Source organism: Sceloporus occidentalis, unplaced genomic scaffold, assembly GCF_023333645.1.
Source record: "Sceloporus occidentalis isolate IW3139 unplaced genomic scaffold, rSceOcc1.0.p SCAF_275, whole genome shotgun sequence".
NCBI lineage: Eukaryota > Metazoa > Chordata > Lepidosauria > Squamata > Phrynosomatidae > Sceloporus > Sceloporus occidentalis.
In genome coordinates, this window is record NW_028317255.1 from 193,291 (window position 1) to 481,648 (window position 288,358).

Consider the following 288,358-nt stretch of genomic DNA (forward strand, 5'->3'; position numbering starts at 1 on the left):
ACGGGGGAAACTGGCTTCGATCTTAAATGCCAAGCACCATCGGGCTTACCAGCGCTCCAGGGCGTTGTTCCATGAACATGGGGATCTTTATCTGGAAGTTTTCCAGGAGGTCATGTCTCGTTTCAGTCCTACAACAGATTTGATGGCATCAGTGGCAAACAAGAAGAGATAAATATTTTGGGTGTTCCTTCTCAATGCTGATCCTATGATTTACTTTACTCACATAAAACAAAAATACATTTGTGAAGTTCGGTATTCTTTATTACATGAGCAGATTGCTATGTCCACGTTGGGAGTCATGTCATTCGACACTTGTGAATCCGTAACATTGTAACATTTTATAATGTTATAATGTAACAATGTACACTACTGTGTTCTTGTACATTATAGAGAGGGGAGAAAGATCTGAAAGTGGGGAAAGAAAAGAGTAAGGAATAGGAGATGACAACACTGACAGGAGGTGCAGCTGTTTAGAGATGAAGCAGGGCCGACGTGACGGTAATATCTGTGTGTTTAGCAAGCCATGGCTCCCAAATGGCTTCAAATTTGGACATCTTTCAATTTGGCCGTAAGTTTTTTCCCAACAATGAGGTTTCAGATAGCGGACTGTATTTCGGAAGAGGTAGGTGGGTTCCCCTTCCATCTCCTCGCAATCGTTAGCTTAATCGTCGCACAGATGCGATGGATGAGTTTGTGATTATGAACTGACAATCTCGACTCTGGAACGTCTATTACTAACAAAGCTACCTCCGGCATACCACTGATCGTTAGACCTAAGGCTTGGGAGATCTTGTGGAAGGAATCTTGCCATATTGATTGGATAGATGTACAAGACCTCCATGCGTGCAGGTAGGTAGGCAAACCACATCCCCTGAAGCAGTTCTTATTGACTGATTGAAATATATTGGATAAACGTAGCGGAGAGAGGTACCAATGTGCTATGACCTTGTAGAGCCTTTCTTTCGCAAGCTGTAATTTTATGTGTGGTGGACGCCGCTTTTTCCCATGCTTTGGCTGGATATTCCCTGTTCAAATCTGAGTGCCAACGGTGTCTATATGAAGGAGGATCGTTGTATTTAATCACTAGAAAGTGATCGTAATACATAGATGTTGCATGTTTTAAGTGTTTACGCGTTAGGAAGCGCTTCTCAAACAATGTAGCGTCGGCCACAGTGAGAGCAGAAAGTGCCTGATCTGGAGATACCGAAATAGTTCCGTGGGTGGAATATGCAGCGTCTCACCTTAAGCTACCTTTTTTTAACTTTTAAATGCGTCTCTAACGCTTGGATCCAGAGATAGATGATGTTATGCAGACTCATGTGCCTCCATAGGATTTAACATTTGAGTTGAAACGCCTTACCATGCCTCTTGACTAAACTTTCAATTGTTTTTTTTCATATTGAAAGTAGTATATTTGGTAGCAGTTACATTCTTAACTTCCATTCTTAAATATTCTGGATGACAGCGTGGTGGTGCACTTTGCATTTTGTTTACAGGAGCCCAGGAAGAATTTAAGAGATCGATCAGCAGGCTGGTAGCATACTGCAGAAGGTTGTACACCTCCTAGGGGTCTTAAAGCCCATTCTACGCAGTCCATAGCATCTTCATGGTCTTAGCTAGCAGATGTATGTATATAAGAATTGCAGCTCAGGCAGATGTAACTGCTACCAAATATACTACTTTCCATATGAAAAAAAACAATTGAAAGTTTAGTCAAGAGGCATGGTAAGGCGTTTCAAACACATACTAACATGCCCAGACAGACACACAAAAACATACTCAGGCAGACATAAACAGCCTGTGTTTGATGCCCCTGCCACCTCCCTTAGGAGAGGGTCCAGTTGCCCCCCTGGCCTTACCTAATTCCCAGGTGAGAATTTGTTACATTTCAAGTTATATAGCTATTATTAGAAGGTAGTATGTTAAAGGTAAATATTTTTCTTCTAAGCTCCTTTGTCAGCTATCAATAGGTCTGAAAGATACATAAAAAGTCACTAACTACATGTGTCACTAACCACATCCCCTAAAACAAGAGTGCCCATCTTTAGCCATTTCAAAATACTGTGTGTACGTTTATGTCAGCTTTTTAGGGTGTTTAATATTATTTGCTATTGCAATTTACGTTCACCACTAGAAGGCAGTATCATTAAACAAACAGCTCCGGTCTGCAGGGTAACTGCTTCAGTTTCTGTTCTACATAGTGTCAGCTTTTTTTATTTGCTTCATTCTTGGTCTCTCTTGTAAAATCGGAGAAATTTATAGCCCAAAAGAGAGAACATAAGAGCAAATATGTGTAGTCCAAAGGAGTTGGAAGAACATATTCAGTATAATTATGATTAATGCAATATACGTTTAACCCTTTGAGTGCCAGGGGTCTGGAGAGTTGTTTTTTTTGCTTATGGTAGGTCAGGTCATTTTCAACAAAAGTTATAATATATAAAAGTTTTCAGCAGAAGTTTTTATTAGTGGCTGATTTTTCACTGCAAAACCTTAGATACATAAAGAATGTTCTTGTTTCATTTTATATGTGAAAGCTGCCAAAATACACAAGGTTTGGTCCTTGGTGGGGATTTTAACGTTCCTCTACACCCTGCTCTCGACACCTCTACGGGACTCTCCCGTATCCCTCGACATATACTGGGGAGAATCACTTCTTTACTATCGTCACGCCGCTTAGTCGACTGCTAGCGGGCCTTATACCCCACGACTAAATATTAGACATTTTTCTCGACACCGCACTGCTCCTGCTCCCGCATCGACTACTTTTTCCTCCCCTACCGCCATACGGTGCTCGTCCGTCGCGCCCACATCGGCATCACCACTTGGGTGACGTTCCCGGCCTTACGGTATTGGAGGCCCGCAAGAGTGTGCTTCGGGGCCACTTTATCCGTATTTGCTCGCAGCGCAAGTACGTCCCCGCCGGAGAAGAACGCCTCTCTCTGCATGCGCATCGCGGAAAGTGTCCACAAGTGTCTTTACGGGGGAAACTGGCTTCGATCTTAAATGCCAAGCACCATCGGGCTTACCAGCGCTCCAGGGCGTTGTTCCATGAACATGGGGATAAGCCAGGGAAATATTTGGCCTACGGGCCTCTCGTCACCTGACCTACATCCCTAAAATCCGCTCCGACGCCGGCAGGGTGTGTCTTCTTCAATCTGACATCTGCAACTGTTTTGTTAAATTCTTCACGAAATTGTATAATATCGTTCCTCCGGGCGGCCCCCACTCCACTTGGGACTGTGTATTGAAATTTGCAGAGTATTTACAACGAACGATACGTGTGCGCATCTCTGCTGAGGACAAGGTCGTTTCCCCTTAAATATTATTCAAGGTTTAGCGACCATCTGGGCCCTCATTATGTGGAGGCCTTTAATTCTCTTCTGAGGGGTGGTCGCATCCATACCCACACCCTATCCGCGTCTGTCACCCTTATCCCCAAGGCCGGTAAGGCCCCCGAAAATTGTGGCAGCTACCGGCTGATATCCCTTCTTAATTCGGACCTCAAACTTTTTGCCAAAATTCTAGCCAATCGTATCAAACCTTATATGTCGACGCTTGTACACCCTGACCAGATGGGATTCATCCCGGGACGTGAGGCGAGGGATAGCACCATTCGCGCTCTCAACCCTCCTTCATTTTGCCAAACGCTCAGAACTACCCACTATCTTCCTCTCCACGGATGCCGAGAAGGCCTTTGATAGAGTTGACTGGTCCTTTATGTTAGCTACCCTCCTTTGGCCCCGGCTTGCTGAAGTCAGGTCGTTCTACGCGTCTCCTACGGCTCGCCTTTGTATCAACGGCTCTCTCGGACCCTTTACTATATCTAATGGTGCCCCCTGTCGCCCCTGTTGTTTGTGCTCTCCTTGGAGCCCTTGCTCCGTGCTATTCAGTTAAACCCGGACATCTGGGGTCTGACGGCAGGGGGGGTCACACCACAAGGTCTTGGGTTATGCCAACGATCTTCTGTTAACCATCACCCGGCCTCGTCTGTCCTTGCCGGTCGTCCTGAAGGAGATTTCTGACTAAGGGAAGCTTTCTACTTTTAAAATAAACATGTCTAAGTCTGAGATTCTCAATGTCAACTTACCCCCAGCGGACAGGGACTCACTGGCTGCTTCCTTCTCTTTTACATGGTGCCCTTCCAAACTGAGATACCTGGGCGTTTGGCTGACAGATGACTTCTCCCGCCTATTTAGCTTTAACCCCCCCCCTCTTGGCATCGATTAAATGTGACCTGCTTAAGTGGTCGAGACTTACGGTCTCCTGGTTGGGTAGGGTTAATACCATCAAGATGAATGTCATGCCTCGCCTTCTATACCTGTTCTAAACGTTGCCGATCTTCGTCCCACCCTCTTTCTTTTCTTCTGTCCGTTCCGCCTTCCTCCGCTTCCTGTGGGGTCCTCGATCACGGCTCCTCAGATTTGATACGCTTATCCTCCCAAATCTAAGGGTGGCCTCGCCCTGCCCGCGAACATATTACCGTGCTTGTCATCTGTTGCGTATTGTGGAGTGGACTGGCTCTTTGCCCCACAAGTAATGGGTGGGAGTCAAGAACATGTTGCTGGGCCCCCCGATCTTCTCCCTCCCTTGGCTAGCTGTGGCTACAGCACGTCGCCTTGCCTCCCCTCACCCCTTTTTGCGTGCAACGTTGCGGGTTTGGCACTCCCTGCTCCATACCACACGGCTTTACACGGTCCCTTCCCCACTCACCCCGCTCAGGCATAATCGCGACTTTCCAACTGGGACGATGTTTTTCCCACTGCTGCTCCGGAGGGAGCCTCGAGATTCCGCTCCTTTGTAACCCCTACAGGGCTCAAGCCCCTGGAGCGCCTGGTCGGACCGGGGACGCCCTCTCTGATGGATAGGCTTCACTACCTGCAACTGCGAAACCTTTATCGCTCATTAGCGCAGAAACATAACGTGGTGCATGACCTCTCCCCTTTCGAATCCCTATGTGTGATGGATGCCCCTCTGTCTCACGGTATCTCCAAGCTGTACAGCCTTCTTCTGTCCGCTCTGATCCCTACGTTCCCTGCGTTCAAGGGGGAGTGGGAGACAGCGCTGCAGGTCGTCCTTACATGACGTTCTCCTTCTCCTGGTACAAAAAGACGGTTGTTAGGCACCTGGTCACGGCTGCTAAGGCCCTCATACCTCTGCACTGGGGTGACCCCTCCCCCCCTCCTTTAGAGAATGGTTCCTCTGGGTGGACAGCAAACGCACATTGGAGGAACTGGCACTGTCGGCTTCCAATGCGGTTGGTTCCAAACCTGGTACCACTGGCTAGTCTATGCCTCTGGCCCCCATGCCCGTTCACTTCTGTCTCAGGCGTCTGCGGATTAGCTTGTGGTCACGGTGGTGGGCCACTGTCCTAGCACCCTGTTGCGACTTGGTCCCCACCCCCTGTCCTTTCCCACCCTTCAGCCCTACAACCCCCCCTTTTTTTGTGTGTGTTTGTGTGTAAATTTTAATGGAAGGGTTTTCCATCACCTTTAAGCACCATCACTTATGTAATGAATAACTTTTCATTTTTTTTACTTTTTATGTCACAACAAATACACAATCAAACATCCCAATGTTGTATCTCTTAATTTATAGCTGAATGAAAAAAATTATACGCATGAATTTCCAAAGTTTCCTGAGTAACACCACTGTGTGTCTGTGTATTGCATAATTACAGGGGTTACAACATACCCTCAAATCATTGGTGTGCAAAGTAGTCTCATGGTTGAAGCAAAAATGCCTTGGGATTAGTGGGATAATTACCCCATAATATCAAAATAACTTCCACAAACTGTATATTGCTTAAAACCAAACACATTGAAGATTTTAAAGACAATCCCACTTACAGTGGGGCAAAAAAGTATTTAGTCAGCCTCCAAGTTCTCCCACTTACAAAGATGAGAGAGGCCTGTAATTTTCACCATAGGTACACTTCAAATATGAGAGACAGAATGAGACAACAAAGTCCATAAATCACATTGTCTGATTTTTAAAGAATTTATTTGCAAATTATGGTGGAAAATAAGTATTTGGTCAATAACAAAAGTTCATATTAATACTTTGTTATATACCCTTTGTTGGCAATGACAAAGAGGTCAAACGTTTTCTGTAAGTCTTCACAAGGTTTTCACACACTGTTGCTGGTATTTTGGACCATTCCTCCATGCAGATCTCCTCTTGGGATGTTTTGGGGCTGTCGTTGGGCAACACGGACTTTCAACTCCCTCCAAAGGTTTACTATGGGGTTGAGATCTGGAGACTGAATAGGCCACTCCAGGACCTTGAAATGCTTCTTACGAAGCCACTCCTTCGTTGCCCGTGCGGTGTGTTTGGGATCATTGTCATGCTGAAAAACCCAGCCACTTTCATCTTCAATGGCTGGGTTTTTCAGCATGACAATGATCCCAAACACACCGCACGGGCAACGAAGGAGTGGCTTCGTAAGAAGCATTTCAAGGTTTTCACTCAAAATCTCACGATACTTGGCCCCATTCATTCTTTCCTTTACCCAGATCAGTCGTCCTGGTCCCTTTGCAGAAAAACAGCCCCAAAGCTGTTTCCAGACGTTCCCAGCACCAGGGAGCATACTTTAAGGTGTACAATTTTTATGCCTATGGCTTAACGGGTTTGGGGGTTGTGAACGGGGGCAGGAGGGTTATACTGGCTAGATGTTATGCTAGGGCAGTGGGAAGTAAGGTTTTTTAATAATTTTTTTATCTTTTTTTATATATTTTTTTTTAATTTTTTTCCACCTGCACCGATCACACTTTGATCTCTATGAGCTCCTCTTCTGCTTCCCCACTCTGTGAAATTTTCCACTGGCTCCCTATTACCTTTAGAATTAAATTTAAAATCCTGGTACTAACATTTAAGGCCCTCCATAACACTGCTCCTCCATACATTTCTACCCTCATAAGCAAATACTCTCCTACTCGACCCTTACGTTCTACCCATGGGCTAAGGCTCTCGTCACTTATCACCTCTTCCTTTTCCCATCTACAAGATTTCACTCGGGCTGCCCCATATCCTGGAATCTACTTAATCTACTTCCACCAAACCATCAGCATTCACCCTCCCTCCCAACATTCAAGAAAAATCTCAAAACTCACTTCTTCAGAGAAGCATACAATCTTAGCTGCGAGAACTTCGTTGTCACTGATACAACCTCCACACTACCTCTCACCCTTTCTCTGTGCTTTATGTTTGTCACCCCATTCCATCAAGATTGTAAGCTTGCGAGCAGGGCTCTCTCCACCTTATGTATCGGTTTGTCTTAGTCTGTCAATTCTCGTCTTGTCATACCCTTTGACATTAAGCGCTGTGTAAATGGTTGGTGCTATATTCATAATAATATTAACCCCTTAATGACAATACTGTTTCTTACTCGTAGTATATTGTGGGACAATGGCACATTTTTCATTGTTGCTGTTTAACTGTGATTTTCTTCTTTCTCATTTCGTGCTCCCACACAAATTATATATTGTTTTTTTCAGGACAAACAGGGCTTTCTTTAGATACCATTACAATTAGCAAAACGCTACTGGTACTTATTTTATAGTAATATAAAATAAGTACCAGTAGCGTTTTGCTATTTCAAAACGATTTTTCCCCCAAAGCTGGTCAGAATGTGCAATTTCGGGTATCTTTGAAGTCGGCCAATGAAATTTACCCCATCAAACCATATATTTTTAAAAACTAGACACTCCAAGGTATTTCAAATGCTGGTATTTTAACCATTTCCATGCTCTAGTTCTACCATCAGCCTTTGTCAAACTTTATGGTAGTAAAAAGATTTGTATTTTTTTCACACACGTTGTATTCCAGGTATAAATTTACAGCTCCTGGTATATGTAACTGCCAATATGTGTTCAGTAACATCTTCTGAGCGCAGTGATACCTCACATGCATACCCATGCATGTGGGGGTATCACTGCGCTCAGAAGAGGTAAAAGGCCACCTTTGTGATGTATGTATTTTATTGCCATTTAGACATCTGGTCCTATTGTCCCCATGTCCCATATCTGGGACATCTTTGAACCCGGCCAATTCAATTTAACCCATCAAATCATACATTTTTTAAAACTAGACTCCCTATGGGCATTTATATTGCTAATATTTTAACGCTTTCCATGCAGGAATTTTTGTGAAGATAAAGAATTGTAGGACTTGCTCATAAAAAACGTATTTATTTATTTTTTGGTGACAGTGGGGATTTTTAAATGTTACTATATTTATAAAAAAAAAAAAAAAATTGAACATTTTTGAACATTAATTTGTTTTTTTTTTACTAATCACACTGATTAGCGAGCTGGGCTCCATTCAACCTGCAGGAGGAGATGGAGAGTTCTCAAGAGGGTCTTTCTATTATTTTCTGTTGTTTTCTATTGTTGATGAATTTTTTACTAGTAAATAGTAAATATGAATTCACATGTAAACTATTTTTTCATATTTAATAAAAACTATGATTGAGAAATTAATTTTGTTTTTATTTCCTTTTATTTGCCAACCTGCCCCCAGATATGCCTTATACCCCCTTATATGCCACTCTGCCCCCCAGAAATGCCTTATACCCGCTATTTGCCACTCTGCCTCCCTGATATTACCAGTGCATCCCTAGACTTGTCCCTCGTGTCCTTTGGTGTGTAGTGGTGGCAGCCAGTGAAGGTCTGCGCAATGCACACAGACAACCTTGGCTGCTGCTGTCGGCTCTTCCGCCGGGGCTTCTATGAATGAGCACCAGAAGGCCATGAGACGCCGGTGCTCAGTCATAGAAGCCCCAGAGGAAGTACCGGCAGCAGCAAAGGTTGTCTGCGCGCATCGCACAGGCCTCCATCGGCTGCCGGAGAGGAAGATCTGGATCTTGTAGTCTTGTAGTCAGACCTCTATTTGAGATTAGTAGATGACCTCGAATATAAGACGATGTTTATTTTTCAGAGCATTTACTTTGAAAAAAACCTTATCTTATAATCGAGCAAATACGGTAATTAAAATAAGTCAGGCCTAATAATAATAATCAATAGTCAACTCAGTAGCATCACATCTATGCCATTAATATGACCCCCTACCCAAAACTGGAAGGCAGGCATTCAAAGTGGAGGTGAGGCTGAGGACTGAAATACAATTTAAAAATAATTTGGTAAACAATTGTATCAATTATTCATTGTCAAACTCTTCAAATTTGTATTTATGGTGTTTAAGAAATTTTTACTTTGTTCCAAATAAGTTTATTATTAATGAATTATATTATTATTAATAGTGATAATACACTGGGAAGAAGCCCACTAAGGTCATGAAGTGTGATTTGTTGACAACATAATGTACATATCTTTTTTGTAAGGTTGCCTATGTTTTTTTTTGTAAGGTCTGCCTTGGCAACCATTTGGGGGGTGTCTAATGATTATAAGCTCTTTTGCGTAGGGACTTTACACTTTTGTTTCTGTAAGTTCAATATATTATATACTACTTGTTATGTGTAAAACAATAAATAATAATAATGAGATACTCTTCACATACACACGGAAAATGCTCCCATTGATTTCATTTGGAGTGTGTTCCTTCCACTGACTGGCTGTTTAAAAAGCCAATCAGTAGCTCAAAATGATTATTTATGAGATTATTTATTTTTGCAGGCTAAATAAATGTAACTGAAAGTAGCATATTGTCCCGAATATAGCCCGCACTCAAGTTTGATGTTAATAAAAAAAAAAAAAAAACTAGAAAGCTTAAACACGCTCCTTATCAGCTGTCTTCAGCTTTTCCCGTGTGTTCAGTCTTGACTCCAAGCACACTTCTGCAAAAAGGCGGAGCTTCTGAGCACACCCACTCCTACAATTGGAGGAACATTAGAGACACTATCTCCTACCTCTGATCTTTTGCGGAAGTATGCTAGGAAGCCCCAGAAACATGTCTCTATCTTTGTTAATCTGTCTGCAATACTGGGGCTTCTTGGGGTACTTCTCCAAAAGAGCCATAGGGACAGCCTCTCCCCATTCCTCCAATAAGGGGAGCAGGTGCGCCCAGAAGCTTTGCCCTTTTGCGGAAGTGCGCCAGGAGTCAAGACTGAACACACTGAGACAACCAGAAGACAGACAGTGGAAGTCAGATTACAAAATAATTAAGATGGAACAAGAGATATTGCGGATAAGGTAGGAGATAATGAGAATATCAAAACTCTGAAGCCTCCGTGCCATGGGCTCCTGGAGGGGACTGAGTGCCAGCCTCCCCCCTACAGACTATGGGCCCTGGTAAGGGCTCAATATGACCAGTATTTGTACCTGCCCGCATTTACCATCCTCTCCCCCCATAGACTCCTACTGGGCTGTGTGCAAATACTGAGTCGTGTGCAAAGGAGGGCAAGATGAAGAACCGTGTGTGTCTATTGGATGTAATTCAACCCCTTGTACTCTTTAAATACCCCTGTGTTTCCAAATAAACTGAGTCCTGTTTTCACCTCAACATGAGGTGCCTGATGCTTGGGGTGGGTTGCTATGATCCTTTATTGTCCTTTTCAGGACGATAGCCATGCTGTGTAGCTAAGCTTCAGATAGCCACAGTGCCAATGCAGCTCCGGTGCAGCGACACCCCCCCCCCTTCAACGCTGGTTCTGCCTGGTGCTGAAGGGATTAATTGTTTGAGGAAGCAACGTTAGGTGGGAGTACCCAGTCAGGGTACAGGTCGGTCCCGTCACACTCCCTATTAAAAGATTTAAATAAGGGAACGTACATTGTTCAACTATTTGCCTAGACTGTCCCTTTAAGCAACCACAAGGCCCCTTCTCGTGGTCACATGATTCAAGATAAGCAGAAGGTAAGCAGAAGAAGAAAATTGGTTTGAATAATTTGACCCTGTCCCACATTTTGGATTTCAATATGAATGGTCATCACATATATTGAAATCCAAAATGTGGGCCAGGGTCAAATTATTCAAACCAATTTTGGATTATATTCACATTTTTAGATTGTAAACATACACACTACTCTATACATTCGGACCCGTGTTTATGATATGATTGTTTATTTTAAATGAAATCTAATATCTAGATTATTATTATGCATTTCATGTCAATCCTTTTATGATAGGGGATTATCATATTATGTAGAGGGATATATGTTTAGCATTTTCAGAAAAAAACATCCCATATGACCAAGGGTATGAACACCAGCTGTAAATACAGATGTTTTTAACTTTGTGGTAAATACCTAACTCAGTATTTCCATATGGCATTGAATTTAACATTTGGCTTATTTTTATAATAGTATTAGCCATCACTGTTTATATTCTCAGAAAATTAAAATATTAATTCTCTTAGAAAATAGAACAGGTGTTGTTGTATTAAACTTAATAAAACATTGTATTTTCTCCAGTACTGGTTCCATAGTATACATCTTAAATTAGCATCATTTCTTTGCATAGATGGATGCTCTACTTTGTGTTCATAATCTATCCAACTAGTGGATTGCGTATATCTGCTAGCCATAGTGGATTTTAGTAAAACATCACAGATGTTTTCCTAAGCCCCATTTGCTATCCTTTTATATCATCATTAACATGCCCTTTTGAGTTTCTCCATCATACTATACTGTTGATCCTGTTTCATCATGACCCTTCCCGCCACTTTGTGCCCATCTCTCACCCCTGTATTCGTATGCCCTCTTCACTCCCATTAATGCTTTTTTTCTTGCTGCCTCCCCAACACTACCACATGCCCTAAACTATACCCTTCTAGTTTGGTTGTGAATCATAACATGAAATAAAGCCCATATAAAGTGGTCTCTCCAGTGTAATATCCACTCACTTCCAAGTCACACAAATGAACAACAAAATCCCAAACCAAACATTTCTTGTCTTTTTTATTAACTATATCTTGATTTGATTTATAGCTTACAGTAGTATTGTTGAACGATACAGTTAAGTCTCTGGTTTAATTCTTGGCATTACTGCATAGCAGCCATCATTATACAATGTGTTCCTTTCAACTTGACTTATGTAACATTTAAAAAAAACGGTTTACAATAAACATGACTTTTATACAAGTGAATGATTTTCTGTAAAAAGAGTAACAGGATATGCTTCATAACACAATCAAACTTTATCCTTCATCAGCTAGTGTACCTAATACATACAACAGATCATTATACGATATGATCAATAGTTAAGCTTGCTTTCTCAGTGTACATGTTCTTACAAAACAGACAAGAGAATGCTTAATGTGTTTAAATAGGTAAGTGGAATTACATAGTACTTCCCAAACCACTTTGTATTGTTTCGGACATAATTAACTACAAATAACTATGTTCATTTTATGATTTTTTTAAAGCTATTAAAGTGACTGACATAGGTTCATTTTATTTCGAATCAATGTTACCAACAAACAAGTGAAATTTGAATCCATACAAGCTAAAACAACAGTATTATTAAGACTGAATATACAACACTTAGGGGACAGGGTCAATAAAGTATGTTGTTTCAAACAGGAAGCTATCACAACTGATTGGCATTAATCTATAGACACAAATATAATTTATTATTTCAAAGAACAATTCATAGAGCTGTTAGCCAAAAGAAATAGACTCTTAAGTCAAACTCAAATATTTTATTGAGCCAACACAGGAAAAAATGTAGAGTTAGCCTTTGGGACATCAGAGGCCTCTTTGTTGGCCCCAAAAAAGTTTCAACGTTCACTAAGCATTACAATATTTGACGGATATTTGTCTTAACAACTGAATGTGTTGTTCTTGTGCAACTACACTAATGTTTTTTTTGGTACAACGTAGCAAACTGCAGATGCTTGTCGACATTTGTTTTTAAAGAGTGGCCATTTTGACAGTTTTGAAAACATTTAGAAATTACTTTATCAGTTTTTCATTTAAAGCTTTAGGGAAACACTAAAACAAAAATCTGTAGCAATTCTGTGGCTCTACCATGCTGTTAGGACACGTGACTGCTATGATATCAATAATATTATACTAAACTAGATGTCAGATTTCAAGTGATCTAGTTATCATGGCTTATATTCCAAGCAGGAGGAAATTAAAAAAAAAAAGGTACATAAAAACTGAATACGTCCTACAGAGTGTAGACTGTTTTGGCACAATAACAATCTTTAATGAAATGGGAAATGTGTATTTTTTTCTAGATACATTTTTATACTTTAAAGTGCTTTTGGGTAAAATGTCTTTAACTGGCTATTCTACCCTAATAATAAATTATGGCTTTGTGCTAAGCTTGGGCTACTGCTTAAAGGCAGTCACTACCCTAGGCCTGACTCACGGCCATCAGCCTAGGGAGCTGCCATCCTTGCTGCAGAGCACTGAGATATATTACATTATATCTCAGCATTCTGCATCTTAAGGACATACAGGACTGGGTACAGCATGCTACAGAGGCTATGTCATCTTCTTCGTGTGAAAGGGTTGGAGGAGGAGATTATACTTGTATGTGGCCCATTGTAGCTGCACACCGGTGCCAGACCACTCCCTGGACCTGCCGCCCTAGGCACCGGCATAAAATGTATCTGTTGCTCTAAAATGGGAACAATGCGCTTTGCGGACAACCTATACTTATTTATATAGCTGCCCTGGGTTTAACTCCCTGCTCATTTCTCCTTCTAAGGTATTATAGTTCTTTCAGAAAGAGTGGATTTATACTAATGGGCAAGACTAATCATAGAACTCTTGTCAACATGACTACTCACAGTGTGATTAGTATTTGAGAAGTTACTGATTATGTAAAATCTCAATGTATCGTTAGTTTTTCAAAAGCTTACCTTGTCCACTGACTACTTCACAGTGAGATTTAACACACTAAACACACTCTTTGTCCATTGCTCCTTATCATTCACTGTGACATCATAATGCCACAGAACCTGGAGAGTTATAGTGGAATAACTACAAATAACTATGTTCATTTTATGATTTTTTTAAAGCTATTAAAGTGACTGACATAGGTTCATTTTATTTCGAATCAATGTTACCAACAAACAAGTGAAATTTGAATCCATACAAGCTAAAACAACAGTATTATTAAGACTGAATATACAACACTTAGGGGACAGGGTCAATAAAGTATGTTGTTTCAAACAGGAAGCTATCACAACTGATTGGCATTAATCTATAGACACAAATATAATTTATTATTTCAAAGAACAATTCATAGAGCTGTTAGCCAAAAGAAATAGACTCTTAAGTCAAACTCAAATATTTTATTGAGCCAACACAGGAAAAAATGTAGAGTTAGCCTTTGGGACATCAGAGGCCTCTTTGTTGGCCCCAAAAAAGTTTCAACGTTCACTAAGCATTACAATATTTGACGGATATTTGTCTTAACAACTGAATGTGTTGTTCTTGTGCAACTACACTAATGTTTTTTTTGGTACAACGTAGCAAACTGCAGATGCTTGTCGACATTTGTTTTTAAAGAGTGGCCATTTTGACAGTTTTGAAAACATTTAGAAATTACTTTATCAGTTTTTCATTTAAAGCTTTAGGGAAACACTAAAACAAAAATCTGTAGCAATTCTGTGGCTCTACCATGCTGTTAGGACACGTGACTGCTATGATATCAATAATATTATACTAAACTAGATGTCAGATTTCAAGTGATCTAGTTATCATGGCTTATATTCCAAGCAGGAGGAAATTAAAAAAAAAAAGGTACATAAAAACTGAATACGTCCTACAGAGTGTAGACTGTTTTGGCACAATAACAATCTTTAATGAAATGGGAAATGTGTATTTTTTTCTAGATACATTTTTATACTTTAAAGTGCTTTTGGGTAAAATGTCTTTAACTGGCTATTCTACCCTAATAATAAATTATGGCTTTGTGCTAAGCTTGGGCTACTGCTTAAAGGCAGTCACTACCCTAGGCCTGACTCACGGCCATCAGCCTAGGGAGCTGCCATCCTTGCTGCAGAGCACTGAGATATATTACATTATATCTCAGCATTCTGCATCTTAAGGACATACAGGACTGGGTACAGCATGCTACAGAGGCTATGTCATCTTCTTCGTGTGAAAGGGTTGGAGGAGGAGATTATACTTGTATGTGGCCCATTGTAGCTGCACACCGGTGCCAGACCACTCCCTGGACCTGCCGCCCTAGGCACCGGCATAAAATGTATCTGTTGCTCTAAAATGGGAACAATGCGCTTTGCGGACAACCTATACTTATTTATATAGCTGCCCTGGGTTTAACTCCCTGCTCATTTCTCCTTCTAAGGTATTATAGTTCTTTCAGAAAGAGTGGATTTATACTAATGGGCAAGACTAATCATAGAACTCTTGTCAACATGACTACTCACAGTGTGATTAGTATTTGAGAAGTTACTGATTATGTAAAATCTCAATGTATCGTTAGTTTTTCAAAAGCTTACCTTGTCCACTGACTACTTCACAGTGAGATTTAACACACTAAACACACTCTTTGTCCATTGCTCCTTATCATTCACTGTGACATCATAATGCCACAGAACCTGGAGAGTTATAGTGGAATATCTCAATTAAGTTGATGGTTTGTACAGTTTGTATAAAATGGATTCCATATAAAAATATACAGAACATTGTTTTTAAATAGGATTTAAAAATAGATATTCTTACATTCTTAAACATGTATAGTATTACCATACTTACCAAATGCATTGGAGACACTATGACAAAATATATAATGCCACATTTTACAGTATGAATAGCCCTAAAGATTAAAGCAAAGAAGGATACTAATTTCCTATTTGAAGTCGTATAATTTTAATCATTTAAAAAAAAACTAAAAAAATTAAACTTTAGTTTAACCTTGCCCTCTTAGGTTATGGGGTAAAAACGGAACATGACATCCATTCTTTTGTACACCAAATAATATCTTTCTGAAAACAAAACATGTTGAAATCAAATTAAAAAATGAGCACTATGTTATGCTTCGTCTGATTGACACAGCAACGGCACTAAGTAAAAATTCAATTTTGTGAAAGGTGACTTTTCCTTATAGATAATGAGTCTCACAGCTTAAAATTTCATTGTAAAGCATTTAAGCGGAGTACATTGGAACATATGTTTTGATAATCTAAAATCATAAATCAAAAGAACATATGCACCCCAAAACCTCACAATATCATGCCATCAGTAAGAACTTCCAAGGCATTCACTTTAAAGGGGAGTACCTAAATATCATCAGCCTTCCAATAACAAGTCCAAAGACCTTTGCAGATACAAACTATCCTTTAACAATAGTTTTTATAGTTTACTTTAACCAGCCTTTCAGTAAGGGTAGACACCAACATGACCATGAAGGATGTTTCTCAAACTGGCCTCTGTGATGGGCTTCTGACTGAATACTTCCAATGCTTCAAGGACTTCTATTGGTGTCATAGGCGCACTTTGTCTATTCCTGCCTTTCAAACTTTAGAAAAATGAATCACCATAACATAAATTATGTGCTGGCTTCCGAGGCTTATCATGACTTATGTACTAAGTCGACTGACTGCCTTATGATATTATTGTTAACAAGCATGATATATCATTTGGTGTAGGGGTGTCATGAAGCAGGAAATGGCTTAGAAATTATAGTGAATGCATGCCCTTTATTACTTGAATGGAGTCTTATGGCATAGCACCATAGTACTGCAATAGCACCACTCAAAGTATCATAAAACCGAAAACACTGTCATCAAAAATAACCCTGAATCTTTAAAGCAAAAACCAGTCCATGTTAACAATTTGTCAGTTTTGAAGAGTTTAAAATATTTTAATCTACCTGTTCTGAACGCTTGTTTACAGAAATATTGGATCTGAACCTCTTTCCTGTTTTCTGATATATGCACCAGTTACAAAACATGTTACGATGGATTAAAAAGTTGTAAAATGACTTGCTACTGGAATGGAGGAGGTCAGTTTCATGCTAAAATCCTTCTTGAGGCAGGACATTGTTCATGCCAAATATCATATGGCGAAATGCCAGTTTTTTAGCCCTATGGATTCACATCAACCTTATTTTTGATGACAGAGCTACTTTGTATTTTATGCTAATGTTTCATTAGAAATACACTTTACATTTTTTTATAACACTTATCTAAAGATCATAGTTAGTGAAACCACAACTAAAATATGGGTATCCTTCATTCATTATTTTATATTTATGGCTGGGATAGGTTAATTAATGTTTTTTTTTTTCCCTTCTCTTTTTCGCATTTGTCATCAACCTAACATAGACAGAAGCACATTACAAAAACACAGTTCCACAAATGAAATCCTGATTTCTAAATTAAAAAGAACATTATCTACAGCAAACACAAAGTAAAGTAACCAGAAACCACATCTGTATTGATACTTGAAGATAAAAACAACATACCATTATATCTGTCCTTCACAATATGTACATTTAATCAAAAGACCAAATGTTTTTTTGGTAATTTGTATATCTACAGTGTAAAAAAAAAAGAATATATATTACATGAATAGATACAGATTAAAGGCCCCTGGCTTCATTCAGCGATCCATTTAAAACATAATCGATGCCGACAGTGGTTGAATATGCATGGTTTGCAATTTAACATTGCGTTTGAGGACTCCAATTTTAAAAAAATGCACTGTCTATTAGCGAGACTTATGGATACATAAATGGTCATATTGTTACATTCCACGCTATAAAAACTTTATCCAAAATCCTCAAGACACATCTAAAGACATTTTACACATATTAAATGAAATAAACACTCCACACATGTGCAGGCAGGCATAAACAAATATATACGGGTGACAATGTAATACTTTAAAATTAAGTCACTATGATACTGCTTTTCTAGCATTTTAAGCCACTGAAGTGTACCACTCATATTCACAGTTAATGGATTCAATATTTCAAACATACTGCAAATGTAATTGTTCATTTTTAAGCAGTAATGGTCAACACATATTAGCTACAGCACAAATATTTTGATTTAACATAGGGGCAAACAGACCATCAGCCAACATAGTACTATCACTGCTGGATTACAACATTGGCTCTAATCAGCTTCTGCTGTGGCAAATATATAATTTCCTTTGATCTTATTAGACTTGCAGTGGTTTAGACGTGGAAACAGCATACACTCTGATTTTAAGATATGCTCACTAGATGTGTACATTTGAGCACTTAATAAACATTTTTTATCTCTCCTCTGGAAGTTTAATTGCTTAATGTGAGTATGATTTTAACAAGTCTAGATTTTAGATGGTTCATTGAACTGAACCTCTTATGCCCCAACATAGTGTCTGAATCTGTTAAAAATTTGTGAAATTTAGACCAACCAAGAGAGCAATACCACTTTTACTAGTAAACCACTAGAAAATGATAATAATAATAATGCAAGATTAAACCCCACACACATGGACAATAATTAAATGGCTTCTTTTCAATTTTCGTATCCAAAGTTCTTGGCAGGCCCTTTGTGTTTTTTTAAAGGGATATATTTTTATCTTATAGTTTTATCTTTTATCAGAACCTGTTAACTAAACATACAAACAAGTACCTTACCATAAACATATACAGCTGGAACAAATAGTTCTGTTTAGTTTTGTTTGTATCTTAGGACACTACCAGCTACAATGATTAGTAGATTCAATGCCATGACAGAACATATTCTAGACCCCTTGGAATGCATGTGAAGTACAGAATTTTAAATAGCCTCCATTCGGTTTCTTTGTAACTTTGTGACTTACGCGTAGACCACAGCAAATTAAATGTGACAAGTTAAATTTAAGGCCTTTATCTGGAAATGAGAGCACTGTTAGAAATAACCTATGTACCATATTTACAAATGCTATATATATATTTGTTGTTAAAATTCTGTTCACAGTCCCTTAATTTTTTACAAGTAGCAGTTCCAATAAGCTTCAGCATTTTGGCATGAGGATCAGTACATACAAAAAATATACAGATTAGACTATACATAGCATTACATGTTCTAAAGCCTTTACCATAGAAACAAGAAAGTGGCCATTTGTTAGGAATGTTTAACACTCTCAGACCACACTCTGTGCGACCATCACATTCATTACACTGGATATGGCGTCCAACTCATTAAATGGCTAACATTGCATTGTAAGTGATGTTACAGCATTCAAAAATAAAAATTTTACTGGTCAGCTGTTTTAGACTTTAATAAAATATAGAACTCTTTTTAGAGTCCAGTAGATGCTGGTGTGCGTCTTTGTGATTCTTTTGGAGATGGATGGCATAATACTCCCGAGCAGATGTGTTTTGTCCGGTTTAGCACTCTGAGCATATTCACGATTGCCCCTGCAGTCTGTGAACATTGAATCCATGCAATGACTTCCTCCAGGAAACCATAAACAATTCAAAGTGCCTCCCTCAATCAGTTAGAGGAACCATACCTGACTGGTACCCAGGGGTTTACCTGTTTCTGAGCCAAGACAGAATTGCTGGAGATGCTAAGAAAACAGGATACCAGAATGAGGGTGGTTATTATGCTCCATCTAATTTTTTTCTAAGCCCATCGGAGCTTTATCTGTAATTGCTCTTCACTGTTAGCAGCAAAGAAAGCAACAAAACAGGGAAGACTCTGAAGCCGTCACTAAGGGGCTCCACCTTCACTAAACTTCTGGTCTTCCTTGCCCTCTGTTACTTGTCCCATATGATCATTGCTCTTGCTGCATTGTTTGTGTAGCAGTGCTCTCCACTTGGACTTGTTCTTCCTGAGATGGTTTAACATATTTACAGAAAGAGGTGTGTCCCCCGTAAACCTGGCCCACTTCACAAAGAGGGGCTCAGCTATGTAGGTTATGAAGCCTGTGAATACACCAAAAGCAGATGCATTACTCAAAAGTGAAAAAAAAACTATGTAAAGGTCCTTAAAAATGATATACAAGCAGAACAAAAGGGTTCCATGGTTTTTGGAGTTTTTATGAAATCAATCATCGAACTCAAACATTAAAAAACTGAATGGGAATCATATGTATGCTATATATACACGGATGTCCTACTAGCATACATGCAATTGGCTGCTGCTGTTTCTGTGATTTCAATAGGAGTGTTACTAAGCATGTACAAGATTTTATACGCTGTTATTTGGTTGCAGTAGAGACAACCATAACTAAGCAACACGTGTTCTAGTTCACATGCAGTGAAATTCACAACAAAATGGACTCCAACATTTATTTAAAAATAAAACATGGGGACTGAGACTGCTCTTTTAACACAGACCCCACAATCCACTCGATCCAGATCTTCTCACAATCTTTTCCTGTTCTGTAGGTTACTTCAGCTGAAACACTCTGCAAAGCCAAGTGGCTCCACATTTTTAGAATTAGATCGTACTTTACAGTACAAGGAGTGGTGCTACATTTAGAAAAGGAAGTATTATTAATTAACATACACATTGTGTATGCTAATTGCACATTAACGTGACATTTGTGGCTATAGATCTGTGTGATACATTCACATCAAGCAAATTAAGATCCTTAAAAATTAGGAACTGTCCCTCCTAAAGAGGGACACTTGGGGGATATGCAGAGAGTATATCCCCCAAGTATATAAAGTGAAAAGTATAAAGTGAAATCATAAGTCAATGTACTCACCAACTTGTATACTAGGTATTGAATCCTTTTGCTGATTACAAAGTGGGCTAATATCCAGTCCAAACTTTCGCTCAAGATCTCCTAAGAAGAAAAGAACAACTCAAGGTTAGCCGTTTTCTCTTGTTATTATATTGCAAAGTTCAAAGCACTGAGTTAATGTCCTGTTCTTAAAGTACCATATTTGCTCGATTATAAGACGACCCTGATTATAAGACGACCCCCCAAAATCTGAATATTAATTTATGAAAAAAAGAAAAATGTTAATTCATGTAAACTGTGAACAATTTTTTTTTAATAAAAGCTATGATTGAGAAAAATATTTTGTTTTTATTTCCTTTTTTTTTTTAACCTGCACACTTTTTATGCACATCTGCCCCCAGGCAATGCCTTATACCCCCTATATGCCACTGTGCCCCATGATATGCCTTTTAACCCCCTATGTGCCACTCTGCCTCCAGAATTGCCTTATATATAGGGATATGCCACTCTGGCATTTAGGGGGTTAAAAGGCATATTATGGGGAAGAGTGGCATATAGGGAGGCAAGAGGCAGAGTGGCATTAAGGGGGTTAAAAGGCATTTCACAGCGCACTCTGCCTCCAGAAATACCTTATGCCCCCCATGTAACACTCCGTCCCCCTCCCTCCTCCAAATTTACCGGTGCTTCTGAGTTCCCGGTGCGTAGTCCGGGCAGCGTGTAGAGCTCTACGCGATTCGCTTAGACAACTTCCGCTGCAGCCGGGAGGAGGTGCGGTTAGCAGCGGGGGTTGTCTGCGTCCATCGCGCAAACCTTCCCCGGCTGTCAGAGTTCCCCGGCCGCCCTGGGGGATCTGGATCTTAGTCTCATAATCAGACCTATTTGAGGTCTGATTATAAGACGACCCCGATTATAAGACGAGGTGTATTTTTCAGAGCATTTGCTCAGGACACATCAAATTTGATTGGTGTAAAGTATAAGAATGACATGCAGATTTCATTGTCCTAACAGAGAAAAATTGTCAACAAGCAAGAAATCTGTTACTGTTTTGGGTAGGAATTACATTAGTCCACCTAGTGTTCCCTATATATGAAAAACACATTTTTGATACTTGTTTGATGGTTATTCTTAGCCACCATAGCCCCTATAAATTATAATTACATGTAATTGACATTAGTAGGCATGCCATAAAGTGCTAAAGCTATTTTCATATATTACTGTTGTTTTAAATCCTGAAGGTTTGCAAAAATAAATATTAGAATTATAGATCACATAGATTACACAAACAAAGCGCCAAAGCTTTGTATACATCTGAAAGAGGAATTATTAGTAAACTCAGCTGACAATGGACACAGATATGGATTGCCTGAGGCTCTGTGGATCAGGAACAGTCAATCTTAGGGTTGGTAATTAATTACTTATCTTCCTAAACTCAAGTCTCATTGTAAATATAAATTGAAGCCAAAAATAAATAAATTAAAAAAAATAACTTGCTAACTAATTTCAAGACTCAGGCTTGATCTAACCACACATTTTAGCTTTTTTATAAATAAACATCAAGGAGGTATTGCTTTGGCTGAATGCTGCCTACAATGTTGAGGAGCGCCTATTTTAACATTTGGGCCCTAACCTTGCCTGTAGAACTCCTCGCAGACTCTCTCACTCCACTGCTTGCTCAGCTCCCAGACACGGCAAGGGTTGCAGATGTCGGCACACTTCAGGGCGATCTGCAATAAGACACTGATGAATTTCATTTTGCCTAATTAAATGATACATCAGGTCTACAAAAACATATATTGGTAAAATATATAGACAGGATTGCATTATTCAATGTAAAGAGTAAATCCCTCTGCAAAGTGGTTAACCTGTGATTTTAAAATCACAACAATATAGTTCAGAAACACTGTTATACCACAAGCAAATATGGTTTCCTTTGGAACATACAGGACCTTGGTCAGACCCCTTTATGACTACTCACCGTTGTGGCTAACATCATCGATTATGTCTTTGTAATAGTAATTGTAATTAGTTATCCAAAGGACAATATCAGCTTTTCTAAGGTGATGGGGTACTCTGCACCAGAAAAGTTTCCCTGTTTTTCTGAGTGCATTTTTTGCCATAGAGCTCCACTGCCAAAGAACTTTCAGGGGTAACCAACTGCCCCCCCAGTTGGAACTAGCAGTAAAGGCATCGTTGAGGGTGAACCAAAAAGGTTTCTGCAGAACGATGAAAGTGGATGTTAAGTGAATGTTAAGTGAATCTTAACCAACTTAGCCAAAGAACTAAGTCAGACTTTTGGGTAAATGCTACTTTTAACTGCATCTGAATTGTGGGCAGCCCAATTAGCATAACCGCATGACTACGTCACACATTGATATGCAAGTCGAGCGTAACATTTTAATAGTGTTAGATGTATTTATTTCAGGTCCTCCCCGCTTCTATCAACATCTATCGATTTTATTATAAATCATTAAAGTTTTTTGTTTTTGAACTGATGCCTTAACTGATGGTTTTGCATGTGTATATTGAAATGCCAGTTCTTGTAAATAACTGAAATAATAAATGTATGTTAATATTACCTGCAACATAAAGTGCCTGTGCTCCGAGTCCTCTAAGCAGAGATCTTTATTGTTGAGGTGATCTTTAAAACGACTGAGAAACTCATTCTGACGATTGATGTCTGTTGACAAGATTAAGGAGCCCAACTGCTGCTCAATGTCCTGTCTGTAATGGCCAAGTCATGTGGTTAGAGCGGATTGCCAAAACAATAGGTGATAACCAGATTATGGTCATGACACGCCTCAACAACTTTTAGCTGTTGGCACTGGTATGTCAACTCAACTCCTTCTACACTGAACATTGGAACATACATAATATCTTAGTCAGGATATAGGACTTTACCAGTTTTGGACAGCTGACAACCACAAATTAATGCAGCATAGTTTTCCAGTTGATAAAAGCAAAAAGTTCTACAACATTCAAAAAGTTCAATTAAAATGAATAACCACTACTGTACAGTACTAATTTTTGGCAGTTCTATAATATACTGCACTACAATTAAGAGGGGTTAATAACAGACAAATACAATTTTTCTAATTAATATATTTTTTTCATATATACATAATTTCCCAAATGGCCTTTTGTACATTAACTGTAAAGATGCTGTTTAACTCTCACAAAACATAATTTCCTCTCTCTAGCACATGAAGAAATAGCCCTTAGCAAATCTGTCATTTTATTGTTTCCACTAAAAGTTTAATCACATAAAAACACACAAACTTTTAATAATGGCAACAACCTTTAGTGCCTGCTGTTGTTGACACATGACAATTAAGTGTTGCCAGCAAATAATGTCTGGAGGCAAAGTCTTACTTGATTAAGGATTTTTTCTGGAGAGCATATGGACATTCAACTGTACTAGGAATGGTGTCTGTCAGGCTCCATTCAGGCCACGAAGCTGCTTCTCTTTAGTTCTCCCCGTCTTGCTAGAGTTCCCCCGTCTTGCTAGAGTTCCCCCCCGTTGCTGTAATCAATTCCTGGATTTCTATATGCTCTGTTTTGTGCTTCTGATTCCTTGATTACAGCTCCGCTCTTTGCTTCAGCTCTGTTTCCTTTATCAGGTGTGCCCCACCAAATTGTTATGTTTGTTTCAGTCTGCAGTCTAAAGGTATGTCCTTCTTGGTTTTGTGTTTAGATGCAATGTATAGTTTCAGTTTATTAATAATTCAGTAGGCATGGTTTAGTGCTAGGACCCACCAAATATTGGAGTACTTTGGCGTAGTGGTGAGCTAAGCATACTATGGACATAAAATGTGATGGAATCTCCTATTGTTATCACATAGTCATAGGCTAGTTCCTGTATTCATGTTTGTCTGTCTCTTATGTGCCTTTGCCCTCTCTTCCCTGAATCATCTGAGGATTTCTGTTCCTTGCTTAAAGGAGAAGCGTCTGAGGATCTCGGCTCCTCACTCCATCCCTTGTGTTCCTTTTTCCCTGTCCTCTGTTGTGTCCTGTACACGTCATGTCTGGCTATGTTTCTTTCTTGGTCTCCCTGTCCCTTGCTCGCACTGTCCCCCTTGCTTGCTATGTCTCTTCTGTTCCTCTGCTTAGCTTCCCTACTTACAGCCTGCAGCGTCCTGTACATTTGTCTGGAGAGATATGTCTCATGCCTGTTCCAGATGTGGCTGCACAACCCTAGGTGCTCAACACCCGGGTGAGTACAGTCGCCCTGCACCAGGCCCTGTCCCATTGCACAATAACCCCTGAATGCCATCTTTGGGCACTCTGGGTCATTACAGTCGTCTGTATGGACCCAGTACCTGACATATGACTGCAGGCAAACGGCCAGGAGTTTGCAGAACGGAGACTGCAGCGCTTTCGGCTCGTTAGGCGTTTCTGACTGGACTTTGTTTTTCCGTTATTATAGTTCTGGGGTTCTGTTAGCTCTTCCTGCCTGTTATGAAGCATGAATGTTTCTGGACCTGGCTCTGCAAGAGCAGTGTTCCTGTTCTCCAGCCCCCGTTATTGAGTGGACTTGCGCCTTGAACAGTGAATCCGTACGTGGTGACTCCAGCCAGCAAAGCGGTAGTGCTGGTCGCTCTTTTTGATTCCCGCAAACCAACCCAGCATGTTCCATGGTGGAGAGTCCTTCTGCATCCTGTCTCGTTCTATTCTAGGCTTCTCAGCCCGGCTGAGGCTAACTACAGCTTAGGGGATCGGGAACTGCTGGCCATTTTATCCTCGTTACAGGAGTGGCGCCGGATCACAGGAACCCGGAGTACCTCCGAGTTGCCTGTGTCCCAGACAATCACCGTGGGTGTTGTTCTTCACCCGGTTCCGGTTGCATATTACCTACCACCCTGAATGCCCCAATCTCGTCTGATCTCGGAAGCAAGAGGCTGTCCAGAGGCCAGCCTTTAAGGAACCAGGAACCACAGGGATTCAAACCTGCAACCTTGTGGAATCTAGGTGAATCACCTATCCACTACTCCACCGGGTGGATCTTGGATCACGGTCTCCTTCTGCCTCTTCCTTGGACCATGCTGTTCCCTAATACTCTCGGAACACCTGCCCCTCATTTGTTCAATTAAGGCTCAATATAAACCAGGCATCATCCTAGCCTCATTGCTAGAGCATTGTGTTCGTGGCCCTGTATACTGACCTACTGTGTTTCTGCATCTGATCTGTTTTCCCTGTATGACTCTTGGCTACTTCAACAATCCCAATTTGTGTACCAGACCCCGGCGTGTCCCAAGACGTACCTACCAGTCCAGCTGCTTCCTAGCCGTCTGCCCTGCCAGTGGGCTTCCTAGCCGTCTGTCTTGCCAGTGGGCTTCCAGTTTCGTGCCTGTTTTTATCCTGCTCTCTCTGAACACCTAAAGATGGCGCCCAAGAGAAAATCTAAAGCTAGAGTAGAGCACAGCCCTGAACTGGATACATCAGCCTGCCTACAGCCATGTTCTGAACCTGCCCCTGCATTGAGACTCCTACCTGATCCGGCACCGAGTGCCCTGACAGTGTCTATAATGCTATATTTAGTTACAAAAGTGTTAAATTCAGCTGAGTAGATAGAAGCGCACCATTATCGTGTTGATACTATCCACTTTGTGGTTGTTTGCACAGCATCTGTATGCCCCCTAATCGATCGTGCATTACAGATGTAATACCGTATTTGCTCGATTATAAGACGACCCTGATTATAAGACGACCCCCCAAAATCTGAATATTAACTTAGGAAAAAAAGAAAAAGCCTGAATATAAGACGACCCTAAAGGAAAAAAGTTTTACCAGTAAATGTTAATTCATGTAAACTATTTTTTTTAATAAAAGCTATGATTGAGAAAAATATTTTTTTTGTTTTTATTTCTTGTATTTTCCAACCTGTCCCCCAGTTACGCACATCTGCCCCCAGGCTTGCCACTCCAATATGGCACTGTGGCCCATGATATGCCTTTTAACCCTCTATATGCCACTGTGCCCCATGGTATGCCTTTTGACCCCCTATGTGCCACTCTGCCTCCAGAAATGCCTTATACCCCTATATGCCACTCTGCCTCCAGAAATGCCTTATACCCCTATATCCCATTCTGGCATTTAGGGGGTTAAAATGCATATTATGGGGCAGAGTGGCATATAGGGAGGTATAAGGCATTTCAGGAGGCAGAGTGGCATTAAGGGAGTTAAAAGGCATTGTATAGAGCACTCTGCCTCCAGAAATGCCTTATACCCCTATATGCCACTCTGGCATTTAGGGGGTTAAAATGCATATTATGGGGCAGAGTGGCATATAGGTGTATAAGGCATTTCAGGAGGCAGAGTGCTCTATTAAATGCCCCCTTAACGCCACTCCAGAAATGCCCTATGCCCCCATTTAACACACACACACACACACACACACACACACACACACACCCTATACCCCCATTTAACTAACACACACACACACACACACTCTCCCCTCCCCTCCCCTCTCAGCCCTCTCTTACCGGTGCTTCCAGCCGGGGCAGCGGGTTGACGTCGCCTTCTGCTGCAGCCGGAAGGAGGTGGAGTTGGCAGCGGGGGTTTGTATCCGTCCGTCGCGTATACTTTCCCCGGCTGTCAGAGATCAGAGTTCCCCGCACCGGTGCGGGGAACTCTGATCTCTGACAGTCGGGGAAGGTTTGCGCGACGGACGCAGACAACCCCCGCTGCTAGCCACACCTCCTTCCGGCTGCAGCGGACGTCAACCCGCTGCCCCGGCAATACAGCAGGAAGCACCGGTAAGTGTGTGTATGATGGGGGGGGGGGGGGGTGAGACAGGAGGATCCAGGTCCCCTGCAGCGGTGCGGGGGATCTGGATCTTAGTCTCCTAATCAGACTCTATTTGAGGTCTGATTAGAAGACGACCCCGATTAGAAGACGAGGGGTATTTTTCAGAGCATTTGCTCTGAAAAAAACCTCGTCTTATAATCGAGCAAATACGGTATTTGCATGACTAAAAAAACTAAAAGTAAAATAGGAACACCACCCCCCAACAAACGTACGTCATTTCCTTTGGCAGATGTGCCAATAATCTTGATTCTCTCAGCATGCCAATGGTGGACCTCCAGTGATGGTTTTCTAGCACAGATGTGTTCTATTGGGAAGAAAATACCATTAAATATGTTTCCCTTTTTTTTTACTGAGATTAACAGTCTATGGAAGCAGAGTTACTGTGCCTTATTTAATATGGGTTTATTTAGTAATGGAGTATTTTGTAATAGAGTTGGACTGCATTATCAGTTATGAAGGGCTATGTCCAGCAAGCTTCTCCAGCCCAGAAGGGATAACCTCATTACTTTCAATTAATCTCCGATTTCAGTATGCAATATAGAGGATGAACCCAGCTTCCCTTACAGGAGAAGCTCACTATGGGGTGCCTTTCACTTTGAATAAATAAATATGGTTGACTTAATTAGCCATTTTACGTCAAGCAAAAGGAAAAAAAAAAGTGTGAAGTATTTGACATGTAATCCTGGTCATATCCACTATGCTCAGTTTTAACCTTACCTGGTACAAGCTGGCAAGATGATGTTTGGTTTTAATTAGAAATGGCTGGTTGACCCCTGGATGGTCCACATCATGTGCTGCTGCAGCCAACAGTCCAAGCATTATGTCCAGAGGTGTAAGAAAGCCAGCAAGCTGTTGAAGCAAAAAAGTACATAATAATAAAAACACATGGAAATGTTGTTTAACATAAACCATCATCACTTTTATTTTTAATCATGTAATGTTGTAGCATAAACACAGTACTTATTGTCATAATTGTACAGGCAATGTAATAGAAAAAAATGAATCTTGAAAGGAAAAGTAGGTGTAAAATCTGAGTGGAAAAAAGTGATGTCAAATACCTAAATGTGGTTTCTAGCTGGCAAATGTACTCATACACCTGAATTACCAAAACTACCAGGACTAGCAGAAGAGTGTGTGCAGTATTATTATTCCCCGTAATCCAAAAGGTGAGTATTTTGATTAAGGCTATGTGATTGCTTTGATAAAGACAACAGGATATTGACCACCTGCTCTACTGACATGACTAACAAAATATATTTATGCTCACTGAATTGACAAAACCAGGAATTCTGCCAACCTTTGAAGATAAATTTTATTACTATGACAGCATTAGTGGCATAAAAGCCTTTGGTGGCCTGAAACTCATATTGTGAGTTATGAACACGAGACAAGCACCAGATGTGAGCTCATGAATGTAAATGAATCACTTTGTCTGACAATCAGCTCTGAATATGTAAATTCAGTTTTCAGTGAAATTTGAAACTTATCAACAGTAACAGGATTTTCCTCCCCTGCACATGTTTTTTTTAAATAATGATAATAATAAAAAAATAAAAAAAACAATCAGGGCCCCCTACTTACAAAAGAGTGCTAAACATTGTCCTCCCTTCCCCCACCCCATGCACAATTTTCACTATCCACTATCATGGCACCTAAAGGCAGCTTAGACAGACCTCATTTCCACCTATCATGGGGCTGGGTGGAGGTCTAAGCAGGCCGTTTTACATTTTTTTTTACACTACCAATCACAGTGGGAAGGGGTGACAGGTAATTTCAGCGAATATGCAAGCTGGTTTGCAAGTATTTTGCATGCAACCTCAATTGGTTCACCCGTAACTCAACTGACGAACATGCCTGGGCACTTCCCAGTGTAGGCTACACTGAGCTCCCCACTCAGGGAAGTGGTTCTGTGAAAGGGTTGGGCTAGAAATGTAATGAGGTTGGGCTAGCTGTGTGCAGTGTAGGATTAGCCACTCATAGGGAGGTGGCTAGCCCCAGGCAACCATAAGTGGGAAGGCAGTAGGAGAAAACATGTCCAAACACTGTTCCAGAGACAGAGAAAACTAAGGCATTGGAGATCCTTTCTCGGTCCAACCTGAAGTGTTTGCAGGTATGCAGACCACTTTAATAAAACCAAGGGAGACTGAAGTAACTTAATTTCCTCCATGAATTAATAGAAAATAAACAGAACAGCTTGATTGTTTGATACCTTTGGATCTTTCAAGTAGCAGTGCATTGCTTGGGTGACATCCGCAGCATGGACAGCATTGTGATATGGGTTTTGGGTATGGTAGTCTTCTTGAACCATGACTGGTAGGAGAATAAAAACCACAGTTGCTAATCACAGTAAGTCCCATTTATAATACTGTTACATCACAATCACAATCCCCATCGGACACCCACTCTGGGTGGGGGATCAATCATCTCTTCCCAGTGGGAAAAATAAACAAGCAAACAGACAAAATCCATTAAATAATTACAAAGAAAATCAAGATCTTTGCATCATATGTTTACATGAACAAGACATGTCATTTTGAAAACAACATGATTTATTATTCATGAACTCTGGGAGAAATATACTTGTTTATGCCTAATAGCAGAAATATAAAAATTAGAAAATCATGTTGCTAATTAGAGCTAAATGAGCTAGAATCCACAACCATAAGGTCCACACTACTGAATGACGTGCTTGCTTTAATGAACGTATTTGCTTTCATATTGTTTCCCTTAGAGAACTTTCTTAAAGGTTAATATACTATAATATAGTTTTTTTATATCATGATGTATATACATATTTTCATAATATTGATCATAATGAATTATATTTCCTTTGTCATGTCCCCAGCAGTGATGGGGTCATTGAGACCCGTGTGGGTACCCTGCTGTGCATCTTAATGTTACTAATAATGCTTAGGTCGGCCAAGCTTCTGGACACCTTTCCCTTGCTGCTACCAATTATGGAGTGAGAGAGAAGTGCTGAGCCAGCCACTGATCAGCCACTATATGTGTTAATGAGACCTAGGAGTAGCACCATCATATAAGCATACATGGTCAAAGGGACCCCAGAGAAAATGAAGGGGAGAGAACAGAACTGAATTTCTGAAATTATATCTCTGTATTTTTGTTAAGTTATTTTGTGGTCATAAATATTTGAGTCATTGCATAGTTATTTTTTTTATTACTTAAAGATGAGGTCTCAATAACACTTTTGGCATTGGGTCCCTAAAAACGTAGCGCTACCCTTGATGGGATTATTTTGTCTCCTGCTGATACCCAGCTCTGAACATCTCTCTTCCGTTGCTTAGGGATCATCCTGTGAGGGAGCATTAAGGAGAACAGTAAAAAGGCAAATCTTGTTTCTCTTTCTCTGTTTTATCCATAGCAGCATTTATACGGTCATGAGCTTAGGTAAAATGAGGCACTGCTTATTAATATTGTATTGGCCTGAAAGTGGCCAGTCTCCCACTTGGTTTACCGGATTATTGGGGAGCTGCAACAATTACCTGTTTGGCTATTAAGTTATCCACAGGGTTGTCTGTTTTCCTTTTTATGTTTCAGCTATAAGCGTTATAATTAAACCTGTATAATTTTTGAAGCAAGTTGTGGGGACTATATCTTAATGGAGTTCAGGATACTTTGCGGGGCTGCTAAAAGGCTAAATATAAGCACTGAAAACGTTTTATTATTAATTTTGAAAGATACTTTTTATCATCTTCTTTTCATTTTTAATAACAAAGAAGACATGTTACTGAATACATAGACATATACCAAAAGCTATGAACAACCTACTAGTCAATCAAATGGTGTAGTGTTTTCCTAATTTCCAAAAGCAGGCATTTGCCCTGGTGGCTAATGTGCTTGAAATATTCCTCACTGCAGGGCCGGCCCAAGACAAAATGCCGCCTGTGGCGAAGTTTAAAATGCCCCCCCCCATTATCTACCCTTCCTCTCCCTCCCTGTTATCTACACCCCCCCCTTGTACTTACCTTTCAGCAGTCCTGCGGCGAGTCTCCCTGCTCGGTCTCGGTGCCGGCTTGTAATGCTGAGCGCCGGAAATGACGTCATCTTCCGGCACTCAGCATTACAAGCCTGCACAGAGACCGAGCTAGAGGGCTCGCAGAGGAGAGATAGAGGGGCGCCGAGCGGGTACTGACAACTTGGTAAGTGAAAACCACTTGGCGTCCCTCTCTTTCTCTTCCGCTTTAAAAAAAAAAAAAAAGGGCTTCAAAAGTGCTGCCTGGAGCAGTTGCCCCACTCGGCTCCATTGTTGGGCCGGCCCTGCCTCACTGCATAAATATACATAAGCATTCCATTTTCCTACCTAGAAATCTGTGCAGCTTTACCATGTCAAGCTGAAAGTGGTGAATAAGTCCATGGGCATTGAAAAGATGACACAGCAAAGTTACTAAGCTGTTACCTGAAAAGCAAAATGTAATCAATCAGTTAAAATACAATGTAAAGTCCTTATGAATGGTAGGATTCAGCTCTAAATTAGCACTTGTCATCATTTCTTGCCTTTTATTATACCAACCAACAGGTCTACTATTAAAAGCAGAAGCTTATTCCTGTTGGACCCCCTATAGAGACACTGTCTAGCTTGGTGGCGCTTGGTATTTCCAGTATAAAGCATGGCTGCTGACTCCTCATTCATAGGAGGTCATTGGATAAGGTGACTCTTGTGTATCATAAAAGCTTTATATTAATTTCTGATTTAAAGTTAATAATGCCACAGACTTTCTTTTCTTCACAACAACAATCAATATGCCCTAAGATAGAATTGTGGTGTTCCTATTGCAAAAAGGAGGTTACTCCTTGGCTCATATATACACTAAAAGTATAGCTTTACACACATCTTAGTATATCTAATATGTTTTTTCACAGAATATTTTTTTCAGTTGTCATTGTGTTATTTTTTAAATTATTTGTGCCCATTTGGAATTGCTCTCATGTTTAGATTTAGGCACTATATATAGATTACAATTATCTATTGCAGCAGTGAATTTGCGTATGACACCTTGTGGTGATGTCAGAAATAAAAGAAAATGGAAACTTTCTTTTTCTCCTAATTGCGGTGTCCGTCTTCAATTGATTAACATCAACATCAACTGTTGCTGCAGCTACATATTATATATATTTCTAATGTATACCTTCAGTAGCTCTATGTCAATGTAGAGCACACTTGTATCACACTAGTTAGTTTCCATCGGCAGCTTAATTAGTACTGTTCACTTAAATATAGCCAGAATTCTTTATTAACTGCTTCAGCTAATATGGATTTTTGTAATTTCATCTATTAGTGGGTGTCATAATGCTTTATTCCTAAAAATCAAGATTCATATGAGTACCATCTACAGTGCCTAAATATATGACGTACCCCCTCCCACACACACAATGTCTATGAAAAATGCAACCAACTGACTTGCCTAGTAGAAGACAAATTTTGATGTTTTTCTTCAGAATATACTCTCCAAGGATGTGTGTGCTAAACTGAACTGTCAAAGAACAGGAATTTCATGAGAAGTACGATTGCCATATCGGCCATGTTTTCCAGGACAAATTAAATTTTTTTATTTTGCTATCCACTGTGTTCAAAGTGCTTCCCTGCATTGTATAAACTTGATTTATAAAGACATGGAGTCTCACATTATGCATTACTCTTTTCTTTAATTTAACAGCAGCAAAGAACATAAAGAGTTAATAGAAAAAGAACCAATAATAAGCCTACAACATTCCCCTCCCCTCCATATAAAGTAGGCTGTAATCCAAAGCTCCCCCTCTTTTCTTTGCTGCTCCCTCAGATAAGTATACAGTTTGCTTGATCTCTTGATATTTTATGTTATTATCCTATTGTACCTTCCATCTTCCCTTTTTATCTCCTTTGGGGTGGTGGTGTCTCCTCCTCTCCATCTCTGTCCTTCTTTGGTTGTGTTACTGGTTGTTTAGAGCATCTAATATTGTCACTATGTAAGTTTTTCCTAATACGTTATGGTTCTAGTGCTTAAAACTCTATGTGGCCTTTTAAGTTTTTTCATTTTTTGGTGCGGTTTTTGCAACATGTACACTGTCATTAGGTACCCTGCGTCCTGTAAGTTTGGTTAGACACCTGTGAGGTCTGTTACCTGCCTTTTGAGTTTGCTTCCTATATACCTGCTTCCATCAGACTGATGATGCAGACTGGCAGGGAAACCATGAAGTCTGGATCCTCTACCAGTACCCATGTTTCTCACACTAAAATGTCCCTTGAACAAATTTTGATGATGCCTCTCATGGGGATTGTATGAATTCACAAGAATTCCAGAGAATGCTGGATGCCACTATGGCCAAGTCTGTGTCTCAGGCCCTTCAGTCAGCCATGGGCCTTATGTCCATGACTATTTCACATCTCATCTGCATTAAAGGCTGTGCAGGGTTCCTCAATAACTGAGCTAAACCCACCCCACGAGGCAAAGCACTGCCAGTCGGTAAAGCTTCACATAAATCAAAACATACTAAGCCTCCCACCTCCAGAACAACCATAACAGACAGGTCTTGTCCTGTCACAGATGATGTGGTCGCACCACATAAAAGAGCCCCTCACAGGGCAAAATCTGTGAGAAATTGGAAGAGGGCTAAGACCCTCGAGATGATGGCCGACTCTGATTCGGCGCAGGAGGAGGTATCCGATGAGTCTGAGGAGGAATATCCCGACTCCGGGTCTGATCCCGAATCTAGTGAACAGGGGCTGACAGCTCCTACAGTTATGCATTTACAGCCGCAAGGGGATGGGACCATATTGGTTGACCCTAGTGGGGAGCTTTTGTTTGATCCTGAAGAGTTACAACACCTGAGATCCTCTGCATGGTGCCCCTCTGAGCATGTAGCTCAGTATGTCGCCCAACGTGTGAGTAAACCCCTAGACAAGGCGACTAGAAATAAAATTAAAGCGTAATGTCCACAGCCCACCGTACCCGGTGACGCATGTGTGACTCCAGAGGTTGATCCTAAACTGGACCAATTTTTAGGCAAGTCGGGGTGGAAGGCCAAGAAGGGCCTTGATTTCTCCCTACACAGTTGTCAGGATAAGGTCTGGGACATTCTGGGACCTGCGACCAAGATCTTTGATATGGTGGAAACTGCCTTAGAGGATGAATCCCCTATCGATCTCATGGCTCTGAGGGGTTGGGTGCAGAGGACAATATGCCTTATCAGCAATGCCAACTCAGCCATTACCACTGAACGGCGATAAGCCATTCTTCTAAAATTACATCCGAAATTGGTCAATATGGCTATCTCTGACCCTGGTCCACAGATAAAAGGCCTACTCTTCCCGGCCCTCAACAAAGCACAGACCAACATCCGAAAGGCCTTCAAACCTAAGGTTTTTCAGTGAGGCCGGCAGACCCAGGGACCGTCTGTCCAGCCGGTCGTCCAGGAACCCTTACATGGGATCCCGAGGCCCCGGAATATCAAGAACATATTTCCAAGAGGTCAGGTCTCCGCCTTTGGCCTTCTTTCCCCAGAGAGGGCGTTCCTGGCAATCCAAAGGCGCCAAAGGTTCCTACCGATCTAGAAGACCCTATGGTAAGTCTGAATCTATTTATCCCTTCTTCCCTAGTAAATGTGGGAGGCAGACTCAGCCGGTTTTATACAGCATGGGAAGCACTATGTCAGGATTGGGCTGGGAGCGTAAGAGCAGAGGATAGTCCAAAGTGGTGTCAGTAAACAAGCAATAGGTCAAGGGCAGGCGGCAAGCAGAATAAACCGTAGTCCAGGCAAGGGTCAGGTAACAGGCAAACGGGGTAGTCCAATAGGGTAACGAAGAATCCAATAGAGTGTCTGTAGCAGAGGAGAACAGGAAGCTGAAGTCCACGGACATACAGGAACCAAAGTTCTGGAACACTGCAGTAAAGTGTTCACAATTGGAGGGGTTTTTATAGTGCTGCAGGTATCTACTCCTCCCCTGTGCTGAACAAGCTCCTTACTGGATTGGCTACCAGACAGGGGTAAATCCATAGCACCTGGTTCATTAGTGTTGTATGTGGCCTTCATTGGTGGATGCTTAATGGGGATTACTGGTGTTACCACCCTGCTACAGGTGTACTGCATTGTGTTGATGCTTGGGCAACACCTGGAAGTCCTCCTGGGGTTTGCTGAAACTTTAGGCCGCGGTTTCGGCCTACCGCGCTACCGCGATCGCGGGAAGACGCCGCTACTACAGACCGCGGCTTTGGCCTACTCCGTGGAGCTTTTGGATGGCATGCTGTAACGGAGGACAGCAGGGAAGAGCAGGTAAGGGTGAGAGGGGCATAACACACTAACATCAGATATGTGGGTGCTTCAAACAGTCTCTGGATATTGAATAGATTTTTCTCTGTTCTCCATATCAGCTAGTTTTACCCCAGTGCATCCGATTCTCGGAAGCAGACGGGAGCCTGGTCTCCCGGGAGGTCCAATCCCTATTCGAAAAAGGGGCAATTATTCCCACTCCATTTCACCAGGCCCGGACTGGGACAAAAAATAGGCCTGGGCATTTAAGACTGAGCAGCCCATTTTTTTTATTTATTTTTTTGTTAAACAAAATTCTGACATGTTTAATATACAATTTCTTGTTGTCTATTAGTTATATTTCAGCATGCTTTTGTCACTGTAATCAATTAGCATTACATAAATATATAATAAATGAATCATAACATCATGCAATTTATAAAGTGCTATATCTTTAATGAAAGATTGAAAACATTAACTAATCTTTGACCATTTAGTTGGTACTTAGAAAGAGGTAGAAACTTTGTAAAAAAACAAACTTTCACTTAGAAACTAAGCCTCGGGTACTCTAAGCACCAAAACAACTTTAAGTTAATGAGGCCATTTTGGTGTATCGATCATCTCCCAGCAGTCTCACTGCTCAATTCTCTGCCATTTCGGAGATAAATCACTTTTGTTTATTTATGCAGACCAAGTCTACAGTTTGGCTGGCCCAACTGAGCACAACTGAGCGCCGCAATCGTGGATGTGATCGCAGCGCGATCGCATATGTGGCAGGCCCAATTGGCCTGATCTGAAGTTTCCTCCCTACAGTGCTGTGAGTTACAGCATAGCAGGGAGAAACCTCAGACCAGCCCAACTGAACCTGCCACATATGCGAATGCGCTGCACGACTGCGGCGCTGCACGACTGCGGCGCTCATTTGGGACCAGAACGAGCTTTGGCCCAGCATTGCAGGGAGGAAACTCAGAACAGCCCAACTGAGCCTGTCACATCGCGCTCAGCCAATCCTCTAGGCCGAGTAATGTAATATCAGGTAAGTATGCAGCACCATGACCAGCCTCCCAGGACTGCAATATATGCAGTAGCGACTCTAGAAACAATATATTGGGGGGGCACATAAGATACCACAGTCAAAACTGGGGGGGCATTAATAATTTCCACCATTAAATCATATTACTGAAAAAACATATATATATATATATATATATATATATATATATACATACATAATACATGGTCATTCAGCATGGGAAGCTTGAAGCCACAATTTAGTGCGACTAATCCTTGAAATAAATATTATATAGTAAATAACACAATACCTTATCTTTTCCACTGAATTATTTCAGGGCCTTGAATGTTTTGTCCCCTGAAGTCACTACAAATTCAGGAGGGCATTTTATCTCTGGATAAGTAAAAATGAAATAGTTCCTACTGTAAATTAAGTGCCAGGAAACATAACCAAACACACACACCAGGACAGGCTTTTCCAAACCGACACCCAGACACACACACCAGGACAGGCTCTGCCACACCGACACCCAAACACACACACCAGGACAGGCTCTGTCACACCAACAATTATACACACACACACACCAGGACAGGCTCTGTCACACCAACACCCATACACACACACACACACGACAGGCTCTGTCACACAAACACCCAGACACACACACCAGGACAGGCTCTGCCACACTGACACCCAGACACCCACACACACCAGAACAGGTTCTTCAACACCGACATCCAAACACACACATACCAGGACAGGCTCTGCCACACCGACATCCAAACACACACATACCAGGACAGGCTCTGTCACACCCACACTTATATACACACACACACGACAGGCTCTGTCACACCAACACCCAGACACACACACGATAGGCTCTGTCACACCAACACCCAGACACACACAGGCTCTGCTACACTGACAACCCACACACACACCAGGACAGGCTCTGCAACACCGACACCCAAACGCACACAGGACAGGCTCTGACACCCACATCCGGAGCGTTTCCACAGAAGGTTTCACTTTGGTATTGATTTATGTGATGGTCGATGCCCCCAAAACAGCTTGCCTGTGGCATCTTTGCCGCCAAAACAGCTTGCCTGTGGCATCTTTGCCCACAAAACAGCCTGCCTGTGGCATCTTTGCCCCCAAAACGGCCTGCCTGTGGCATCTTTGCCCCCCTCCCTTACACATCCATGCTATCACACACACATATTCATTCACTCGTTCACAAATATTTATTTACTAATTCACAGATAATCATTCACTCATTCAGATATTCATTCATACATTGATACCCATTAATTCCCTCATTCAGATTAAAACCCTAAATGATTTAGCCACCTGTGTTGATTTAAAGTTCTTACTACCTGTTTGAGCTTCTAATGGACTGTAAGTTATTTCTTCTCTACACTATAGTCCTTGTTCCACATTTTTTTTAACAATATTAAAATTCAGTAAATTCATAAGATGCTTTTTTGGCTCAATTTATTTTTGGAACACTAGATCATTCCATCATGTTATGTTCAGCATTTTGTTCAAAGGAGATAATTTTTTAGCTTTTACCATCACCAAGTTCATAAACAATGACTTCCACATCTCGTGACAACTTGATGTGGTGCAAATTGGTCTTACTACAAAATTCAAATGTTTAGGTTTGAAGAACCGTTGCAAATATTTTGTTGCTTTCACGATCAGACCATGTATTTTAAAGCACCTTTCATTCTTAAGCACAAATATTAGTGCTTGCATGATGCAGTATTTTTAAACATGGTTGAAGCAATTTCCTTTTTGTTTGAAATAAAAATGAATGTGAGTAAACATCTCTTCATGTCAGCTCACAAACATTCATTCACTCACTCACTCCTTCACAGATACTCATTAATTCACTCACTCTCACATACTCCTTCATACAGCCTCCCTCACCTCTTTACCTGAACTGAAGATGTACGCGCCGGTCGCAGACTTCCGCAAATAACCTGTTCTACCGCACAGGGGAAGCAGACGCGCAGCAGGGTCATGTGACGTACGCAACGTGACTCAGTTGGATTCCTGCGCCCCCCTGGCGGTAGAAGAGACGCTGCTCGTGCACGTCTCCCAGGTAAGTAGCGGGCCCGCTACTAGAGCGGCGGGCCCGGTAGTAGTTGCTGCAGGCTTAAGGGGCAGGTGCCCCTTTTGCCCTGCATTAAGGACAGCCGTAGAGGCCGCATAGGTCCAGTCAGTCCGGTCCTGACTGGGCCTATTTTAAGGTAGGAGCCTGGAGCTGCAGCTCCATCAGCCCCTACATCGATGTGGCCCTGGGCCGCCTGGCCCACCGGGCAAATGCCCGGTGTGCCCGATGGCCAGTCCGGGCCTGCATTTCACCCATCGGGTTTCCTCAGCAACTTGTTCCTCTGCCCCAAGAAGGGGGGCAGGGTGAAACCGGTAATAAATTTAAGACCTCTAAATGCTTTTGTTCGTTATCAACACTTCACAATGGAGGGCATTCACTGTTTGAGAGATCTTCTGATATTGGGCGATTAGATGGTCAAGTTAGACCTCCAAGATGCATATTTGGCAGTCCCTATAGCAGCGGGTCATCAAAAGTTTCTACAGTTCAGATGGGACAGAGTGACATGGTGCTTCACGTGTCTCCCATTCGGCCTGTCATCCACTCCTTGGTGTTTCACCAAGGTGCTCAAACCAGTGATGAGTTATCTCTGGAAAAGGAGAGTCAGGATTATCGTCTATTTGGACGACACGCTGATTCTTTCTTGGGACATTCCCACACTCCGGGTTCACTTAGAATGGACCATGCCTGAGGCTTCCTCCTCAACTGGGAGAAGTCATGCCTGATCCCAGCTCAGACTATGAAATTTTTGTGATTCCGGATCAATTCCATTCATGGCTCCCTTCACCTCCCAACATCAAAGGTAAAATCTATCAAGAAGGAGATAAAGAAGGTGTTAGCGCGTCCCTTGATCACTCTTCGCCACCAAGCGCGGGTGATCGGTCTCCTCTCTGCATCAATCCAGGTGATCTTTCCAGGTCCACTTCACTACAGGGTGCTACAAAGGCTCAAAAATCGATCGCTGAGCCAAGGTCTCGCTTACGATCACGTAGTCTCAGTCGATGCAGAAGCATCCGAGGAACTGACATGGTGGTTAAAGCACATAGTCTTGGAACGGTTGCGCTATTTTTGGTTCGGTTATAGACTCAGTCGCCAGCCTAGTAGGTTGAGGCGCGAGTTGCAGAGATACCTCCACAGGAAGAAGGTGGTCACTTTGGGCGAAGAACTTGCATATCATTTGCCTAGAACTCCTAGCAGGTTCGTTTGCCCTGCAGAGTTTCTCGGATGGACAATATATCAGCGTTTCGGTATTTAAATCATCCAGCTGGGGCACGAGGTCCCAACCCCTGTCCCAGTTGGCATTTCTGCGATCCTGGAACTTTGGGGTCCGCTGGATATGGATCTTTTTGCATCTTGGCTGAACACTCATCTTCAGGGGCTTTTCAGCTGGAGACCAGATCCAGAGGCGCTAGCGACGGATGCGTTTTTACACCCATGGCCACCTCATCGGAACTATGAGTTTCCCCCTTTTTGCATGGTCCCTCGCATCCTGCTACATCTCAGATGCCTCAGAACCTCACTAGTCCTCATAACACCTTATTGGAGCACCACGAGGTTTCTGACACTTTTAGAGATGTCGATAGATATTCCTCGACTCCTTCCTACATTCCTGACTCTCCTGGTGAACCCGGAGGGGGATTCACATCCCCTTCTCCCTCAAGGCCAAATACAATTGATGGCTTGGCTGGTATCAGGGAACCCTGGTGCCACAGAGGCGTTTCGAGCACAACTTCACAACTCTTGGCAGGGGCTTAGGCTCCAGGGACTAGACGAGCCTACGGACTTGCCTGGGGTGCATGGAGTCGGTGCTTGGGGAAACACCTGGATCCCGTTCTTGCACCTGTGAGCTCTATTCTTCTTTTTCTCAACAGGCCATAATGGGTTTTGAAAGAATACCAGCAGGTAAACATTCCACTGTATGTCATCTCCTGAAAGGTGTTCGTAGGGCCCATCCTCCTAAACCTAAATTCTCGAAGGTATGGGATGTTAATTTAATCTTACATGTGTTTAATGTTTTGCCTCTTAACTCAGAGTTGTCATTGTATCAACTATCTGCAAAACTTGTTACCCTGTTCTGTCTTATCTCCTGTAAAAGGGTTTTGGATTTCCGATCGCTGGATATTACCAGACAATCTTTTACCCCTGAGGGGGTTCAGTTTGATATTGTCAGACATGCTAAAACTGCCTCAAGATCAGTCTTTTATCCAAGTTTTCCAATATCAACCAAGTTATTCCCAGTTGAATGCATAAAAGAATATGAGAGTAGAACAACCCGAACTTTTTCGTTGCCACTCGGCAACCTCACTTACTTGTCTCTACCACATCTCTGGCCAGGGTAGCAAGGATTGATGTTTCTATTTTCGGCACACACTCTGTAAGGGGTGCTATGGCTTCTAAGGCGGCTAAGGTAGGTTGTCGATTAGAGGATATCTTTAAAGCCGCAGATTGGTCAAGGGAATCCACATTCCATACTTTTTATTTTAAACCTGTATTTCATTTCTCAGAGAAGGTTATAACACAGCTTTGAACATGCATAATGTGAGACTCCGTCTCTTTAGAAATTACCAGATTTTGCTAATTCATGACGTAAAGTCATGATTTATAAAGACACGGTGTAAGAAATGAAGGGTGCCTTTAACATAGGACATTACATTGATTGCATAATGATTTGGGGACGATTTGAGTTTCTATAAGGTGAGATATCTGGTTTTACAATGTAAGGTAATTTGCATAGTAATGCATTACAAAGGGTTTGGAACAAAGGCTCCAACAGAGGTGGGATACCCCACAGGGGGTCAGACAACTGAAGCCGATGTATATTAACATAACTGTGTGCATGTTTGCATAGACTACCTGTCTCCTCCATAATTGGGTCATACAGGAAATGTCTGAAAAGAGGGGTTGGGTGAACCACTTTCTGGGAGGTACAAGGAATTCTGGGATGACTAGTTAGGGGCTGCAGGAGAAAGAGCAGTCTGAGAAAAGGAGAGTCTGAGAGAAAGAAGAGTCGGAGAAAGAAGAGGGAGAAAAGAGAGTCTGAGAAAGGAGAGCGCAGCAAACAGAAGTGTCCTGGGTCAGGAGACTCAGAACGAAGCTGCGCAAGATGGCGTTCGGGAAAAGCCTGTGAGCTGAGAGAGGTTTCCCAAGAATGTGCTTAAGTATCCCTTTTGTTTTGTATTATTATCAAATGTTTTCTGTATGTTATATGTTTTATAACCTGTAACAGTAGCCTAGTTCAATATCAATATACATTTTTCTATAGGCTTGTATTTGTGCTTTATTCGTCACACATTCCCTAAAAGAATAACCTTGTAAGAGGGTCATAATTTCTTACATATTGGCGAGCCAGGCAGGAGGGATTTAGTGTGATTTATGAGTATATTTATAAGTGTATATATTGTGTGTTGAATTGGGATAGTGTTCGGGTTTTGCATATACAAATTTCAGTGAATTCTGCTTTGTTAATGATGGAGGGTTTATTGAAAAAGGTTGCTAGGGCCACAAACCCCGATGGTATTATTCAGTATATAGTAGGAACCTCAGATCCATGGTTCCAAGCTCAGGAGTATGTGGCCAAGGCAATTTATGAAAAGAAATTATCCAAATCAAAGGGGAAAACTGTTCTGGATTTTGCTGCCCGTTGGATAGCGGAGCAGTACAAATCAATGAAAGAGCAAAAAGAACTTTTGGAAGCAAAAGTTGTAAATTTGAACATTGAACTTGAAAAGTGTAAGATTTTTGCACAGAATGCTGCAGCTTTATGTGTAAGCAACCAGCAGACTTTGCAGGAAAATGAGGAATTGCGTAGTGCAAATGAGCGGCTTACTCAGAGGCTGAAGGATGCAGAGGGGGAGATTAGGACCCTGGCAGCTTGCAGTAAGAGGGAGGCTGATCGTGTGCATTGCACAGCTATAAGTGACAAGTTAAATGTACAGCTACAGAAAAGAAATGATGTTGTGGCTGCAGTCAAAGTGTTAAAAAATGATGATGTGAATGAAATAGATGGGCAAGGTTTAGATGAGAAGCACAATAATGCTAATCATAAAGTCATCCGAAATCACAGCAAAATGATTGCAAAGCCTGTGTCTGTATTAAGCCCCTCGCTTCAGAGACAGTTATATCAAATCAGGCTCCAAAACAATCAAGGACCCATAGGTAAAAGGGAAGCCTTTAAATGTTTTGCTTGTGGTAAAGTAGGACATTTTGCCAGAAATTGCCACTCTCGCTCTGCCAAAGAACACCATGTTCAGGAAATACCCATGGTTGATAGCTGGAGGCAGGGAGATAAGAATTGTTTTAATTATACTAGGTGGGGATCTCAGGGAAGAGGTAATGGTGTTAGAAAAGACTACATGAAGCCCTGGGTTCCCTACCATGTTATTAAGGCACAGAAAGAAAGAGTAGAAAAAGAGAAAAATGAGCTACAGTGTAAAGTAACGGTGTATATGAAGGAACTGGACATTGTAAAGACAGAAGTGTCCAGAATAAAAGAAATGCTAGGAAACAAAAAGATAGCTAAATCAGAAGAAAACTAGTGTGCTCTTCTAGATTTGTTGTTGTAACATTCTATTTGTTGTTGATGCTAATCTATTTGTTTAAAGTTTTGTTTTTCAGAAAAAGAGACGATACTAAATGAAAAAGAAAGGAGACAAACCTGTGAGGAGATCGGGACATTAACACGTGTGATTTCTTGCAGGAAATTCAAAATATTAATAGAGGACCTTAATATCTATTTTTATTTTTCTTAAGGATAAGCCTCTAAATTCGTTCAGTACAGTCAGGTGGGCAAAATTTCAAATTATTTTTGTTTTATTAGTTTAGGACGCCTGCACTGCCAGCTACAGATATCTTAATTTTTGTTTGCTGCTGGATTGAATACATTTGCCAATATGGGGTTTATGTTTTGATCACAGTGGAGAGATGTGATTATGTAACATTATTGTTGGTCTTCAGCAGTATATATTTTTGCTGCTCTAGATTTTTGTTTTGTTTTAATTTTTGGTTACAAACAAAATATAATCTCAATCTGATTTTTATTCATATTTCTGAATGGCAACAGACTTTTTATATTTTATTTTATATAGATTGCATCCTGCCAAGACATTGTGAATGTAATGGTAGCATTCAATCTCCTTTTTGTTCTCTCTCCATCTTCATAGAGATTGTTTAAAATTAACATTCTCAAAGTGGATGCTGAAGATACCACAAGGTTACTGTTATGGGAAGTCTTAGTATTTTAGTATCTGTTATGTACTGTATGTATGTTTTGTGTATTTTATGTGTTTACAATGTTTTAGATCTGTAAAGCCAGATATTAATGCTGAGACAAGAAGGATAAGAGAACCACTAGTAATTTGGGCAAGATAACAATACACACTTTCTGTGTAGAGTATCTTTTAATTTCCAGAAGCCATGGGCGAAGTATCAAACACCTTCAAGGGCTGAAGCACAAACCCACTCCAGCTATACAGGTTTCAGTAAACGTGCGCAGACACCTTCACGAGTATTACCACTACACACAATCAATAAACCGAGTTTCTTTCTGGTGTGGTCTCTTCAATACACTGTGTAAGTGAACAGCAAAGGGAATGCTGTTGGTATGAAAATACACCAGATGTCACGGTGGGCAGAGGTCAGAGGCCTAGAACAAGGCATGCAATTCGAGGGTTAAAGGAAGCTATGGTGGGAGCAGTGTTGGTGGCACAGGTACCTGAGAGTGATGGGAGTGAACACAAATGGTTGCAGTGATGCCAAGTCTGTGAGGGTAATGGAAGGTTAAAGATATGGCTGAAGGAATTCAAACTATTAGTGAAAAATGATAACTGTGAGTGCCTCTATGATTTGGCTAAATTATGCCTTACAGTACCCTAAATTTTAAATATCTGTGGTTGTCAGGTCACTCGTGTCTCAGTGAAAACATACAATCTTTCATGGCACATGGGCTAAGTGTACTTATTTATTTGAGAGGGCTCATTTTCTATGGGAGTCATTCGCCCTCTAGGTGGGGATTGTAAGAAATGAAGGGTGCCTTTAACATAGGACATTACATTGATTGCATAATGATTTGGGGACGATTTGAGTTTCTATAAGGTGAGATATCTGGTTTTACAATGTAAGGTAATTTGCATAGTAATGCATTACAAAGGGTTTGGAACAAAGGCTCCAACAGAGGTGGGATACCCCACAGGGGGTCAGACAACTGAAGCCGATGTATATTAACATAACTGTGTGCATGTTTGCATAGACTACCTGTCTCCTCCATAATTGGGTCATACAGGAAATGTCTGAAAAGAGGGGTTGGGTGAACCACTTTCTGGGAGGTACAAGGAATTCTGGGATGACTAGTTAGGGGCTGCAGGAGAAAGAGCAGTCTGAGAAAAGGAGAGTCTGAGAGAAAGAAGAGTCGGAGAAAGAAGAGGGAGAAAAGAGAGTCTGAGAAAGGAGAGCGCAGCAAACAGAAGTGTCCTGGGTCAGGAGACTCAGAACGAAGCTGCGCAAGATGGCGTTCGGGAGAAGCCTGTGAGCTGAGAGAGGTTTCCCAAGAATGTGCTTAAGTATCCCTTTTGTTTTGTATTATTATCAAATGTTTTCTGTATGTTATATGTTTTATAACCTGTAACAGTAGCCTAGTTCAATATCAATATACATTTTTCTATACGCTTGTATTTGTGCTTTATTCGTCACACATTCCCTAAAAGAATAACCTTGTAAGAGGGTCATAATTTCTTACAACGGAGTCGAACATTATTCCCACTCAACATACTTTTTCTGACATATATACCTGTTTCATGTACCCTACCCTGTGTAGGCGATAACCTTTATAAGTATAGTTGGAGTATGCTTGCGTTTTGATGATGCTTATCTACACATGCGGATTACATGTCTGTATAACCATGTATTTGTTTCTTCTCTACTGCAGTTTGAGGATGCTGGTTGAGAGTTGGTTCCTTAACCGTTTCTGCTCCTCCAGTTGCTTTGGTGGCTATGCCGGTTGTTGGAATGTTTTGGAGCTGTTTTCTGTTTGGAGGACTTTTACAGACAAAGAAAAGAGGAGGAGTTTTGGATTACAGCCTACTTTATATGGAGGCGAGGGGAATGTTGTAGGCTTATTATTGGTTCTTTTTCTGATTTCTATTAACTCTTTATGTTCTTTGCTGCTGTTAAATCAAAGAAAAGAGTAATGCATAATGTTCGACTCCGTGTCTTTATAAATCATGACTTTACGTCATGAATTAGCAAAATCTGGTAATTAAGTAATCGACTTCCTTCTGTGAGTTGTTACATCCTACAAAATGTAGGACACTGGTTGCAGCAAGTGACATGAAAATTAGCATCCTAAAAAAATAGTCGATATGGCAGCCATACTTTGAAAGATGCTAAGAGGAAAAATGCTCATTTTAAATGCTCAAAATGTATTTTGAATGTTGCTGTCTGCATAAGACACATATTAAAACATATGCAACAAATTATTTCACCCTTAATATTTTAAACCGCATTGCAAATTATTTACTCAAAAACTTTTACAATCAATGTTTTAGTTCAGTGAGATTAGTAAAATGCCTTTAAAATTAAAAACATATCTATTTACTATGGCAACTAAAATATACTAAATTACTTCAATGTACACTCAGTGGGATTGCTGCTGCAACTTTTGCAGCCAAGTTCTGCCGGACTCTGCCGGAAACGTTCTATCTGGGCATACAGGAGAGTTCGTGGGAGAGTAGATGACATCCACAGACAGGAAGTGATGAGGGTAATTAAATGGGAATAAGCCTCCACAATTCCTTGTGATCTACACGATTAATGTCTCTCTTGTATACATGTTCCATTTCATCTTATTCCATACTGAAATAAAGAGCCTGATTTATTGCAGGGCATAATGACATTTAATTGTTTTAGACTTACCCCCTACTGTCTAATATACTATGAGCTTTGTCTAAGTGGCTATGGTAGAAGCATCTTGCATGACAAACATATGCAAGCAATGTACTGTCTTAATTACCTGAACATAATGTAAGTAAATAAGTGGCCAGTAAATGATGTTGGTTTCTGAAGATTGCAGGGTGGATAATACAATATATTTCAGTTGGATGAATGGCTGTTTTAAACCATCACCATCTGCTCATTGATTAAATTTGTGTTATGTAAAGTGCTACTGAGCCAAGAGTCTAATCGACTTTAGTGCTGTGACCCGTTTGGTTAAGCTCTTCCAAGCCTTCCTTGTTAGGCAATACCTTATTTCAATCTGTCCTCATGAAAAGGAATTTCACTCCTCTGAAGCCCTGTGAAAGTAGGATTGCCATACTGGCTATTTATTTAAAAAGAGTTTGTAGGCAGTAGTTTAGAACTGATGACATGCACCATGGAACTCAGGTCACAGAGAAGGTACACCATTATTAGAAATGGCTTTATATTTTTATACTGTATACTGACAACCTTTCTGCTTTTCTAGTTCTCAGTCATATCATCTTGATTACTGTGTTAAAGAGGGCTTTTCAAGTGGCCCCAAGGGATTTCTCCCATACTTGAGGATGTCAACAACATTCAAAACTCCAAAGAAGAAGAACATTGTATGTTTAGGCTCTTTGACATTTTAAGGATTACCCCAGTGCTATTTATTATTATAAAAGCAAAATCAGTATGGCTACTAAAATACATATGAGGCAATACATTAGAAAATATTTTAGCATTGTGTAACGTTGCATGTAAGTCCATAATATATTCCACTTACCATTAGTCAGGCGATCAAAAAGGAAAATGTCAAAATTCCACATTCCCACTTTAGATAGCATATGCTGTCAATAAAAGTAATATGATTCAGTTAGAACACAGTGATCTCTTTCATTATAATTGTGACCTCATCTATTTCCTATTTAACAGACATTGAAATGTTTACTGGAGACTGCAGTTAGTTAATACTAAGTTATAATACAGCAGCTCTTGGAATTACTGGGTTCAGTGCCAGTGTGTTAATAGAAATAACTGGTCTCTGAAACAAAACTGGTGCATGCAGACATACTGGCATATCCTAAGACATATTTTAGACTGACAGCACCATTTTTAATCCTAAGGGAGAAAAGATAAATCCCCAGGTGGAAGGTTTTTAGGAGGATGCCACATTTTACTTGTTGATTAGCTGTATCAGCCGGAACCCCACTATTTTTAATTTCTCCATTTAATTTCATCTTCTAATTAGTAAACATCATTACCCCATCAGTTACAGTGCTTTCACATTTAACATGCAGAAGGGGTATAGCAAAGGTACATGCTCCTCTGACACATATATAATTGTTCCCTATACTGGCTGCACAGTGCAGATCGCTCCACCACAATATGATGTTCTATCTCAGCTCTGCTCAGGAAAGCAAATCACAATGTTTGTGACACAGGACCCAATCTCCACGAGGGCAGCAACATGTAAGTTATTTTCCCACAGATATTCTAAGTAATTCCATATGTAATTGGCATTGTGGTTCCAAAGTTGTCACCATAACCATCTGAGAAAAATGAATCCCCCACATTTCAAGATCACTGATTGGTCCTTACCCGTGCCTGGCCAAGATAGTCTTCATCCAATAAGTGCAGAGAGGCTTGTGGTACAATGCCACGCAGGAGCCTAGACGCATGAAAATATCTTTGAAAACTCAAAAGTCGCTTTAGTTTTTTCTTTGTGCCGATTTCTCCCGAGTGTGTTGAATCTGCAATGACAAAAGAAGTCCACATTAACTGAAAAACCATATACCCTGATGTATACTTAAGCTATGGACTTCTTTAAAACATTACAAGATTTCCTTACAGAGGATTATGAAACTACAAGGTAGAATTATTTCACTTTAGAGATAAACTTTTGTTCAAGTACTGGCCCTGGAAAAAAGGGAGCTAGATTATGACTATTGATACCTTCAAGTGGTGTCATTGTAGATCTTCATGGAGAAAATACTAAATTCCTCACAGATAGAAGAAACCTATCAAGTCGAGACTGTACCACGGTCAAAGAGGAATAACTTGCTAAAATCAGCTGTTGCTCATGCCCTGATACCAAGAACTCATGCTTGGTTCACTAATCAAGTAAAGTAAGAGAAAATTAAAGGGACAGCACAGTACCCAACCAATAGAGAATTTATATTAAAGTACTTTGCAAATGTTAATATGCATTCTATACCTGATACATAGTTCCAGAGGTGCAGCAGACCTCCTCCTACTTTCTTCAATGCTTACACTAGTTTTGGCTGTTTGGAGCAGCCAATCACTGACATCTTGTGCAAGCCAGTGCTGGAGCTCCTTGGTGGTGGCAAGCAGGACAGGTGTTTGGCCAACCACATCTCCTGCAAGGTAAGGAGCTGTGAGGAAGAATAGTGCAAATGCATGGGAGGGGATTCTGATAAATAACTCCAGGCAGTTGCAAGGAGAAACACAGGTTACATTAAAGGAATGTCCCTCTAATGCAACTAACCCCAAAATTGTTTATTTTAATGCATATTAGAGTCCTTTATGCTTTGACTCCACTGCATTTGAACACAGGCAAACTGGTGCAGGAATTATTTGGACTTGAAACATTAGACCTCTGTTTTATTTAACACCTCTTAAGACCCTACATTGATAATGAAATCCACACTCAGCAATCTAAACATTTTGAACCCTAAAGAGGTTTATAGAAGAAGCAATTATACATCCCTCTGAGAAGATTGACTAAGGAGAAGCTCTCTTACAACTTAGGATAAGTGGATAACATTGAAGCACCTAGCCCAGATATAAGGCTATGTGTTGGTTCTACCTGACTTTTGTGACATCCACAGAAAGGCAAAATAAAAAATACCAGTTTATTTATTTGATTGGGGGTCTGTTTATGAAGCAGTGATTTGGCCCTGCCATCTGATGATTGGTCCCGACATTGGGGAGGTCTTCCACCTCCATAATCTTCTTTGCCTAACTTAGTGCATACCAGAAACTGAGGCCATATCCAAGCACGCAGGTACAGTGAACCCAAAAGACGTGTGCATTTGGGTTGGGTTAAAGAGAGTATGTTCTCAGAGGGGAAGACAGTATGTCTGCAGCTCCTGGGCATACCACTTCTTGGGAAGTATGTGTCAATGCCTGCTTTTAGCTAATAAACGCATGAGAGTGCCCACTTCCCTAAGTCTGCACTGGGTCTTATAATTTCTGAAGGCAGCCCTCTGATGTACAAAATATATTGGAAACTTTGCAAAATGTAGTAGTTGTGATTACAGTAACACAGACTCTCTAAATTGTCCTGGTTTCCTGGTTAATATTTTCCAGATTTAAATCTTCGTTTTAAGATGTGTGACTATTGGATGAAGTTTTAAGTTGCTTTAACTCCTTTGGCTTGATTTCCTTACAGTAGGAACTCCAGTTCTCCAGGGTGGCAATCACATCTGGTTCTTGGAATCACACACTGCTTGTTGATAATAATATACAATGTTAACGGCTTGACTATTATTTAAAAAAAGAGACCGTCCAGCTCTTTAATCAAACAAATGTACGCAAAAATGAAGCCGTGTGTGTAATTTTTTGTTGTGAAGAATTGTCATGTGACCAAAAAAATCATGTGACTGGAAAATAGGTGTGGCTATTTGCCAAGGCATATGAGAGTTTAGTAGGCCATCTCTACAGACTAACGTAGAAAGCTCAAGAAGTTTCTGTAACTTGTGCAGGGTACCCACCTGCCAACGCGCTTTATATCTAAAGAGAGAAAGCAACCCTCTGGATATATTTTCTTCAAATAACTACTACATGCTAACTGATTCATAAAAACATGCTACATTTTGCAGACAAATTTGTGGTAAAACAATTGATAAGGCAAGATTAGTTCCTACACGGCTGGGGGTGGAATACGAAGAAAAAGATCATCTATAGCTTAATATAGTATGAAGGAAACGACATGTAGGAGCCAGTAGAGTAGAAATGATAATTGTCACAGACTACCGAATGAAAACTGATTAGGGATCGATCTGACACCGAAAAAAGGCAGAAGATTACAACATCGCAAATGGAAGTACAAAAGCATGTGCAGATGTAAATGTATTTGAGCGATACATCACCAAATAAGTACACAGAGGCGAACAAACAATACGCATACCTACATAACGAAAATTGACCCTATGCATATATGAGGTGTAACACCTTAGAGGAGAGAGGATCAACAAGGTATGCTGAGTACCAGGGCGAACATAAAAACAGAACCAAAGAAGAAAACGAAAAACGAGGTTCAGCGGAAAGAGTGTGAGAGATGTGTGAAAATGAACGTAGTGGGACGGGAATCGTAGAGATAGCAATCATGTAGCTTGAGCACTGCAAGGTATGCCCGAGTTACCGGTCGGAACCCTTTCCAGCCCAGTCACATATGATCGCCAATAGAACCATTTAAGTTCGATTGTATGATCGGTTCCACGGGAGGATCCCATGAGAACTTCCATTTGATATAGAAACTCAACCTGACTAACCCAGGCTGAAAAGGAGGGTGGGCTGACCGACTTCCAGTGTCTAGGGATAATGGTATTGGCAGCGTTAACGAGTTGGAAAGTCATTGACTTTTTATAGCTAGAGAACGGGAGGTCGTTGTGGTGTAACAAAATGGATTCGGGAGAGGCTGAGAAACCCGGGTTTGCAATCTCACGGATTGCGTCCGACACCGAGTCCCAAAACGGCCGGACCAAGGGGTAAGACCACCAAATATGGAGGAGAGTACCCGGATAGGAACCGCAGCGCCAACACATAGGTGAAACGGAAGGAAGGAATCTATGGAGGTCCGCAGGGACCTTATACCAACGAGTTATTATCTTAAATGTAGTTTCTTGCATCCGACTAGAAACCGTGCCCTTGTGTGCTATGAGAAGAATCTTGGACCACTCAGCGGGTGAAAACGTACAATTTAAATCCCGTTCCCAAAGGCTAATGTAATATGGCTTGGACAGGGGCTCTGGGGACACCTGTAAAGCATACAATTTAGATAACATGTGGGGTAGTGCTGATTTATCCGTACAGAATCTCTCAAACTGTGTCAAGGGTCTGGCCACCAGATTCACGTCGACCGAGGTAAGTATAAAATGTTTCAATTGGTGATACATAAATTTTAAGAGGAAAGAAACTGGATGACCTGGTTGCACCAATTCAGCCAATGGACGGAGCACAGCATCGTCCATCACCTGATACAATCGAAGCAAGGGTTGACCCGGGGGCAAAAAAGCCGCCAGGCCGCCCATAGACAGGCCAGGGGGAAAGTCTGGATTGCCGCTCAGGGGCGTCAAAGGGCCTGGAGCCCTGGATAACACGCCCTCCCCCAAAACCCTCCGAAAGACCCTGAGAGTAGGAATCATAAAAGGGTGGGCAGTATGAAGAACCATGCGCACTGGGTCACGGATCCAAGCCAAAGCCCCGATGGGACATAGAGCGAAAGAATCCTCTAAGGAAATCCATTGTTTAGAAGGGCATAGAGACCATTCAACGATTCTGCGTAGATGTGAAGCTCTCCAATATAATTCTAGATTGGGCAGACCTAGACCACCTTGTAATTTCAACTGAGTCAGATAGGAAAATCTTTTTCGATAAGTTAATTTTATAATTTGAGAATTCATGGAAAATATTCAATTCCGACAAAACCGCAGACAAAGATTGGATCGGATCGGTAAGGGTTAAAAGAATATCATCAAAACCGGCATATGGGGACCCATACTGACCCCTGAGATCTCCGGGTTAGCCCGAATCGCATTGCAAAAAGGTTCAAGAACTAATAGGAACAAGAGAGGGGAAAGTGGACATCCCTGCCTGGTACCATTGGCGAGAGAGAACCTATCTGACAGGATCCCATTGAGAGCTATCTGGGCACAGGGTGAGGTATATAGAGCCCTGATGCAAGCCAGAAAATTCGGTCCAAGACCTATTCTCGCTAAGACCTTGAAAAGAAAGGGCCACGACACACGGTCGAACGCCTTCTCCGTGTCCATAGAGGCGACGACCATTGGAAGCTTATGAAGTTGTGCGTATGAAATTATGTTAACAACCTTTATAGTATTATCCCGTGCCTCACGGCCCGGCACGAACCCCACCTGGTCAGAGTGTATCAGGGAAGGCAAAAAGGGCTGGAGGCGGATGGCTAAAATTTTGGAGAATAATTTAAGGTCAACATTTATTAGGGAGATGGGCCTATAGCTGCTACATAAATCCAAATTCCGGTCAGGTTTGGGAATAACCGCTATATGTGCTGCCAACGAGTGGGGGTCAAATGGAATACCCCCATCGAAAGTGCAGCTGATTCGTGTTATCTCTTATACGCGAAATATAACTCTGGGCTCACTTGGCTCTCAAGGCCCTTGCAAGAAGCCTGCCCGGCTTGTCCCCAAACTCGTAAAACTGACGTCTAGTCAGAAGATAATTACGTTTAAGGGCTGGGAGGAGGGTTAATTTATGGCGCGTCTCTAGACGTGCTATTTGTTGCGTGAGGGACAGGATGGCGGCTAGATTCAATTTCTTCATAGTGGCCCCCAATTTAATGAGATGACCGCGTATTACTGCCTTGTGTGCTTCCCAGACTATCGGGGCAGACACCTCAGATTCAATGTTTTCCTTGAAATAGTTCCCAAGGTGGGAGGAAAGCTCAGAGAGGTGATGAGGGTTACTCAATAGACTCTCGTTGAGCCTCCAATGCGACACGGATTTGGGCACATTAGCGGACTTAAGCGACAGAAAGACCGGGGCGTGATCACTGATAGTAGACACACAGATCCTAGCCGAACACAAGGTGGGGAGGTGAAAATGGGAGACAAAAAAAGTGTCTATTCGCGAGTACCTGTTGTGACAAGGGGAGAAGTAGGTGTAATCTCTCATCTCCGGGTGGAGAGATCTCCACGCATCAATAAGTTGATTCAATTTGAGTTGTTTAATTACTTTACGGATCATGGAGAAGGCGGAATTGCAAAGATTTATGTAATATGATAGCTACCCCTTTGGCTTTGGAGGATGGGGAGCTGGACAGAAAGGAAAGCGTGTAATTCTGATTTAAAAGTTTAAATTCCCGGTTCGCCCTAAAGTGGGTCTCCTGTATAAACGCAATATGAGATTTGGAAGAGCGTATAAAGCCCAACAATTTAGTACGCTGTTGGGGTTTATTGAGGCCCCTAATGTTTAAAGAAACCACGTTCAGAAGGTCATGAGACATTGTGCAATACCCAACAACAGAGCAAATAGAAATTCAGTTCCGCTGGACCATATAACGGTAAAGAAAAAGGAAAACCTAACAAAACAATCTGAACCAAAAAAGAACGAGTGACATGTATGTAGTGTGATATGTGAAGGGGAACTTTGCCCCTAGAAATGGGTGAACAAGCAACCCATAAGAGGTAGAGCAGTGGGACTGCGAGCAGGCCCATAACCTCTGTCCAAAAGTGGACAGGAAAGCTCTGTGTGGGGGGGTGACAGAGCTTGGTGTGAGGCCCAGAAGGCCAGGTAGTAGGAAAGGTATGGTGTGGTGCAACACCGCCAGCAGAACAGGTATGTAGGCAACTGAATATCCACACAAAGGACATATAATCAACGTGTAGTATGTAGAGCATAGTAATCAAGGGGAAATGTGGCAGGTGAGTGTGATATATAACGTAAAAAAAAACAAACACCCACAGAAATCAAGCAATCGTACACTCTAAACCGATGGAGCAGGCACATAGGCCTGACCCCTAGGGAGTAAAAGGCCCCGATGACACAGGGATGACAGCCCGTGTATAGAAGTGTGTGGCGCAAACAAACATAAAATATAATGAGTGGGAGCGAATAGGGGAAGGAAGCCCCCGTGGATATGATAAGCAGCGCCATAACATATTAACCACAGTTAAACATAAGGAGGAAAGTGGCAGTAAGGAATATGACACGACCTCTTACCCTCCGATGAACAGTGGTGGTGGAGGGATGGTGGAGGAAAATAAAAGGATTATAAGAGAAAGAAAAAACAAAAAAAAAAAACGTGGAAAAGTCCGCACGTTCGAGACACGTGGGAATAAAACGGTGTAAGTCCCGGAAGATGCAGGGGTGATCGATGAGAGGCGGACTCAACCCGTGTCTTCTGCAGGCATCACCGCACGGCCGCTCCTCTTCCTCCGGATCTTCGGCAGCGACCAAGATCTCGCCGGGTCAGAAAGCGGTTTCGGAATTGGCGTCGAGGGCTCCTAGTCCTGCACCGATGTCTCCGGTAAGTCCAGTTGCGTCAAAAAGGAATCTAGCTCACTATGTTGGCGGAGAGTAAAGACGTCCTTGTCCCTTCGAGCTATGAGTACGAATGGGAACCCCCACCGATACGGAATATTAGCCGCTCGCAGTAGGGCAGTGACAGGCCTAAGCACTCTTCGTTTTTGGAGCGTGACCGGGGAGATATCCTGGAAAATGCTAATTTTCTCACCGTTGTGTTCCAGATCACCGGAGGAATGGCAAGCTTTCAGAATAGCTTCCTTAACTGAATACTCGTGTAGGCAGCAAATTACATCACGCGGTGGGGCCGATGGGGGTCCTTTCGGGCGCAAAGCCCGGTGAGCCCGGTCGAATTGTATAGGTGTGTCAGGAGATTGTTTCAGGACACAATTAAATATCGATTGAAGCATGGTGCGAATATCACCCGCGGCCACCGATTCAGGTATTCCCCGAACCCGGAGATTATTTCTCCTCCCTCGATTATCTAAGTCCTCCATCTGACGGTGAAGGGCATTGAAAGATTCCGAGTGGTCTTGTAGTGTCGTGGAAAGGGTATCGATGGCGTCGCTTGTTTTAATTTGATCTTCTTCCAGTGTAGTCACTCGATCCCCGATATGCTTGAGATCTTGTTTGATAGAACCGAGGTCGGCTCGCAAGCCGTGAAGGGCCTGATCTAGGGCCGTATCTATCACAGAAATTAAATCAGCCTTCGTCGGCAAGCGTTGAAGGGTCTCTTGCCCGTGGGTTGTGCGTCTGGAAGGTTGAGATCCCGGTCCAAGGAAGCGTCGTCTGAGCATTCACTAACTCTGCTAGAGGGAGAAGGCGCCATCTTAGATCCAGACTCCCGCACGTCCACATCTCGAGAACCTCGGAAAAAATGTCTCATCGAGGGGGCTAGATGCTTCTCCTGTGAGCTTGAAGGCTTCGGGGTCTCCCCCGAACGATTAGACTTCCCCATCTCTTAAGTTATCCGTGAAAAGCGTAAATTGTTCTGGTACGGTGTGCAGAGCTGCGGACTCAAGCAGCCATCTTGGTCGAGCACTAGCCCCGCCCCCTGAATATATATATTTAAGCAACATATCAAAGGTATTTGATTTAAACACATTTATTAACTTTTTTTTATAAACACATCTGGTATTTTAAATCTACTGTGGAAAAAAATTCTGGACTTCCAGGAAAGAGGGATATACCAGGACAGCACAAATAAGATTGGGATCCCAATAATGAGGCAGGTTTCTAAGGAAAACATATCATTTAACCTAGAACTAGTACGTGTCATTTTAATAATTCCTCTTAAAGCTTAATCACATAAAAGAACTTTGAGAACGTTTTTATTTTTTCTGGTAACAACCTATCAGTGCCTGCTTTTCAGGCACATGACAAGTTTCCCCTGTAAAAATGAATTTTACATTTAAAAAAAAATATTTCTAGGGAATGTTTGGACAGTTCTGTTTCTATATTTGCATTTAGTTACATTCAACCAAGTATGCGAAAAAGCTCCTTTAACACGAACTTCTATAGGTGGTAAGTCACAGGTGGTAATCATTTTCTGTGCAAAATGGTTTTCAAGCAGGAAAATATGTGCATGCTATACACTACCAACACACCAGTGCTATGATCTTGTCCTTGGAGGGAACTGGATATTACTAGTCGGGGCAAGTTTAATGCAGACCGCACTATGTGGTATTTTATAAAATTATATACATTGACATACACATAGCGTGTCTGCTTGTGCTAAAGTGGCTCCTTGTCATTTCTATTAATTAATTGTGTTGAAGGTATAAAACAAGTGTCTAAATTCAAACCAACTGTTGCTGGCTGATGGTACAGTTTTCAGGAGTCAGGAAATAGGAAGATTTATCTAAAGTCAGGATTAAGAGAAACAAAATGTACACATGGAGCTCTCTATAAACCATCTTCAACTTTTTTCCTTAAACAGATTATCTGTATACAGAATCTCTGACACTAGTGAATGAATCAAAATGTACAGTAGGTGATGGAAACCATCTGTTGTGGGGAAGGATTCCCTCAGAACGCTGGCCAATAATGCCTTTTCACAATGTCTTCAAAACATAATATATAATATACTATTGTATTAAAACAAAGTTAACAAAGTATACCTCCCTGTTTTCCACTGGACACCCTCACTTTTTGAGTACTGCACAGTGAGCTGGAAAATTCAGAGATCCTCTGATCTCCCCTGACTGGCCCAGGGAGCTACAAAGTCAATGGAGATGTCCTGGTTTTGACACTTGAAACGTTGGGGTATGTTAACATAGCTTTGGCACATCAAATATACAGTATATGCATATTTTTAATGTGTGTTATTTGTGGAATTTGGGGTGTACTTAACTCAATGGCAAAGACATTGCCATTAACCATTCTGGTCATTGACATTTAAATGAGAAGGTCTTTTTTTCTGAAACATAATTTTCCCTTCAAAGGCTGACATTAAGAATTTGTGGGACACTTTATAGAATGGGCTTAATTTAGTAGCATTCCAAAAATTGGAGGCTGCTGGTTACCCAATGACTAGTCAAACTTCAGAATTCCAAACAGCAACAATAAGAATAAAGCGTGCTTTTATGCAGTTTACTACTTTAACTTTCCCATTCTGCTCAACTCCATATCGGGCTAAAAAAAGCAGCAACCATCCTATTCATCCACCTACTACTATTTAAATGGTTGTGGCAGATGCAAAACTTCTATTATGTAATATGCATGACAGGGCTAAAATGCATTCCTTCTTAATGATTCAATTGTGTACACTTCAAAATAATCATAATCTCTTCTCTGGTTGTATGTGTTTCCCTTTTTGGTATTTATAATACAAAATATATTTTAATGTTTCTAAGGGTCAGTTAAAGAATCATATCAGTTAGTCAACAATAAACTGCATATAAAGGGAGTATATTAAAAAAGTGGGAGTTGGGGGGGCGTGGTTTGACGGAGCTTGAAGATGGTCGCACGTTTGTAGAGCTCCGTCGTCTCCGTGATCACTAAGCGGCTTCTTTAGCTGTCAGACGCTCGTTCCATGTAACGGAAGCACTTACCTTCTCGGTGATTCGTTTCTGTGTCCGAAATATGACTTCCAGAGCCGCGAGGAAGCAGGACCGGCAAGAAAAACAAGGCGGCTTCTTCACTCCACGACGCAAGATGGCGGAGAAGACGCGGGAACTGCCTAGCTCTGAAGAAGCGTCACCGGCTTCTGATACCCATACTGAGGATCCTGAAGTAAGTCTCCAAATCTCGGAAAAATTTATTAAATCTATGCTGCAAGATTTACGTAATTCCTTACAACTTGACCTGAAAGAACTGGCTAAGGAAATCAAAACTGACATACAAAATTTGGGTGAGAGGACTTCTCACCTGGAAAATAAAACGGAGGACTTTAGCAGTGCACATAACGATCTAGTGGACCGCTTTAATGCCTTGGAAGACGACCATGATGCTCTTAAACTTAAACTAGCTGGTCTGGAGGACAGAAGCAGGCGCAACAACGTTAGAGTACAAGGTATTTCTGAGTCTGTGACACTTCAACAGCTTCCAGACTTCTTAACAGGCTATTTTAGGGCCCTGGTCCTGAATTATCCGATCTAGATGTCACCTTAGACCGGGCTCATCGCTTGCCCAAACCCAAACATCTCTCTCCATCTACCTCCAGGGATGTCATTACGCGGGTCCACTTTTTTCGAACCAAGGAAAAGATTATGTTATGTCCCTGAGGCTTTCAAGGGCTTATCCATTTTTTCTGACCTATCTGCTTTAACCCTCAACCAGAGACGGTCGTTTCAACCAGTTACCTCAATCCTGAGACAACATAATATCAACTATAGATGCTATAGATGGGGCTTCCCCACTAAACTGCTCATCCATCGAAACGGCGTCTTGCAGGTGATACACACTCCTGAAGACGGTCAGCGGCTGCTGGCGGATTGGAACCTCACGCCTCTACCTACCACCTCAACTCGGGCATCCGCTGTCCGTCTACCTAAAGAATGGTCTAAAAGATAAGCTACCCATGCTTCCCTAGCCGCCTTTCGGAGATGTCATCGTTCTATCTCACATTGCAAGACATTTATTGAACTGGCACTTTGGATACACTTTCTTTTTATTTATTTTTTTATTTTATTTATTTATTTATTTTCTTTCTCTCGACGCTCCTTGGGGTCCGATACTCTCCGGCACCTTTACGGCAGAACTGACGCGTCTCTACCTCTATGGATCAAATACCACGACCATAAATCGCACCCCTGCGCACACTTCAACGTACCCCACATAGGGCAGACATCGCTGCCTTAACTCAGGTGCATCTTCAGATTTTGGCACATCTACAGCAAGTCCGAAGCCCGCTCTTCTGAGTTGAATATTACTGCCACGTATCACACATCTACAGGCATCTTCCCATCCTCTCTGGAGAATTTATGAAGAAGATATTGATATGTTACCCTCTGCTCCCCTCTCTTGGACGGTGGGGGTTGGCCTGTTGCATTTGAGGGCCCAGAACTTCTCCCTGCTGGGATCTACGTGGCAGACTTTCCTCCTAGACCTGTGGCACTTTGGACCGTACAGCTACGGGACGGGCGAGGAGGCAGACTCCAGTGACTCCACGTATTCCTATGGGGTAGGACCCTCGTTCACTTTCTCCTTCCATTTATTTTATGTCCCTTTCGTTTTTAGCGGCTCCTATATTTCTACTTACTCACTATCTTGTCTCTTAACGTCAAGGGATTGAATTCCCCCTATAAACGTAAATTAGTGTTACAAGAGGCACTGACATCTGGTGCCACTATAATGTGCTTTCAAGAAACCCACTTCATGGTGACAAGGGCCCCCAAATTGTTTCCCCCTGCCTTTCCCACTCATTACTCGGCTATGTAGGATAACAAGACTAAGGGAGTCTCTATACTTTTTAGTAAGGACTGTTCCTTTGATTTAATGCACAAATATTCAGACCCCAGTGGTCGACTTTTAATACTTACTGGATCCCCTGATGGAACTCTTATCACAATAGCTAATAGCATATGCCCCAAATTCCGCCCAACTGCCATTCCTTAGACGAAGCCTAGAGAAATGTGAGAAATTACGTAAAGGCCGGTTGGTTCTCTGTGGAGACTTTAACTCTGTCATTAACAAGACTCTGGACTCTACCTCCACATCATCTTCCTCGCTTCCTACACAACGCATGTCCATGCGCCCCTCTAAGTTACAACTCCTATTAACTGAATATGATCTCCACGACGTGTGGAGGTGTCAACACCCTAACGAACGTGACTATACTTTCCACTCGGCTCCACATAACACCTACACTCGCATAGATTTTTTTCTCACAGACAAAGCCACTTTATTACAACATGTTCTTTCCTCTCACATAGGCGACATCACGTGGTCTGACCACGCCCCAATCCGGCTCCGTTTGCCCATCTCCACGCCACTACCTGGCGATAGACGCTGGAGACTAAATGAATCCCTACTCCTGAAACCTGATATACTCCAAACGCTTCAAACTGAAATTCAACACTTTTTATTTGACAAACACGACTCCAGACATCCCAATTCCTACAATATGGCTAGCACACAAAGCCTTTGTGAGGGGCCTCTTTATACAACAGGGCGCTCGACTTAAGAAACTATATACTGCTAAATTTACGGACCTTAAAAACCAACTATATTCCTTAAATACCCTAAATAAACTGCAACCATCACGAGCATTAGCGCACCAATTAACGGTTGTCCAGACGCAATATAACCAGCTTTTACTTACCGAATCAGCCACCGCTCTGCGGAACACTTTTTTACTCAAAAGGCAATAAAGCCGACAGGTTGCTAGCCCGTAAACTCAAAAAAAGACAGGCTGCTTCTAGAATTCCCTTCCTTTCCTCTCTGGATGGCATACCCCTTACAAACCCTAAACACATAGCCAACTCCTTCGCCCGCTACTACGCTGGCCTTTACAACTTAAAAGATGATACAGATGTCTCTCAACCCTCCCAGTCCTCTATAGAAGACTTTCTGGCCTCTGTTTCACTACCGCAGCTTCCTCCGGGCTCGCAGTCAGCTCTTTTAGACCCCATCACTGCTTTTGAGATTAAGTTAGCTATTTGCAGCCTTAAACCTCATAAATCCCCGACGGTCTCCCTAACTCCTACTACTCCGCTTTTGACGAGGTCCTTCTCCCTCAGTTGACTGACCTTTTTAACTTTTTTTTTTTTGGACTGGTAAAACTCCCCAGGAAATGCTAGAAGCCCTCATAATAACGATACCTAAGCCAGACAAGCCTACAGACAAATGTTCTAATTTTCGCCCTATCTCCCTACTGAACACTGACGTAAAACTCTATGCTAAGGTATTGGCTAACCGTCTCAACACCTACCCACTCTTATCCTTAAGGATCAGGTGGGTTTTATCCCCGGATAACAGGCCACTTATAATACCAGACTTCTTATTGACATTATAGCCACTTCCGAATCTTCACGAACCAACTTGTTACTTCTCTCCCTTGACGCCGAGAAGGCGTTTGATCGCCTACACTGGACCTATATGATAGTTACTCTTAAAGCATTCTGCATCCCTGATATCTTTATCACTGCTATCCGTGCCTTGTATGATTCCCCATCGGCGAAGGTTTTCTACTCTGGATTTTACTCCGACAGCTTTTCTATCACTAATGGTACCCGTCAAGGCTGCCCCCTATCCCCTCTCATTTTTGTATTGGCGCTCGAGCCCCTAGCGATTATGATTCGGAACCACAATCTTATTCACAGCTTTGCTTTTAAAGATCACACCTATAAAATTAGTTTATTCGCAGACGACATTCTTTTAGTTCTTTCTCAGCCTTTGCAGTCAATCCCCCCTCTCCTGCAACTCCTACAAGAATACGGCAAACTCTCCTACTATAAGAATAATGCTAGCAAGACACAAGCACTCCCTCTCAATATATCCTCCACTGCCCTTCTATCCCTGCGACAGCTCTATCAATTTGACTGGAGGACTGGGTATTAAACTTACTAAACACTTTTCCTCACTGTTCCATACTTATTATGCTGCATTATGGCATGGACTAAACTCGAGATTTCCTGTTTGGGAAAATGGCTGCCCTCCCAAGATTAATGTATCACTTCCATGCACTACCAATCCCTGTTCCCGCTGCTACATTACGACACTATCAAGCTACACTCACTTCTTTTATCTGGATGGGCAAAAGGCCACGGCTAGCCATGACTACCTTAAGATTCCCGAAGCGTAAAGGGGGGTTGGGTCTTCCGGACCTTCACTCATACTACAAAGCGGCGTCTGGACAGCCTCGCTGGATGGAACTGGAGTCTGCCTTCTTAGCACTTTATCATCTTTCTGAACTCCTATGGTTTCCTCCTTCCATGATCTCTAAATTGACATCAGCTCTCCCTAGCACTAGATGGTCCTTACGACTCTGGAGGGATATTATGTCCAGACTGTTGCCTTTTCCATCTGCCCTCCCTAGTGCCCCTTTATCGATATTAGCTAATTTTTCTAGAAACCTCCCACTTCAGTCTTGGATTCGCAGGGGTATCCGTACAATCAACCACCTAATGGCGAAAACTAGATTATGTACCTTTCCAGAAACTCGCTATGGTCTCCCTCTCTCTGAAAAATATACTTATTTCAGAATCTCTAGCATTTTGCATAAAGTGTTTTCCAGTCCAGACCTGGGGGGAGATCGTAGACTACTCGCCTTTCTGCGGTCTTCGAGGTCTCCCAAGCACGCTATTTCAATATGTTATGAGTCTCTGGTTCTCTGTTATAAAAACAGGGCTTTTATAATGTGTAGTTCAACCAGTGAGGTGATTTTCAAGAAATGGCCCTGATTTACGAATAACAGGACCAATTCAGCCTTTCTTGCAGAAGCTCACTGGGGTTAGCTCATCATATATAATGAAATTGGTGAGTTGAGACCATAACTCTGCAGCTAACATCTTCTCAAGTAAATTAATTGATAGATTACAAAGTAGCGTTGAGGTAGGTTCATAAATCTGGTAGACAATCTGGTAGAAGAAGACTACAAATAAATATAGACAAGTACATTTGCATTTTGTTTACTTAAGAGGGAAGGACCTAATAAATAACTATGACCTATATTTTAGACTATTTTCTATTAAAAGTTGAATTTCTTATAGAACAGAAGTCATATCAGTAATGTACCTAATGTTACCTCGCTGGCGGATCCGCGGTGTCCTCGTGCAGGGGAACCGAGACGCAGCTCGCGCCGGCAGCTCCCGGCTCGTCTCGCTCACGGGAAACGCGGCGAGGTCCGTCCTGCTGCGGGACGCGCGCCCCCGTGTGGATCGAGTGATCTAGACGGGACGCGCGGCGAGACATCATGAGAGCCGTTCGCGCATGCGCGAACGGCTATCTCATGAATATTCATTAGGGGAATTAAAGGGACCTTTTATCTTTTTTCCTCCTCCCCCTTAATTAGGTGGGTAGGAGGATCTAGGGATGGAGGGATATTTAAACCCTCAGTTTAGAGCTATACCTTGCCTGTGATAGAGCCTTTATTGCCTACACTAGCGTTCCTGTACCTGATTTGACTTATTGTTGCCTGAACTCTGCTTGTACCTGACCACCCGTTGTTTGCCGCCTGCCTTTACCTGAACTCAGCTTGTACCTGACTATCCGTTGTTTGCTGCCTGCCCTGACCTCTGCTCGTGACCCCGACTATCCGTGTTTGCTGCCAGTCCTGATCTCTGCTCGTGACCCCGACTATCCGATTGTCTGCTCCTATACCATCTGCTCCTGCATTACTCGTCATCACCGCTTGGGGCGCCTTTCCTTGTACTGCAGCGAGGATCCACAGCCTGAACCACCGTTAGTGACACCTAATGGGACAGACTGTGCCAGATTGGGTTCCAACACATTTTACAATGTCTGGTGTATTACTATAGGAAGTTTAGTATTGTCTAGGGCTGAAACAACTAATCGATAAAATCGATAATAATCGATTCTGAAAATCGTTGGCAACGAATTTCATCATCGATTAATCGAATCGATTTTTATCGATTATAAAAGGAGGTTTTTTTCAGAGCAAATGCTCTTAAAAACTCCTCTCCTTATAATAATCCGATCTCAAACAGAGATCGGATTATAACACCGGAATCCAGATCCCGCTGCAGGAGACCTGGATTCCCCTCACTGTCGGCCGGTCTCTCACTTCCGTCTCTCTCCCCCCTCCCATACACCCCTCTGACTCCTCCCCCTCCTCCTCATAGAAGCCACAGTGTAAGTGTAAGCCAGTAACGGAGGCTGTCTGTGCGATGCAGACCCTCACAGGCTGACAGAGAATCATCCTCTCTGTCAGCTGGTGGGGGTCTGCATCGCACAGACAGCCTCCTTTACTGTCAGTAACGGAGCCGGGTAGAGAGGCAGAGCGGTGTATGGGAGGGGGGAGGAGTCAGAAGGGTGTATGGGAACCACCCTCCCATACACCACTGTGGCTCCTCCCCCTCCCATACGCCACTCTGCCTCTCTACCCGGCTCCCTGGTGTCTAGTGAAGATCCGTTGCTGACAGGAGGCAGAGTGGAGTATGGGAGGGGGGAGGAGGCAGAGTGGAGTATGGGAGGGGGAGGAGGCAGAGTGGAGTATGGGAGGGGAGGAGGCAGAGTGGAGTATGGGAGGGGGAGGAGGCAGAGTGGTGTATGAGAGGGGGAGGAGCCAGAGTGGTGTATGGGAGGAGGAGGAGGCAGAGTGGAGTATGGGGGGGAGGAGCCAGAGTGGTGTATGGGAGGGGGAGGAGCCAAAGTTGTGTATGGGTGAGTTATAGTGGTGTATGGGGGGTATTATGAATTTCAGGGCATATAGGGGGTATAAGGCATATCGATATTAGGCATATCAGGGGGTCATAAAACATCTTGGGGTAAAAGGTATATCAGGGGGCTCAGTTGCATATCACTGGCATATAAGGAGTATAAGGCATATCAGGGGCACAGTGGCATATCAGGGGGCACAGTGGAATCTGGCATATAAGAGGTATAAGGCATATATGGGGGCAGAGTGGCAAGCTGGGGGTCTGATGTGCATAACCGGGGGCAGTTTGGTAAATAAAAAAAATTTAAACAAGGCTGTTTTTCTCATAGTTTTTATTAAATATGAAAAATAGTTAACATATGAATTAATATTTACTAATAACTTTGTATTAAAACCTAGTTTGAGAAACACCGTGTTTGGGTTCTTGTAGCTTTTATTATTATGTCAGTAAAATAAGAAGGTGAATAGAGAGAGGCCATTGCAATAAAGAGATGAAAGTGTAAATTGTACGTTTTTTATTACATTATTTTAAATTTAAAAAAATTGAATTTTTTATCCGATTAATCGATTAATCGAAAAAATAATCGGCCAACTAATCGATTATTAAAATAATCGTTAGTTGCAGCCCTAGTATTGTCATGATAGGTTAGATTTTCTTTCCCACAAATGTCTGAAACATCCTGCAGGTTGCATATTTTGATAAGGCCCACTGCCAAATAGGTCAAGGATAAACCTCAGGATTTTGATAGCTGCTATGCTGCCAAAAACAATGGCTGCTTACAGATCATTCGTTGGTAATGGTTTCCTGTCTCATTAATTTTGTCTATATGTTAGAAGGCAATTATCCTATTTGCTTGATTATAAAATGACCCTGATTATAAGACGACCCCCCCAAATCTGAATATTAATCTAGGAAAAAAAGAAAAAGCCTAAACCTCCAGAAATACTCTGGCATATAGGGGTTAAAAGGCATTTCTGGAGGCAGAGTGGCATATAGGTGGTTAAAGGGCATTTCTGGAGACAGAGTGGCATAAATGGGGTTAAAAGGCATATCATGGGGCACTCTGCCTCCAGAAAAGCCTTATGACCCCATATAACACTCATCCCCCCCATTAGTTCAAGCAGGGGTCCTATGACTGAGCACCGGAAGGTCATGTGATGCCGGTGCTCCGTCATAGAAGCCCCGGCGGAAGTGCCAGCAGCAGCGGGGGTTGTCTCCTCTCTGGCAGCCGGGAAAGGTCTGTGCGATGTGTGCGGGGGATCTGGATCTTAGTCTTGTGGTCAGACCTCTATTTGAGGTCTGATTAGAAGACAACCTCGATTAAAAGACGAGGGGTGTTTTTTAGAGCATTTGCTCTGAAGAAAATCTCATCTTATAATCGAGCAAATAAGGTACTTCTTCCAAATGATGGGATGTTCAATTGTAAGCTTGCGAGCAGAGCCCTCTTTATTGATTTTTCTTTGTAAGAATTGCCATGTGACAATAATAATACACTTTTTGTTTTGTTGTTCGATGACAAAGTGTAAACAAGCCTATGCTAACCAGTACATATATGACAAAGCCATCAAGACAAAGACCACAGTGATTTGAAATAATGCAGCACAAATCCAAAAGGGCTTGAATTTAAGTTTTCATTGAACAAGTGAGATGCCATTCAGACAAGATCCGAATACAAAGTTTTCCTGCAAAGCTAAGGGTCTGATTTATGTATGGCACCATGGGAAATCAAGGTTATTGCAATATCCAAGGGAGAGAGTGGTACAAACAGAAAGCACAAGCAGCATATACAGCTGAGCTTCCCTAAACCCCCACATACCAGAGGCTTCATAGAATTATTTCAAGTTTACTTTAGTTTTTAATGAGTAAATATAGTTAAGAATGCAGTAATGGTTCACAAATGATAAACTCTTTGTCTTGTACTACATGAAAAATATGAAATAGCCAAAGATTTCAAGTGCATTGGGAGGTTAAAAAATATACAGACAACTTCGATGGCAATGTAGTTGATTTTGTCAAAAGCAATTAATGTGCTTTATAAACTGTGACAGATTTTCACTAGCATTAACAATTTATTCAGACGGTAGATGTAATATTATCACAGGGGTTCCAGGTTGCAAAAGTAAATTGAATCCTGTCTTGTTTGTACAATTGCTAGCATATGTTTAAATCTGAATGGATTTACTTAGGTTTGGTGTCCCCTCCTCCACATTGTATCATATAATAAATGTAACGTCTGTATATGCTAATTAAGAGAAAACAGTTCCAACATATGGTTTTCTAGACTGGTCTTGTAAAAAACACACCCCATAAACATTGCCAAACCAATTTAACTACCAAATTATAATACTACATAAAAATGTTACTTTTGTAAATGTTTCTCTGTATGTTGAATAATACATGACAAAAACATCTGGTGTAGCTATAGATTGGGTACTAGATATCTTCTCACTAGGTTGTCTCATGAAAACTCAGCACAAATCATCTGATTTCAACAGGGACCTGTTTGCCAGCTTGATGGAACCGCCCTAAATGAGAACCTTACTTCTTTTAAAATGGAGATGATTAGAAAAGTCAGAAGACCACGTTTCCATTTTTTCCCCCTAAACAGACGGATCCATGGAGGAAAGAGAAATGTAGAAATGCTTCCATTTCTCTGTGGATTAATCCTGTGGATTTCCTTGCGTGCCCCACAAGGAAAGGCTCTCCCCCATTCCTCCACTCAGGGAAAGGGTGTCCTCTTTACAGGGTAACAGGGTGTATCGGACCAAGAAAGAAGACAGGAGAAAGAATAAAGAAGAACTAGAAGAGGCAATACGAGGATGATGATAGGGACACAGAAGTGGATGGAGGTGAAACTGGGGAGACATTGAGAGAGATCCAGAGAGAGTGTGAAAGAGCAAGAGAACATTTGCTGCCCCCCCCTTTTTTTTTACTTATACTTACAATACAGACAGCATGGCTTTATACTGATATAAGTCAGATAATGAGCTTCCAACTCTTAAAAGTTCCCAGAGGTATCACATGTCAGGTTTACTAGTTTTAGCAAGACAGCTTAAACCACTTTCAAAAAAGCTATACGTGTAGAAAAAAAATATGTTACCCAAAGTTAGACTGGAATGCTCTATATCACTGACTGACAATATATATATATATATATATATATATATATATTTCAATGCATTAATTTTAAATTAGCTGCAAAATGTTGCTTTGACTCTCCAACACCGACCAGGTTAAACATGCCTAGAAAATGTTGTCACCTGTACCTAGAAGAATGGTTTTACTGCGGCAGTGCTCAGTGATCCGGTGGTTCACATACCAAAGATTCTGAGAAAGGAAATAAGTGCTTAAATGAACTTCACACAACAGGTTGAAAAAAAAAACTATGAAATGAAAACAGAGCTTTGCCTAAAATGACCCCAGTAAAATAACCGAAGATATGTTGGATGTGAAAACTTGCCAAGAATACTAGAAGCAGTCCTATTTTTTACATTTTAAAGAGAAATGAACTTACCTGGGAACTTAGGGTATAACGCATAATAAGCTCACTGAGGTTGTTACTTTATAATGAGATGTTTGAGACTCTCTCTCTTGAAGACTTATGGCTTAAAGAATACCTGCATGGAGCCTAGCAAATAAGTGCTCTAATGCATTTCAATGGAAGTTCTTTCTAGCCAGTGATTGGGTGCTTCAAGACAACCATAGAAAGCTGAAGGACGTGTGGTTGTTGAGTACTTTAATACGCATTTTTTAATAAATGAAGCACTTCTCCTCCAGCTGCAGCTGCCCTCCATCGTCTGATGATTTGAAGCAGCCAATCAGTGAACAGAACCCCTCTTCCAGCGTTTGTCAAGCCGGGTCTGGAACTTAACTCCTTCAATCCCAGGGGTTTTTGGTACCTCAAAGCCCGGAGCAATTTTGCCATTTTTGCGCTGTCGATTCAGAGATTATTCTCTTTTCCTGTGAATAGTGTACCCATGTAAACTCTATATTGTTTTTTCAAGGAGAGATAGAGCTTTCTTTTGATACCATAGTTGGATGATTAGCTGAAAATTTAGAATGAGAAATTTAGTAAAAACTAGAGAAAATTAGATTAGAACTGATTTTATTTACATTTTCCCTCTGAATCCTCACAAAATTAGGTACAGTGATGGAAAATCCCCTCCAAATTTATCAATTCAGGTGTCCTGATTTCAGAAATACCTAATTTACATAGATTTTCCATACTTTCCCAGCACCAGGGAGCATACTATAAGGTGTACATTTTTTGTATAATTTTTATGCCTATGGTTTAACGGGTTTGGGGGTTGTGAACGGGGGCAGGAGGGTTATACTGGCTAGGTGTTATGCTAGGGCAATGGGATGTAAGGTTTTTTTAATTACTTTTTAAATGGTTAGAGGTCCTGTTAGGGACCTCCTGAACATGCCAGTGATGTCAGAATGACATCACAGCTCACATTATTATTTTTTTTATTATTATTTATATTATTATTATTTTAATGATTTTTTTACTATTTTTTAAATGAATAAACTTTTTTTTTCTGCTTTTCTGTTTCAGGACGGGAGGGGGAGCGAGAGACATGGTTTCTCACTCCCCTCCCCACGATCCCCCTGCACCGATCACACTGTGATCTCGATGCAGGTCCTCACAGACGTGCAAAGAGATCACAGCGTCTGTGACTCATTGGAGGACAAGATATCCCCTGCAGGGGATATCCTGTCCTCCGATGACCTTCCGGGTTTTGTCAGCAGTGACTTCTGCTGTCAGTGGGGAGTCCAGGCTGTCAGACAGCCTGGTCTCCCGTGCAGCGGCAGGGATGTGTCCCTGACGCTGCAAGAAGGGCTGGACGTACCGGGACGTCCATAGGGGTTTCTTAATAGGCGTTTTTTGGACGTCCCGGTACGTCTATAGGGGATTGAAGGGGTTAAGCGTATCATGTGCTTGGCCAAATACATCTCCTGCAAGCGAAACACCTGGAGGGCAAGAGAAGGGGCAAATGCATATAGGGGATTCTGCAGATACCCCCGCTCTTATGCATTTGCACACCACAAAAATTTAAAGGGATCACTCAGCTATCATATGCATTAATGTGCACACGAAGGCTGGAGTATCTCTTTAAGTGTTCAATGCATTCATGAAGAGGTATCTTTTTACTATATCCTTCATTAAATGTCCTATTTCAAATGAACAGAAATACCCTTTTGTATATTGGGGGTGTAGTATGTTACATTTTTGCAAATATTCTGAGATGAAAACTTTAATATTGGGTATATTCTCGGGTTACCTTGACCATTTGCAAATATACAAGAGTGTTTGACCATGGCACAATAAAACAAATACACAGAAAGAGACACACAAAGCAAGTAGAAGTATGTGACCCACACAATGATATTTATAAAAAAAGCATACAGGAAAATTTGATATGATCAAAAATTGCCTTGCTACCTTAAAATCATTTTTTGTGGAATCTATCCACATTAACAAGCCTTTATTTGTTGTCCTTACGGCTGAGCCCTAGCATACGACATCATATCCCAGCGCTCTGTTTCTTAAAAGACGATACTGTCTTACTGGTGACCTGAATATGCTCCGGTTAAATTTTAAGTGCCACACAATCTGTTCATTTAGCTTGCATTTCATCCCTGTTTCACATTTGCTTCTCAGCTTTTGCAAAAATGATTAGGTAGGTTTTTTAAGAACACTCAATGATAAAATGCTGGATTTGAGACTTTAAGTATGGCTGTCCCTTTAACTCACAGAATACAAAAGGCTAAGGCTGCAGAAAACTAAACACACTTCAGCTGAGGCAGAATAAACGAAATACTGATGAAGAACATTCAGTCCACTTTCACATCACTCACAGCTTGTAAGCATGGCAATAGCTTTGATAGCGTATGTCTGACACATGTAGTCCCATCTAACCTGTCAATTATGGACATTCTGGTTTGGGACGTCTGGTTTTGTAAAAGGCGGATTTGCATTTGCTAAGCTTCTTTAACGCAAAGTCGAGTTATTCCAAACACATGTTACAGAGAGTGGTGTGTGCTAGTGTGTAGCCAGCATAATGCTTGCATGTGGGCTCACACATGCTTTGCTTGTGTATGCCATCGCAATGATCTGCCAAGCTTACTGATGAAACGTATGCGTGCAATTTAGCTTCTGTATGCCAAAGGGATACACAGAAGGTGAAATGTCCTGTTAAGCTAGCATGAGTAGGATAACTGCAATAAATGTTTATTACGTACTCTTTAAATGGTTGTGATGTATTCAAGGCAAATCTAAGTAAGCTGAAGCCTAGGCTACTTTTGTGGTAAATCAGTGTTTTCTTATTTACAAGAGGTTTGTCCCGGTTGGGAGAGGGGGAAAAAAATAAAAGGGGAGATTATAGAGCACCAATCGGTATCATTACGTAAGGCTGTGATATAGTAACAGGATCATAAAATACAGAATAAATAATTTAAACCGTTAAGTAGACGGTGCCACTGCTGGTTAGAATTTTTTGTGCCCCTTTCACCACCATGGATGAAGACCCCCAATGCAAAGCATGAAGGGTATAGAAAAGAGGCACAGAGAAAAACCAGTTCATTCCATACTTTTCTTGGATTTGCTGGCAGTTCCATTGTAAAGCCCCATAAGGGTTAAAAGTGCTGTTATACACAGTAGCATTATTCTTCTGACACAGAAATCGGGAAAATATACAAAATAAAAATAATATAATACATATTTTCAAAATTTAAAAAAAAAAATACAACTGTTGTAATTTTTCTAAAATGATACTAATCGTATTAATCTTTTATCTGCATATATTTGTGTGAATTCGACAGATATGTTTCAGGCAAATATCTCTAAAGAAAAACAAAGAATATAAAGAGGTCCATATTCACGGTTGATTGTTTCCTAATCATATGTCTCTTTCTTCTCCTTTTGAGAGTTCCCGGTATCTGATGTATCCGGAATGCTATCTCCCCTACACCCTTCCCTTTCCATTGGGCATTAGGTCAATGGAGAACAATTGTTAAGATACTTAAATGCTAATCAAAAAGGCAAAAAACTACCACAAACCTGATACAATGTTAACCTTATTTGACTTGCAAAAAGTTTCCTATTTTTCTGTCTCTATACAAAGGGAAACTTGTAACAACACTGCAGCTAAAAGTTTACATTTTTAACTAATTTTCTTATTTGTGCTAAAGGTATCCAAACATGTCATGTAAATTCTGGGTCTAAAGTTATAGTTGAAATACAAATACTAAGCAGACAAATACATTTTACTACAAAGATGACTGTAGTTTTCAACAATGTATATTTACCTGTCCTTAATACAGGGCTTGCCAAATTTGTTGTGAATCTAGGCGCCAGCTAAAAAAGTTGGTTAGGAGTGATCTGATCATCATCAGCCCACTTACTAAACTCACAGCATTTGACCTGGAAGCACCCTGTACTTTCAGTTCAGTGCAGTTTTTTTTGTTTATTATTTTTTAATAATGTTTAAATGTTAACCCCTGCAATGCCGCGAATGTGTTATACACAATTGTGGAATTGAAGGGGTTAACGCTGCACTGTCGCTCTCATGGAGCGATCAGGCAGCAGGGGGGTGTTGGGGATGGTCTCCACACTCATGTGGAGACCGAAGAACCCTCTCCCCCTGTCCCTGAAGCTGGGAAGCAATTGCTGGTCTATAAACCAGCCATTGCAGGAATCAAAGGGCTTGTGGGGGCTCGTTTTTGCTGTTGCTGGTCTGGACCACCAGCAGCAGAGCCCCTTACAAAACGGGAATTAACCCCTAAATGCCGCGATTGCGGCATTGAAGGGGTTAACGCTGCCCAGTCGCTCTCATGGAGCGATCAGGCAGCAGGGGGATGTTGTGTCAGGTCCCCACACTTGTGTGGGGACCCAATCAACACTCAACCCCCTTTCCTGAAGCTGCCTGTGGCAGCTGAAAACGGTATTGCAGGTTTTCCTGCAATCGCGGTTTCAATATAGAACGGAAAAGAAACACCTTCACGAGTGGGTAGGTCTTAAAAAATGAATATAAAATAAATTAAATTACAGTACCCTACAAATCTTGCTGCTCCCGCAGATCAACACTCCTCATAAGTGTTATAACAAATGGTGTATAGGCAAAGGTCGGGGCGCATAGATATGTGGGAAAAAATAAAACAAATATAGTGTAATAAGTTCATACGAAAAAAATAAAAATAGAGATGTTTGTTGCACTCACAAGTGTATTAGAAAATGAAAGCTCGTCAAAAATCCATACTCTCTTTCGTCTTTGGAGCTTCTGTGTAGAAGATAAGAAACGAAATAGTGCAATAAAAATAGATATTGTTTAATGAATATAGATTAAAAACTTACAAACAAGTAGGCATAACGACTGGGTTATGCGTAAGAGCAGTGTCCGTGGGAGTGATCTCAGGCTCGGGGGCGGGCTCTGAGTGGCTGTGCTGTCTGCCCAGACTCCTGGATGTAAAAGGCTGACAAACTCCTAGGCGCCTGGGATTTGTCGAGCCCTGCCTTAATATGTACACTAACCTAACCTTCGGTTCTAGCACAGGGAGCACTTATATGGCTAGTGGAGCAAAAATGATAGAATGTCATCCAAATGGTTGGGGTTGTAATTTAACTTTTTATTTTTAATTGCCCTCACAATTGCACTGTTTTTTTTCTATCATTTAGAAGCATTCAATGACACTTGAAAAAGCTGCTATTTTGGTGGCACATTGTCACTAACGGTGGTTCAGGCTGTGGATCCACGCTGCAGTACAAGGAAAGGCGCCCCCAAGCGGTGATGACGAGCAGTACAGGAATAACCAGATGGTACTAGGAGCTGGCAATCGGATAGTCGGGGTTACAAGCAGAGGTCAGGACAGGCAGCAAACAAAGGATAGCCGGGGTCACGAGCAGAGGTCGGGGCAGGCAGCAGACAACGGATAGTCGGGGTCACGAGCAGAGGTCAGGGCAGGCAGCAAACAACGGATGGTCAGGTTCAAGCAAAGTTCAGGCAACGAAAAGGCAAATAAGATTCTGGAACGCTAGTGAAGGCAATAAAGGCACTATCCTAGGCAAGGGGTACATGCAGACTGAAGGTTTAAATAGTCCTCTAGCTCAGGATCCTCCTACCCCCTAAATTAGGGGGAGGAGGAAAAGAGATAAGTACCCCTTTAAGACGCGGCATAAATATTCATGAGATAGCCGTTCGCGCATGCGCTGAGACGCGCGTCCCGTCTAACCTAGATCACCACACGGGGGCGCGCGTCTAACGGCTGGACGGACCACAACGCGTCTTCCCGCGAACAGAACGAGCAGGGGGCTGAATGCGCGGGCTGCGTCTCGGCTCCCCTGCTCGCGGCAACGCTGGAACCACCGGTAAGGTAACACACATGCATAAAATATGCCCTACTAGGAAGTCTCCTTAACTCCCTCCCTATCCCTACAATGTTGGAGAAATGTCAGAAATTACAGTTCCCAATACACACTTGGTGGTGATACCCAAAATTTGACACCTTATGGCCCCACTTGTTTTCATGTCAAAGATATGTAGAACCCTCTGCCTCATCACCCAAAAGAATTTGGACAACTTTCCTATCCACTTGTGCAAGTTATTCAGGTATATATTATTGGCTACCAACTACTCATTGCCGGAAACTGAAGGCACTCACTCCTCTACTGGCTTTGCTCAGTCATGTTCACCTAATGGGATATTTTTCCTACAGTGCTTCTAACACCAGGCATGGGTTCTAACAGCAAGATTTCATGTCTACAGCATGATTTTACTATAGTTTTCTTTAGTTGAATCTGCAGTCTTAATATACTGGCTATAGATTCTAATGTATCACTCAGTGGTCTACAATATGGAGGTCTTCCCTACTTTAGTGATCACATTGACGTTCGTTGCCAATATTGTTAAGACTTTGTCTTCACTGTATAACCTGTACCCACACAGAGATAGATTTCCTTAAAGACTTGGCACGTAGCGTTAAAGGGATTCATTTATGAAGTAAGGTTGGAAAAATAAGTATTTTGTGCAATAGACTGTAGAAAAGCCTTTTCTTCAGTTACATGGAAATCTCTGTGTGGCACCCAGGGAAAAAAGGTAACTATGGAGATGGTGACAATGTGTTCATTATTTTCTCCTGCTGTGATTAAATGAGATGACGTCAAGAAAAGTCGAAACTTTCTGTTTCGAAAAGACAGCCTGAAATTATTACTATCTAGCGTTTTCCTTTACAAAATACACCTTACTAATCAAGTTTACATTTCAAACATTAGTGTTTGACTTTAACAGACATAAACTAAGGGAACTCGGACTTCTCAGACTAAAAGGCAGAAATCACGGGAAAGATGGAAGGAATGGAGTGGGGATCCAAATCAGTTCTGGCAGTTTAAGGCCAATTGCATGTGTTTACCCATCTGCTGGATACAAGTGGCTACATGCTACACTTTTGCATTATGCAGCCACACATATCCAGCAGACAGTCGCATGAGTAGCTGTAAACCTACATGGGAGGTACCATCGCCCGCAGAGCAGCTCCCCCAACTGGCCCATGCTTCCCACTCCCTGAAAAAGTTGTAGTGTCCAAAACTGGGTCTGTTGGGAAGTATGAAACAGCCTAAAACCTATCCCATTTGTGCCTAACCATTTGAATGCCAGGGTTCCAGACACATTTTTACCCTGGGTAATAAGGTACAAATGCAAAAATAAAAAACTGATGAAACGTATTGTTTTCTCGAATTATTACCTTGCATATGCCATACCAAATAAAAATAACAATGACTATTTTTCTTTACAGTCCCAAAGTAAATTCACTAAATACATACATGTAGATTGCACACAAATCTCAATATATTGCATATAGGAACATATCTAGGAACACAAATATACTTTGCCCAATCCTTCACCTCCGGTTCACCTGTAATTGAGGCTGTCAAAATCATTCTGCCCGAGGGTCATGGGAGTTGTAGTCCTCGTTAGCTCATCCGCCCATTTATTTAGTCTAATTACTTTTTATGCACAGAACACTTTGGAGAGAGGTAGGGGGAACTTCTGCTGATTATCTCAGTCCCACTACTGGCAGAAAAAAATCCTAAAACCTATCATTCTCTATCTGGGTTCATTTAGCTAACCACATATCTCATAACGGCTTTTCACTTATTCACTACACTCTAGTATTTTTAAACATTTAAGCTAAGCCCCAAACCCTGTAGACATTCAATGCACAGTTTTATTATGACAGCATGTACTGTTATTAGTCAGTAACAAAATGATCATTTTTGATCTCTTTGATCTGTTCCAACGGAAAAAAAAAGTACCATAAACCATACCACTCAACTTGAAACGGCCTGCTTAACTGCAGCTCCCTGCTCCTTATAAGTAAATCAAATTTATTGGACCCAAATCTAAAATAAACATGAGCAATTGGCAGATATATACCGTACAATATAACAAAAGAAGAAACACAACAGAGGATGGCACTAGTGAAAGAGAAGAAGACCATGCATTCTTATTAAGGCCTGTATCCTGTATTTCCCAGACCAGCTCAATATATCTTGGCCATTAGAACCTCAAAGACTTAAGTCTTACTTACTGTTCAGAAGACGGTAATCAATGAAAGGGTACGAGCCACGGCGTTCAGAGAGAACCCCTGTTGGACACCTCACTCGAGTATCTCCTGAAAGGCATGAAAATAAACAGTGTCTGAAACAATTACTCTCATACATCAACATAACCACTGGATATACGAGAATTTGTGTACTTTCTTGGGAATTGTGCTTCATTTATGGATCCTATATATTTATATAAACTATATTTTTAGTACTCAAAAACAACTTGAGGCTCTCAAAGTGCGTACGGACACTGCCAGCACCCTTACGGTTTATCACTACCTACTCTCTTATAAAGTAGGCAGCAGGAAGTCATCGCTGGTATGCTGTGGTGGATAGACCCGACGATTGCAGGTAAAGCTAGAAAGGCAATTTATTGTCTGGCCCAACACCACAAAAAAGCATGTTTTCCTCCTATTACTTTGATCAATTAAAATCTTTTGTGTCCCCATTTTCTCTCCAAAAGTATTTTTAATATTGCATGTTAAAATTAACATTCTCTTTAAGAAAGCAAAACTTTAACATGACCTCAATAACATAACCTCCCTTTTTTCCTCCCAGTGATACACGCTCCTGATAATTTTTATCCTGAAAATCATTTAACATTTAGTAGCCCAACTCTGAACATTATATTCTTGTGATGTCACCATTACACCAGGGAGCTCCTATTATTAAATGGCAATAACGGTAAAAGTGGGATAGGTTTTTCAGGTAGATTGATGTAACTGACAAAACTATAGGGAAAGTCCCATTTCTCCCAGTCAGTACAGGCACTGTACAAGATGGTGAACATGATTTAAAAGCAGTGGAATAAACTGCTTCATCCAACACAGTGAATTTAATGTAGAGCTTTGGTGTTCATTTTCAATAACTGTCTCAAGCAGCTGTACACGAGCCAGAAAGGCAGGTTAGGCTTTCTAATCTTGTAGTATGCAGCATGCAGTGAGTTCTGATTTTTTAACAGGTATTGTTCCTCCCTTAATCTGCAAAACCCACTTAACCCCATAAGGACCGGGCTCATTTTTCGTTTTGTACCCTGTGGGACCGAGGCTGTTTTGACACTTTTGTGGTGCTTGTGTTCAGCTGTAATATTCTCCTCACCCATTTAGTGTACCCACATAAGTTATATATTTTTTTTTTCAGGACAAGATGGGCTTTCTTCAGATACCATTATTTTGATCGTATCATCCTATTTACTATAAAAAAAAATAAAAAAAACATGGTGAAAAATTGAAAAAAAACACATTTTATGACTTTTATTTGAAAAATCTTTTACTCACCTAAAAAAGCAAGTAAAAAAACTAGCTAAATAGATTCTACTACTTGTCCTGAGTTTAGAAATACCCAATGTTTTTATGTTTTTTTGCTGTTTTTTGTAAGTTATAGGGCAATAAGTACAAGCAGCGTTTTATGATTTCCAAATCTTTTTTAACAAATCTGGTCAGTCTGCCTCCATCTCCTCTTTGGAATATCTTTGAAGCCGGTTAACTCAATTTAACCCATTCAAACCATATATTTTTGAAAACTAGACACCCCAGGGTATTCCAAATGCTGTTATTTTAACCCTTTCCATGCACCAATTATAGAACTACACTTTGTCAAACTTTGTAATAGTAATTTTTTTTTTTTCTTCACACAAATTGTACTTTAGTTATAGATATACAGGTCCTGGTATATGTCACTGTCAAACAACCCCCCAATATGTGTTCAGGAACATCTCCTGAGTACAGCGATACCCCACATGCATGGGTTTGTCAGTTTCTTTGGCTGGTAAAAGGCTACTTTTGGGGCATGCGTAATCCAGGTGGTCATTTGGTCATTCTGCCTCCATCTCCTCTTTGGAATATCTTTGAAGCGGGTTAACTCAATTTAACCCATTCAAACCATATATTTTTGAAAACTAGACACCTCAGGGTATTCCAAATGCTGTTATTTTAACCCTTTCCATGCACCAATTATAGAACTATACTTTGTCAAACTTTGTAATAGTAATTTTTTTTATTTTTTTCACACAAATTGTACTTTAGTTATAGATATACAGGTTCTGGTATATGTCACTGTCAAACAACACCCCAATGTGTGTTCAGGAACATCTCCTGAGTGCAGTGATACCCGACATGCATGGGTTTGTCGGGTTGTTTGAGATTTAAAATGCCACATTTGGGAAGTGCACTTTTTTTCTCCATTTTGGTCAGTCTGTACCTATGCCATTTTTTTTATATATTAGACACCCCTTGGGTATTTGAAGTGCTTTTATTTTAACTCTTTGTTGAGATTTTTGAGAAATTTTAGCACTTGCTCAAAATAATAAACTTTATTTATTTATTTATTTTTTTAATACTTATATTTTTTTTACACATTTTGCTGGTACTGGATGGTTCATCAAGTGACATCACTGCATAATTATTTTTAAATGTTAGCACATTTTTTTTTTATTTTTTTTTCCCATTTTTTATTTTTTTTTTGAATATTTTACTAATCACATAGTGATTAGAAAGCTGGGTTCCATTGACTTGCTTGGTTGAATGCAGTACCTGTATTCAACCTGCAAGTGGAGCCAGAGTTCTCTAGAGGGTCAGCAGACCGTCTAGCGAACTCTTTCTTCTTTATTGTTTTTTTTCCCGGGCCGCCGCCATCTTGCTGATGACGAAGATCACCGGCAGCTGCGGCTGTGACCGCTCTCCGGAGCGGTCACAGCCCATCCAAAGGTAAGTGTTTGGTGTCGCTGGATGCCTCCTGATCGAGGCATTCCAGCGACACCATTTAAGTTTTTTAAAACGCCCCGGGGAGGGGCCAGACATGGCCCCCGATGCCGATCTCGGCGTTACTGAATGCCTCGACATCGAGGCATTACAGTAACGCAGTTTAAGCGAAGAAAGTGATCACTTAGAAAGTGAACTTTCTAAGCTTATTTAATTTTTTGACGGTTCAGGACCGTCAAAGGTCATTTAGTGACCTTCTTGTCATGACGGTCCTGAACCGGCAAAGGTCGCGAAGGGGTTAAAAGAAATATGGAATGTCGATAGGTAGAAATCAATGAAAATTTTCATAGCCTCTGAACCATTTTACATGCAAACAGAAAGATAGCTTATAAGGTACGGTACAATTGCCTTCTATGGTGTTCTGCAGATTACTAAGCACTTCATTGAGGGATCTCTGACTAACGTAACCTACACTCAGAAGAAAGTGCTTCCTGTTTAAATAAAAAATTCTGTGCAAGTCAACAATATTTGGATTTTGTAGAAATTAGAAGCATTTCTTAGCTGTCAGTTCCAGTCACAACCTTTGGCCAGGCATAGATGTTGCTGGTTTCATGATTCAGGCTACCCTGCCAAAGTGGATATAATAGGTTAAACCTTAGTGAGAGCCACTTTTAAAACATGTTATATATGTATTCTTTTCCTTATAATTTGTTATATTATTTTTTTTTTCAATGTGTCTGTAAATATGTGTTCATAAATTTGTAAAGTAGTAAAAAATAGGGAGAGCTCATAATCAAAGCATGAACTGGCCTGAAAAAAATACATGTATTTATTTGACTTGACATATGAGTTTTCTTTAACTTTTAAACCTGTTTATTTATGGAGGTTTTGCCACGTAAACTATCTGCAATAACGATGTCCAATTGCTGTAACCAGGCGGAGAAATGAGGAACTGTAAAAATGTATTTTATAGGAATAAAATTACAATAACGTACACATAAACATGCTAAGCATGGCCAATATTTTCCAAACTCCCAGTAACTGCTAGAAAACAGAGGCATAAGAGGACAGAATTTATTGTTTTTCACAAGAAGAAAGGAAATAATGGAGAGACATTCACTAAACACTGTGACTCAAGAATGATGAGCAACAGGAAACCAAAAACTGAATGCACAGCAACAGACAGGATATAGTGATGACTATTAATTGGTTTCCCTTCAAAAGTCCTTATAGTTCTTATAGTGCCTGCAAAACTAATCTCATATGAATACCGGTGATACAAGTATGATAAAGCTGTATCACATTTTCAGAGATCTTTTATGGGCACCATAAGTTAATGGTAGATGACTGTGAAAATACTGGATGGGATTGTGTGGGCACAAGCACAATGCTCATCAGGAGTTGAAGGAGGATGAGTCACAGCCTGCTTAAGCAGTTCCTCTTCATCAAGCATTGGGTTCTGGAGCATGTTCAGAGGAATACAAATGTGTGCCTGTGTGTCTGTGGGTGGGCTTGACCATCTTGTGGCTGGGCTCAGCATTTGCATCTGCATTTGTCTTGTCTCCTCCCGGATTATGGCTAGTTTACTCCAAATCTATATAGCAGGCCCATACTAATACTAATAGCCACATAATATTGATGGGGATACCTACCAACACATCTCAGTAAAAACAACCTACATTGGCCTTTCGTTCTGCATGAATAGCCAGCTTTCCAAGCTCCATGTACAACGCTGGATAAACCAAACTGACATATATACCTCTTGTAGGAATGGTCAGCCATAATTCCCAATGTGCCTATGCACTAGTAATTTAAAATGGCACATTTATGTAAAGCCCAGTCTGTCTAAACCAAGAACCCAACTCACCAGTATTCTGACTATTCATTGAAAAACATATAAATCATATAAATCTATACAACAGTATTACTTTACCACACTACTGCTATAAGTGATTTAGAGCTACCATTTATCATAGAAGGTTGCTTTTGACAACTTCTCTTTTTTTTCTGTTTTTCGCAAAGTTTTATAAATAGAGGCCTTTATGGCAAATGCAAAAAGAAATGAACTTTGACAGTGGTGACACAGACATTTCATTGTTTTGTACAATCTCTCAAGGAGTGACAAGATGAGGAAGGACACTATGTATTTCCACAACCCATTAGGAGAAAGAGGAGACAAAACATATCTCTGCAAAGTATAACAAACCAATCCAAATTGGTGGCTAGACAAGAACTTTTAACAGAGCCATGGGACCTCCCAAGAGAAATATTTCCTGGATGGAGCTATTTTTCAATGCAAGAGACAATACCTGCTCTCGGAAATCAAAGGCTTTCGGTGACTGCTTGCAATAAAATGTCAACATTTAACAAGCATTGAAAAATGTGAAACTTTTCTCTAACTGAAAACGCATGACATAAACTGGAATCTGACATAATGTTGGACAAAGAATAGCGTAATTATTACTACAGTACTATTATCATTGTCGTACACAATATTATAACTATTACACGGTAATACCGCTGGAATTCAAGGGGCCCTCTACTTGCTGTGCTCTGGGACTAGCAAATACTCAATCTACAGGCCTTTTTTTGAAAACATGATGGGAGTTGTAGTGACCAGAAACATCAATGATCTTGAATGCCTGCCACTACTTTGACCCGAGAAAAGCCATGTATATTTTTACACAAATAAACATTGTAAGTAAAGGGCATTACAAGTGTCTTGCCCATAAGGATAATTTTCTAGGGTTGCCGTACTGATTAATACTTAAGTATGAGCTTTGTAATCCTCATACACAAGTGCAAATGCAGAGTAATATCTATAGGTAGAGTTCACCCTGCAAGTCACAAAGTTTGCTGGGTTTATGCCTTTTTGCATATGCATCACGATCTGCCTTAACATGTGTATGACTAGACTTGTTCGAGAATCAGTTGAAAAAAAATAAATGATATAATATATATATCACAGGAATCATGTATCAGAAGTCATTTACATTTTCGATCCTAAAAGTTCTTGTTAGCTTTCGGTAAACCCATCAGACAAATTTGAATAAATGTGACCTAGACTTCTGCTATGTGCACTTCATTAGCATGAAATAATGCCCTGTTAAACATATAACTATGAAACTAAATATAGTAAATCCCATAAAATCTTTTGAATAAGCACACTAACGTTCTGTTTATATTATATGATTTTAGTTATTTCTAACAACTAATCCAAGTGTAAACCTTTTATGCTGTGGCATTTTACCTTAAATGTGGGTGGCTAATCTTTTACAGTACTAGCCAATACAATGTTCCTCTTTTTTTCCGTTTAAGTAAAGTTAAAGTTGTAAGCCACAAATATATTTCACAACATTTCAAAATCTATGTTTTAAGTCAGCCATTACTCATTCTAGATATAGAAGCAAGAGTAGCTACATAGTCTATGTTAGAACTCTGTATACCTTATAATAAAAAAAAAAGGGATCCCAATGGAATTTATGAACACGTCCAGAATTTGACGATTACGTTCCAAATATATCCTGTGGCAAATCATTCAAAAACAATGGACCAGGTTTTATGGATAACCCAACCAGAACAAAAATAGTTAAATAAAATCCCGACCTGTTCATATACCGTTAATAGTTGGTTGGGAAACACAGTTTTTTTTTGTTTTGCTGCATTTTAAACAGTTTATCATACTTCTCGCTTCTAGGGTCTATGTTTTATTGGCATCCTTGGTCTGGCTCAGTTTCTACACTGTGTTGCATGCCTAACACCTCATTGACAGCATTTCTTCTTTAGTAAGATTACTCCAGGACTTTAGTCTCATGTACGTCTTTCTATACATAGTTTTCATACGGAAACTTAGAAAACCAGTTAGTCTCAGCTTCCACATCTATGTAGATGACACTTAAACCTTTGTACACTTTCACTCACAATTCAGCCAGAGGGTAGGCTTATAGCTATCTCTTCCAAGATATCTCATTGTATACTAAAACTTAGACTGAGCTACTTACTTGCTCTGAGTATGTATGTTGCCAGTCCTTCCTTGTCCCTACTGAACTCCCTACCACTAGGCACTTGCCAACCTTCAATTATCTGCAGTTTCAAGACAAAATATTTTATAGCATGTGTCGTCGCACATATTATTATTTTTTATTTTTTTTTTGTTTTTTTTTATTATATAAATTTTTTCATAAATTTTTGTTCATTCATTACAGACAGTATTTCTTTCAGCTAAAAATAAAGAATAAAGTTCTTCATCCTATACACACAGGAAATTTCCACACAAATGAGTAACATAGTGAGGATAGTACATGTATGGAAGCAAACTGTCAACATTCAAAACCTGGACGGCAACAACAACTGCCCTAGATTTAATCAGAGCGAAAGGCTTTCGAGGGATATGCTCTGCAGAGTAAGTATGACTAGAGATATAAATTGCCAAGGTAAGAAAGAGATAGAAGAAAAATAAGAAGAGAGGAAGAAAGGCATCATTAAACCATAGGCAGTGATATATTTCGCCAGGGTAACCAGATCTTCTCATATTTTATTAAATTATTATGTGTTCTGTAAAAATGTTTCTCCATCCGATGTTGGTATTCGATTTGATTTATGATGTGTGACCATGCTGGTACAACTTCTGATTTCCAACATCGGGCCATACAAATTTTTATTGCTGCTAAAATATTAATAATTAAATCCAAATTCAATTTGATTTTATAAGGTACATCAATATGAAAGAGGAAAGCTTGAGGAGTTAATTCCCATTGCATACCAAACATCTTTTGGAATAGGTCCATAATTTTACTCTTTAAATCAATTAAACTACTACACTCCCACCAAATGTGAGCCATAGAACCCAGTTCGTGATTACACCTCCAACATACATTTGGAATTGATCCCAACATTTTATGTAAGATTGTGGGAGTGTAATACCATCTATGGAGGATCTTAAAGTATTGTTCCTGGAGATTTATACAATGGATGGCTTTCCTTGTTTTAATCCAGGCAGAATGCCATTCTTCTGGTGAGTAAGAAATGTCTAATTCAGCCTCCCATTTCAAAATAGTGTTGGATTTTTCTGTTAATGATTGCTTTTCTAGTAATGTACCTATTTTGGATATTAGATTTTTTTTAAAATGAGCTTCCACAAATGCATCTAAAGTAGTTGCTGATTTCAAGGGTTTAGCTTTAATAAAACTTATAAATCTTAAAAAGGAGAATTGTTCCCTAGCTGGAAGAGAGAACTTCTCTTGTATTTCTGAAAAGGATTTGATAGCCCCTGAAGAATAAATATCTACTATTTTTATTATCCCATAAGCCTTCCAAGATTTAAAATCTATATCTTTGATACATAGATGTAACGCTTCTATGGGCATATCCAATGACCAAAATTCTGCAAAACCAAATTTTTCTTTAAATTTAAACATATTTTTTAAAATGTTCAAAATTAAAGGATTAATAATATTTAAGTGCTTTAGAACTTTTGGATTATGCCAAAAAAGGTGGGATGGATCAAAACCATTACATTTCCATATTTCGTAATTATACCAAGGTAGATCCTGGTCGCGTTTGATATCCCAGGCTAAGAAATGACTGAGCATACAGATTTTATGTAGATTTTGAATATTGGGGAAATTCACCCCAGCCCGAGCATAGCTATTACTCAGTATAGAGCGTGATACTCTTGCCTTCTTGTTTAGCCAAACAAATGATGAAAATATGCTATCAAATTGATTTAAGATCTTAGGAGGTACAAATAATGGGATAGTTCTAAATAAGTAAATTAGTTTAGGTGTTATATATGATTTAAGTATGTTTAACCTTCCCAACCAGGAAATTTCTAGTCGTTGCCACTCTTCCAGTTGGGTCTTCAAACTCTCTAATAAAGTCATATAGTTATAGGTTATTATGTCTTCTAAATTATTATAAATTTTAATACCTAAGTAATCAATAAATTCTCCTCTCTCTAGGAAGGAGAACTTATCCTTTAAAGTCAGTAATTTGGGGATATCCAAGTTAAAAACAATTGTTTGTGTTTTATCTATGTTTAGTTTATAGTTTGAATATTGACCATATTCTTTAATACGTTCCAAAGTTTCCAAAATTGAGGTCTCTGGCTCAGTTAAAGTAAGCAAGATATCATCTGCATATAGTGCTATTTTGTGTTCAATTGGACCCGTTGATACCCCTTTAATTTTAGACGAGCGACGGATGATAGCCGCAAGAGGTTCTATGGAGAGAATATATAATAATGGGGCTAACGGGCAACCTTGTCTTGTCCCGTTATTGATGTTAAAGAAATCGGAGTCTAAATTCATACCTATAATTTTGGCTTGAGGATTTTTATAAAGAGCCAGAATGTTATATAGGAAAACATCATTCATACCGAACATCTTAAGGGTTTCTTCTAAGAATGACCAATTAACCCGGTCAAACGCCTTTTCGGCGTCTAGGGCAATAAAAACCGCTGGGGAGTTAGACTCATTTAGTTCATATATAAGATTTAAGATCCTTCGAGTATTATCCTCACCGCTCCTTTCTAAAAGAAACCCAGTTTGGTCAGAATGAATTAGAGGCCTTATTACTTTTTTTAATCTCTCCGCTAAGATTTTTGAAAAGATTTTGATGTCTAAATTTATCAAGGAAATAGGACGATAATTCGTCACTTTACTTAAATCCTTCCCTGGCTTCGGGATAGGGATTATCGAAGCCTGAAGCATTTCTGATGGAAAACTTTTTAATAAAGGAATCTGTATAAACAATTTCAGCAACAGAGGAGAAATAATCGAATTTAGCAATTGATAAAAAGGGGCCGAGAACCCATCTGGGCCAGGAGCTTTAGCTTTTTTTAAGTTACAAATAGTATTGTTTATCTCGGAAAGCTGAATTGGGGCATTTAAGGTGTCTTGTTGTGTTTTAGTCAATTTGGGGAGATTCAGACTATTAAAATAAGTTCTAATCTCTTTTTTATCTTTACTTAGGTCAGGGAGATTGTATAATGAGTTATAATACAACCGAAAAGCTTCCCCTATTTGTTTTGGGGTTAAGTAAGATTTATCATTATAAATAATTTTATTAATTCTATTTTTACTGGTTCGACTTTTGATCTTATTTGTTAGCAATTTGCTAGCTCTATTATTACTATAATACCAGTCTTGTTTTAATTTTGTTAAGATTCTATCAGACTTCTCAATTAACTTACTTTTTATTTCAAGTTGAATTACATTTATCTCACCAGCTATAGATATTGATGGATTTAACTTATTGATTGATTCGAGTTGTGCTAGCTTGATACAGAGATCTGATAGAATCAGACCTTTAGATTTCTTAATAGCTGCCCCTTGTTGTATAATAAACCCCCTCATAGTACATTTAAATGCGCACCACAAGTTTGTATCCGAGGTTTCTCCATTGTCATTGTTTGTTATAAAATCTTTGGCCAAATCCACAAGTTTTTTTTGAAATAACGGAGATATTAACAATGATTCATTAAGTCTCCATTTGGACCTAGATTTAAAGTCAGCCTTATTTTTTATTTCTATTGTTACCGGGGCGTGGTCCGACCATGTCCTCACGCCTATAGAGGCAGAGCTACAAATTTATATTGTGTTACTATCGGCCAAGAATGTATCTATTCTTGAATAAGATTGATGTACAGCAGAATAAAATGTAAAATCTTTTATGGAGGGATTATTTGTCCTCCATATATCAAATAAGTTATTTCTTGCTATACATAAAGAGAATGATTTGGCCAAAGTTTTCATTTTTGCATCAGGAGAATGCCCATGTTTCATACTTTTATCCATCCTAACATCTTGTATGCAGTTCATATCTCCCCCTATAACCACATAACCCTTTGCTATTTCATACGTTCTATCAATTACTTTTTCGATATATTTCACCATCGAAGTATTGGGAGCGTAAATGTTCACAAGGGTATAAATGACATCATTCACTTTGCATAAAAGGATCCCATATCTGCCTTCTGAATCACACTCATAATGAATTTTTTCAAATTTAATTTTTTCATTTATGATAATTGCAACCCCCCTTTTCTTTTTGTGTTCCAGACTAGATTCAAAGATATTTGGATATTTTTTATATTTCCATTGAAGAGGGGATCCTTTTATCCAGTGAGTTTCTTGTGCAAAGCAGATATCAATATTGTCATGAATCAATAACTCATATAAAAAGCTTCTCTTATAAGGGGAGTTTAAACCTTGGCAATTTATAGACATCAATTTAAGTGTCATCTATACTGCTTGATTCCCTCGCTATCAGCCTGTTATGCCGTCTAAACTTACAAACATATACACAAAAACAACCATTCATACATTTAATACACGTGAGAAATTCGTGTATTTTTTGCCCCATCATTATAAAGGGCTAACTCGTGCGTAGGTGCCGACCTGGATCAAAAAAAAAAAAAAAAAAAAAAAAAAATAATATAGAGTGCATGTATATTACTTAAAAGTGATTTGTGTGAAAGAGTCATGTAGATTAATATGTAAATTTAATAGTTGAAAATTGTACAGGCATATAAATGAGGAACACCTCATTTCCGTATTAAAATGTGTAGCAGATAGATATAAAATTATCTGATGTTTGTATTGTGGATAAAAAATAATTGATATTTAGAATTCTTATGTAATAAGGTGTGGAAAAATATGAGGAACCCCTCATTTAATATTCTCAAATGTGTATAATTAAGTGTAAAAATATCTAATGTACATGTGTAATATAATAATAATATAATAGAAATTATAATTGTATAAAAAAGAAAAATCTAGTGAAAGGAAAATAGTGAGTGAAGTGTGGTGCCACTATTGGGCTTGTCATGTGAGTTAAATGAATAAAGGTGTCAAGAAAAAAAAAAAAAAAAAAAAAAGTGTAATAGTGGAGAACAATGTGCTGCCTCTAATGGGCTCGTTGTGTGGGTGAGTAAGTATGGGTGTCATGTAATAAAAAAAAAAAAAAAAAAAAAGTGTGGATGCGGGTACTTTTATAAATATTGCTTAATGACTGCCGAAGTCCATATAGAACTAAAGTCTTTAAACTTTTCATCCTATCTTATTAATACCGAGGAACATATAAATTTCTTCGCTTCTAAAGGATCAAAAAATGGAAAAAATCTTGCTTCATGAAAGATAAGAAACTTTAGGGGGGAACCCCATTTATATTTGACATTTGCATCGCGAAGTAGTTTAATACAGTCATTAAATTGCCTCCTGAAAACTCTTGCTGTATAGGAGGTATCCGAAAGGAGGATTATGTCCTTGTATTTTTCTTGACGTGGCATTTTTCTAAATTCTGATGCAAAAAAATTTTTTATATAGAAGTTGTTAAAACAAACTATAACGTCTCTTGGATCTTCTGAGTACTTTGGATCTTTAGGTTTATTCAACCGATACAATTTCTCAAATGGGACATTCCCTACTTTATCCTCTTTAACATAAAGCAATAGGAGTTCCATTAAATAGGATGCTAAGAGTGAGCTTTTGATTTCTTCAGGAATTCCTCTTATTCTCAAATTTTTACTCCTTGATAAATCTTCCAATTGAGTTAATTTAGTTTCCATTGCTTGAATATTTGATCTAAGATCCTTATTTTCCTGTTTAAGGGACTCTATTTCAGATTGTAGCCCCTGCATTATCATAGATTGAGCTGTAAGCTTGTTTGAAATATCATCCATTCCTTGTTTCAAGGCAACAGTATTGAGTTTCATCTCAGCACTTAATTTGAGATATAAATCATTTGTGTTTAAAATTCTGGTATGTTGTATTAGCTCAGATTGTACAGACTCTTCTTGAGCATCCATAGTAATATTATTCTGGGTGTCTTGGAGAGGTTCAAACAGCAGTTTAGAGGGATGATTCCCAGTTTTTGGAGAGTAATAATTAGTCAGGGTCTTTGACTTGTCGACACTTAGCCGTTTTTCTTTGTCTTTCTCTCTTTCCCTCTCCCTATCCTTCTTGGGCGCCATCTTTTAAGTTGTTTCGGTTAATATATTTTCAGAGCTATTGTTCTTACTTTTTTTTTTTTTTAGCGCTTGTATGTGTTGAGTATTTATTCTCTTCCCCACTTAGATGTAATATCATTAAGCTTATCAATATAAATAGTATGAGTTTATGAGGTATCTCTTCAGTACTTGATAAGGTATATAGAGAGGAGAAAGAGAGAAAAAAAAAATAAAAAATAAAAAAAAATATATATATATATATTCCGTGTTAGTGTCGACCTTAATAAGTATCAACGTCCATTTTTCTGATTTTCTGAGTTTCCATGTTTCTTATCGCTCGGATGAGCATAAAATCAGTTATAAGCAAAAACAAATATCAAGAGTTCAATAGGATAACATGTAGTAGACAGCTGGTCAATGGTCAATAGGATCTTTAACCATATAAAACTCAAGGCTAACTCAAGGTAGCGTGGAGCGGCTCAAAATTAAGAGTATAGAGCTAGAACCTGTAGCTCAATATAATAAAGTAAAGCACGATGTGAGGTACATCAGAAACCGTTCATTGTAACGTTCAATGCAGCATGAGCCTCAAAGCATAGCTGGTGATACGAGCCGGTATAATGCAAATAATAGGAGGCAGTGTGTAATGATACTGCACCGTATTGTAGCAGAGCCGTTATGGTCAGGCGTCTCTAGGTGGCGTCTCCAGGTGGCTTGAGCAAAACGCCGCCAGATTTCTTCAGGCGGCTTCAAGCGGCTTTGCCGCTGTTCGCTTTTGCCGCTCGTTCTTGCGGCCGCTCGTTCCTGCGACCGCCCGGTCTTACTTGCCGGACGTGATTGCCCGTCCTTGATTACTCCTCCTGCCGCCTGCCGTCTGCCACCTGCCGCCTCCTTCCAACGCACCAGCAGTCCCGCGAACTCATTCAGCCGCATCCATCACAGGAGATCCAGATCGGCACCAGCCGCCGACGTGTTGCGCAGCTCGTCAGACGTGCAGCGTGCTACGTCACAACATCCATCCCCATCCAGGCTGCTGTCGTCGCACATATTATTGATACATTAATTAATTAATTGTACTAAAACGTTGGAACAGATTTGAAACCAATGAAAGAAGCCTCTTGAGTTCTGTATCAATAATATGTCGTCGCACATATTATTGATACAGAACTCAAGAGGCTTCTTTCATTGGTTTCAAATCTGTTCCAACGTTTTAGTACAATTAAGTATATGTATAAAACTACATGTATTACAAATGATCCGGCATTCATCGAGATTCACATACATCTTGCACAATGGTAGAAAACTCTCTCTTTAGCTTTCTATTCTGTTTACATGGACATACAAGCAACACACCCTTACACATTTGCCCCTCCATCCCATAATTTTCAATGTCCACATTTTTGCCTGGGGCGTCTGGAGGCAGGAAGTGCACCTTTATTGATTTTACAGCTCCCTGGGCTGGTCACGAAGGAACCAGGATGGTTGGGAGGTATGTTATCATCGAGGGGGAATCAAGTTCTGAGGAGTATTAGTAAATTACACAGTGTAAGAAAAAATATCTATAGCATATCAGCTTACACAGTTTCATTCACATTGACTTGTTCAAGGAAGTGAGTGGGAGAAATATAATCCTATCAGTTTGTTCTCATTTTGATGTTTGTGTACTATAGAACATATATAATAAGTTATCAGTAATAAAAGTGTAGATGTTCTGTTTGCACAGTAGACGTTACAAAAGGTTCTTACAGTGCTGGACCTTTTGGGCACCTAAAGAAATTCAAGATGATAAACCTCTTAAACATGATTTTCATTTGGTTTCTCACTTTAGGGGGCTTTAAAGAAAGGTATGCCATTTTCTTATCCTTTCTTCTCCATGCAGTGGCGTTGCTACAGGGGGGCAACTGCCCCCCCCTAGGTTATTCCTTGCCCCCCCTGTTGCCCCCCCCGCCGAATTTGTAACCACCCATGCCGTCACTAGCACTATCTTACCTTGATGGAGGTCTGTGGACCTCCATCACCACCTACCCCGGCGATCTGCCCCTCACACTGAAGGGCATCACCGGGGCCACGCGATCTGCCCGGTGACGTCTCGCGCAATGACGCGATGACGTCACTGCGCAACTTTATTAACAACTGACAATTGTCAGTTAAAGAGGTATGGGGGCATGCTGCTTAGATGCCTGTATCTCAGGCATCTAAGCAGCTACATACCCCCAACATATACCTTTGGAAAGGTAATCGCCTCACCTTTCCAACGGTATATAGAATAAAACATATTAAGTTAAAAAAAATAAAAATGTAAAAAAAATGATTTGGGATTCTCTAAAGGCAGATGCCTAGAGACCCCCAAATTAAATTATTTAAACATAAAAAAGTATTCTAGCTAAATGATCACTGTGGTAGCCAATGTTACCACAGTGATCATATAGCTATAAAAAGTTACATTCCCTTTTTAAAAATGGCCGATACTAATTTTAAATCCTATGATCCCTTTGATCATGGGGTTAAATTTAGCCAATGGTAGAGGGAGGCAATTTTTGAAATCCTGATGAACTGCAAATATTATTAAAATCAGCCATTTAGCCTGTGCGTAACCATATCATCCCTGGAGCGCCTTGCATTTTTACTGCAAAACTTATTTTTGCTGTAAAAGTGATTTTTTCTTCTCCCTTTACCATCATTTCTTTGGGATTGTAAGGGGAAAGAATGGTGTGTGCTACTGTGAGTAAATGTATGGAAAGAATGGCGTGTGCTTCTGTGAGTGAATGGAGGCTTCAGGCTTCCCATGTTGAATGATCAAGTATTGTATTGTCCAATAACAAAAGTATCATTCCATAGCACATTACTTTTGGCAATATATATATATATATATATATGTGTGTGTGTGTGTGTTTTCAGTGGTATGATTTAATGGTGGAAATTATTAATGCCCCCCAGTTTGACTGTGGTATCTTGTGTGCCCCCCCTATATATTGATTCTAGAGCCGCCACTGTCTTTGCTGGCAAAGAGGCACATATATCCCAGCCTAGTTTGCTGCTATACAGGCACAGCATGTTGTAATTCTAACTAAAGAATGTATGCCAAGTAAGTTTAATTGTTAGGTGTTGAGATAACATTCAGGGAATGTTGCTTAATACGATATATCAAAGAGAGGGGCAAATGAACATGTGGAAAAAAATAAACAAAATACAATAGTGTAATAAGTTCAAAATAATATAAGTGGTGAATAATGAATTGCACTCACAAAGGTAACTTGTAAAAGAGGCTCATCAAATAAAAGCTGTTCTTCTTAAAGTCTGGAATGCAAATGAGAAAACCACAAATGGTGCAGTATTGTAATAGGAAAAAGAGCTCATAAACTCACAAATAAGTTGGCATAACAGAAATGTTTTATTTTTTTTCAAAATCCAATGTTTATTAAGATTTTCAACATTTTCCACGGGGAGGGGAAAGGGAGTAGGGATACAGAAAGAAAAAAGGGATGGGGTCGAGGGAGGGACAATCGAGGACACGCATGACATCATACAGGCAAATGAGCCATTAAAGAGCGTCAAAATAACAACAACAACAACAAAATGATTACATTCAAGAGTACAGAGTAGGGCCAAGCAGGGCTCGGCTCCCAGCACACAAAGCCCCAGTGGAAGCGAGAAATATACATCCACACAGGGACCAGGCTGGGAACGCCAGACCACAGAGCCTACAAAACGCGTCGGGACAGATAGGACAACCAGTAATACCAGGTCGAGGTATATCCCTCCCGCTGCCGCGCAGAGGTGGCAGAGAGATCCTCCAGTTCCCTGATCCCCTCAACCCGGGCCTCCCACTCCCGGACGGTCGGAAGGCCGGTGCTCTTCCAGTGTAAGGGGATGAGGCTCTTGGCCGCATCAAGGAGATGGCGGACAACAGACTTTTTATATCCGGAAACAGAGAGTGAGGTGTGATGCAGCAACATAGGTAGAGGCTGAAAAGGCGGAGGGGAATCACAGAGCTCCGAGAGTATCCGATGGATCTCCCTCCAGAACTCCCGTATCCCGGGGCAGTCCCACCAGATATGCAACATGGTGCCCACGTCCATGCCACACCGCCAGCAGCTGTCAGAGGTATGCGGAAACATAGAATGTAGCCTCTGGGGCGTACGGTACCAATGCGACAAGAGCTTGTAATTCGTCTCTTGTGTTTTAGTAGCTTTAGAACTCTTGTGTGTAAAAATAAAAATTTTCTCCCAGTCCGCGTCAGAGAGTCGTGTGTCGCATATGGTCTCCCATGTCTCACAGAAAGAAGGTCTCGTGGGCAGGGGAGTGGCGAGCAGGAAGGAATAAAGCGATGAGATAGCCCCCGCAGGAGGCCGCTCCCCAACACACCAGCCCTCAAAAGTCGTCAGGTCCCTATGCAAGCCACGGTAAGCAGGAAATGAGGAGATGTAATGCATAACCTGGTGATATGTGAAGCGCTCCGTCCAGGTAGGTGGAACTCCCGGCCGCAACGCTTCCAACGGCACAACCCCGCCATCACTCAGCAGAGCCCGGATCCGAATCGGCGGGGGAAGTCCCAAGAACTCCAACCTCGCCCAATCACGGCCCGGGGCGAAATCAGGATTGCCCCACAGAGGCAGCAGGGGCGAAGGCGATGTGGTCAACCGAGCTCCCAGCCCCGCGGCCCTCCACACCGCCAAAGTAGGCGAGAGGAACGGATGACGCTCCACCCCCAAACCGGCTCTAGGACCCCACACTGCGTGCAGCACACTGCTACGCAACCCTCCTAGCTCCAAAGCAACCCAAGGCTTCGCAGTCGGACCTACCATGTTCCATTCAATGACCCGCAAGAGGTGCGCGGCTTGATAGTATTTGTAAAAGTCAGGCAGTGCAAGACCACCCGAGGATTTGGGTCGAGTAAGCTGCGAAAACCTCTGCCTGGGGCTCCTGTTGCCCCAAATAAAGCGAGTCACAGCAGAGCGGAGGGCATCAAAGAAGTCGTGAGGTACTCGGATCGGGAGCGTCTGGAATAGGTACAACACCCGTGGAAGGAGGTTCATTTTAACAGCGTTAACTCGGCTCACCCAAGAGATATACAAGGGCGACCACCGTTTAAGGTCCGCCGATAGCGTCGACAGGAGAGGGATAAAGTTCTCCCGAAATAACCCGTCTACAGTAGGCGTCAACCAGATTCCCAGATACTTCATCCTCTGAGCGCACCACCGAAAGGGGAAACTAGTAGTTAGCGTCTGGACCAGCCGCGGGGGTACAGATATGTTTAAAATCTCAGATTTGGAGTAATTAATCCTGAGATTGGAGAGCTCGCCATAGGAGCGAAATTCAGCAAGTATGCTGGGCAGCGTGACCACGGGATTCTCAACCACAAAAAGAAGGTCATCTGCATAGGCAGCGACCTTGTGCTGCACTCCATCAACCCGGAACCCCAGGATATCAGGGTTAGAGCGTATAGCTTCCAGAAAGGGCTCGAGAGACAGCGCAAACAACAGTGGGGATAAGGGGCAGCCCTGTCTTGTGCCATTCCCAATAGGTACCGGCGGTGAGAGAGCACCGTTAACACGAACACGGGCCGTAGGCTCAGTGTACAGAGCCCCAATCCACGCCAACATGAAGGGGCCCAAACCCTGATATTGCAATGTAGTGTGGAGGAATGTCCAATCCACCCTATCGAAAGCTTTCTCGGCGTCGGTGGAAAGGAACAGAACCTGACGGGAGCTCGCAGTCGCCCTGTGTATGATGTTCAAAAGCCGGACAGTGTTGTCCCGAGCCTCCCTTCCAGGGACAAACCCCGCCTGGTCCGGGTGGACCAAGTGTGGAAGAAACCGGGCCAACCGTAGCGCCAGCGCCTTGGCAAAAAGTTTCAGGTCGGCGTTCAGCAGAGATATGGGCCGATAACTCTGAGGTAAGCAGGGATCCTTGCCTTCTTTGGGTATGACTGTGATTGTCGCCGCCAGGGTCTGAGGGACGAGGCAATGACTCTCACAGCCGTGAGCAGACGAGGGAGCAACAGGTCCGAGAAGGTTTTATAATAACCCAGAGGCAGGCCGTCCGGGCCCGGACACTTCCCCTTTTGCGTAGCCCGCAGAGGCAGGGACAGCTCCTCGACAGAAAGAGGCTCCTCAAGCGCATCCGCCTGTTCCCGAGTAAGTCTACGTTTAACATGGCGCGTCAGGTATTGGTGGAGACGCTCGCTCGCAGAATGCGGGGCCGCCCGGGACCCCCCCGGACATAAACCATAGAGGGAAGAGTAGTAGGCGTGGAACGCCTCCACTATCTGAGAAGGGAAGGGCGACACGACCCCCGCAGCCGTGCGGATTTTATGGATGTGAGTGGCCCTTTTCAGGGGGTTAATCATTTTGGCCAACAGTTTGCCACACTTGTTGCCGTGTTCCTGAAAGAATTTCTGGCTGTACAGGGAGGCCCTCCGATACCGCAAATTCAATAAGTCGCTAAGTTTACCCCGTAGGGCCACAAGTTCATGATAAGCGTCGTCTGTCAGGGATTGTTTATGGATAGTCTCCAGGTGCATAATGCGCCTGGTAAGCCCGTCAATCTCCCGAGATCGGGCCTTCTTCCGCTGCGAGCCCTGCTGAATAAAGAATCCCCGTATCACGCTCTTATGAGCCTCCCAGAGGAGCGGGGGGGCCGTCTCCTGCCTATCATTTTCATCAAAGTACCTCTCCAACTCCAGCTTCGTCTGGAACACTAGAGCATCGTCAAGTAGGAAAGAGTCATTAAGTCGCCACGTCCACTCCCTAGGCCTGTACAAAGGTGAGTCCAAGGTCATGGAAACAGGGGAGTGGTCCGACCATGTCATCGGGAGAATGGAGCTAGTCCGTAAAAGGTCAAGATGGGACTGAGCAAGAAAAATATAGTCTAGACGGGAGTAACAGTTATGTGGTGAGGAGTAGAACATGTAGTCGCGATCCGTAGGGTGTAAGGAGCGCCAACAATCGATAAGGCGGAGGTTCGCCAAGGAGCTGCGTATAGAACGCAACTGGCTCAGGGGAGAACAGCTGGATCCCGATGAGGTATCCACCTCGGGGCAGAGGGGGACATTTAAATCGCCACCCAGTATCAATACACCCTCCTGAAAATCAGAGAGGGAGGCGAGGATGGAGCGCAAGGCAGCATGTTGACCCCTATTCGGTAGATAAACACTGGCAAAGGTGAACATGACCTCCGCCAGCTGGCCTTTAACAAAGGTGTATCTACCCGACGCGTCCAGTAAAGTAGCTTTGAGGACGAAGGGGACCGACCGGGCAATCAAGATGGCCGTGCCCTTAGACTTGGCCTCCACATTGTTGCTAAAGGAACCCCAGAGAGAGGGGGAGTGACACCAGAGCCCCGTGGGGAAGTGAGAGTAGCAACCGAAGAAGAATGCGTCGCAACAATAACTAAGTTGCCACCTATATCTAGAGAAGAGCAGCACGGAACGGTCCCGCCCTGTGATGTAAACAATATAGAAAAAACACCAAAAACAAATAACAATCAGTCAGTGTAATGCAAAGTAAGGCAATATAGCCAAACGTGAAATAACAGGCAACTAACAGATGCCACAACAGGACAATCAGGCAATGGACAGTCAAGACCCCGCACCCGACGCCAAAGGAACATTGAAGATCCGAGAGCAGCCAACGTCAATAGGAACACATATATGCACATATGTAGATATAAAAAAACAAACAAACAAAAAAAAACATTAAATAAATAACGACGACGCGGGAGGAAGGCACATGTGTGTAGAAACATATATAGAGGTAACGTTAGGCCGGGAGGCACAGCAAGAAAGCGCCCAGATAAAGAGGCCAGTCGCAACATTACATAGTGCCAGCCCAAGACTCAGGGAGAACTGCGAGGGAAGCCCTTGCCAGTGTCGCACAATACACCGCCACAGAACGCTGTAGCCTCGGACAGCGGGCAACACAAAACAATAAAAGAACTGAGATAAAAAGAAATAAACAAAAAAAAAATTAAAAAATAACGGCTCACGTGGGCCATGCGGACAACACGGCAGGGAGAGTAAGTCCCAGGCAGTCCCGGAGAAAGCCTCGGAAAGAGAGTGAGTATGTCCATAGACGGTGCGGGTGCAGTATAGCACCTAAGGCTGGGCTGGAACGTCATCCACTGCGGCGCGACGGGGGGGTCCAGCTTGTCGGCGGCCGTGCGCCCCGGAGGCAGGTCGGCGTGATCCTGGTCCTGGGTCCCTGTTGAGCCAGTCCTCAACGGCGATCTCCGGCAGCTCCAGAGCCTGCAGGAATGGCCGCACATCCGCAGGGGTCCGCACCGTCTCCGTAGTAGAGCCCCTGCGCACCGTCAGCGCAAAGGGTTATCCCCATCTATAGGGGATCCCACGTTCCCGCCGAACCGCCGTGACAGGCCGCAGAGCCCTGCGAGCCTGGAGCGTGTAGCGGGACAGGTCCTGGAAGAGGGAAATCTGGTGCCCGTCAAATGTCCAGAATCGCTGGGTCCTGGCTTTCTGCATAATCTCCTCCTTTTGGACGAAGTTGTGCAGGCAGCAGATAATGTCCCGCGGAGGATCCCCAGGGCCGCCACCATATCGCAGGGCCCGGTGAGCCCGATCAAACTTAATAGGCGGCCTGTTGGGGTCGTCAAGCCGGCCCAGGATCATGGAGAACAGCCTGTCCAAGAGGCGTCGGAGGTCCTCGGGGCGTTCACCTTCGGGCATACCCCTCACGCGGATGTTGGAACGACGGCTCCGGTTCTCAAGGTCTTCCAAATGATAAAACAGGTGAGTAAGTTGAGAGGTACAGGAACGCTGAAAAGATGTAAGCTGGCGGTCAACGTCTCGCGTCCGGGTCTCAGCGGTCGAGAGGCGGGCATCCAGGCGCGTAATATCAGCGCGCAGGGCCGTAACTTCCGCACGAACGGTCTGTTTCACCTCGGACACGAGAAGGCTGAAGTCATCTTTGGTAGGCAAAGTGGAGAAGATACGTCGCCAGTCCCGTGAAGAAGGCTCCGGGGAGCCACTCAACGGTTGCTGTGAAGAGGACGCATCCGAGGCCTGGGAGCACGCGGGAGACGGCGCCATGTTGGAGTCCTCCGGCTGAGAGTGTAGCAGGGCCGGAGTCTGGAAATATTCCCTCAGCGAAGCCACAGGAGCCTTGCTGGCGGTCCCCGGAGTACCCGGGTCCGTTGGCACTTTTTTATTCCTGCCCATGTCAGGTGCAGAAGGTGTTTTTGAGCAAGTTTAGGAGCGGGTGGAACGGAGCTCACAAGTTAAGCAGCCATTCTCGTCGGCAGGCTAACCACGCCCTGGCATAACAGAAATGTTATGCAAAAGCGTGGTGTCAGAATAAACATCCAACGGATAAAGAATGTCCAAAAAGCATAAAACTCGGTCTTAACGCGTTTCGCCAAGCTTCGTTGGCTTCTTCAGGAGAAAAAGTAAATTAAAATCCAAATAGGTGTAGTAGAACTGTAGTCTGTAAATCCACATCTTCAAATTCCGGCTTTTTGAGGGTTCTCGGTGACGTCCTCACGGCTGCATCTGGTGTGGTCGCGTCATCGCTCAGCGCGTATTGACGTGATTACGTCCGCATCATTCCCGTCATCTCTTCATAACTCTACATCGATCTCTGTCTCCCCCGAAAATGTGTCCAATAAAGTTCATTCAAATGGGCGGAGAATGTAGAGCGAGCCGTATATTCATCTTTCATTAAAGGGTTTAATATTGAACCCGAATATTTTGGAGAAACACCCCCGGACAAGGACAGATATAATTAATAAACATATAAAACAAGCTGAATTGATGTGTGTGTATTTCATGCATTAGGTATAAAGGTAAGTAATAGATATATTTATATGTGTGCAACAAAAAGGATAAAGAAAAAGGATGTCACTAGAGAGAAGGATACCACTAAAAAAGAATACCACTGAAAAGGAGGCAAGAAGAAGACCTAACAATAAATGATGAATTGGAAATTAATAAATCCCCAAAAATGTGTAAAAATATAAAAAATATATGTATATAAATACACTTATATTTAAATTAGTGTTAAAAACTATTTGTAGATATAAATAATATATGAACAAATATATATAGAAAATATATGAGTATATGTAGATGTATAATAAATATTGAAAATATATAAGTATATAAAATAAATATATTGTTAAGTGTATCTAAAAATATTTACTAAATATATTATAATATATTGGACATTCTTTATCCGTTGGATGTTTATTCTGACACCGCGCTTTTGCATAACATTTCTATAATGCCAACTTATTTGTGAGTTTATGAGCTGTTTTTCCTATTAAATATAAGTTTTACAATACTGCACCATTTGTGGTTTTCTCATTTGCATTCCAGACTTTAAGAACAGCTTTTATTTGATGAGCCTCTTTTACAAGTTACCTTTGTGAGTGCGATTCATTATTCACCACTTATATTATTTTGAACTTATTACACTATTGTATTTTGTTTATTTTTTTTCCACACGTTCATGCGCCCCTCTCTTTGATATATCGTTGTTATACACCTGTGAGGAGTGTTGTTTTTGGAAGCTGCGGAACCTGTGGGGGTATATATATATATTATTATTATTCTTTATTTATTTTCACGTGAAGGTGTTTTTTCTGCTTTATTAATGTTGCTTAATACCCAAGGCCCTGAGGTCAACACTTAGAAGTCCAAAAATGAAGTCCATATGAATTGTGAGGCCATCTACAAACTGAAAAAAAGCACACATATATATATATATATATATATATATATCATCTGTATTATAGGGTAAATCCACTTGTTCATACAAAAACACACAGATAATGCATATGTGTATACAGAATACATATATTATACTATATAATACCCTGTAGTATACATTAGCCACCGATGAATGGAGTAATTTCGCTTTGTGCGAACACACACTGAAATCTGGATGCTAAAGCCAGATTTCATATGACACCTAATACTTTCAGCAATGTGCACCCAAAACAGCTGAACAGGACATGGCTTAAGGCTATCAGTTGGTATTTTCATGACGCTAATTGTTTGGTATTTTTATGCCGTAAATTATTTGGTAGTCTTCAAAGATATCAAAATTAGTCACTCCTGCAATTACGTCAACCTATAAAATTCATCTGTGACAAGACTTCTGCAAGGTCTATGAGGCAGTCATACAGTCCATGATAATAGATTAATCTACTGTCACTCACTTGTGGGCCATTGCACAGGAAGGGTAATTTATTTATTAACATAGAAATAAACCCAAGTAGACAGTTGCTTCAAACAAACAACGTGAACCGAAAAAAACCAAATAACACGTGTCACTCAGGTAAGGTGTAATAAAAAATTAAATAATAATAATACTTCCCTAATTGGACCGCAGCTCCCAAACAACACTCTCCTCAAAGTGTAAAATGCAAACAAACCAAAAAATGTATGGGGCGCAGGAACATATATAGGAAAAAACAAAATGGAAAACAACACAATATAGTGTAGATTGTACTTCCAATATTAGTGATTAAGTGATATATTGCACTCACAGGAAAAAGAGGCAAATCCAACCCTTCAATATGGACTGTAAAAAGGCTTTAATATTCTTCAATGAAAATCTAAAAAACAAATTTAAAATAGTGCAGTATCTTAGGTAAAAAGCATATACCAAATAGAAATGCACTCACAATTTCTTCATGCATAAAATGCATATACAGGCATAGGTTAAAGTCCAACTGAATCTTTTTCTACGCGTTTCGCCCTTAGGCTTCTTCAGGAAATCAACTGGTCAGGTCTCTGCGTGTATCAGCAAAGTCTGTAGTCTGTAAGTATTTCTGTTCGTTATGTCTGTTCTTTTATAGTGATTTATATGTGTATTTCCGGGTATGTCACCGCGTATTTGACCTTTGTTCTCTGTTGTCATCACGTTTTGTTCGTCTTTTTCTCTGCTGTTGAAGTTGATCATTCTTTCGTTTGTTAATAAAGTTTGTCGGCGAACTCGTTGGGAGGAACAGAAGCCGCGTCGTCTCCTACATGTAGGCGTCTCTGTTTGTCACTCAGAAGACAAAGAAGAGACATTAATCCGTTCGAAACAACCCCCAGCGGACGATCGCGGCTAATACCCTTCAAGAGTGCACCGGCAACAGAAGACGCGTGGATCAAGTGCAACTAAATGGAATACGGTGTGTATACCTTAAAAATAGAGTGAACGGGACACGCGGAGACCCACACCAGAAGATTAGAAAAAAAGAAGACGGAGAATGAAAAACCGATCTGTGGACTCAGGGATAAATGATGTGGTATTCAGTATATATTATAAAAATAAAATCATATAGAATCATGTAAAATGTATAAAGAATCGAAAATTGTAATGGACAAGGTTATACTTGGCTCCCAAAGTACATCAAATGTGCATCAGAAACTAGTTTGGATGACATTATCATTATTTTTATTTCGAAAATAGAACCATTTTCACAGTCCAACACACATAGGAGGCTTTATTGTCTTCAAGTTGTTTAGATACATACACCAATTATGACAATTTACATACATCCACATGAGATATATATATATATAACTATCCATATATAGATAGGATACGTTCACATCCATCACACATATTCAGATACCAATTAATTATGACACAGACAAGATATCTTCACACTTATCACACACATTTACACATTAATTAATTTATTTCACATTCACATTCAGCATCACCCATACACACCACAATATAACACGAAACACACAGTAAGTCACTGACAAATCATTATTTTATTATTCAGCACACAATTTTATTTTTACCCGTTATTATATATAAAACATTTTAATTTTAATTCAATTCAATTCATTAAATTCAATAAATAATTTCACCATTCAACACATATAATTAATATTTCATTTATTCATTCCTTTCCAATTAATATAAGGATAACCAACTTAAATACACATATATCGATTACTTGACCATTTTTCCTTTTATTTCCGTGATTCATTTGAATTATAGCTCATTTTGATGACATCGAGTTATATAAGTTTCTGATGCACATTTGATGTACTTTGGGAGCCAAGTATAACCTTGTCCATTACAATTTTCGATTCTTTATACATTTTACATGATTCTATATGATTTTATTTTTATAATATATACTGAATACCACATCATTTATCCCTGAGTCCACAGATCGGTTTTTCATTCTCCGTCTTCTTTTTTTCTAATCTTCTGGTGTGGGTCTTCGCGTGTCCCGTTCACTCTATTTTTAAGGTATACACACCGTATTCCATTCAGTTGCACTTGATCCACGCGTCTTCTGTTGCCGGTGCACTCTTGAAGGGTATTAGCCGCGATCGTCCGCTGGGGGTTGTTTCGAACGGATTAATGTCTCTTCTTTGTCTTCTGAGTGACAAACAGAGACGCCTACATGTAGGAGACGACGCGGCTTCTGTTCCTCCCAACGAGTTCGCCGACAAACTTTATTAACAAACGAAAGAATGATCAACTTCAACAGCAGAGAAAAAAACAGAAAAAGACGAACAAAACGTGATGACAACAGAGAACAAAGGTCAAATACGCGGTGACATACCCGGAAATACACATATAAATCACTATAAAAGAACAGACATAACGAACAGAAATACTTACAGACTACAGACTTTGCTGATACACGCAGAGACCTGACCAGTTGATTTCCTGAAGAAGCCTAAGGGCGAAACGCGTAGAAAAAGAGTCAGTTGGACTTTAACCTATGCCTGTATATGCATTTTATGCATGAAGAAATTGTGAGTGCATTTCTATTTGGTATATGCTTTTTACCTAAGATACTGCACTATTTTAAATTTGTTTTTTAGATTTTCATTGAAGAATATTAAAGCCTTTTTACAGTCCATATTGAAGGGTTGGATTTGCCTCTTTTTCCTGTGAGTGCAATATATCACTTAATCACTAATATTGGAAGTACAATCTACACTATATTGTGTTGTTTTCCATTTTGTTTTTTCCTATATATGTTCCTGCGCCCCATACATTTTTTGGTTTGTCAAACAAACAACAGCTGTGCATTTTCAGAGCTTATGTGATTGCTATAGACATCTGTTAATGTCTGATACCTATTGATCTCACTTGATATTAGCAGAAATAATGTGCCGCTGCACTTTTACCAGGGAGGGAATGTATTTATCTAGCCCAATACCACAATATAAAGTTTATATTTAATGCAGGGCTTGACAAAGTTGTTGTGAATCTAGGCGCCAGGTAAAAAAGTTAGGAGCCAGGATATTTTTAAACTAACAGTTGGTTAGGAGTGATCGGATCATCATCAGCCCACTTACTAAACTCACAGCGTTTGACCTGGAAGCACCCTGGACTTTCAGGTCAGTGCTGTTTTTTTTTTATTATTAATATTTTTTTTTTAACCCTTTCGATGCTGATGTTCCATTTTGACTGATATTTAGTCCCCACAAGCTTGTGGGGAAAAATGTTAACCCCTGCAATGCCACGAATGTGTCATACACAAGTGTGGCATTGAAGGGGTTAACGCTGCACTGTCGCTCTCATGGAGCGATCAGGCAGCAGGGGGGTGTTGGGGCTGGTCTCCACACTCATGTGGAGACCAAAGAACCTTCTCCCCTGTCCCTGAAGCTGCCTCTGGGAGCTGGGACTCAATTGCTGGTCTATAGACCAGTCATTGCAGGGAGGGGAGTCTTTGATGACTGCTGTAGGCTTCCATGCCTACAGGAATCATCAAAGGGCTTGTGGGTGTTCGTTTTTGCTGTTGCTGGTCTGCCTGGGCTTCCAGGCAGACCACCAGCAGCAGAGCCCCGTACAAAACGGGAATTAACCCCTAAATGCCGCGATCGCGGCATTGAAGGGGTTAACGCTGCACTGTCGCTCTCATGGAGCGATCAGGCAGCAGGGGGGTGTTGGGTCAGGTCCCCACACTTGTGTGGGGAACCAATCAACACACAACCCCCTTCCCTGAAGCTGCCTGTGGCAGCTGACAACACGATTGCTGGTTTTGCAGCAACCGCGGTTTCAGCCTACAGGATCACTCCGTGGGAGGGGTCTCAGGCTCGGGGGCGGGCTCTGAGTGGCTGTGCTGTCTGCCCAGACTCCTGGGCAGACAGCAGCAGCAGCGCCCCCGTGTGGTTACTCAGCCTCTTACATCCACATTTTTTTATGGATGTAAGAGGCTGACAAAACCTAGGCCCCAGGACAAAATTCTCTGTCGCCATGGCGACCTGGCGCCTGGGATTTGTCGAGCCCTGATTTAATGTGTCCAAACATGGCTTCTTTTTAAGGTATGTTGCTAGAACTCAGCTTAGCATCAGTCTTCATGGGGGATATTAGATGTTCACACATTAACAAATGAAATCATACCATTTCAAGCAATGTTGGGAGACAAAGTTCTCATTCTAATCTGATAGCTTTATGGAGAGTAATTGATAACATCGCATTTAATCTAAATAAGGAGCTCTTTGGACAGATGTAATTGAGATCTGACCTACAGCAATTTAAAACACAAACCTGCATTATTCTAGTAGGAAAATCATAATTCACAAGTTATATCAGTTACATCAGTGGCACAATAAATGTCACATTTTAATATATATTATTAAGATATGATTATATAGGGTTAAATTAGGAGCGCTGTTCCCTGCAGAAGCTACCAAGCTATACATGCTATTTTGTTTTCAGAATTACATCTGAAATATATGCAACTAATTTATAAGAAAGAATTAAAAATAAAAACTCAAAAACATAAATGGATGGGGTCCTGTTTACAAGAATTTCTAATGTGCACACAATATAGTATTTTTGTTTTATTCACATTTACCTTTCAGACCTAAAAGAGTGTTAAAAGCATACATTCCCATGATTATTTTCAGGAAAAAACTACAATCAACTTTCTAGAGTTGTTCACATGTTGTGAGAATGCGTGCTTGCGTGCATCAGTGTTTACAAACTGCTTTCCTGGATTTTATCTAGTTGAAGTCATATTTTCGTGTCATAAGATGCTTCCCTGGGACAGTGAACTGAAAACAAACATTAGAGCCATACGTACAAAGGAAATGACCTATGTAAAGCCATACACAACATAGTGAAATAAGTAAAGCGGTATAGTAAAGTACAGTATATAATTGCTTTTGAGATGGACAACAGGATATCCTGCAATATGCTTACATATTTACTTGTTTTTTGTTTTCACTGTGTTACTTACTTACACATTCAATGGTCAAAGCTAAAGTATTCTTCCTAAACAGGAACATGCAACAGAGAGGAGTGTTAAGTCAACACTTTAAAGTTAAGAGTTCTGTTATATGATTAAAATGGATAGCAATGTCCATAAAAGAAATAGTCTGAATGAAATTGTGAAGGTCATTTTTGCTTTACCTTATGCTATGAGAACATAAAGGTTCTGTGAATCTGTGAATGCAAATATAGTGCAGATAATTTAAATATGATTTGTCTTTCTATCCATAAATCCATTGCTAGAATCTTTACTAGGAGCTCCAAATGTTTCATGGAAATGTATCCCAGTGTTCTAAAGCCCTGAAAGTCACAAAGTGTATAGAAAATATAGGACATGAGTGTATAAATTACAATGATCAAATATAATAAACAATTCCTAAAGCCTTACTCGGTTACATAAATAGCAACAGGTTATAAAATCAAGAAAAAACTCTTGGTAAAGCACCACCACCTAGTCACACCTCTAGCTGCACCACCTAAATGTGTACCTCATTGGCCAGGTAAGTATGGCTCTCTAATACCGTATTTGCTCGATTATAAGACGACCCTGATTATAAGACGACCCCCCAAAATCTAAATATTAGTTTAGGAAAAAAACAAAAAGCCTGAATATAAGACGACCCTATAGGAAAAAAAGTTTTACCAGTAAATATTAATTCATGTAAACAATATTTTCATATTTAATAAAAGCTATGATTGAGAAAAATATATATTTTTTTATTTCCTTTTATTTGCCAACCTGCCCACCCAGTTATGCACATCTGCCCCCAGGGTTGCCACTCTGCCCCCAGAAATGCCTTATACCCCCTATTTGCCACTCTGCCCCATGATGTGTCTTTTAACCCTCTATATGCCACTCTGCCTCCAGAAATGTCTTATACCTTCCTATATGCCACTCTGCCCCATGATATGCCTTTTAATCCCCTATATGCCAGAGTGGCATATAGGGGTTAAAAGGCATATCATGGGGCAGAGTGGCATATAGGGGGTTAAAAGGCATTTCTGGAGGTATATATATAACTGCTAACAGCAATCACACTCCTATCAAGCCAAGGCAGCCAGTACATGCTGGAACCTAGGGATGATAGGAGTGTGAGTACAGCCTCCCTATGCCATGCTACCACCACCACCCCCCTTACACATCCATGCTATCACACACACACTCATTCGCAAACATTTAAATACTCATTCATTCCATTTATCACACATACTTGCTCAAAAACCCTCCCCCACCCCCTTACCTGAACTGCAGATCTCCCACTCGAAGACTTCTGCAGGGGCCCGGCTGTGCGAGCAACTTCTCTGGCCCCGCCCCCAGAGGAAGGAGGGGGGAGGCAGAGTTATGTGACACTCTTCTAGCTTCCTGTTCTCCTGCTGCTTGCGACCAAAGCACCGGTAAGCAGCCTGGCCCCAGCGGACATTTTGAGGTCGGATTAGAAGACGACCTTGATTATAAGACGAGGGGTATTTTTCAGAGCATTTGCTCTGAAAAAAACCTCGTCTTATAATCGAGCAAATACGGTATGTGATTGTTGACAACTTTTGTCTTATCATACTATGTATATGCCATGGTCACTCCTGGAAGATATCAGGTTGACTACTAAAACTGTCTGGCTCCTAAATTACACACAAATGTGTCTAGGTATCTATCTACTGCATCACTATATCTTTCCCTGTTTAGCAAAACAATGTTCTAGCTCCATCTGGCCAAACCATTGTGTCCAAAAATGAACAATATTTATGATATAGTTGAATGTCCAATCTTAACCCCTTCAGGACCGGGATTTTGATACTAACGTGTCGCTAAAGGACCGGAGCCGTTTTTGTGTTTTTGCCATGTCTTTCTTCAACTGTAATTTCTCTCTTATCAATTGGTGCACCCACACAAATCATATATTGTTTTTTTCAGCACAAGTAGGGCTTTCATTTGAAACCATATTAAGCTGGGTAGTACATTGTTTTGTTTGAAATAAACTGGAAAAAGTGGGGAAAAAATGAAAAAAACGCATTTTTACAGTTTTGTATACATACAAATTGTACACACATTGAACCAATGGGAAAAAATTATCCCAAATATAGTCATTAAGTTGTCCTGATTTGGAAACCACCCAACATGGCCAGGATTTTTATCTGTTTTTACCAGTATAGGGCAAATATTGCAAGGCATGCATCACATTTTTGAAATGTAATTTTTTTCAAATTTGGCATGGTAGTCTAATAACTGCAATAGTTGTCACAGATACTGATTATCCCCCCAAAATTATATGTTTATGAAAAGTAGATAAGTCAAGGTGTACAACTAGGGTCATTTTGACACTTTTCAAACAGGGATTTTTGTTTTTTTTGCATATATTGCAATGTTGCTTTAGATTTTATATTATATTTTGTATAGAATATGTGCAACTGCACCAAATTGTGTTCACCAACACCCCCCAGTTCCAACAAGGCCTCACATGCATGGTTTCCTGGGCCCATATCCCATTTGGGACATTTTGGAAGCCCCCCGCTGTAAATTACCCCATAAAAGTATATATTTATGAACAGTAGACAAGTCAAGGTGTTCAACTAGGGTAGTCTTCACTGATGTCTGCCAAACTTCACAGGGAAATTATTTTACTGCTTTTTTAACGCATACATTTCAATGTTGCACTGAATTTCTTGCACACCATAAGTGCAACAGTGGAAAACACCACATTTTGTTCACCAAGATCTGGAAAAACTGGAACATGTGCATTTACATTTTTTTAAATATTTTTTTTCATCAGATTACTTACTTGTAAGTGACAGGTTTAAGCCGCTGACACCAATCAGGGAGACCGATCAATAATCAGCGACTTAAAATGCCACCGACTTAAAATGTCACCGACAAGTGATCAGGTAATAATTATGATTATTTCATTTATTAATAATTTGTGTTTTTTCATAATTACCCTAGATGACCCCTCTCTCTTTGTAGAGCAGGGTCATCCGTGGGCTGCCATAATGATCCGATCACTCCTATTGGCCAGGAGCGATCTGATCAGCCCAGCCCAGCATTTGACCTGGAAGCACCCTGGACTTTCAGGTCAGTGGTGTTATTTATTTATTTTTTTCCATTATTATTATTATTTTATTAATTTGTTAAAATATATATATATTTTTTTTGTTTTTATTATTATCATTTTTTACTTTTTTTTTTTTAACTCTTTCAATGCTGATGCTCCACTGAAGCACAGCATTGACTGATATTTAGTCCCCACAAGCTTGTGGGGACTAATATTAACCCCTGCAATGCTGCGATGGGGGTCATACACAATCGCAGCATTGAAGGGGTTAATTGAGGAAGAGGGGGGTAGGGGTTAACTGAGGAAGGGTGGGGGGGGGTCTGGTCTCCACACTCATGTGGAGACCAAAGAACCCTGTCTCCCTGTCCCTGAAGCTGCCTCTGGCAGCTGGGACACAATCTCCAATAGACTGGAGATTGTAGGGGAGGAGTCTCTCTGATCAGTCCTACAGGACTGATCAGAGGAGTTCTGGGGGGTTGTTTTTGCTGTTGCACCAGCAGCAGAGCCCCCTACAAAACGGGAATTAACCCCTTCAATGCCGCAATGATCGCGGCATTGAAGGGGTTAACGCTGCACTGACGCTCTCATGGAGTGATCAGGCAGCAGGGGGGGTGTTGGATCAGGTCCCCACACTTGTGTGGGGACCCATTCAACACCCCCCCCCTTCCCTGAAGCTCCCACTCCGTGGGAGTGATCGTAGGCTTGGGGGCGGGCTTAGACAGGCTGTGCTGTCTGCCCAGGAGTCCTGGGCAGACAGCAGCAGCGCCCCCACGATCACCGCGATTGTGGTGATGTGGGGGCGTTTTTTGGAGGAGACGTACCTGGTACGTCCCGGTCTACCGGTGACTGTTAACCAGGAAGTACCAGGTACGTCCCGGTACTGAAGGGGTTAAGTTCTGTGAGGCTGCCTTTTTTCTTATTAGATTAAAGGTTGGAAGCCATGGGAAGCAATGTAACCTTTGTGCATATGTAATTATATCCTATTAAAATAATGCTAGTTGGTTAAATTATATCCTTCCCTCTGTCACAGGAAGGGCATACTATATTTTTTACAGCAAGACAGGAGGCTTCATATTTTGCATAACTTCCTTTACTGAATAACCTCCAGCAGCAAAGCAGTTAACAATAAAAATGAAAAATAAACAATAAGAATAGAGCCCAAGACCCTATATACAGTGGGGCAAAAAGTATTTAGTCAGCCACCAATTGTGCAAGTTCTCCCACTTAAAAAGATGAGAGAGGCCTGTAATTTTCACCATAGGTACACTTCAACAATGAGAGACAGAATGGGGGGAAAGAATACAGGAAATCACATTGTAGGATTTCTAATGAATTCATTGGTAAATTAATCGGTAAAATAAGTATTTGGTCACCTACAAACAAGCAAGATATCCTGCTCTCACAGACCTGTAACATCCTCTTTAAGAGTCTCCTCTGTCCTCCACTCGTTACCTGTATTAATGGCACCTGTTTGAACTTGTTATCAGTATAAATGACACCTGTCCACAACCTCAAACAGTCACACTCCAAACCCCACTATGACCAAGACCAAAGAGCTGTCGAAGGACACCAGAAATTGTAGACCTGCACCAGGCTGGGAAGACTGAATCTGCAATAGGCAAGCAGCTTGGTGTGAAGAAATCAACTGTGGGAGCAATTATTTGAAAATGGAAGACATACAGGACCACTGATAATCTCCCTCGATCTGGGGCTCCATGCAAGATCTCACCCGGTGGTGTCAAAATGATCACAAGAACGGTGAGCAAAAATCCCAGAACCACACGGGGGGACCTAGTGAATGACCTGCAGAGAGCTGGGACCAAAGTAACAAAGGCTACCATCAGTAACACACTACGCCGCCAGGAACTCAAATCATGCAGTGCCAGACATGTCTCCCTGCTTAAGCCAGTACACGTCCGAGCCCGTCTGAAGTTTGCTAGAGAGCATTTGGATGATCCAGAAGAGGATTGGGTCATATGTCATATGAAACCAAGGTAGAACTTTTTGGTACAAACTCAACTCATCATGTTTGGAGAAGAAAGAATGCTGAGTTGCATCCAAAGAACACCATACGTATGGTGAAGCATGGGGGTGGAAACATCATGCTTTGGGGCTGTTATTCTGCAAAGGGACCAGGACGACTGATCCGTGTAAAGGAAAGAATGAATGGGGCCATGTATCGTGAGATTTTGAGTGAAAACCTCCTTCCATCAGCAAGGGCATTGAAGATGAAACGTGGCTGGGTGTTTCAGCATGACAATGATCCCAAACACACCGCCCGGGCAACGAAGGAGTGGCTTCGTAAGAAGCATTTCAAGGTCCTGGAGTGGCCTAGCCAGTCTCCAGATCTCAATCCCATAGAAAACCTTTGGAGGGAGTTGAAAGTCCGTGTTGCTCAGCGACAGCCCCAAAACATCACTGCTCTAGAGGAGATCTGCATGGAAGAATGGTCCAAAATACCAGCTCCACAAATAAGGGTTAAAAATTCAAAATTTAATTAGACCAGTTAAAACATGATAGACAAAAAAAGAGAAAAAAAGAGAGATGTGCTCAAGTGATTGAGAAAAAATACGCCAACGCGTTTCAAACCTTACGGTTCTTAATCATGGCTTAAAAGTATGTTGCTGCTACTGCACCTTATATATAAATGACTCTGTCTAGAGATTGATCTATGCTCACGCCCCCCTCGTTAACCCATAATTAGTCAACATAGGGAGTGGGTGCAATTAATACAAACCAAACCAAGGGAGCGGGTGCAATTGATACAAATCAAAAGCAAATCAAGGGAGCGGGTGCAATTGATATAAATCATGGTACACATGGAAATTCTACACCAAATGATAATTCCAGTACGTATAACAAATGAACAAAAATCAACTTAATAATAATAATATAATATATAAAGTTTAATAAATATATGCTAGGTAATTTCTATAATTCATGCCCACAGGAAATCTCGTGTCAAGGCATAAAATCCAAAAAGCTTCCCTTAGGCGAAGAGCACGGGACCAATCACCTCCCCTTTTAGGGGGGTGAACGCGTTCTATGCCTATTACTTCTAAATTTGTTGTATTACCATTATGTATTTCACTGAAATGTTTGGATAAACCAGACATGGATCGTAGCGAAGAAAGAGCTGTACCTAAATCATGTATGTGTTCATATATACGTCTTTTAAACTTTCGGGTAGTGCACCCGACATATTGTACATTACATGAAGTACATGTTGCTAAATATATGACATGCGTTGTATCACAATTGATGAAAGTTTTTATAGAGTAGCTTTTGCGATTACTTAGTGACCTAAACAAATTAGTTTTCTTGATGTAACTACACAAGTTGCACCTGGGTTTAGAGCATTTGTAACATCCTTTAAGATGTAACCAACTACGTACATTATCACTGGTTGAAAAATCACTAGGAGACAATTGATTACGTAGTGTACAGCCTCTTTTCGCTACTACTTTAACACCATTTCTGAGAATCTCACTGAGGATGTCATTTTCATAAAGCACCGGTAAATGCCTGATTAAAATATCCTTTATGTGTGTGAACTCAGTGCTATATGCAGTGGAAAATGTAATATGCTTTGGATCATAATTAGCGTATTTTTTGGGCTTATGGGATGAAACATCTGAATCTATGGTGAATAATAAATCACTACGTTTTTTTGAGCTTACAATATTTTGGGCTCTATTTAAGATGGTATTAGAGTAACCTCTTCTTCTGAGTCTATTGGTAATATCATTACGTGTGATGTCATAACTCAATTCATTGGAAGAGGCTCTTTTCGCACGAATATATTCACCTACAGGGAGATTACGAATTACATGTCGAGGATGGCAACTGGAAGCATGTAATGTGCTGTTCCCAGACGTGGGTTTACGGAACAAAGACGTAACCACCTTGGCTCCAACCACGTCACCGGTTAAACACACATCTAGAAAATTAATGGTATTACCACCCCATTCTAATGTAAATTTGAGATTTAATTCATTAGAATTAATATGATGTAGAAAATGATCTGCCTCAAAAAGGGGAGGTGATTGGTCCCGTGCTCTTCGCCTAAGGGAAGCTTTTTGGATTTTATGCCTTGACACGAGATTTCCTGTGGGCATGAATTATAGAAATGACCTAGCATATATTTATTAAACTTTATATATTATATTATTATTATTAAGTTGATTTTTGTTCATTTGTTATACGTACTGGAATTATCATTTGGTGTAGAATTTCCATGTGTACCATGATTTATATCAATTGCACCCGCTCCCTTGATTTGCTTTTGATTTGTATCAATTGCACCCGCTCCCTTGGTTTGGTTTGTATTAATTGCACCCACTCCCTATGTTGACTAATTATGGGTTAACGAGGGGGCGTGAGCATAGATCAATCTCTAGACAGAGTCATTTATATATAAGGTGCAGTAGCAGCAACATACTTTTAAGCCATGATTAAGAACCGTAAGGTTTGAAACGCGTTGGCGTATTTTTTCTCAATCACTTGAGCACATCTCTCTTTTTTTGTCTATCATGTTTTAACTGGTCTAATTAAATTTTGAATTTTTAACCCTTATTTGTGGAGCTGGATCTTCTATCTAAACTGTCATTTGGATTAACCGAGGATATGGCTCGGCCTTCTATCCCGTGCTCCCTGCAATTTGAAGCGTCTCTGCAAAACATCTAAATGGTGAGCTGGAGTTATCTTTGTTTTTTGTTACATTTTCCAAAATACCAGCAACAGTGTGTGAAAACCTGGTGAAGACTTCCAGAAAACGTTTGACCTCTGTCATTGCCAACAAAGGGTATATAACAAAGTATTGATATGAACTTTTGTTATTGACCAAATACTTATTTTCCACCATAATTTTCAAATAAATTCTTTAAAAATCAGACAATGTGATTTCCTGTATTCTTTCCCCCATTCTGTCTCTTATAGTTGAAGTGTACCTATGGTGAAAATTACAGGCCTCTCTCATCTTTGTAAGTGGGAGAACTTGCACAATTGGTGGCTGACTAAATACTTTTTTGCCCCACTGTATTATCAAGAGTCCAGCCACTCCTCCTCTTTCTTTGCTGCTTAGCCTCCAGGTGAGAACTTTCCAATTACTTTGCCTTTGGCTTGTTTATTCGGATGGTTTATTCTATTGATTGTCATTATTATTATTGATTAATTTATCGATTATTGTTTCATTTACTTAACTATTTGTATTATTGGCTATTTTTATCGATTATTATTTAAATTACTTTGCTATTACTATTAATTATTTTTTATCGATTGTTCCATTTGTTTATTTTCTTGTACCGTTATTCTAACTTGTTCTGCTGTTTCTTTTACTCCCCTTGCGGTTTATTGCTACCTTTGGGATTTCCCTCTTGGGTCTGTCTTTCAACCTTATATCTTTATTTTACCCTCCTGCCCGTGTGGTTGGAGCTGTCTGTAATCTCAGCCCACCACGTTGGCGACCTCTCTTGTCAGCTGCGCCGCGGTTCTTCTCTGTTACCATGAGACACGGCTTTGTTCCTTCAGTGTAAGGGCCGCTTTAAGTCAGGCCCCATTCAGGCTGCGGAGCTGCTCATCTCTGATTCTCTTGCCTTGCTTCAGTTTCCTTGCCTTAGTTCCCATGTTTTGCTGTAATCCGTTCCTGCATTTCCGTATGATCTGTCCTGAACCTCCGATTCCTGGATTCCAGTCCTACTCTTGGCTAACCCCCCCACCTATTCATTTGGGTCTCAGAACCTCCATTTATTGCCGGTTCATATACCTGGCTTCTCCCTGAGGGTGACCCCTCTACGATTCACCTACCCCTTCTATTTGGGGTGACTCCCCTGTTGTGGGTGACCCCCGACACTGTTTTACACATACTCTCCTTTCGTGTTTTTCAGTATGCACTTTGGAAGTACTATGGGTGACGACTCTTAATGCACCCATTCCTGTGGCATTTCAGGTATGGCTACGCTCCGTGCTGGCGGCACATCTACCGGCCGCCCTGGCTCCCCCTTCACAACCAATAACCTCGCCCGTCGCACAGAAGGCCCTGACACTGGAGCCTCCATTTCTTCCACTGAGCAGGACTACTCCTGTAAAAGGGTCTGGGCAGAGACTCCCTCTGTTTCCAACAAGGGCAAGGCCCCGTTGAAGCGGTCCAGGAATACCTCTCTTCCCGCTGTTGTAGAATCTGCCACATCACCAGCCTCCGACCTGGCCGCGGTGTATGATATACTGGATGAATACCAGGCTGGCTCTTTTAGACAAGGTTCCCCTCCTCACACAGCGTATGGGCCGAATTGCCGTTTGATGACCCCAAACCCTCCTGCTCCAAGCAGGATCAGCCTTTCGAAGTCAGATGTGAGTCCTGCTCTTCGACCCCACGTTCTGGCGAATGGACTCCTTCCGATGACATTGCGGAGTTCCTGAAATTCTGCATCCGCCGCCCCCTGGACAAGGCGGTCCGGCAGCGGCTCCACTCCGAGTGCCCCCGTCCCACTATTCCGGCTAAAGTCACCAATACGCTTGAATTTGACCAGTATGGTGCGTCTCCCACTCAATCAATCCAGTTTCTGGGATTTATGGTGGATTCCGTGGTGGCAGTACTCAAGCTCCCTATGGCCAAGGTCCTGTCCATCAAGCAGGAGATTCGACGTCTGCTAAATTGTCGCTTCGTCTCGCTGAGGAACCGCGCACAAGTCATCGGCCTCCTGTCTTCGTCTATTCATGTGATCTTTCCTGGTCCTCTTCACTAAAGGGCCCTTTAGCGCCTGAAGACTTATCACCTTCACACCTTGGGCTTCTACGATCACCTCATAGCTCTCTCCAACGAGGCAACGCTGGTGGTTGGTACACATGGGGGCCTGGAATGGTCACGCCATTTTCGGGTTGGTTCGGACGCCAGCCTGGATTCGGATGCCAGCCTGTACGGCTGGGGAGCGGCTTGTGGAACGTCCGCCGCAGGGGGTCTGTGGACTCAGGAGGAGCACAGCCTACACATCAACTGTCTAGTGTTGATTGCAAGTTTGTTCGTGGTGCGCAGTTTCCTAAAGAATCTCATGCACTGTTCCCTAGTCCTTTGCAAGGACAACGTGTGGAGGGCTCGCGCTCGCGCCTCCTTACCGAGCTGACCAAAGACCTTTACCAGTATTGTCTAGACAACCATTTGGGCGGAATACCTACCGGAAAGGACAATCTGGTGGCAGACTGGTTCTCGCGCCATTGGAGGGACGCCAGCGATTGGCGTCTCCTTCCAGGTGTCTTTCACGCTCTCGATCTCAGCGGAGGTCAGTTTCATATCAACCTTTTTGCGTCCAGGACCAACTGTCAGACCCCTGCGTTCTTCAGCTGGCTGCCAGATCTGCTCTCGTTGGCCGCGGACGCGTTCCTTCAGACATGACCTCCCAAGGGAGCTTATGCTTTTCCCCCATTCTCCATGATCCTTCGGGCTCTTCACACCTTAGCCCGTCATTCATTCTGGTTGCCCCTCTTTGGAGAACTCAGCCATGGTTCTCGTTGCTCCTGGAGTTGTCATGTGCGGACCCCCTGATTCTTTCATCATCGGGGGATCATCTGCTGGATCCGAAAGGGGAACCCTCACCCCCTTATCCTCCAGGATCGTCTCCTGCTGGTGGCCTGGACTGTTTCCAGGGATCCTGGGACGTGTCAGGCCTATCGGCGACAGCTCGAGATTTGCTCTGGGGATCCTGGGTGTCACGATCAGGACTACTTGCCAAGCCGTGGAGGGCGTGGGCATGAAGGGGTTAATAGCACCAGGCCTCTGGATTTACTAACTTCACCCCTTAACAAGGCACCAGTTATACCAAGTTAACCCCTAAATCTTGCCTGTATCCCCCAGGTAGTCTGCCACCACTCACGATTTTGATCCCAGATTCGTGAGAAATCTGAATTAGAACATCTATCTCTATATATATATCTCAACCCACCCCGGGCAAACAACATATATATATCCTGTAGAACTTAATAACAATATGGTAACGTGTTATCCTCTCTTAGGGTTTGTGGATATCAATACTAGAGCTCAAAGACAGACTTAGATTTTGAATATTTTAATAACAAAAAGACAAAGATTACACAGTGCAAGAATTACAAAAAACAAGACATACAAAAGAAAAATAAAACAGCAAACAGTTCTTAAAAACAATAGGACTTAAACACAGGACCCTCACTCACGAGTTTCTCCAATAAGTAGGCCTGTGGGAACTCCTTAAATCCAAAAAAATTCTCTGGAGATATCCTGGGTGCCCTTTTTAGGTAGCACTCATGCAATATGTAGTTGGTTCCCCCTTTGCAGGTATAATAGCTTCCACTCTTCTGGGAAGGCTTTTTGGAGTGTTTCTGTGGGTATTTTGTCCATTCATCCAGTAGAGCATTTGTTAGGTCAGGCCCTAATGTTGGACAAGAAGGCCTAGACATCAATCTCCATTCCAGTTCATGGGGCTGAGGTCAGGGCTCTGTGCTGGTCAGTCACGTTCTTCCACACCAAACTCATCCAACCATGTCTTTATGGACTTTGGTTTGTGCACTGGGGCATAGTCATGTTGGAATACGTCAGCGTAAAAGATAAAATAACCCTGAGATTATACACATATTTGACCAGATTTGTTTTTCTGCCTGACGAGCTATACAACCTTGAAATAGTCTCCTTTGCTTGAGACATTTCATAATACTTTTTTTTTTTTTCTCTCTTTTTACTGTATTTTGGAAGCTTGCCTTTTTTGGAAAGTATATAATTATACCTTCAAATGAGTACATGTTTAAGAGACAGGCTATTGCATATATATATATATATATATATATATATATATATATATATATATATATATATATATATATATATATATATATATATAGCATATACTGTATCATATAGAGTGTATACACACTATTTTATTTTAACAAAAAATGGATGCTAAATGGACTGGATTACCTGCATACCTGGGAAGTCAGGTGACAGAAATCTGTCATTTGACATTATTTTAACCCTTTAACGACAAAGCCTGTACATGTACGGGCTGCTGTTAAACAGCTGGCATTTTCGGAGGGACGCAGACAACCCCCGCTGCTAGCCACACCTCCTTCCGGCTGCAGCAGACGTTGTCTATGCGGATCGCGTAGACGTCAACCCGCTGCCCCGGCAATACAGCAGGAAGCGCCGGTAAGTGTGTGTGTGGGGGGGAGACAGGAGGATCCAGGTCCCCTGCAGCGGTGCGGGGGATCTGGATCTTAGTCTCATAATCAGACCTCTATTTGAGGTCTGATTAGAAGATGACCCCGATTAGAAGACGAGGGGTATATTTCAGAGCATTTGTTCTGAAAAAAACCTCGTCTTATAATCGAGCGAATACGGTATTTAATAAAGAATGTTAATAAATCTTAAACCAAAATGCCCAATACTTCCTAATAACTCATATAATATAAAATTTACTTTATGTGTATCTGACAGTGTGTGCATATGTGAATTAGTGTTTGTGCGAGATTATATATAGATATATGGATATTTATATTATATACACCTGTGTGTGTAATTTCATCTGCTCCATCCTGTGTCCTTAAATGGCAGATAAAAAATGTGGTCATCCTACAACACACAGAGCTCTCTGTTAAAATTTCCTTTGTGGTCTGCATGCTACCTGTTGATGTCATATCCTGGCGCTTTGCATTAGCGGGCCACAAGGAAGCATTAGTAGCATGATCTGCGCCAGCAATTGCATCAACCTTCACCTCCAGAATATGGTAGCTATTGAGGGGGCCCACAGAAGTGATGGGATTCAGCCGGATTCTCACAAACCGATCATTTTTTAATCTGTGTGTGAGAGAGACTGCCTGAGTCTCTGTGTGTGAGAGAGACTGCTTGAGTCTCTGTGTGTGAGTGAGACTGCCTGAGTCTCTGTGTGCGAGTGAGACTGCCTGAGTCTCTTTGTGCGTGTGTGAGAGAGACTGCCTGAGTCTCTGTGTGCGTGTGTGAGAGAGACTGCCTGAGTCTCTGTGTGCGTGTGTGAGAGAGAATGCCTGAGTCTCTGTGTGCGTGTGAGAGAGAGACTGAGTCTCTGTGTGCGTGTGTGTGAGACTGCCTGAGTCTGTGTGTATGTGAGAGAGAGACTGCCTGAGTCTCTTTGTGTGTGAGAGAGGCTGCCTGAGTCTATGTGTGTGTGAGAGATAGAGACTGCCTGAGTCTGTGTGTGTGAGAGATAGAGAATTCCTGAGTCTGTGTGTGTGACAGAGAGAGACTGCCTGAGTCTGTGTGCATGTGTGAGAGACTGCCTGAGTCTCTGTGTGTGTGTGTGAGACTGCATGAGTCTGTGTGTGAGAGAGACTGCCTGAGTGTGTGTGTGAGGTTTTCATTTTTTAGTACGAAATCTCGGAAGTGGTTGCTAAAAAAATGTTATCCCACCACTGACCCACAGTATAGCTAATGTGGGCATCTTAGGTAAACCTGGGCCCAGGGCAGGATTTTGTCACTTAAATAAGTCTGTAACTGCTGCTGCCATGACATGAAATATTGTACCATTATTGAAGGCAAAAGCATAGTTTTATAAATGTAATGTAATCATTTTTATTGAAACATCCTGGACAATGTGCATTGGCTGGGCATATGTAAAATTAAATATGAGTGAATGGGACGTCGAATCCACCCACAGAAGAGGTCATTCGCTAGATGTGTTTTAAGCGGCTAATGTAAAAGAACCATTATTTAAAAATGAGATTTTTTTTCAACAGCAAATAGTAAATAAAGCACATGGTATTTTTGCTAGTCAATTTACCTGTAAAGCTGGTCATCGCCATCAAGTGTAATTTTATTTTTTGTTTGTCACACCCTGCTACTAAAACCCATGATATACATGAGATTTATATAAAAAAACTCTCATAGTTCTTACATAAACAATAGATTGGGATGTCACCTGTAAAATCTATTGGCAGTTCTATTTATACCACTGCAGATGCCTCCCATACATTAATAACATGACTGAATTTCACCCAAAAAAACATAAATCAGTAAATTCGATATATACACATATTTCTATGTGTTTTTTTAATATTATTTACAGTGTAATATAAACATGCTCAATTAAATGCAAGCTATTTCATAACATTTATAAAACATTTTCCCTAATTCTCTATTGCTCTACTTTATAAAGCAAGCAAGCTGAATAAAGCACCTGGACATGTTCATTATAATATGCACACTGTTCTTGTTTCTACCTTCATAATATTGACTTAATATGTTTACTTAGTGCGCTTAAATTAACACTTTGCAATCCTAATTATAGTTATCTGGGGTTTTGTGGTGTTCAGCTAGCATATTTCCTGACCATATGTGACAAAATCACATTAAACCGCAATTCAGCTTGGTGTACAGCTAGCTTCTTAAAAAAAAAAATCAGTAACCCACAGTAAACAACAAATGCACATACACATACATGTGTGTACTAAAATATAGTAATACATATAAGGTTTTAGATATGAACTATGATGGCATATAAGAGCCATCCGGCCCATCACAGCAGTTACTACCTCCCAGTCCCTCCCTGCACTCACTCTGATTGGCCCTGCCCATTTTTGCTTCCCAGCCCCTCCCTGCAGTCACACTGATAATTGGCTCCACCCCTTTCCTTAGAGTGTCCACACTGCTCAGCAACTTACCGTATTTGCTCGATTATAAGACGAACCTGATTATAAGACGACCCCCCCAAAATCTGAATATTAATTTATGAAAAAAAGAAAAAGCCTGAATATAAGACGACCCTATAGGAAAAAAGTTTTACCAGTAAATGTTAATTCATGTAAACTATGTGAACAATTTTTTTTTAATAAAAGCTATGATTGAGAAAAATATTTTATTTCCTTTTTATTTTAACCTGCCCCCCCAGTTATGCACATCTGCCTCCAGGCTTGCCACCCTGCCCCAGAAATGCCTTATACCCCCTATATGCCACTATATAACCCTCTAAATGCCACTGTGCCCCATGATATGCCTTTTGACCCCCTATGTGCCACTCTGCCTCCAGAATTACCTTATACCGCTATATGCCACTCTGGCATTTAGGGAGTTAAAAGGCATATTATGGGGCAGAGTGGCATATAGGGAGGTATAAAGCATTTCAGGAGGCAGAGTGGCGTATAGAGGGTTAAAAGGCATTTCTGGAGGCAGAGTGGCATTAAGGGGGTTAAAAGGCATTTCACAGAGCACTCTGCCTCCAGAAATGCCTTATGCCCCCCATTTAACACTCTCTACCCCTCCCTCCTCCTCCGTAGTCACGGGGAACTCTGATCTCTGACAGCCGGGGAAGGTCTGCGCGATGGACACAGACAACCCCCGCTGCTAACCGCACCTCCTCCTGGCTGCAGCAGATGTTGTGTACGCGAATCACGTAGACCTCTACACGCTGCCCGGACTAAGCACTGGGGACTCAGACGTACTGGTAAGTGGGGAGGGGGGGAGGGACAGGAGGATCCAGGTCCCCTGCATCGCTGCGGGGGATCTGGATTTTAGTCTCATAGTCAGACCTAGTTGAGGTCTGATTATAAGACGACCCTGATTATAAGACGAGGGGTATTTTTCAGAGCATTTGCTCTGGAAAAAACCTCGTCTTATAATCGAGCAAATACGGTATCTAACGGTCAGTATAAAATTAATATTTGGGCTGCTGAAAGTAAGGGGAGGTGGGGGTTATTTAGGGGCAGTTATGGTTAATGGGGTGTTTAGGGTTAATTTAGGGGCAGTTATGGTTGATGGGGTGTTTAGGGTTAATTTAGGGACTGTTATGGTTAATGGGGTCTATAGGGTTAATTTAGGGGCAGTTATGGTAAATGGGGTCTTTAGGGTTAATTTAAAGCTGAGGACTGAGAGTTCATTTAATTCATTTAATAAGGTTAACTTAAGGTGCAGTTAGAGGTAAAGGGGTGCAAACAAAGGGCAATCTAAATCCTGGGGGCATTGAAGATTAATCCTGTATTTATTTATAAAAGTATTATGTCAGTGTGCTGTGAACAAGTCTGTGAATCTCTGAGGGCACTATGGCATATCTGGGGGGGTATAAGGCATATCTGGAGGGGTATGATGCATATCTGGGAGTATATAAGGCATTTTTGGGGAGGACGGAGTGTTTATTAAATTATTAAAAAAAAATAATGAAAAATGTACATTTATTTTTTCATTCGATTAATCGGGGGGAAAAAATTCGGCCAACTAATCGATTATGAAAATAATCGTAAATTGCAGCCCTACATATATTCATATCATGTAAATATGCTTACAAACAACAGGGCAGGACATGGAGGAGTGAAAAGTAGGTTTTATAAATACAAAACAGATCTTCCAGAATCTTCCACATGAAAGTACAAACACTAGGGTAAAACCACAGCTCAATTCATGTTCCACAAGAAAAAAATCATAGACACTTTAGTTTGTGAGTATATATATATATGTAATATTTTATAAGAAATTAAAATAGATTTTCCCTAAATATAGAAATTTGGGAAGGGAGATTATCTGAAAAATTCAGTGTGTCTATTGCAACATTTTTATGTAAGATTAGGAAGTAAAAATGAGAGAGTAAAGGAAATAGAGAAATATATGAAGGTCAAGTGGCACTCAAGTAAGAGGGCAATGTGCTACATGGATGACAGTAATATAAGGAAAGTCTAAGAAAACCAATGTGTGTATCAAATAAAATCTTATTTTGCTCAAGCAACAAGGTCTATCAATGTTTTAATCCCAAAATTCTTGGTATGTATTAGCATTTATACCATCAACCCTAGTTTCAGGATTAAGGGACAATCCCTACACTGGACATTGACCCGACTGTCCCAAATTGCCCCTCTGTTAAGGCAGATTGCTGACATGCCCTTTCTGAATGCCACAACCCCAAGGCTATCCAGAATATTGAGAGCAAGGCACTTTTAATATCTGTCTGGCTGTAAGTAAAGTTTGAAGCATAAGAAATAAGCGTTCACAGAATCTTGCTGCTGCCCATAATTGGCAGATTTCTAGTGCTAATAACATAACTGGAGAGATATTCTATATGGTGTATGTAGTGAAACAAAATAGTAGAATTTCTGCTAGTTTTTGTATGTAATTTCTTTCATTGTGGCTTGCAATTTTCAGATATTATAAAGTTCTACTCAATTCCCAAACAAATCATAATTCATTAAGGGCTTCGAATCAAGCTTCTTTTTAACTTCTGGAATTATTCCATTTCTCAATTTAAAATTGGATAGACTTGTAGAAGAAAGAATAAAGGCATATGGATTGAAGAAAAATGTTCCTGTCAACTCTGAGTCCACAGACCCGGGGCGTCAACAGTCCGTTTTAAAAGCATTAAACTTAAATGGTGTCGCTGGAATGCCTCGATCAGGAGGCATCCAGCGACATCAAACACTTACCTTTGGATGGGCTGTGACCACTCCGAAGAGCGGTCACAGCCGCAGCTGCCGGTGATCTTCGCCATCAACAAGATGGCGGTGGCCCGGGAAAAAAAATAATAAAGAAGAAAGAGTTCGCTAGACGGTCCCCTGACCCTCTAGAGAACTCTGGCTCCACTTGCAGGTTGAATACAGGTACTGCATTCAACCAAGCAAGTCAATGGAACCCAGCTTTCTAATCACTATGTGATTAGTAAAATATAAAAAAAAAAATGGAAAAAAATAAAAAAAAATGTGCTAACATTTAAAAATAATTATGCAGTGATGTCACTTGATGAACCATCCAGTACCAGCAAAATGTGTAAAAAAAATATAAGTATTAAAAAAATAAAATAAAATAAAAAAATAAAGTTTATTATTTTGAGCAAGTGCTAAAATTTCTCAAAAATCTCAACAAAGAGTTAAAATAAAAGCACTTCAAATACCCAAGGGGTGTCTAATATATAAAAAAAATGGCTGATGGGGTAAATTGGAGTGGCCGAGCTCAAAGATAGGGCATAGGTACAGACTGAACAAAATGGAGAAAAAAAGCGCACTTCCCAAATGTGGCATTTTAAATCTCAAACAACCCGACAAACCTATGTATGTCGGGTATCACTGCATTCAGGAGATGTTCCTGAACACACATTGGGGGTTGTTTGACAGTGACATATACCAGAACCTGTATATCTATAACTAAAGTACAATTTGTGTGAAAAAAAAATTACTATTACAAAGTTTGACAAAGTGTAGTTCCATAATTGGTGCATGGAAAGGGTTAAAATAACAGCATTTGGAATACCCTGGGGTGTCTAGTTTTCAAAAATATATGGTTTGACAGGGTTAAATTGAGTTAACCGGCTTCAAAGATGTTCCAAAGAGGAGATGGAGGCAGACTGACCAGATTTGTTAACCCCTTAAGGACCGGGCTCATTTTTCGTTTTGTACCCTGTGGGACCGAGGCTGTTTTGACACTTTTGTGGTGCTTGTGTTCAGCTGTAATTTTCTCATCACCCATTTAGTGTACCCACATAAGTTATATATTGTTTTTTTTCAGGACAAGATGGGCTTTCTTCAGATACCATTATTTTGATTGCATCATCTTATTTACTATAAAAAAATAAAAAAAACATGTTGAAAAATTGGAAAAAAAAACACATTTTATGACTTTTATTTGAAAAATCTTTTACTCACCTAAAAAAGCAAGTAAAAAAACTAGCTAAATAGATTCTACTACTTGTCCTGAGTTTAGAAATACCCAATGTTTTTATGTTTTTTTGCTGTTTTTTGTAAGTTATAGGGCAATAAGTACAAGCAGCGTTTTATGATTTCCAAATCTTTTTTAACAAATCTGGTCAGTCTGCCTCCATCTCCTCTTTGGAACATCTTTGAAGCCGGTTAACTCAATTTAACCCATTCAAACCATATATTTTTGAAAACTAGACACCCCAGGGTATTCCAAATGCTGTTATTTTAACCCTTTCCATGCACCAATTATACAACTACACTTTGTCAAACTTTGTAATAGTAATTTTTTTTAATTTTTTTTCCACACAAATTGTACTTTAGTTATAGATATACAGGTGCTGGTATATGTCACTGTCAAACACCACCCCAATGTGTGTTCAGCAACATCTCCTGAGTACAGCGATACCCCACATGCATGGGTTTGTCAGATTGTTTGGCTGGTAAAAGGCTACTTTTGGGGCATGCGTAATTCAGGTGGTCATTTGGTCATTGTGCCTCCCTCTCCTCTTTGGAATATCTTTGAAGCCGGTTAACTCAATTTAACCCATTCAAACCATATATTTTTGAAAACTAGACACCCCAGGGTATTCCAAATGCTGTTATTTTAACCCTTTCCATGCACCAATTATAGAACTACACTTTGTCAAACTTTGTAATAGTAATTTTTTTTATTTTTTTTTCACACAAATTGTACTTTAGTTATAGATATACAGGTCCTGGTATATGCCACTGTCAAACAACACCCCAATGTGTGTTCAGGAACATCTCCTAAGTGCAGTGATACCCGACATGCATGGGTTTGTCGGGTTGTTTCAGATTTAAAATGCCACATTTGGGAAGTGCGCTTTTTTTCTCCATTTTGGTCAGTCTGTACCTATGCCCTATCTTTGAGCTAGGCCACTCCAATTTACCCCATCAGCCATTTTTTTTATATATTAGACACCCCTTGGGTATTTGAAGTGCTTTTATTTTAACTCTTTGTTGAGATTTTTGAGAAATTTTAGCACTTGCTCAAAATAATAAACTTTATTTTTTTATTTTATTTTATTTTTTTAATACTTTTTTTATATTTTTTTTTACACATTTTGCTGGTACTGGATGGTTCATCTAGTGACATCACTGCATAATAATTTTTAAATGTTAGCACATTTTTTTTTTTTTTTTCCATTTTTTATTTATTTTTATTTTTTTTGAATATTTTACTAATCACATAGTGATTAGAAAGCTGGGCTCCATTGACTTGCATGGTTGAATGCAGTACCTGTATTCAACCAGCAAGTGGAGCCAGTTCTCTAGAGGGTCTGGAGACCCTCTAGCGAACTTTTTCGTCTTTATTGTTTTATTTCCCGGGCCGCCGCCATCTTGCTTGATGGCGAAGATCACCGGCAGCGGCGGCTGTGACCGCTCTCCGGAGCGGTCACAGCCCACCCAGAGGTAAGTGTTTGGTGTCGCTGGATGCCTCCTGATCGAGGCATTCCAGCGACACCATTTAAACGCTTTTAAAACGGGCGTCCGCCGCCATACAATGTATGGCGGCTGTTGACGCCTCGGGGAGGGGCCAGACATGGCCCCCGATGCCGATCTCGGCCTTGCTGAATGCCTCGACATCGAGGCATTACAGTAACGCCGTTTAAGCTAAGAAAGTGATCGTTGATCACTTTCTAAGCTTATTTTACTTTTTGACGGTTCAGGACCGTCAAAGGTCATTTAGTGACCTTCATGTCATGACGGTCCTGAACCGGCAAAGGTCGCGAAGGGGTTAAAAAAGATTTTGAAATCATAAAACGCTGCTTGTACTTATTGCCCTATAACTTACAAAAAACAGCAAAAAAACATAAAAACATTGGGTATTTCTAAACTCAGGACAAGTAGTAGAATCTATTTAGCTAGTTTTTTTACTTGCTTTTTTAGGTGAGTAAAAGATTTTTCAAATAAAAGTCATAAAATGTGTTTTTTTTCCAATTTTTCAACATGTTTTTTTTATTTTTTTATAGTAAATAAGATGATGCAATCAAAATAATGGTATCTGAAGAAAGCCCATCTTGTCCTGAAAAAAAACAATATATAACTTATGTGGGTACACTAAATGGGTGATGAGAAAATTACAGCTGAACACAAGCACCACAAAAGTGTCAAAACAGCCTCGGTCCCACAGGGTACAAAACGAAAAATGAGCCCGGTCCTTAACCCCTTAAGGACCAGGCTGTGTTTTACCTTTTGTACCATTGGGACCGAGGCTGTTGTAATACTTTTGCGGTGTTCGTGTTTAGATGTAATTTTCTCTTCACTCATTTAGTGAACCCACACAAATTATATGTTGTTTTTTTCAGGACAAGAAGGGCTTTCTTCAGATACCATTGTTTTAATCATATTATCTAATTTCCCATAAAAAAAAGTAATAAAATATGATGAAAAATGTAAAAAAAACCCACATTTTCTGACTTTTACCCCAAAAATCTTTTACTCATCCAAAAAAGCTAATGAAAAACCCTACTAAATATATTCTACTATTTGTCCTGAGTTTAGAACTACCCAATGTTTTTATGTTTTTTTGCTTTTTTCTGCACGTTATGGAGCATTAAGTACAGGTAGCGTTTTGCTATTTCAAAACCATTTTTTCCAAATCTGGTAATTCTTCCCCCCATGTGCCATTTCGGGTATCTTTGAAGCCGGCCAATGCAATTTACCCCATCAAATCATATATTTTTGAAAACTAGACACCCCAAGGTATTTCAAATGCTAGTATTTTAACCCTTTCCATGCATGAGATTCTACCACCAGCCTTTGCCACACTTTGTGTTAGTATTTTTTTGGTATTTTTTTTTACACAAATTGTACTTTGGGTATACATTTATAGCTCCAGGTATACGTCACTATCAAACAACACCCTAATATGTGTTCAATAACATCTCTCGAGTACAGTGATACCACCCATGCATGGGTTTGACTGCTGTTTGGGGTTAAAAGGCCACATTTGGGAAGTGCGCTTTTTTTCCCCTATTTTGGTTAGTCTGTGCCTATGCCCTATCTTTGAGCCTGGCCACTACAATTTACCTCATAAAACCATATATTTTTGAAAACTAGACACCCCAAGGTACTTAAAATGGTAGTATTTAACCCTTTCCATGCATCAGATTCTACCACCAGCCTTTGCCACACTTTGTGGTAGTATTTTTTTTTTATTTTTTTTTCACACAAATTGTATTTTGGGTATAAATTTATAGCTCCAGGTATAAGTCACTATCAAACAACACCCTAATATGTGTTCAGGAACATCTCCCGAGTTCAGTCATACCCCACATGTATGGGTTTGTCTGGTGTTTGGGGTTAAAATGCCACATTTTGGAAGTGCGCTTTTTTTTCTCCCCCATTTCGGTCAGTCTGTGCCTATGCCCTATCTTTGAGCCCGGCCACTTCAATTTACCCCATCAAACCATTCATTTTTTTAAATTAGACACCCCTTGGGTATTTGAAATGCTTTTATTTAAATTTTTCCACGTCAGGATTTTTGGGAAGATACAGCGCTAATTTTAGCACTTGCTCATAATAATAAACTTTATTTTTTAATTTTATTTATTTTACTCTTTTTGGACTTTTTTTTTACATTTTGCTGGAACTGGATAGTTCCTCTAAAGCATAATAATTTTTAAATGTTACCATGTTTTTTTTAAGCTTTTTCTTTTTTTCTTTTTTTTTAAATATTTTGCTAATCACATAGTGATTAGAAAGCTGGCCTCCATTGACTTGTATGGTTGAATGCAGTACCTGTATTCAACCAGCAAGTGGAGCCAGAGTTCTCTAGAAGGTCAGGAGACCGTCTAGCGAACTTTTTCAACTTTATTATTTTTTTTCCCGGGCCGCCGCCATCTTGCGGATGGTGAAGACTGCGTGCAGCTGCGGCTGTGACCGCTCTCCGGAGCGGTCACAGTCCATCAAGAGGTAAGTGTTTGGTGTCGCTGGATGCCTCCTGATCGAGGCATTCCAGCGACACCATTGAAGTTTAGGAGGTGATCGTTGATCGCCTCCTAAACGCTTTTAAAACGGGCGTCCGCCGCCATACAATGTATGGCGGCTGTTGACGCCCCGGGGAGGGGCCAGACATGGCCCATCATGCCGATCTCGGTGTTGCTGAATGCCTCGACATCGAGGCATTACAGCAACACCGTTTAAGCTTAGAAAGTGATCATTGATCACTTTCTAAGCTTGTTTAAGTCTGATGACGTGTCAGGCACGTCATAGGTCGTTAAGTGACCGTTTTGCATGACGTGCCTGACCCGGCAATGGACGTTAAGGGGTTAAGGCATTTAAGGACACATCTTATTTCAGCTTGTCTCATAAAGAACACATATGTCACTCTTGTTTTTGTGCTATACCTCTTGCATCCCAAACTACTTGTATAATGCTGTGCAACAGGTGCTGCTATACACAATCTTCTACCCACCGGTTATAGACAGAAGTTCTATCTTGGAGAAGAATAACATTGGTATGTGAAATCTACCTAACCATACGTCCTCATCATTTTACACTAGAGTGAGGAAATCTAATCACAGATATGTATAAAATAGTAGGCCATTTCAAAAGTCAAACATCCATATTTCACAAACAGATGTTACACCGAATTGTAATTGTAATTGTTTTAGATCCATCATGTGCCTGCCGTGATACTTAATTAGTGCAGTAGAGTATTTTGTATTCACATCTATGTTGTTACACAATCACATATCTAGACCACACCTAAGAATGAAAATCTGCGTGAGCTGTGCCATGTTACTTTTGGACTTTGAAACTAATCACTTCTAGTTCCCTGGTCTCAGTTCCTGTTTCATTTCTGGTACCACTACATTGATTGCTGTTGCAAGGATAATATCTTCTTAAAGGATTTAATATTATTTAACCCCTTAAGGACAACAGGGGTTATTACTCGTAGTATATTGCGGGACAATGGCTCTTTTAAAATTTTTCAGTGTTGCTGTTTAGCTGTGATTTTCTTCTTTCTCATTTCATGCTCCCACACATATTATATATAGTTTTTTTCAGGACAAACAGGGCTTTCTTTAGATACCATTAATTTTATCATATCATCTAATTTACTATAAAAAAAAATGATAAAATATAGGGATTTTGTGTTAAAAAATTACCTTTTCTCACTTTTTAAACAAAAAACTTTTACTCTGCAAAAACGAATGAAAAAACCTGCTAAATAGATTCTACTATTTGTCCTGGGTTTAGAAATACCATATGTTTTTATGTTTTTTTGCTTTTTTCTGCACGTTATGGGGCAATAAGTACAGGTAACGTTTTGCTATTTCAAAACCTTTTTTTCCAAATCTGTTAATTCTGCCCCCATGTGCCATTTTGGGTATCTTTGAAGCCGGCCAATGCAATATACCCCATCAAATCATATAAAAACTAGAAACCCCACGGTATTTGAAATGCTGGTATTTTAACCCTCTCCATGCACTAATTTTACCACCAGCCTTTGTGAAACTTTATGGTAGTACATTTTTTTTGTATTTTTTTCAAACATGTTGTACTTCAGGTATAAAATTATTACTCCTGGTATATGTCCGTGTCAAACAACACATGCATGGGTTTGTTGGGTTATTTGGGAGGTAAAAGGCCGCCTTTGTGAGGTGTGTATTTTTATGCCATTTAGACATCTGATCCTACTGCCCCCATGTCCCATATTTGGGACATCTTTGAATTCAATTTACCCCATTTTTTGCTGAGAATTTTTGTAAAGATAAAGAATTTTAGGACTTGCTTATTAAAAACTTTTTTTTTTGGTGACAGTGGGGCTTTTTACATGTTACCATATTTTTTTTACTTTTTTTTTTAAACATTTTTGAACAATAATTTTTATTTTGTAATTGGAAAGGGTACGAAAATAATTTAACTCTGAAATTATATGGGAAAGGGAGTTAAGCGGCTCTTGAATCATAAACAACATATCGTCCGCATATACTGAGAGTTTGTGGACTTGATTAAGCACTGACACTCCCAAAATCTCAGTGTTGCTCCTCAGAGCGTTCGTTAAAGGTTCCAACGCTAAGATGAAAAGCAGAGGCGATAACGGACAACCCTGCCGAGTACCGTTTGATAAAGTGAATTGCTCCGATAGAGAACCATTCACCATGATCCGGGCAGATGGGGTAGTATACAATGCACCGACAAGTTGCAGAAAGGCGGGACCCAGGCCCACGCCGCGCAGGACCCTAAACAGGTAAGGCCAAGCCACCCTGTCAAAGGCTTTTTCCGCGTCCATGGACACTAAAGCGAAGGGGGCATCAGAGTGCATAGCCAGGGTCAGAAGGTTGACGACCCTCATAATGTTGTCCCTACCCTCCCTACCAGGGACGAAACCCACCTGATCCGGATGGATCAAGTTCGGGAGAAAGGGCTGTAGCCTGACGGCCAGAAGTTTCGCCAGAATCTTGAGGTCTACATTAAGTAGAGAAATTGGGCGGTAGCTGCCGCAGAGCTCACCATCTTTCCCGGGTTTAGGGATAACTGTTATGTGTGCGAGGTTCGAGTGGGGAGCCAAGGGGCATCCGGCGGCAAGATCGTTGAAGAATGTAACCAAATGGGGACCTAGTATTGGCAAGAATTTCTTATAATAAATGGAGGTGAATCCGTCGGGGCCCGGGCTCTTGCCCTGCGGGAGATTTTATTACTGATTCAACCTCCTGTAGGCTAATCGGGGCCTCCAAAGACCTCCCATCATCAGCGTTCAGTTTCCTGAGAAGAAATTTATCTAGATAAGAGTCTATCCGGGAGCTCTGAGGGCGACCGTGATGGTCCGCCACAGGTAAGTTATACAGATTTTGATAATATCCCCGGAAGCAGCGCAAGATTTCCTGTGTGTTATAATACAATTTACCTCGAGAATCGCGAATTTTCGGTATGTAACACGCAGCCCTCTTAGTTCTCAGGGCCCTAGCCAACAACCTCCCTGGCTGATCCCCGAATTCATAAAAAAGTCGGTTAGTGCAAAGAAAGTTCCTCTTACATTTGGAATCAAGGAGGTTTGACAAGTGCGAACGCAGCACATCTAACTGTGCTTGCACAGAGGGTGAAGGGACCGCCTTATGCTGTAATTCCAATTCGGAAATGGCACGGGAAACAGTCAGGATCTGGCCATATGCCAACCTCTTAAGTTTTGCCCCCAGTTGAATAAGATGGCCCCTCATCACTGCCTTGTGAGCTTCCCACACCACGGGAGAGGAAACATCTGGGGTATTGTTAGTGTCAAAATAAGAGGACAAGTGAGAAGAAAGGTTAACCAACTCGGTAGGGTTACTTAGAAGGTTTTCATTAAGACGCCAATGCCACTCTTTCTTAGAAATTGTGGGGAATTTGAGGATCATATGGACAGGGGCGTGATCGCCTATTATTTGAATACCAATATTAGAGGAATGTAATAAAGGCAAGTGGTGGTGTGATAAAAATAAAGCGTCTATCCTAGTGTGGCGATTATGAGGTGCCGAATAAAATGTGAAATCCCGCTCTGTGGAATGTAGGGCCCTCCAGGAATCAATTAATTGGGTGAGATGGAGGCGGCGTTTCACTTTTTTAATCTGCGTGAAAGGAATGTGCGACCTCCCAGAGGAGCAATCCCTACTGGGGTCTAAGACCATATTAAGATCTCCCCCAAAAACGGTGAGACCCTCCTGGTAGTCCGCTAAGCGGGATAAAAGGGCTTGCAGAAAGGGAACCTGATTTCTATTAGGAGCATACGCATTGGCCAGAGTGACTTTCTGTTGACCGATGTACCCCTTAACAAATAAACCTCGGCCATCTCGATCCTTCCATATATCTAGGAGTTGGAATGGTACCGACTTATGTATCAAAATTGCCACTCCCCTGGTTTTGGAGTCAGGAGAGCTCGCAAGGAACGCGGTATGAAAATGTTTGTTAGTTAATCTGAATTCACGGGTACCCGAAAAGTGAGTTTCTTGTATAAAAGCAACATGCGTTTTCAATGATTGCAGGACATATAGTAATTTTGAACGTTGTTGGGGTTTATTAAGTCCCCGTACATTGAGAGAAGTGAATTTAAGGAGTTCTAGCGCCATGGTAAATGAGAGGCAAATAGGACGTAAAGTACATCAGCAGCACACCACAACACCGTAACCAAAAAGAAACGCAAACAATAGTAAACATCGTCTAGAAACGAAAAACGGATAACATAACCAAAGAAAATGTCATCCAGATGCGAATGCATCGGGTATTGAGCCAATAGACCAGAATGTAGGTCTCTAGCCCAGACCTCTGACCGAGAACGGTCAGGATCAGCCAGCTCTTGTGAAGGTAGGCACAACGCTATAGAACACGTAATTAGCAAGGTGAAAGAGAGAGATGGAGAAACGATCTCCCAGAACCTCTCCTGATAAACCCATGAGATGGACAGTACGGGCAATGTGTATATGTGGTGCAAAAAAAATACAATAACAATAACAAGGAGGACAAGTCAATACATGTGAACAAAAGGAAAAAGAAAAAAAAAAAAAAAAAAAAAAAAGGGAAAAGGAAAAGGGGGGGGGAGTAGAGGATAGCCATCCCCAGCATAACAAGTTACAGCATAAATTACCTTTACAAAGTAGTCCAGGAAATAGCCATATGGAAGCCATCAACTTAATAAACACAGAAAGTTAAAACAAATAGAAAACATATATAGCACATCAGACTGTAGAATAGGGAGATATACGGCAAACATTTCGCCGATAGCAACAAGAGAACCGCTCACCGCCTCGTAGAGGGCCACTGAGTCTGCAAGGTAGATAAGATCAGGAACAAACAGGATTTGTCCAAAGGATCTAGGTCCCGTCATGGCTGAGAGTCTCCTAAATCTTGGCGCGGAGGGCACAGTATAATAAAGGCTTCTGAGGAAGTGTACAGAAAAAGGGATCACCCCCCGCCAGGGTTGTTCCTGGCAATAGTGGAACGGCAATGGTGGTGCGTATTCGGAGATGATGACTCTCGTGGGGAACCAATCAAGTGAGCAGCAGCCCATCAGTGTGTAAATCCGCTGTATAGGGGCCCATAAAGAGAAACAACAAAAAAAAAAAAAAAAGAGAACAATTAGCAAGCATCCATGCTAACTCCCTTAGGAGGACGAAGGCCCCGGTGTCTTTTGGCGCTTACGCCTCTGTTGCTTAGGCGACCATGACGAAGCCTGGTCATAAAGATGTTCTGGGGCAGAGTAGGTTAGTTCCCAATCCGGGACGTCAATCATTGGGAGCCCTACATCTTCCAAAAATTTAGGTACGTCAGAGGCTTGACGAACCACATATGTGTCAGCACCCCTGCGGACAATCAATGCGAACGGGAAGGCCCACTGGTATGGGATATTTGCTGACCTTAAGGCTGTCGTTATAGGCTTCAGAAGGCGTCGTGTATTCAGGGTGGCGGGAGACAAATCTGGAAATATAAGCACAGTGTGCGTTCGCCAGCTGATGTTTTGTCTGGATCGACAGCCCTTTAAAATAGCTTCTTTTGTCGGATAGTCCTGTAACCTACAAATGATATCCCTCGGGGGTTGATCACTTGAACGTCGGGATCTAAGGGCTCGATGAGCCCTATGAAATGTAATGACAGCGTCCAGCGGGCGTTGTAGAATATTATTGAAGATTTCCATTAGAGTAGCGGGGATGTCATTATGATCTACCGTTTCGGGGACGCCACGTATCCTCAAGTTGTTCCTTCGCCCCCTATTATCCAGGTCCTCCATTCGTCTGGACAATTGTACTATTGTGTTCCTCTGTTCTGCCAGGTGACAGTTTAATAAGTCCACCATCTTGCAAATCTTCGTGTTGGCTGTTTCGAGCGTCTCCACGCGGTCACCGATGTGGCGGACGTCTGATTTAATTTCTGAGAGGTCAGATCGAATATTCCGTGTCGCCACCTCTATAATTTCAGAAATATCTTGTTTGGTAGGTAATTGCGTCAGGATATCATGCCACTCTGCGTGCGGGCGGTGCGGAAGTTCCAAATGAGGCCCTGAGCACGTGTCCTCGGAAAATGCGCTACTTGGACTTGCAGGTGGAGATGCGGCCTTCCCTGCAACTGAGCAGCGAGAATCCAGGTCCGCAGTGCCCTGAAAGAAAGCCCGGACCGAGGTAAGAGATGTCTTTTCCCTCGTCTCTTGTGTTCGTGGGGTCGCAGCCGCCTTATTTGACTTGCCCATGGTGCGTATATGCCCGTACTGTGAGCTAAATATGGAGAGGTTCAAGAGAGCTCCAGGATCACGCATCCATCTTGGTTGGCAGTTGGCCACGCCCCCTGCTAATAGTTTATTTTTATCATTTAACAAAATGGAAAAGTCAGGTATTTTAGGCATATACTTAGGTGTATGATTGAACAGTTACACCAAACAGGTGTTAACTGTCATCAATTTAATATATAGGTTGAAACAGAATCATTAATTGAAACAAAAACAGCTGTTTAGGAGGAATAAAACTGAGTGAAGAACAGCCAAACTTACTAATAGGGTGAGGTGAGGTTCCAATTATTAAGGAAGATGTGCATGATTATAGTAGTAATGTGGAGACGCTGTGGGTAGAGATTAACCTAGATAGTAAAAAGAGTCACACGCTACTTGTGGGTGTATGCTACAAGCCACCCAACATTAGCAATGAGGGGGGAAGATCAGCTGTTATTTCAAATTGAAAAGGCTGCAAATAGAAATGAAGTTTTAATCATGGGAGATTTGAATTACCCAGATATAGAAGGGCAGCAAGTTTCTGAACCAGCTTAATGACCAGTTTATGTCGCAATTAGTAGAGACCCCAACCAGAATGGATGCCTGTCTAGATCTGGTAATAACTAACAATGATGAACTTATCTCAAACATTAAAGTAAGAGAACACTTGGGAAATAGTGACCATAACATGGTTTCATTTGAGATTAATTCCAAAAAGCAAATGGGTAACTGCTCTACCAAAACACTTAATTTCAGAAGGGCAAACTTTGACAGGCTAAGGTCCACCATGGAATGTATAGACTGGGATGAATTGTTCTCTGGGTTAAACACAGAGGACAAATGGAATACCTTTAAGCACATATTGCAAAGTTACACATCCCAATATATACCTATGGGAAACAAATACCGTATTGGCTCGAATATAGGCCGCACTTTTTTCCCCCACTTCAAGTCTTTAAAGTGGGGGTCCGGCCTATATTCGGGGTCTAGCGCCCGACGCCCGGGACATGCAGTTCCGGGCCCCGGGCAGGCAGCAGGGTTAGGATACAGATCCCCCGAAGCGGTGCAGGGGACCCCTATCCTACTCTCTGATACGCTCAGACAGCCTCCCCTGCCAGCACTTTCCACGGGGGAGTGCCGGCACGGGAGATTGTCTAAGCGCATCGCGCAGACGTTCACCGGCAGCGGCGATCCGCGCGTAAACAACCTCTGCTGCCGGCACGTCTGCACGATGTGCTTTAACAATCTCCCTTGCCGGGAATTCTTACGAGGGGAGTCCCGGCAAGGGAGAGTGTTAAAGCACATCGTGCAGACGTGCCAGCAGCGGAGGTTGTTTACGCGCATCGCCGCAGCCGGTGAACGTCCGCAAGATGCGTTTTACCTCTGCCCCCAAGACTTACCAGAGCAGACTCCCGGGTGTCTTGCGGGGCCGGCGGGGGACATCTACGCAATACACGTATACAACTTCCGGGGCCGGCACATCCGCTGAGTCCCGGCACCGGAAGTTGTATTGCGTAGCTGTCCCCTGCCGGCCCCGCAAGACACCCGGGAGTCTGCTCTGGTAAGTCGGGGGGGGGGGGACAGTGGCAGCATATCTCGGGGGGGGGGGACAGTGGCAGCATATCTCGGGGGGGGGAGGAGGACAGTGGCAGCATATCTATTAAAAAAAAACTTTTTCTTTAAAAAAGCACCAAACTTTTAGGGTGCGGCCTATATTCGGGTGCGGCCTATATTCGGGTGCGGCCTATATCTGAGCCAATACGGTACAAAAGAAACAAATCAAAACCAATGTGGCTTACCTGGAAAGTAAAACAGGAAATAAGGAATAAACAATTGGCATTTAAGCATTATAAAAGCGAGGGGTCGCTAGTATCATTTATGGCATACAAAGATACCAACAAAGCCTGCAAAAAGGAGATTAAAATGGCTAAACTAGAAAATGAGATATTTATTGCCAAGGAAAGTAAAACCAATCCCAAGAAATTTTTCAAGTATGTGAATGGAAAAAAGTTAAAGGTAGAGAATGTTGGTACGTTATTATCTGAAACTGGAAATTTGGTTAGTGAGGACAGAGAGAAAGCCGACATCTTTCTGTTTATAACAAGGAAGAACCAATGACGGAGCCCCTGCTGGCTAATGTTAAGGAACCGTTGCAGCAAACATGGGATTGGCTGACACAAGAAAAAGTGCTCAAGCAATTAAATACTGTTAAGGTAGACAAGGCCCCTGGACCGGATGGTATACACCCAAGGGTACTGAAGGAACTAAGCCTAATTCTGGCCCAACCACTATTACTAATCTTTAGGGATTCTTTCAGCTCGGGCATAGGGCCATTAGATTGGCGCAAGGCAGATGTTGTGCCCATATTTAAAAAGGGATCAAAATCTCAACCGGGAAATTATTTGAAGGGTTGCTAAAGGTATACATTCAAGATCATATCTTGATCCATAATCCAGTTAGTAGAAGTCAACATGGATTTGTGAAAGACTGGTCTTGTCAAACCAACCTATTAGCATTCTATGAAGAAGTTAGTAAAAATATAGACCTGGGGTTGGCTGTAGATGTGATTTATCTGGACTTTGCCAAGGCGTTTGATACGGTTCCGCATAAAAGGCTACTCTATAAATTAACAGAAATAGGCTTAGGGGCAAATGTCTGTATGTGGATCAGAAATTGGCTAAAAGATAGAATGCAGAGGGTTGTTGTGAATGGATGTTTCTCAGGTATTAAGTGGAGTGCCTCAGGGGTCTGTCCTTGGTCCTTTTCTTTTTAATTTATTTATAAATGATCTCCAAAGCTGCATTGAGAGCCATGTCACAGTTTTTGCTGATGACACAAAATTAGGCTGGGTAATTCAGACTAACCTTGATGTTTCTTCTTTGCAGGAAGGTTTAGACAGAGTTGGGGACTGGGCGTGCAAGTGGCAGATGAGGTTCAATATAGAGAAATGCAAAGTTATGCATTATGGTAAAAAAAAAAAAAAAAATGCAACCTATTCTTTAAATGGAATATCCTTGGGGGAAACTACCAATGAGAAGGATTTAGGAATAATGGTTGACAACAGAGCGCAATGCCAGCAAGCAGCTGCGAGGGCCAATAAGGTTTTGGCATACATAAAAAGAGGTATTGATTCAAGGGAGGATTATATCATCTTGCCTCTTTACAGGTCATTGGTAAGACCTCACCTTGAATATGCGGTACAATTCTGGGCACCGGTCCTTAAAAAGGACATTATGGAATTAGAAAAAGTGCAAAGGAGGGTCTACGAAATTAATAAGGGGATTGGGAGATACTAGTTATGAAGAGAGACTAAAAAAGTTAAACTTATATACACTGGAAAAAACGCTTCTCAGAGGGGATATGATAACATTATACAAATATATGCAGGGCCAATATAAAGAGCTCTTTATATGACCTGTTCATTAACAGAAATATACAAAGAACAAGAGGTCACCCTCTGAGACTGGAAGAGCGCAGGTTTCATAGACGACAAAGGAAGGGATTCTTCACAGTGAGGACAATTATATATTATATATATTAGATACCTTCAAAAGGGGCCTCGATATTTTCTTAGAAAGGTATGATATACAGGGATATAAATAGAATAACATTAATATTTTAGAACTTCTTGATCCAAGAACTCCGATTGCCTCTTGGAGTCAAGAAGGAATTTTTTTCCCCTGATGGCAGAATTCGAAGTAGCTTAATTAGGGTTTTTTGGCCTTCTTTTGACTCAAGAATAGGAAGGTTAGGTAGAAGGGTTGAACTTGATGGACTTAGGTCTTTTTTCAACCTTATGAACTATGTAACTATATGTTGCTGAAGTTTAATGTCAAAAGGTAGAGGTTATGTAGAAAGGGCAAATCTTGCACAAAATAATAAAAAAGGACACATTAGCTGATATATCCCATTGGCTGCTATAACAATTGCACCAAAATTACCTTTAAGTATAACCCTAGTCCCCTTGTCAGTGTTGATTTTAACAGGGTTATGCTATAAACATTGTTCCTTTTGGGGGCAACCTGGCAATGGCTGCAACATACCTTTCATTCCTTGCCACACAGTTAGGATTCATCAGCATACTCAGACATTAGACCTTTTTGTCCAAGGGACCTCAGTAAAGAAGTGAAGAATCCAAACCTAGGCAACATTGATATACCGTATTGGCTCGGATATAGGCCGCCCCCGTATATAGGCCGCACCCTAAAAGTTTGGTGCTTTTTTAAAGAAAAAGTTTTTTTCTTTAAAAAAGCACCAAAAAAACATGCTGCCACTCTGCCCCCCCCGAGATATGCTGTCACTGTCCTCCCTCCCCGAGATATGCTACCACTGTCCGTCCCCCCCCCCCCGAGATATGCTGCCACTGTCCCCCCCCCCTGAGATATGCTGCCACTGTCCTCCTCCCTCCCCGAGATATGCTGCCACTGTCCTCCTCTGCCCCCCGACTTACCGGAGCTGACTCCCGGGTGTCTTGCGAGGCCGGCGGGGGACATCTACGCAATACGCGTAGATGTCCCCCGCCGGCCCCGCAAGACACCCGGGAGTCTGCTCCGGTAAGTCAGGCGGGGGGCCAGAGGTAAAACGCATCGTGCGGTTAGACAACCGCACGATGCGCTTAGACAACCTCCCGTGCCGGCACCCCCCCCGTGGGAAGTGCTGGCAGGGGAGGCTATCTGAGCGTATCGGGGAGTAGGATGCAGGTCCCCTGCACCGCTGCGGGGGATCTGTATCCTAACCCCGCTGCCTGCCCGGCGCCCGGGACTGCATGTCCCGGGCGTCGGGCGCTAGACCCCGAATATAGGCCGCACCCCCACTTTAAAGACTTAAAGTGGGGGAAAAAAGTGCGGCCTATATTCGAGCCAATACGGTACCTGCACTACTACAATAACAATATAACCACATTCAGGGCCGGCCGAAGACTTAACGCCGCCTGGGGCGAAGTTTAAAATGCCGCCCCCCGCCGACGCCGGGAGGGGGGGGCGGCATTATCTACCCCCCCCACCGGTACTTACCCTTAAACAGTCCTGCGGCGAGTCTCCCTGTGCTGCCACGGTGCCGGCTTGTAATGCTGAGCGCCGGAAATTCACGTCACTTCCGGCGCTCTGCATTACAAGCCGGCACCGAGACCGAACAGGGAAACTCGCCGCAGAGGAGAGAGAGAGGGGCGCCAAGCGGGTAAGCGAAAACCACTCGGTGCCCCTCTCTCTCTCCTCCGCTTCAAAAAAAAACAAAACAAAACCGCTTGGGGCGGCAAAGTGCCGCCCCTTCTGAAGTGCCTCCTGGGGCAATTGCCCCAGTCGGCTCCATTGTAGGGCCGGCCCTGACCACATTACAGTAACAAATATCACCATAAATGCATAATTTGTGAAACACACTTATGGTGACAGTTGAAACCCTAACGGGAATTTAGCTTGGTGAGTAAGAACCCAATGTTTTTCCTGCTGTAAAAACTGTATCAGTCTTTGGTTTCATTTAAGATTCAGGATAGCGTTATGCCCATGTCGCGCATAAAGCATCCTTAGCTCACTAAGACTCAAGTGGAATGTGAGCCTGGCTCAGCTTGCCAAACCAACTTGTGTCAGTTCCATTTTAGCAGTACTTTCAAAATACTGTTATTCCTTCCAAGAAATGCTTGCTTTCTTTTCTTGGTTCTGGTTTTCTACTGATACCCAATGCCATCACTGTACCAGGATTTCCAATAAAACTTTACCTATCATCAGTTTGTGGCCCCTGTTTTTGTAAGAGGCTTTCATGTAACAGTTTTTATGTAACATAACACCAGGTAACTGAACAAAGAAATGATGAAACCCAAATCTGATTTACAAGGCTTAGCTCAAGAACTTAAAAGGACGGTTAGATGTCCCAGACAATAAAACTAGTTACTTGATGCATGAGAACCAATCTGACAAATGAGATAAAGTTCTTCAATAGCTCATTGAAAATTGGAGTTCTAATGACCACATCAGTGAGGACATCTTCTAGTAGTTAGAATCTGCAAGTAGATTTCTATAGTAATTGCTACAATAACATGTACAGCGTTGCTGATTGCTTCAGAGTCCCCAGGAATTTTAAATAGCCCCATTAAAGGATATACAGTCTCACTGGGGCTTTTGTATGACCTCTGGTCGCCTGAGAATTCCACAAGTTATATTATATTACATAACTTATTTTACAGCATTCCAACACACACAGCTACACTATATGTTGGTCATTTTTAAACTCCTGAATGTTTTTTCTTCGTAAGTACATAGTTGTGGTATGAGAGACTGATATATCAAGGCTGTCAGTCTTCTGATCGATGCTGCCTGGATAGCAGCTCCCGTCATGTTTGGATACCCTTTGCGCAAAGCAGAACAGACCCAACATAAGGTGGCAAAATGTTGTCCAACCCTTGTATAGTTGTTTTGTCATTTAAGCTACAGTTACATCAGATGGCTATTGGAATTTCCAGGAATTAATCCAGGCAACTCTAGACATGACAAGATGTCATCTGTGTCTTCAAGGACATTAGTAATACATTACCTTCGCATACTTCTAGCTCTATGAGTTTGAACTGCTGTTACCCTTACTCCTGTAGAGATCAGATATGAGTTTTATTCAGGCAGGGCTTCACAACCCTCAAATACCATGGTGTTCACTATGTGACCTAGGGTTTACCTTCTGGATAAACTAATTGGATTTATACATAGCTGATTCAGCAAAGCCATCTTTTCACATAAAGTGACATCATGTGACCCTGCAATAGTAGCTCAACAGCTCCAGGCTCCTGCATTTCTTGGTTGGCAACTACATCTGCACAAAATTAATAGAAGTCTGTGGTAAAGCAAAAAAAAATACTAACTATATCAACACCAGAGCAAAATCACTCAAAATACATACAGAATTGGGTAAGGCTAAGGCACCAAAATGAAATTAAAAATCGCTTGCAACCTAACATAAATATATACAATTGGCTGATGCCAAGAAATAAACTTAGATATGGTCTGCAAATACGACCCCATTGACATTAATTCCACAGTCCGGTCACAAACTGTAGGCATAACCTTTTTTAACATGGATTTCCTATATACAATACTTTTTAGACATATTCTTTGCCGGGAAGCCATACACACCACCAAGGAAAACTCAAACTTACAAGCCTTATTAAAGGCCATGATCTGTTTTGCCAGTTCCCCTCCCTTAAACGTCTTCAATATTACAGCGTGGAAGAGGTTAGAGATATTTTATGGGTGCTCAATGCCCTGGGGTAGCACTTTTACCAGGCGGCTCCTAGTTTAATGACACCATGGACGTGAAATGGTAGTATAACCAACTACACAAATCTGAAAGCATGTCTAACCAGTGCTGTCATAAGTATGCAATAAATATCTTGTATCAACACGCATTGTAGAGGATCATAGGGGTAATGTAATAGCATTGAGTTTGTTTTCTGTCCGTCACGTTTTGAGCTTGGTTTGAGAATCTGACATTAGAAAACAGAGCTATGTTTTTATCATATGCTCACAATAATAGGTAGAAGGTAACTGAAGGTAAAATAATTTATCTTTTTTCACATGACAGCAGCTTATGTCTGAGGCAATAAACCATATTGATGGCATTCAAAGAATGTGGAGTTAAATGCACGGTACAGACACTAAGTGACAGCAAAGTAACGTAATATAGCATCACGTCATCACTGCACTCTTAACCTCACAAATCATGAATATATATATATTTAGATATATTATTTTTCCATAAGAAATCTTACTCCAAGAAATAACAGTTATGACATAATCAGGAAAAAGGGATATTAAAATGTTAATCCTTCTACCGGTCTTTAATCAGTACCAAAACAATAAAAAGCTTAATAAAATTATGAATCTATTGAATTGTACTAATAACGTCAAAAGCAGATGCAATTATACATGAGAAGACCCTCTAGTTCCAGTGGCTGGCTAGACATCATTGGAGCTGTAGTTCAACAACAGCTGGAGAGCCACAGGCCAGCTATCAGCTAAACTACATTATTATTACTAGATCATTACCTGGTAGGACGCCCAGGGCATCTTCATTAGCCAAAAGCCCCCTCTGCTTCATGTTCTGCAATCCATTCTTTGACTTCCAAAGGAGTTTTACCATCTTGATTATTTCTGGCAGCTCGCAGGTCAGACTTCCAGAGTGGTAGTTTGGCAAACTACCCATACAAGGTGGGAGAAGAACTTCCCCCGTCCTCCAACTCCTACTTAACTCTGCAGAACTGAAGCACCTGTCCAACACAGGCATCCTCTTATAATGTGTTATAGTGCTGCCAGAGGTTGTCGAGAGGCATACAGGGCTAGCACAGACAGCTGACCTGGCACTGAACACCTCTGAAGTAGGTCTTCCGAGGTCTTGTTGTCCTCCTCCCCACCCTCCCAAGTTGAGGAATTAAGTGGTTGTTTTCTTCCAGATTTCTTCTCCAATCGGTTTTACACACTTCAGAAATCCTACACTGGAGGTAAAACGTTTGCAGCCGAAGTCAATTCGAATCTCTTCCTTCTGAGCCTTTTGTTTCATTTCTCGTTTCCCTTTGTGTTGGATAGGATTGCGTATCTGTCGTTGTGTCTCTAGGACTGTACCCCGAAGAGCTACAGGTCTCCAGCAAGCTGCGTCCTGCAGAACACACAGACTGACAGACTGGAGTAGACTGACAGACTGGAGTAGACTGACAGAGGAACTGAACTTGACTCCGGCTGCCTCCTTCCTCTATGCTGGCAGCCGTCCAGCGCTTAGTTCCTCTGACTGCATTATGATGAGAGCATTAAAAACATGGCTAAAGCTGATCTGCTGTAATGCAATTTAATGACCCCTTTCTCTCTCTCTCTCTTTCTTCCTCGTCATCTGGTTTGAGCTTCACCCGGAGAGGTGTTTCGCTTTCAGTGCCGGTCTGTTCTGTGGAGCTAAGGTGCACTTTTACTGGAAGGAACATAGAAACTAATCTGGTTCACGTAGTACTGTCAGCCGAGGGAGACGTGGATCAGATCTGCAGACACAAGCTCTGTAGCGGAACTCAGCAAAAGGCTGCTCTTTCCTTTTTTTCTCTCCCCGACAAAGGGAAGCATACGTTCCAGGGGTGCCCAGATATCAATATCCACCTAGAACTTGTGTATACTGACCCGACACGTAATGAATTCGGCCGCACAATATATCCGTCTCAGTGCAGTGTTGTGCGGATATTATTGTATGCCTGTATTTCATGACTATTGTTTGGTTGCATGCTATATTTGGGTTTATTTGGAAACTCTCAATAAAGTTTTACATTTACAGACAAACAAACAAAAAAACAATATGGGGGCTGTGAGAAAATGACAGGGAGTCTCAGAGCTGGGCATGTTACAGAGGACTGGTCATATGACAGGGGCAGGGGATCTAAGAGCTGTGCATGCTACAGAGGACTGCTCATATGACAGGGGCAGGAGATCCAAGAGCTGGGCATATTGCAAGGGACTGGTCATATGACAGGGGCTGGGGATCTGAGTGCTGGGCATATTACAAGGGACTGGTCATATAACAGGGGACCCAGGAGCTAAGCATATTACAGAGGACGGCTCATATGACAGGGGCAGGGGATCTAAGAGCTGGGCATAATACAAGGGACAGGGTCTTGGGATCCGAGAGCTGGGCATATTACAGAGGACTGGTCATATGACAGGGGCAGGGGATCTGAGTGCTGGGCATATTACAAGGGACTGGTCATATGATGGGGCAGGGGATCTGAGAGCTGGGCATATTACAAGGGACTGGTCATATGACAGGGTCTGGGATCCGAGAGCTGGGCATATTACAAGCAGGGCCGGACTGGGACTGAAAAGCAGCCCTGGAAAAATTTGGAGACCAGCCCCATATAGTTTATCTCACGGTCAAGCTCTTATACCCACACGCACCCCTTATACATACCCGAGTCACACTATTCGCCATTCTTTTTATCTAATTATTTGTATTAAAATGCCAGAAAGCAAAAGTGTTAAAAGGCCCTAATAAATTAAATACATTACACATAATGGGATCAAAACATTTGCTACTGCGAACATTTTTAGATGAAAAAGTTCCATTTTATTCAGTGGAACAAAACACTGATCACATTATTCTTCACGATATTCTGGTAAGAAACTTTTATTTCTTTATTAATTCATGTAGACTATTTTTTTCCATATTTAATAAAAGCTATGATTGAGACATGTTTGGTTTTTATTTCCTTTCATTTGACAACCTACCCCCGAGTTATGCACCTCTGCCCCCAGGCTTGCCACTCTGCCCCCCTGATATGCCTTCTAACCCCTATATGCCACTCTGCCTCCAGAAATGCCTTATACCCCCTATATGCCACTCTGTCCCATGATATGCCTTCTAACCCCCTATATGCCACTCTGCCATATAGGGGGTTAAAAGGCATATCATGGGACAGAGTGGCATATAGTGGGTATAAGGCATTCTGGAGGCAGAGTGGCATAAAGGGGGTTAAAAGGCATATCATGGGGCACTCTGCCTCCAGAAAAGCCTTATGCCCCCCTATATGCTACTCTGCCTTTCCGATATGCTTTATACCCTCCTATATGCCACTCTGCCCCATAATATGCCTTTTAATACCCTATATGCCACTCTGCCTCCAGAAATGCCTTATACCCCCCCACCATATGCCACTCTGCCTCCCTGATATGCCTCAACCCTCCTATATGCCCCTCTGCCCCGTGATATGCCTTTTAACCCCCTTTTTGCCACTCTACCTCCAGATTTGCCTTTTGACCCCCTATATGTCACTCTGCATCCAGAAATGCCTTATACCCCTATATGCCACTCTGTCCCATGATATGCCTTCTAACCCCCTATATGCCACTCTGCCATATAGAGGGTTAAAAGGCATATCATGGGACAGAGTGGCATATAGGGGGTATAAGGCATTTCTGGAGGCAGAGTGGCATGAAGGGGGTTAAAAGGCATATCATGGGGCACTCTGCCTTATGCCCCCTATATGCCACTGTCTCCCCGATATGCTTTATACCGTCCTATATGCTCCTCTGCCCCATGATATGCCTTTTAACCCCGTTTATGCCACTCTGCCTCGAGATATGCCTTTTGACCCCCTATATGTCACTCTGCATCCAGAAATGCCTTATACCCCTATATGCAACTCTGGCATATAGGGGGTTAAAAGGCATATCATGGGACAGAGTGGCATATAGGGGGGTATAAGGCATTTCTGGAGGCAGAGTGGCATATAGGGGGACACACTTACATACATACACACATGCCGATTTTTTTTGTTTTTAACAAATATAAAAAAATATTATACAGTACAAAAAATACATTGGTTTACTGACCTTCTACTTCTCTTGACTTCCATCCTCTGGTAGCTGCACACTGTTCTCCTCTATGCTGACAGGATGTCACTGATCTGACATCCGGTGCTGCAGCAGTCTGAATGCGAGGGGGCGGAGCTTTCACCCCTCACGCTGCTCCCATCACTATGCAGCCATCAGACTGCTGGGAATGTAATCTAAACGGCCGATGCGTGCTGATGCCGCCGGCCGGAGCTACTTTAACACTTTTTTTTTAATTTATATGGTAAGCTGGATCGGCTTGCCATATAAAGTAAAAACAAAAGTATTAAAGCAGAGCCGGCTGGCGGCATCAGCACGCATCGACCGTTTAGATTACATTCCCAGCAGTCTGATGGCCGCATAGTGATGGGAGCAGCCTGAGGGGTGAAAGGTCAGTGCGAGGGGGCGGAGCTTTCACCCCTCACGCTGCTCCCATCACTAGACGGCCATCGCACACGGCTGCTGCGTGCTGATGCCGAGCGGCTGCTTTGATTAGATTTCGGGCAGCCTGGGGGGCAATTGCCCAGCCCGCCCCTGGCGCCGAGGGAGGCCTTCAATGCCATTTGCAGCTGCTCAGCGGCTGTCTTCAGGGTTAGTCTGCCGGCCGCCCAGCCCACGGACCTGCCGGCCCACCGGGAAATTTCCCGGTATCCCGGTGGGCCAGTCCGGCCCTGATTACAAGGGACTGGTCATATGGCAGGGGATCCAGGAGCTGAGGATATTACAGAGGACTGGTCATATGGCAAGGGATCCAGGAGCTGAGGATATTGCTGAGGACTGGTCATATGACAGGGGCAGGGGATCCGCGAGCTGGGCATATTACATGGGAATGGTCATATGACAGGGGAAGGGGATCTGAGAGCTGGGCATATTAACAGGGACTTAACCAGTGGCGACTCCAGAAACAATATATAGGGGGGGCACACAAGATACCACAGTCAATCTGGGGGGGCATTAATAATTTCCACCATTAAATCATACCACTGAAAAAACACACACATATATATATATATATATATATATATATATATATATATATATATATATATAGCCAAAAGTAATGTGCTATGGAATGATACTTTTGTTATTGGCCAATACAATACTTGTACATTCAACATGGGAAGCCTGAAGCCACAATTTAGTAAGACTAATCCTTGAAATCCTTTAAACAACACAATACCTTAACTTTTGCACTAAATGATTTCAGGGCCCTTATATTAGATCCTGCTGCTGATATATATAATTATTAGATCCTGCTGCTGATATATATATATATTAGCCCCTGCTGCCCATATATATTCATATTAGCCCCAGTTGCCAATATATTTATTAATATTAGTCCCTGCTGCCGATATATATATAAATATATATATATATAAATATTAGACCCTGCTGCCGATAGCAGGTATAGATCAACACATTAACACACAAACCCAGCTTTGCATGTATAGATCAATTGAAATTCACTTGTGATCTCAGCACTGAAGGTATATATCAAATAAACTGAATCAGACATACAAATCCTGTATTTGCAGGTATACAATAATAATATATGAAATGTAGCATTGCAGGTATAGATCAAATAAATACATGGAAACAGCATTGCAGGTATTAATCAACTGAACAAGACATACAAACCCTGTATTTGCAGGTATACATAAATAATGTATGGAAACATAGCATAGCAGATATGGATCTACAGAAGAACACACAAACCCAGCTTTGCAGGTACAGATCAATTGGAATTCACATAAAAACACGGCATTAAAGGTATATTTAAAACCCCTAAATTACAGGGATAGATCACAGGTTGCACACCCCAACCACGCTGCCCACATAGAACCTGGTCAGCACCCAGATAACACAGATAAGATTTGCCATCTTTGTCCCATATACACCCTGCCTGTGCCATCTTGGTCCCCAAGGCTCAAACATCCTGCTAGTGCCATCTTTGCCCTTACACAATTATACATCTATGATACACACAAACACATTAACTCATGCTCTCTCTCATTCAGACAGTTCATCCACATATTAACTCATGCTCTCCCTCATTCAGACAATTCATCCATTTTAAGAAACTACACCCCTTGGAGCTTCAAATGAGGGGCTACATGTATTTCTAGGACAAAAGTTGAATGCACAAATAATGATGGAATATGTGGCTTTGGCTAGAAAATATGTTTTTTCTAACCATAGCGACATGTTCATTTTGTCTTGCGCACTCCAGGTTTGTACTAGAAACACATGCAGCTCCTAATTTGATGTGCCAAGGGATGTCGTTTTTGCAAATGTGTACTTTTTGTGCCATAATTTAACTTCCTACGTGAGCAGTAATGCCACGTCAAGGCTTTAACCCTAATTACTGACCATTCACACGCCTTTCATATCTCCATTCACTCGCAAAAGCACACACCATTCTTTCCCGTTACAATCCCAAAGAAATGATGGTAAAGGGAGAAAAAAAAAAATCAGTTTTACAGCAAAAATAAGTTTTGCAGTAAAAATGCAAGGCGCTCCAGGGATGAGATGGTTACTCACGTACCGCACGGGCTAAATGGCTGATTTTAATAATATTTGCAGTTCATCGGGATTTCAAAAATTGCCTCCCTCTACCGTTGGCTAAATTGAACCCCATGATCAAAGGCATAATAGGATTTAAAATTAGTATCGGCCATTTTTAAAAAGGGAATGTAACTTTTTATAGCTATATGATCACTGTGGTAACATTGGCTACCACAGTGATCATTTAGCTAGAATACTTAAACTTTTTTTTTTTAAAGTTAAACTACTTTATGTTTAAATAATTTAATTATTTTTACATTTTTATTTTTTTAACTTAATATTTGCTATTCTTTTTTTACAATCTATATACCATTGGAAAGGTGAGGCGATTACCTTTCCAACGGCACAGTGGCATATAGGGGGTATAAGACATTTCTGGGGCAGAGTGGCAAGCCTGGGGGCAGATGTGCATAACTGGGGGGCAGGTTGGAAAATAAAAGGAAATAAAAACAAAAAAATATTTTTCTCAATCATAGTTTTTTAATCTTTTATAAAAAAAACAAACCAGTTTACATAGTTTACATGAATTAACATTTACTAGTAAAACTTTTTTCCTATGGGGTCGTTAATTCAAGATTTTTCTTTTTTTCCTAAATTAATATTCAGATTTTGGGGGGTCGTCTTATAATCGAGCAAATACAGTACATTTGTTTTTTGAAGAATGCATATTAAAGTACCGTATTTGCTCGATTATAAGACGACCCTGATTATAAGACGACCCCCCAAATCTTAATATTAATTTAGGAAAAAAAGAAAAAGCCTGAATATAAGACGACCCTATAGGAAAAAAGTTTTACCAGTAAATGTTAATTCATTTAAACACTTTTTTTAATAAAAGCTATGCTTGAGAAAAATATTTTGGTTTTATTTCCTTCTATTTTCCAACCTGTCCCCCAGTTATGCACATCTGCCCCAGAAGTGCCTTATACCCCCTATATGCCACTGTGCCCCATGATATGCCTTTTAACCCTCTAAATGCCACAGTGCCCCATAATATGCCTTTTAACCCTATATGTCACTGTGCCCCATGATATGCCTTTTAACCCTATATGCCACTCTGGCACTTAGAGGGTTAAAAGGCATATTATGGGGAAGAGTGGCATATAGGGAGGTTTAAGGCATTTCAGGAGGCAGAGTGGCATTAAAGGGGTTAAAAGGCATTTCACAGGGCACTCTGCCTCCAGAAATGCCTCAAACCCACATTTAACACTCCCCCTCCCTCCTCCAAACTTACCGGTGCTTCTGAGTTGGGGGGGGCGCATAACACAGGAGGGTCCAGGTCCCCTGCATCTGAGCCCCAGGTGCTTAGTCCGGGCAGCATGTAGAGCTCCACGCGAATCGCGTAGAGCTCTAAGCACCGGGGACTCAGAAGCACCGGTACGTTGGAGGGGGCATAACACAGGAGGATGCAGGTCCCCTGCATCCTCCTGTGTTATGCCCCCCCCCTCCAACTTACCGGTGCTTCTGAGTCCCCGGTGCTTAGTCCGGGCAGCGTTTAGAGCTCTACGCGATTGTATCGTGTAGAGCGTAGAGCTCTACACGATACAATCGCGTAGAGCTCTACACGCAGCCCGGACTAAGCACCGGGGACTCAGATGCACCGGTAAGTTGGGTCGGGGGTTAACACAGGAGGATCCAGGTCCCCTGCATCTGGGTCCCCAGTGCTTAGTCCGGGAAGCGTGTAGAGCTCTACGCGATTGTATCGCGTAGAGCTCTACACGCAGCCCGGACTAAGCACCGGGGACTCAGAAGCACCGGTAAGTTGGGGGGGGGGGGATTAACACAGGAGGATCCAGGTCCTCTGCATCGCTGCGGGGGATCTGGATCTTAGTCTCATAATCAGACCTATTTGAGGTCTGATTATAAGACGACCCTGATTATAAGACGAGGGGTATTTTTCAGAGCATTTGCTCTGGAAAAAACCTCGTCTTATAATCGAGCAAATACGGTACTTACAGAGAGTGGCAATACATAATCTTCTATAGTAGGGTTGACAGGGAAAGTAAACGGTCCCTTTAATTAACTCAATCAGTAAGAAGCACTGGGTCAGTGCACATGTATGTTCTAAATGCAAGCGCATGAAGAAGCACTAGCAGCTGGTGCTTACATATTTGTTGTCAGTGTGTTTTCCCCTTCATTTGAAATTCAGTACCACTTTGTCTGTGGCACAATCGTTACAGAAACAGGCTGGGTTTGCAATGTAAGCAAATGGCTTTGGTCACTGTAGAAGTGCAAGAATTGTACGAAGGCCTAAACTAAAGGGTATCACAGACTTTTTCCATGCCATCATCTACTTTTGTGGACAAAAGTATCTATATAGGAAGTAGAAGACAAATGTAGATTATGATGGCAGCCAGCAGTCTCATAAAATAAGGCAGCAGCACCACAATCCAGAGGGAGACAGAAACAAGACAGATGACCTGGGTTGAAATACAAAAAATAATCAAACTTGAAAAAGACAAAATAATCTACTTTAATAATCTTAAAGGCAGTCAGAGTAATCCACGGATCAACCACTAAAAATGTATACATTTAAATACCTTTCTCTACCAAAATGTGTATCCTATCCAGTGTGTGTATGCATTTACTACATCCCTGGGATGTAGATTAATTGTATTTTGTTGATTAAGACATAGCGACATTCATTACTCTATATTTCAATGTTAAAAATATGGTGAAATAAATTGTAAAGTATTATCTTAAAACACTAATCTAATAAAACAGTTACAGATGTCTACAGATGGTTGTTCATGTAGAATTTATGCAGAATGATTTGCATAATGTTGACCTATGTATGTATGTACTTTTAGCATAACAGACTACTAAACAGCCCTTACTAAACGGTAAAAGTTCTTTGTATACTGCTTTATGGGGCATTTATGCTATAAAAACTCATACAGGAGGCTTATGTTTTGAAGGTTAGTTCCTTTGTTAGGCGAGATATCCCAGCTCTGTTGGAAAATGGTAAACTATAAATTAGTGATTCCTTAATGTTTTGTATTTGGGGACCACTTTTAAAACACATTGGATACCACTATTTGCAAGAATAAAAATATACACAATAATAGCACAAATGTCATAAACAGCCTACGGTTTGTGTTATGAAACGGTTACTTTCTACTTCAACATAATGCATCCTTAAAGTTTGTTGCTATTTTAAAGAAAAAAATATATTTAAAGAAAAAATACACATTAGTGGAATGATAAAACAGTATTTTATCTAATGAATGAACAGGAATACATGTATTTTAACATTTTTGGTATCTGTCAGTTTGTCAGCATATGTTATTTACAGACAGAAAACCAATAGCCATTTCAAAGTCCCCCCCTTAATTGATAATGCACCTTACTTACAGATATGCCCCTCTGCCCCCCAGATATGCCACTCTGATACCTGAGATATGCTTTATGCCCCCTAGAAATGCCCACCTGCCCCCCAGATATGCTTTATGCCCACTAAAAATGGCCACCTGCCCCTAGATATGCTTTATGCCCCCTAGAAATGCCACTCTGCCCCCCTGATATCCCACTTTGCTTCCTAGAAGTGCCTGCCCCCACCGCCGACTTACCAATGCACCCCCAGACTCCCTGGTGTCTAGCGGGGCCGGCCAGTGGATGTCTCTGCGATGCCACAAACAACCTCCGCTGCTGGCACTTCAGCGACAGTGACCCACCGGCTGAAGTGCCAGCGGCGGAGGTTGTCTACGTGCATCGCCGCGGTGAACGTCTGCGTGTTACGCATAGGCAACCTCCTTCTCTCCGGCAGCTGTGGACATCTGCGCGATGACCTCCGCTGCCAGAACTTCCGCCTATGGTGGAGCACCGGCGTGACATAACCTTCTGGTGCTCCACCATAGGCGGAAGTTCCGGCAGTGGAGGTCACTGTGCAGATGTCCATGGCTGCCGGAGAGAAGGATACAGGTCCCCTGCAGCGCTACTTACCTGAAGCAGGGATAAATGAAAACGGAACAAAAATACCCGCCCAACGCCCGGAACTGCATGTCCCAGGTGTCGGGCGACACAAACTGAGCATTCCTGCGCAGAACCCCGAATATAGGCCGTACCACCACTTTAAAGACCTAAAGTGTGGGGGGGGAGTGCGGCCTATATTCGGGCCAATACGGTACTTGTATTATATGTATATATGTGATGGCTTTTTATAAATAAATGTGCTGTATTCTAGCATAGAACCATAATTTGACAGCAGTTTTCCTACTTTAAAGACTTAATCAGTCATTGGTCTCATCTTAGATTCAGCCACAAGCCCATATCATGCTAACTTCCCACCACTGACTGGCCGTGTGAGGCAGCCAATCAATGGCTAGAAAGCATTCCCATTGGCAGGAAATGCCCCCCCTTCCCCTAAAGTGTCCAGTGAACCAATGCTGGAGCTGACACATATATCTATTTTGGTGGTACGAGATGTGTTTGGATGTCCATCTAATTAATTGGTTAGTAAGAACGTTAGGTAAAACGTTGTATGCTGCCATAGATTTTTTAATTTTTTTAAGTATTGCCAAATTTTTGCACAGCAACCAGTATAAATGAATTACTCTCTAGCAAGAGCACATGGTACACTAAATAAAGACGACCAGAAAAAACATAAGTAAAACTGATGTATAACTCAAGGAGAAACCATAGACACTGAAGCCTAAAGGTGGGGAAGGACATCTTAAATACCTAGTCATTTTCACTAACCTGTTATCTTGTAATTACCAGTAACAGGGATGAAAGGATTTCAGGTGAATTCTATGAAAATGCATGGGGGTTGTTCAAATGGCAGGGGGATCTTCTAACATCTTGTGCTTTCAGGAAACAGGTTTATTCACTAGAGGCAATTTGCAAGACAGGTTGCAGACGAGTTGCTTCAACTTCGCCCCATGTTATGACACATCAACCCTAACAAGTGTCTCATTCAAAAAGGGCTGAATTGCCAATGATTTAGAATGCATTATTATAACTCTGTCAAACGATAACTTAATTAATCATACATTTATGAATAAAGCACCTTTACAAAAGATATATCCTGGATACACTGCTGGATTGTCCTGCATTCACTTTATGACCATCTCTCTCTAACACTATATATCAATCTAGATGATCTTCCAACTTGCTTCTACCTATGTCCTTCTACAATATGGATGCTGCCACTCTGGATTATCTACCTGTTCTCTTTCTCCTGGTTTTTGCATATCTACATGTTTCCCTGCAGTATGCTATTATTCTGGATTATTATTTCCTCAATACACGTCATCTCTCTAACTCTGCAAACACCAGTACAATCAGGGCTGGTCCTAGATCAAATGGCACCCCAGGGAAGAATACTCTTTGCCCAATTGTTCTAATATTTTAGATAGCATCATGTTTTGATCATTATTATTTACACAAAACATTCTGACCTCTTGGAGGGGCAACAGGCGCACATGTATTTGTGTCCCAATAGAGTGATCTGCTACTAGTAAAGTGGAGCAGGGCCATCACTTCAGACCGGTTTACCTATGTAGAAAACACCATTGCCCAGTGCCCTAGTTAGCTGCCTTCAATGACTGGTACTCATACTGGCCATGAGTATAATATTAGGTAAAGACAGGCTGGGAATAGCAGGTGAAACATCACATGATATGTATTTCATAATATGTATATACATGATATGTATAAGCAGATTCACTAATGAGAGGCAAGCAATTGTTATCTATATCTTTAATGCTGAGTTTATATGTGAATTACAAATGATTTATACCTGCAAAGCTGGGTGTGTGTTATTCTGTTGATCTGTATCTGGTACGCTCTGTTTCCATACATTATTATTGTATACCTACAAATAGAGGGTTTGTATGTCTGATTCTGTTTATTTGATCTATACCTTCAATGCTGAGTTAACATGTGATTTTCAATTGATCTATACCTGCAAAGCTTGGTTTTTGTGTTGATTCTGTGGCTCTATACCTGATATGCTATGTTTCCATACATCATTTATGCATACCTGCAAATACAGGGTTTGTATGTGATCTATACATGCAAGTGCTGTTTATATGTTGTGAGCTGGGATCATGTAACCACACAGTCTTAAGGTTTGAAATACCACATAAGGCTGAATTATTTTTAGAATTGTAGTCCTTTTTATTAAAAGGTCTGTAAACAAACATAAATAAAACAAACAAAAAGAAAAGCCTCTCTGAGCACTTACTGACAAACAACAACTAACTATCGTTGGACGGCTTACCCGCTACCAACAAAAAAAACATTTAGCACAGACCTTTTTCGTTTAGGAACCGTTCAGCAGATTTGTTAGGAGAAAATGCAGTCTCACTCACTGCTTGTATGTTTCTCTCCTGACTAACTTACAGGGCTCCTTTTTGTAGCAGCCCCCTGCTGCTCATTGGTAACAGGTGAGTAAATCTCTGAACCAGAACTCCTGGACTGGCTGCATCACCTGCTGCAAGTAAACTGTGGAGTGGAGCACTGGCCCTCCCTTCTCTCCAAATGCTCCACCCCAGGGACCCAAACATAACTACAACATTACCATTATTTTGTTGGTAACAAAACATTCTCCCTGGGGTTATCGAATACATTGCACTGCAGTATTTTGTGGGAAGTTAACTGGCAATCAGGACAGGAGGAACAATAATTTGTAATTGACGCCATTACACCTGGTCAATAAAACCTCCTGATGATTCTCTCTTTGTTTTTTTCAACCCCTAGGTGCCCTCCCAGAATATGGCTGTGTGCAAGATTTAATACTGTGTGTCGGTATGCCTGGGGTACCAATAGTTGTTTAACCGCCTTTAATTTCTCAACTCTATACAGTAAATCATTTTCTACCTCAAAATATGGATAAGTCAGGGTTTCTCCAGGATTAACAGGGGTCCCATTCCTCATAGTGATCTGGTTTCTTGCCCCAGATAAAGTGGGGTCCTCCCACTGTGCAGCTCTGAAGTTACCCAGGTTACCTTCTAGGTCAGTCAATTCTACATCAGGCTCCGTGATATTAGAAGGACCTGCCTCACTCTGCTCAGTGTTACTCCCCACTAGGGTTTCAATAGGGGTTGAAGGCTTGTTCCTAGCAGCAGCTTCTCTGTCCAAGTCATCCCCCAATAAATCTGAAAAGGGAAAGTCACTAACAGCGCCCTCTACTGGTACTGAGTTAACCCTTTCAGCAGTTGTCCATAAAGTCAAAAAATAAGGAAAATCCCTGCCAACTATCATTTCATGGACTAATCCGTTGACTAGACCAACTCTATGATTTACAGTACCACTTTGCATTTCAATAATCACCTCAGCAGTGGGGTACTGGTGTATGTCCCCATGTATACAGGCAACCTCTAGATTCTGGGAGTCATCTATTGGAGTGTTTTTTAACAGACTCTGGTCTAGAAGTGTAACCATACTCCCCGAATCTAGTAAAGCATTTACTTCTTTTCCCTCTACCTTTAAAGTACACCAGGGATGGCCCTTCAGACACTCATTTTGTGTGACAGTATATACGGAGCGAGAGAAAAGTGAATAAGCACCCCACTACATTACATTCCATTGCAACAACATTCTCAGGACAGTGTTTTGCAATATGTCCATATTCTTTGCACTGAAAACACTTAATTGTATAATTAGGCATTATTCTTGAGGATGGTGTGGTCTCTTCCAGCCTCACAAAATTCCTGCCTTTTGCTGTAGTGTCCCTTGGGTTGTAAAACCCCATCTGCTCCTCCCGAGACCCCCTTTTCCCTGGATCAGTCTTACCCAATTTACTGGGACTCTGGTTAGGGAGTTGCAAAAATTCTCCAGCTGTCACATACCGTTGCACCAAGGCAACTAGTTCATCAGCAGTTTTAGGATCACTCTGGCTGACCCACCGCCTTAGGGAAACAGGCAATCCTCTCAGGAACCGGTCCATCACAAGCTGTTCCACGATGTGGCTAGATGAGTTAACCTCTGGTTGTAACCATTTCCTGGCCAGATGTATTAAATCAAACATTTGTGACCGTACCGCTTTGTCTTGATTATAAGTCCAGGAGTGAAATCTCTGGGCCCGAACTGCTATCGTGACTCCCAGGCGGGCCAAAATTTCTGCTTTCAGTTTACCATAGTCACAGGCTTCTGCAGGCTCCAAATCATAATATGCCTTTTGAGGCTCTCCACTCAGGAACGGTGCTCAAAGGCTTGCCCATTCAGATTCAGGCCAATGTTCTCTTTCAGCTGTCCTTTCAAAAGCCATCAGGTAAGCCTCTACATCATCTGTAGCCACCATCTTTTGCAAATAGTTACTCACTCCCAGAGTCTTAGAACTATGTGGCACTTCTGCAGTATACCTGGCCAGCCTCTCAGATAGGCCCTGGATCTCCTGCTGCATGGCACGAGTAACATTTTGTTGCTCCTCTTTCTGTGCAAGCACCAGTTGCTGCAAGACTGTAATATTTTCTTGCTGGACAGTTGTAGCTTGTTGCTGGACAGTTGTAGCTTGTTGCTGGGCAGTTGTAGCTTGTTGCTGTGTGGCTGCTGCCTGTAGTAAAGCCTTAATAACATCCTCCATGCTTATGTTTTGTGGTATTGTTTCCTTTTCCAGACTATCAATGTGGTACCGGCATTCTCCACCATGTGAGCTGGGATCATGTAACCACACAGTCTTAAGGTTTGAAATACCACATAAGGCTGAATTATTTTTAGAATTGTAGTCCTGTTTATTAAAAGGTCTGTAAACAAACATAAATAAAACAAACAAAAAGAAAAGCCTCTCTGAGCACTTACTGACAAACAACAACTAACTATCGTTGGACGGCTTACCCGCTACCAACAAAAAAAACATTTAGCACAGACCTTTTTCGTTTAGGAACCGTTCAGCAGATTTGTTAGGCGAAAATGCAGTCTCACTCACTGCTTGTATGTTTCTTTCCTGACTAACTTACAGGGCTCCTTTTTGTAGCAGCCCCCTGCTGCTCATTGGTAACAGGTGAGTAAAATCTCTGAACCAGAACTCCTGGACTGGCTGCATCACCTGCTGCAAGTAAACTGTGGAGTGGAGCACTGGCCCTCCCTTCTCTCCAAATGCTCCACCCCAGGGACCCAAACATAACTACAACATTACCATTATTTTGTTGGTAACAAAACATTCTCCCTGGGGTTATCGAATACATTGACTGCAGTATTTTGTGGGAAATGTACATGTTATCCACCACAATGCCCTGTTCCCTGTCACAATGTGTTTGCTCTATAGTTCACAGGGAGGAAGGAAAGGAGAGGTATGGCTTAGTGAATGAGGGACAAATGGACTGGGAATGATTTCAGGGGAGAGGACCTCTCAAATTCATGGTCAGGGTGAGAAGGGGGAAAGACTACACTGACTCTCACAGTCTTCCCCTAATCTACAGTCAGAATGGCAATTTTTCTTTTTCTTTTCTTTTTTCTTTTTTCCAAGGAAATGCTTTCTGGGGTCCAATTTTTTCAATATTTAAAAAAATGTTTTTGTTACAGCAGATTAGTTGTTTTTTCCTTGCATATAATGTATATTATTGTTTCCATTGTTTCCAGTTATATATTACTGTACTTGTTTGCACTTGCACATAAACTATCTTTAATGAAAGCTAGTTGTTTGTTACAAGATTTTTTTCCTTTCTTTTTTTTGGGATGGGGGCGCCAGAGGAGTAGTCCGCACAGGGCGCCAGAACACTTAAGGCCGGCTTTGCATCTATTGTACATTAATGGGAAATCAATACATTCACAAATAATTAAGTTTCCCAATGCAAAATGGAACATATAGTACACAGGCCCAGTTAACAGTTCAATATTTTCCATTCAAGATTTTCTTAGTTAGGGAGGTTTGTTTACCATTTCAGGAAATTTAATACCCCAGACCTGTGAGAGGTCAACCACATCAATACAGAAAAAAATGCAAATTAACAATTGCACACCAATCACCACTTTGTTTATTAGGCTTTCATCAGGACATGTCAGAAAAGCAGTGTGAATCATATTTATAGCAAGAAATATCATTAACAAGACCTACCACACCTGTAGTGCTCGAGGTATTCAGACCCGGCGTGTACCATTCCCAGATACGCATGTGCATAATATCAGCACTGCTTCCGGGTCTCAGACACACTGTCTGAGATCCGGATCGTCATGGCAACGTTTACATTGAATCTGCATAATACGTGTCTACGTATATATATGTATATATAAAGTGACAGAAATGCTGGTACAGCAGTGGATACGACCTACTGTGGCTAATTTTGTTTGCCCTTACAAGTAAAATTGAAACCCTAACCTAGAAAGAAAAACCTGTGTTCAGTTAGTGCTCAGAAGAGCTCTACACTTAGCTATAAACCTTACAATTACCCATACAGTTTGCAGACGCCCACCAGCTGCTGGAGAGGAGGATCCATGTCCCCTGGCGCAATGCGGGGGATCTGGATCTTAGTCTTGTAGTCAGACCTCTATTTGAGGTCTAATTAGAAGACAACATCGAATATATATGCTCTGACAAAAACCTCGTCTTATAATCGAACAAATATGGTATATATAAAAAATATGCGAAGTTTTTCAACGCGCCTTGTATATACATACACTGTGAGAATCTACAAATTAGTGAAATCAGGCCAAGAAAACACTCTTTTCACTGTATATTTTGAAGTATATTGGAGATGCTGTCATTATGGCCAAGTTACGTACTATTTATTAAGAACACCCAATAACTACACCAGGCTTCAAAACTGGCATGGTCATTTATTAATTCCAAAAAGTGAAATCAGCCAAATGAGAATATCAGCCACTGTGTTAAAATGTAAAATATATTTTAAAAGTAGAAAATGCAGAACAACAAGATAACTCAATAAGAGATTTGAAATTTAAGTATTTCAAGGATAATATGCAGTGGTATTACTTAAATGATCTCAGGCGTTATAATACCAGTTCAGGACACAGGCAGATGGCACCAAAATGTCAGCCAAAATGTTGTGTGGTAGTTTATAACATTACTGCATTAAATGTGATATTATTATATGTCTGTAGTGTTGCCATTAGTTTTAATAGAATGTCAGTATTATAGAATGTATAACATGCAACTCAAATTAACAACACAAACAATAAATGGACCTTTTTGATGGGATATTCAGTGGGTTTTCCGTTAAGCCCCATGACAGAAACACATTAGTTTTCTTAGGTCATTCCCTGGAGCTTACGTGAAGGCATCCTGAGGTTTCCACCACCAAGTGAAGTCCAGATATAAGGCACACAGACACCAAATACCGTATTGGCCCAAATATAGGCCTATATTCGGGGTCTATCGCCTGACACCCGGCAGCGGGGTTAGGATACAGATCCCCCGCAGCGGTGCAGGGGACCTGCATCCTACTCTCTGACACACTCACACAGCCTCCCCTGCCAGCACTTCCCACAGGGGGAGTGCCGGCACAGGAGGTTGTCTAAGCGCATCGTGCAGACGTTCACCGGCTGCGGCGATACGCGCGTAAACAACCTCCGCTGCCGGCACGTCTGCACGATGTGCTTTAACCCCTTAAGGACCGGGCTCATTTTTCGTTTTGTACCCTGTGGGACCGAGGCTGTTTTAATACTTTTGTGGTGCTTGTGTTCAGCTGTAATTTTCTGCTCACCCATTTAGTGTACCCACATAAGTTATATATTGTTTTTTTCAGGACAAGATGTGCTTTCTTCAGATACCATTATTTTGATCGTATCATCTTATTTACTATAAAAAAATTAAAAAAACATGGTGAAAAATTGAAAAAAACCACATTTTATGACTTTTATTTGAAAAATCTTTTACTCACCTAAAAAAGCAAGTAAAAAAACTAGCTAAATAGATTCTACTACTTGTCCTGAGTTTAGAAATATCCAATGTTTTTATGTTTTTTTGCTGTTTTTTGTAAGTTATAGGGCAATAAGTACAAGCAGCGTTTTATGATTTCCAAATCTTTTTTAACAAATCTGGTCAGTCTGCCTCCATCTCCTCTTTGGAACATCTTTGAAGCCGGTTAACTCAATTTAACCAATTCAAACCATATATTTTTGAAAACTAGACACCCCAGGGTATTCCAAATGCTGTTATTTTAACCCTTTCCATGCACCAATTATACAACTACACTTTGTCAAACTGTAATAGTAATTTTTTTTTATTTTTTTTCACACAAATTGTACTTTAGTTATAGATATACAGGTCCTGGTATATGCCACCGTCAAACAACACCCCAATGTGTGTTCAGGAACATCTCCTGAGTGTAGTGATACCCGACATGCATGGATTTGTCGTGTTGTTTGAGATTTAAAATGCCACATTTGGGAAGTGCGCTTTTTTTGTCCATTTTGGAAAGTCTGTACCTATGCCCTATCTTTGAGCTCAGCCACTCCAATTTACCCCATCAGCCATTTTTTTTTTATATTAGACACCCCTTGGGTATTTGAAGTGCTTTTATTTTAACTCTTTGTTGAGATTTTTGAGAAATTTTAGCACTTGCTCAAAATAATAAACTTTATTTTTTTATTTTATTTTTTTAATACTTTTTTTTTTTATATTTTTTTTACACATTTTGCTGGTAAAGGATGGTTCATCTAGTGACATCACTGCATAATTATTTTTAAATGTCAGCACTTTTAATTTTTTCCATATTTTTTTTTTCCATATTGACATATTGACATATGACATATGACATATGTCAGTTTTCCTAAGCTAGGGAATGTTTCTCAGCCTGTCAGAGGAGAGGGTCTAGAAAGAAACTTCTGGAAGAGCAGAGCTAAGCAGGGGAGTGAAGGAGGAAGAGAGACAGACTATCCTCCCTGTAAGTAGGCCTGAAATAAGCCTGCTGCCTTTAGTGTGTGTACTGCTGACATCCAAGCAGTACATTGAAGTAGAAGTGTGCAGAGAATAGAGCATGGTGCTGTATGCTTCCTGAGTGAGAGTGAGAGACTGCAAGTACCCAGAGCGTCCAAGTCCTGCATCCTGTACCAGTGAGGTGAAAGCAGAGCTGCAGACAGACATCTGTGTGGGAAGACAGTTATACTCTCAGCCAGGAGGTTAAAGGGGCAGCATCCCAGAGCTGCCTGAAGACACTAAGGAGAGGTACTTAACTAATATATATATATATATATATATATATATATATATATATATATATATATATCAACATATATATACTTTTCTCCGCCCTGGGTAGCGCATCAAGGGCCCCAACAGTGCACCAACACTGGGACATCTGGGTGGGAAGAACACCTACATTTGGGGTGGGGGAGCGGGTGTTGGCAGTTATCTGTGTTAAATATATATATTCTCTGGACTGTGCACCCACTGCTAGAACTGAACTGCATAGGCACAGCAGCTGGGTCCTTATATTATAATACCTGTTTATTTCAATATAGTCTATAAATAATTTGAATTTTAGTTGTGTGTGTTATTTTCTTGTGTGAAAGGGGCCATTTCTCAGTGGGTGGGTTCCCCTACTCAACATAGTACAAATCACTGAGTGGAGGCACTGCATAAAGAAAGAAGATGTCCCGATCTCCCAGGTTTCCTGTCACCAGCGTCACTGAAATATGTAACTACCAGCCTGACAGCGGAGCAAGGTAAAAAAAGGGTTACAGATGGAGGCACTGCTGAGATGAGTTGGGACGTTAATAGAGTTATTAGTAGCATTTCGTACCCCAACTCCCTAGAAGTTCGGGAATGGGCACTGCGAAAATCTATTCCACCTAACCAGGCTGTGGCTATATGCAATATACCTCTTGCATTAAAAAGAAAAAGTTTTGATGATGCCATTCGACAGATACAAGGATTAGAGCATTTTCGTCTAGTACAGACCCGGAAGGATGAAACAGCAGGATTGGCTGTGGCTCTAGTAAGAGGCTATGGACCTCTGAACAAGGAAGATGGTCCTATGTGTATACAGTTGCCAGGGACACATATACCTGGCAGTCCTTTGATTTACGCTTATGAAAATAGCGACGATGACGGTGAAGTCAACGATGGGGACAATGACAACATTTTCAGCCCCGACTCTGATACCGAAATCCATAGTGACAGTGAGAGCAGTTGTGAAACTGTAAGGAAGCATCTTAAGCTGCCCACGCGAGACAGATCTCGAAAGAAGTATCATACCACCCCTGTTACTCAGAGAAATGAGACAAGTCCATCCTTAACTGAAGTACTGGCTCAGCTGTCTAAAAGTGTTGTACAAGCATCTCATGAACAGCACTACAGGAAGTTGAAAACCTTTTCCGGTGTTATGCCTGTGCCCACAGGTGAGGAGGATTTCTCTACCTGGAAAAGTAATGCAGTCCAGATGTTAGAAGAGTGGACCTGTGTTGACAATGTTAAACGTGAACGAATCATTGAAGGTTTGAAAACTCCAGCATTGGAATTAGTGGGACATCATCTCTTGCTATACCCTGACTTAACAGCCAATGATATTATCCAGGTGTTGAATGAAGTCTATGGAGATGATGATACAGAGGATGAACTACGTACTCAGTACTATAATACCATCCAGAAAGAAAAGGAGAAACTCCCTGCTTATTTGGTTCGCTTAGAGTTGATATTAGGTAAGCTGTTTGAAAAGAAGATAATTTCTCTAGGTGAAATTGATGCATACAGAAGAAAACAAGTACTTAGAGGGACTCGTTCACAGGATAATAGAGTTATGTCCTTAACTGCTCTGTTGCGATCTAGAGGTCCCCTTAGCTTTTCAGATCTAATAAAGGAGGCTAAAGCCATTGAGAAGGAATTCTCCTATGCAGCTAGCCAAAAGGGAATTGACACCAAAGCCTCTGGAAAGGAAGAACGGAAAACTGAGTTCAAGGAAAAGAAAGTGGATGCTCAACCCAAAGACTCAGAGAAGACTCCTAGAGCGTGGCCACAGCCCGAGATGAGGAGAGAATTTAAGTGTTTCAACTGTGGACAAAAGGGACATCTGCTAAGTAAATGCCCTCTTAAGGCTGGTTCTGCTAATGTAGAAGTCCTAACTATTGAACAGAGTCCTGCAGAGCTTAAATGTCAGAGGAAGAAGGAGCAAAGGAAGCAAAGGAAAAAGCTACCTAGTAAAAGTAATGATGAACTGTCTACAGATATTAGGATAGGCCCAAAGTCTCTCATATGTCTTATGGTTGAAGGGATTCATGCCTCAGCATTGCTGGACACAGGCTCCCAAGTAACTATAATTTTCCGTCCATTCTACGATGAGCATCTAAGCCTATCTTGCCAGCAGATGATGTCAAGTTGTGGGGGTTGAGTTCCCAGGCTTATCCTGTCGAAGGAGTCGTCAAGGTGCAGATTGTGATTCCTCAGCTGAACACTGGAATGGTGTATCCTATGGATGTTGAAGCCTTAGTGTGTCCAAACCTAGGTCGGCCTGGTATTCCCATTATACTTGGGACGAACACTCACATGGTTCGAGGTCTGTTGCAAACCTACCTTAAGGAAGTGGGAGATGTCTATATGAAAAGGATGGAAGAACTAGAACCAGCCCTTGATTATCGCACATTGAATAAGAGAACTATCCCTGATCAGTATACACTGCCAAGGATAGAAGACCTCCTGAATGCCTTAACCGGGAGCAAGTGGTTTAGTGTCTTAGATCTACGGTCTGGATACTATCAAGTGCCTATGAGAGAAGAAGATCAGCAGAAGACTGCATTCATTTGTCCTTTGGGGTTTTTCCAATTTACCCGTATTCCACAAGGTGTAACCGGAGCTCCAGCCACTTTCCAACAACTAATGGAGAAGACATTCGGGGATCTGAATCCAAGGGAGTGTCTGGTCTACTTGGATGACATAATTGTATTTGGAAAGAATCCCGAAGAGCATGAAAAGCGGCTGCTGAAAGTGTTAGATCGTTTACAGGCTGAAGGTCTCAAACTTTCATTAGATAAGTGCAAATTTGCTCAGAATTCAGTTACATATGTTGGACACATCGTATCCGCTGAAGGAGTGGCCACAGACCCTGCCAAAATTGAAGCAGTTGTTAACTGGCCCAAACCAAGTAACATTGAACGCAACGTTCTTTCTTGGGATTTTGTGGCTATTACCGGCGTTTTGTGGAAGGCTACTCCAAGATAGCCCGAAGTCTCCACAATCTTCTGCAAGTGGAACCTGTTAAAAAGGGGCGGAAAATTCTTCACCCCAAAGACCCTATTGGTGAAAAGTGGACTTCAGAGTGTGAAGAGGCTTTTCAGCTACTTAAACAGAAGATGACTGAGGCGCCCGTTCTAGCTTATGCTGATCCTGACAAGCCATATGTTTTACACGTGGATGCGAGTTTGGAAGGACTTGGGGGTGTCCTACACCAACCATATCCTGAAGGGCTTAGGCCAGTGGCCTATATCAGTCGGAGTTAAACCGGAAGTGAGAAGAATTATCCAGTACATAAATTAGAGTTCCTTGCCCTTAAGTGGGCTATTGTGGAGAAGTTGCATGATTACTTGTATGGTGTTAAGTTTGAGGTGCGAACTGACAACAATCCTCTCACTTACATTTTGACTACAGCCAAGTTGGATGCTACAGGTCATCGGTGGTTAGCTGCGTTATCCAATTATGAGTTTTCATTGAAATACAAGGCAGGACCAACGAATGTGGGGTCTGATGCTCTATCTAGACGACCTGGATTGCCTGCAGTGAGAGATGAAGAGGAGTGGGTTGAGATCCCTGGCCCAGGAGTCAGAGCCCTTTGCCAAACCTCAACAGTGGAAAATGAGTGGGTAAATTTCTCAGAGTTGCGGTGTATAGACTCTCTCAGCTGTACGCCTGAAGCCATTCCAGAGGCTATGTGCCTTCCAGCCACAATTCCCCTGTGGTCCATGATTCGAATAGAGGAAAAGCAAAAAGCCCAGAACCAAGATCCTGTAGTTGGTCGTTTGTTAAGAGCTGTGAAGACTAATAATCTTAAGCTTTTGAATGATTTACCCGCTGAGCTACAACCACAGTTTAAGAAGGAGTGGCGTCGATTCCATATTGAAAATAAACTCCTGTATCTTATTATACAATACCATGATCATCCTGGCAGGAAACAATTAGTCCTACCTCAAAGGTATAGAGGGATGGTCCTGAGGTCTCTTCATGACCACCATGGCCACTTAGGAGTAGACAAAACCTTTGGGTTGATACGAGATCGCTTCTACTGGCCTGGAATGAGAGAATCTGTAGAGCTGTATTGCCGGAGGTGCAGAAGATGCATCCAGAGGAAGACCCTACCTACCAGAGCTGCACCCATGGGCCACCTTAGGAGTTCGGGCCCCATGGATTTAGTCTGCATGGATTTTCTCTGCATAGAAGCCGATTCTACTGGCACCAGCAATGTTTTGGTGATTACTGATCATTTCACCAGGTACGCCCAAGCATACCCAACAAAAGATCAGAAAGCTGCCACTGTTGCTAAAGTATTATGGCAAAAGTTCTTTGTACATTATGGGTTCCCAAACCGGCTGCACTCCGATCAAGGTAGAGATTTTGAAAGTAAGCTTATTCATGAGATGTTGAAGCTACTTCAGATTGAAACGTCTAGAACGACCCCACACCACCCTGAGGGAGATGCTCTTCCTGAGAGGTTCAACCGAACTCTGCTTAATATGTTAGGGACACTTAAAGATTGTGAGAAAAGGTCCTGTAGAAGCGATGGTTCATGCATACAATTGTACACGGCATGAATCCACTGGCTTCTCCCCGTATTTTTTGATGTTTGGAAGAGAAGCAAGATTGCCCATTGACATCTGCCTGGGAGTGTCCTCAGATGGAATGAACCATGGATCTCACTACCGATATGTCAGGCAATTAAAGGAGAACTTACAAAAGGCTTATGGGTTGGCTGAGCAGGCCACAGCCAAGCTGAATGAAGATAACAAGCAAAGGTATGATACTAAAGTACGTTATAAGGACATTCAGCCTGGAGACAAAGTCCTACTAAGAAATTTAGGCATTCCAGGAAAACACAAGTTGGCTGACCGTTGGAAAGACATCTTGTTTGAAGTTGTTTCCAAGATCCCAGGGATTCCCGTGTACAGAATCAAGGGGCCTGAAGGCCGGATAAAGGCATGGCACAGAAATCACTTATTACCTGTGGCTTTTCCTGAAAATAGTCAGAGTAATGGAAATGAGGGCCATAGTATGCAACCTCCATCAACAATTGACCCTGGAGAAGGTTCTAGTGGAGTTGTTCCTGTTAGCAGAGGAGCTGCTGAATCTGGCTGTGAACAAGACTGGTGGACTTTACCCCAACCTTCTGTCCACGATTCTCCTCCAAATTGTCTGAATCCTGAAAGCCCTAGCTTTGTCCCAGGTTCCTCTGAAAGAGACTTAAGTACTATGGGAGAACCAGAGCCTCAAGCGACTGGACCCCTCCCCAACAGTGCAAGGGGAAGACCTTGTGCTGAAGATACCAGAGGACTTCCTCAGAGGAATCTGGGCCGCAGAAGGAGAAATAGAAGGCCACCGAGGTTTCTAACATATGACAACATTGGGGAACCCACCTACTCTCAGTCCCAACCCATATACAATAAATTGATAAATGTGTTGCACGCCCTAACCGAAATTCTTGGTGAGAGTGCTTTACTGTTCTAAGTCGCTGTTCGTGTATCACGTACCATGTTGTGTTTTACTGTTTTATACTAGGATGTTCTGTTCCTGCCAGTGGGAGGCAGGATATTTTTTTTCGAGGCGGAGGGTGTAACCCAGTGCAGTTATTTTGTCTAATAACATTACAGCTGGGTTGTCATGGATACTGACCTTTCCTTCCAGCACCAGGTTACTTGTCTCCTCTGAGCCAATCAGTATCTCTATGGGACATATGTCAGTTTTCCTAAGCTAGGGAATGTTTCTCAGCCTATCAGAGGAGAGGGTCTAGAAAGAAACTTCTGGAAGAGCAGAGCTAAGCAGAGGAGTGAAGGAGGAAGAGAGACAGACTTATCCTCCCTGTAAGTAGGCCTGAAATAAGCCTGCTGCCTTTAGTGTGTGTACTGCTGACATCCAAGCAGTACATTGAAGTAGAAGTGTGCAGAGAATAGAGCATGGTGCTGTATGCTTCCTGAGTGAGAGTGAGAGACTGCAAGTACCCAGAGCGTCCAAGTCCTGCATCCTGTACCAGTGAGGTGAAAGCAGAGCTGCAGCCAGACATCTGTGTGGGAAGACAGTTATACTCTCAGCCAGGAGGTTAAAGGGGCAGCATCCCAGAGCTGCCTGAAGACACTAAGGAGAGGTACTTAACTAATATATATATATATATATATATCAACATATATATACTTTTCTCCCCGGGTAGCGCTACCTGCATCAAGGGCCCCAACAGTGCACCAACACTGGGACATCTGGGTGGGAAGAACACCTACATTTGGGGTGGGGGAGCGGGTGTTGGCAGTTATCTGTGTTAAATATATATATTCTCTGGACTGTGCACCCACTGCTAGAACTGAACTGCATAGGCACAGCAGCTGGGTCTTTATATTATAATACCTGTTTATTTCAATATAGTCTATAAATAATTTGCATTTTAGTTGTGTGTGTTATTTTCTTGTGTGAAAGGGGCCATTTCTCAGTGGGTGGGTTCCCCTACTCAACATAGTACAAATCACTGAGTGGAGGCACTGCATAAAGAAAGAAGATGTCTTGATCTCGCAGCAATTGCGGAGGCTCAGGTTTCCTGTCACCAGCGTCACTGAAATAATTACCAGCCTGACAGCGGAGCAAGGTAAAAAAAGCATGTTGCGTAGATGTCCCCCGCCGGCCCCGCAAGACACCCGGGAGTCTGCTCTGGTAAGTCGGGGGGGGGCAGAGTGGCAGCATATCTCGGGGGAGGAGGACAGAATGGCAGCATATCTCGGGGGGGGAGACAGCGGCAGCATATCTCGGGGGGGGGGGGACAGAGTGGCAGCATATCTATTACAAAACTTTTTCTTTAAAAAAGCACCAAACTTTTAGGGTGCGGCCTATATTCGGGTAAGGCCTATATCCAAGCCAATACGGTATTTATCAATAATAGAGTGTTTGTTGGAGAAGGATCCTCCAATATTTTTGTGTAATCTGTGACATCATAAAGAGATTCAATGTTGCCACAGACTAAAAATTACTGTTAGTTCCTATGTGTTGCAGTGAGTAAAATAAACCAATTCTACAGTTCACTGACATTCACCTACCAAGACATTTTGGACAATGCTATGCTTTAAAATGTGTAGGAATGGTTTGGGGGAAGGCCCTATTCTATTCCAGCATGACTGTTCCCCAGCGCACAAAGCAAGGTTCATATACAAATGGTTGGATGAGTTTGGCATGGAAGAACTTGACTGGTCCTCACAGATGCTCTACTGGATGAATGGGCACAAATTCCCACAGAAAACTCCAAAATCTTAATCCGACAGACCTGGCTACTTTAGTTAAATAATATCAATGTATGTTATAACCTGACAGTTATGCAAAACAGAATGTTACACTACAATGCATAAGACTGTGTTTAGAAGGGATTATTAATATGTCCAATTTTGATGATATACTTTCAAAATAATTCTGCAATTTCAATTATAAAATAGCCATTTATGAAATTTTATAGATTTATTGTATTGCTTGTATAATAAATACAATTTTGAGATAAAGTTTCAGATGACTTTTAAATGCTTTTCCGTTAAATAAAGCACCTAGAGTACTGATAATTATTAAAATTATTGTTTTTTGTTCACTAAGTTAGGGTAGCCTAGCTCCCAGTGTAAATACATGAAACTCCCAGGGTTTGATTACCTCTAGTTTTACAATTTTACATCAATCTCAGGGTTCCATGGTTGAATAGATAGATTGCCAGGGACAAACAGTATGGAGATTAATGGTATATCAATTAGAATCCCCACTTTAACACAGGTGACCTCTTGATTAGTGTTTTTTTATAGACTTTAATTATAGTTATTTAGACATTAGATTAGACATTAGATTTGACATATATAGAATGTATATGATGGATTAATCAATCTCTGGTTTCTTTGATGAAGATGTATTAGTCTATTTACAATTTCTGATATTGCATACTATAAAATTGGTATGTTCCTCATAGTCTTGCATCTGAATATATAGTACCAATGTAGTGCGAACGTCATTGTTTATTTATTGTAGAGAAAAAACAAATTTTCATTACAAAAACATGAAATAGATCAGTAACACACTGTAGATGTTGTTAATGTTGTAAATGACCATTGTAGCTGGGAACAGCTGATTTTTAATGAAATATTTTCATAGGTTTAGACATCAATGGCTGTGTGTTGAGTTATTTTGAGGGGACAGCAAATTTACACTGTTATACAGGCTGTACACCCACTACTTTACATTGTAGCAGAGTGTAATTTCTTCAGTGTTCTTCTATAGGGGGTATAAGTATTTTTTTATTTAGTATTGAACTTAATACTTTTATAACTAAATGTGATATGAAAAACATAATTCCCACATAACGTCTGGGAAAAAAACCTTCTCAGAAATAATTATTTAATCATATGTTTACTATGAGGACATTGTGCATTCATAAAGGTAACTATGCCCACTTTTTTTGAGGGGGGTATAATTTTATGAATCTTGGACACTTTTATCTTAGCTTGCATTATTTAATATACGAGAATCAATGCTTTAGAAAGCACTGATTAATTTATGAAGCTTGAGGTCAAAGGCATACACAACTCTAGTCTTGCTCTAGCTAACTATTAAAAGGATGAAGTTTGGCCTCTCCGACTCCGCAAATCTTCACCTTGGGCCAGCTGTACAGTAACACAAAAAGAGCTATAAAGTAACGCGAATAAAATAACTGGGGACCATGTAGCAACTGGCAAGCTGACTTTTTACAAGTTGTTATTTGGTTGCTACCAAACAGATACTCAAGAACCATAAATACTGCAAACCAAGGGATTATGTTTCCAAGGCTTTTATTGCTAAACACGGATGCTCGGAAGCTGAGTTTAAAGTCATTTTCCATATCCGGGTAGGCATCACGTCCTCAATAACCATGAAGCATAGTTTCAAAGTGTGTATTATACTCTTTGTTCTAGCAGACAACAACCTCTTTTAAGCTACTAGGTGACTTGGCCAAGGAAGGTACCTACCTACCTTTAGATGAAACTGTCACTGGGTTGGGTTAATGACTCCCAGCTGCTTCCACCTATTCACTAAGCTTTCTAACTTCCTTGTATTTTGCATTTTATAATGCCTAGCTGCCATTCTCCTACTTTGACTTTTGTACCCGGCCTCTGTGAACAGTATTGTGAAAATGTGCTCCATTCTTGGGTAAGCATCGCATAGGGAGTTTGAAAAAGAAAAGTTATGTCCTAAATTCAGAGTTTTTTATGTCATAGGAAAATTCTGAGATATACAAAAGAGATGCTGTTTAGATTTAGTCAACATTTCATATTGAGGTAAGTACATTACACTAAGGACCTAACAGAGAATGATCAAAGCTTAATAACTTTTCATACGGTAAGTCTTTACTTGAAGACATCCTAAATGTCTTTTTTTTCCTTTTCTTTTTTCATTACAGAAATAAAAAAATCATAAACTTTGAAAACATTTGAACGTTTGTGTAACTTATTACTGGAGTGCACTAAACTCCTAAACTTTAATGGTATCGATGAAATACCTCGATCACAAGGCAATCAGCGACAACAACTCCCACCCCGGGACGCTCCGCAACCGCTCCAGAGAGCTGTCACAATTGCCACTGCAAGTGATTTTGACCCTCGCAAGATGGCGGCGTCCTTTAAAAAAACAATGGCGTGGAAAAGAGTTCTCAGGAGGGTCTCTCCAGACTCTCCTGAGAATCAGGCTCCACTTACAGGTTGAATACAGGTACTGCCTTCAACCATGCAAGTCAATGGAGCCCAGCTTTCTAATCACAATGCGATTAGTAAAATAAATTAAAAAAATAATAAGAAAAAAATAAATAGTTAAAAAAAAAAAAAAGTAAAATGTAAAAATAATTTCCCACGGATGTCAGTATCAGGGAAACCTTCAAGTTCCAACAAAATGTAAAAAAAAATAAAATAAATAAAAGCAAAAATAAAAAAAAAATATATATACTAATTATTTTTATGAGCAAGTCTTTAAATTAGCACTTAAGCTTAAAACAATTCTCGCATTGAAAAAGTTAAAATACTGGCATGTTAAATGCCCATGGGGTAAATTGAATTGGCCGGGTTCAACCATTAACACCGGGGGAAGGATGACCACACGTCTAATTTCCAATTAAAAAAATGCACATGCCCAAATGTGGACTTTTAGCCCCCAAAAACCCAACAAAACCATGCATGTGGGGTATCATTGTTGCTGAACACATATTGTTTTATGACAGTGACATATACCAGGACCTGTTAATTCATACCTGAAGTAAAATGCGTGTTTTCAAAAATGCAAAAAAAATCACTATCACAAAGTTTGACAAAGACTGGTGTTAGAATTAGTGCATGGAAAGAGTTAAAATACTAGCGTTTGCAATACCCTGGGGTGTCTAGTTTTAAAAAAATATATGTTTTGATGGGGTAAATTGTATTGGCTGGCTTCAAAGATACTTCAAAAATGGTTTTGCCCTATAACGTACAGAAAAAAACCAAAAACAAATAAAAACAAATAGTAGAATCTATTTAGCAGGTTTTTTCATTAGCTTTTATAGATGATTAAAAGATTTTTCAAGTAAAAGTTAGAAAAAGTTATTTTTTTATAGGAAATAATAAATTAAAGCACTTCTTGTCTTGAAAAAAAACCAATATCTAACTTGTGTGGGTTCAGTAAACTGGAAAGAATAAAATTACAGCTAAACACAAGCAGTGCAGAAATGTTAAAACAGCCATTGTGACGAAGGGTACAAAAATCTAATCAGCCATTGTCACGAAGAGGTTAAGGATATTTTCCTTTTCCTTAGTTTTCAATGTGACTCCAGATGTCTCTGCTGATTCCTGTTTAACTTTATATGAAATAATGTGAAATTCAAAGATCAACAGAAGCCATGAGTTAGCTTACTAAGGCCTGCAGTAATGGACTGGCATGGTAAGCAATGGAAATAGCATATATTCCAAGCGACTACCGAGGATGCCACAACACACCTTACAATGCCAGTCATAGGGTGCAAATGTAATTAAGGCAGATCCAATAGGCATAAACACAGAAGCTTGTAAGAACTTAACACTGCACTAGCGTTGAGCTGAGCTGAAGGAACACAACTCAGGATCCAATAAGGCTAGTTCATGGAGATTTATTAATCACAAGTAACATCATAAATTAGAAAAGTTGCAGAAGCTGCTTGGCGCGTTTCTCACTTAAAAGTGCTTAAGCATCAGGGGCGGGCTGGGCAGGGGGGCAATTGCCCCCCAGGCCGCCTGAAATCTAATCTAAACGGCCGCTGGGTGCTGATGCCACCGGCTGGCGCTACTTTAATACTTATTTTTTTTATTTAATATGGCAAGCCGGATCGGCTATTAAATTTAAAAAAAAAAGTATTAAAGTAGCGCCGGCCGGCGGCATCAGCACCCAGCGGCCATGTGCGAGGGCCGCCAAGTGATGGGAGCAGCGTGAGGGGTGAAAGGTGAGTGCGAGGGGTGGAGCTTTCACCCCTCACGCTGCTCCCATCACTACGCGGCCATCAGATTGCTGGAAATATAATCTAAATGGCCACTGCGTGCTGATGCCGCCGGCCAGAGCTACTTTAATACTTTTTTTTAAAATTTAATAGCCGATCCAGCTTGCCATATTATTATTTTTTTTTTTAAGTATTAAAGTAGCTCCGGCCGGCGGCATCAGCACGCAGTGGCCGTTTAGATTAGATTTCCAGCAATCTGATGGCCGCAGCGTGAGGGGTGGAAGCTCCGCCCTCCTCGCACTCAGACTGCTGAAGCACCGGATGTCGTGTCACTGACATCCTGTATACATAGAAAACAGTCTGTTGCTACCAGAGGATGGAGGTCTAGACGAAACCCCCCTAAAGTGGAAGTAGAAGGTTAGTAAACCAATTTATTTTTGTACAAGGTATATAATATTTTTTTTGTATTCGTTAAAAACCAAAACATAGGTATGTGTGTGTATATGTAAGTGTGTCCGTGGGGGACAAACAACATAATGCTTTTTTAAATTATTAAACAAAAAAACAAATCTCTGTGTCTGTGTTCACGAGTTCAGCTCCCCAGTGTCACCTCTGTCCCCAATCAGCCCCCCATGTCATTGCTGTCCCCATTCAGCTCCCCAGTGTAACCTCTGTCCCCAATCAGCCCCTCCTAGTGCCACCTCTATCACCAATCAGCCCCTCCCAGTATCATCTCTGTCCCCAATCAGCCCCCCATGTCATTGCTGTCCCCATTCAGCTCCCCAGTGTCACCTCTGTCCCCATTTCAGCCCCCGTGTCATCTCTGTCCCCAATCAGCCCCCATGTCATTGCTGTCCCCATTCAGCTCTACAGTGTCACCTCTGTCCACAATCAGCTCCTCCCAGTGTTACCTCTGTCCCCAATCAGCTCCTCCCAGTGTCACCTCTGTCCCCAATCAGACCCTTCCAGTGACACCTCTGTCCCCAATCAGACCCTTCCAGTGTCACCTCTGTCCCCAATCAGACCCTCCCAGTGCCACCTCTGTCCCCATTCAGCTCTTCAGTGTCAGCTCTCTCCCCAATCAGCCCACTTTAAGGTATGATCCTGGTAGGGTACTCATATTAGCCTTTACAATTCCCCTGCTGCTGTGTACTACACTTCCCATAATCCTCAGCCAGTATCATGGGGGACATTTAACTGGCTGAGCATCAGGGGGACATTAGGTTTTGCTTTTTTTTTTACCATCCTTTGTTGCTATTAAATTTACTTATGTTAAACCACATTTGAATCATATTTATATTTTTATAATGAATATGCGTTCAGGAAAAGATGGGCATGTATGGTGGGCTGATTCGTGGCACAATGGGCCACTTTACTTGACTTGCCCCCCAGGCCTTAGGCTGCCAGCCCTCCCCTGTTAAGCGTGATCTTAGCACCTGTCAGTGGCTTCAAAAGGCACAGGCAACCATTAATATTTTATATGAATTTTAATAATATTAATATGCCACTATCTTCTTACGGGAAATCAATATTAATCATTTGCATGGTATAGAAGTAATGCTGATGGTGGAAAGCAACGCTGGGCTACATGTTTAGGGAAAACAAATCTTGCTACCGACGAAACTTGGACTAACTGTATTAATTTTTAATTAAAACATTTTTATTTATTTACGGTGCACTGTACACTGGATCTGCATGACGTTAAGATTTTAAATATAATATACACATCCATCTATACTCAGGTAGAAAATAAATACAGTATCTCACAAAAGTGAGTACACCCCTCACATATTTGTAAGTATTTTATTATATCTTTTCATGTGACAACACTGAAAAAATGACACTCTGCTACAAAGATAAGTAGTGAGTGTACAAGCTGTATAACTGTGTAAATTTGCTATTCCCTTAAAATAACTCAACACACAGCCATTATTGTCTAAACCTTGGCAACAAAAGTGAGTATACCCCTAAGTGGAAATGTCCAAATTGGGCCCAGTTAGCCATTTTCCGCCCCAGTGTCATGTGACTCGTTAGTGTTACAAGGTCTCAGGTATGAATGGGGAGCAGGTGTGTTAAATTTGGTGTTATCGCTCTCACACTGCCTCATACTGGTCACTGGAAGTTCAACATGGCCTAGGCTATTAGAAGATTGCCAAGACCCTGAAACTAAGCTGCAGCACGGTGGGCAAGACCATACAGCGGTTTCACAGGACAGGTTCCACTCAGAACAGGCCTCGCTATGGTCGACCAAAAAAGTTGAGTGCACATGCTCAGCGTCATATCCAGAGGTTTGTCATGCCCCTCTCACCCTTACCTGCTCTCCCCTGCTGTCCTCCATTACTGCATGCCATCCAAAAGCGCAGCGGAGTAGGCCAAAGCCGCGGTCTGTAGTAGCGGCATCTTCCTGCGATCGTGGTAGTGCGGTAGGCCGAAACCGCGGCCTAAAGTTTCAGCAAACCCCAAAGGACTTCCAGGTGTTGCCAAAGCATCAACACAATGCAGTACACCTGTAGCAGGGTGGTAACACCCGTAATCCCCGTTAAGCATCCACCAATGAAGGCCACATACAACACTAATGAACCAGGTGCTATGGATTTACCCCTGTATGGTAGCCAATCCAGTAAGGAGCTTGTTCAGCACAGGGGAGGAGTAGATACCTGCAGCACTATAAAAACCCCTCCAATTGTGAACACTTTACTCCAGTGTTCAAGAACTTTAGTTCCTGTATGTCTGTGGACTTCAGCTTCCTGTTCTCCTCTGCTCGCTCTGCTACAGACACTCTATTGGATTCTTCGTTACCTGACCTTTGGCTTCCCTATTGGACTACCCCGTTTGCCTGTTACCTGACCGTTGCCTGGACTACCGTTTATTCTGATCGCCGCCTGCCCTTGACCTATTGCTTGTTTACTGATACCGATTTGGACTATACTCTGCTCTTACGCTCCCAGCCCAATCCTGACAAGGTTGTCTTTGGGAAATAGATGTATGGGTGCTGCCAGCATTGCTGCAAAGGCTGAAGGGGTGGGGGGTCAGCCTGTCAGTGCTCAGCTCATACGCCGCACACTGCATTAAATTGGTCTGAATGGCTGTTGTCCCAGAAGGAAGCCTCTTCTAAAGATAATGCACAAGAACGCCCGCAAACAGTTTGCTGAAGACAAGCAGATTAAGGACATGTATTACTGGAACTATGTCCTGTGGTCCGATGAGACCAAGATAAACATATTTGGTTCAGGTGGTGTCAAGCGTGTGAGGAGTACAAAGACAAGTGCGTCATGCCTACAGTCAAGCATGGTGGTGGGAGTGTCATGTCTGGGCTTGCATGAGTGCTGCCTGCACTGGGGAGCTACAGTTCATTGAGGGAACCATGAATGCCAACATGCACTGAAACATACTGAAGCAGAGCATGATCCCCTCCCTTCGGAGACTGCAACGACCACAAACACACCTCCAAGACGACCACTGCCTTGCTAAAGAAGCTGAGGGTAAATGTGATGGATTGGCCAAGTATGTCTCCAGACCTAAACCCTATTGAGCATCTGTGGGGCATCCTCAAAGGGAAGGTGGAGAAGCGAAAGGTCTCTAACATCCACCAGCTCTGTGATGTCATCATGGAGGAGTGGAAGAGGACTCCAGTGGCAACCTGTTAAGTTCTGGTGAACTCCATGCCCAAGAGGGTTAAGGCAGTGCTGGAAAATAATGGTGGCCACACAAAATATTGACACTTTGGGCCCAATTTGGACATTTCCTTTACGGGTGTACTCACTTTTGTTGCCAAGGTTTAGATTTTAATGGCTGTGCGTTGAGTTATTTTTAAGGGAACAACAAATTTACACTGTTATACAGGCTGTACACTCACTACTTTACATTGTGGCAGAGTGTCATTTCTTCAATGTTGTCACATCAAAAGATACTATAAAGTATCTACATGGTTGTGTGTACTACAAGAATTAAAGTATTTTAACTCCGTTTTAGAAAAAAACAGGTTGACCTCAGCTAATCTTCTCTCCTGATAATATTCTTGGGAACTTTCTGTACTTATTATCACTTCAACTAGAGAATATTTTGTCTTATTTTTATTTTTTTCACTTGGATGATTATAAATGTGCCGCCGTGTACACCACTGAAGGTCTTATGACATCCGTAATAAACATGTAGAGTTGTGGCGGCCTGCTATAATCTGATGCTGCAGGGGGTTCGGGAGATATTTTTCTGTACCCCATTGGCCTTGTTCTCAAATATTTTGCTTCTGTTCTTCAAAAATCAGCCTTTGGCAAGCCTGGGGTAATTTACCTCTCTAGGAAGAAAAAAATATATACTGCTGATTAAAAGAGAGATATCAGATATAAGATATAAGATATGGTCTCTCCGTATTTTAAACTACAGGGATATATTCACATATAATTCATTTCACATGCAGAATTCATGTTATATGCAAATCCACTGTGCATTACAAGTATATTACAAGTATATTTTGAAGCCAGTTATGTGCAATAATCATATCTTACAACCACCCATGTATGCTGGGGGTCTAATCCCTTAAGTGTTCTGGCGCCCTGTGCGGACTACTCCTCTGGCGCCCCCATCCCCCAAAAAAAGAAATGAAAAAAATCTCCCCCCTCTGCCCCTTCTCACTATCTACCTCCTGCCCCTTCTTACTATCTACCCCCCGCCCCTTCTCACTATCTACCCCCTATCCTTACCTTGTTGCCGGAGTCCTGCAGTGGGAGTGGGTGGCGTCCGTCCCCGCTCTGCCGCAGTGCACGCTTCACGGAGAGTAAGGGGTGCCGAGCGGTTGCTGAAAACTTCACGAGTGACTGCTCGGCACCCCTGCCTGGGACTTAAATTAAAACACCGGTTTTTTTTGTGTTTTAACTTTATTTAACATCCTCCATGTTAAATAAAGTTAAAAAAAACTTTATTTAACATGGAGGATGTTAAATAAAGTAAAAAAAAAACAAAACCCCCCCGCTGTTTTAATTTAAGTCCCGGGCAGACGCCCCTGTTGCCATGGCCGCACAGGTCGCACACCCCTAAGGCCGGCCCTGGTCTCATCTTCCTTACCCAGAGGTCAAAGAACTGCCCAGGTGTCTGTTGCTTTATCAAATCAAAGCTGGGTGGAGTATAATATCTGGACATAGGCTCTACTGCCAATGGGAATATTTCCTTTAGCAATATGTTCAGCTCCTCCAATGAATGTTCCTAGATGGGATTACTATGCGCCCTCCTTTAGAGGATGCTGGGATGATACCTGTGCTAGCATGACAGATTATTAATTTTATAATACCTGGGAACACCCCGGGTAAACAGCTGCTAAAGGGCAACTCCAGCCCCTCTCCTTTCATTTCGGAGAATTTAGTGGCAGTGAAAACCTGAAGGTTGGGGGAACGGATGGTTTATTTTAGAATGCAGGTTGAGAGTACAGAGAAAATTATGGATAGTGAGAAAAAGTGAGAAAACTTAAAACTTGACTCCAGAATACATCCAATGTTTGAGGGCTGAAGAGTCACCAGTCAGTCCCTCATATGGAGCTCCTGCTATCCATGGATCAGTCAGACCACCATTCGTAGTAAAACAAGAACTCTTTTTATTTACAAACACACAGAACTATACAATATCAAATCAATGAGCACCGACCCCAACCCCCAATCCCATCACAAATCCCATCAGTATACAGGGGATGTATCAAGTGAGGGGATTAAGGGATACAATGGGTTTCCCCCACCTTTGTTATCCCCCCTGTAGTGCGGGTGCCGTCTGGGCAGACAGGGCTTTGCTGGCTGGTTAAGAGCCCCAGCCAGATTACAGGATTGTTCCTTTGAAGGCTGGAGCTGCAGCCACATCAGTCTCTGGGCCGGTTACACAATAAAACACAATATAAAATATTACCAGGTCACGGGATACGGAACTAGACACAAAAGTGTTCCATGACCCGGCTAACTTTACACGCACATATGAGCCAGCTAGCCTGGCCCTGTCACAGTACTGTTAAATAGTTAATTGTTTATCTATTATATATTTTTCCTTTGTTTCTCAGAATGGGTCTGTACAGAGATTGTAGGGTCTCTATGACACTAACTATGGGCTGACTGATACTTCAAGAGCGGGCATTCAATTTTATAGCAAGACAGAAGGCTTCATATTTACAGCAGTTTTACAACATATAACAGTTAACATGTAAATAAGAAATTGACCAATTAGGAAACAGGAAAAAGTCCATAAATAGCACTCTCTTCTTTGCTGCTGGCCTCCAGTAGTGATGGGAAGTTCGGATCATTAAAGTGAATCGGATCATTTCGACTCGTTCACTGAAATGATCCGATTCATGATCCGAATCTTCGGATCACTCAGTGTGACTCACAGGAGTTACTGTTTCCCAGTCCCTCCGTGCAGGCACACTAACGATTGGCCACGCCCCTTTCATTAGTCAATGAACCCTCCTGCCTGCCTGCCTACTCGAGTGATGTCAATGAAGGCAGAGAGTCGTTCAAAGATTCGGATCACTGTAAGATCCGGATCACTGTAAGATCCGAATCTTTGAACGACTCTCTGCCTTCATTGGGATTCAAAACATCAGAGAATATCACCATACTTTTATAAATAAATACATTAATAATCACTGCCCCCAGGATTTACATTCCCCTTTACCTCCAACTGCACCTTAAATTAACTTTATTAAATTAACCCTTAGCATTAAATTAACCCTTTACACCCCATCAACCATGACTGCCCATAAAATTAACCCTTAACACCCCATTAAGCATAACTGCCCCTAAATTAACTCTAAACACCCCGTTAAGCATAACTGCCCCTAAATTAACCCTAAACACCCCATTAAGCATAACTGCCCCTAAATTAACCCTAAAACACCCCATCAACCATAACTGCACCTAAATACCCCATTAACCATAACTGACTACGATATAGATGAATACACAGCTACGGCCTCCAGGCCTGCTTCTCCTCCCTTTCTGTCCCAACCTCGAGACACGGCGACGGATCTGCAACCTTCTACCTCTGCTGCCGCCGCGGGGACTGATATATTGGATGCTGCCGGTCTCCCCATGTTTGACCCACGGGTCTTACGTCATCCGAGACCTGCAGAATGGTCTCCTTCTGCACATGTTGCCGAATTCCTGCGGTTCTGGCTGGGGCGCTCGCTGGAGAAAGGAGCGCGCCAGAAACTTTGCGCTGAGTGCCCGAGGCCTACGATTCCTGACAAGGTGGCTCAGACACCAGAAATCGATAACACCTTTGTCTCCTTCATGAATAGGAGTGGTCGTGATCCTTGCAAAGGCATTGAGCAGGGTCTTCGGACACCACAGGACAAGTTGCTCGACGTGACAGGCCCTCTGACCCAGGTGCTGTCCATGGCAGATGATGCCCTAAATGATGGCTCCCAACTAGATCCCTATTTGATTCGGGAATGGGCCCAGCGCGCAGTCTGCCTCCTGGGTAATGCCAACGCTGCTATCTCGGCTGAGCGCAGGAAGGCGGTCTTGTTCAAGCTGGACGCTAAACTATCGGAATTGATGCCCAAGTAACTGGGGCCTGAGGCCAAGGGCCTCCTTTTCGGTGATAAATTCTTTAAAGAACGAAATCACTATGTCAACATCTTTACCTCATTGAATAAGGCGCAGACGTCTCTTTGCAAGATCTTCAGAAGTGAAAACCATTTTTTGTCCAGGGCTGGTCGACAGAGGGGCCGGGTCGCCAGCAGAGCTGCCTTCCAGGGCAACAGGCCCAGATTCCAGTATGACACGACACGTCGCTTCTGTGCCTTCTGACCAAGGATCAGACTCAGCTTGGCTCATCTTGTGCCTCTATCCCGAGTCAGCTATCTTTTAGGATTAGCCACATTTTACCAGTTTTATAGCTGTGTGCTACCACTCCCAGCTTCATTCTGACTGAGGGTGATAAGAGATTTGGCCTACGGATAACGTATAAATGAAATGTACAGCAGCACACACACTCTTCTTGCCGCATCATGCAGGGTATAGTCACAACAAAAGACTTTTATTGCCAATCATTTAAGTAAATATCAATGGATAAAGAGCATGGATGACATGATTATCTGTGTAATGTGGTATAATAACACATGTAAACCAAAGCTTTGTATGCGTACTAAATTTAATAAAATAAAGATGACAGACTGTCTTTACAATTAAGCAATGCAACCATTTCAAATTGGTTTCACTTAAACATTTAATGCATGAACAAAAAGGGCTGAAGGGCTGTTTAGGGATAATATTCAAGAATTCCTTGGGAAGAACAGTATTATTAGCAAAAATCAGCATGGTTTTATGAAACATAGGTCCTGTCAAACTAATTTAATTGCATTCTATGAAGAAGTAAGTAGAAGTGTCGATCAGGGTGTTGCAGTGGATGTAATCTACTTGGATTTTTCCAAGGCGTTTGACACGGTTCCACACAATAGGTTAGAATTCAAACTGAAGGAAGTTGGTCTAGATCAGGGGTGTCCAAGGTTTTTCTGCAGTGGGCCACTTCATCAGAATTGTATACGTGCGCGGGCCGCACTCATTTTTCACTGTGACAAAAAATATGGCCTTTAATAAAATATGCAGATTAAAATAAAGTAAAATGACACAAAACCTTTACTCTTCCTCTCACTGATTTCTTGGCCTTGAAAGTTTTGCGACTACAAATTCAGGATTCCCTAGATTTATTCTAGGGATGAACTAAAATGAAAATTCTGGACCAAAACATTCAGGGTTCACTTAGCCAAAACTGAAAATGACCCCCACCTTTAAAAATAATAATAAAAACTCACATGTTTAATAAAAGTAGGTAACACACAATTGGACAAAATTAGCAATATGACTTGGCATGATAGGAGTGTGATTGCTAACAGCAATCATACTCCTATCATACCCAGGCAACCAGTAAATGCTGGTACCTAGGCATGATGGGACTGTGCTCGCTGTGATTGTTGTTAGCAATCACACTCCTATCATGCCAAGTCAGCCAGTACATGCTGGTACAGGGTGGCTGTAAGTGATGTGCAGACCCCATACTGCTGGCAGCATCACTACACAAGGGGGGCAGCTAGCTAGGTTTCAGCATGTACTGGCTGACTTGGCATGATAGGAGTGTGATTGCTAACAGTAGTCACAGTCCCATCATGCCTAGGTTCCAGCACTTACACATCCATCCAGTAAATGCTGGAACCTAGGCATGATGGGACTCTGATTGCTATTAGCAATCACACTCCTATCATGCCAAGTCAGCCAATACACGCTGGTACAGGATGGCTGTAAGTGATGTGCAGACCCCATACTGCTGGCAGCATCAATACACAAGGGGGCAGCTGGCCAGGTTTCAGCATGTACTGGCTGACTTGGCATGATAGGAGTGTGATTGCTAACAGCAATCACAGTCCCATCATGCCTAGGTTCCAGCACTTACACATCCATGCTATCACACACACACACACACTCATTTATTCATATAATCATTAATTCACAGATTCATTCCCTCAATCACACACACTCATTCAAACACCCTCCCCACCCCCTTACCTGCACTGCATCTCCCTTCGATGCCGCTCACAGACTTCAGCAGGGGGCGCGGCCTCCCTCTGCCTTCTCTGCTAAAGCACAGAGGAAGTAGGATGTCACGTGAACTCCGCTTCCTCTGTGCTGTCCAGAAGACCCTCCCACAAGTAAGTAGCAGGGCTTGAGGTGCGGCTCGTGTAAGATCGGTTGCCCTGGCTGCCGATCTTACGCGGGCCGCACCTCGAGGTCTCATGTTGGACGCATGTTGGACGCCCCTGGTCTAGATGCAAATTCTTGTTCTTGGGTAGAACATTGGCTTAGAGATAGAGAACAGAGAGTTGTTATAAATGGTAAATTTTCAAGCTGGTCAAAAGTGGTAAGTGGTGTCCCTCAGGGTTCTGTTCTGGGACCAATTTTATTCAACATATTTATAAATGACACACAACACAGTGCAGCTCACGATCAAGATAACGAGGTATTTCTAGATTTTTCTTATTTCCCTATACTATCACATATATTTCTAGATTTTTCTTATTTCCCTAAACTGCCATTTCCAAATGTCATTGTGGTTTACTGAGGACTGATACAATTGTTTTAGTATTTTTCCATATTTATAAATGATCGGGCAGTAGGCGTTGAAAGTCATGTTTCTGTGTTTGCAGATGACACTAAACTAGGTAAAGTTATACAGGGCGAGCAGGATATTACTGTGCTGCAGAGGGATCTAGATAGACTGGTGGACTGGGCACACAAATGGCAGATGAAATTCAATGTAGATAAATGTAAAGTTATGCACTTCAGGGTAGCGAATGCACAAGCAACCTACACCCTAAACGGTAGTGAATTAGGGGTAACGACAAATGAGAAGGATTTGGGAATTGTTATAGACAACAAACTAGGCAGCAATGTGCAATGTCAGTCTGCAGTTGCTAAGGCCAGTAAGGTATTGTCGTGTATAAAAAGGGGGATCAAGTCGCGGGATAAAAATATAATTTTGCCTCTGTATAAATCAATGGTAAGGCCGCACCTTGAATATGCTGTGCAATTTTGGGCACCTATTCTAAAGAAGGATATCATAGCACTAGAAAGGGTGCATAGGCGGGCTACAAAATTAATAAAAGGAATGGAGCACTATAGTTATGAAGAAAGGTTAACAAATTTAAATCTGTTTAGTTTAGAAAAACGTCGCCTCAGAGGGGATATGATAACATTATATAAATATATTCGGGGCCAATACAAACCATTGTGTGGAAATCTGTTCATAAACAGGACTATGCATAGGACACGTGGTCATGCGTTTAGACTGGAAGAAAGGAGATTTAGACTAAAGCAGAGGAAAGGGTTTTTTACAGTAAGGACAATAAGGATGTGGAATTCTCTGCCTGCAGAGGTAGTTTTATCGGAGTCTGTACAGAAGTTTAAACTGCAACTGGATGGATACCTGGAAAAACATAATATTCGGGGATATAATCTTTAATTATGGGGAAACAGCTTATTGATCCAAGGAGAAATCTGACTGCCATTTTGGGGTCAAGAAAGAATTTTTTTCCCTGGTTAGTGCAAAATTGGAAAGAGCGAAACTGGGGGGGGGTGTTTTGCCTTCTTTTGGATCAACAGCAACAAATTAACAGATATAGGAAAGGCTGAACTTGATGGACGCATGTTTTTTTTCAGCCTATGTAACTATGTAACTATGTAAAAACAGTACATTCTAATCACTCCTTTGTTTTATTTCCCCCAGGGCCTAGCTTTTGCAACACAACTCACAAAACTGTGTTGACTCATTCTGTACTAGAAATGCAATGAATATGCATTAAAATATATAAAACTTGAAAATACAAGGGCAAGTACTTTGTGTGCAGTCTGGGTGCTGGGCAAGTCTTGTGGATGTTGTGGAGAGCAAGTCCTATGTGTGCAATCTGGGATGGCCTTTGTGTTGTGCAACTTGTGACGTAGTGTCTGGCTTAACAATATATGGCAATATAGTGTCACAGATGCCCAATATTTATACTTTAGATACAGCAGCTGATTTTTGAATGGTATTCGCTGGGTTTTGCACTGAATTATTGCATTGTTTTGTGTACTTATTGGTTATTATTCGAGCAGCAACCCAGGAATCTGAATTTTTATGCCTTTTATTAGCGGTTGACAAATTTGGTTTGGATCTAGAAACCAGCCAAAAAATTTAAGAGGCAACATTTTTAATTCCCAATCATGTTTTTATGTTCATATTTTACCCCCTGGTCTGTGGTTAAGAGATGTTTATTGGGGTAACACAACATAAAACACAGCTTTCTTTAGTGCTGTATCACTTTGTGTGGTACTGCAGTTTACGCCTTCATGACAAGGGTTATTTTACACTATAAAGACTCAAGCTTGTTTGTTTAACCATTATTCTTACACTTACACACACTAGCACCATACAGTAACAGACACAAACATGCCAACGACTTATGATCACTAACACCTTACAGTAACACACATGCTAACACCATACACTAATCAAAACTTATAATATAACAGCATTAAAAGAAAAGTCTATGAAATCTCTTTAGAAGCTTTATATATGCTGACATATACACTCATGCTAATGTCCTATTGTAACAAGGTGTATGTTAGCATGTGTGGTGTGGTATACACACTATTCAACAACATACAGGGCCTGACTGGCCCACCAGGATACCAGGATGGGCCGGGCGGCCAGCAGACCAGCATTCAAAACGTATAATATAATATATATATAATATAATTATGATGCAAGTGGGATTAAAAGCCTCCTCCGGCTGCCTAATGAAAATAAAGGGGCTGGCGTGCACGCACCGTGCCGCCAAATGGCCATGCCTCAGCACTTCGTCCCACTTCCTAAAAGGGGTGGGACGAAGAGCTGAGGCACGGCCAATGGGTGGCGCGGTGCGTGCACGCCAGCCCCTTTAATTTCATGAATTCCGGCCTTGCTGCCTCCACCAGACACCAGGGAGTCAGAAGTAGTGGTAAGTCGGGGGGGGGGTGGTGGTATATGGGGGCATAAGGCTTTTCTGGAGGCAGAGTGCCCCATGATATGCCTTTTAACCTCCTTTATGCCACTCCGCCTCCAGAAATGCCTTTTAACCCCCTATATGCCACTCTGCCTTTAGAAATGCCTTTTAACCCACTATATGCCACTCTGCCTCCAGAAATGCCTTATACCCCCTGTGACGGACTGACCAGGGACCTCAGGTTATCCCTTTCCGCCTAGAGCGACTTCTCCCTTCAGGACAATAATCTATTGCAATCCATAGGCAATATCCCCAAGCAAAGTAAATTGATATCGCTATCCAGTACCCAAATAACCAGGCAAGACTAGTCTTTAGATACAACAAAATGAATAACTGTTTATTATGGGATAAGTGTCACCTTTTATAGGAAGGGATACCACAAGGGGGGAGGAACAATACAACAGGACACCGGCGCCACTAAGTCTGGGAGATAAAGAGCACACATTATCTTTATTAGATTATCTCTCAGACCCTAGTGTGCCGTGTGCAAACTTTTACAAAACAAGACAATAATATACATTTTTATTAATAACACAATAAAGAGTTTCATGTCACTGGATAACATTAACTGAGGGCAGTAGCGTACCTAGCGGGGGGTGGGGGGGGCATATAGTGGGTTAAAAGGCATTTCTAGAGGCAGAGTGGCATATAGGGGTTAAAAGGCATTTCTGGAGGCAGAGTGGCATATAGGGGGTTAAAAGGCATATCATGGGACAGAGTGCCATATAGGTGGGTATAAGGCATATGAGGGAGGCAGAGTGGCATATAGGGGGGTATAAGGCATATCAGGGAGGCAGAGTGGCATATAGGAGGGTATAAGGCATACCAGGGAGGCAGAATGGCATATAGGGGGTATAAAGCATTTCTGGGGGCAGAGTGGCAAGTCTGGGGGCAGATGTGCCTAACAAAAGCCAAAAATGTCTTTTATTAAATATGAAAAAATAGTTTACATGAACTAATAAAGAAATAAAAGTTTCTTATAAGAATATCGTGAAGAATAATGTGATTACTGTTTTGTTCCACTGAATAAAATGGAACTTTTTCATCTAAAATTTTTTGCAGTAGCATAATTCCATTATGTCTAATGTATTTAATTATAGGGCCTTTTAACACGTTTGCTTTCTGGTATTTTAATACAAATAATGTGATAAAAAGAATGTTTCATAGTTATTTGTATGGCAAATAGTGTGAATCGGGTATATATAAGGGGTGCGTGTGGGTATAAGAGCTCGACCGTGAGATAAACTATATGGGGCACTACAAGTAGACAGCCCAGCGCCTCCATACAGTTCTATTGCCAGAAATACCCACCTGACAAAGTCATTATTTCGGGATGAGACAGCGGTATAAATCCCTGGGTACAGATGGATAGCTCAAGGTCGTCATTGGGGCCCTGATCGACAGTGCTGGAAGCGTCCCCGGTAATAGTCTGCATGATAGCCAGGCCAGAGTTCCATAGCCACACCTGGGTAAACTCCGGTTCTAAAGATGGGTAATAAAATCAGGGTTCCCAAATGAGCTCCTTCTCCGTAAGGGGAACACAGGGTCCAAGAGCCCTTAATCCTTGGGAAAGTCGGTGAATATACTGAGGTGGTAAGACATGGGGATGGGGGTGCAAACAAATAGGCTGTCAAAGACACATACACACTCACTGACTGACTCTAGCACTATATCTACACACACATACGCACTGACTCTACAGTATTCACACAAACTCTGATACTGACTCCAGAACTACACACATACACACTGACTCTGACACTACAGTATACATACAAACTCAGATACTAACTCCAGAACTACACATATACACACTGACTGGCACTACAGTATACACTCATATACACCTACATACACTTCCCTCACTATATATTATATAGTGTGTAAATGTGTGTGTGTGTGTGTGCGCTATATATATATATATATATATATATATATATATATATATATATATATATATATACATATACACACACACACACACACATACCCCTATGGTTATAATGAAATAGAGTGCATTTGTTTAATATAATAATGGATGTAAGAGAAGTTGTTAAAAGTCACTAGACTTGGTTTCTGTTACAAACTGTAATAATCTATAACACATTTTGATCTGCAGTAGAAGTTAGTCAGAAATAAGCTTCACAAATGTAATAGCCATCAGGTATTTCAAACCACAAGTTTACAATGCACAGTCATGTGTACAGCCATGCACCCAGTGTGCAGGGGGTTAAAATAACTTCCCAAATGTGATCTACAAGTGATGGTGATTATGAAGCAATGCCCACTTACATGGATGTGTTGCACGTATGGGGGAAAGAGATCAGTCAGAAGGGAGTCAGGCACATAGCTGGATAACGGTAAGACGTGGTTGCAGCGGGGGAGGGAAGAGGGAAATCAGCCCAGAGTTTCTCCATTCCATTTGCCCTTTACAGGGCCGGCCCGACAATGGAGCCGAGTGGGGCAACCGTTCCAGGCGGCACTTTTGAAGGGGCAGCACTTCGCCGCCCCAAGCCCCTTTTTTTTTTTTTTTTTTTTAAAGCGAAAGAGAGAGAAAGGGGCGCCGAGTGGTTTTTGCTTACCAAGCTGTCAGTACCCGCTCGGCGCCCCTCTCTCCTCTGCAGCGAGTCTCCCTGTTCGGTCTCGGTGCCGGCTTGTAATGCTGAGTGCCGGAAGATTTCCGGCGCTCAGCATTACAAGCCAGCACCGAGACCGAACAGGGAGACTCGCCGCAGGACTGCTGAAAGGTAAATACCAGGAGAGGGGGGGGGGGGAAGGGTAGATAATGGGGGGGGGGCGTCAGGGACGGAGGGAGAGGAAGGGTAGATAAGGGGGGGGCGGCATTTTAAAATTCGCCCCAGGCGGCATTTTGCCTTGGGCCGGCCCTGCCCTTTTAAGTGAGCATGTTGGGGAGGCAGACTCAGAGGTAGGCTTTCCGTAAAAAGCTGTTCTCTCTAACAGCCAGGAGAGCAGCTCATCCAGTGTGCAGGGGATCCGAAAGGAAGCCCAGGCAGGTTGTGGTGGTAGGGGATTCAATAATTAGGAAAACAGACAGGGTAATCTGTAGCTCTGATCACAGCAACCGAATGGTTTGCTGTCTCCCATGTGCCTGGGTTTGGCATGTTGCGGACAGAGTGGATAGATTATTGGGAGGGGCTGGTGAGGATCTAGTTGTCTTGGTACACATTGGCACCAATGACATAGTAAGAGGAAGATGGAGTGTAATTTTAGGGAGTAAGATTAAAAAAAGGACCTCCAAGGTAGTATTCTCAGAGATACTACCTGTGCCATGCGCCACACCAGAAAGGCAGCGGGGGATTAGGTAGCGAAATGCATGGCTGAAGTCTCGGTATAAGAAGGAGGGCTTTGGGTTTTTAGAGCACTGGGCTGATTTTGCTTTGGGGTACAATCTCTATAGTCGTAAAAGAGCTTGGGGATGTACTAGCAAAACCGTTAACGAATCATTGGTAACGGGAGTCGTCCCAGGGAATTGGAAAGTAGCGAATGTTGTGCCCATTCACAAAAAAGGCAGTAGGGAGGAGTCGGGCAACTACAGGCCAGTTGGTCTTACATCTGTAGTGGGGAAATTAATGGAAACAATGTTAAAGGAAAGGATTGTTGAACATCTGAAGTCATATGGGTTTCAAGATCAAAAACAACATGGATATACCATGCCAAATCAATATTATTGATTGTTTTGATTAGGTGACTAAAGTAATTGATCAAGTTGGTGCAGTAGACATTGCGTATCTGGATTTCAGTAAGGTCTTTGACACTGTGCCACATAGAAGACTTATAAATAAACTGCAAACTCTGAGTTTAGATCCCAATGTTGTTGAATGGATTAGGGAGTGGCTGAGTAACAGGCAACAGAGGGTTGTAGTCAATGGCGTATATTCAGAGCGTGTAACCAGTGGGATACCTCAGGGATCTATACTTGGACCCATTCTCTTTAATATTTTTATTAGTGATATTGCAGATGGTCTTGATGAAAAGGTATGTCTATTTGCTGACGACACAAAAATTTGCAACAGGGTTGATGTTCCTGGAGGAAGAAGCCAAATGGCAAATGATTTAAGTAAACTGGAAAAATGGTCAGAGCTGTGGCAACTGACATTTAATGTGGATAAATGCAAAGTAGTGCATCTAGGGCATAAAAACCCAAGGGCAGACAATGCAGTATAGCAGCAGGTAATGCTAGCAGAATGCTTGGTTGTATAGCGAGAGGTATTAGCAGTAGAAAGAGGGAAGTGCTCATGCCGAGAAAGTTCAGAGAAGGGCTACTAAAATGGTTTATGGATTACAGGAAAACCTTACCCGGACAGGTTAAAGGATCTTAACATATATAGCCTGGAAGAAAGATGTAAACATTTAAATACTTAAAGGGAATCAACAAGATAAAGGAACAGAGTTTATTTAAAAGGAGAAATACTACCACAACAAGAGGACATAGTCATAAACCGGAGAGGCAAAGGTTTAATGGTAACATCAGAAAATATTACTTTACGGAAAGGGTAGTGGATGCATTGAATAGCTTTCCAGCAGAAGTGGAAGATGTTAATACAGTAAAGGCATTTAAGCAAGCATGGCATAGGCATAAGAGAGATTTTTACCTTTAGCTCACAGCAGTGAGGTGAATTGTTTAGCGTAGGACTCGCCTAAGAGGTTTGACGTGGCAGGCAAGCTTCCATTTTAATGGCCATTGGAGTGAAACTAAAAACCTCCATTTGTCTAAATAAGCACAGGTGTTTGGGATAGTGCGCAGGTAAATATTTTCCGGTGTTTGTTCCATGCTAGATATAGGATAAGGGCAGGTACTAAAGGAAAGTACTCAGTGGTTGGGCAGACTGGATGGGCCTACTGGTTCTTATCTGCTGTCACTTTCTATGTTTCTATAAGAGAACCCTGCTGTGGAAAACGCTTATGGGACAGCTGTTCAGATTCTACACACATGAGGTCAGTGTTCCTGTGAGAACAATTTATTTCTAATACCAAATAATTTGGACCCATTTCAAACTGAAATAATATGGATGGTTTTGTTAACTTCACAAGGGAAATTAATTTATTTAGTGACATTCAAAGTTCCAGGGGCGCCATCTCACTTACTACTTGGCATTCTGAAAGTGGTTCTTCCTTTGTTATAAAGGTCTGATGCTATTACAAGGCTTTCCGGTAATGTGGTCACATATTTTTTCAGTTCTTTATATAAATTTTAGAAGCTAACAAATTTTAAGATGTGTGTATATATTGTGGCAAGGTAACGCAGTCTGCGTATATCAGTAGCAGGTTGGAACGCTCATTATTCCCAGCATGAGGGGGTTAATTGCTGGGAGGTCAGCAGGTGGAACCAATTAACCTGCACTGAGGTGTTTAAAGGGCGGTCGTTAGCAGCATTAGTTGTCTGGAACCAGAGACAGGCAGTCAAGCCAGAGGTGCTCAGACCTTTTATGAAAAGGTATGTTGCAAAAATACTGTGTTGTGCTGCTATTACTTTTGACTGGGACTGGATTAGCTGGCCGGTTAGTTAGTGAGGTAAGAACCTTGTATAGTCTCCAAGATGGAGTAGGATTTGTTTCCTGTTTTGGTTTATTTATACTGTAAGTGCAACACTGTGGACCATACAAAGCTGCAATAAACCACATTTTGCTTTTATTCTGCTGGTGTTTGGAGTTTCGTGTTTTGGTCGGGCCATCCTGCCACAAGTGGTGTCAGAAGTGGGATTTTGCTGTTTGAACCCTGTATCAACATGGAGGATGTTTTAAAGGCCCTCCTGCATTCTACTACAGTGCAACAGGAAACCAACCGGCTGATAACTGCTCAGATGGGAGCTATGATGGAAGCACAGCAAGAGGACAGGATTGTCCTAAAAGAGATTGTACAGCAACTCTCAAAAACTACAACAGATGAACAGAGCAGCAGTCCAAAACAAATCCTACTCCATCTTGGAGACTAACTATAGAAGGTTCTTACCTCACTAACTGGCCAGCTAATCCAGTCCCAGTCATAAAAGTAATAGCAGCACAACACAGTATTGTTGGATTGTCCCTTTTCATAAAGTCTGAGGGCCTCTGGCTTTACTGCCTCTCTCCCTGGTTCCAGACAACTAATGACAGCCCTTTAAACACCTCAGTGCAGGTTAATTGGTTCCACCTGCTGACCTCCCAGCAATTAACCCCCTCATGCTGGGAATAATGAGCGTTCCAACCTGCTACTGGTATACACAGACTGCGTTACCTTGCCACTAATATATATATATATATATATATATATATAATGATCACAATTACATGTATAGGAAAGACTGCCTGGCGGTGGCAGTGGGATAGCAAATGTTCAGGTGGCATTAAGAAACAGGAAAACAGTCTAAATTTCCAGGTATTTTCAAAGAAGCAGATGTACTATAGAAGTCCTTGAGTGTTGAGAGTAGATTGGATGGCAGCATAGGCAACAGGGAAGGGCTGGCACCATCTGGTCTGGGGAGCAGGCAAAGCTAAGCACCCCCCTCACACCTCATTCTGTCCCCCCATAACTAACATACACTCTAGCATATACATTTATACAATCATTATACTAATATACACACTCTAACCAACACTTACAGATATATGTGCATACACTCACCCATACACAGCCACACAAACACTAACACCCACACTATATGATCAAAAGTGTGTGGACATCTGAACATCATACTTATCTGATCTTGTTAAGATATCCCATTCCAGAATCATGGGCATTAATATACAGCTGGCATCACCTTTGTGGCTTTAACAGCCTCTTCTGGGAAGGCATTCCACAATATTCTGTCTTTGGGAATGTGTGCCAGAGAAGCATTGGTGATGTCAGGGACTGATGTCAGACAAGAAGGCCTAGCTCGCCATAGGTATTCCAATTCATCCAAAAGGTGTTAATTGTGGTTATACATAAATACTCATATTAAACCATCCTCACATGTCCTGCTATGTGCTAAGGCTCTTTTTTAATGGAGTAACATTTAAATTATTACATTAGTGGATGAACTTTAGAGGGTATTGAACATCACTTTGTGAAGTCTGAAGCAACAGTAAACATATATATGGCAGTGTATGCACCATGAAAAAACAGACTGATTTATAGGTCACCACAGTCTAACGTGACCAGAAATTCTTTTCGGCCTATGAGATGAGAATGGAGGTCAAGAAGTTGGTAAGAGATGAATTGTACAAGATAAGATATCTGGCCCCTCCCTGTATGGCGGCGGACGCCCGTTTTAAAAGAGTTGGAATGGTGTCGCTGAAATGCCTCGATCACGAGGCATTCGGTGACACAAGGCATTTAGCGACATCGAACACTCACCACAAACTTTGGCAAAGGCTGGTGGTAGAATCTCATGCATGGAAAGGGTTAAATACTAGCATTTAATACCTTGAGATGTCTAGTTTTCAAAAATATATGGTTTGATGGGGTAAATTGCATTGGCCAGTTTCAAATATACCTGAAATGTCACATGAGGCAGAATGACCAGCTTTGAAAAAAAAATGGTTTTGAAATAGCAAAACACTACTTAAGTACCGCAATAACTTGCAGAAAAAAGAAAAAAACCCATAAAAATATTAAGTATTTCTAACTCAGGACAAATAGAATCTATTTAGCAGGTTTTTTTCATTAGCTTTTTTGGATGAGTAAAAGATTTTTCAAGTAAAAGTGAGATTTTTTTTTTTTTAATTTCTCGTCATATTTTATTACCGTATTTGCTCGATTATAAGACGAGGCTTTTTCCAATGCAAATAATCGGGGTCGTCTTATAATCAGACCTCAAATAGGTCTGACTATGAGACTAAGATCCAGATCCCCTGCAGCGATGCAGGGGACCTGGATCCTCCAGTGTTATGCCCGCCCCCCAACTTACCGGTGCTTCTGAGTCCCTGGTGCTTAGTCCGGGCAGCGTGTAGAGCACTATGCGATTCGCGTAGACAACTTCCGCTCTACGCGAATCGCGTAGTGCTCTACACGCTACCCGGACCAAGCCCCGGGAAGCACCGGTAAGTTTCAGACTCAGAAGCACCGGTAAGTTTGGAGGAGGGAGGGGGAGGGAGTGTTAAATGGGGGGCATAAGGCATTTCTGGAGGCAGAGTGCTCTGTAAAATGCCTTTTAACCCCCTTAATGCCACTCTGCCGCCAGAAATGCCTTTTAACCCTCTATACGCCACTCTGCCTCCTGAAATGCCCTATACCTCCCTATATGCCACTCTGCCCCATAATATGACTTTTAACCCCCTAAATGCCAGAGTGGCATATAGGAGTATAAGGTAATTCTGGAGGCAGAGTGGCACATAGGGGGTCAAAAGGCATATCATGGGGCACAGTGGCATATAGAGGGTTAAAAGGCGTATCATGGGGCACAGTGGCATTTAGAGGGTTAAAAGGCATATCATGGGGCACAGTGGCATATATGGGGTATAAGGCATTTCTGGGGCAGAGTGGCAAGCCTGGGGGCAGATGTGCATAATTGGGGGGGCAGGTTGAAAAAAAAGGAAATAAAAACAAAATATTTTTCTCAATCGTAGCTTTTATTAACAAACAATTGTTCACATAGTTTACATGAATTAACATTTACTGGTAAAACTTTTTTCCTATAGGGTCGTCTTATATTCAGGCCTTCTTTTTTTCATAAATTAATATTCAGATTTTGGGGGGTCGTCTTATAATCGAGAAAATACGGTATTTTATTTATAGGCAATTATATACCGTATTGGCTCGGATATAGGCCGCACCTGAATATAGGCCGCACCCTAAAAGTTAGGTGCTTTTTTAAAGAAAAAAATGTCTTAGTAAAAAAAAAAACCACTTTGCCCCAGCGAGATATGCTGCTTCTCTGCCCTTCCCAGACATGCTGCCACTCTGCCCCCCCGAGATATGTTGCCACTCTATCCCCCCTGAGATATGCACTCTGTCCCCGAGATGTGCCCCCCCCGGGATATGCTGCTACTCTACCCCCCCCCGAGATATGCTGCCACTCTGCCCCAAGAGGCCCCCCCCCCCAGACTTACCGGTGCAGACTCCCCGGGGTCTTGCAGGGCCGGCGGGGGACAGCTACGCAGTACGCGTACTCAGCCTCCGGTGCTGGCACTTCCGCCGTGGGAAGTGCCGGCAAGGAAGATTGTTAGCGTACATCGCGCAGACGTTCACCGGCTGCGGCGATGCAAGCGTTAACAACCTCCGCTGCCGGCACGTCTGCACGATGTGCTTTAACAATCTCCCTTGCAGGGACTCGCATCGCCCCGTGGGAAGTGCTGGCAGGGGAGGCTGTCTGAGCGTATCAGAGAGTAGGATGCAGGTCCCCTGCACCGCTGCGGGGGATCTGTATCCTAACCCTGCTGCCTGCCCGGCTCCCGGGCCTGCGTGTCCCGGGCGCTAGACCTTGAATATAGGCCGCACCCCCACTTTAAAGACTTAAAGTGGGGGGGAAAAGTGCGGCCTATATTCGAGCCAATACGGTAATATGAGCAAAGAAATTATATCTGAACAAAGCCCTTCTTGTCCTGAAAAAAAGAATATATAACTTGTGTGGGTACACTAAATGAGTGAGGAGAAAATTACATCTAATTACATCGGTCCCAAAGGGTACAAAAAGTAAAAAACAGCCTGGTCCTTAAGGGGTTAAAGGGACACTCCAGCCATCATATGCTTTTTAACGCTGTGATGTCCCTTTTGCAAATGCATAGGGGGATTCAATAATTTAAGTACTTATAATTTAATTTCTTTCTTTGGGCTCCCAGGAACAGTAAACTGTCCCTTTAATTTTAAAGTTCTGGATAAGATGGTTTCCCTGTTTAAAGTGATGAGTAAAGTGAGTTTGTGCATGGTAATTTAGTGTCTGTAAATTCATCCTTATGTTCAGTTTTTGGCTGGTTGCACTTATGTAACATCCTGCTTCATATTTACCACACTGTACCATATACACAACATTCACAGATGCATTTACTTTTTTTTTTATATTAATTTTTATTTGAGTTTTAAAAATAGATACAAAAAATAATTCGATTGTGTCTTAACAAGCGAATTTACCAACAAACAGAAAACCAATACATACATATTAACAAAAATTTTAATTTCAGTTGGATCACGAACATTATTTTCAGGTACACTTTATTTTGGTCCCCGCATCACCAGGGTTTATTCTACCTATTAATTAAAATCTCGTGCCTTGCTCAAGCTTATAAAATATTAATCTAATTTGCCCTTTTGTAGTTGGTCTACCCAGCCATTCCAGAAGAGATATTTTTCTCTGCGAAAGATTGGGTAGCTTGCAATTCCCCTCACACAGATGCATTTACAATATGATTCTTTGATGTTATATGAAATGGTACTGTGGCGAGTGTTGTCATGCACTGAGATTTATTTACACGGTTTCCAGAGAGGTATATTATATGGTTTGGCGCCATTTTCCATTCTGGTCAATTCAGTGAGGAATACTCTATTAGCATATTTCAGTTTTTTTTTAGTGGCTGTCCATATGGGTGGTTCAGGGAATATGCCTTTTAACACAGGATTGTATAGTAAAACTGGATGAATTTCTTGAGAATTTTCCAGATTTACCCTAGTGTGTGTTATGCCTACCTTCTCCGCCAGGCTCCCACGTCGTCCAGCCACTGGTGGGCGGCCCCCTCGAGGTGCCGCTCGCGTGTCCTCTCCGTGCACTGTTGTGCGCAGTGATGGGGCACACCCACCCAACAGTGACGGCTCTGGTCGAGCTGCCGTGGCATGTCTGCTTCTGCCTGTGTGGTGCCTCCGAGTCGCTTGCGGAGGTAACACAGGCAGAGCTTGTTGTTTTGTTGGCGCTGCTGCCATCACGACGACGTCATCGTGCGTCCATTGGCCCATTTCCCAGTTCCCCAGCCTTTAGTCCTATTTAAACCCCCTTGCCCAGTTCTATAGTGCCTGTGCAACGAGTCACTATTGCTGTACTCTGGGTTTTTGTTCTGTGTTCTTGGTTCCTGCATTTCTTCTGCCTGATTCCCGTGTACCAGACCTCGGCTATTGTTTGCTGATACTGCTCTAAGCTGCCTGCCCTGACCTCAGCTTTGTTTCCTGATTCTGATCCTACGCTGCCTGCCCTGACCTCGGCTTGTTTAGTTCTCGTGCCTCTGGCTCTGATTTGTCCTTTTGCCTCGGATTACTTAAAACATTTGCGAATATGCCACCATTCCTGCATAGTGGGTCCATTACCTGTGTTACCTGGTAGTACTGTAGATTTAAAGAATGCACATAATTAATAGTTCCCAAAAAAATTCTACCTGCCCCACCAGGGGTTAATATATTAACAGAAGAAACACAGGGCAAATGAGCATAAAAATAAAGATAATACTCCAGGCTTAGCTAACCCAGTGCTGCTTACTTGTCCGGTTTTTCTTCTGTTGATATATTAACCCCTGGTGGGGCAGGTGGAAGTGGCAGTGAGGTGAAGTAGCGGAGGTTGCGCACATCGCGCACTTAAATCCAAATCCCCTGCAGCGCTGTAGGGGACCTGGATCCTCTCTGGCAGCCGGTAGGGGTCTGTGCGATGCACGCAGACAGCCGCTTCTCCCCTCTGCTTCCGTTGGGGCTTCCATGATGGAAGCCGCTTCGGAAGGTCACGTGATGCCGGGTTCAGTAATAGAAGCCCCAGCGAAAGTGGAGTGGAGAAGCGGAAGGGGAGGGGTGAAGCGGAGGATGTCTGCGCGTTTTGCACAGACCCTCACCGGGTGGCAGAGAGGATCCAGGTCTCCTGCAGCTCTGCGGGGGATCTGGATTCTACTGTTATAATCTGTGTCAACAATTGTCAACAATTTTAAAAAGATGTTTAGCATGTATAAAAATGTATGCACAAAATTATATATATAGACATCTTTCCGTCAGTGTATGAAAGTATGCCTATAACCAGTCTAAGGTCACTTCTTTTCAATTTCAAACTCAATTTCCCAGTTTTCTTTTACTCAAAGGCCAAAACATATAATTGGTTTTATCAGGGTCACATGCTTTTATAACATCATATCCGCATATTCTTGTTGCACTTTCAGATAAGATAAAAACTTTGTTTATATGTGTCTTGTCACAGACTAGCTATAGCCTTGACAGATAATCCATTAGTTGCACAATATTGTAACATACTGTTCTTAATGGCTGTTATGTGTTTACATTTTTTTTTTATTATAAACAAATATATATATTTTTTTTAATTAGCTTTTTGTAAGAAAGTCGTTTTACGCAAGCTCCGTGGACATATAAATACCTGCTCCACCGGAAGAATCAAATCATGATTTCAAGTCATGATTTCATGTCTGGCTGCTTTCATAAAAACACTCATTTTTCTATAGGGTAGAAATGCCATCAATCAACAGTTACTTGTGTCATGAACACATACAAAACCATGTTCATATATACCTAGTTACATCACATTGGAGATACTACTTTGAGTGTTTGCTCCTTTTTGGTAACAGCAATCCTTTTTTCCATGAGGACATGTGAAAAACCGCATTCAACCAAATTAAGTGCTATGTCAACATAATCCGATAACCAAAATGATAACAATGTCATGCAGTAATGCAGACAAAACAAGTTATAAGGATGCATTTTAAAAACTACAATTTAAAGAACAGTTAAATGCATATGATAACAGAGTGGTCCCTTTCAATTTGTGTTTTAAAATTAATAGGGGGATTCTACAGAGAAGGAACTATGTGTGGAAAGAGTTCCCATTGATTTTATTAGCACTTCCCTGCTCAATCAGTGAGGAAGTGGGGAGCTGCAGCTTACTCAGAACGTAGTTTAATATGTACTACAGTTTGGGGTAGCTCCACGGGACACAGAGATGTTTTAAGTGGCCATATTTTAAACATTTGGACACATAATAATTGTTTGAATCTCACCAGATAATTCTCATTTTGTGGTACCCAAACAGACACAAATGACCACAGTTTGTTTCCTCCCCCTTCCCTTTGTTACAATGCCAACAGTGGACTCCCTCTTTCCACACTGTGTCCCTATACTCCTGGATTGATTGATACCCTTATAGGAGAGCTGGAAGTTGATGTTAGCCTATACTTCTGCACTAAGCAGAACTAAGAGTGCTTATTTTCTCCCTTACTACTGCTAGCCATCAGTTCCATGCACCTGACATCATAGATACCAAAGGGTTTCAATCACACTGTATTTATACACATAGCTTATATTACACCCAAGGTCTGCCCTTAAAACCAATTTATTTCTTTGGAGGCAAAATGGATGGGGCTCTGATCAGGTAGTTAAGAAGAATCTTGTTCTGTTTCTGTAAAAAATGAAATTTGTAGCCAAATAGCATGCGATACTCACCTTAGGTGCAGCTGCCAGATCGGCAGCTGCAGCCTGCAGACTAGCTGGGAGATTTGAAATGTTGGGAGGTATGCTATTATGTCTTTCTTAGTAATATAAATAAAACTGTTTTTCACAACGCATCCTTTTAGCTATATAGAAAGGAAATGCACTTGTTACTGGGATAAAACTAGAAGGAGATAAATCATACTTTCGATACATATTGCACCATATGTTGGTGCAATCTGGTATAGCACATTTATTAAACTTTAAAGTGCTAGTGATATGCTCTGTCCTACAGTAAATCAAATACTCTCTTACAGTTTGTGAAATACTGCAGCAGTCTGGCTTCTAAATTCGGACCTTGTGCTGTGTTTGACATCACTAGTCATTTGCTAAACTACTGTATGTGGCTATAATAAATTTTCACGGAAGCTCTTTGTATTATTACTACTCGTTACAATATTTCAAGGTCCCGACAGCATGGCCATAAGTGAAGTTAAGTATAACTGACAAAGCAATGAGAGGGGAAAAAAATATGTTTCTACTTTTTTTAAACTACATTTTGTAAATGATGGCCTTTTGGTCATATAGCCATAACTATACAAATGAATCACAGGGAAACCTTTTGATGTTTTTATATAGAAATATTTTGTATTTTATATATTATATTTTAGAAGTATGTTGCTTTCCCTTCATCACCTAAGGGTTTAAAGAGAAAGTCTATATGGGAAATTCCTCTGTTAATTATGTAATGCTATGCATTTTAAACCTAACCCATTCAACGTGTTCCTTTGAGCAAAAGCACATTTAAAGAAACATTTGGATTAATTTAAAAAAAATTATGTTTCTCAGCCTCGCTATGTGTATTTGAGCATTATTACAAGCTCCTGTTTGCAAGACTGTTCAGTTAATCACCATTTCTAGTGCTTGGTGCACACCGTCTAGATTGCACATGCAGGGTATCCCTGGGTTCATTAGAAAACCAAGGTGCAAAATGAACACATAACCATAAGATGTCCTCACAGCTGTGGTTACTGCTTTAATGTATAAAAAAATATAGTTAGAAATGTTTCAGGAACTAATATTGTTGTGCCTTGTACAATGTGCTCATTCTATTTTGTAAGTAGGGATAACTGGCAGATCTCCAGCCAGAGCTGGCCTTAAGTGTTCTGGCGCCCTGTGCGGACTATTTCTCTGGCGCCCCCCATCCTCCAAAAAACAAAGGAAAAAAAATCTTGTAACAAACAACTAGCTTTCATTAACCCCTTCACGTACATGTATGGGGTTGCCGTGCAACGAGATAACAATGCCCGTACATATACAGGCTGCCGTTAAATAGCTGCATCGCCGCGTTTTCGCCGCGATCGGCGGCTTTGCAGCATCCACGGAAGCCTCACAAGTGAGGCTGACCGTGGATCCGGGGAGGAAAGCCCTCCCCAGAAGAAAAATGGCCGCCGCCGCACCGATCATCAAAGATCGCGGCGCCCGGCTAAAACAGCTTAGGAAGCGATTGGAATCGCTTCCTAAGCATAAACTGTGTTGCTGACATGCCTCGATATCGAGGCATGTAGCAACACAACCCTCCTACCCCCGATAGCCTTGTGATTGCTCCGAAAAGCAACCACAAGTGCCATCCTGTAAATGACGTTGCTGTCATTCACAGGATGGCATTAACAATAGAAAATTAGTTCACAGAGGGTCTATCCAGACCCTCTTGAGAACTCTCGAGCTCCTCCTGCAGGTTGAATGCAGGTACTGCATCCAACCATGCAAGGTCAATGGAGCCCAGCTCACTAATGAGTGATTATTAAAAAAATATATATATATATTGTTCAAAAATGTTTAAAAAAAAATATGGTAACATGTAAAAATCCCCACTGTCACCAAAAAAAAAAAAATAAGCAAGTCCTACAATTCTTTATCTTTACAAAAATGACAGCATGGAAAGAGTTAAAATATTGGCATTACAAATGTCCATAGGCTGTCTCGTATTAAAAAATGCATGACTGGATGGGGTAAACTGAATTGGCCGGGTTCAAAGATGTCCCAAATATGGGACATGGGGGCAGTAGAATCAGATGTCTAAATGGCATAAAAATACACACCTCACAAAGGCGGCCCTTTAACTCCCAAATAACCCTACAAACTCATGCATGTGGGGTATCACTGCGCTCAGGAGATGTTACTGAACACATATTGGGGTGTTGTCGGGCACAGATATATACCAGGAGCGATAAATTTATACCTGAAGTACAACATGTGTGAAAAAAAAAAAGTACTACCATAAAGTTTCACAAAGGCTGGTGGTAAAATTAGTGCATGGAAAGGGTTAAAATACCAGCATTTCAAATACCTTGGGGTGTCTAGTTTTTAAAAATGGGGTTTGATGAGGTAAATTGCATTGGCCGGCTTCAAAGATACCCGAAATAGCACATGGGGGGGAAGAATTACCAGATTTGGAAAAAAAGGTTTTGAAATAGCAAAACGCTACCTGTACTTATTGCCCCATAACGTGCAGAAAAAAGCAAAAAAACATAAAAACATACGGTATTTCTAAACTCAGGACAAATAGTAGAATCTATTTAGCAGGTTTTTTCATTCGTTTTTGCAGATGAGTAAAAGTTTTTTTGTTTAAAAAGTGAGAAAAAGTAATTTTTTAACAAAAAATCCCCATATTTTATCATTTTTTCTATAGTAAATTAGATGATATGATAAAATTAACGGTATCTAAAGAAAGCCCTGTTTGTCCTGAAAAAAACAATATATAATATGTGTGGGAGCACGAAATGAGAAAGAAGAAAGTCACAGCTAAACAGTAACACTGAAAAACGTTAAAAGAGCCATTGTCCCGCAATATACTACGAGTAATAACCCCTATTGTCCTTAAGGGGTTAAAGATAGTTTATGTGCAAGTGCAAACAAGTACAGTAATATATAACTGGAAACAATGGAAACAATAATATACATTAAATACAAGGAAAAACAGCTAATCTGCTGTAACAAATTTTTTTTTTTAAATATTAAAAAAGTGGACCCCAGAAAGCATTTCCTTGGGCCCTGCTCCACGCTCCCTAGCATGCAATCACTCCCTCCGCTACCACACCAAAAAAAAATTGCCATACTGACTGCAGATTAGGGGAAGATTGTGATAGTCAGTGCAGTCTTCCCCTCTTCTCACTCTGACCATGACTTTGAGTGCAATCCCTTCCCTGCAATCATTCCCAGCCATACCTCTCTTTTCTATAACTATAAATCAAACACATATAAACAGCCCTTGCATGTATAGATCACATACAAACCCTATATTTGCAGGTATGCATAAATGATGTATGGAAACATAGCATATCAGGTAAAGATCAACAGAATCAACACAAAAAACAAGCTTTGCAGGTATAGATGAATTGAAAATCACATGTTAACTCAGCATTGAAGATATAGATCAAATAAACAGAAACAGCTCACTGTAAGACATCTTTGTCGGCAAACAGCCCACCCTTCATGTGCCATCTTTGCATTTCCCCAAATTACTTAAACATCCATGACACAAACACTTACACACTCACTCATTCACCCAAATCATTTACACATATTAATTAATGCAGTCTCACAAATCATTCAAGTAATTCATCCACACATTAATTCATTCATTCTCGTACGCATTCACACAATTCATCCACACATTAATTCCCGTACGCATTCACACAATTCATCCACACATTAATTCATTCTCGTACGCATTCACACTACCCCCTCTCCCCATCCACCCCTCCCCTTCGTATTATCTGCCCCTTTTCACTATGTACCCCCTTTCCCCCTTCTCACTGCCTTCCCCCCTTTCTCACTATCTTACCCCTCTCCCCCTTCTCACTGCCTTCCCCCTCAGACCCTTCTCACTATCTACCACCTCTGCCCCTTCTCACTACCTACCACCTCTGCCCCCCTCTGCCCCTTCTCACTGTTTGCTGAAGGCCAAAATGTGGTTACGACATTCAGCAGATTCTGTGCCTTTAACTGGCAACAGCATGCAATGTTGGAGGTAACTGAGATTCAAGACAGACCTTGGATCTTTCTGCTAATGTGTCTAATATATGGAAAGTATGAAGAAGAGCAATGTATATATCTAACTAGGGCTGCAACAACTAATCGATAAAATCTATAATAATCGATAATGAAAATCGTTGCCAACGAATTTCATTATCGATTAGTTGAATCGATTTTTATCGATTATAAAATGAGGGGTTTTTCAGAGCAAACGCTCTGAAAAATACCCCTCATTATATAATCCGTTTCAGTGACTCACAGCAGCAGTTCCTACTTACCAGTCCCTCCCTGTAATCACTGTGACAACTGGCCCCGCCCCATCCTTCTGCCAAAACCACATGGCTGTGACACTCATCTAATTGTAAGTATAACATTAATATTTGGGCTGCTGAAAGTTAGGGGAAGGTGGGGGTTAATTTAGGGGCAGTTATGGTTAATGGGGTGTTTAGGGTTAATTTAGGGGCAGTTATGGTTAATGGGATGTTTAGGGGCAGCTATGGTTAATGGGGTGTTTAGGGTTAATTTAGGGGCAGTTATGGTTAATAGGGTGTTTAGGGTTAATTTAGGGGCAGCTATGGTTAATGGGGTGTTTAGGGTTAATTTAGGGGCTGTTGTGGTTGATGGGGTCTTTAGGGTTAATTTAGAGGATGCTGTGGTTGATGGGGTCTTTAGGGTTAATTTAGGGGATGCTGTGGTTAATGGGGTATTTAGGGTTAATTTAGGGAATGCTGTGGTTAATGGGGTGTTTAGGGTTAATTTAGGGTAGTTGTGTTTGATGGGGTATTTAGAGTTAATTTAGGGGTAGTTATGGTTAATGGGGTGTTTAGTGTTAATTTAATGATGAGGACTGAGGGTTAATTTAATAAAGTTAACTTAAGGCGCAGTTAGAGGTAAAGGGGGGCAGACTAAGGGGAATCTAAATCCTGGGGGCAGTGAAGATTAACCCAGTACTTATTTATAAAAGTATGGTGTCAGTGTGATGCGAACAGGTCTGTGACTATGAGGGGACTATGAGATATCGGGGGGGGTATAAGACATATCTGGGGAGAACGGAGTGACATATCTGGGGGTATAAGGCATATATGGTATATAAGGCATATGTAGGGAGGACGGAGTGGTGTATCAGGGTGTATAAGGCATATCTGGGGCCACAGTGGCATATCTGGGGGTAGAGTGGAGTGGCATATGTGGGGAGGGCAGCGTGGCATGTCTGGGAGGCAGTGTGGCATGTCTGGGGAGGATGGAGTGGTGTATCAGGGGGTATAAGGCGTATCAGGCACAGTGGCATATGTGGGAGGCAGCGCGGAGTGGCATATGTGGGAGGCAGCGCGGAGTGGCATATGTGGGAGGCAGCGTGGCATATGTGGGAGGCAGCGTGGCATATGTGGGAGGCAGCGTGGCAAGCCTGGGCTCAAATGTGCATAAATTGTGGGGGGCTGGTTGGGAAATAAAGACAAGAAATGCATTTTATCAATGTTTTTTTTATTCTGCTGTTTGTATTTAACATAATTTGTTTATTAAATTATTTTAAATAAATGAAAAATTTACATTAATTTTTTTTATCCGATTAATCGAAAAAATAATCGGCCAACTAATCTATTATGAAAATAATCGTTAGTTGCAGCCCTATATCTAACTGTACCTTAAAGTAAAATTAAACCTCAAACTTACTGAATGTCATGGCCACCAATAATGCTCAACCAAACAGCATCTGGGCAGCCAAGTTTACTCTAAACACAATCGTAAAATAAAATTTCTACAGAATTAATACATACATGATTCAAATATAGGAAATAAAAGCTAATGCTTTTGATAAACACAATTACAAAAAAAACTTGATTGTCCTCTTTTATTTAAAACTCCCTTAAAAGATTGTGTTATATAGTTCTGTTTTGTTTTCAGGGACATTTTTGATATAAACCTCATAAGTGCTTGCATTTTATCAGGATTCAGAAATCTGCCCTGCCTCATTAGACATCCAAGAGTTTTCCAGATGAGCAATTATACTGTTTGTAAACATAACATAAAAAGGTAACTCCATCTCTGCTTGAGTTCCTGCCAATAATTTGTAGTAATGCTTCATTCCTTCGATTTTACAACCAAAGTTAATAGTAGCCCCCTGCTGTACTGGTGTTGCCAGATCAAATATTAATTCACAAATCCTGCAATCAGGTGGATTCTAATTTAATTTTCCAAGTGAATGGAAAGTAAACAGTTGATGCTAGGATATTACATATAGGGAGATACAGGGAGATATAGGGGATACTGTCATTGTTTAGCCCTATGTAAAGGTGAGTAGGTTAAGGTAAGTTCTCTTAACTTGTTATCATGCCAGATCCACAGGATGTTACTTTGAACGGTAAGTTTGCTTGGTTAAAGTGTTTTTTGGTTCAAAAAAAATTTATATCCACTAAAATTATTTTCTTTACTTTTACATGCTGGAATTTAGGAAATACTTTATTTAACATATCCATGTTGAAAAACAAGTAGCAGGCGAGGGACATAAATATTAATACAGGGCTTGACAAATTTGTTGTGAATCTAGGCGCCAGGTAAAAAAGTTAGGAGCCAGGATTTTTTTAAACTAACAGTTGGTCAGGAGTGATCTGATCATCATAGCCCACTTACTAAAATCACAGCGTTTGACCTGGAAGCACCCTGGACTTTCAGGTCAGTGCTGGGTTGTTTTTTTTTAACTCTTTCGATGCTGATGTTCCATTGGAGCACAGCATTGACTGATATTTAGTCCCCACAAGCTTGTGGGGACAAATGTTAGCCCCTGGAATGCCACGAATGTGTCATACACAAATGTGGCATTGAAGGGGTTAACGCTGCACTGTCGCTCTCATGGAGCGATCAGGCAGCAGGGGGGTGTTGGGGCTGGTCTCCACACTCATGGGGAGACCAAAGAACCCTCTCCCCTGTCCCTGAAGCTGCCTCTGGCAGCTGGGACTCAATTGCTGGTCTATAGACCAGCCATTGCAGGGGGGAGTCTCTTTGATGACTACTGTAGGCTTCCATGCCTACAGGAATCATCAAAGGGCTTGTGGGGGCTCGTTTTTGCTGTTGCTGGTCTGCCTGGGCTTCCAGGCAGACCACCAGCAGCAGAGTCCCGTACAAAACGGGAATTAACCCCTAAATGCCCCGATCGCGGCATTGAAGGGGTTAACGCTGCACTGTCGCTCTCATGGAGCGATCAGGCAGCAGGGGGGTGTTGGGTCAGGTCCCCACACTTGTGTGGGGGCCCAATCAACACACAACCCCCTTACCTGAAGCTGCCTGTGGCAGCTGAAAACACGATTGCTGGTTTTCCAGCAACCGTGTTTTCAGCCTACAGGATCACTCCGTGGGAGTGATCTCAGGCTCGGGGGCGGGCTCTGTGTGGCTGTGCTGTCTGCCCAGACTCCTGGGCAGACAGCAGCAGCGCCCCCGTGTGGTGACTCAGCCTCTTACATCCACAATTTTTTCTGGATGTAGGAGGCTGACAAAACCTAGGCGCCAGGACAAAATTCTCTGTCGCCATGGCGACCTGGCGCCTGGGATTTGTCGAGCCCTGTATTAATATATCATTCCAATAAGGTATATTAATATCACATTTTAATATTTAATATTTACTATTATTATACCAATAGAACTTCCCAACGAATATATGATATAATTTGATTGATTTGCGCAAGGGGCATGGAATATGACACTACCTGGAATTTGAAGCCACATACTAATTATGGAAAACCTTATTTAGAAAAAAAGTGTTTATAGGGTTATAGTCAATGGCGTATATTCAGAACAAGGTCTTGTTACCAGTGGGATACCTCAGGGATCTGTACTTGGACCCATTCTCTTTAATATTTTTATTAGTGATATTGCAGATGGTCTTGATGGAAAGGTATGTTTATTTGCTGACGACACAAAAATTTGCAACACGGTTGATGTTCCTGGAGGAAGAAGCCAAATGGCAAACGATCTAGGTAAACTGGAAAAATGGTCAGAGATGTGGCAATTGGCATTTAATGTAGATAAATGCAAAGTAATGCACCTGGGGCATAAAAACCCAAGGGCAGAGTATAGAATATTTGAAACTGTCCTAACCTCAACGTGTGAGGAAAGGGATTTAGGGGTAATTATTTCTGAGGATTTAAAGGTAGGCAGACAATGCAGTAGAGCAGCAGGTAATGCTAGCAGAATGCTTGGTTGTATAGCAAGAGGTATTAGCAGTAGAAAGAGGGAAGTGCTCATGCCGTTGTACAGATCACTGGTGAGACCTCACTTGGAGTATTGTGTACAGTACTGGAGACCGTATCTCCAGAAGGATATAGAAATGTTGGAGAAGAAGGGCTACAAAAATGGTTTATGGATTACGAGATAAACCTTACCAGGACAGGTTAAAGGATCTTAACTTATATAACCTGGAAAAAAGATGTGACAGGGGGGATATGATAGAAACATTTAAATACTTAAAGGGAATCAACAAGGTAAAGGAAGATAGTTTATTTAAAAGGAGAAATACTACCACAACAAGAGGACATAACCATAAACTAGAGGGGCAAAGGTTTAATGGTAACATCAGAAAATATTACTTTACGGAAAGGGTAGTAGATGCATGGAATAGCCTTCCAGCAGAAGTGGTAGATGTTAATACAGTAAAGTCATTTAAGCAAGCATGGGATAGGCATAAGGCCAAGCTAAATATAGGATAAGGACAGGTACTAAAGGAAAGTACTCAAAAGCTGGGCAGACTGGATGGGCCTACTGGTTCTTATCTGCCATCACTTTCTATGTTTCTATAGTATTTATAAAAAAGCATTTAAAATGAAAAAAAAATTTTGTAAACACATTTACACATTCATCATGAAAAATCCTTGTAAATGCCTTCCTAAATCACAGAAATAGCAATTAAAGGTGCTGTTCCACATAAGGGGGCTCTTACAATAAAATGTCCCTATTAATCTGCTGCATTGTATGAAGATAAGTTACAGAAACCTCCTGGTCATTTTGTTTTTCCTCCTCAATGCTGCCTGACACTTACAAACTCCATTTAAAAAGTTTATTGAACCACTACAGTTGCCCATAAACAGTCCTGCCATTCTTTCAAAGCCCTTACCTTTCTATTACATCACAGTTGGCTGGCCGCCTACAGCCACGCTCATCACAAGTACATCACAAACAAATGTGTATATATAAGAGGGTATAAGACATATATAGTGGCATAAGGCATATCTAGGGGGTGGAGTGGCATATCAGGGGGCAGAGTGGCATATAGAGGGGTATAAGACATATCTGGGGAAGATGTGCATAAGTGGGGGTCAGATTGGCAAATAAAAGGAGATAAAAACAAGAAATGCATTTTTTACATGTGAATTAATGTTAACTAGTAAAACTTTCTTTCTATAGTGTTTTCTTTTTTTCCTAAATTAATATCAAATTTTGGGGGGATCCTCTTATAATCAAGCAAATACGGTATGTAAGTGATAAAAAAACCTGTACGTGAACACAGCTGATCACAAGCAACACGCCACATCACATGGACATTACTTGCACGTTGTATGCAAGTAAGAAAAATTGTACACACCTGATTACAATCACAGCAAAACACCCAGACACAATTACTGCAACAGTCCTCATCACAAGCACAGGAGCACACCTCATAACTAGCACGGCAGCAGACCTCTTCACAAGCATGCAGCAGCACACTACATCACAAGTACATTACATACACTGATCAGCCATGACACTATGACCTGTCTAATATTGTGTAGGTCCCCCTTTTGCCACCAAAACAGTCCTGCAGAGGCGTATGTAAGGTATGGCACCTATGGCTCGTACCATAGGCGCCATTTGAAAGGGAGGCGCCAGTGAGTGGCTTTTAAACGCTGTCTTTTTTTTAATTTTTTTTATGCGGAGGAGAGAGAGGGGCGCCTAGCAATGGCTTGACGCCCCTCATTCTCCTCCGCGAGGCCTCTACCTCTGTCGCGTTGCCGGCATTTCATGCTGAGTGCCGGAATATGACATCATATTCTGGTGCTCAGCAGTGGCCACCACAGCAGACCAGGAAGACAGAAGCCTTGTGCTTCCGTCGCGGGACCTAAAGGTGAAAGAAGTACAAAGGGGGGGAGAGGGTAGAAAGTGATAAGGGAGGGAGAGGGGGTAGGGAGAGGGGTTGGAAAGCGATAAGGGAGGGAGAGGGGTTAGAAAGCGATAAGGGAGGGAAAGGGGGTAGATAGTGAGGAAGAGGGTAGTAAGAATATTGTAATATGTAAAGAGTGTGAAATGTGTGGATGCATTGGGTGAATGAGGGAGAGCATGAGTTAATATGTGGATGAATTGTCTGAATGAGGGAGACCATGAGTTAATGTGTGGATGAATTGTCTGAATGAAAGTGTGTTTCATTGTGTGTATCATAGATGTATAATTGTGGAAGGGCAAAGATGGCACTAGCAGGATGTATATGGGACAAAGATGGCACAGGCCGCGCTGTTTGGGGACAAAGTTGACTTGTGCTGGGCTATTTGGGGACAAAGATGGCAAATCTTATAGGTGTTGTATGGGTGCTGGTCAGGTTCTATGTGGGCAGTGTGGACGCCAGGGCTGGCTTTGGGGTGTGCAACCTGTGATCTATGCCTGTAATTTAGGGGGTTTTATCTATACCTGTAATGTGGAGATTTTATGTGAATTCCAATTGATCTATACCTGCAAAGCTGGGTTTTTGTGTTCTTCTGTAGATCCATATCTGCTATGCTATGTTTCCATACATTATTTATGTATACCTGCAAATACAGGGTTTGTATGTCTTATTCAGTTGATTAAGACATGCAATGCTGTTTCCATGTATTTATTTGATCTACACCTGCAATGCTACGTTTTATATATTATTATTTTATACCTGCAAATACAGGATTTGTATGTATGTGTCACGGACTGGGTCCAAACAGATGACTAAAAGACCCAGCGCGCCCAAAGATTGTGTGCAGGAGTTACGGTGCAGTAGTGGAGTCTCAGGACAGGGCCTGGTGCGGGACGACTGCACTCACACGGGTGATGAGCATCTAGGGTTGTGCAGCCAAACACCAGCGCCCTGATATAGCAGCGGTTGAAGTCCAGAATGAAGTAAAGTGATATCCTGCAGGCACCCTGGAGCAGGCATGAAACATATCACTAGAATCACGTGCAGGATGCTGCAGGCAGGGAGTATGGAAGCTAACCAAAGGATATAGCAGAAACATAACAAGCAAGGGACAGGGAGACCAGGCACGAAACATAACCAGACAAGACATACATATTACAGGGCACTACAGTGAACCAGACAAGGAATAAACATAACTAGACAAGATATACATAACACAGGGCACAACAGGGAACAAGACAGGTCACCCCGCTGCCGGGGATACAGGACAGGCTGACACACATAAATACAGAAACTAGCCTAGGACTGTATGATAACTATTGGAGATTCTGTCACATCTTATGGCCATAGTATGCTTAGCCCACCACTACGCCAAAGTACTCCAATGACGGTGGGTCCTAACGCTAATCCCTGCTGACAGTGGTACAAAACAAACCAAACATGTAAACCAAACACATAGCACTGAGACATACCTTTAGACTGAAGACTGAGACAAACAGAACAAACGCGTGGGACACACTTTATAAAGGAAACAGAGCTGAAGCAAAGAGCAGAACTAGAAGCCAGGAATGAAAGATCAGAACTGAGCATACGGAAATCCAGGAATGGATTAAAGCAAAACAGAAAAACTGAAGCAAGATAGATATGCAGCTCCGCAGCCTGGGTAGAACGTGACAGTATGATTCTGTTTATTTGATATATACCTTCAGTGCTGAGATCACAAGTGAATTTCAATTGATCTATACATGCAAAGCTGAGTTTGTGTGTTAATGTGTTGATCTATACCTGCTATCGGCAGCAGGGACTAATATTAATATATATTGGCAACTGGGACTAATATTAATATATATGTGCAGCAGGGGCTAATATTTATATATATATCAGCAGCAGGAGCTAATATTTATATATATATTGTCAGCAGGGTCTAATATTAAAGACTGCCAGTTGTTATTTTGAAATCATATTTCAATTTCAAGAGATAAATACTTATTATGTAGTTAAAAATGCATGTCTATCGCGTATATGCGATGGGGCCATCACATACCGTATTTGCCCAAATATAGGCCGCACTCCCCCCCCCCCACACTTTAAATCTTTAAAGTGGGGGTGCGGCCTATATTCAGGGTTTAGCGCAGGAATGCGCAATTCGTATCGCCTGACGCCCCCCGGGACATGCAGTTCCAGGTGCCGGGCAGGCAGCAGGGTTAGGATCCAGATCCCCTGCAGATGCGAGCGTAAACAACCTCCGTCCGTCCACGTGTATCGCGCAGATGTCCCCTGCCGCGCTAGACACCAGGGACACTGCATTGGTAAGTCTAGGGGGGCATATCTAGGGAGCAGAGTGGCAGCATATCTCGGGGGGGCATATCTGGAGGGGGCAGAGTGGCAGCAAATCCAGGGGGGCATATCTGGAGGGGGCAGAGTGGCAGCATATCTCGGGGGGGCATATCTGGAGGGGGCAGAGTGGCAGCATATCTCAGGGGTGCAGAGTTGGGGGGGCAGAGTGACAGCATATCTCAGGGGGCAGAGTGGCAGCCTATCTGGGGGGAGAGTGACATATCTGGTGGAGCAGAGAGGCATATCTGGGGTCAAAGGGGCTTATCTATAAGTAAGGTGCATTAAAATGGCTATTGTTTTTTTGTTTGTATGTAACATATGTCAAGTTAAGTAAAAGTTCAGGCGCTAAACAAAAAATATATATGTGTATAAGATAAGGTGAAAATTCAAATATATTGTAGCAGGTGCTGCAAACACTTAATATACTTAAGTGTTTGCAGCACCTGCTACAATATATTTGAATTTTCACCTTATCTTATACACATATATATTTTTCTACCAAAATACAAATACAAATTCAATAGTGTTGCACAGAAATATTTGTGCCAATTTAAAAGGCAAAATATAAAGTGATTGTATACAGTGGCGTCTCCAGGTTTCATATTTAGGGGGGGCACATGGGGGGCCAGGGACCAAAGTAGGGGGGCCAATTATAAAACGGTACATATACACTATATATATATATATATATATATATACACACACACACACTAGACGTGCATTTTTAACTACATAATATGCACTTATCTCTTTGAAGTAAAGACTGTGATTAAAATATGATTTCAAAATAACAGCTAAAGTGACAGTTATTTTTCATTCAATATTAGCCCCTGCTGACAATATATATAAATATTAGACCCTGCTGCAGATATATAGAAATATTACACCCTGCTTCCGATATATATTAATATTAACCCCTGCTGCGGATATATATTAATATTAGCCCCTGCTGCGGATACATACTTATATTATACCCTGCTGCCGATATACATAGAAATTATACCCTGCTGCCAACATATATTAATATTAGCCCCTACTGCCGACATATAGTATTAGTCCCTGCAGCCAATATATATATAAATATTAGCCCCTGCAGCCAATATTTATTGATAATAGGCCCTGCAGCCAATATATATTAATATTAGCCCCTGCTGCCGATATATATAAACATTAGTCCCAGCTTCCGATATATATTAATATTAGCCCCTGTAGCCAATATATATTAATATTAGACCCTGCTGCCAATATATTTGCCACACTGACTGCAGATCAGGGGAAGACAGTGAGAGTCAGCGCACTGTTCCCTCCTTCTGACTGCACCGTTACATTGAGAGGTCCTCTCCCCTGTAATCATCCCCAGAGTCCCTTTGTCCCCTCATTCACTAAACCATAGCGCTCTTTTACTTACACCCTGTAGTTCAGGTATAGATCAAATAAACAACACATGGAAACAGCACATGCAACTGAATGAGAATAAAAAAAAACTTGTATTTGCAGGTATACATAAATAATGTATGGAAACATAGCATTGCAGGTATAAACCAACAGAACACACAAACCCAGCATTGCAGGTATATATCAACTGGAAATCACATGTACACTCAGCACTGAAGGTTTAGATCAAATAATCAACACATGGAAACAGCACTCCAGGTATTGATCAACTGAATAAGACATGCAAATCCTATATTTGCAGGTAAACATTAATAATGTATGGAAACATAGCCTATACAGATGAACAGAATGACACAAAACCCAGCTTTGCAGATATAAATCAATTGGAAATTACATATAAACTCTGCATTAAAGGTATAGATAAAACCCCCTAAATTACAGGCATAGATCACTGGTCACACACCCCAAAGCCAACCCTGGTGTCCACACTGCCCACATAGAACCTGACCAGCACCTAAGTTACACATTATGTCAACTTTGTCCCCAAACAGCTGAACGTACGCCGTTTTTGTCCCATAAAGACCTCTCCCTCCCAATCTATCCTATCTACCCCCTCTCCCTCCCAATCTATCCTATCTACCCCCTCTCCCTCCCAATCTATCCTATCTACCCCCTCTCCCTCCCTATCTACCACATCTGCCTCCCTATCTACCACATCTGCCTCCCAATCTATCCTATGTACCCCCTCTCCCTCCCAATCAATCCTAACTATCCCCTCTCCCTCCCAATGTATCCCATCCACCCCCATCTCCCTACCAATGTATCCCATCTACCCCCCTCTCCCTCCCAATGTATCCCATCCACCCCCATCTCCCTCCCAATGTATCCCATCTACCCCCCTCTCCCTGCCAATCTATCCCATCTACCCCCCTCTCCCTGCCAATCTATCCCATCTACCCCCCTCTCCCTCCCAATCTATCCCATCTACCCCCCCTCTCCCTCCCAATCTATCCCATCTACCCCCCTCTCCCTCCCAATCTATCCTATCTACCCCCTCTCCCTCCCAATCTATCCTATCTACCCCCTCTCCCTCCCAATCTATCCTTATCTACCCCTTCTCACTTCCTATCTACCTCTTCTGACTCTCTAACCCCCCCCTAACTTTCTAACCCCCCCTTTGAAGTTCACTTACCTTGGGCTTGTCCAGCGGTGAGATCGCGAGGTCTCTGTATCCCTGGTTCTGCCGGCTTCACTGCTGGGCGCCGGATATGACGACATATACCGGCGCTCGGCTTGAAATGCCGGCACTGCGAACCAGGAAGAGGCCTCTCGGTCGCGGAGAAGAGTGAGAGGCGCCGAACGGTTGCTGAGAACTTATTCCTCAGCAACCGCTCAGCGCCTCTCACTCTCTCCTCCGGGTCTATTAAAAAAAAAAAAAAAAGACGGCGTTTCGATTGGGGGGGCACACCGGGGGGCACAGCATGATGTAGGGGGGGCCATGGCCCCCTCTGGCCCCCCCCTGCCGACGCCACTGATTGTATATAATACAGACAATATATATGAAAAAAATGTTGTGAATAATAAAGAAACAATACTTTTTCATCTCTGTCTTTTTTCAATTTTTCAGTTGTGATTTTTCTCCCAGTGTTTTAACATATGTAAGAAAAAAAAGAGTAACATAGTGTTTTCCGTAAAAGCAGTAAATCTATATCAGATATTTAAAGTGCGGTATCCCACTCACATTGATGAGAGCATTATAGTTTGCTCTGACTTTCTGGACATGAATTGAACGGTTCCACCCGCCAAAAGGATTGTATGGGCTTCCAAAACTTCTTCCCGAAGAAAACAATTATCGGTCCACACGATAACACCACGGAACGAAGCAAAGAGGCACAATGTGTGTGTGTGGGTAAGTAACTGTCTCAGTGATAGGAAACAGAGGGTGGTTATTAATGGTACATACTCTGAGTGGGTTACTGTTGCTAGTGGGGTACCACAGGGGTCAGTTTTGGGTCCTATTCTTTTTAATATATTTATTAATGACCTTGTAGAGGGATTGTATAGTAAAGTATCAATCTTTGCAGACGATACTAAGCTCTGTAACGTGGTTAACACAATAGAGGACAGTGCACGATTACAAATGGATCTGCATAGGTTGGAGGCTTGGGCTGGGATGTGGCAGATGAGGTTCAACACAGATAAATGCAAGGTTATGCACATGGGGAAGAAAAATCCAGGCTGGGAATATGTATTAAGTGGGAAAACACTGGGGACGACTGACATGGAAAAGGACTTAGGAGTTTTAGTTAACAGTAAATTTACCTGTAGCGACCAGTGTCAGGCAGCTGCTGCTAAGGCAAATAAAATCATGGGGTGCATCAAAAGGGGCATAGATGCCCACAACAAGGAAATAATTCTACCACTGTACAAGTCACTAGTCAGACCACACATGGAATACTGTGTACAGTACTGGGCACCAGTGTACAAGAAAGATATAGTGGAGCTGGAGAGGGTTCAAAGACGGGCAACCAGAGTAATAAGGGGAATGGGAGGACTACAGTACCCAGAAAGATTATCAGAATTAGGGTTATTTAGTTTGGAAAAAAGACAGCTTAGGGGGGATTTAATAACTATGTATAAATATATAAGGGGACAGTACAGAGATCACTCCCAGGACCTATTTATACCCAGGACTGTATCTATAACAAGGGGACATCCTCTACGGTTGGAGGAAAGAAGGTTTCTACACCAGCATAGACGGGGGTTCTTTACAGTAAGAGCGGTGAGATTATGGAACTCTCTGCCAGAGGAAGTGGTAATGGTAAACTCAATAAAAGAGTTCAAAAGGAGCCTGGACGTGTTTCTTGAAAGCAATAATATTACAAGTTATGGATATTAGATTAATAGGGACAGAACGTTGATCCAGGGATTTATTCTGATTGCCATATTTGGAGTCGGGAAGGAATTTTCCCCCTGGTATGGGGCAATTGGCATCTGCTTCATAAGGGTTTTTTTGCCTTCCTCTGGATCAACACAGTAGGGAAACAATATGTATATAGGTTGAACTTGATGGACTTTGGTCTTTTTTCAACCTTATGAACTATGTTACTAAGGTAAGGTATACAAATATTGAATTCGTTTACAAACAAAAGTGCGGTATGCTCACATTTAGGATTTCTTTCTCGGATCTCTCTCTCCAAGCGGACAACTTCCGGGTGTAACAAAAAAATGCAAACGGCACGCAGACGCGTTTCGCCTTAATCAGGCTCATGAAAAAACTGACTTTGAGCACATCACACACCAATTTGCACTTGTAATTTTCATGTAGTGCAATAATTTGTTAATTAAAAGCGTTAGGCTAAATTTATTTTGTTTAACCCCTTAACCCCTTCAATCCCAGGGGTTTTTGGTACCTCAAAGCCCAGAGCAATTTTGCCATTTTTGGGGTATGTCGGTTTAGCGATTATTCTCTGTGCCTGTGAATAGTGTACCCATGTAAACTATAAATTGTTTTTTCAAGGAGAGATAGAGCTTTCGTTTGATACCATAGTTGGATGATTACCTGAAAATTTAGAATGAGAAATTTAGTAAAAATTAGCGAAGATTAGAAAAATAAACTGATTTTTTTTTTTACATTTTCCCTCTGAATCCTCACAAAATTAGGTAAAGTGATGGAAAATCCCCTCCAAGTTTATCAATTCAGGTGTCCTGATTTCAGAAATACCTAATTTATATAGATTTTCCAGACTTTCCCAGCACCAGGGAGCATACTATTAGGTGTACAATTTTGTATAATTTTTATGCCTATGGCTTAACGGGTTTGGGGGTTGTGAATGGGGGCAGGAGGGTTATACTGGCTAGATGTTATGCTAGGGCAATGGGATGTAAGGTTTTTAAAGAATTTTTTTATTTTTTTTTTTATTTTTTTTATTTTAATTTTTTTACATTTTTTGTATTTTTTTATATTATTTTTTTTTACACAGTAATGGTAAGAGGTCCTCCTAGGGACCTCCTGAACATGCCAGTGATGTCACAGTGACATCACAGCTCACATTATAATTTTTTTAGTATTTACATTATTATTTTAATGATTTATTTAATATTATTTTTAAATCACTAACCTTTTTTTTCAGCTTTTCTGTTACAGGACGGGAGGGGGAGTGAGAGAGATGGTTTCTCACTCCCCTCCCCGCGATCCCCCTGCACCGATCACACTGTGATCTCTATGCAGGTCCTCACAGACCTGCATAGAGATCGTAGCGTCTCTGTGCCTCATCGGAGGGCAGGATATCCCCGCAGCAACTGCACGATCGGGCAGTTTACAGTGTAACAGCTTTCATGCCGGAAGCTGTTACAGGCGATCGCAAAGCCGGCTTCTGCTGTCAGTGGGGAGTTTTGGGGAGAGTTTGACAGCCTGGTCTCCCGTGCAGCGGCAGGGATGTGTCCCTGACGCTGCACGAAGGGCTGGACGTACCGGGACGTCCATAGGGGTTTCTTTGTGGGCGTTTTTTGGACGTCCCGGTACGTCTATAGGGGAACGAAGGGGTTAATGACAATTGCCGGTTCTGGCACGTCACCGGAAAACAAACAGTTAACGACAATTGACGTGCCAGGACCGTCATGTCTTTAAACGGGTGCAGAAAGCGATCTACGTTCGCTTTCTGCACCCAAACGGTGTTGCCACTCAGCAACTCCACAATCGGCACTAGGGGCCCCTCCCCGGGGACGCCCGTTTTAAAAGCGTTTAGTTCAACATTGTTCAACATTGAAAAATGTGCATGCCCCAAATGTGGCCCTTTTACCTGAAGTAAAATGTGTGTGAAAAAACAAATGCAAAAAAAATTACTACCATAAAGTTTGACAAAGGCTGATGGTAGAATTAGTGCTTGGAAAGGGTTAAAATACTAGCATTTGGAATACCCTGGGCTGTCTAGTTTTCAAAAATATATGACTTGATGGGGTAAATTGCATTGGCCGGCTTCAAAGATACCTGCAATGGCACATGGGGGGAAGAATTACCAGATTTGTAAAAAATGGCTTTGAAATAGCAAAACACTACCTGTACTTATTGCCCCATAATGTGTAGAAAAAAGCAAAAAAACATAAAAACATTGGGTATTTCTAAACAGGACAAATAATAGAATCTATTTAGCAGGTTTTTCATTACCTTTTATAGATGAGTAAAAGATTTTTCAACTAAAAGTTATTTTTTTCTAAATTTTTCACCATATTTTATAATTTTTTTAATAGCAAATAATATGATACAATCAAAACAATGTCATCTCAAGAAAGCCCTTCTTGTCCTGAAAAAAACAATATCTAATGTGTGTGGGTTCAGTAAACGGGAAAGAAGAAAATTACAGCTAAACACGAGCAGCGCAGAAATGTTAAAACGGCCATTGTCACGAAGGGTACAAAAAGTAAAATCAGCCTTTGTCACGAAGGGGTTAAATACTAGGGAGAATTGTTGTATTAAACATTAAAGTTGTTTTGTTTAAACATTAGGGAGAATTGTTGGATTTAGAACTGCTTTTCATATATTTCCCAGAACTGTATGGTGGTTACGTGCATCTGCAGGAATGTTTGACTTTTTATGTTTTACCCTGCCCCCTACCCCCTTTTTTGCTTTCTGTACCCTTTTATTGCACAAACCAAAACATTTAATTTGAAGAAAAAAAAAGAATTAACTAGAATCAGCTGATTTTTTTTTTTTGTGAAAGTGATCTAAAAGATGGGTTTTAGATATTTGGACAGCGGTGCAATTTCAGTGCTTGCCATAGGCGCTATTTTCAGTAGATATGCCTCTGCAGTCCTGACCTATCAAGGCATGGACTCCACAAGGTGTGCTTGCGAGGTGGGGCCTCCATGGATGCATCCTGGTGTCATGTGTTCTTCAGGTAAGTGACACATACACACACACCCAGCCATCCACGTGATATAAAAGAAAATGTGATTTATCAGACCAGGCGGCCTTTTTCCATTGCTACGTGGTCCAGTTCTTATGCTCACATGCCCATTGCAAGTGCTTTCAGCAGTGGTTAGCATGGGCACCCTGACTGGTCTGCCGCTACACAGCCCCATACACAACAAACCGTGATGTACTGTGTGTTCTGACACTATTCTACCAGCATTAACTTTTTCAGCAATTTGGCCACCCATGACCCTGTCACTGGTTCACTGCTTTCACACCTGATCACAAGCACAGCAACACACCTGATCACAAGCACTGCAGCATATCTTGTTACAAACACATGACATACATATGCTAAGAAGATAAAAAAATATTTGTGCACACCTTATCACAAGCACAACAATAACCTGAACACACTGTTTTATGTGGATATACCTCACCACAAGCCCTACTGCACACCTGAACACACGCACACTTCATCATAATCAATTTACATACATATTTCATGTAAGTAAAAACATGGATTTGTGTACAACTTATTACAAGCAGAGTGGAACACAAGAACATTAGATAGAAACATACATAATTTATTAAGAATGGCAGGGGCAGACTACCCGATGATAGGTCTAGCCATGCATTTTCTGCTTCTGACAAAAGCAGGGGTGGAAAAGGGCATTTCAGACATATCACCAGCCAGGCTGATATCATGTTAAAACTAATAGCTTATATGTATTGATGTGGCTTACATTTGTACTTCTAAACCCAACAGCTTATTGCGAGATAACAAACTCAAAAAATGTACTTTTGAAGAAATAAGACATGTTTTAATGCCACACAGCATGACAATTAAATAGTAGCCCACTACAACCTGTAAATTGTAAGGACACCACTCTCGTTCAAAAGGCTCTTCATTAGGCTTTTTTCGAGAAACTGTAGCCTTTCTGTATAGTATGTGGGCTTCCATGGATTCCCACATCCTCTTACTCACGTTAGAAAGCTATACATAAATTGAATCCACCTCTTCATTTGATAAAAAACAGGCAGCTTAAACAGTTGGTACCCAGAATCCAAGTGAGCCTACATGTTACACGTTTAGCATGCAGTCAAATGATTCCAGATCATCAATGTTTAATATTATATGAGGAAATCAGGTCTGATCTTTATGTGTACTGTAAAATAAAAGTAGCATCAATGTAGAAAAACTGATTATACAATTACATTCAGAGGTTTAGTTGTATTAATATTATTGGTGTTCTGGTATTTCCCTTGAATGTAAAATATTTTACAATATGTAAATCTCTACTATAGGTATTAGTTATATCCTAAACAACCTTCCCTTATAGCCCTCCAACAAACAAACACTTTTAGGGATCTGCTACCACACAAGATGGATCATTTTGCTACTAAAGAGTTTGATTTTTTTGTACACTAGACAGTTCATGTTCACTTTATTTACCCTGGCTGATCTTTTGATAGTCTAGTGATAATTGTTTCATAATTACCGTATTGGCTTAAATATAGGCCGCACCCGATTATAGGCCGCACCGTAAACGTTTAGGGCTATTTTAAAGAAAAATTTATTTTTAAAGAAAAAATACACATTAGTGGAATAGTAAAGCAGTATTTTATCTAATACACAGAAATGCATGTATTTTAACATTTTTGGTATCTATTATACAGTTAGTCAGCATATGTTATATATAAACAGAAATTTGGAAAGCCATAATGCACCTTACTTATAGATATTCCCCTCTGCCCCCCTATATGCCACTCTGCCCCCCCAGATATTCTTTATGTCCCCTAGAAATGCCAATCTGCCCCCCTAGAAATGCCACTCTACCCCTTGAAATGCCACTCTGCTGCCTAGAAATGCCACCCCCCAGACCTACCAATGCACCCCCAGACTCCCTGGTGTCTAACGGGGCCGGCCAGTGGACGTCTGAACGCGATGCGCATAGACAACCTCCGCTGTCGGCACCTCCCCCGTGGAGAAGCACTGGTGGAAGTGCTGGCAGCAGAGGTTGTCTATGCGCATCGCCGCAGCCGGTGAATGTCTATGGTGGAGCACTGGAAGGTTATATCACGCCGGTGCTCCATCATAGAAGCCCCGACGGAAGTGCAGGCAGCAGAGGTTGTCTACGTGCATCGCGCAGATGTCCACCGGCTGCCGGAGAGAAGGATCCAGGTCACCTGGCATGCTGTTGGGGATCTGGATCCTAGCAGGGCTTAAAGACTTAAAGTGGGGAAAAAAGTGTGGCCTATATTCGGGCAAATACGGTATATGCCAAAACTAGAATTGTATGTCAAATCTAGTTTTGCCATACCTATTCTTACAAAACATATGTATTGTAAGAAGGGCTGTGGCATAATAATAATAATAATATTATCTTATTATTAGTAGAAGTAGTAGTAGTAGTATTCACTGATACAGGTAAATACAATTTACTGATCCAGCTGGTAAAATCTGCCTGTCATGAGTTTCACCTATCCAATGCCAAAATGTGGGTCTATAGAACTCAGGAACAATTTCTTCAATATTACTTGGCAATTTTGACAATGACAACTTTGACAACAAATACTGCTTAGCTGACAGACCTAACAAGTTGGACTGAACATAAAATATGTACATATAAAAACTCTATGTTGTCAATGTTTAATCTCATCAGCTTTCTATATGCAATCAATATACAACTGCTTCAACTCAAAGTTAGTTTGATGCTAAAACTAATATGGAGCTTCATTTGGTGATCTGATTCTATTACTGGTGAATGTGTGCGATCATCTGTTGATTCCACGAGGACCACTCAGTCATCTGTTAATTGCTGGGCCTCGTTCTATGTGCCGATGGAATCCTCTTTTCATCCTCAGAGCAACGGGCAGACTGAACGAGTTAATCAGATACTCGAACAATACCTACGTTGCTACATAACTTACCTTCAAGATGACTAGATCCAATTATTGCCAACAGCCGAATATGCCTATAATAACCAAACACAAAGGACTATTGGCTGTTCCCCTTTTTTCGCCAACTTTGGGTATCACCCTGCTTCCCTGCCAGCTGTGCCTATATCCGATTCTGTGCCTGAAGCTGCAACGAGACTTCAGCATCTCATCCAGTCCTTTAATACCATACGAACCAACATCCTTAAAGCCCAAGAGTCCTACAAGAACTATGCCGATCGCCTTCGTTCTCCAACCCCGTGTTACCAAAAAGGAGACAAAGTATGGCTCTCCACTACACATCTCCGCCTATCCTGTCCCTCGAAGAAACTTGGTCCTCGCTTTATTGGTCCGTTTTCCGTCATTGAGATGGTTGGTGTCGCTGCAGTCCGTCTCCAGTTACCCAACAAATATCGTATCCACCCTGTTTTTCACATTTCCCTTGTGAAACCCTGGAGACCCTCGTCAGATCCTCCTCCTCCACCTCCTGTGCAGATTGCAGGAGAGAATGAATACGAGGTTCAGCACATTCTTGATTCCCGCATAAAGAACGGCCGGTTAGAATATTTCATACATTGGAAGGGTTATGGGGTGACGGATCGTTCCTGGGAACCCATTAGTAATATTCATGCGCCTGTTAAACTCCGTGCATTTCACCGTAACCACCCTGATCGCCCCAAACTTGAACGCCCCCGGAGGGGTCGTCTAGGGGGGGGGGTTCTGTAAGGCACGTACCGCCCGGCGTACGGTACGTGCCATTCAAGGTCCGGGACTTACCTCCCGTGGCAGACCGCGTCTGCTCGTGACAGGCTCCCGGTCCCTGTCGCCGGCTCGGGCAGTCTGTTCTTCACTCCCCGCGTCCACGCGGGGAGCTGGGGGACACGCCGGCGACGTGGCTCTGGTCCCCACGGAGGGGGCGGCGCTCCAGCACGCCGCCCTAAGTTCCTCTCCTCCTGCTCACAGTATGCAGGGGGGAGGGGGAGGAGTGGGGAGAGAGGCTTCCCCTGGAGGGGCGGCACCTCTGGTGCCGTCTCACAGGAGAGAGATGGTTGGGGGCGGAACCGAGGGCGGAGATCCAGACGTGACGTCAGACGCCACGTCTGGGATCTCAATAAAACCCTCAAGCTCCCTTATGTCGGCGCTCAGATATTCTGAGACGCTCTGTGCCCTACACAGCGTCTCCTGTACTGTGCTCCTTTACCTATTTGTTTCCTGATTTGATCTGTTACCTGACCCTTGCCTGTGACCTGTTTATGCTACCTTGCCGCCTGGACCTGACCCTTGCCTGTGACCTGTTTTCGCTACTTTGCTGCCTGGACCTGACCCTGGCCTGTTACCTGTCTATGCTATTTTGAGTACTGCCTCTACCTGAGTTTTCTACTGTGTCCTCTGGACTATTCTGGTTACCTCCAGTAGTCCTGCATTCTGGGCTCCTTCTACCCTGCTAAAACAGACACTTGCTGGTGTCTGATAGTGGAAGATTAGTCCAGGCTTTCAAGTCAGTTAGAGATATGACAATAAGAGGGAGCACATTTAGATCATACAACCTCCCCAATTCCACCGGGAACACCACTCCCAAGTATTTAATTGAGTGCTGGGCCAAACGGAAAAGCCATGCTTTCAGATCATCAGTAGGACCACCCCTGACAGCAACTTCACCTCAGATTTGTCTAAATTTATACTTAGACCAGAAACCTCTTCGAATTGTGTCATATAGGACATCAGTAAAAGGATAGTGTCACATGGAGCCCTCACGAAATGTCACATATCATCTCAGCGGTTACTCTCATCTCCCGATCTCCAATCATTATGCCCCTATAGGAGGGTGATTCGACAAAAGGCGAAGAAGGGGATCTAGAGCAAGGTTGAAGAGATGTGAGGATAGGGGGCACCCTTGTCTGGTGCCTTTTCCCAAGGTAAAAAGGTGGGAGTTTGGATTATTGGTTGTGATGAAGGCCATGGGGGAGGAGTAAACAGCCTTAATATAAATGAAGAACCAAAGCCTTGACATTGAAGGATAGAAAAGAGATATTACCAATTCACATTATCAAATGCTTTTTCAGCATCTAAATTGAGGAGTAGATGTGGGACATGAGGGGTGGATTTTGCTTTTAGATAGTCTGTCTGCTAGTATTTTATGTATGACTTTAAAGTCTGAGTTTAGCAATGAGATTGGCCTATATGAAGAGGGGGGGTATGGGTCTCTCCTTCTCTGTGTAGAACAATTATCCGCGCAATGTTGGAGTGGGGGAAACCTCTGGTGTGGTGAAGGAAGCGTTAAAGGCCAAAGTTAGTGATGGGGTGATTTATTTGAAAATTATATAGAATTCTGCTGGGAGACCATCAGGTCCTTGCCTAACTTTAGACTCCCACCAGCCCGATCAACCTCCCCCAGTATGAGAGGAATATAGCAAATGATAGTAATTTGCGACGGCTCTGTTAATATCCTCAGCGGAGGTACTCAATGAGCCATCTTGTAGTGCAGGTATGTTTGAACGGGTCGTGGACGACTTAACCAAATTAGATAACAGTGTACCTGCTGTGACGGATTCGTCCCTTCAGGCACAGTACTGTGGATATTATACAGCCCAACCACCCATTCGCCTGGAACCCAGTTTCTATGTTATACCCCTTTTTCCTATTTCCCCGACCCAGAAGCTGCCCTCTTCGCCCATACCGCCAGGCCCAGTACCAGGACAGGATTATCTCCACAGGGTGCCCAGCCAGGGCTCCTGCCTGACTGTCCGTGGAAGATATCAGAGGTGGGGGTCTGTTTGGGGCTAATCCCTTTATCTCCCCTATTGTCCCTGGGAGACCTGAATCCCCCAGCTAAAAGGGACGGTTATGTTACTCAGACTTCTCATTCTGTGTGTTGATGTGATTATGTGAATATATATACCTGTGTCTGTGTACAATAAAGCGTTCTTAATGTTATACCCTACACTGAGTCTCGGCTAGTGATTGGGAAACCGGGAAAGTGTGTGTGTCCCGGGCTAAGGGAGCATAAAACAGCGGAGGTAGTGGGCCGGACTAGCCAGATCCGTGACAGTGGTGGGATTGCTCCTAGCTAAACGGGACATCCAAACCACTACCAGGACCAAGAAGCCAAGACGGAGAGCACCCTACAAGTGCATGGACCAGCAGTATGCTAAACTTAAGCAGAATATTTTGAAAGACCTCCTGGAGGCTCGTGGAAAGGTTGCCAGCAACAAAACCAGGGATAACCCTCATTGCAGAACTGATGGCGGACGACCAGGCTCAAGCCGGCACGGTTACCCCAGCAGACCAGGATGAGTTCCAGTGGGATGTTCTGTTCCGCCTGTCCTGCTACGGGGCCCATCCACCCGCAGAGATAGTGAACCGGGTGCTAGCGGAGGTGACTGCGCTAAGGTATCCCCAACAAGCATGTTCTTCAGGGGAAAGAGATAAGATTTCCCATCCCGAGGCGAGTAACCTCCGAAAGCTCCCCTATGCAGCCTTCAAATCCTTCATTGAGGCAGAGGGGGACATCGAAGGATATCTCCAAGACTTCAAGAAGCAATGTCTGTTGCAACAAGTGAGAGACGCAGCTAAAGTAACCATCCTCGCCAGCAAGCTCACTGGCCGGGCGGCTGAAGCCTACCGAGCAGTGGCCGACGAGGACTGTACCAGCTATGAGTGAGTGCGAGAACAATTACTAGCTTGTTTTGCCATCACCCCGGAGGCACAAAGACTCAAGTTACGTAGCCTGCGGAGGACGGAGAAAGACACGTACCAAGAATGGGGGCATCGGATGCAGAAAGCAGTGCAAAACTGGCTCACAGGGAGCCGAGCAGTTCCTTTTGGAGCTGTTTTTTAACCACTCATGTCAGGAAGGAAGTAATTAGATCAAATCCTTCAACACAATATCCGGGGGAAGGACAGAATGACATGAGACATAAATAATTCCATTAATTGGGGACGTAGATGTGGAATGACTATAGACATATAATTGGCTTGAGACAGACAATGGCCAGGAAACAGGGATAACAGGAGCTCACAGGATTAACAGCTACCTGTTATGTAATTGATAATTAGGTATGCAGCTGTGACACCTAGTCATACCTACAGGGGGTCTTAAGACAAGGGCTAACTCACACAATAACAGGGGAAACACTTCACACCTATACATTTAACAATGCTAAGACAATCAGCCTTTTTCCTACCACAGGATGTCCAGCTGACTTTACAGTTTTGAGTGCTAAAACATGGGGAACATCAGCAGAAACTGAACCCCTGTATCCACACACAGCAGTCACTACAAGGCCCATAGTCGAGGGCTGGCTCTCAGGCCTCTCCAGGGGCCCAGTGATGGAGGGTTCTGTCACATATATACCTGTGTCTGTGTACAATAAAGCGTTCTTAATGTTATACCCTACACTGAGTCTCGGCTAGTGAAACCGGGGAAAGTCTATCTGTCCAGGGCTAAGGGAGCATAAGACAGCGGAGGTAGTCGGTCGGACTAGCCAGATCCGTGACACCTGCCTTATTTTCATGACGAAATAAATGTGCTTCTTTGTATCTAATTTTCAAGAGGGCTGCGTTGTGTAGGGTGCCATAGGCCAATTTGGCTTGAGCAAAAGCAGTCTTGGACATGGAGGAGAGATCAGTAATGAGTCTTCTTTTAGCTTTTTCACAGACTGATACTAAGTTTGTTGAGATTGGTTAAGGTTTCCCTCTTCTTTTTGGTAACATATGAGATTGTATGACCTCTGAGGGTGGCCTTAACACCATCCCAAAAAAGAACCGGATTGTGTTTATGCGCCTTATTATTCTCTACATATTCAACCCACGCCAATTTAAGGCTGGCACAAAAGTCTTCTGATTTGTATAATAGAGGATTCATCCTCCAGTTAAAGGAGGAGAGTAGTGGAGGTCAAAATGCAAATGATACCATAATAGGAGCGTGATCCGAGATAAGAATGTCTAAAATCTGAACCTCGCTAACAGAATGAGAGAGGGGTGTTGCACATACTATATAGTTTATTCTCGTGAAGTTAAAAAAAATAAGGTGGTAATAAATCTGTTTCGGTGGGGTTTATGATACGCCAGGAATCAATGAGCTGTAAGTGACGACAAAGGCGTGTAATCGGGTTACTACGGGTTTTGGGGTAGGACCCTTTGCTATGGTCTACTTTGGGATCAGCCCATGTATTGGTATACATAAATAATGTAAGGAAACATAGCATAGCAGATATGGATCTACAGAATAACACATAAAAACACGGCATGAAAGGTATATTTAAAACCCCCTAAATTTCAGGCACAGTTCACAGGTAGCACACCCCAAAGCCAGCCTTGGCGTCCACACTGCCTACATAGAACCTGACCAGCACCCAGATAACACACATAAGATTTGCAATCTTTGTCCCCAAACAGCCCAGCATATGACATCAACACAGTAGGGACACAATATGTATATAGGTTGAACTTGATAGACTTTGGTCTTTTTTCAACCTTATGAACTATGTTACTTGTCCCCAAACAGCCTGACCTGTGCCATCTTTGTCCCATAAACACGCTACCTGTGCCACCTTTTATCCCATAAACACCCTGCCCGTGCCATCTTTGCTTTTCCAAAAATCAATTATTATTACATCTATAATACACAGAGGATTTTACAGTCACTCACTAATTCACAAAATCATTAATTATCTTGCTCTTTCACACAATTTAGTTAAAAACACACACCACTGGTGTAAATGAATAAATAATACTTTTCCTAATTAGGCAGCAGAACCCAAATAAGCGTTCCTCCAACACTTAATAATCTATCCAACTCTTCCAAATGGGGCGCACATCCATATAGGGGAAAAAAGAGATTTTTGACAAAAAAATGGTGTAACTCCGTATGCACATGGGGCTTAGCAGTATTGCAGATAAGTAATGCACTCACATTTCCAAGTACATAAATGAGCTCATCATAAAATATTCTTTAATTCGTCATAGCTAAAAAATATAAAAACACAGCAGCAATGGCACAGTATCACTTGGTTCAGTGGATAAGGTAAAGTATTGCACCTACAACAGATGAAATGTACAAAAGCGTGTACAAGGTAATCAGCATAAAACCAGGCACAGTAAAGTCCACCGTCCAGCAGCAAGAGTGGCACGCGTGCCAGGGGTTGCCGACCCCTGCTCTAAGCTGTCATTTCTCCCTATCAGTGTTGTCTGTTCAATAGTTGCAACTTTTTAATAGAAGCTACAAATATATAGCTGAGGTCTGTTAGCATGCTAAAGTTCACACTGAACCTAGACGGGGCAAGGCCCTCCATTCCTAATGAACACATACCTATTGTAAAGCATTGCATAAAATAAAATAAAAATATACATACATACAATGAAAACATCTTACCTAGCATGCGCACACATTTGGCATTCTGGTCAGGATTATCAAATGGTATTTCTCCACACCTCTGAAAGGACAAAAAAGGGAGGGAGAAAATCTTAATGAAATTATTGGCAAAGCATACACAGCAGCCTCTGTGCTTCAACTGATTACATATTCGACTGATAACCTGCTATTGTACTTTGTTTTAGTCCCTGCTTCAACCGTGCCAAAGAGTGGTTGCAAGGTCATTTTGGTATCCAAACATCAATAAACATTTCAGTGGGGATTCTGATAAAATCATCTGCTGAATGATTACAATACAGATATTTTCTAAGGCAGGATTGCATACCTAACATTAATTGCCAACATGCCGAATTAGGATGAGACAATAATGAAAACTAAACATGATGGAAACTCCCTGGTTTATGACTTTGAGAATCATGGTATATTCACTAACCTTGTGAAAAAATAACTTAAAAAGTGATCATACTGAGGGATATATGATAGATATTATTGGATTTGTACATATTGGTAGTAAGTATCTATGCATCACATGACAGTCTGATAGGAGAACTAGGAGATAAAACATGTTCCTTCTGTGATCTGTACAAAGATCACATGTTTTGTGATCTTTGTACAGATCACAAAATTTAATAAAAGCAATAAAAAGTGAAATATGACATATTTATACTTAACGTAGTTAACAAACATACAAAATGTTTTTAAATATAAACATTCACTGTGTTTTATTATTGACCACTATACAAAGCTCTGCATACATTAAAAAATCTGCCCTGCAGACAGAAGGCATTAAGGACATTTGGTCCTTACCAAAACAAAAACTTGTGCATTCAGATTCATACCAATGTAAATTTTATCAAAGGTTGTCAATTTGTACAAATCTTCGAAAACGATGAGGGACCGTCAACAGAACAAACAAAAGCCAAGCAAAGAGCTCTGAGTTTTCACTTCAATTTTGTTTCACTCTATCGTACAGGTTCTCTCACAGTCTGATAACATCATAAATGAAGAATAGCCAAACTCACTAACAAGGTTGCTGAGGTTTATTTCTAATACATCATGTATTGTTATACACCATGGCAAGACTAATAACAGCAACAAAACACAAGGTTAGCAAGGCATCTCCCAGAAATTTCAAAGCACACAGGGGTTTCCAGATGTTCTGTCCAATCTCTTTTGTAGAAGCACAAAGAAATGGGCGGTGTTTATGACCGTAGTCAGGGCTGGCATTTGGGGTGTGCGAGCTGTGCGGCTGCAAAGGGCGCCATGGCAGCAGGGGCGCCATGCGGCTGTCCCATCATCAAGGCCAGGGCCGTGTCAAGGAGGGTGCACAGGGTGGCAGGGAGAGGAGGAGAGGGAGGGATGCCGAGTGGTCCCACATGGAAAAGTTTTCAGCAACTGCTTGGCCCCCTTTGTCTCCTCTGCTCCCTACTGCTGCCTTGAATGTGGTGGTGGAAGAGCGAGGCCTTGGAGCGGCGCTTCATGATAAGCGCCGGAATATGATGTCATATCCTGACGCTCAGCCATGAAGCTGCGAGCGCCACAGCAGGGCAGCAAGACTGAGACACCCCCCCCACAGGACTTCACCAGGGTAAGTGAACTGCAAAGGGGGGTTTAGATAGTAAGAATGGGGGGAGATAGTGAGAAGAGAAGGAGAGGGAGTAGTTAGTGAGAAGGTTAGTAGAGGGGGTAGACAGTGAGTAGGGGAGGAGGCAGATAGAGGGAATAGATAGTAAAAATCTATCACTCACTAGATAGTATCTATCTAGTGAGAAGGGGGAAGAGATGGTGAGAAAGGGGGGTAGTAAGAATCTTGAAATAAAAATAAAGTGAGAATGAGTAAGATAATGAATGAAGTAATGTGTGGATGAATTGTGTGAACGAGTGAGAGAATGAATGAACTTGCGTGTGGATGAATTTTGTGAATGTGTAAGAGAATAAATAAATTAATGTATGGATGATTTGTGTGAATGTGTGAGATGAATTAATGTCTGTATGAATTGTGTGAATGCGTGAGAGAATTAATGAATTAATGTGTGGATGAAATGTGTGAATGAATTAGAGAATTAATGTGTGGATGAATTATGAGAATGCATTAATGAATATGTGTAAATGATTTGTGTGAATGAGTGAGAGAATGAATAATTGTTTGAAGCAATTGTGTGAGCGATATAAGTGTTTTGTGTGTATCATAGATGTATAAGTGATTTGTGGAAAGGCAAAGATGGCACAAGCCGGGTGTTTGAGCTTTGGGGACCAAGATGGCACAGGGCGGGCTGTTTGGGGACAAAGATGCCTTATGCTGGGCTGTTCGGGGGAGGAATAAGATGTCTTACGCTTGGCTGTTTGGGGAAAAAATAGCTCACGTCGGTGTGTTTGGGGGCAAAGATGGCTCAGGCTGGGCTGTAATTTGTGTGTGTAATCTGGGTGCTGGTCAAACTCTATGTGGACACCAGGGATAAAGACACCGTTAGCTGCTTTTTCTTATGTTTAATGTATTCAAGGTACATTATTGTTACCAGTGTTTCCAGTTATATTTTACTGTACTTGTTTGCACTTGAACATACATAATCTCTAATTTAAACTAGTTGTTTGTTAAAAGATTTTTTCAACATTTTCCTATTATTTATTACATTCACTTTGTGAGCTATCTTTGTCTTTAGAATAGGCCACATTTCTTAATTATGATATACATGTCTTATATTACTAAGACCTATGATTGTAAATAGAAGGGAAATGGGCAATGTCACGGCTTACAAAACTGCTGTAAATTTTATTAAAGTAAATATTAGGAAATTAGCACAGCCCTTGTGTTTGTTACATTTTAACAAACATTATGCTCGCCATGTTATAGGATCCTAAGTATGCATAATTTAAATAAAATCCTATAAACATTAAAAATTGACCCACATGTTTAAATTTTTAATGTGTTTTTTTGTTTAAGCAAGCTATTGGAACTCACCCAGCTTGTGGCATGACCAATATTTATACAGAATGAAACACTGTTTATGCAGGACTCTTTTTGCAGTTCAACTGGTACTTATGAATGCACAACTATTAATTATATGCAATTTTATACTAGAGCAGTTCCAAAGGGTTTAATCCATGCCCTCAAATGAGAAACCAGATAAAAACTGGGCACATTTCATGGTCACAACATAGAAAATATATCATTCACTGGAGGATTTTCTTGTACATTCTTTTTTTGGAGTCAAACATTTGGTACAATAATAACTTATTTTCTGCAGGTAATAGTGTATATGTTATATCTTATTTCATTGGTTGGCCATTTTCACATACTGATTGGTGAAGGAGAAAACTTTTCACTGCTTTATTCATCCCCAAGTGACCTTATCCACCATAACAACAGTCACATGGGGCTCCTTTTCTGCAGCGTTACTTCTTCTGTCACCCTTTTTGTTCTTCTGTCTTCCTTCTTTGTCAGCTCCATTAACAAGGAGTCCCCTTTTAGAGTACTCAGAGAGGCTGAATAAGCGGGGCTGCAGATAAGGAGGCAGGGACATGGAAGCAGTCAGCGGAGACCATAGGGAGAGAGTGAGAGAGAGTGTGAGAGCATCTGAATGAGGGTAAGTGACAGTAAATTTCATTTCCGAATGGAAAAATCCCTTCAAAATTTGTCCGGATGGGAAGCTTGAGAAATGTGTTGTCTGAAACCACTTAACAAAAAACAAAAGAAACATTTGTCTAGTATTGCCCATAACTTTTTAATGAAAATTCAACAGGGTGATAGGCCTCCTGTTCTCTTTTGACTTATCACCCTTCTTAAAAATTAACGCAATGAGGCTTCTACATGAAGAGAATTAAAAGTTTCTATAAAAGGATTCACTGTCTGGCCTCCACCTTTTAGGCATTTGATCAGCTGGACACTCAACTTCAGCTTTCATTTGAGCAACCACAAGTGCAGGATTACTGGAGGCCATTGGATGGATAATATCCTCTACAAAAGCCGCAGACTTATTTATGACTCATTCTGAACTTCTGTCAAGGCCTTTCTGTTGGATGTGACTGTTAGAAGAAGGGGATTTAAAAACACACAAGGATCCGCAGGGTCCACTGTTGGGTAAACAATTACATTAATCGGCTTCCTTAGCTGCTGCACAGCTTGATTGATCACAGCAGTAGTTGCAGCACCACCAACAATCAGGACCAGAAAAAGAATGTTCCAGCAAGGGAAGCAGGGAGCAGCCCCAGTTTATTAAGGCCCTTGATCACCTGATGAGCCACATGTGCATCTGAAACAGGTAACGAACTCATGTCCATGCGGAGGCTGAGAGTCCAGTGAGCCCCCAAAGCCTACTAGCTTAGCAAAGAGTACAAAACCTCCAAAATGCAGCATTGCTGGTTTTGAATACCTGTGGTTCCTGACACCGGCTGATATTACTAAATGTAACTATTTGCAAGTACATATCTGAATACCTAAAAAAACAGAACCAGAAAAAACTTGTAATTATAGCTACTGAATCAGCCAAATGAAATGTTTATGGACACATGAGTCTAAGATATGCTTGATTAACTTGCTTTTCTTGGTATTGCATGAATTGTTAAATACAAAATGATGAAAGATAAAATTTTACCTTGATGATAGCATCACTAACCATTTATACCCTACATAAATTATGGATAGGTTTTGTTGTAGAGATGCAATTTAATCAAAACAAATAGTTATGCCTGAGAGCTCACTCTCAATAATAGGTGACTTATAAAGTCTTTTTATAGGGTATCATAGTTTATTTACCAGTGGAGGACATTTTTGTTGATCTCATAAAACACAGAATTCATAAAAAGTAGAGGTACTAACCAAAAGTACTATGCTACCCGTTTAAGTGTATATGGAAAGTTTAAGACCTAAAAGTCATGTTTAATGTACCTTTAAACCGACACTCTAGCCATCAGATGATGCACTCTGATGCATTTGATAGCTGAGTGGTCCCTATAAAATCCACTTTGCAATGTGTGGAGGGCTTTTGCATTCCTCACCCCCTTGCTAAATGCCCTGCATTAGATGTGTTTGGGTGAACACGTCTATGTGTGCGTGATTCCACCTGGAGGGTTCAGCACTGGAAATTCATGCTGACACGTTCGCTAGCACCAAGGGCAATCACCGCAGGAGTTCTTCTGCACAGAGAACCACCAGGTAATTCAGGACTTAGACGATCCCAACAGTGAGGAGGCCGCTGTGCTGGCAGAAAAAGGTAGGTACTGAGCAGTAAGTAGATACACAATGCAGGTAGTCAGACGAGCCAGGGGTCAGATACACTAAGAGGGTAGTCAGACGAGCCAAAGGTCAGGTATACTAAACGGGTAGTCAGAAGAGCCGGGTCGGTAAACTGGAGTCACAGGCAGAGGTACAGAATCAGCAGGCAAGGGGTGGTCAGGCAAGCGAAGGGTCAAAAATAGTGCCACGCCTCAAACCTGGGTCAGGGGCGTGCCCTTAAACGGCCTGCCCTCCCGCTTCCTGCATCGGCGATGGGCCAGTGGAGGAAGTCCGGAGAACCGTGCAGACGCCTGCCCGCCGGAAACGGAGCCCGAGATCTCATCCTCAGGTCTCCGTGAACCGCGAGCGGACCGCCGCAACCGGACCCGGGACTGTGACACCTGCCATGGTTTTAATAAGGGCATTTCTTTTCATTGATTGACTGCTTCACGCAGCCAATTGGTGGCATGAAGCGTTGGATCATGGTTGAAGAGGGCAGTAACTTGTAGGTTAGGTACTGTAAGTGCTGCTCTTTCCTTTATTACTACTCCCTCAGCAGCAAAAACAAGGGAAGCAGTTAACTGAAGAGAAAAAACATGTAAAGTGATATCAACAGGTCAACCAATCAGCAACAGATCAGATATATCAAAGGGCGTGAAACACTGCTGCACTTCCTCTTTTCTTGCTGCTCCCTCAGAGGACAGTTAAGTATACCTTGCTCTACCGTAATATTTATTTTATATTCTGTTTTAATTGATTTTGTGACTCCTATTTGTGTTTCGGTGCTCCATTATTATCATTTCTCGTTTGTCACTTCATTTATTGTACCTCGTCGTTGTTCCCCGATCTTCACCCTCCTTTATTTCGTATGCCTTCGTGTATTGTTTTTTCCCCTTTAGGTTTATCCTCTTACCTTTCGTTTCTCGCCGTAGTTTTGTCTCCTGCCGTGCGGTGCTCTTGTTTAGAGCTTCCGCGGCTCCGTCTTTCAGCCGCCGGTCTTCTTCACGCATACACACTTACTCACGCGGCGGCCATTTTTTTTGGCGCGCATTTCTCGGCATTCCCGCGAGTGTAGGCTGCGTATTCAGCTGCGGTTCACCGTTTCGGCGCTTCGTTTTTCTCCTCCGTTGATTGCCCGGACAATCCTGTACATGATGCGGTTTCAGGCCTCTCTTGTCCTGATAACGCCATTATGGAAGTCTTAGCCCTGGTTCCCCAGACTGCTGGAAACGTCGTCGGATTTTCCCAGGGTCATTCCTTCCTTCAGGAATCTCCTCCTCGACCCGGACCTTCGTCCACACGATCTGGTTCTCCTGGACAAGCTCCTCTTGGCCGATGCATGGGCTCCAGGAACCAGACGGGCTTACGCTTCGGCATGGCGATCTTGGTCTTGCTGCTGCCTGGTCAGATCATTGGATCCCGTTTCGGCCCCTTTGAATATGGTCCTGTCTTTCCTTACGGACCTTTTTAATGACAACAAAGCGTACCGTACTGTTAATTTGTATCGTTCGGCCATTTTGGCTGGACTTGCCCCTCTGGATGGGGTTCCTGTTGGCCGGCATCCGTTGGTCTGCAGGTTACTTAAGGCTATCCGTTTTTCCAGACCTCCTGTGCCCCGTTATTCTTCTATGTGGGACGTTAACGTTGTACTTCGTTTTTTGGAGCACTGGTCTGCTAATCAGGATCTTTCTCTTAAGGAGTTATCAGCAAAGCTTTTGCTTCTGCTTTGTATCCTTTCTTGTAAGCGTGTTTCTGACGTCAGAGCTTTGGACTTTCTTGCTAAGGTTTACCGTCCTGACAGTGTTTTGTTTGATATCTCTAGAAGGACGAAGACCAATATTAAATCGATTTTCTATCCATCTTTTCCTCTTAGGCCTCTTCTCTGCCCTGTTCTTTGTCTCCGGGAATATGAGTCCCGCACTCGGGATCTTCGGGATCCTTCATCTCTTCCTTTTGTTTGTCTCTTTTAAACGGCCTCATGGTCCTGTTTCTTCTCCCACTCTTTCTAGGTGGCTTAAGTGGATTTTACACCGGGCAGGTATTGAAACATCAATTTTTTCACCTCACTCTGTTAGGAGTGCTTCAGCATCTAAGGCTGCGACGGTTGGCTGCCGTTTGGAGGACATTCTGAAAGCGGCCGACTGGTCTTCCGACTCCACTTTTCGGGAATTCTATCTCCGCCCGGTCCACCATTTTTCTGAACGTCTGGTTGATCAGCTTTAATAGGAGCCTCCCTGTCCTTAATAAAATTCTAAGATTTTACTAGTTTCATGACGTAAGGTCATGATTTTATTAAGGACACGGAGGCGAGTATTATTCCCTCCCATTCTCCCTTCCCTTTATTTGGTGGAGTAGATTTGCTTATTTTCGCCTTTATGTTGCTATTTATTTATTGTTTATTTATCTGCTTATTTTGTTTCATTTCAGTATGTGTTAATTTCATGTTATCTTTGATTTAGATATTATCTTGATTGTCTTTGGTTGCATTGTCTTACCTCATTTACTTCTTCTGTGATGCATTTCCTTGGTTTCTACAGTTGTCCTTTTTTCTTTGTTCTAGTCTGATGCCTTCCGGAGGTTCCTGGTCGGTTCTACGTTGTTTGAGATGCCTGTTCGTGTTCGTATGGCCGCGGTTCTGGTCTGATAGAGTCCGCAAGAAAGGAGGAATTGCAGCAGTGTTTCACGCCCTTTGATATATCTGATCTGTTGCTGATTGGTTGACCTGTTGATATCACTTTACATGTTTTTTCTCTTCAGTTAACTGCTTCCCTTGTTTTTGCTGCTGAGGGAGTAGTAATAAAGGAAAGAGAATGCACTATAATACTCGCCTCCGTGTCCTTAATAAAATCATGACCTTACGTCATGAAACTAGTAAAATCTTAGAATTATACTCATATAGCTTTATAAAGAATATTTGTCTTAATCCCCCATAAGAGCTATGGGCCCTTTGACAAATAGGGGCCCTAAGGAAAGAGGCTTGATAAATACAGCCCAGATTCGGTTAAAAAAGCATTGTTTAGTAGAACGTAATCACTGTATTCATGAAGTACGTATTAAAATGGGGCAGTCATTTTTTCAAAATACCCTATTTGCTTGATTATAAGACGAGGTTTTTTTTCAGAGCAGATGATCTGAAAAATACCCCTTGTCTTATGATCGGGGTCGTCTTATAATCAGACCTCAAATAGAGAGGAACGTCAAGCGTCGATGAGATGACGCGACGCCGCACGTTCCAGTAGGCGGAGTCGAGGGGATTCTTTGCGGCATGAAGCGATGGGCAAGTCCGGCAGTTTGGCGGTGTAGGTGATGTCGGCGAGGTGTGGGGCGGCGAAGTGAGGCATCGGAATCTTGTTAGTGAGACACAGAGATACCGTGAAGCGGACGGGACTCCAGGAAATCTGACTGGCAGTATTGTAGCACCAAAGGGGTTATTACTCCAGCCCCGGGGGCTCTGGTTTTAATGGCTATTCCAGCTGTTTGGCTAAATACTGGCTACATAGAAACAAGGGAGATCGGAATGAGACAGTTGCAGAGCAGATGAAGAGGATTGAAAGATTGTTTAAAAGGCTAATGGGAGCTATGCAAGTCCTCAAGTGAAGATTCTGAAGATTTAGAGCTTGGACGAAACAGAATGGATACCTACCTGTTAAGCCGCTCCTGAGTCACAGCATGTGATAAAGATCCCTTACTTACTACTATGTGCTAATACTGAGGCATCTGGATAAAGCAGAGAGCCACAGATAAGTGTTTTGTTTTTCTCAGTTTTCACATATGAGTCAAACTTATGTCTTACAAAAAATATACACCTATGTGTAGTGTACCGATTCATATATTAATATCTCTTAACATAAGTAAGGAACACTGGGGTTCTGTAATTTCATGCTGACACAAGCTCTCTATTCATATAAAATGCCTCCTAAGCAACAAAACACCAAAAGTAAAGAAAGAGAAAAAAAAGACATTAAACAAGATAAAGGAGCAACATCCTTTTTTTCACCTAGACGGTCCAAGGAGACTATGGATTATTCTCAGGTTGACTCACTCTCCTCATTGGAGGACGTACTATCTAGTCCTATAAGAACAGAGAACGTGATCGTTACTCAAGATACTTCAAAAATTGCCCTCGACGGCAAGCGAGAAACATAAAACAAGAGATTTATAATAGCTCTTAAGAAATAAAAGCTGAGATTGCTACTCTCACAGAGAAACTCACTGAGATAGAAACGAAATATGAATATTTGGAAAACCAACAGATCAAAATATCAGATCTTGAGGACCGTTCTCGTAGACTTAATTTACGTATTAGAAACATTCCAGAATCATACTCTAATGACAGTCTGCAAGCATTTTTATTAGACCTGATTCATGATATGCATATTGAAGACATCCCATCAGGAATGATGCCACCGATTGAGGAAACCGAAATCTATAGCAGAAGACATTCCTAGAGTCATAGTCTTTCTTCTCTTACCAGTTGAAAGAGAAAATTTTAAGATCGGGAAAGAATACAACTGGGAAATACTCGAAAATTTTCAGATATTCAGGTCTTTGCAGGTCTCTCCTTTTCAACAAGGAGCTGGAGATACTCCTTTCATCATATAATAGTCCGGACCTGTTCACCTCGCCCAGTAATTTAAGAGACTGGATCAATAAGAGAAACTTATACAGTTATATGGATTACTATATGTATATCACCAGTCTCCCCGTCGGCATTTAGTTTACAAAAGTTTTTCTTATTTTTTTTCTCTCTTTCCCCACAAAATACCTACACTAGTTAGTTCCACTAACATTTAATAACAATGATAATTTTAAAGATCACCCTCTATAACTCTCATACTCCCACAAGAAGCACCTTTTTTCTTCACACTATACTTAATACTTTGTTTCCTCAACACTTAATTAGAATGATGATTGATAAATATTAAGGTCCCACAAACACTAATATTCTAAATCTTAAGAGTCACCTCTACAACACTTTTTACACTATGTTCATCTAACACTCCACAAGATCAACAATTCTTAAGATTCATGACAGACCTATACTTATTATTTATTCACCTCATCACCAATTCAATGAACTTCATCTCATAATTTTTTTTTCCTTATAAATATTGATACTGACCTAGTATTACAAAGTTTTACAATAGAAAAAAGGATTGAAACAATTAAATGACATTAAAAAGTGTATGTTTATAGGGCAATAATTCGGTCAGCTATATAATGTATACACGTTGGTTTTTTTGTTTTTTTTAAACTTAGACCCAGATCCTGCCATTATATTATCTCTGTAAGATCCCCGATAGTACTCCCCCTTTTTGTTCAAATAGAACTTAAGAATGCACCAAGATATTTCTTATAATATCCAAAAGATACATTCCGAAATATAATACAGACGGGGAATCTATATGACCTATGGAGAGTAAAAAATCCAACTCTAAGAGATTATACACATTTCTCGAAAGTTCACAATACTTTCTCTAGGATTGATTATATTTTCGGTGACAAATGATCGTTTAATACATTAATAAGTATATTGATGAGAGAGAACTGTTGGTCAGATCATAGTATTATCCTATTTGAGTTAAAAGATAAATGGGGCCCCCTCCCATTTACAACATGGAGCCTGGATGATGCTATCTTGTATTCAGAGGATAATAGACAGTACATTTCAGAGATGGCAAAAACGTTCTTTAAGGATAATAAAATTGATCAAACATCACAGGCAACTAGATGGTGTGCCTATAAGGCATTCGTGTGAGGTCTTCTGATTAAAATTAAAAAGAAATGAGAGTATCTAATAACCAATCACTGAATGAGCTATATTTGACATATTATAAGTTAGCGAAAAAAGCCAAATTAGATCCTACCGAAGAACATAAAAAGGAATTGCAGCTGCTCAGAGTAAAAATAAACCAAAAAGAAGACTAAATCCTAGTTTATGGATAAACTGAGATTAAAATACTATTACGAAAGTAATAGACCTGATAAATGAATGAGCAATCTATTAAAAAAGAAAAGGGCCAAAGACAAGATAACTAAGATCGAGACAGAGGATACCTATATGACCCCAGAGGGGTAACCCCCCCCCAAACTTACCAGTGCTTCTGACTCCCGGGTTGTCCGGGCAGCGGGTAGACATCTATGTGATTCGCGTAGGCAACCTCCGCTGCAGCCGGAAGGAGGTGCCGTTAGCAGCGGGGGTTGTCTGCGTCCATCGCGCATACACCCAGTAAGTATGGAGGGGTTTAAGTGGGGTGCATAAGGCATTTCTGTAGGCAGAGTGCTATATGATATGCCCTTAATGCCACTCTGCCTCCAGATATGCATTTTAACCCTCTATACGCCACTCTGCCTCTTGACATGCCTTATACCTCCCTATATGCCACTCTGCCCCATAATATGCCTTTTAACCCTCTAAATACCAGAGTGGCATATAGGGGTATAAGGCATTTCTGGAGGCAGGGTGGCACATAGGGGGTCAAAAGGCATATCATGGGGCACAGTGGCATATAGGGGGTATAAGGCATTTCTGGGGCAGAGTGGCAAGTCTGGGGGCAGATGTGCATAACTGGGGGGCAGGTTGGAAAATAAAAGGAAATAAAAACAAAAAAAATATTATTCTCAATCATAGCTTTTATTTTTTTTAAAATAGTTTACATAGTTTACATGAATTAACATTTACTAGTAAAACTTTTTTCCTATGGGGTCGTCTTCAATTTGGGCTTTTTCTTTTTTTCCTTAATTAATATTCAGATTTGGGGGGGTCGTCTTATAATCGAGCAAATACTGGAGAGTCCCTTTAATTTCTAGCTTGCAAATACTTACATTTAAAAACACAGCACATGCCTATACTGCCTTTACCAGCAAGTATTAAGTGACTACTGACTACTATTGCATCTCTTTTTCTTTGCTCTAGTAAATGTCATATTAAGTGCCAAGATATTATTTTGTAACAATAAGTGAAAAAGTACATTTCACAGATGTTTGAAACTTCTGCTGGGAAGTCTGCATTTTCGAGACATACACAACTTAATCTTCCCAAGAAATGAAGAAAACAAAGGTAAATCAGGCTGCCGCAAGACAAAACATTTCTCTCAAGCAAACCAAGTCCAACAAAAACAATGCAATGTTTGCACGGAAATCTACGCATGATCAGCGAGACGCCAAGTAACCACATGCATGCTAATAGATTAATTTGCTATCAGCTAGAATTGGTGCACTGTACACTGGATCTGCATGACGTTAAGATTTTAAATATACCGTAATATACACGGTATATACAATGTACTAAGTCTCATGATAGATAACATGTCATGCAAAGTTGCTTTGATCTCTTACTAATGCTTCTGGGGGATGTGATGCACGCGCACGAAACAGATGCCAGTAACATGTTTTAATACAAACTGTCCTTCTTTTACCCATAACAAATTAAGAATGTTTGTTTTCCTCCTTTGTCTTTTGTTAGACAACTGTCCAATTTTACTTGTGTGCAATTACAATGCAAAACATTGTTTGAAAACACTAGTCTACTGCAGCTCGGGGACAAGCTGACATTCCAAGAAGAAAACAAGGAAAAGTAAAATGGTTTTATGCACATTGCCATAAGTATCATTATTATATTGCCTTCTATACACCAGTTCATTTTGTAACTATAGCTTGTGATTTTTGTTTTCAATCAGTGTAAATCAGTGTGTCATTCTATTTTACCAAACTTTACAGCATAAAGCAAGAAAAACCTACATAATGATGTTTAGAGATTTAAATAAAGAACAATTCTGTATTGATACTTCATGTGTGTCGCATTGAATGATTCCTCACCAATAAATGATTGCTTCCATATTAATTACTGCTCATTTTGATTAAAGCTGTTGTAGCCTTTGAAAGGTTGGGGTGAGGAGAAGGGAGATGACTCCGGGACAGTAAACTTTATTATGCTATTGCTGCCAAAATGGGTCTATTTGACAGAAGTACTTGTTTGCCACAGCAAAATCATTCACTGAAGGCCAACTCTCATTAGAACTTGCATCTGACATGCACTCATCTGCAGGATGAATATAGAAAAGGATTCAACCTTGAGAAAGACGTTATAGTCGAAACGTCGAGGGTTGCAAAGGCTGTTTCTGATCTTCTGCCACATATGATTGCCTTAATGTGAGTCTCTTTATTTTTTGGATGTTTTATTTTTTAATAGGCATAGTTATTGGTACTTCTCTTTCTTCTTACGGAGTGCAACTCCTGTTTCTATATTGTATTACATGCATACCTGTTGTAAGCATTTTAACATGCATTCCTCCAAAATGTAAAATAAATAAAATAAAAAGTACTTACCTTAGTGACAAGCTTAGGCAGAACACCTCCTGCTGCACCAGGTATATTTAAAATGCCCTGTTAGCAATCGTATCATTAGGGTAAATCAATGTCTATTGAATATTTTACCAGAAATTATTTAACATAAGGAGGGGAAGAGGATACAGAAAACAAAAGTGGGACAGTGAAAAAGTTACAGTCCAAGTTCATCACAGCGCAGAGGATTTAAGGTGGTTGCCATTATGAAAATATTTAGCAGTTCAGTTATACAGTCACAGAGAAAGCACCCCTCATGACATAGCAAGAGTGAGACCGCATGAAGTTCCACCCAGTATCCAGACAGAAAAAATAGCATAATCATGTCCCGTGACACAGCAAGATGTTGTGTGTGTGTGGTAGACCAGGAAGGGGGCAAAGAGAATGAGAAGGGGGGGGGGAGGGGATTGGTAAAGGGAAGACGTTAGGGAAGGACATAAGGGTAAGTATCGACGAGTAGATGAGAAAAAATAAATAAATATAAATAAAAAAATAAAGGGGGGGAGGGGGTGTATAGGGGGGGAATCAGGGGGCGTGAGGTGGACCCTGGGGTAGCAATCGTATCATTAACGTGCATATGATGGCTGGAGAGTCCCTTTAATTTCTAGCTTGCAAATTCACCTCTCAATCCCCTGGTTAATCCCCCCCATTGCGGGAGCGGACACCCACATTGCGGGAGCGGACGGGATTGGTAAAAAAAAGCGGGAGCGGGCGGGAGCAGGATTAAAAAAGCAGTCCCGCCCAGGGCCCTACCCCCATCCGTTTCTCTAATGTTACTGTAGTTTAAATGGCAAAGAAACACTGTTTGAGGAATATTTTTAGTTACAATGGAATCTAGCCAATTATAAATTACAATAAGCAAATATTGTGTTGTTGGTTGATACCATTGTTGAAATTACACATAATTCTTGTTATGCATTTTAGGAACAATAGGTCACATTGAATGTCAGGCTTCATCCTCAAACAAAAAGAAATACAAACTTTTTAACAGGTGCTCATAAAAAGCAAAATACAGCACTAAATACTTGGAACCCACTGCTATTTTACTGTGAAGTAGAGAACTGTAATCAGAGTAAACAGAGATGTGGTGTTTATATTTCATATTATAAATTAATATTTCGAGTGACATACAGCACAATGTGCTTGCCATGGAATGCAGTATCAAGATTAAATCAAAGGCTCATGGTACAAAATTCATATTAATCTTGGACCTGTTCATTTATTCAAATCTCAAAGTAAACAGGTAACAAAACGTGCAGATTTAAAAAAAAAAATAATGTTAAACAATATTGTCCTAAATTCTGCATCATTTTTATATACCACTTTATTCGAAAATGTTTTCACTTAAAGGCACGCTTAAGCAACATGTACTAGTAAAACTCATCCTGGCATGCATTTTGTCACTTCTCTTATAAGCTGTGTTTTACCCACATGATTGCGAGCAATTGCAACTCAATTCAAAGTTCGTGAGTTGAACACTGAAAGCTCATCTAGCAAGTATGTAGATGGATCTGCCAGGGACTACTGCCCATTAGTAGCAGGCTGGGAGAGAGGAAATGAGGCAGAAGATTTATTTAAGGACCACATCATGCCTTTAAGTGGTACAACCAGTTATTAGGTTTAGGAGGGCAATTACTTTTCCATAAGGTGATCATAAGGCTTTGATTCACAGTCTTTACCTTTAATGAATGAATGAACATTTTAAGGATGCATTTTGTGTTCAATCAGGTTGTCTCATATTAAAATTAGTTGGATGATCTGAAACATTTAAATGTCACAAATAAGGAAAAATAGTAGAAATCGGGAAGGGGCAAATACTTTTTTTACCTTTTACCGCACTGAACCACACATGACAGCATTGGAGAGGGAATGGCAGCTACACTTTCCATATGATCAATGATAGAAGAGAATATCAGAGGGTGACATAATGTACAACATTAATGGAAACCCAGAAGAAGGTGGCTTCCGTATAGTACATAACATGACAGTGGTTGGCCAAGAATTTCCCAAGAACATCTTCACAATGTTGGCGCAAATGTGGTGGGATGATAAACATGGGACATATTTGGTGGACCGTGCAAAAATTAGAGGCTTATGGCAGGAAGAGAATAAGATATTATCATGGGCAGTAAGTACCGTATTTGTTCGATTATAAGATGACCCTGAACATAAGACGACCCCCAAAAATCTAAATATTAATTTAGGAAAAAGCCTGAATATAATATGCCCTTTAACCCCCTATATGCCCCTCTGCCATATAGGCATATCATGGGGCAGAGTGACATATAGGGGTTAAAAGGCATTTCTGGAGGTATATATATATATATATATATATATATATGCTAACAGCAATCACACTCCTATCAAGCCCAGGCAGCCAGTACATGCTGGAACCGGGGGATGATAGGAGTGTGATTACAGCCTCCCTATGCCATGCTACCCCCCACACACACATCCATGCAATCACACACTCATTCACAAACATTTAAATACTCATTAATTCCATTAATCACACATACTTGTTCATAAACCCTCCCCCACCACTTACCTGAACTGCAGATCTCTCACTCGCAGACTTCTGCAGAGGCCCAGCTGTGCGAGTAACGTCTCTTGTCCCGCCCCCAGAGGAAGAAGGAGGGGGGCAGAGTCATGTGACGACGCTGCTGGCTTCCTGTTCTCCTGCTGCTAGTACAAGAGACGGTGCACCGGTAAGCAGCCTGGCCCCAGCGGACATTTTTTTTAGTTCTGATTAGAAGACGAACTTGATTATAAGATGAGGGATATTTTTCAGAGCATTTGCTCTGAAAAAACCTTGTCTTATAATCGAGCAAATACGGTAGTTATTCAGGTTATTAGTTATACATAACTTGCCCACATCCCTCTTCATAGCCACACTGCCTTCCTGCTTCCGAAATGATAAAGGAAGGGGGTGCTGTAGGAAGCCAACCTTTGGAGGTTTGTGAAAACATTTCATTTATGGGCAAACAATTTTGTTTTCTGACTGTTCTATTCAGGCAAAATTGAGAGGCATTTTCTGATATGGAAACATTAGGGGAACATTCACAAAGAAGGAGGATTTTTTACTGCAGGACCACCACAACCAGCAACAGCAGCAATTAATCAATGGATACACACATCCATCAGCACGCTATGGGACTGAATCTCTCCAAATATTAGACCATTTTTTTTTTTTTAACACTTAAAGTTTATTGGTTTTACAATAGACCATGCCAAGACAAAATCAGCAAATGTACATAGATCAGAAAGATAACAATGGCAATGAGAACCAAAGTACACGGGACCGAGGTTCCCAAACACTCTCAATACATCCTCGTAACATAACATATGACATGTGAAAAGAAAAAGAATAACAACATATAATGGAAGGCACAGAGAGACAAAAAAAACCCACATAAAACAGAGACAAGGACACACAAAAAGGAAAAGCACACCAAGGGAGAGACAAGGAGGGGGGGACAAGGATAGGATACCAAGAACTAGGCCGCAACCAATCGTTGATACGCCTGAACTATGAAGCCGCAGTAGCCTTGAGAAACCAAGGCATACGGAGTGACCCCAATATGAAGCCCGAAGGGGTATGACCAAATTGATTTTGATAGAACATAAGCCAGCCTTCCCAAGTCTCCTCAAAAATATGCGGTGTGTTACCGGCAAAATGAGCCGCCCTCTCATATTGGCAAGTCGTAGTAAGAGAATAAAGGACATCATGTATAGAGGGGGGAGATACAGACTTCCATTTCTTGGCGATACTAATTTTCGCAGCAATAAGCACATGCGCCAGCAGCTTCCGACGAGGGCCAGAGAGGTCATCCGGAAACATGTCCAGAAGCGCCAGTTCAATCGACCGAGGGACCTGACAGGAGAGAAGGTGAGCACCAAGATCAAAAACGTCCTTCCAGTAGCCACGCAGGACAGGGCAGTCCCACCAGATATGTGTCATCGAACCCCGGGCACCGCATTGACGCCAGCACAATGGAGAAACCGTCGGGAAAATGGACGCCAACGTGGTGGGTACATAGTAACAGCGAAACAAGATCTTCCTATTAGTCTCAAAGTGGGTTACATTTTTGGAGACACCACGGATCGTGGACAGAGCCTGAACCCAGTCGGAGACATCAAATGTGCGACCCAATTCGCGTTCCCACGCGACCATATAAGGGAGCTTAACATCCGTACCAGGATTCAGTAGAGCCTGGTAACATAGTGAGATGGCCTTGGAGACCAGTGGAGCCCGAAGGCACATTTTGACGACAGGCGTAGCCGGAGCATGTGACACAGACTTCTGCAGAACAGAGCGGAGCTGAAGGTATTTGAAGAAATCCTGTCGCATGAGGCCAAACTCAGCACACAAGTCCTGGAAGGAGCGGACGTGTGATGATGTAAAAAGCTGTGAAATCGACCGGACACCACGCCGGATCCAGGCATCCAGGGACGTTTGCGGCAGGATAGCCTTCACGGCAGAGAGCGGAGCATATCGGGAAAGCAGTGGCGGAAGACGGAGAGAGAGTCTATGTTTATCCCACAGAGCAATGGATCGTTTCGTAGTAGGTAAGGCGTCCGCTAACGACGGCCTCAGCGACTTAGGGAGCCACAGAAGATCTCCAATGCCGTATGGACGAGTAAAAAGGGTCTCCTGATCAACCCAGGCCACCCGGGAAGCATCCGAGAAGAGCAGCATAGCCTGAGCCAGATGGGCAGCCAAATAGTAGAGCTGAACATTCGGAAATATTAGACCATTTTGATTAATTGAGGTAGGTGATATGACAGCAGCAACAGTACTAGTAGAGCACACCAGGCTCCATGATACAACAGGACAATATATAGTGAAATATATAGTGAAAAATATGTAAAGAATTGGTCACTCAGAGTAAGGAAGGGGATTGAGTAAAGCAGCGACATAGGCAGGGCAGGTGCAAGCAGACAGACACATCCAACTACTTGATGCAGGACTGAATTTCCCCAATATTCAAAAAATTAAAAGAATTGATCCCTCAGAGTAAAGTACGAAATTGAGCAGCAAAAGGCCACTGGACTGGGGCAGGCACTGACAGACTGACACATCCAGTCACTTGATACAGTGGGCAGTCACTGGCAGATAGACACATGCAGACCCTTGGTGCAGGAGTGAATTTCCACAATATTGAAAAAATTAAAATAGTTGATTCCCAAGAGTAAAGAGGAAGACAGAGGAGCAGCAGTGGCAGTAGGGCACTGGGTCAGGGCAGTCATTGGCTGACAGATGCAGACAGCCCCTTAGTGCTGGATTAAATTTGCACAATAGATGAACAATTAAAACAATTGACCCCAAGAGTAAAGAAGGACAATGGGGAGCAGCAGGAGTGGTAAGGCACTGTGGATGGAAGGGCACTGGCGGACAGACACATCCAGCCACTGGGTATATGACTGATTTTCTCCAACATTGAAAACATTAAAATAATTGATCCTTAAGAGTAAGGAAGGGGAAGGGGAGTGCTGGGTAACCTAATTCAGTTCAAGAAAGTAATTTGTTCCACAAAGTTTGGGGAGAGCTATATTCTCTGGGAGTTTGGACACTAGTGGGTGGGCATGAAAGCAATTGCTGGGCCACTAAGGAGAGGCCTGGCTAGATAACAGCTTTAGGTTCCCAATAACTTAGAGGGTCAGTAGTAGGATGTAGTGTCTGTTTCCCAAGGTAGGCTTTGACAGACTTTGGGGGGAAGTATCAAGGGCCTTTGCCCAAACGGCTGATGCTTTGTTGGATCAAGTGCTGCAGCTCTGCATGGCTGCAAGGGATTGGGAATTGGGCATGTGGGTTGCGCTACTGCCACTGCTGCTTTGAATTTCCAACTCCTGCATCTTTTCTTCACTTAGCATGCCCCTTTTGTGCTGCATCCCATGTACCCTAAGGACAAGCATGACCCTCCACGCGTTATAATTATTTTTTAGAGCCAGAGGGTGGCCAGCATGTACTCTGGGGTGTCCATGATGACTCACATATGACTTGTCAGCTTTTCTTTCAGTGTTCTGATCAGCTCTGATTAACCTCCACATGTAATCCGTTGTACAGAAATACTTAATTTTGTTGCAGGATGTCATGCATGTTTGCAACCCAATAATGTCCATTCCCATCTGACCAAATGCTGGACAATCCAATGTTCTGCTCAGAGGACATGGAGTCAAGAGCCCACTTTAGCACTTTAGCCCTGCTTTATCATGTCCAGGGTGGAGTTCTAGCTGGTACTACACCCTGATGTAGACGTGGTGAGGTAGCCCTGCCTTCTCCTGCTCCTCCCTCAGCTGCTGGCTTGCTTTCATGCCGTGGTTATAGTACTCGACAATCTTTCAGCACTTTTCAATCAGTTTTAGCATCCAACACTGCCCAGTCAGTCACCACCACTCCCATTTCTACTGCTGTGCCTACCTGTTGTACAATACATTGCACCAGCATGTTCCTAAGAGGTGTCAAAATGTGGGCTGATATGTGCTGCTCATCCGTAACCTCAGCATGGAGTAGAAAAGATCGATAATCCTGCTGGCCTTCTGCTTCAGTTACACTCCTTCTGCCACCCCATGTCCCTACACCAGCTACAGTAGTACTGTCCTTAAAATATTTGGACAGCCACCAGTGTGCCGCCAGTGAAAGTCAGAGGTGAAGTAGATAATTTGTCCAGCTGCCTTGGACACCTCGTCCTTCAACAATGAGCCACAAAACTGATAAAGAAGAGAGCACTACATTCCTGAAGTAGTAGGGAACGAGGGTATCAAGCAACTGCTTAAAGGGCTCCCTCTCAATTACGTAGAAGAAAGCCTCCTCTGACAGCCATAAACTGGCCAAGTGATTGCATCAATTTATTTTGACTATTTTGACTACTGCTTTGACATGCCACTTGAATGGAAATCCCCAAAGTGTTGTGAAAAAGGAAAAAAGTGTGGTGGCAAAATATGGCAAACAAATGTACAAATCTTACCGAACTTTTCAGTAATTTTGCCATTCATATTTGTTTGTTTTGTTGGGGACCCTCCGTGTTATCGGTGATTTGTATGAACGCACAAAACTGGAAAATTTGGTGAAAAAGCAAGTTTGTATGAACCTGAATGCACATGTTTAGTATATGTCTTAGTCATTTGTATCATATGTAGCATTTAAAAGAAACACAGTCATTTTACATCTTCGGTCGGCCTGCACGAAAAAAAAAAAATGTATCCAAAAATTTACACTTTCTAATTTTAAAAAATGTTTTAGTCAATGAGTTAACACACACACTTAAAAAATGTAAAAGTTCCACCAGGAGTGTACTGCTTATCAATGTCACAGATAGTACAATCTAGTTCATACAGTGGAATCTCTGTGATTATCTGTATTGAGCTACATTTTTGTGTAATTGCCCCTAGTACCTCTGTTATTCCATTTTGTGGATAATAAACATATTTAATATTAATTACTTACCCAGTTGCTGCAGAAATTTTAAAATGAATATCCATGAAGCATGAAAGAAGAGAGGAGAAGATGGTGTAAGTACAATATCTGACTTCAATATAGAAATTACTATGGAATCATTATGAATATATATTATTGGTTCTCAGATGAAGAGAGTTTGTTGGTTCAATGTTGGGATAAAAAAAAATATTTACCGGGCAAGATGAATCCATATAAAATAAAATTTTAGATGATTTTTTGGGGGGAGGTGGGTGGAGTTAAAGGCGTTCATTAATTAAAGAGAGAGTTGGCAGAAGAGTCTGCAGATGAGTTGTAATCATTATGAATGGTCAACACTCGTAGGTTTCTTCAGCAAGAAGGGCTGAGCTGATCCTGTATAATGTATAGTTCAGTGTGTAAGGAATTATTTTTTTAAGCAAAGAAAGAACTTCCAGCAAAATCACCGGGAGAGCTTTCTGTGCATGCACACAAGATGTCTTAGATGCCTTACTGGTGTTTGGGTATACTATATGAACCAAAAGTATGTGGACACATGACCAGTACACCTATATGAGCTTGTTACATAGTAACATAGTAACATAGTTCATAAGGTTGAAAAAAGACCAAAGTCCATCAAGTTCAACCTATATACATATTGTGTCCCTACTGTGTTGATCCAGAGGAAGGCAAAAAACCCTTATGAAGCAGATGCCAATTGCCCCATACCAGGGGGAAAATTCCTTCCCGACTCCAAATATGGCAATCAGAATAAATCCCTGGATCAACGTTCTGTCCCTATTAATCTAATATCCATAACTTGTAATATTATTGCTTTCAAGAAACACGTCCAGGCTCCTTTTGAACTCTTTTATTGAGTTTACCATCACCACTTCCTCTGGCAGAGAGTTCCATAATCTCACCGCTCTTACTGTAAAGAACCCCCGTCTGTGCTGGTGTAGAAACCTTCTTTCCTCCAGCCGTAGAGGATGTCCCCTTGTTATAGATACAGTCCTGGGTATAAATAGGTCCTGGGAGTGATCTCTGTACTGTCCCCTTATATATTTATACATAGTTATTAAGTCCCCCCTAAGCCGTCTTTTTTCCAAACTAAATAACCCCAATTCTGATAATCTTTCTGGGTACTGTAGTCCTCCCATTCCCCTTATTACTCTGGTTGCCCGTCTTTGAACCCTCTCCAGCTCCACTATATCTTTCTTGTACACTGGTGCCCAGTACTGTACACAGTATTCCATGTGTGGTCTGACTAGTGACTTGTACAGGGGTAGAATTATTTCCTTGTCGTGGGCATCTATGCCCCTTTTGATGCACCCCATGATTTTATTTGCCTTAGCAGCAGCTGCCTGACACTGGTCGCTACAGGTAAATTTACTGTTAACTAAAACTCCTAAGTCCTTTTCCATGTCAGTCGTCCCCAGTGTTTTCCCATTTAATACATATTCCCAGCCTGGATTTTTCTTCCCCATGTGCATAACCTTACATTTATCTGTGTTGAACCTCATCTGCCACATCCCAGCCCAAGCCTCCAACCTATGCAGATCCATTTGTAATCGTGCGCTGTCCTCTATTGTGTTAACCACGTTACAGAGCTTAGTATCGTCTGCAAAGATTGATACTTTACTATGCAATCCCTCTACAAGGTCATTAATAAATATATTAAAAAGAATAGGACCCAAAACTGACCCCTGTGGTACCCCACTAGCAACAGTCACCCACTCAGAGTATGTACCATTAATAACCACCCTCTGTTTCCTATCACTGAGCCAGTTACTTACCCACATACACACATTCTCCCCCAGCCCAAGCATTCTCATTTTATGTACGAGCCTTTTATGTGGCACCGTATCAAATGCTTTGGAAAAATCAAGATATACGACATCCAGCGATTCACCCCGATCCAGTCTTGAGCTCACCTCCTCATAAAAGCTGATCAGGTTAGTTTGACAGGACCGATCCCTTGTAAACCCATGCTGATATGGAGTCATACGCTTATTTTCATTGAGATACTCCAAAATAGCATCTCTTAGGAAACCCTCAAACAGTTTACACACAACAGAAGTTAAACTAACAGGCCTATAATTCCCCGGGTCACTTTTTGTCCCCTTTTTGAATATTGGCACAACATTTGCTATGCGCCAGTCCTGGGGAACAGACCCTGTCACTATAGAGTCCTTGAATATTAGAAATAGGGGTCTGTCTATTACATTACTTAACTCCCTTAGAACGCGGGGGTGAATGCCATCTGGACCTGGTGATTTGTCTATTTTGATTTTTTTTAGGCGGCACTGCACTTCTTCCTGCGTTAGAAAGGCGACATGTACTGGGGCATTTATCTCATCCTGCTGTATATTACCTGGCATTTCATTTTCCTCTGTGAATACAGCAGAGAAGAATATATTTAATAGATTAGCTTTTTCCTGATCCCCGTCTATAACTTCTCCCTCATTACTTTTTAAGGGGCCAACGCTTTCATTGTTAACCTTTTTACTATTTATATAGTTAAAGAACATTTTGGGGTTTGTTTTACTCTCTTTGGCAATGAGTCTTTCTGTCTCCAATTTTGCTGCTTTTATCTGATTTTTACATATTTTATTTTTTTCCCGATAGCTTTTTAGTGCTTCCTCACTGCCTTCCTGTTTTAGTAGCTTAAATGCCTTTTTTTTGCCATTTATTGCCCCCTTTACATTTTTATTTATCCACATTGGTTTTCTCTTGTTCCTGACTCTTTTATTCCCATACGGTATGTACCTTTCACAGTGAGAATTTAAGATATTCTTAAAAATCTCCCATTGAGCGTCTGTACTCTTGTTTTTGAGGACATTTTCCCAATTTACAGTGTTAAGGGCTTCTCTTAGTTGATCAAACTTTGCCCTCCTAAAGTGCATAGTTCTTGTGGCTCCTCTAAGAGTTCCCTTATTGAAGGACAAGTTATAATGCATCATATTGTGATCACTATTTCCTAGATGTCCCCTGACCTGCACATTAGTTACTCTGTCAGGTCTGTTGGTTAATATTAAGTCCAGTAGGGCGCCGCCTCTGGTCGGGTCCTGTACCATTTGGGACAGATAATTATCCTTATAATTATCCTGCTCCCGGCTTTGCTCCTCCGGGGTACACTCTGCCTCTCTACCCGGCTCCCTGGTGTCTTGTGAACCTCCGTTGCTGACAGGAGGCAGAGTGAAGTATGGGAGGGGGGAGGAGGCAGAGTGGAGTATGGGAGGGGGAGGAGCCAAAGTGGTGTATGGGAGGGGGAGGAGCCAGAGTGGTGTATGGGAGGGGCCAGAGTGGTGTATGGGAGGGGAGAGGAGGCAGAGTGGATTATGGGAGGGGGGAGGAGCCAAGGTGGTATATGGGAGGGGGAGGAGGCAGAGTGGAGTATGGGAGGGGGAGGAGGCAGAGTGGTGTATGGGAGGGGGAGGAGCCAGAGTGGTGTATGGGTGAGTTATAGTGGTGTATGGGGGGTATTATGAATTTCAGGGCATATAGGGGGTATAAGGCATATCGATATTAGGCATATCAGGGGGGCATAAAACATATCTGGGGGTAAAAGGTATATCAGGGGGCTCAGTGGCATATAGGGGGGTATAAGGCATATCGATATTAGGCATATAAGGGGGGGTATAAAACATATCTGGGGTAAAAGGTATATCAGGGGGCTCAGTTTCATATCACTGGCATATAAGGAGTATAAGGCATATCAGGGGGCACAGTGGAATCTGGCATATAATTACATTATTTTAAATTGAAAAAAAATTGCATTTTTTTATCCGATTAATCGATTAATCGAAAAAATAATCGGCCAACTAATCGATTTTTAAAATAATCGTTAGTTGGTGGCCTGGCGACGGAGCTCGATGGACGCGTGAGTGCAGAGCTCTGCCACCACACGAGTATATAAGCGGCTAAAACGGTTGATTTACCGAATTATTTTGCAGCTTCGCATATATTTCGACCCTCTTAACCGGCGGTGATGTCGACTAAACATTCTAAGAAGACCCCGCATAAGCTTCCTCACTATTTTTCTAAACGTGCTCGGCCGGGCGGTGGGCCTCAAGATGGCGACGACCTACCTTTCCCGCTTTCCCATCCAGATACAGACGGGGAAGACCAGGACATTGACCCGGCGCAACCGGTAACATCGGAGATCCTCCGTGATATGCTGGCCTCCATGCAGGCTTCCATGACTGAGGCTATCAAGGGGATGCTGTCCGACCTCAAGAATTATATCGTGCAGCTTGGGGCCCGCACTGATCATATGGAAAATAAGTTCGAAGATTTTGCCTCGACTTTTAATGACATGGTGGACCGTCACGATTTATTGGAGGACAAGTATGATCGACTCGCTCTGAAGCTGGCCGATTTGGAGGATCGTTCCAGACGGAACAATCTTCGCATACGGGGAGTTCCGGAAGATGTACCTGGTGATACCCTCCGGTCGTATGTATATGGCTTTTTTCATACTTTATTGCCTGACGTCCCTGACTCGGAGCTTAGGGTGGACCGTGTCCACAGGGTGCCCAAGCCTCGATCCCTGCCGGTCTCCACCCCGAGGGACGTGGTCCTCCGTTTTCATTACTTCTCTACGAAGGAGGCCATTTTGGATCGGGCCCGCCGCTGCTCTACGTTTCCCGCGCCCTATGATCAACTACATTTGTTTACTGATCTCTCCGCGGAAACCCTCGCTCTCCGCAGATCGTTTGCCCCCATCACGCTGGTGTTACGGGAAAACCGTATCCCTTATCGTTGGGGCTTCCCTACCAAACTATTGATCACCAGGAATGGGGTTCTCCATATCATCCACCGACCGGCTGATGGTCTCTCCCTCCTGCAGCAGTGGGAGCTGGTGCGCGGCGATGGGACTGTTCCGGAGGATCCGGCTGATCGACCTTCTCCACGAGATGTTTCCTCCTCACGACCACCGGAGAGATCCGACCGACGAATTCCGTCGCTTCGCCACACTAAAAACAGCTCGGCCAGGGCGAAGGTGTCCGAGACGGCGTCTTTTCCGGCCTTGCCCCCTGCGGTATCTTGACTGGTGTGACTCGTCTTTGTTCCGCTGCTGAGTGGCTGCGGGGACTACTCTCGTTGGCTCCGCTTCGTTCCCTACGGGTTTGAACGCTACGGGGTGTAACATGTACCTCTCGGTGTTTTTGCTTGTTTTTTCGCATGCCGGTTTTTTTTTTTTATTTTTTTATTTTTTTTTTTGTATTTATTATTTCGCTTTCGTATTTTCTGTATACCTACTTGCGCTCCATTGATACATTGGGCCGCCTTCTTACTGCCCTCACCATATTGCACACTACCTCGACTTTTACACATTAGCCTTCTCATGTTTCTTTTAGTCTGGGCATGGTGGGAAGAGGTCATGTGACACTTGGTGCTATGCAGTGTGTTACCACCATCCCTACCGCCTATGGCACTCCTGGCCAGTTTCTCTTGTTCAGCTGGAGGTGCACAGCTCGTAGCTCACGCTCTTCTTGCGCTAGCCTCTCCTCTTTACTTTAATTTTTTTTTTTTTTTTTTTTTTTCCTTCTTCCTCTCTGTGCATGTTATACACATATACACTCCTATGGCTCTGCATTCACATTTACACTATCTGCCTACGCCACTCTCCGAAGCTGCTTAGGTTTTGAGTCCCAATACCTTTCTGGGGTGGTGCCTACACGCATTTACGCAGCTAAGTGGGTCTTCTTCTTCCGCCGATCGTCTTTGCTCTATTCATGTGTATAATGGGGTTATGTTGTACTGGTTTTCTGTTAAATACACTATATCTGCCTTGTTTCGGTAGATCCTGTTTATCTCTGTGGTTGCTGGTGTGGCAGCAATTCCATGGAATTGCCCTCGTTTCCCCTCTTTTTCTACTGTCTCTCATACGTGTATTTTTCTCCCGTCAGCCGCTGGGTACGGTGTCTGTTCTGTGGCTCCGTGGCGTAGTGTCTGGCGTGGAAGTGTTCTCTCCGCTTTCTCTGTCGTTTCCTGGTCTCTTTCTCTTTTCTGCTTCTTCTTTACACTCCTCTCTTCCCCCCTCTTTTTCTTTCTTTTCTCTACCTCTTCCTTTTTTTCTCTTTTTTTTTTTTTTTTTCTTTTCTCTTCTTTCTCCTTCTTTCCCTGCTCCTTTGCCCTCTTCTCCAATGCCGCTCACTGTGGTCTCCATCAATGCGCGTGGTCTGAATACTCCGCATAAACGTCAAATGTTGTTTAGAGAACTTAAGACATTGAAGGCTTCGGTGGTCATGGTCCAGGAGACTCCTTTGTCTAAGTCCAACCACCGTCTCTTGGCCTCTAAATGCTATCCTTCAGAATATCATGCTCGTGCCCCCGGGAAGACCTGTGGTGTGATGATATTGTTTCATAAAAATGTTGATTTCCAGCTGCAGTCTCAGACCTGTGACCCCCAGGGCCATTATTTGATTTTGAAGGGTTCCATACATGGGATCTCTTATACTATTCTGAATTTGTATGCCCCGAATTCTGGCCAATTGACCTTTTTGGATCGCGTATTTACTAAATTACATAAGGTGAGGGAGGGCAGAGTGCTTGTCGGAGGCGACTTCAATCTTTTGGCCGATCCTTCTCGGGACTCTTCAGCTCGACTTGCGCCTAAGTACTTGAAACTGGTGACCTCTCACGGCTTGAAATTGCAACACCTATTTCATCAACATTCCCTTTTTGACACGTGGAGAATCCTGCACCCCCTGGATAGAGACTATTCATTTTATTCCAATGTACATTCCAGTTACTCGCGGATTGACTTGATCCTTGTGGATAAGATTTCCTTGCAGGGAGCGACGCGAGCAGACATAGGACATATCTCATGGTCTGATCATGCTCCGGTGTGGATTATTCTACAGGATGGCCCGCAACTCTCCTCCCCGTCTCGATGGCGTTTGAACGAAAGCCTACTTCAACAATCTTCTACCTGTGTGGAAATAGAGGACGCCCTTACACACTACTTTCAGGCTAATGACACCCCTGATGTCTCTTCCTCCACACTCTGGCTAGCCCACAAGGCGGTTATACGGGGACATTTCCTTAAGATTGCTGCCCGACAAAAGAAACAAAGGCTGCAGTTACTGAATGATCTGACCACCCGTCTGGGGATTTTGGAACGTTCTGATAAAACCTCTTGGTCTGCTGCCACCCATGAGGAACTCAAGACGATTAGGACGGAATTACACCGGCTCCAACTTCAACGCACCGAGTTCGCGTTACGCCGTCTACACCTGGCTTACTACTCTAAAGGCAACAAGGCTGATTCCCTCCTGGCGCGACGGCTTCGTCTTCAGGAGGCTAACACTTCCACTCACTATCTTCAGACCCCTCAAGGGGGCAAACTGTTCAACCCCAAGGAGATTGCTGACAAATTCGCAGATTTCTACGGGACTCTCTACAACCCACGGGACCAGAAGGACCTACCGCAACCACAATTAGCGGATATTGCGGCTTTTCTGAGTACGTTACCAATACCGACACTTCCCCGACAGTCCTGGGATATCCTTACTCAGCCTCCTACGACGGACGAAGTGGAGAGGACTATTGCCAGCCTCAAGACGCACAAGGCTCCTGGCCCGGATGGCTTATCCAACGTGTATTACCGGAAGTTTCAGCACAAACTTGCCCCGAGGCTTTGTGCTCTCTTCTCCACTTTTATGACGGCGGGTCTCTTACCTCAAGAAATGTCCGAGGCATATATGGTCACCATCCCTAAGCCTGGGAAATCCGCCGCAGAGTGTGCTAATTATAGGCCCATCTCCCTGCTCAATACGGACACTAAGCTATACTCCAAACTATTGGCTAATCGCCTGAATGCCCTGCTTCCGGCCCTGATCAAAAATGACCAGGTCGGCTTCATTCTAGGAAGACAACCATCTGATAATACCAGGAGATTGCTTAACCTTACCTCGGTCTCTCAGAAAACAACCTCTCCGTGCCTCCTACTCTCTCTCGACGCTGAAAAGGCGTTCAATCGTTTGCACTGGGGCTACATGTTGTCGGTGTTACGTGCTTTTGGTTTCCCGGAAGCTTTTGTTGCGGCTGTGGCCATACTTTACCACCAACCTACGGCACGTGTCTACACCTCCGGGTTCCTCTCCAAACCGTTCGTCGTTTCCAATGGCACCAGGCAGGGATGCCCACTCTCCCCTCTCCTCTTCGCTCTGGCCATGGAACCGTTGGCTATTGCGATTCGTGCTGATCCCAACATCCATGGATTCACTATGCGCTCTGTTGAAACGAAGCTCTGCTTATACGCGGATGACGTCCTTTTGACCCTTACGGAGCCTCTGATTACGTTGCCGAATCTGTCCCGTCTCCTGGAACTCTTTGGACGTCTCTTCTATTACAAGGTGAACTGGTCTAAGACACAAGCCCTCAGCATCGGCTACCAAGAGTCTATGATTGCGACCTTGTCTTTGTCCTTCCACTGTTCCTGGAGATCTGACTATATTACGTACCTGGGGATTCGTCTTACCAAAACTCCGGCCGGTCTGTTTCGTGCCAACTTTCTACCATTGTGGAATTCGATCAGTGAGGATTTTAACAGGTGGTCTCAGATGGAAATTTCGTGGCTGGGTCGCATTGTCTCCTTTAAAATGAACTCGCTTCCGAAGTTGCTATATCTGTTCCGCACAATCCCCATTATGCTACCGGTGGCCTTTTTTCGCCGGATGCAATCGAGACTGTCCAAGTTCATCTGGCTCAACAAGAGGCCCAGGCTCCAACTGGGGGTCGTCCAACGTTCTAAGCTACTTGGAGGTCTGGGGGTCCCGGACATCAAGAAATATCACTTGGCTGCAAACCTGGCTCAATCTCTTCTGCTCTTCTCGCCTTGTGACAAGGTGGCGTGGGTGGACCAAGAGTCTTCGTATGCTTCTCCGTTTTTGCTCAGCGACATCCTTTGGCTCCCCAGGGTCCTTCGGCCTCTGTTGTCGGACCTGTTGGACACAACTTTGCTGTCTCTGCGGATATGGGATGCTCACCGTCTTCAGCTGGGCTTTTCCCCTGGACTCCATGGTTCAGCACCGTTGTCATCACTGCGGCCTTTGCTGCCGCACGTTTCCTTGGACGAGTGGATTCGGGGGGGTATCACCTCCATCTCCCACCTTCTCTCCCGGGGTCAGATGCAGTCTTTTCAATCTTTACAGTCTCGCTATTCGCTGCCTCGTCAGGACTTCTTTAAATATCTGCAACTTCGCAATGTTCTTCGTAAGCATTTGGGTCATTCTGCCCCTCCCTCTACCTCCTCGTCGATTCCTACACTTTGCCGGAGGGCGCCTGCTGTTCCGAAAGCCATCTCCCTCTGTTATGCGGCTCTGCTGGGTCATGGGTCTGGGACCAAGCTAATGTATATGCTACAATGGGAAAAGGAAATTGGTCGTTCCTATGATGTTGCTGTGTGGTATGACGCCCTTGCCAACTTTCAGGGTGTCTCCCGGAATGCCACTCATTTTGAAACTACTCGTAAGGTTTTGTTTCGGTGGTACTATGTCCCGGCTGCGCTGGCTAAAATGTATCCTTCTACGTCACCGCTCTGTTGGAGACAGTGTGGTGTTTTAGGCACTATGCTACACGTATGGTGGGAATGTCCTGTCATTCGGTCTTTTTGGCAACATGTTTTTCATCTCCTTACTCGCCTGTTGCACATTCCAGTTGACATGGAGGTGGAGGTGGCTCTATTAGACATGTTTCCACCCTCGTTAGATACTCCTTGCAGGAAACTTTTGGCGCATGTGTTATTTGCAGCTAAGATCTGCATTGCTCGTAAATGGAAAAACTCCTCCCCTCCCACGATCCAGGAGGTTCTCTACTCCCTCACTACCACACGTATTTACGAACAGATGGCGCACACGGCCTCTAACTCCCTCCATCTCTTATGATTATTATAGGCACACGTTCACCCCTGCGCCTGGAGGTTTCATCCTAGGGAACATGCGTACTCCCTGGTACACGAAAGCGGTTACTGACTCGTGAGGGTACTATTATTGGATATGTTCCCCCCCCCCTCTATCCTTTCTTTTCCTTTTTTATTTTTTTTTTTCTTTTTCTATTTTCCTCTTCTTCTTTGCCACTGTGCTTTATTTGAGTTGACATATGTTATTAAATTGTTAAAATTTTGAGATTTCCTTGGCAGCTTACGGGCGGCTCTCACACCTCTACCTGTATTTGGTGCCTATTGGTCATGATGTTCGGTGGACTATTGGATTGTTTGTACACGTGTCTTTGTCATCTGGCGCTGTGGTGTTTCTTTGACCGTACTAATCTCAATAAAACTTCTATGTTCCAAAAAAAAAAAAAATAATCGTTAGTTGCAGCCCTAATTATTTTCATGTATGTTGGTGTCCATCTCTAGATTGTAAGCTTGTGAATATTTACCTAATATAACAGTTCATCTTAGTCTTACAATTCTGGTTTTGTCATGTGCTTTGAATGAATGTACTGTAAGCAGTGCTATAATTGTTGGCACTATATAAATAAAAGATGATAATTCGTATCTACATTTCTTTTGCATGCCCGCTAGCATTCCCGTTGAAGTCAATAGGAGCTGAAAACCCTTTAAAACTCAGTGCAGTAGCAGCCGCCAGAATGTATTCTAGCAAAACAGAGTTCACACAGCGTACATGTGATGATGATGATACTCCTATTGATTTCAATGTGAATTCCCATTGACAAGATTAAGATTTCTACTGAGCATGTGCAAGCAGTAGAGGTAGCTGACCGAGACGTTAAATGAACATACCTGGGAACTTCTGGGCTCCGGCTACCTGGAGCCTTCCCTTGCAGGACGCGACCAGGACTGCCCACTAACGTCAGGGGCGGTCCCGTGACGTTGGGGGAGGTCCAGATGACATCGGTGGGCAGACCTGTGATGTCAGTGGGCATCCCCCATCTAAAGGTAAAAGGGACGGGGAGCAGGGCGTGTCAAGACCCTGCTCCCGCTACCCGGAAGATTCGGGTCTTGACCCGGAGAACCAGTGCTTCACCCGGCAATCTCCGGGTCAAACACGGAGAGTTCCCAGGTATGTAAATGAGACATATCTGTTTCGTAGCATATACTTAACTTACTTTGGCTAATGTTACATGATCTTAAAATGCATTCAAAGCACATGACAGAACCAGAATTGTAAGACTAAGATGAACTGTTATATAAAATCCTTTCATTTTGTCTTTATGGGAAAAGTAAATGTTGTAAAACAGGTTACAGGGTTCATAAGTGTTGTAAAACTAATTTTGTCAATACAGTAAGTACAAAAGAATGCCTTTTACATTTATTTTATAATAGATTGTAAACTTTCAGGGCCATCATCTTTTCTGTACCAGCATGTCTTAATGTGTGTTAATGTAATTGTTAATTTTGTATATCGTCAGCTTTAATGTAATTGTTGAATGCTACCCTATTGCAAAAGTGCTACCAAATCTGCTGGCTCTTTACAAAAAATTTTTATGTAAATGTTAGACTTGGGCGCCGGGGGAGTGTTCGTCTTTGGAGAAAAAAAAAAATCTTCGTATTCCGCGAATATTCGCCCGGTCCTGTCTTCTCTTCGGGCGAATATTCGTGGACATTCTTCGTGCTTGTTTTATCTTCGTTTTCCCCCGGTTTCCTAGCAGGGGTTAATACGGGGTTAAGAAAGACATCGGAGCAGCAGCAGCAGCAGATGCTTTGGCGCCATGAAGGTACGTGTGTGCGACTCTATTGGTCGGGGCAGGGGGCTCATCTGGCATCAACAAATGAATTGCAGAACTGCAGAATGCACTTCATTACAGTCACAGACACGTACCTTCATGGTGCAATCCGAGGTGTACACAATACACATTGCCCTAAACTGAGAGCCAAGTTGCTCCGAGCAGTTGTCTTGTCTGAGAAACGGGGCTTATTTATTTATTTATCATACACACACATCCATAGATGTTTAATAAAAGAATACGAATTTTACATTCTTTAATTCGATTTTAGACCACTTTTAAATACATCCCTAACATTTGCTACCTATTTACAATGGCATACTTTCCAACAACCCAACTTTTACGGGACAGGACTGTCCCCCAAAAAATGGGTCTGTTGGCAGGTATGCAGATGGAAAAATGTGGGACAGGAACTAAAAATAGCTTAGGGTTAATGTATGGTTATGTTTAAGAGTAGTAGCAGTGCACTGGTTTGGTTAAAGATGTATTATGTCTAAATAATAATAATTTAATTTTAATGGGTGTTAAAAAAAATAAGGGAGTTAATTAATTTTGTAATATTTTTAAAGTTATATTTATTATTTACTTTATTATATTTTTGGAATGTTTATAGTGCTACCTACATAGCTACCTACCTGCATTTGCATACCTAGTTTAGCTAAATTTGAAATCCCGAAAAAATTGGGTCTGTTGGCAGGTATGTGGATGGAAAAATGTTATAGGGTGAAGTGTGAGTTATAGCGTTAGTGTAGGCCAGGGCAAATAACAGGAGGAAAGGTCCTCGTGATTTGTGAATTGTACATGTGTGTGTTATGTTTGGTTGGTTGTGCATCAGACGGAAAAAAATGAAATGAAAGATTTGCTGAGAAAAAGTAGATGATTGAAAAACGGAAAAGGTAAATGAGTGGGCAATTGGCGACCCACTCACCTGTTTCACCCCAGGGCAAAGCATCCAAACACTGTCAGTCCTAGACGTTTGGCAGCGGACTTCCAGACACTAGGCCCTAGCGTAAGCTGGCTACTCCGGCGGAGGTAGCAGGCGTTGCCACACCGCAAACAGAGGCAGCCAGGGGGGAGAAACTACCCTTACCATTAGGGACATATGAGGCATGACTCTAGCCAGGAAGCTAACTGGCAGAGAAGAGACGCTGACACCACCACCAGCTCCAGCGTTGGAAAAGGCGAATGAGTGGGCAATTGACGACCCGCTCACCTGTTTCACCCCAGAGCAAAGCATCCAAACACTGACATTTGAGGCATTATTTTAGCCAGGAAGCGAATTGCCAAAAGATGCTGGCACCACCACCAGCAGCAGCATTGGAAAAGGCGAATGAGTAGGCAATTGATGACCCGCTCACCTGTTTCACCGCAGAGCAAAGCATCCAAACACTGTCAGTCCTAGACATTTGGGAGCGGACTTTCAGAGCTCAGACACAAGGCCCTAGCGTAAGCTGGCTACACTAGCGGAGGTAGCAGACGTTGCCACACCGCAAACAAGCGCAACCAGGGGGAGAAATTACCTTGACCGTTAGGGACATTTGAGGCATTATTTTAGCCACGAAGCGATCTGGCAAAAGATGCTGGCAACACCACAAGCAGCATTGGAAACGGAAAAAAAGGTGAATGAGTGGGCAATTGACGATCCGCTCACCTGTTTCACCCCAGGGCAAAGCATCCAAAGACTGTCAGTCCATGACGTTTGGGAGCGGACTTTCAGAGCTCAGACCCTAGGCCCTAGCATAAATTGGCTACACCGGCGGAAGAAGCAGATGTTGCCACACTGCAAACAAGTGCAACCAGGGGGAGAAACTACCTTGACCATTAGGGAAAATTAAGTTTCCAAGCTAATAGCTGGGTACCCCAACTTGGGCAGATTGAATTTAAGAAAGGCAATCTGGTCCATCAGATGAGGTGCCATGCGTGAGCGCTGTGGACTCAGTACGTTTCCAGTCATAGAAAACACGCGCTCACTTTGAACAGTGGTTGGCGGACATGATAGAAGCTGGTGCGCAACCCATGAGCGTGCAGGCCACACACTCTTCTTTTCATCCCAGTCGCTAAGAGGATCAACATTAGGCACAGAAGGAAGTTTGACCATTTCAGCATCACTACTCTCCTTTCTGCTGCTAGCTCTATCAGATGGTCCAACTATACTCCCAAGTGCCTCTTCCCAAAACACAGCTAGGAGTAGCAGACAACATCATCTCTTCCTCCTCCTGCACCTCTCCCTCCTCGGACAGCATTCTCATTTTACGCCACCTTGAACAGCCTCTTGGTTTTCAAGGAACACTTCCATCTTGCTGCCTAGATGGGAGAACACTGGGATTACCTGGGCCAGACTGGCAGTGTTTGAGTTTACATTTTCTGTGGCATCCCTGAATGGTTTAAGGACTGCCACTAGCTGGGCGATCACTGTCCAATCCTCCCTGTTCAATGGAGATGTAATCCCAATATTATGCTCTGAGGCAAGATTATGGATTGCCCTCTGCTGCTCCAAAATCCTCTCCAGCATCTCTAAAGTGGAGTTCCACCGCGTACTGACATCCTGTCATAGGCAGCATACGGGGAGACTTGCCCTCTCTACTACTGCTGCTACATTAGTTCCTTCTGACATTGCTGCCTTGACTACCAGATGGATGATGTGGGCTGCACAGCGCACACCAACAATATGACCATCTTGCAGCGCTTTCACCATATTGGCACCTCCGTCAGTTACCACAAAACCAACTTCAACATTAGTGCCCACCTCTGCTCCCACCCAAAGGCTAAACATTTTCCTCATTGCATGCAGAATATTTTCGGAAGTGTGCTTCAGCTTGGAGAAGGAATGATCGGTAGCCTGTCTATTGGCCTGCTGTTTGGACATTGACCTCTTGGAGTGGAATGCCCCAAATTCTTCCAGGGTGAGCTGGACATGCAGTGCTCCAACCTGCCTTGGTCTCTGGCTGCCAGCACTAGCTGTTGCTGCTATTGGCTCAGGAGCAGCTGTTGGGGTTTTTCCATTATCTCTGGAGATGGTACTAGTTGTTGTAGTACCACGGCCACCAGCTATGCTGCCTGCACTACGTTTTTCTTCTGCATCTTTCCCCAATAGCACAGCGATGTGTTGAGTGCTGAGGTGAAGCTTCATGCTAGCACTGGTAAAATGCCCAGACACTTTCCCTCGGCTTTGTAGCTTCTCACAATGTTTGCACTTTCCATAGTGCCCTTCTTCGACATTTTCTTCGACATTTTCAGTGCTCCCAAATTGGGGAGCGGAGAGCTTTGGACTGTGCCTTGGGTGCTGCTTCTACTGCTCGGGGTGGATGAACAATGGCAGAACTAGTGGTTGGTCCTTTTGGCACAGTTACAGTACTGGTGGTGGCACTGGTGGTACCAGTACTGGTCATAGTGGGACTGCTAATTGCTTTAACTCTAGCAGATGTGGTAGGTTTTGCTGCTGCTGGTGGTGGTGATGATCGTAGCGAAGAAGGTGGAGGCTCAGGGGAAAATTGTGCACAAGTCTTTTGTACACTGCTCCCTGAGGAATCCTGGCCACTCATCTCCTCTTTTTCCTCTGGCTCATAGTCAACTTCTTCATTAGCCAGATCAAATGGAATTTCTGCTAGGCTGAAGCTAAGACTGATATCATGACTAGTAGTAGTGCAAGCAGGAAGAACAGACCCTAACTCTGCACTTGGCCTCTCAGTCTCAGGCTCCTCTGGTACCTTGCTAGGTGGAGTTTCACTACGTGTAGCCCTCTTTTGTCTTTACAAAAATATTGTAAGGACTTGGTGGCTTGCTAGAGGTGCTAGGAGGACATGGCGTGGCGGTACCGGTGGGAAAAGTAGGCATAGCACTAGTGGTGGTAGAGGTGGTGGTTTTCCCTAAAAGGAATGAGATTGCTTTGGTTTGGGAAAACCTCTCTCATTCTTGCTGCGAATTTTGCTCTGCTTGGTACCTTGCATGCTGCTCATGGATGGGGAAGATACTGCTTGGGGCAAAAGACATTTCTTTTTACTCACTGGGCTAGTAGAAGTACTAATTCTGCTACCATTTAACTTTGAACGTGCTTCTGGTGCTTTCGGCTCTCCGTAAATAAACATAGAGCTTGTGGGCCTAGCATCAGTACTACTACTGCCTGCTTTTGGTGCCTTTCCTTTACTTGATGATCCTTCAAGCAATGCTTCCCCAAATGATAAGCGAGAGCTTGGCCGACTAGACTGACGCAAAGGCTGCATCGTAGAAGAACTGGTGGTGATGGCGGTGGTAGATGGAGCTTGTCCCTCCTTAGTCCCAAAAGGAGGATCCATTTTAAATTTTGTGTTTTGTGTGTAGTGTTTAAAACTAGGAGGACAGGGGAAATAAATCTATTACGAAAAATAGGATTTTTTTTTTTAAAAAAAGGAAAAAAAATTAAAAACAAAAAAATTAGAGGAAGTTTCTCTTCAGTGCTACTGCTGAAAAAGTAAAACTATGCACAACTGCACTGTGCTGTTGTGTGAAATCTGCCAAAGTTATTTAAATTATTAACTCAAGATTAACTATTAACTAGCAGTTTTTATTTTTATTTTAAATTAACACGGGCCTAAGAGCCTACTACTATGCTAAAGCTATATTTACTTACTATTCTAAGTCTACCTCTAGGCAAACGCAGACACTCTCAAGCCCATTAAGCTAAAGTGAGGTTAGATCAGTATATGATTTATTAATATTAATTTATATAATATTAATAGATTATAAATTAGAATTACGTATATTATAGATTATGGATTATAAATTTAGTATTTTCTGAAATATTACCTGTACCACGTGCCACACCAGAGAGGCAGCGGGAGATTAGGGAGCTAAACAAGTGGCTCAGAAGCTGGTGTAGGAAGGAGGGGTTTGGGTTCATGGAGAACTGGGCCGACTTCTCTGTCGGATACAGGCTCTACGGTAGGGACGGGCTGCACCTCAATGGGGAGGGTGCAGCTGTGCTCGGGGAGAAGATGGTCAGAAGGGTGGAGGAGTGTTTAAACTAGGGAAAGGGGGGGAGGGAAACTACAATATAGAAGGGGAAGATAGTGTAGATAGAGAGCTGGGGCTTATAAATGTACCTGGGGGTGGAGCAGAGGGAGGGGTTAGAATAGTTAATAGGGATAGGCTTCATAGGGAAAAAAACCATACACCTCTAAATTGTATGCTTACTAATGCCAGAAGTCTGACCAATAAAACTGACGAACTGGAGTTAATAATGTCTGAAGAAAATTATGACATAGTGGGTATAACAGAGACATGGTTGGATGATAGCTATGACTGGGCGGTTAACATACAGGGGTATAGTCTATTCAGGAAGGATTGGAAAAAACGAAAAGGGGGAGGAGTTTGCCTTTATGTAAAGTCCAGCCTAAAGGCCACACTGCGGGAGAATATATGTGAGGGAAATGATAATGTGGAGTCATTATGGGTAGAAATATATGGAAAGAAAAATAATAAAATACTGATCGGGGTTTGCTATAAGCCACCAAATATAATGGAAGCAGCAGAAGATCAATTATTAAAGAAAATAAACAAGGCAGCTAATCACAATGAGGTGGTTATTATGGGGGACTTTAACTATCCCGACATAAACTGGGAAACCGAGACCTGTGAATCTCATAAAGGAAACCGGTTTCTGACTATAAGTAAGGATAATTATCTGTCCCAAATGGTACAGGACCCGACCAGAGGGGGCGCCCTACTGGACTTAATATTAACCAACAGACCTGACAGAGTAACTAATGTGCAGGTCAGGGGACATCTAGGAAATAGTGATCACAATATGATGCATTATAACTTGTCCTTCAATAAGGGAACTCTTAGAGGAGCCACAAGAACTATGCACTTTAGGAGGGCAAAGTTTGATCAACTAAGAGAAGCCCTTAACACTGTAAATTGGGAAAATGTCCTCAAAAACAAGAGTACAGATGCTCAATGGGAGATTTTTAAGAATATCTTAAATTCTCACTGTGAAAGGTACATACCGTATGGGAATAAAAGAGTCAGGAACAAGAGAAAACCAATGTGGATAAATAAAAATGTAAAGGGGGCAATAAATGGCAAAAAAAAAGGCATTTAAGCTACTAAAACAGGAAGGCAGTGAGGAAGCACTAAAAAGCTATCGGGAAAAAAATAAAATATGTAAAAATCAGATAAAAGCAGCAAAATTGGAGACAGAAAGACTCATTGCCAAAGAGAGTAAAACAAACCCCAAAATGTTCTTTAACTATATAAATAGTAAAAAGGTTAACAATGAAAGCGTTGGCCCCTTAAAAAGTAATGAGGGAGAAGTTATAGACGGGGATCAGGAAAAAGCTAATCTATTAAATATATTCTTCTCTGCTGTATTCACAGAGGAAAATGAAATGCCAGGTAATATACAGCAGGATGAGATAAATGCCCCAGTACATGTCGCCTTTCTAACGCAGGAAGAAGTGCAGTGCCGCCTAAAAAAAATCAAAATAGACAAATCACCAGGTCCAGATGGCATTCACCCCCGCGTTCTAAGGGAGTTAAGTAATGTAATAGACAGACCCCTATTTCTAATATTCAAGGACTCTATAGTGACAGGGTCTGTTCCCCAGGACTGGCGCATAGCAAATGTTGTGCCAATATTCAAAAAGGGGACAAAAAGTGACCCGGGGAATTATAGGCCTGTTAGTTTAACTTCTGTTGTGTGTAAACTGTTTGAGGGTTTCCTAAGAGATGCTATTTTGGAGTATCTCAATGAAAATAAGTGTATGACTCCATATCAGCATGGGTTTACAAGGGATCGGTCCTGTCAAACTAACCTGATCAGCTTTTATGAGGAGGTGAGCTCAAGACTGGATCGGGGTGAATCGCTGGATGTCGTATATCTTGATTTTTCCAAAGCATTTGATACGGTGCCACATAAAAGGCTCGTACATAAAATGAGAATGCTTGGGCTGGGGGAGAATGTGTGTATGTGGGTAAGTAACTGGCTCAGTGATAGGAAACAGAGGGTGGTTATTAATGGTACATACTCTGAGTGGGTGACTGTTGCTAGTGGGGTACCACAGGGGTCAGTTTTGGGTCCTATTCTTTTTAATATATTTATTAATGACCTTGTAGAGGGATTGCATAGTAAAGTATCAATCTTTGCAGACGATACTAAGCTCTGTAACGTGGTTAACACAATAGAGGACAGCGCACGATTACAAATGGATCTGCATAGGTTGGAGGCTTGGGCTGGGATGTGGCAGATGAGGTTCAACACAGATAAATGTAAGGTTATGCACATGGGGAAGAAAAATCCAGGCTGGGAATATGTATTAAATGGGAAAACACTGGGGACGACTGACATGGAAAAGGACTTAGGAGTTTTAGTTAACAGTAAATTTACCTGTAGCGACCAGTGTCAGGCAGCTGCTGCTAAGGCAAATAAAATCATGGGGTGCATCAAAAGGGGCATAGATGCCCACGACAAGGAAATAATTCTACCCCTGTACAAGTCACTAGTCAGACCACACATGGAATACTGTGTACAGTACTGGGCACCAGTGTACAAGAAAGATATAGTGGAGCTGGAGAGGGTTCAAAGACGGGCAACCAGAGTAATAAGGGGAATGGGAGGACTACAGTACCCAGAAAGATTATCAGAATTGGGGTTATTTAGTTTGGAAAAAAGACGGCTTAGGGGGGACTTAATAACTATGTATAAATATATATACAGAGATCACTCCCAGGACCTATTTATACCCAGGACTGTATCTATAACAAGGGGACATCCTCTACGGCTGGAGGAAAGAAGGTTTCTACACCAGCACAGACGGGTGTTCTTTACAGTAAGAGCGGTGAGATTATGGAACTCTCTGCCAGAGGAAGTGGTGATGGTAAACTCAATAAAAGAGTTCAAAAGGAGCCTGGACGTGTTTCTTGAAAGCAATAATATTCCAAGTTATGGATATTAGATTAATAGGGACAGAACGTTGATCCAGGGATTTATTCTGATTGCCATATTTGGAGTCGGGAAGGAATTTTCCCCCTGGTATGGGGCAATTGGCATCTGCTTCATAAGGGTTTTTTGCCTTCCTCTGGATCAACACAGTAGGGACACAATATGTATATAGGTTGAACTTGATGGACTTTGGTCTTTTTTCAACCTTATGAACTATGTTACTATGTTACTATGTTACTATGTTATAGATTATAAATTAGAATTACTTATTATATTATGGGGCTAAACAACTTTTAGTTTAAATCAGGTACAGAAGCAGACGGATATAGTTGTCCTACTTCTGCTTACTCTACAAAAATGTGCTTAATTGTTTTCTTTTTTAATAGTACTACAACTAGTACCTTGAAGTTTTGCTTAGTACAGTTATCGTCACACGGTCAATCTATCTTGAAAAGAACTTAGAAAATAAAATGTAACAGCAAAACAGTTAGCTTCACTGCTTGCTGAACAAAAACACACAGCGCTTATGCGGCTCCACTCACTAGCCTAACAAGTTCACTTCACTGATGGACTAAGGTGAGCAAAACAAATGAAATTAAATATTAATTAACCCCTTCAATCCCAGGGGTTTTTGGCACCTCAAAGCCCAGAGCAATTTTGCCATTTTTGGGGTATGTCGGTTTAGCGATGATTCTCTTTTCCTGTGAATAGTGTACCCATATATACTATATATTGTTTTTTCAAGGAGAGATAGAGCTTTCGTTTGATACCATAGTTGGATGATTACCTGAAAATTTAGAATGAGTAATTTAGTAAAAACTAGCTAAGATTAGAAAATTAAACTAATTTTTTTTTCCATTTTCCCTCTGAATCCTCACAAAATTAAGTAAAGTGATGGAAAATCCCCTCCAAGTTTATCAATTCAGGTGTCCTGATTTCAGAAATACCTAAGTTATATAGATTTTTCCAGACTTTCCCAGCACCAGGGAGCATACTATAAGGTGTACAATTTTGTATAATTTTTATGCCTATGGCTTAACGGGTTTGGGGGTTGTGAACGGGGGCAGAAGGGTTATACTGGCTAAATGTTATGCTAGGGCAATGGGAAGTAAGGTTTTTTAATAATTTTTTTATTATCTTTTTTTATTTTAATTTTTTTACATTTTTTTTTTATTTTTTATATATTATTTTTACACAGAAATGGTTAGAGGTCCTCCTAGGGACCTCCTGAACATGCCAGTGATGTCACAATGACATCACAGCTCACATTATAATTATTTTTTGTATTATATATATTTTTATTTTAATGATTTATTTAATATTATTTTTTAAATGAATTAACTTTTTTTTCCTGCTTTTCTCTTTCAGGACGGGAGGGGGAGTGAGAGAGATGGTTTCTCACTCCCCTCCCCGCGATCCCCCTGCACCGATCACACTGTGATCTCTATGCAGGTCCTCACAGACCTGCATAGAGATCGCAGCGTCTCTGTGCCTCATCGGAGGGCAGGATATCCCCGCAGGAAGGGAATGCACTTTCAACCGTACGGGAGATCGATGCCGGCTTCTGCTGCCAGGGGGGGAGTCCAGGCTGTCAAACAGCCTGGTCTCCCATGCAGCGGCAGGGATGTGTCCCTAACGCTGCACGAAGGGCTGGACGTACCGGGACGTCCATAGGGGTTTCTTTGTGGGCGTTTTTTGGACGTCCCAGTACGTCTATAGGGGATTGAAGGGGTTAAGGAAAATTTACTTGGTCTCTTGCTGTTGCTAAAACAAAGCACAAACTAAAGAGCTGCAGCACCAATACTAATAAGATTAGCTTAACTATAAAGTTAAAATGTATTAACTATGTAAGTAATTAATAATTAGGGTTTAGGTAGTTCTTATATTAATTATTAATAATAAAATGATTTATCAAATTCTAGGTAGTAGAATGGTTAATAGTGGACTGGTTAATATTTATGCGGGATAAATTATTAACCCTTCTACCTGACAGACTGTCTCAAGCAAAATAAGCTAATATATTAATATAGCTAATTATTTATTAAGCTAGCTAAAATGAATTATTATAATATTATTACTAAATATTAATGATTTTAGATTACACACTAGTAGTTGTCTGCACTCTACACTAGTATACTATATATGACAATATATATAATAATATTAATGTATTAAATTATATATTATTATATTAAATTATTATTTATAAATTCTATTATTTATTTAATAATTCTAATAATCAAGCAACTAAGTGAAGACAGGGCAGGCAGTGGGCACTGCCAGCCCAGGGCAAGGGCACCCCAGTGCCAGTGAGGCACTGTGTACACTGTCAACTCAACAGCACTACACAGTTGATGACAGACAGAAGCACTGGAAAAAAAAAATTCAATAAAAAAATTACTAAATTATTAATTCAGCAGAACTGAAGAAGAGTACACTGTGAGAAATGGCAGGCTTACCAGCAAGACTTCTGTCTAGGGGCGCTTGTAACTCGCGATCTTAATTGCTCAAACAAAAAGCAGATCCGGAAAAAATATAGTGTAATAGAGTAAAAACACTTGGGAACTTCAGGAACAAAACTTCAATGGTTACACTCACAATATGTATGAACCTTTTAAGCCTCCAAAAGCAACTCCTTGATGTGTGTGTCAATCCATCAATCCCATGGACATAAGAAAAAAGAAATATACCATAGAATGATATCTTTCTAAATCAGTGTACACGCAATAATAGGATGCACACATTTAGGTAGATGTACCGCGCTTATCAGACGTAAATCTTGGAGTTGTGATGATATTTGATGAAGTTCTGGATCTTGTAGATCCTCAATTTCTTTGGGTCCTGGTCAGGTGATTCCTCTGTGATCCAATGGCAGTGTTTATAAAGTGTTTTTAACCCCTTAAGGACCGGGCTCGTTTTTTCTTTTTGTACCCTGTGGGACCGAGGCTGTTTTAATACTTTTGTGGTGCTTGTGTTCAGCTGTAATTTTCTCCTCACCCATTTAGTTTACCCACATAAGTTATATATTGTTTTTTTTCAGGACAAGATGGGCTTTCTTCAGATACCATTATTTTGATCGTATCATCTTATTTACTATAAAAAAAATAACACATTTTATGAGTTTTATTTGAAAAATCTTTTACTCACCTAAAAAAGCAAGTAAAAAAACTAGCTAAATAGATTCTACTACTTGTCCTGAGTTTAGAAATACCCAATGTTTTTATGTTTTTTTGCTGTTTTTTGTAAGTTATAGGGCAATAAGTACAAGCAGCGTTTTATGATTTCCAAACCTTTTTTAAAAAATCTGGTCAGTCTGCCTCCATCTCCTCTTTGGAACATCTTTGAAGCTGGTTAACTCAATTTAACCCATTCAAACCATATATTTTTAAAAACTAGACACCCCAGGGTATTTCAAATGCTGTTATTTTAACCCTTTCCATGCAACAGTTACACAATTACACTTTGTCAAACTTTGTAATAGTAAATTTTTTTATTTTTTTTTCACACAAATTGTACTTTAGTTATAGATATACAGGTTCTGGTATATGTCACTGTCAAACAACACCCCAATGTGTGTTCAGGAACATCTCCTGAGTACAGCGATACCCCACATGCATGGGTTTGTCAGATTGTTTGGCTGGTAAAAGGCTACTTTTGGGGCATGCGTAATTCAGGTGGTCATTTGGTCATTCTGCCTCCATCTCCTCTTTGGAATATCTTTGAAGCCGGTTAACTCAATTTAACCCCGTCAAACCATATATTTTTGAAAACTAGACACCCCAGGGTATTGCAAATGCTGTTATTTTAACCCTTTCCATGCACCAATTATACAACTACACTTTGTCAAACTTTGTAATAGTAATTTTTTTTATTTTTTTTCCACACAAATTGTACTTTAGGTATAGATATACAGGTCCTGGTATATGTCACTGTCAAACAACCCCCCAATATGTGTTCAGGAACATCTCCTGAGTACAGCGATACCCCACATGCATCGGTTTGTTAGATTGTTTGGCTGGTAAAGGGCTACTTTTGAGGCAACACAGACTTTTAGCATCTGGTCATTCTGCCTCCATCTCCTCTTTCGAATATCTTTGAATCTGGTTAACTCAATTTAACCCCGTCAAACCATATATTTTTGAAAACTAGACACCCCAGGGTATTCAAATTGCTGTTATTTTAACCCTTTCCATGCACCAATTATACAACTACACTTTGTCAAACTTTGTAATAGTAATTTGTTTTATTTATTTTTTTCACACAAATTGTACTTTAGTTATAGATATACAGGTTCTGGTATATGTCACTGTCAAACAACACCCCAATGTGTGTTCAGGAACATCTCCTGAGTGCAGTGATACCCGACATGCATGGGTTTGTCGTGTTGTTTGAGATTTAAAATGCCACATTTGGGAAGTGCGCTTTTTTTCTCCATTTTGGTCAGTCTGTACCTATGCCCTATCTTTGAGCTCTGCCACTCCAATTTACCCCATCAGCTTTTTTTTTTTATATTAGACACCACTTGGGTATTTGAAGTGCTTTTATTTTAACTCTTTGTTGAGATTTTTGAGAAATTTTAGCACTTGCTTAAATAATAAACTTTATTTTTTTATTTTATTTTATTAATACTTTTTTTTATATATTTTTTACACATTTTGCTGGTACTGGATGGTTCATCAAGTGACATCACTGCATAATTATTTTTAAATGTTAGCACATTTTTTTTTTTCCCATTTTTTTTTTATATTTTACTAATCACATTGTGATTAGAAAGCTGGGCTCCATTGACTTGCATGGTTGAGTGCAGTACCTGTATTCAACCTGCAAGTGGAGCCAGAGTTCTCTAGAGGGTCTGGAGACCATCTAGCGAACTCTTTCATCTTTATTGTTTTTTTTCCCGGGCCGCCGCCATCTTGCTGATGGCGAAGATCACCGGCAGCTGCGGCTGTGACCGCTCTCCGGAGCGGTCACAGCCCATCCAGAGGTAAGTGTAAACGCTTTTAAAACGGGCGTCCGCCCGGGGAGGGGCCAGACATGGCCCTCGATGCCGATCTCGGCCTTGCTGAATGCCCCGACATCGAGGCATTACAGTAACGCCGTTTAAGCTTATTTAATTTTTTGACGGTTCAGGACCGTCAAAGGTCATTAAGCGACCGTTTTTCCATGACGGTCCTGAACCGGCAAAGGTCGTTAAGGGGTTAAAGTGCAGGTGCAGGTGCTCTGGAGAATCAAATGGAAATGAATTGTAAGGTATGTGTTGTTTAAGAAATGCAATTCATGATTTTGTGTCCAAAATTCATCAAAAGATAATTATGTGTGCCGTGATCAAATGAAAGGAGTAAATCAATAAATAAATAATTTATTCCGGGACTCAGCCCTTAAAAAATAAATATAGAGTTGTATCTAATCAGTACAAGAAACTGGAAATGTACTAAAAAAGATAGATAGATATAAATAATCAAATAAAAATCATTAAAAGCTGGTAAAAATCAAATATGCTGTAAGCAAAAAGTCCTCTACGCGTTTCGCCAGTGCTCTGGTTTTATAAAGGCGGTTTCTGAATTCAGAAAACAGCAGCACAGGCATTGGACGAGACCCTTAGCGTGACATCACAAGAAGGAGCTGATTGGACAGACGAGGATCAGCTCACTCCTGTTTGAAAATTTGGCGGTTCTTCGTGTTTGTGCGTCTTCGTCTTACCGGCACTTCTGTTCTACGATTCTTCGGAACGTGTTCGTTTTCATGTACGCCTGAAGACGAATGCACAAGTCTAATATATATGTATATGTATATATATATATATATATATGTGTATATATATATATATATATGTGTATATATATATATATATATATATATGCACACTGTATATATATTGTAAATTACTTATGAGAAAGAAACACATGCATTGATACAAGGGGTTAGTACAAGCCATCGTCACAAGACCTGGGTATTCTTGTGACTGTAATTATAGTAAAGTAGGCTTATTCGTACCAGATGAATGGATACATTAATGCCAGCTTTTTTTTAAGAAGTAATTTATTGTATTTTCAAAATATAACAGAAAATGATCTGGATGATGCAGCAAAAAAAGGCGGACAAAATGGGAGAGCTGATGAAACCGGAAAATTTCTGTAGCCGGGAGTTCATAGCGAGAAATGAGATGTTGATGTTGGTAGGAACAGGGCTTATTGCTCAGGAGCATATCCCCCACCGTGACGACACCTTTCGTGATCCACCAGTGGAATGGGCGGACATGACACCCAGCGGGAAAATCTCGATTTTGAAAGAGCGACGTCATCCGGGAGCCTGGGCTGGTAAGTCGGAACTTATACCGCAGACGATACCACAGGAGAAGAGAGTGCGACAGAGTAGGGCTGGCGGAGATCAGCGACTTGTCGAGAGACGAATGCCATATAAGCCAATCCAGGCGAGCCCCGGAGCAGAGATCAGATTCCAGTTGGACCCAGCGGGGGGGGGAGCGGACCACCGAGATAGACAGCAGCATCGCTAATTGTGCAGCGACGTAATAGTCGTGGAGCAGAGGGGCCGCCAGCCCGCCAGCGGACTTCGGCTTGTAGAGGGTGGCTTTAGCGAGTCGACTCTTGCGGCCTTGCCAGATGAATTGTTCAATCGCCCTCTGGAGACTAGTGATGTCTTTCCTCCGGACAGGCAAGGAGATAGAGCGAAATAAATACAGAAGCCTGGGCAGTAGTGTCATCTTTACCGCGTAAATCCGACCGATGAAAGACAGAGCATAGGACGACCATGTCGCTAGATCACGCTTCAGGCGCAGGAGAATAGGAGGGTACTTGGCCTCATACATCTGCAAATGCGAAGGGGTAATATGGATGCCGAGAGAACGGATAGAGGTCGGCTGCCATTTGAAGTCGAAATTAAGGGATATAAGCTTAACTGTATGGTCGGGGAGGGTGACATTCAAAGCTTCACATTTATTGTAGGTACGCTGCTGGCGGCAGCGGTACGCTACGGTGGCGCCCCCTGGAGTGTGGCGCCCTGTGCGGTCGCACAGGTCGCACACCCCAAAGGCCGGCCCTGTATCTCATATACACACGCATAGCCAAACCCCACAGGACAATAATACTTATATTTGCTTTCCAATTGTCAAATTAGGTATCCATCCGTTGTATCAAAGTAATGTGTCAATATGTAGGAACAAAAAACGAAAGACAAAAAATCATAGTGCTTTCCATAAATGTATTCAAATCAAACGTTTCCCCTAAGTGATGTCTCACTCACATGTAACTGAGCAATAAGTTTGCTCTGATTTCACAATTACACAACAAGTGGGTTTCAGCTCCGTATTCACTTACCGGATTGTATTCAGAGATTCTCCTTGGATCACTTCCTCGAGCGTTTTCTCCGTTCAAACGACGGTAACACGGAACAAGGAGTATAAAAGTAGAGAGGCAGGAAGGTAAGGTATAAATCCGTTTTAATATTTAAAAAGGTGCAGCATGCTTACATTTAAAAACTGTCTCTCGCGTATCTGAGTCTCTCCGGTTTCCTCCAAAACGGGCGACTTGCAGGTATAACGCAGTGACGTTCAACACGCAAACGCGTTTCGCCCAATCAGGCTTCCTCAGTGGCGTGTTGACTTGTTCTCTCCTCTATTTTTTATATACCTTTTATGATAAATGTTTGAGAGAGGGGAATTAATTAATTTTTTAAGTATATATATTGGATATTTATTATGTATCATATTGATCATTCATTGTGTTTATTTATTTATTCCATATATTGTGATATTGTTACTCACCTGTCCTCGGTTTCCACGTTGCCGTAACAGCCGCCGCGGAGGAGAGGAAGACCCCCCTCCAACGCACGGCCACCTCCACAGCAGCCGCCACGAAGGAGAGGGAGACCCCCCTCCAACGCACGGCCACCTCCACAGCAGCCGCCACGAAGGAGAGGGAAACCCTCCTCCAACGCATGGCCACCTCCACAGCAGCCGCCACGAAGGAGAGGGAGACCCCCCTCCAATGCACGGTCACCTCCGCAGCAGCCGCCACGAGGGAGAGGGAGACCACCCTCCACCGCACGGCCACTTCCGCTGACGTCCTCCAAAGTGCCGCGCAGGAGAGGCAGACCTCCTGGCTCACGGCGTCCTGCTACTGCAGGCCTTTATGAAGGGAGACTTCGCCACACTCAAAATGGTCGCAATTCCTGGACACCAGAAGTGATGTCATGAGAGGCAGACTTCCTCCGCGGTTCTCCATTTAAACCCTTCAGACATGTTACACCTTGCCTTCTGATGGTCGTCTATGCCTTGTGCTAGCACCCAGATAGCGTTTACCTTCCTGATTCCTGTGTTTGACCTCGGCTTGCCTGACTACGTTGTTTTCCTGTATCCTGACCTCGGCTCGTTTATTGTTTTTCCTGATCTCCTGAATCCTGACCTCGGCTACGTTTATCGACTATCCTGCTCTCCGGAATCCTGACCTCGGCTTGTATGAACTGTTCTGTGCTGGAGTCCTACCTGACTACGGTGTCTCCTTACAACTTGTACGTGACAGATATATATCCATTGTATCTTGTAGTTATTTGTTCATGTATTTATTTCCATGTTTTATTATGCATATATTGTGGAATCATGGTCTAAAATTTATATAAAATCCATAAAATGCACTTTATAATTGATTATATCTATATATATGAGATCATTTTTAGGCTCCATATTTCGTACCAATGTTTAAATATACCTTTTAATTGATTGTTTAACCCGTTCTACTTTGTATCGGATTGTTGCCACTTAACTGGTTATAATGTAATCAGAGATAATTAACCACAACACACACGGAACTGAGTATATAAGGAGGGAGGAGAGAACAAGTCAACACGCCACTGAGGAAGCCTGATTGGGCGAAACGCGTTTGCGTGTTGAACGTCACCGCGTTATACCTGCAAGTCGCCTGTTTTGGAGGAAACCGGAGAGACTCAGATACGCGTGAGACAGTTTTTAAATGTAAGCATGCTGCACCTTTTTAAATATTAAAACGTATTTATACCTTACCTTCCTGCCTCTCTACTTTTATACTCCTTGTTCCGTGTTACTGTCGTGTGAACGGAGAAAACGCTGGAGGAAGTGATCCAAGGAGAATCTCTGAATACAATCCGATAAGTGAATACGGAGCTGAAACCCACTTGTTGTGTTATTGTGAAATCAGAGCAAACTTATTGCTCAGTTACATGTGAAAACGTTTGATTTGTATACATTTATGGAAAGCACTATGATTTTTTGTCTTTCGTTTTTTGTTCCTACATATTGACACATTACTTTGATACAACGGATGGAGACCTAATTTGACAATTGGAAAGCAAATATAAGTATTATTGTTTTATATCTCCATTCCTACACTTTTTTGGTGAAATATTAATAGTCACTTTCACATTTTGATTTATCAATAATTATCTTCTTCGGCACAACACTTTTCTATCTTTTATGATTATTGGTGGTATTTTGGGGCTATACTTCAAGTGTTTGCAGCATTATCTATAACTATCACACAATATTGTATAATATTTAGCGCCTGATCATTATTATAATTGTTTTTAAACCCCACAGGACAACAACACCCTTTTATCTCTCTCTCTATACATATAACAATTCCCTTCAACACAATTCGATCTCATCCAATGTTAAGCCTCCAGATCCGATAATAGCTCACTGCTGGGAGCTGACTCTTACCACATCCACCATGGAGGAAAAGGAAAAAGAACTGAAGGAGTCCATGTGTGGCATTATATTATATACCCTTCATTTGACATCACATTGTTTCATCACTTCCTTTAGTAAACTATGGGAGGGAAGGATTCTAAGAACGCCCACCTTAACCTATTCCCTTTGTTTATGGGGACAAGACAAGTTACCACACTTACCTCCCAGGAAGAAGGAAATCAAGGGAGGGAAGATGGGCATAGGGATTTGGGATAGAAAATGATATCCATTACTTCACATACAGCTCTTTGAAAATAAATGAAGCTTGTAAAAAGGCATAAACAATACTGAGAGTATAGCTTTAGACACCTTGATACCTCTGGACATAATTTTATAAATGTTATGGTTGGCTTGACATGTGTATAACATGGGTAATGGTCAGTGGTTCCAACTGATGTGTAATTTTGTAATCCAGTACAGTGGGATGTGGGGTTTATGTATCCCTTCATAAATATTTTATTTTAATTGATATACTGTGCATTAACTATTGCTGAGACTTTAGCCAGCGATGTAAGCAATAAACCTATGAACTTAGGTTTGCTTGATAAAAACATACAAGACAACAGAATATATTATGAAACCATATTATATCTACTTTAAAATATCTGGCGCCATCTCTCACTAAAGACTATGCTGGGGGCGGTACGGAGGGTGGATCTTCAGACGTGACATCAGACGTCATGCCTGAGATCAATATAAAACCCCCAAGCTCCCTTATGGCGGCGCTCAGATATTCTGAGACGCTCTGTGCCTTACATAGCGTGCCCAGTACTGTGCTGCTATCCCTATTCTAACCTGTGCCTGTACCTGAACCTGACTACTGCCTGTGTCCTGACTACTCTATTAGATTGCTGCCTGAACCTGACTACTGCTTGTGTCCTGACTTCGCTATCTGATTGTTGGACTATTTGTTATTATCCGGACTGCTTCTTATTTCCTCCGGTCATCCTGCATTCTGGGCTCCTCCTTCTCAACACAGACACTCCACTGGTGTCTGATATAATATCTGAACCATACATGGAGTCCACAGGGCTAGCAGAGGCCATCACATCTATGGCCCACCAGTTGACCTCCCTTAATCGTACTGTTGGGGAACTCCAGGCAGGTTTGGCTGATCTCCGGTATCACCTGCAGGAACTTCGGTCCGAACACACCCTACCTCCGGCTCCTGTTCCATCTGATGCTTCCTCACCCACGGTACCTGCAGGGGCTATCGACCCTGAACCTCGTATAGCCATGCTCGAGAGATCGCAATTCTGGACTTTTCTTACCGCTTGCCAAGTGATGTTTATGCTGAAACCATGTACCTTTGCCTCTGACCGTACTAAGGTGCACACAGTAATTACGTTGTTATCTGGGTTGCCACAGCAGTGGGCCCATCACGTTCTTCGTACCAATGACCCCGTCCTTGATTCCTGGTCTGCGTTCCAGACAGCTATGACTAAAATCTACGACGATCCTCTAAGAGCAGCTATTGCCCAGAACACACTGCGCCACCTCAGACAAGGCAGACGGCCAGTGGAGGAGTATGTTACGGACTTTCGTCAAGCCGCTGTTGAATCCATGTGGAACAAGGCTGCCCTCCTCGACCAGTTCCGTTTAGGTCTCTCGGACCCATTGAAGGATGAACTGGCATGTACTGGTATTCCTACCTCTTTGGAGGTTCTCGTGGATTTGGTCATCCACATTGATCAACGCCTGCACAAACGCACAGAACGCACCATGGGGTCCAGCCCTCCTAGATGCTGGCCCTACCAAGCACCTGCCCCTGCTGTTGTCTGACCTCCACCTGCCACTGCGCCCTCCAATGAGGAACTGATGCAGATAGGCCTCTTTCGGGGACCACTTTCAGCTCCGCAAGTGTCCTGTGAGGCCCTCCAAGTTCAGAGGTAAGCTGTTTACGGTGCACACAACAGAGAGACCCACAGTGTTTAGTTCTGCTCCTCACTTATCCGTCTCTCTCCTTCTACAGTGGACTGAAGGTTCTATTACCACGTCGGCAATGGTTGATTCCGGTGCCAGCGGGAACTTCATGCATTCAGCGCATCGGATACCTCGTCTCACCAAGTCCAGGACCCTTCACGTACACTTGGTCGACAGTAATCCATTGGCCTCCGGTCCAGTAACTCAAGAAACAACATACCTTAATCTTTTCCTTGGTGCCCGTATTGACTTACTCTCTGGTGCACCTATCCCATATGGACGCATTTACCCCCTCTCTGGTCCTGAACTCTGGGTTTTGAAAGACTATATTGATGATGCCCTCAAAAAAGGGTTTCTAAGACCCTCTACCTCCCCAGCCGGTGCAGGGATGTTCTTTGTCAGAAAAAAAGATGCGGGCCTGCGGCTTTGCATTGATTACCGCGCTCTTAATGACATCACCATAAAAAAACGCTATCCTTTGCCGTTGATACCCGAACTCTTGGATTGTCTCAGCTCTGCCCATATTTACACCAAACTTGACCTTCGTGGGGCCTATAACTTGGTCCGGATTAGAGAGGGAGACGAGTGGAAAACTGCCTTTCGGACACGGTACGGACATTTTGAGTACACCGTGATGCCGTTTGGTTTATGCAAAGCTCCGGCTACATTTCAACACTTCCTAAATGATGTATTTCGGGACTATCTCGATGTCTTCATTATAATATACTTGGATGGCATATTGATATATGCGGAGACACTGAAAGAACATCGGCAGCATATGCACAAGGTCCTTACCCAGCTGCGTGAACACAGCCTTTATGCGAAATTGGAGAAATGTACGTTCGAAACAACCACTGTGGAGTTCCTCGGCTTCCTTCTGACCCCGCGAGGAATCCAAATGGATGACAAAAAGGTTCAGTCCATCACCAATTGGTCCTGTCCCTCCAACAGGAAAGAGGTGCAGCGCTTCATAGGTTTCGCTAATTTCTATCGCAAGTTCATCCGTGATTTCTCCAAGGTGATACAACCCCTCACGATCTTGACCAAAAAAGAGGGTCGATTTGTTTGGACTTCACCGGCTCAAGATGCCTTTGACCGTCTCAAGCGTCTCTTCACCTTCGCACCTATACTTGCTTTTCCTGACCCCTCCAAACCCTACATTTTGGAGGTGGACCCTTCCGACTCCGCTATAGGGGCTATACTATCGCAAAGAATCGGCCCTCAAAACGTAGTACACCCAGTTGCCTTTTTCTCTAAGAGACTGTCTCCTCCCGAAAAGAATTACGATGTCGGTGACCGTGAATTACTTGCCTTGAAATCCACCCTGGAGGAATGGAGACAGCATTTGGAGGGGTCCACACACCCTGTCTTGGTTTATACCGATCATCGAAACCTGGAGTACCTCCGCACCGCAAAACGACTTAAACCTCGTCAGGCTCGTTGGGCCTTGTTTTTTAGTCGGTTTCACCTCAATATCACATATCGTCCAGGGTCAAAGAATGGCAAAGCTGATGCCCTGTCACGCACGGCTGGAGGATCAAAGAGTACAATCGACATCGATGAGCCCATCTTATTCAAAGGGGATTTTTGGGCATCCTTTCTGTCTATGTGGGAGAGACTCCGATATCATAGCGCCCCTGAGAGAATTCCTGTTCCTCGTTTTTGCACACGTAAGGATGGGTTGCTCTACCTCCGCGACAAGATCTACAGTATGTGCCTCCTCCTGTACGTCAAGAGATACTTCGAGTTCACCACTCTACGTTGGCCGCAGTACAAACAGTAAAGGAATAAGAGCAACATAAGCATAGGTTCTGCTTGGTCAAGACTTGGTGTGGCACCTTGTTATATATGGTCAAAATGTGATATTGGATATATTGTCTCATGAGACAAGTTTTGTTGATTGAAAGGCACAGCTTTAGATAACTAGACAACTGCCCCTCAAATAGCACCTTAACATCCATTGACAGGTCAGCCACGTCATGCAAAAACAGTCAGGTGATGACCAATGACGTAGAAACCCAAAGGTAAGAAATAAACACCAGTACGTGTGTCAAAGTAAATAAATCAATAAAATGAATAAAAAGGTGATGGATGTATACTACCCACAATACTGCAGCAGCCCAATACAAACACTCCTCTCAGTGTTCAGCAACAGATACAACGGATATAGGGGCGCATGTACATGTGGGAAAAAAATAAAAGAGCAATAGTGTGATAACGTAAAAAAATTATATAATGTAAATGTGATGTTGATGCACTCACAAACACAGCTTGTATAAGAGGCTCTTCAGAATAAAATGTTCTTTATTTCTTCTATTTGTCTAAAAATAAATAACAGGAGACAAGTGGAGTTTGAATGATACCTTTATTGGCTAACTGAGTAGATATAGATTGCAAGCTTTCAAGACCTCTCAGGCATGTTATACAATAATGTGAAAAACCTCTCTTTAAGTATCAGTCAAACAGTATGGTTACAATTGGGAAGCAGATAACATCAAAATGTCCAGGACAAGGTTCTTTGATCAGTCAATAGTGTTAAAATCAGAGGTGGATTGGAGTCATAAAAGGAGGTGTCAGGAGGTATTCACAACTCTAATGGGGTCAGGTTGTGTGCATCTCTGGTTTGTTATCTACAAAGTGATAATGGGATACAAATTCCCTATCCCGGTTGAGGCCAGTGTTTAAAGAGTTAAATTTAAGTATTAATTTAACCTCCCATATTTTTCTCTCCCTCTGAGTTTTGAACAGTCCCATTAATACAGCCAGTCTGATGTCACTGATACTATGTCCATTTTGGCAAAAATGTTCTCCCACTGGTGTCTCTGCTCTCTTGTTGTTGATGTTAAATCTGTGTGAATTAAACCTTTTATGCAATGGCTGGCCTGTTTCACCCACGTAGAGGGCTGTTGGACACTTTGCACACATAATAAGGTAAACCACATTAGAAGATTTGCAAGAGAAGGCACCATTGATCTTATGGAGGGTATTAGAATTTGGTATAGGCACCATGTCCACAGTGTGGATGTGTGCGCATGTTTTACACCTTCCTTGTAGGCAGGGGAAAGTGCCATTTTTTGTGGACTTGTTCAGGGCACTCCTGGTTAATAGTTGTTTAAGATTGGGGGGCTGTCTGAAGGAGAGTAGGGGAGGCTGTGGAAAAATTTCCCTCAGTATATCTACTCAGTTAGCCAATAAAGGTATAATTCAAACGCCACTTGTCTCCTGTAATTATACGGCTAACACGGTACCAACTCTCATCTTTTTAAAAATAAATAAAAAATACAAAAGGCCAATGGTGCTGTATCTTCCTGTAGTGTTAAAGGAAAGTTCAGAATGCACTTACAGGATTGTAGGAATATCAAGGCACTTCAACTCGAAAAAGTCTGGGGATGAAAGGAAAAAATCCCAAAAGCTGCTCCTATCAGATGATTTTCAACGCGTTTCGCCTTTCGGCTTCTTCAGGAGAAAATGTAGATTCAAGCTTTTACAATAAAAAGGTTTTTTTTGAAAAATGAACAGATTGACAATGTAAAACCTCCAGAAGGAGATCACTTCATACATACATCTCTAAGACCTAAGTCAAAATTTTTTCCACAACAGGATAAAAGTGTCCATATAGAAGTATTTACAGACATGCTACTTATATAATTTAATGAAATAGAACAGAATAATAAAAGACAGCATAATTTAACCAAAGTGGAACAAGAAAGTCTAAAGGCCTTAAAAAATAATAAACAAATAGTAATAAAAGTAGCAGACAAGTGTGGGGCTACCGTAATCATGGACAGAACCTATTATTTAAACGAATCATTCCGTATTCTAAATGACGAAAACACCTACAAGAAACTTGATACTAATCCCACAAAATGATTTCAAAGAGAACTGAAGACACTATTACAGGAAGGACACAATAATAAAGTCCTAAGTAAGAATGAATTAAATTTTTTAGATACAAAATTTCCGAAGATCCCAATTTTTTTTTTTTACCGAAAATTCATAAAAACATGACAAGCCCCCCCGGGAAGTCCAATTATTAGTGGAATAGATTAATTAACTAATAATGTATCACAATATGTGGACTTTTTCCTCCAAAGATATGTCACTCTGAGCCCTTCATATATAAAAGACACAACACATATCTTGAAAATTCTTGAGGACATTACATGGTCAATGGACTATATATGGGCAACGGTGGACGTTGCTTCACTATACACGGTAATCTCACACCAATTGGGTATAGAAACTATTAAGAATACACTATCCCTAGATACTAATATGGACATACTACAGAGTCAATTCATCACAGATTGTATACATTTTATTCTTACACATTATTTTTCGTGCAATGAGACTTTTTATCTTCAAACATGCGGTACAGCCATGGGAACCAGATTCGCGCCGAGCTATGCCAATCTCTATGTCGCAGATTGGGAACAACATTTGGAACAACAACCCGTTCAGCGCGAATCTGGTTCTCTGGAAAAGATACATTGATGACGTACTTATAATTTGGCAGGGAGAAGTGGAAGATTTACAGAAGTTTATAGCATATATTAACCAAAATAAATATAACCTTACTTTTACATCATGTGTGAATAAACAAATAGACTTTTTAGATCTTACTCTTTTTATTAAAGATAACAGGATAAACACAAAGACTTTTTTCAAGCCCACAGACGGGAACGGTTTCATTGATTTCTCAAGCCGCCACCACCCCAGTTGGCTTAAAAATATACCAAAAGGACAAATCACTAGAATCCGTAGAAATTGCACTAGTGAAGACAACTTCATGACTCAAAGTCACCACCTGTTAAATAAATTTAAAGAAAGGAATTACCCACAAGACCTCCTAACAAACAGCTTACAATCAATAAAGAGTAAAAGAAGAGCAGAGTTTATGAGTAATAGTAAACAGAAAAATAAAGAAAGTTATGATTTCTCTTTTCTTACACTGTATAATGATAAAGCACCTCAAATAAAAAAATCATTAAACAGATGCTGGCCTATACTAAAGGAAGATGGCATCTTACAGAGCCATTTACCAGATAGACCTAAAATCATTTTATAAAATCAATTTTTATAAAATTGGCCAATTTAAAGACCATCTTAGCTCCAAGTGCTCTACCAATTGTAGATAAAAAGAAGGATCACCAATATTTCCTAACAGATAAATCCTCTGGTTTTCATAGATGCGGCAGATGTAAAGTTTTTTTATTCATTGTAATACCAAAAATGTGGTATACTTACTAGAATGTAAATGTGGAAAACAATACATCGGCAGTACCACAAGGGAATTGAAAGTTAGGATTCTAGAACATCTGGGAGGAATAAGCAATATGAACATAAAACATAGCACACTGTAATATGTGCAAAACATTCTCACTACCGGAATTTAACATTTTAGGTATTGATCTGGTAACAACACATTGGAGAGGAGGAGATATAAATTCAGCTTTGTCTAAAAAATAGACGGAATGGATTTTTAAATTTCAGACCTATAAAAAAGGAGGACTTAACACTGATTTAGATATACTCACCTTTATGGATTGATTATTAACACGCATGATTTTTTAGGGTTTTTTATGGTAATTTTTTTCAATACTTTTTTAATAATTATTTCTAATAATTTAATATTTATTATTAATATTTTTATCAATTTATTATCTATCAAATTGGTTACAATATGGAGAATCTAGAACTCTATACATCCCTGCCAGATTATATTATTTTATATTTCCATTAGTCTTAATTTTATATATTTCCACAAACATGATATTTGGGGCATCTCTAATAATATCACAAAGATTACTCTAAGATCAATAAACTTATATTTAATATATATTTATCTAGTTTAAATTAATTATTTTTTAAACATGGTTATTAAATCCACTTTTCTGAAATACATCTAATAAAAAAACACAAATAATAAAATATATTAATATATCTCCTATTAATCAATCAAAATAAATATATATATATTTTAGATATATAGTTATATCTTTTTTTCCCTAATACCTCAATGTCTATAAGAAAATGGAACATTATATATATTAGCCTTACTACTTATAGTTGTACAGATATCTCTCTCTCTCTTCCCCTACTCTATCTCTCCTCCGTGTAAATTCTAACACGTCTCACTAAATTGACATACATCCTCCGACAAAAGACCCTTGACATATTCACTTTCTCCCCCCTAAAAATGCTCTTTTAACGAGCACCAGCTAAAGTCTTCACAGATGCCCATACCTGAGAGTCAACACGATGATCGGGATGTGAACAGAGGCGAGGGGGAAGATGATACACGCCTATTGGGAGGAGTTCCGAATACGCTGAGAACTGTAGCGTCTAGGTTGCCTAGAGACGCTGCAGATGATATTTTGAAAACGTATCCGGAAGTGTCTAGGGAGCCTGGAGACGCCGCAAACGACGTATTGAATTTGGAAGTGTCGAGGTTGCCTGGAGACGACGTATACGACGTACTAAAAACGTATCCGGAAGCTACAATAAAGAAAAGACGTAGGAGACGTAACACGGACCGATAGGACTTATAAATAGACTCTAAACCACTACGGACATTACAAAATTTACTAAACCTAACTAACTAAACTAAAAGCTTGAATCTGTTACGCCGGATCAGGCACCACGATGCAGAATTGGCGCCATGGCACCATGATGCAGAATTGGCAGAGAATATCCGATAGACAAGCCGGGATCGAGACAGGCAGCACAGGAGCGTGGTCAATACAATAGCCGGGGTCGGGGCAGGCAGCACAGGATCAAGGTCAAATAACAAAGCCGAGGTCGGGACGGGCAGTGCAGGATCAAGGTCAAATAACAAAGCCGAGGTCTGGTACACGTGGAGATCAATCAATACACAAGAGCACCCAGAGAACATTAACATGGACTCATTGAATGGGCAAGGAAACAAGGAACCAGGAAGGTTTAAATAGAGCGTCGTCGCGATGGCAACAACAAACATAACTTCCTGCCTGTGTTACCTCCGTGAAAGACGCGGAGGAGCCACACAGGCAGGGGAGGTAAAACAACCTCCGTGGACATGCAGCGGCGATCAAACACTTGATCGTCGCCGGCATGCCCGCGGCGGTAAACGACGAGGTCCTCTCTGCCTGTGTTGCCGCCACACAGGCAGAAGAGGTACTGGTCGGGTGCCGCGAGCATGTAGCGGCGGATCGTTTCTCCGATCGCCGCTGATATGCTGCGGCAGCCCGAACAGAGCTGTCAGTAACCGGGAGGCGTGCCTGCTCTATACGCACGCCCCCTCGTGTGCGTGTAGAGCGCATGTCAGTACACGAGGGGGACGTGCGCGAGGAACGCCGTGGGACCCCGGCCGGACCGGTAGGTGTAACACAACCCCCCCTCCCAGGAGCGCGCTCCGGGCGCGAAGGCCCAGGACGGTGAGGGAATCGGGCATGGAACCGGGAGACACAGAGAGACGCGTGTACAGCGCGGGCAGGAACCCAGGACCGTTCCTCAGGACCGTACCCACGCCAGTCGAGCAGATATTGGAGGGATCTGCGGTGCCAACGGGAGTCGAGCACGCGGCGGACGACGTGTTCCTCGTGACCGCGGACAAGGACAGGGGCAGGAGGACGAAGGGACACAGAATAGCGATTAACCACGCAGGGCTTAAGGAGAGATACGTGGAACGTGTTGGGGATACGCATAGACGGAGGAAGAGCAAGGGACACGGCAACCTCGTTGATGCGACGGATGATGCGGAAGGGACCGAGAAATCGGGGACCAAGCGTCCTACTGGGCTGACGTAATGCGATGTTCCGTGCGGACAGCCAGACATAGTCGCCGACCTCGTAGCGAGGAGGCGTAGTACGATGCTTGTCAGCAGCAGCCTTGCTGCGGGTCTGGGCCTTGACCAGCTGGTCGCTGAGGGTTTCCCAATGGGCACGCATATTGGCAACCCGCTCCTCGACGGCAGGAATGCAAGCAACGCGAGCAGCAGATGGCGGTGGTAGAACAATTGGGTGGTATCCCAAAGCGGCATAAAACGGCGAACAACGTAAAGATTCGTGGACAGCGTTGTTGTAGGACAACTCGGCCAAGGGTAGCAGGGACGACCAGTTGTCTTGGCGTTCATTGACGTATAAGCGCAGGTATTGTTTTAAGGTCTGATTGGTGCGCTCCGTCTGGCCGTTCGATTGCGGGTGATAAGCTGAGGACAGATGTGTCTGGATGCCTAACTTGCAGCAAAGGGTCCTCCAGTATCTGGATACAAACTGGGGACCCCTATCCGATACTACGTGGAGCGGCAGGCCATGTAACCGCACCACGTCTCTGATGAACACGTCCGCCAATTGGGATGCCGTGGGTAGCTTGTGCAGGGCAATAAACTGGGCCTGTTTGGTGAACCTGTCAACCACAACGAGGATGGTAGTGAACCCTTTAGAGACAGGAAGGTCGACAATGAAGTCCATAGCTATATGGGTCCATGGGGTTTTTGGAACGGGAAGAGGTAATAAGAGACCAGAAGGCCGGGTGTGCACGAACTTGTGACGAGCACATTGGGGACAGGTGGCAATGAAGGCGTTGACGTCACGTGTTAAGGACGGCCACCAAAAGGTTTTCCGGATGTGGTACTCGGTTTTGCAGGCTCCGGGATGGCCGGCCAGAGGTG

At 42.0% G+C, this 288,358-nt stretch overlaps 1 protein-coding gene across 1 annotated transcript; it reads right to left on the reverse strand.

The window, feature by feature from the left end:
- Window positions 1–19,564: 19,564 nt before the first annotated feature.
- Window positions 19,565–142,332, reverse strand: LOC149275614 (3',5'-cyclic-AMP phosphodiesterase 7B-like). The gene is made up of 12 exons (XM_089504531.1): window positions 142,095–142,332; window positions 76,291–76,374; window positions 48,278–48,429; window positions 47,463–47,526; window positions 31,675–31,770; window positions 29,563–29,663; window positions 28,071–28,202; window positions 27,562–27,657; window positions 23,123–23,263; window positions 22,174–22,270; window positions 20,568–20,648; window positions 19,565–19,779 (listed from the first exon to the last, which is right to left on the reverse strand). Exons 1-12 carry the CDS (start codon window positions 142,330–142,332, stop codon window positions 19,565–19,567), a joined length of 1,497 nt encoding a protein of 498 aa, XP_089360657.1.
- Window positions 142,333–288,358: the final 146,026 nt, after the last annotated feature.

Bases quoted from the DNA above. Each gene is read 5' to 3' on its own strand.
- LOC149275614 (XM_089504531.1), bottom strand. From the start codon at position 142,332: ATGCCTGTGTTGGACAGGTGCTTCAGTTCTGCAGAGTTAAGTAGGAGT. The intron at 76,375-142,094 runs GTAATGATCTAG...CATGCCTTTCAG, and splicing joins TGCCCTGGGCGTCCTACCAG to GAGATACTCGAGTGAGGTGT. The intron at 20,649-22,173 runs GTTAGGGCCCAA...TTTTCTTCTTAG, and splicing joins CGAGGAGTTCTACAGGCAAG to GAGATCTTGAGCGAAAGTTT.